We start from the raw sequence: 275,738 nt of genomic DNA, 5'->3' as shown, positions 1-275,738 counted from the left end.
ATAATCTCAGCTCATTGTAAACTCCACCTCCCGGATTTAAGTGACTCTCCTGCCTCAGCATCCTGAGTAGCTGGGATTACAGGTGCGCACCACCACGCCCAGCTAATTTTTGTATTTTTAGTAGAGACGTAGTTTCACTGTGCTGGCCAGGCTGGTCTCAAACTCCTGACCTTGTGATCTGCCTGCCTCAGCCTCCCAAAGTTCTGGGATTACATGCATGAGCCACCGCACCTGGCCTGAGCCACTGCTCCCAGCCAATGACCCACAACTTGAATTGGAACTTTGAGCTCTGAATTCAACCCAGGCCTCAAATCCCAGTTCAAAATTTGATCTCCAGAACGCGTGAGACAGGTGTGGGACTGTGTGATTCCTGGAGCCTCTACATAGCTGAATGGTAGGACCTCCCATAGCCTGAGCACAGAGCCTGACACAGAGGAGATGCCGCACCAAAGAAAAGCTCGTCACACTCCCTTGAAACATTTCTCCCATTCCTGACCCCTCTTTCCTCAGAGCTGGAAGTAGCCTCCTCACACAGGAAGGAAAAGACAGCCTCATTTGCTGTTCTTCCTCTGTCCTGTCAGCCAACAAACATTTTAAACAGATGTGAAACCACACCTGAGTATTAGATCCCACCATCCCATTGTACAGACGGAGAAACTGAGGCACAGGAAGGCTCATGGTCTCATAGGAGTTTAGTGGCAGAGGTGGCACTAGAATCCACATCTCCAGGCCCCCCTGCCCTCTGCTCTAGGGCTTTTTATTTTATTTTATTTGTATTCTACAACAATGCCTCTCAAATTTTAATTTGCATAAGAACCACCGAGGAATCTTGCTAATTCTGATTCTAAGGCTTTTCAGAAAAAACAAAATAGGCCTGTAATCCCAGCACTTTGGGAGGCCAAAGCCGGTGGATCACTTGAGGCCAGGAGTTCAAGACCAGCCTGGCCAACATGATGAAACCTCGTCTGTACTAAAAATACATAAATTAGCCAGGCGTGGTGGTAGGTGTCTGTAATCCCAGCTACTCGGGAGGCTGAGGCACGAGAATCGCTTGAACCTGGGAGGCAGAGGTTGCAGTGAGCCAAGATTGTGCCACTGCACTCCAGTCTGGGTGACAGAGTGAGACTGTCTCAAAAACAAACAAGGGCCGGGCGCGGTGGCTCAAGCCTGTAATCCCAGCACTTTGGGAGGCCGAGACGGGCGGATCACAAGGTCAGGAGATCGAGACCATCCTGGTTAACACGGTGAAACCCCGTCTCTACTAAAAATACAAAAAACTAGCTGGGCGAGGTGGCGGCGCCTGTAGTCCCAGCTACTCGGTAGGCTGAGGCAGGAGAATGGCGTGAACCCAGGAGGCGGAGCTTGCAGTGAGCTGAGATCTGGCCACTGCACTCCAGCCTGGGTGACAGAGCGAGACTCTGTCTCAAAAAAAAAAAAAAAAAAAAAAAAAACCAGACAAACAAACAAAAATGCATTCCATGTTAAATTATGTTATTTTTATTTGTTGAGTTTTAAGTTAAAACAAATGATAGAGCAACAGGACACATCACTAAATAGTTTTTAAAAACTCGTATGTGGCCAGGCACAGTGGCTGAAGCCTGTAATCCCAGCATTTTGGGAGGCTGAGGTGGGTGGATCACTTGAGGCCAGGAGTTCAAGACCAGCCTGGGTAACATGGTGAAACCTCATCTCTGCTAAAAAATACAAAAATTAGCTAGGTGTGGTGGCACGCACCTGTAGTCCCAGCTACTTGAGAGGCCGAGGCAGGGGGATTGCTTGAACACAGGAGGCGGAGGTTGCAGCACTCCAGCCTGGGCGACAGAGCGAGACTCTGTCTCAAATAAACAAACAAACAAACAAACAAACAAAAACCCAAAAATCCATCTGTAATCCTGACATTCTAGCTGAACCATCTTCATAGTTCTGTTCCCTTCCAATCCCTGGCCATTCACAAATACATATTTATGGTCATAATCTACAAAGAATTTTTATTTTATTTTATTTTTGCTTTTTGTACTTAATCCATTTTTTAAAATGTAGACACAATCACTTGTGCACACACACATTGTTTCAGATTGTGGGATATGTTTTACCACGGGATGTTTTTACCTGGCCTGCAAGGTGACCTTGTAGACACCTGCCCCATCCTGTCTCCCGGGTCTCAATGGAATTTTCCTTCTTGAGGTCCTTTGTTGAATTGACACTGCTCTTCTGCAGCCTCTCATGGTCTCTGTTGTGTTTTTGCTGTTCTCTGTTTAGCATCTCCATGCCCAAAGCAGGGTAGGGAGCTTTGTCTACCTACAAAGCAGGGAGAAGGAGCACACAGGTACTGAGCACCTACCATGAGCTGGACCCTCTGCTGAGCACCATAACCCACTCTTTCATTCAATCTCTAACAACCTTGTCTTTTACAGATGAACCAACTGAGACTCAGAGAGGTGGTAACTCTGCAAGTTCACACCCTTGAGAAGTAGCAGAGCCAGGATTCGGACCTAGTCTGCAGTCAAGGATCTTCCCCACAGTATCATAATCCCATCAAAGAGCCCATGGATGAAAAGGAAAATGAGTCCCTTCCCAGCACTCCCTAAACAAACAGGGCAGACCTCAGATCCCTACACCACAGGCACCAGCTACTCGAGAATCTCCAAGCCCCATCTTGGGATGTGTAGGAGTCCAGCCATCCAGAGCCCCTCAACCTGAACCCCTCTTCTTGAATGCACCCAGCCCAGAGGAAAGCAGAAGTCACTGGGATTGAAGCCCACCCTCCCCTGAAGGCCTGAAGAAACAGCCTCAGGAGCTGATCTGTGGTAAGGTGTCTCCTGCCTGGAAACAAAAGGCCCGGCAGGATGATCTGCATCCCCTCATTATCTGGGATTTGAGAATTCTGATTGAGCCTCTGAAGAGCTAGCCACAGAGACCCAGGGTGGGGACTAAGGTGACTCTCGGGATGTTTTGGCCTGTCCTTCCCCTACTCAAGAGTCCACTTTCCCAGCCTGGACCCCTTGACATTGTGGGAGGAAAGACCACAGACTTGGCCAGGCACAGTGGTTCACGTCTGTAATCCCAACACTTTGGGAGGCCGAGGTGGGCAGATCACCTGAGGTTGGGAGTGTGAGACCAGCCTGACCAACATGGAGAAACCCCGTCTCTACTAAAAATACAAAATTAGCTGGGCGTGGTAGCATATGCCTGTAATCCCAGCTACTTGGGAGGCTGAGGCAGGAGAATCGCTTGAACCCAGGAGGCAGAAGTTGTGGTGAGCCGAGATCAAGCCATTGCACTCCAGCCTGGGGGCAACGAGAGTGAAACTCTGTCTCAAAAAAAAAAAAAAAAAAAAAAAAAGACAACAGACTTGACAAAGACCTGTTTGGGTCTCTGGGGAGACTGCAACTACGGGCCCCCAATCCCACCCTGCATTCCAGAGCTGCCCAGTGAAGTTGGCTCTCAGGAGGTTACTGAGTAATCGCTGAGCAGAAATGTAATGATAGGATTGGGCTTTTGTCTGTTTCGAGGGGAGCCTGTGATTTGGCTGCTTCTGTTCCTGGGGGACAGGTGTGAGGTGTGGTTATTAGATGACGGAGTGGAAGCTGAGTATCAACAGTACAGAGTGCTGAGCTGGACAGAGGATGAGGCCCTGCCCCTGCCCCAGGGAGCTCAGTGTCAAAAGCTGCCAGGCTGATGGGATGAAACTGGCAGGTTTGATGGAACTGCACACTGCTGAACCTAGACCTTCTAGAGACTCCTCCTCCCACCCCTATGGACAAGCCCAAGAGGGGACAGTGTTATTGCTCTCATGCTACAAATAAATAAGCTGACTCAGAAGCTCTCCCCCTATATGCCAAGCCTTTTCTTTCTTTCTTTTTTTTTTTTTTTTTTTTTTTTTTTTTTTTTTTTTTGAGGGCGGAAGTCTCGCTCTGTCGCCCGGACTGGAGTGCAGTGGCCGGATCTCGCTCACTGCAATCTCCGCCTCCCGGGTTTACGCATTCCCTGCTACCTCCGAGTAGTGCAGCCCCATCCATTTTTGTTTTTAGAGAGCGGGTTTCACTAGCTTCTCGTCTCCTGACTCGTGATCCGCCTCTCCTCCAAAGTGCTGGGTTACGGCTGACCCTCAGCTTCTTTCTTTTTTTTTTTTTTTTTTTTTTGGAGACAGAGTTTCCTCTTGTTGCCCAGGCTGGAGTGCAATGGCACGATCTCGACTCACCACAACCTCTGCCTCCTGGGTTCAAGCTAGTCTCCTACCTCAGCCTCCTGAGTAGTTGTGATTACAGGCGCCCACCACCACATCTGGCTAATTTTGTACTTTTAGTAGAGACGGGGTTTCTCCATGTTGGTCAGGTTGGTCTCAAACTCCTGACCTTAGGCGATCCGCCTGCCTCAGCCTCCCAAAGTGCTGGGGTTACAGGCGTGAGCCACCGTGCTCAGCCTTTTTCTTTCTTTCTTTCTTTCTTTTTTTTTTTGAGACGGAGTCTCACTCTGTCACCTAGGCTGGAGTGCAGTGGTGTGATCCCGGCTCACTGCAACCTTATTGTCCTGGGTTCAAGCGATTCTCCTGCCTCGGCCTCCAGAGTAGCTGGGATTACAAGCATGCGCTATCACACCCGGCTAATTTTTGTATTTTTAGTAGAGATGCGGATTCACCATGTTGGCCAGACTGGTCTCAAACTCCTCACCTCAGGTGATCCACCCGCCTTGGCCTCCCAAAGTGTTAGGATTATAGGCATGAGCCACCACTCTCAGTCTCTTTTTTTTTTTTTTTTTTTTTTTGAGACAGAGTCTCACTCGGTCACCCAGGCTGGAGTGCAGTGGTACGATCTCAGCTCACTGCAACTTCTGCCTCCTGGGTTCCAGTGATTATTATGCCTCAGCCTCCCGAGTAGCTGGGATTACAAGCATGTTCCACTATGCCCAGCTAATTTTTGTATTTTTAGTAGAGATAGAGTTTCGTCATGTTGGCCAGGCTGGTCTCAAACTCTTGACCTCAGTTAATCCACCCACCTTGGCCTCCCAAAGCGCTGGGATTCCAGGCATGAGCCACTGCGCCCGGCCACCCTTCCTTTCTTCCTAGGAAATGTCCCACAAACTAACAACTCTGCTCTGTTTTCACCACCAGCACACACGTCCTGGCCCCCGTCCCCTCCTGCTTATATCAATTAACCAACTAGCTAACCAGTTAACCCATCAATTAGCCCCTCAGCCTGTGCGCTCTCCTTCCCATACATCATCCATCCAGTTGTTAGATGAACATTCTGAAAACATAGCTGTCACTACTAAGCCTTGCCTACTCAGAATCCCATACAGCATTCTGATAGCCACTGACTTTAGGACAGAGCTTCTCCAATGTTATCATGCACCTGAATCCTGTGGGGACCTTGTTCAAACACAGATTTTCTGCTGGGTAGTTCATCTGCTCACTGAATCTCAAAATGACCTCAGTAGCCCATTTTGAGGCCAGGTGCGGTGGCTCAAGCCTGTAATCCCAACACTTTGGGAGGCTGAGACAGGCGGATCACGAGGTCAGGAGATTGAGACCATCCTGGCGAACATGGTGAAACCCCGCCTCTACTAAAAAAAATATAAAAACAAAAACTAGCCGGGCGAGCTGGCGGGCGCCTGTAGTCCCAGCTACTCGGGAGGCTGAGGCAGGAGAATGGCGTAAACCCGGGAGGCGGAGCTTGCAGTGAGCTGAGATCCAGCCACTACACTCCAGCCTGGGCGGCAGAGCGAGACTCCGTCTCAAAAAAAAAAAATAATAATAATAATAATAGCCCATTTTGCAGATGAACAAACTGAGGCTCAGAGAGGTTGCCCAAGGTCTGGGATGAGGCCCTAGATTCTGCATTTCTTTTTGTTTGTTTTTGAGACAGAGTCTCGCTCTGTCGCTGAGGCTGGAGTGCAGTGGTGCAATGTCTGCTCACTGCAACCTTCACCTCCCCGGCTCAAGCTATTCTTCTGCCTCAGACTCCCGAGTAGCTGGGATTACAGGCACCCGCCATCATGCTCGGCTCATTTGTGTATTTTTAGTAGAGACGGGGTTTCATAATGTTGACCAGGCTGGTCTCGGACTCCTAATCTCAAATGATCCACCCGCCTTGGCCTCCCAAAGTACTGGGATTACAGGCGTGAGCCACAGCACCCTGCCAGGATTCTGCATTTCTTTTTTTTCTTTTTCTTTTTTTTTTTTTTTTTGAGGCGGAGTCTCGCTCTGTCGCCCAGGCTGGAGTGCAGTGGCACGATCTCGGCTCACTGCAAGCTCCGCCTCCCGGGTTCACGCCATTCTCCTGCCTCAGCCTCCCGAGTAGCTGGGACTACGGGCGCCCGCCACAGCGCCCGGCTAATTTTTTGTATTTTTAGTAGAGACGGGGTTTCACAATGGTCTCGATCTCCTGACCTTGTGATCCGCCCGCCTCGGCCTCCCAAAGTGCTGGGATTACAGGCGTGAGCCACCGCGCCCGGCTGGATTCTGCATTTCTAATAAGATCCTAGGAGGTACAGATGTTGTTGGTTCATGGACCACATTGAGTTGCTAGGCTCAAACCAAACTCTCCTGCCTAGTTACTTTTCCTTTAATTTTTAAATAGGAAACACATTTACCTGGTGTAAAACATTTTAAAGGCATTCAGTGGAAAGTCTCCCTCCCAACCCTATCCCCCTCATTTGCTGAGTTCCCTGGACTTCCATCCCTGGTAACTTTCCTTCCTTCCTTCCTTCTTTCCTTCCTTCCTTCCTTCCTTCCTTCCTTCCTTCCTTCCTTCCTTCCTTCCTTCCTTCCTTCCTTCCTTCCTTCCTTCCTTCCTTCTTTCTTTCTCTTTCTTTCCTTCCTTCCTTCCTTCCTTCCTTCCTTCCTTCTTTCTTTCTCTTTCTTCCTTCCTTCCTTCCTTCCTTCCTTCCTTCCTTCCTTCCTTCCTTCCTTCCTTCCTTCCTTCCTTCCTTCCTTCCCTCCTTCCCTCCCTCCCTCCTTCTTTCTTTCTTTCTTTCTTTTTTTTGAGATGGAGTTTCGCTCTTGTTGCCCAGGCTTGAGTGCAATGGCATGATCTCAGCTCACTGCAACCGCCACCTTCTGGATTCAAGCGATTCTCCTGCCTCAGCCTCCGTAGTAGCTGGGATTACAGGCGCCCGTCACCACACTCAGCTATTTTTTTGTATTTTCAGTAGAGCCAGGGTTTTACTATGTTGGCCAGGCTGGTCTGGAACTCCTAACCCCAGGTGATTCACCCTCCTCAGCATCCCAAAGTGCTGGGATTACAGGCGTGACCCACCACGCCCAGCCACTACTTTTATTAGTTTTTTAATGTAACTTTCTGAGGTTTCTCTGTGCCAAAAGAAACAAATAAGATCATGTTTACTCTGCCCTACCTCCTGCCCTTGACAAAAGGTAGCACACTATACCTTTTGGTGTGTTGGCTCACACCTGTAATCTCAGCACTTTGGGAAGTTGAGGCGGGCGGATCACTTAGAATTTGGCTAAGTTTATCAGTTTATCTTAGAGATAACTGGACACAGCTAGCAGCTAGCTGACTCACTTGTATTTAGGGTTGCATTATGATAATTTTTTTTTGGAGACGGAGTCTCGCTCTGTCGCCCAGGCTGGAGTGCAGTGGTGTGATCTCAGCTCAGTGTGCAACCTCCACTTCCCAGGTTTAAGTAATTCTTCTGCCTCAGCCTCCCAAGTAGCTGGGACTACAGGTGCACGCCACCACACTGGCTAATTTTTTGTATTTTAGTAGACACAGGGTTTCACCGTGTTGCCCAGGCTGGTCTCGAACCCCTGAGCTTAGGCAGTCCACCTGCCTCAGCCTCTCAAAGTGCTAGGATTACAGGTGTGAATCACCACGCCTGGCCAGGGTTGCATTTTTATTCCATTGTGTGGATAGGATGTGGCATAGTTTGTTTGTTTATTTATCTATTTTTGAGACAGGGTTTCATTCTCACCCACACTGGAGGGCAGTGGTGTGATCTAGGCTCACTGCAACCTCTGCCTCCTGGGCTCAAGTGATTCTCCCACCTTAACCTCCCAAGTAGCTGGGACCACAGGCATGCACTACCACGCCCGGCTAATTTTTTTTTTATTTTTGGTAGAGAGGGGATTTTGCCATGTTGGCCAGGCTGGTCTCGAAATCCTGGCCTAAAGTGATTAGCCCATCTTGGCCTCCTGAAGTGCTGGGATTACAGGCATGCACCATGGCACCCAGCTGGCTATAGTTTATTTAAATTTAACCATTCACCTCTTGGTGGACATTTGGTTGATTCCCATTTTTCCAGTTGGCCTTTTTTTTTTTTTTCTTTTGGACAGAGTCTCACTCTGTCACCAGGCTGGAGTGCAGTGGTGTGATCTCAGCTCACTGCAACCTCCACTTCCCAGGTTCAAGCAATCCTCCTGCCTCAGCCTCCCAAGTAGCTGGGACTACGGGCACACACCACAATGCCCAGCTTTTTGTAATTTTAGTAGAGACAGGGTTTCACCATGTTGGCCAGGATGGTCTTGATCTCTTGGCATCATGATCCATCCGCCTCAACCTCCCAAAGTGCTGGGATTACAGATGTGAGCCACCGTGCCCGGCCTCAGCTGGCTTTTTCTTTTTCCTTTTTTTTTTCTGAGACAAAGTCTCGCTCTTGTCCCCCAGGCTAGAGTGCAATCTCAGCTCACTGCAACCTCCACCTCCCGCTTTCAAGTGATTCTCCTGCCTCAGCATCCTGAGTAGCTGGGATTACTGGTGCCTGCCACCATGCCCGGCTAATTTTTGTGTTCTTAGTAGAGACAGGGTTTCACCATGTTGGCCAGGCTTGTCTTGAACTCCTGACCTTAGGTAATCTGCCTGCCTCGGACTCCCAAAGTGCTGGGATTACAGGCATAAACCACTGCGCCTGACCCTTTTTTTTTTTTTTTGAGACAAAGTCTCGCACTGTCGTCCAGGCTGGAGTGAAGTGGTGCGATCTCGGCTCACTGCAACCTCCGCCTCCCAGGTTCAGGCAATTCTCCTGCCTCAGCCTCCCAAGTAGCTGGGATTACAGGTGCCCACCACCACGCATGGCTAATTTTTTTGTATTTTTTAGTAGAGATGGAGTTTCACTATGTTGGCCAGGCTGGTCTCGAACTCCTGACCTCATGATCTGCCCACCTTGGCCTCCCAAAATGCTGGGATTACAGGCGTGAGCCCCACACCTGGCCACTCAGATGGCCCTTTTTTTTTTTTTTTTTGAGATGGAATCTCGCTCTGTCACCCATGCTGGAGTGCAGTGGCCGGATCTCAGCTCACTGCAAGTTCTGCCTCCCGGGTTTACGCCATTCTCCCTCAGCCTCCCGAGTAGCTGGGACTACAGACGCCTGCCACCTCGCCCGGCTAGTTTTTTGTATTTTTTAGTAGAGACGGGGTTTCACCGTATTAGCCAGGATGGTCTCGATCTCCTGACCTCGTGATCCGCCCGTCTTGGCCTCCCATAGTGCTGGGATTACAGGCGTGAGCCACCACGCCCGGCCAGATGGCCTTTTTAAGCCTTCCACACCTTGGCCAACCTTACCATGACCTCCCGCCCACTGGGTAATTCCCAGCTCCCCCATCCTCAGCCCCTGAAGAGGCCTCCTGCTTACCCTTCCCAGATCCTGCAGCCCCCAAATTGCTCTGCACCTTCCCCCTCTCATTTCCTTCCTCCTCAGTTACCTCTCCACTGCCCAGCTCTCCACAGGTGGCTGCCTGTCTCCACAGACTACAGCAACCTGGACTCAAGAACCATGTGTTTAATTTTTCTGGCTCTTTCACAGCCCAGCATGCGGCACACAGTGGCTCTCAAGAATATTAGTTATAGACGGGGTGCGGTGGCTCATGCCTGTAATCCCAGCACTTTGGGATGCCAAGGCCAGTGGATCACCTGAGGTCAGGAGTTCAATACCAGAATGACCAACATGGTGAAACTCCGTCTCTACTAGAAATACAAACATTAGCCAGGCGTGGTGGTGGGCACCTGTAATCCCAGCTACTCGGGAGACTGAGACAGAAGAATTACTTGAACCTGGGAAATGGAGGTTGCAGTGAGCCGAGATTGCACCACTGTACTCCAGCCTGGGTGACAGAGCAAGACTCCATCTAATAATAATAATAATAATAATAATAATAGTTATATAGTAGAAGTTGCAAACAAATGGAACCACTTGGCTGGCAAGGTGGCTCACGCCTATAATTCCAGCATTTTGGGAGGCCAAGGTGGGTGGATCGCTCGAGGTCAGAAGTTCGAGACCAGCCTGGCCAACATGGCAAAACCCCATCTCTACTAAAAATATGAAAATTAGCTGGGCATTGTGGCAGGTACCTGTAGTCCCAGCTACCTGGGAGGCTGAGGCAGGAGAATCGCTTGAGCCTGGGAGGCGGAGGTGGCAGTGAGCCGAGATTGCGTCACAGCACTCCAGCTGGGTGATAGAGCAAGACTCCGTCTCGGGAAAAAAAAAAAAAAAAAAGGAACAAAGAACTAAAGAACTAAAGTGACATTGAGGGGATAAATGGGAAATTCTTTTTTTTTTTTTTTTACAAGAACACAAATCCACGTTTATTTATTGATTTTTCGTTAGTTTAAATCCTTGAGGGGTACATCATCACTCGGATTCTGTGTCCAATGGCCTTCGCAGGAAGATTGCTTCGGAATGTGGCACGAACCATGCCACTGTTTCCGTGGGCCCGAGTTACCTTTCCCCAGATGACTCTGGTTTTATTTGGTTTGCCGCCTGGAGTCACTGTGTTGTTCTTTGCTTTGTATACATAAGCGCATCTCTTGCCCAAATAGAATTCTGTTTCATCTCGAGCATAAACACCTTCAATTTTAAGAAGAGCTGTGTGCTCCCTTTGGTTCCGGAGACCCCGCTTATAGCCGGCAAAAATGGCCTTGGACCACAGCCTTCCTGACATAGTTCCTTTTAGAAGTCCCATTCCCAGCAGGCCTCCACAGGAGCCAAGATGGCGGGAAGAGCTTTTTTTTTTTTTTTGAGGCGGAGTTTCACTCTTGTTGCCCAGGCTGGAGTGCAATGGCGTGATCTTGGCTTACTGCAACCTCCGCCTCCCAGGTTCAAGCGATTCTGCTGCTTCAGCCTCCCTAGTAGCTGGGATTATAGGCACACGCCACCACGCATAGCTAATTTTTTATATTTTTGGTAGAGACGGAGTTTCACCATGTTGGTCAGGCCGGTCTCAAACTCCTGACCTCAAGTGTCACTTCCAAGCTTCAGCAAAATGAAAAGGAAAAGAATCCGAGAGAGACAGAGAGAGAGAGAGAGAGAGAGAGAATTTAGCTATGTGTTAACACTTGGTGAATCCAGGGAGAAGGGTATACAGGTGGTCATTGTAAAATTCTTTTAAGTTCTCTGAAGGTTTGAAATGTTTCAGAATGAAAAGTTGAGGGAAAACACCTTTCGTGTAAGATCTGTGGGAAATTGAGGGGAAATGTGGCAGTGGGCCCAGTCCCCAGGAAGCTCAGCAGAAATAGCAACTTGCACCAGCCTGTGGCCCCTCCTGCCCAGAAAACATCAAACTCCACCCACTTGGCCTGCACCTCTGCTCTCAGCATCTTCACACAGGCTCCCCCCATCCTCATCAGAGGAAACTTCCCCCATGGATAGCCCCCCCTGGCTTGGTTAGGATGGTACTTCAAGTGCCTTAAAGTACCACTGCTTGTCTCCCTGGAGAGTGAACCCAACCCTAAGTGGGCTCTACCCACTTTAGGTTTTTAAAAATTATATTCACTTAACTTCACAGAAAAAAAAAAAGAATATGGACCAGGCGCGGTGGCTCATGCCTGTAATCTCAGCACTTTGGGAGGCCGAAGCCGGCGGATCACGAGGTCAGGAGTTCCAGAACCGCCTGGCCAATATGGTGAAAACCTGTCTCTACCAAAAATACAAAAATTAGCCGGGCGTGGTGGTGCCTGCCTGTAATCCCAGCTACTCAGGAGGCTGAGGCAGGAGAATCGCTTGAATCCGAGACCGGGAGGTTGCGGTGAGCGGAGATGGCGCCACTGCACTCCAGCCTGGGCAATGGAGTGAGACTCCGTCGAAAGGAAAAAAAAGAAAAGAAAAAGAAAAAGAATGTGATGTACAGGCACAGAATGCCAAGATTTCGTCATCCCACATCCCTGTCAATGAGGATGTTTTTCCACCCCCGTCATCAGATTGGTATATTAGTTTGTCATTTTCTTGCTTTTCCCAGCTTACTTTTATCTTATGGGCACATCCTGATGTTCCCCGAAGTCTCACGTCCCCACATTTTTGAGGGGCTATAGGATGCCGTGGCGTGCTCGCTTTGGCCATCCATGTCCCTCGTGTTGGACACTAGAGCTGTCCACGTGTACCCATACTGACCTGGTCACGAATCGCCTTGAGAGGCTGGGAACTCACCCGCCTCCTTCCCCGGACTAGGGGGAAGTGGGGTGAAGGAGGCGTGCCGGGAGGGTTCCTGGGGGAGAGATGGCCCGACTCCCAGGCTGGGCGTGGGCCGGGCGAGGTCCCCAGCCCACCGGGCCGGGCCAACAATGGCCTGTTGTAGAAGGAGGCGGGAAGGAATGCGGCCTGGGGAGTTGGGCGGCGGCGGGGCGGGGCCCGGTTGAGCCGCTGCCTCTTACCTGGCCAGGTAGCTCGCAGTTCCCAGCAAGCGGCGGCGCCCGCAGCACCTGTCTCCCGGTGCGCGGGCAGGGAGGACGGCGGGGGACATGGCCTGGTAGAGTCCCCTGGGGAGACCGTGCGGAGTTCAGTCCGGGGCAGGGCAGGGCAAGAGAGGGAAGGTCCTTCCCTGGCGCCCGCGCGGGCTGCGGCAGCATGAAAAAGAACCAGACCGTGCAGGGCACCTTCAGCAAACTCTTCGGGAAGAAGCACACCACCAGCCCCAGCACTTCCCTCTACGCCACCAACCCGCCCTGGATCTTCACCCAGGAGGCCCCGGAGGAGGGGACCAGGGGCTTCGGTGAGTGCTCCGGCGACGAAGGGCGCTAGGGCAGGGCCGGCGGCGCTGTCTCCTGGAGGCGCGGAGGGGAGGGACACGTTGGAACCTGCGGACTGGCCAAGAGCAGCCGTCGGGCAGGGGAGGAGGCGTCGCACCGGGGTGTCTGGGAAGGGACGTGCGGTGAGAGAGGTGCGGGGAAAGAGGGGAACCTCCCTCCACCACGGGTAGGTGGGACAACTTTGCCGCCCGCGCCTCTGACCGCAGGCCCTCCTCGGAGGTGTTTAATTCCCCCACTTGGAGAATCCGATGCTTGTGTTACTGTTAGCGGGACGGCTTCCGGAGGTTTGCGGTATCTCCCCCGACTCCCACTGCTACAACACCCCCATTCTGGCCGAAGCAAAAGTTTTCCTAGAGAACTGGGGGCTAAGGAGCGTTCTCCTCCCTCACCCTTTGCTCTCCCTGTTTCCCCAGCCCACGTGGCAGAGAGGGGGCTGCTCTCTGGGCGCTCACAAACTTAGCTCTGGCTAGGTGAGGCCCAGGAAAAAACAACAGGCGCAGCTGCTACCAGGTTACCAGCCTGTTTGTGACACCAAGTCACTTATTGGGGCCACAGGCTCCTGCCAGGTCAACCTGGGACCCGGGCTGTCTCTGGGCTAACACCGAAGAGCCAGAAAGGGGACAGTGGAGGCCAAGGAACCCTCTCCCTGACTGCCAGCTGCCGCTGACCCCGGAATCAGACTGGTGTGTCTCTGCAGGCCTCTAAAAACACTGCCCTGGCTTATCCCCTGGCTTATCATTTTGCAATTTGTATTCTCTATAACTAGGGGAAGCCAGCGGCTAGAGACAGAAATCCATTTCTTGTGTATGACATGTGACTCTGGAACCCCCAGGTTGGGGGGGGGGGGGTGGCTTCTAGGCCCAAGGAAGGTCACCCATCACTCACCATATTATCTTCACTGATATTTATAGCCACTGTGCTGGGACCCACAGTGGATGTCATAGCCTTGGTGCCTGCTGTTGGACTCAGTTCAGCACCCAGGTTGCCACAGCCAGGACACAAGGCACCGTGGATAGGAGCAGGAAGGGCAAACTGTCGCCTCTTCGTGGCACAGGGATCTCAGATCGGGGGTGAACAGAACTAACCATATGCCATTTAGTCCTTTCTGAGCCTTTGCTATAAACGATTATTAAGCATAAAAGCAGAGAAGAGAGATGACCTCTGAGTGGAACTAGCATTCGAGCTGAGAGGAAAGGGCATTCCTGGCAAAACAAACAGTAGAAGCAAAGACCAGGAGGAGCAGGGCAAGTGGAGGCATGGTGTAGGCACTCCCAGACACAGGTGTGCGGGGAAGTGCCTGTGAGCCAGGACAATTCTTTCCCTCTCAACGGAGGCACCATGGAACGAGCATTTATCATTCCCTTCTTAGGTGCAAGATGCCATTCTAAAATCTTTGTGTTACAGATTCATTGAAATCTCATCTGGAGTCTGGCACTATTATTATCATTCCTGTTTGACAGATGAGGAGACTGAGGCATGGGGAGGTTAAATAATATGCCCAAGATCACACAGCTTTCAATGCTGGAGGCAGCATTTTTCTAAGTCCACAATTTAATGATTTTTAGTAGACTGTTTACACAGTTGTGCGACTATCACCACCATCTGGTTTTAGAACATTTCCATGACCTCCAAAATCTCCCTTATGAGGCAGAACCAATATTTGAACCCAGGCAGTCAGGCTCCAGAGATCACACTCTTAGCGGGTTTGCTGAATTAACTCTGCAGAGGAAGGCGATCCAATGGTGAATTTTACTTGAGGGGCATCTAGCTGGAAAATACCACACACACACACACACACCCCCTTCCTCCCTCAGGGGGAGACCTCAGCCATGCCTCTCAGCCACTTCTGCATTTTGCCTAGGCTGTGTAGGCTGCTAGTGGGCATCAGCACCTCTGTTGAGGGAAGAGGGCCTGGTCCCCTGTCACCTCCAGCCAGCTGCTGCCCTCATCAGCCTGGGCAGAGCTGGAGCCCAAAGGACAGCTCCTCCCGCTCCTCAAGGCAGGGCTGGGCCTCCAGCTGACTCAGCTTGGTCTTGCCTGCACAGGGAGTGGTGGAAAACATCATGCGTCCAGCAGAACAGCACCCCAGTGTTTCCGGGGTGTTCCCTGGGGTGCCACTGGGCATGGCAGAAGTCCTCCTCCCTGCTCTGCTTGGAGTTAGGAAGAGGAGGGACCAGTGTTGGGGATTCTGTGATGGGATGCAGGTGCAGCCCTGACTTGGCATCCTGTCTCTGTCAATACATGGGGCTAAGCACTGTCTGGGCCTCAGTTTTTTCTTCTGTTAAAGGGGATAGTGTCCAGGCTGCCTGCAGGGTAACTGCCTGAAGCGGTATTTACGGCAGTGCTTTGAAAAGCATTAAAACGAAAAACTCTGAAGCAGGGTGTCCAATCTTTTGGCTTCCCTGGGTCACATTGGAAGAAGAATTGTCTTGGGCCACACAAAATACACTGACACTAATGATAGCTGATGAGCTAAAAAACAAAACAAAAAAATGCAAAAAAAAAAAAAAACCCTCATAATATTTTAAGAAAGTTCACAAATTTGTGTTGGGCCACCAGTTGGACAAGCTTGCTCTAAAGCAAGGATTGGCAAACTACACTCCTGGCTCCATTCTGGCCCATGGCCTGCTTTGGGGAATAAAGTTTTATTAGAACATAGCCAACTATGCCCCTCCTTTACATATGGTGTATGGCTAGAGTTGAGTAGCTACAAAAGAGACCTTATGGCCTGCAAAGGCTAAAATATTTACTATTTGGCCCTGTACAGAAAAAGTTTACTGGCCCCTGCTCCAAGGCATGATTTATTACTGTGAGATCATTCCCAGCATGGAGCACTTCCTGCCCCTGCCTGCTTCAGCTCCTCTTCCTAACACTGTAAACTAGAGGAAACTGAGCCATGACAAGGCTATTTCAAATGTCTCAAAGAGAGTGGGATTAGAATTCCACAGGGCCCCTGAGTCTGTGACATTCCCCTTGAGCCTGGGGTGAGATGCTGGCGATATCCAGCCCTTGGAGAACAGGTGGTGGAATGGAAGGGAGAAAAATCAATGTAGGGATGTGTAAGGGAATGAAGCAGTAATCAACCGTTTGCTCTGTGGTTGCAACCATGTAAAAATCTGTTTGCACAAGGGTAGGCTGGGTACAGAGGGTAAATGCAAACAGTCGTGTGAGGGTGGTGACGAGCAAATTTTTCTTTACAGAATTTCTCTAATATGTATTCCAGCAATTAGGAGGCCTTCACTGAATACATTTGCAATCCTAACGAAGTCTTCTGCCCTCTCCCAGCCCAAGCAAGGCCACACGATTGTGTGTGTGTGTGTGTTTTTTTTAAATGCATGAGAAAGCAGAGATGTGGATCTTTGCAAATCCCAAGATAAGGGACTGGGCTGCTACTGGAGACAAAGCTGCCAGTCACTCATGACTCCTCCCTTGCGTCTTGGATTAACTGAGCCAAGATCCTTTATCTACCACCGCTGCACCCTGCACCCGCCACCAGCAATGGGACACCCTTGTTTGCTAGAGGACTCTCTTTCCTGCCCTGTTCCTCTAAATGGGACAGCTCACAGCTACCTCAGACATTTATTTGAAATGCAGATTCTGGGCTGGGCGCGGCGGCTCACGCCTGTAATCCCAGCACTTTGGGAGGCTGAGGCAGGTGGATCACGTGAGCTCAGGAGTTTGAGACCAGCCTGGGCAACATGGCAAGACCCTGTCATCTCTATTAAAAATACAAATATTAGCCAGGCTTGGTGGCATGCGCCTGTAGCTGCAGCTACTCAGGAGGCTGAGGCTGGAGGACTGCTCGAGTTCAGGAGGCAGAGGTTGCAGTAAGCCAAGATCGCACCACTGCACTCCAGCCTTGGTGGCAGAGCGAGACCCTGTTTCAAAACAAAAAACAAAACAAAAACAACCCCAGCACTTTGGGAGGACAAGGCAGGAGGATTGCTTGAGCCTGGGAGATAGAGGCTGCAGTGAGCTATGATGGCATCACTGCACTACAGCCTGGGTGACAGAGCGAGATCCTGTCCTCCCCCCTTCAAAAATAATTAATTAATTTCAGATTCCTAGGGTCCCACCTCAGGCACAGGAAGTCAGAATCTCTGGGCTAGGGTCTGGGCTCTGGGGGTTTTCTGAGACGGAGTCTCACTCTGTTGTCAGGCTGGAGCGCAGTGGCATAATCTCGGCTCACTGCAACCTTCTGCCTCCCAGGTTCAAGTGATTCTCCTGCTTCAGCCTCCCTGGCCCACGCCACCACACATGGCTATTTTTGTATTTTTAGTAGAGACGGGGTTTCACCGTGTTGGCCAGGATGGTCTCTTGACCTGTTGATCGGCCCACCTGGGCCCCCCAAAGTGCTGGGATTTACAGGCGTGAGTCACCGCGCCCAGCCTTTAGGCTCTGGATTTTTAGCCAGCTTCAGGGGTATTGTTTTGTGCAGGAAGATATGAGAATCCTGGTATTTCCTTCCCCACAGGAAGCAAGGCTATTCTCTTTCCCTTTAGGACTCCCTGCAGGCCACATGGTAGGTTCTACATAAATATGGAAAGAATGTGGGCAGCTCCTTATCAGGAGGACCCTAGTGCCCTCTGGTGTGGCTGCGGTTTCTGGTGTTCCGGTTCCCTGGTTCTCCTGGCCCTGTGCTTCAGGTCCTGCTAAAGGGTAGGAAACTCCCACCTCTTACCCCTGGAGCCAGGAGCTGAGCACTTATTTCCCCCCAGGGCCAGGCTGGCACCAGCCTACCAACTTTTGTTTACTCCTGTCCCCTGGAGGTGTGCTGCGGTTTGCCAGCAGTCCAGTGCACACATATACACCCTCGGCTGCCCCATTATAGAAACTTCTCTTGTCACTCTAGTTCAACTTCAGAAAGCCAGGCCTGCCCTTGACCCCTACAGAGCAGCTACAAGGTGCCCCTTCTCTCCTAGCCAATAGGGTACTGACAGTAATGCAATTATCATCACCAGACTGTGGAGTAAAAGCTTTGTATGTCTTCTCAGTTGAGGAAACAGACTCAGAAGGAAGGCTTTAGGTGAAATGACTCAGTCATTCCAGTCTGGGGTAGCTCAAACATCAAAGTGCATCCAGTCATCTGGAATCCTGTTAAGATTAGATTTGTTTCGGTAGTTTCGGGATGAAGGGCATTTCTCACAAGTTCTGGGGTCTGCACACTGAGTGGCAAGTCCTAGCTTGGAAGAAGAGGGCCCTGTTCACTCTGCTCCTCCCTCTTAGTCCCCAAATGCAGGGTTGTGGGGGGCGGCGTCCAAGACTCCTTTTCTGTTACCTCCTCCTCTACTCTGTGGCTCCCTGCCCCTCCTCCCGTCCACCCCAGCCCAACCTTCAGCGTCCCCTCTGCCCTTGGACAAAGGCCTCTCTCTGGTCCTCAGGTCAGGCCTGCTGGGACTTGCTGGGAAAGACTGGCCTTTTTAGGCTCCTGTCATGTGGACTTGCTAATTAGCTAGAAAAGGCCTCATTAACGCCGTTCGTGAGTTACATTCACATAGGGCCGCCCCCGCTGCTTCCCTGAAAGGCAGGGGCTCCCCTAGTGGCCGATAATTGGATGCCACACTTCATACTTCACTGTCCAGCACCCCCATTCTATATCTACAGTGAGGTAGAAGTAGAAAGAGGTCTGTTTTGGGATTCTGGGTTACTCTTAGTCAAGGCAAAAACTCCCCAAGCTAAGGCCCGAATCCTCCTAAGCCCCAGGAATCCAATCAGACCTGTAGCCAGTGCTCCTGAGGTAATTTAGGGGCTCCTGGCAATTTGGGGCCCCAGCCCTCCTCCCACTCCAGCTAGCTTCCTTCCCTCTCCTGATTTTGGGAGGCTTCTGGAAAAGTATCATCCTCATTTTACAGGTGGGGAAACTGAGCCCGACAAAGTGCTCAATGTCCTCAGATATTATATGGATGTGAATCCAGATATGATTCCTAGGCCCATTTCCTCCCCTCCAGGCCTTACCAACTTTCAAGTCTCATTCAGGAAAAACAAGAGATGGAGGGTAGAGACGCTGAATCCCTGCATTCCCTCCCTGCCATGCTGGCTATGACCCGAGGGAATCAGAGTCTGGAGTCAGGTTGCCTGGGCTGGAATCCCAGCCCCTTTGACTCACCAGCTGTGGGACCTTGGGCAAGGGACTTAACCTCTCTAAGCTTCAGTTTCCTCACCTGCAAATTGGGAATAATAAGGCTCCTCTCCTCAGGCGGCAAGGGAGAAAAGAAGGGCTGGGCCTCCTACAGCAGCGTGTACCTAGCTCTCAGCTTGCCTGGAGCTGGCCCACCCGCCACATTTAACACATACCCCAGCCCAGGCTGAGAGAGCCAGGTCTGCCTGTTGGGGAGAGGCAGGGAGCCACGTGCCATATGTAAGGCACTGCAAGTCAGGGGCCCTGTTTGACCCCTGCTTGGTGACCTTGATCCAGCCTCTCCCACTCTGGGCTGCTGCAAAGAGGGTTATTGAGAACAGTCACAGGCATCAGGACTCAGAGTGGACCCTAACAAGAAAGCAAAGGGCCGCCTGCCTGCCGGTGGCTCTCCCCCATGGGGACAGGTGTCACCAAGATTTGCAAGTGACACAGCCCAGCTCAAGCTCACAGCCCAAACTCTTGGTGGAGGGAAGTAAGGTGGAGCAGAGAGAGAATGATGATGATGATGACAACAATAACTGGCCTTCCCAATTATTATTATTATTATTTTTGAGACGGAGTCGCACTCTGTTGCCCAGGCTGGAGTGCAGTGGCACAATCTCAGCTCACTACAACCTCTGCCTCCCCAGTTCAAGCGATTCTCCTGCCTCAGCCTATCCTGAGTAGCTGGGATTACAGGCGCCCGCCACCACGCCCAGATAATTTTTGTATTTTTAGTAGAGAAGATGGGGTTTCACCACGTTAGCCAGGCTGGTCTTTTTTTTTTTTTTTTTTTTTGAGGTGGACTTTCGCTCTTGTCACCCAGGCTGGAATGCAATGGCTCAATCTTGGCTCACTGCAACCTCCGCCTCCCTGGTTCAAGCAATTTTCCTGCCTCAGACTCCTAAGTAGCTGGGGTTACAGGCGCCCACCACCACGCCCAGCTAATTTTTGTATTTTTAGTGGAGACGGGGTTTCACCATGTTGGGCAGGCTGGTCTCCAACTCCTGACCTCAGGTGATCCACCCGCCTTGGCCTCCCAAAGTGCTGGGATTACAGGCATGAGCTACTGTGTCTGGCCGCCAAGCTGATCTTGAACTCCTGACCTCAAGTAATCCGCCTGCCTTGGCCTCCCAAAGTGCTGAGATCACAGGTGTGAGCCACCACACCCAGTCAACCCTCCCAATTATTGAGCATAAATATCTGCTAGGCACTGTGCTGATGACTTTTGCATGTTTTCTCTCACTCAGGCTCACATCAGCCTGCCCAGCAGAGACCACTGTTCACATGTACAAAGATAAAGAGACAGCCTCAGAGAGACCTAGTGAGACTGCCAGGATCCCACAGTTAAGTAATGGAGCCGGAACCGGAACCCACGTTCAGCTGGGCTCTAAACCCATAGCCTTGACCCCACAAGGTCCTGCCTCCCGTCCCAGCCAGGAGCTGTCTGACTGCTGGGTGTTTCCGGCCAGGACAGAACCTCAGCCATGGTCTCCTCATACCCAGGCAGCCTCAGCCACAACTCTGCTGCCCTCAGGCCCATGCCCTCAGGAGAAGGGGCAGGAGGGGAGCTGCCTGTACCCAGGTTGAAATCTGGGGTGAAGTCTCCTGCTTGGCACCAGGAATTGTTTTTGGAGCAGGTTTTTGGATGTTAGATGGTATTGATATTTATGTCAACTCAAATCCTTGAGGGAGTGTAAATGAAAGCAAAGCCCTACCTTCATTTCCCATCCTTCTATGAGGGAGAAGTTGTTAGGGAGACAATCTAAAGTAATCCTATGCATAATCTTGTCATAAATAGGATTCCATTTGGGGGGAAATTGGGTTCATTTAAAGATCAGGTTTGGGTCAATTGAGGCAGACATGGATTTGCCCCTATTTTATCACTGCATTATTTGCATGTGAGTTTATCAGAAGCTTCAGTTTGTATCTTGACAGGACTGTGGTCCATCTGGGGCTCAGGCCTTGCTCAGAACCTGCTGCTGGGGTCTCACAAGGCTTCCCGGCTGCTGGAATTGCCCTGGGACTCTCTTTCTCTGGAAGCTTCTGGGTCCAGGGGCATCTGCCTTCCTTTTCCAGCTTTCTGAATCCCAGCTGGATGTTCCAGTGCTGCCTCTCTGGTCCATGCATGTGGCAAGCACAAAACCTCTGAGATCCCTAAAGACCTTTCCAGAAAAAGCCAGACATCTAGGGAGTTTGCAGGTTTCAGGGTGGATGAGACACGGGGCTGTGCCCCTCTTTCTCACTGCAGCTTGTTCTGAGAGCAAATCATCCCGCTTCCTCTCCAGGCACCCACTTCACCTCCTCCTCGTCCCTCCTTCCTCAAGGGACACCAGGATGTTCCTAGCCCTCCTTTAGCTCCTCGACTGAGGAGGGAGCTGCTTCTCAGGAAGGCCTCAGCATCCCTGACCTGTGATCTGAGCAATGTTCATCACTTCCAATAAGAAATTCCCAAGGTTGAGCTCTGTTGTCTTTCTGTTTAGTTTTGGGCCTTGACCTTGAGGCTGGGAAGACCCCAGTCCTGACCTTGAATGCTTTGAAGATCTAGCTGATGGAGATGGACCCACGCACCTCACCTCATGCTGTGCCCCCACCCAGCAGGAGCTGGGCCAGGATTGAGGGGCCCTGAGAGTTGGCCTGATTCCAGCCACATCTGCTTTTCTTTTTTTTAATTTTATTTTTGAGACACAGTCTCGCTCTGTCACCAGGCTGGAGTGCACTGGCACAATCTCAGCTCACTACAACCTCTGCTTCCCGGTTCAAGCGATTCTCCTGTCTCAGCCTCCTGAGTATCCTGAGTAGCTGGGATTACAGGCGCCCACCACCACACCCGGCTAATTTTTGTATTTTTAGTAGAGACAGAGTTTCACCATAGTGGCCAGGCTGGTCTTGAACTCCTAACCTCATGATCCACCCACCTCGGCCTCCCAAAGTGCTGGGATTATAGGCGTGAGCCGCCACGCCCAGCCCCACACCTCCTTTTCTTATTTTATTATTATTATTATTATTGAGACAGAGTCTTACTCTGTCGCTCATACTGGAGTGCAGTGACGATCTCGGCTCACTTCAACCTCCGCCTCCCTAGTTCAAGTGATTCTCCTGCCTCAGCCTCCCGAGTAGCTGGGACTACAGGTGCATGCCACCACACCTGGCTAATTTTTTGTATTTTTAGTAGAGATGAGGTTTCACTGTGTTAGCTAGGATGGTCTCGATCTCCCGACCTCGTAATCCACCCACCTCGGCCTCCCAAAGTGCTGGGATTACAGATGTGAGCCACCGCGCCCAACCCCTTTTCTTATTTTGATAACAAATTTACTATCTTACAATTCTGCAGGTCATAACTCTGACACAGGTCTCAGTGGGCTCAATTAAGGTATTGGCAAGACTTTGTTCCTCTCCGGAGGCTCCAGGAGAGTCTGTTTCCTTGCCTGTTCTGGCTGTTAGAGGCAGCCCACAGTCCTTGGCCAGTAGCTGCCTTCCATCTTCAAAGCCAGCCGTGGCGGCCAAGCCCCTCTCACAGCGTATCACCCCACCTCTGCTTCCGTAACATGTTTCCCTCTCTGACTCCTACCCACTCCTCTTCAGACTGGGAAATCAAATCTGATTTTCCAGAGGTGCCTGGTAGGGAGAGGAGCCACCTGGGCCTTCCAGCCCGGCCTCAGCCACAGCCACTACCCTTCTATATGTTTTACAAAGAACAGTTATATTCTTAGAAAGGATTTCACTGCTTAAAACAACCACAAAGGAAGCAAAACAACAGTGGCTCAGAGTCAGGGCTGAGCCATGGGATCTGTGAGGCGGTTAGAGCGCCTGCTTGAGGGTCAGACGGCCACAGTTCGGATCCAACTCCATCCTGACCAGCAGGCTTCGAACAAGCTGCCTCACCTCCCGTTGCTTCCCAGAGCTACTCACTGGCCAGAGCCGAGCCAAGCCTTCCTCACCCCCATACACGGTGGGGTTATGACTCTTCCCTTTGGGGGTGTGTGTACAGTGGTTTAGAAGTCAGGCCCTTTAGGGAGACCCTGGCTTCAACACTTACTCTGAGGCTTTGGGCAAGTTATTTGACCTCCTTGTGCCTCGGTTTCCTTATCTGTAAAACGGGGATAATGACTGTGCCAATTTGCATGGGGCTGTTTTGAGAATTAAATGAATGAATAATGTGTAAGGTGCTTGGAACAGTGTCCGGATCATTACAGGTGCTCAGTAGGCCGGGTGTGTGGCTCACACCGGTAATCCCAGCACTTTGGGAGGCCGAGGCAGGTGGATCACCTGAATTCGGGAGTTTGAGACCAGCCTGGCCAACATGGTGAAACCCTGTCTCTACTAAAAATACAAAAATTAACTGGACATGGTGGCACTGGCGCACACCTGTAATCCTAACTACTCGGGAGGCTGAGGCAGGAGAATTGCTTGAACCCGGGAGGCACAGGTTGCAGTGAGCCGAGATCATGCCACTGCACTCCAGCCTGAGTGACAGAGCACGGAGATCTGCGGTGGCTCAGGCCTGTTGTCCCAGCGCATAAGGAGGCGAGACTAGGCTTTCAAAGCCAGCCTGGGCAACACAGAAACCTCTCATCTATATAACCAAAAAAAAAAAAAAGACTCCATCTCAAAAAAAATAAAGATTAAAAAAAAAAAGGTGCTCAGTACGTTTTTACCCTTTATTATTATTACTATTAATTACAGTTATCATCCTTGCCAAGTTGCTCAGATATAACACTTCTAAAGCTCGTAGGCACCCAACAAGAGTAGCCATTAATATGACAATAACTCAACTGCAGGAAGGAGGCTCCCTAGATCCCAACATCGGGGCAGAGATGAAATGAAATGATTAGAGCCCTGCCTAGGAGTGTGGCTCTCATGCAGTCCCTGTGGCAATCCTCACCCACCCTCAGTCCTGTCAAGGGTCCAGGTAGCCACATCACATCAGGTCTAGGGCCTTGGCATCCACACAGCACTCTCTAGAGAATGCCCCAGGAGATCCCGGTGTCAACACGCAGACTCTCGGAAGTGAGGGAATCGGGGGCTTTTGTAGTGGCTGTTGGGTGTGAGCTACTTTTGTTGTTTCCCATTGGGTCAGATCTTCCCCATGCCCTGTCCAATCTTGGTCTGCAGCCTCAGGCATGAAGCCTGGCAACTGGGACTGGAAAATCATATTTGCCCAGAGTGCACGGGGCAGGGCAGTGCTGGGAACTGGAATTTCCAGGGACGTGCGGAGCACACAGAGAACCCAACGTTCGGGCTCCACTTGAGAGGTGGAGAAGCTTGAGTGTCCCAGCCAGCTTCCTGCCTTGGGAGGGCTGCACACCGAGGACACCACCTCCAGCTGCTGGAGCCCTCCCAAGAGCCTCCTTGTCACATCCAAAGCCCAGATGCTCACATGGGGTGCTGCGGCTGTTGGTGTAGGGATTTCGGATGGATGTAGTCTGATCCCAGGATCTTCCTGACAAGCCCAGTCTCTTTCGAATAAATCATTTGGCTTTCTTGCAATTTTCTCCTAAAGTCACGTACAAGGAGAAAAGTAATCATGATTAACTCAATGTCCCAGTTAGACTTCTGGCTAACTGGGATTCTGACCTTTCTTCTCTCCTCTCTGGCTATCGGGGAGAGTCCTCCACACCTCGTTAAATGGACGAAAGCCCTCTTTGCTCACAAGCCACATAGCAGGAGGGCCACAGCGATCCCTGCCAAGGCAGTGTGAATTTCTTGTCAGTGTGTATCAAGGGTCATGAGGGAGTTGAGAAAGGGATGTGATGTGATGTGAGTGGCCCCTCGCACCCTCCCACTGCCATAGAGCAGCATGGAGCACAGGCTCAGTAACTGGAGGAAGAGGAAGGTCCTTCATATCATCTTCCTACAGGGGAAACAACCGTGTTTGCTGAGCACTTACTCTGCCCTGGCCACACTCACTCCTCACAACAGTGCTCTACGGCACTGTCATCACTCCCACTGTACAGATGGGAAAACTGAGGCCCAGAGAGGTTAAGCCACGAGCAGTCAGCGGCAGAGCTGGGATGTTTTAACGAGGTCACACTGACCCTACTGTCCCATTTTTTCTGCTCTGCCCTCAAGGATGCATTAAAGAAAGCCATGTACACAAGCATCTGTGGTTTGGTAGTCAGGGAAATCTTGAGTTAAGGAGTCCAGATGATGGAATATTGGCCACTGGGGGCAGCAGGTGGCTTCATCTGCTCTGCATGTTTCAGATTAGAAATTTAAACACTCGAGGGAAAAGCCAGCTTGTTTTCTTCCCTCTCCTAGAGATAAGCTTCGGCTGGGCCCTTAGCCGGGCTCCCTGGGCCCCCAAAACAAGGGACCATTGCTGTGGGAGAGAAGCCTCAGGACCAACGCAGGGTGGTGGTTGTGGATTGGGAGAGAGATGGCTGCAGGGGGCTGAAAGCCCCGGGAACATCGAGTCCGTCACCCAGCGCCACCTCAGCTGGCCCCATTAGCGCACATCTCATCCATAAGATCTGATTATGTTAGAGGCGCTTAGCTGAGTCCAACACCGGGGGACATGCAGGCCCTGGCTTTCCTCACTGGGAGCTGAAGGGCAGATTAAACTTGGGTGGTGGAATGCCTTGGATCTCCAGCTTATAGTGTCCCCGCACTTGTGTTCTCTAGATGGCATCTATTATGGAGACAATCGGTTTAACACAGTGAGCGAGTCAGGAACAGCCACGCTGAAAGCTCGTCCAAGAGTCCGGCCCCTGCTGACCTTCCTTCCGCTGGTGAGTACGATTCTGCTCTGAGGTTGGAGGGTCTGCTCTGGGTGGGGACACCAGGCCTGCCCCAGCCCAAGTGGACATCAGCTGCACCCTCCACCCACCCCTTCCTTCCTGATGCTGACCCGGTGGGAAGGGGGGCTACTGGAAGGAGGCATGGCTGAGGTTCACAGCAGGAAGTTTAGGATTAGGGATGCCAGCTCGTTCAGGGCCAAGCCCAAGAAGTTATGGAGAACTTGTGTGCATGAGTGATACAGCAGTGGGTACCCTCAGCCAAGCAGGGTTCATTTTCCACAGTCACTGATGACTGTCTGCTTTGTGCCAGGCCCTGCATTAGGTGCTGGATACAGAGATGACTGGGCCAGCATTGCTGCTCTCAAGGAGCTCCCTGCCCACTGCAGGAGACAAATATATTTTGCTTAACCCACTATATTCAAAAGAGTGTCATTGCGGCAGGCGTGCTGGCTCACGCCTGTAATCCCAGCACTTTGGGAGGCCAAGATGGGTAGATCACAAGGTCAGGAGATTGAGACCATCCTAGCTAATATGGTGAAACACTGTCTCTACTAAATATACAAAAAAAAATAGTCGGGTGTGGTGGCAAGCACCTGTAATCCCAGCTATTCGGGAGGCTGAGGCAGGATAATGGTGTGGACCTGGGAGGCAGAGCTTGCGAGCTGAGATCACACCACTGCACTTCAGCCTGGGTGACAGAGCAAGACTCTATCTCAAAAGAAAAAAAAAAAGAGTGTCATTACAACATTCAATCAATATAAAAAATACCAATGGGCTATTTTACATTCTTTTTTTTCATACTAAGTCTTAAAAATCTGGGCCGGGTGCGGTGGCTCACGCCTGTAATCCCAGCACTTTGGGAGGCTGAGGCGGGCGGATCACAAGATCAGGAGTTTGAGACCAGCCTGGCCAATATGGTGAAACCCCATCTCTACAAAAAATACAAAAAAAAAAAAAAATTAGCCAGGCGTGGTGATGGATACCTGTAGTCCCAGCTACTCGGGAGGCTAAGGCAGGAGAATCGCTTGAACCCGGGAGGCGGAGGTTGTAGTGAGCCGAGATCAGGCCACTGCACACCAGCCTGGGAGACAGAGCAAGACTCTGTCTCAAAAAAAAAAAAAAAAAAAAAAAAAAAATTCTGGTGTACTACTTATATAGCACATCCCGCTTCTGACTGAGACATGTTAAGTGCTCAATGGCTGCTTGTGGCCAGTGGCTGCTATACTAGACAGCCCAGGCCAGAGCCAGTCTAAACACTAGGCTCCTAGATTTGAGGCTCACTCCTGTTTGTCGGACCTGGGTCATGGGTGGCACAACGCTGTCACTGGGGTCACGGCATCCTCTTGCCTCCATGAGGGTTTAGTACTGCCTCGACTGAAAGGCCCCTTGCCCTGGTCTGAGCTCTCAGGGGCCTGTTAGACTTCGTGGCACCCCACACATTCATCCTGGGTCCCCATACCTCCTGCCTAGCACTGCCTGGCACAACCACCTTCCTCTCCCCATCACCAATTTTTTTCTGCTATGTCCAACCTCAAGAATCAGACCTAAGATTCTAGATGGGACAGAGGCAGTCTTACATTCTCCCTGCCGCATCTCTAAGGCCTCTCTGTGGAGGGCTGAGCACACAGATCTCTGGGAATACGACTTTAAATAATTTATTTTCTGCTTACAAAAGCAATTTGTGGACAATATAGATAAATACAGAAAGAGCAACGCCACCAACAGCAAGGTATAAATCAAATAAGTCAGCCTGGAATCCTAGCACTTTGGAAGGCCGAGGTGGGAGGATCACTTGAGGCCAGGAGTTCAAGACTAGCCTGGGCAATATAGCCCAACCCTATCTCTACAAAAAATTAAAAAATTAGTCAGTTGTGGTGGTGTGTGCCTATACTCCCAGCTACTTGGGAGGCTGAGGCAGGAGGATCGCTTGAGCTCAGGAGGTTGAGGCTGCAGTGAGCTATGATTGCACTACTGTATTTCAGCCTGGGTGACAGAGTGAGACCCTGTCTTAAAAACAAAGAAAAACAAAAATGAGTCAGCCCGTAACTTTGTTTCCAGAGAATGCATAAAACTCTGACAGAAGTAATTGCACCCATAAATGCAGATAAAATCAGTTTGAAATATTCTTTTTTTTTTTTTTCCAGACTGAGTTTTGCTCTTGTCACCCAGGCTGGAGTGGTGCAATGGTGCAATCTTGGCTCCCTGCAACCTCCATCTCCCAGGTTTAAGCGATTCTCCTGCCTCAACCTCCCAAGTAGCTGTGATTACAGGCGCCCACCATCACTCCCAGCATTTTTTTTTTTTTTTTTTTTGTATTTTTAGTAGAGACTGGGTTTCACCATATTGGCCAGGTTGGTCTCAAACTCCTGACCTCAGGTGATCCACCCACCTCAGCTTCCAAAGTGCTGAGATTACAGGCTGAGCCACCGTGCCCAGCTTGAAATATTCTATATTGGGAGGTTAATTAGATTCTCTCCTGTCACTTACCCTCAATACACATACCCAGATTCATAGCAGTGTGGGCCCAGAGTTGACATACCTCTACCAGTAGGTAAAATACTAAAACATTCATCTGTAAAATGGGAATAAAAAAAAAATTACTGAAATACGGCCAGGCATGGTGGCTCACTCCTGTAATCCCAGCACTTTGGGGGCCGAAGTGGGCAGATCACGAGGTCAGGAGTTCGAGACCAGCTTGGCCAACGTGGTGAAACCCCGTCTGTACTAAAAATACAAAAATTAGCCTGGTGTGGTGGCACGCACCTGTAATCCCAGGTACTCAGGAGGCTGAGGCAGGAGAATCGCTTGAACCCGGAGGCAGAGGTTGCAGTGAGCCAAGATGGCACCACTGCACTCCAGCCTGGGCGAGAGAGCAAGACTCTGTCTCAAAAAAAAAAAACAAAACACGACGGAAATACTTCTCTACAGAGTAGAAATGACTATTGCGGCTCCTGTTGTCCTGCCCCTCCCCTAGATCTGGACCACCCCAAAAGCAGCAACTAAAGAGTTAATGTGATCCCAGCTGAGTTCATTCTGCTTGGTCGGCATCCTTATCTCCCCCTACCTATCTGCTGCGGGCCCCTCAAAGACCAGGGCAAATCCTCGCCTGCCAGCCCTCCCAGCCTCTGGTTTGGATCTAGTCTGGGCAGAACATGACTCAGGGGCTGCACAGACCCCAGGCAGGCCTGGCCAAAGGCTCCGGGGCCCCTGGAGTGGGCTGGGCTAGCTGGGCAGGCCTGAGTTCCAGCTTGTCCTGGGGAAGTGCTTCCTGGGAGCAGTTCTTTTGTGCAAGCCTCAGAACCAGTTCCAGGAAATGGGGGCTTCTCCCTAAAAACTCACGCCCCCTCACTGGTGAGGGTGAGAGAATGGACACATGGTGAACCGATGGCTGAAAGGGGCCTCATTTTACAGAGGCAGGAAATGAACCAGGAAGGAGAAGTTTATTCGTTCCCTCGGTGCTGGCTAACTGGGCAAAGGCAAGCAGAGCGACTTCCGACCCCTTCCAGTGGCACGGCCTGTGATCTTGGCCACCACATGCTGAGCACTCACTGTGCGCCAGGCACCATTCCACGTAGACCACGTGTGTTAACAAAGCCACCCACTACATAGAAGCTTTTTTCTTCTCCTTCCAGGACCAGGCGGCAAAACCACTTCCACCTCCCTTGCCTGCCTCTCTGAATCCCTGTCCAGCAGTCTGGGCCTGCCGGGCACCAGGCCTCTTGCCTCTTTCGGCTCATAGATGCTTTTGACGCCATGATGAGGCTGTAAGTCACATACAACTAGTTTTGCTTACAATTTCAGCAGGGGACTAAAGCCCTCCCATGATGTGCCTTTAGATTAGGAACCCTTGGCCCAGTGGCCCTCATGACAGGGACTGTTCTGTGCTCCTCACTCAGGTCACAAGATAGGGCAGCTTCCATGCCGTTTGTTGCCTGCTCCCAGGTGGAGGGGAATCTGGCTGGCAGCGTAATTCTCTCCTGTCTGACCTTCTGACTCTTCTCCTGCAGGCCCTAGCCAGGTCCTTTGCTTTCTTTCAGCAGGGACAGAAGGCTGGGAGGATGGGGAATGGGGAGGACTGGCTCAAAAGCGTCTGTGTGCCAAAAGGGCGAGCTCTGTGTGGGTGTGGGCTCACACACACATGCACACGCACACACCCCGTCCCCCAGCCCCGCCAAGTCAGGGTGGGTGGGGAGCTGGGACAGTGCCTAGCCCTGCCTGACACTGTCCTAGCCGGCCGGGCCTCCACCCCTCCCTGCCCTCCCTTCCCACATTCAGAGGCACCTCTCAGGCCAGGCTGCCCAGTGGGAAAGGGAGATATGGGGTAGCAGTGCCCAAGAAGTCAGGTGACAGGCCCCACGAGGGCCTGTGAGCTCTCTCCAGGCCTGGGCCATCCTCTGAGCCCACCCTCCCTGTCAGTGCCCTACAGGAGCCTGCCAGGGGACAGGGCTAGAGAGAAGGAGACAGAGCAGCGACAGGCACTCCTGGCCCCTTCCCCAGAGCTCCCTCGCTCTGTGTGCTGAGGGTGCTGAGGATTACGAAGTGTTTCTCAGGCATCTGGCAGCCAAAGGCCAGCTAAAAAAAGGACCTCGGGATCCCTCAGTGGCTGGGATGGGACCAGGGGCTGATACTCCAGCAGCTGGCTCCAGTCCCAGCTCTGCTGCTGGGATTCGGGTGGCTGCAGGCCAGCCCCTTCCTCTCCCTGGGCCTCTGGCTCCTCGCCCAACAGTGGGGATCATACTGCATCGTCCTCAAGGGTCTCCCCAGCCATGACTATCTGTGTTAAAATGACTTCCTTTTTTTTTTTTTTTTTTTTTTTTTTTTTGAGACGGAGTCTCGCCCTGCCGCCCAGGCTGGAGTGCAGTGGCCGGATCTCAGCTCACTGCAAGCTCCGCCTCCTGGGTTTACGCCATTCTCCTGCCTCAGCCTCCCGAGTAGCTGGGACTACAGGCGCCCGCCACCTCGCCCGGCTAGTTTTTTTTTTTTGTATTTTTTAGTAGAGACGGGGTTTCACCGTGTTAGCCCGGATGGTCTCGATCTCCTGACCTAGTGATCCACCCGTCTCGGCCTCCCAAAGTGCTGGGATTACAGGCTTGAGCCACCGCGCCCGGCTAAAATGACTTCCTAACGGAAGGGTAGACGGTGTGGTCAGCTCCCTGGAGGGCCACTGGAGAAGCCAGGCCCTAATGACACATGGACCCCTCCTTGAGCTCTGTTTCCACCTCTGGAAAGGGAGGTTTTCCAGCTACTGGGGCAACCCCACCTTCCTGCTTGGGGATCCCTGAGGAGCTGAATTTGAGCTACCAAACTTCAGAGGTGGGAGGACGTGGGAGGACTACAGCAGTTGTCAAGGTGAGACTACAGCAGTTGTCAAGGTCAAGGTGAGAACACTGAGGCCTGGGGAGGGGAGGGCCCTGCCCAGGCCACTGGGCTCGATAGAAGCAGGGGCAGGAGCCAGGCCTTCTCCCCAGGCTGGCCCTGTGTACACCACCGGAAGTCTGGCTGAGTGAGGGGTGATCCTTTCTCCCTCCTTCTCAGGGAGACTGGGCCCAAAGAGCAAGCTGGAGCCTGTCCCTCTGTTTCTTGTTCTTCTTCTTTTTTCTCTTTTTTTCTTTTTTTCTTTTTTTTCTTTTTTTGAGACGGAGTCTTGTCACCCAGGCTGGAGTGCAGTGGCACAATCTCGGCTTACTGCAAGCTCCGCCTCCCGGGTTCACGCCACTCTCCTGCCTCAGCCTCCTGAGTAGCTGGGACTACAGGCACCCGCCACCACGCCGGGCTAATATTTTGTATTTTTAGTAGAGACGGGGTTTCACTGTATTAGCCAGGATGGTCTCTCTATCACCTGACCTCATGATCCGCCCACCTCGGCCTCCCGAACTGCTGGGATTACAGGTGTGAGCCACTGCGCCTGGCCTGTCCCTCTGCTTCTGAGAGCTGAGTCCATAGAACATTGGGTGGCAGCAGGGTTGTATTTTCTGGGGTTCTCTCTCTTGCCCTCCCCAGTCTGAATCAAGCCATCTCCAGGGTGATGCATATGAGAATTAAAAATTAAATGTCAGTGTGGCAAATACGGGAAAACTGGCCCAACAGGTCCCCAGGGGTGCCCTGGGCGGTGAGAGCTGCCTGGGTCACCCCACCCTCTGAGTCAGACAGGCCTGGCTCTGCCAGAAGAGGCATCCCTAGGCTCAGGCAGGAGGCCTCGCCTGCCCTGCACCCTTCCCTTAGTCCTTGCTGCTGGAGAGGCAGCTGGAGTCAGCCCCATCTCTCTTTTCCACCCAGCCTGCTGCTGCAGGAACTCTTCTCTAAACTCAAGGCCCAGGCACCTTTCAGGGGTGGAATCTGAACTCTGTAGGGTGAGTCAAGCAAGGCAGCCATGATTGGCTTTTGGCTGGTTTGTGCGGATGATGTTAGGCCAAAGGGTTGTGGGGTGTGGGGTGTTAGGCCTGCCACAAGAGTGCAAACAGAGCTCCACACCCCCTTCTCTACCCACCTGGCTCCTTCCCTCTCATTAAGGACCTCGGCCTGAACCTCTAAAGTTCCATCCAGGGCCATAAACCTCCATCCTTTATCCTGGCCCATAAACAGCCGCCTCTTTGTCCCCATGGACTCACAGATGTGTGCCCTCCTCAGGAGGACTGGCCAGGGAAGAAGCCCTTGAAGCGGGCTCAGGGCCATTTAGACAGGGTCTTGAGGGACTGTGGTGTGCCCTCTGGGGGCATGTCCCCCTCATCCTACTGACTTCTTGCCCCAGAGAGAGGGCAGACCAGGGCCCTCCATAGTACCCGGTGGAGGGCAGAAGCCATGGTAGCCTGGGTCTAAGAGTGGTTCTCAGATGGTAGATAGGTCCAGAGGAAGATGGTTCTTGGGTGAACACTCTTTTCTGGCCCCCAGGAGGGGTCTGAGCTGTGGCAGAGTGTTGGGCTGTGTTGGGGAGATAATTCATCTCCTTTATAAACTGCTCACTGGCTCCCAACTTCACAGCTGCTCTGCAGGATACACACAGCCCTTCTCGATCCTCTACCACCTCCACCAGGCCAGCACCCCCACACTGCACCCCTAAGCCAGGAAAACAACTGGCCGGGCTTCATCTAGTTGGGTATGTTGGGTGCCTAGAGGGGTTTCTGTGTAGTTCTTGATCTGGGGCAGAGGTGGGGGCTCCCAGCTTCCTTTTCTCCCACCCTGCAGTGGTGTCCCCAACCATGCCTGCCTCTAACTCAGGCTCAGAGCCATCTCCCTCCCACTCTGCAACTCCACACCCCACCTCACAGGGCCGGTGCCCCAGATCAAGCTCCAGGAGGAGTCTGGCAAGGAAGTTTGCATTCCACGATGTGTAGCTAAGACTCCGAGCTGGCTGCCACCCAGGGTCAACCATGCATTGCCCACTGGCCCAGCCCTTGGTGACCCACCCTTGAGACTTGGCTGAGCCCTGAGGAATCCCAGGCATGAGGATGTGTGTAGTCCCGGCCATGAGGAGGCCAGTGGGGTGGACTGAAGCCATGAGTGGGTGAGCCCTGCCCTCCTGAACTCTCAGGGGTGCAACAGGTGAACAGTGGGCCCCAGCCCCCCCAAAACTTCAAAGGGAAACTAGCCTCATCCTTGAATAATGAGTGTTTTATTCCCCACCTTCTTCCCTCCCTTTCTTCCTCCTTCTCAACTCTGAAATGTTAGCAGTCAAGAGGGCAATAGGGGATTCCTGGTGACCTGTCCCTGACCATGGGAAAGCACTCATTTCCTCAGATGCAACCAGAGAGACACACCCTGGAGGCTGTGCCCGGAGCAGTGGCCCAAGTCCTTGATTAGAACCCAGGGGAAATAAACTTTCTTAAGAACTACGCTGCAGGACCTCTTAAGGTGTGCAGTGGCCTCTGGTATCACAGCCAACCTAAGGGAGGTGGGATTATTCCTATTTTACAGATGAGAAAACTGAGCTTCAGAAGGCAAGAAAGGGGCACAGCTTCTTGAGCACCATCTATATGTCAGATACTCTCTCTGACTCCTTTTAGACGAGTCAGTTAAGATTGCAAATCTGGTCTGCCTGACTCCCAAGTTGATTTTTTTTTTTTTTTTTTTTTTTTTTTTTTTTTTTTGAGACGGAGTCTCGCTCTGTCACCCAGGCTGGAGTGCTGTGGCCGGATCTCAGCTCACTGCAAGCTCCGCCTCCCGGGTTCACGCCATTCTCCTGCCTCAGCCTCCCGAGTAGCTGGGACTACAGGCGCCGCCACCTCGCCCGGCTAGTTTTTTGTAGTTTTTAGTAGAGACGGGGTTTCACCATGTTAGCCAGGATGGTCTCGATCTCCTGACCTCGTGATCCGCCCGTCTCGGCCTCCCAAAGTGCTGGGATTACAGGCTTGAGCCACCGCGCCCGGCCTTTTTTTTTTTTTTTTTTTTTGAGATGGAGTCTTGCTCTGTCGCCCCAGGCTGGAGTGCAGTGGCCGGATCTCAGCTCACTGCAACCACCGCCTCCCGGGTTCACGTCATTCTCCTGCCTCAGCCTCCCGAGTAGCTGAGACCACAGGCGCCCGCCACCTCGCCCGGCTGATTTTTTGTATTTTTAGTAGAGACGGGGTTTCACCGTGTTAGCCAGGATGGTCTCGATCTCCTGACCTCGTGATCCGCCCGTCTCGGCCTCCCAAAGTGCTGGGATTACAGGCTTGAGCCACCGCGCCCGGCCAAGTTGATGTTTTTTCCACTCAATCACAATAATTAAAACAACAACAACAACAACAAAAAACCAGGCCAGGCGCAGTGGCTCACGCCTGTAATCCCAGCACTTTGGGAGCCTGAGGCAGGAGGATCACAAGGTCAGGAGTTTGAGATCAGCCTGGCCAATATGAGGAAACCCTGTCTCTACTAAAAATACAAAAAATTAGTGGGCATGGTGGCACGCACCTGTAGTCCCAGCTATTCAGGAAGCTGAGGCAGGAGAATCGCTTGAACCCGGGAGGTGGAGGTTGCAGTGAGCTGAGATTGTGCACTCCAGCCTAGGTGACAGAGCGAGACTCTGTCTCAAAAAACAAAAACAGACAAACAAACAAACAACATACTATTATTGTATTGGCTATTTTTTTTTAATTATAAAGAAAACAAAAGTTCATTGTTAAGAACCTCCCAATAGAGACAAATATAAGGAAAGAAATACATATAAATATTCTTGGAATGGTAGTTCTCTCCATCCATGCTTCCTCCCAAATAATCATTGCTGGGAACTTTCCACTGTACTAGGCTGTGATGATGGTTTTTTGTTTGTTTGTTTTTTTTTTTGAGATGGAATTTCACTCTTGTTGCCCAGGCTGGAGTGCAATGGTGCAATCTTGGCTCACTGCAACCTCCGCCTCCCGGGTTCAAGTGATTCTCCTGCCTTAGCCTACTGAGTAGCTGGGATTACAGGCATGCGCCACCATGACCGGCTAATTTTGTATCTTTAATAGAGACAGTTTTCTCCATGTTGGTCAGGCTGGTCTTGAACTCCTGACTTCAGGTGATCCTCCTGCCTCAGCCTCCCAAAGTGCTGGGATTACAGGCGTGAGCCACCGTTCTGGCTGCTGTGATGGTTTTTAAAGGGCTGCTTTGGCCAGGTGAGGTGGCTCACATCTGTAATCCCAGCACTTTGGGAGGCTGAGGAGGATCACTTGAGCCTCGGAGTTGGAGACCAGCCTGGCCAACATAGCGAGACCCCGTCCCTACAAAAAATATAAAAACAAGCTGGACAGGTTGGGTACAGTGGCTCACGCCTGTAATCTCAGCACTTTGGGAGGCTGAGGCAGGTGGTTCACTGGAGGCCAAGAGTTCGAGACCAACCTAGCCAACATAGCAAAAACCCATCTGTATTAAAAATACAAGAAAATTAAGGCCGGGCGTGGTGGGTCACGCCTGTAATCCCAGCACTTTGGGAGGCCGAGGCGGGCGGATCACAAGGTCAGGAGATCGAGACCATGGTGAAACCTCGTCTCTACTAAAAATACAAAAAACATTAGCCGGGCGCAGTGGCGGGCACCTGTAGTCCCAGCTACTCAGGAGGCTGAGGCAGGAGAATGGCGTGATCCCGGGAGGTGGAGCTTGCAGTGAGCCGAGATCGTGCCACTGCACTCCAGCCTGGGGGACAGAGCGAGACTCCATCTCAAAATAAAAATAAAAATAAAAATAAAAATACAAGAAAATTAGCCAGGTATGGTGGCGTGCACCTGTGGTCCCAGCTACTTGGGAGGCTGAGGCAGAAGAATTACTTGAACCCGGGAGGTGGAGTTTGCAGTGAGCCGAAATTGCACCACTGAACTCCAGCCTGGGCAACAGAGTAAGACTCTTCTCAAAAAAAAAAAAAAAAAGGCCAGGGACGGTGGCTCACGCCTGTAATCCCAGCACTTTGGGAGGCCGAGGCGGGCGGACCATGAGGTCAGGAGATCAAGACCATCCTGGCAAACACGGTGAAACCCCATCTCTACTAAAAATTAAAAAAACAAAATTAGCCGGGCATGGTGGCAGGCGCCTGTAGTCCCAGCTTCTTGGGAGGCTGAGGCAGGAGAGTGGCGTGAACCCGAGAGGCGATGGAGCTTGCAGTGAGCAGAGATTGCGCCACTGCACTCTAGCCTGGGCAACAGAGCAAGACTTCGTCTTAAAAAAAAAAAAAAACACTCTGGAAAGCTGGGCATGGTGACTTGCACCTGTAGTCCCACACTTTGGGAGGCCAGGAATTTTTGCAGGAATTCTCCTTTTTTTTTTTTTTTGAGACAGTCTCGCTCTTTTGCCCAGGTTGGAGTGAAGTGGCACAGTCTCAGCTCACTGCAACTTCTGCCCCCTGGGTTCAAGTGATAGCAATTCTCCTGCTTCAGCCTCCCGAGTAGCTGGGATTACAGGCGCCTGCCCCACACCCACCTAATTTTTTTTTTTTTTTTTTTTTTTTTTTTTTTTTTTTTTTTTTGTAGAGACAGGGTTTCACCATGTTGGCCAGGCTGATCTCAAACTCCTGACTTAAGATCCACCTGCCTTGGCCTCCCAAAGTGCTGGGGTTACAGGAGCTCAGGAATTTGAGGCTGCAGTAAGCCACTGCATTGCAGCTTGGGTGACAGTGAGATCCTATCTCCAAAAAAAAACAAAAACAAAAACAAAAATTAAAGGGCTGCTTCAGCTGAACTGAGCTGCTCGCTTGTACACCTCTGTGAAGTGAGTGAGGTGACCGATGGTCTTAGCTTCTGGGTGTTGTCTGGGTATGAGGACGAGGAAGTGCTGAGGCCCAGTTTTGTGGAGTTCCCAAGCTGGCAGAGCCAGGGCTGGACTCTGCCCCAGGCAGCCACAGTGCAGGGAGTGGCTGTGGCCAGCTGCCCAGGCCGGCCCAAAGAGGGAAGTGCTGCAGCCCGGCCCACCAGGGGCATGCTCAGATGCTGATTTGCGTGTTCCTTGCTTCACTGCACACAGGTTGGTCTGCCCCTTTCGACGTGGGCTGCCACACTCGGAGGGCCACGCACTCCACTCCCCTGAGAATGTTTGAGGCACATGGCAACCCCTGCTGGCAGCACCCTGGGCTCCTGAGTCTGTCATTTTCCTGATGCCAAGGGTGGAGCAGTGTAAGGTTGGGACACAGCAGGCTCCCCAGCTGACTGCAGCAGTCAGAGCCCCATGTCTGAGGCCAGCAGTGACCTCAAGCCCAGCCCTGCCTGCCTGGTCTGGGGCTCCTGGAAAATAATTTTGAGAACTCTCCCTCCCAGCTCCCCCCGCCTCTATCCTGCTGCTCCTTTGGCGTCTCTGGAGTCAGAGGACAACCTGGAGGCAATTCAGTTATCTGTCCCAACACCCTGTCATCGAGGGGTGACCCTGAGTGTCCAGGCCACTGCCCACACGATGCAGGTGAGCTGACTCACAGAAGGGACACTTTGTGGGCCTGGACTCACAGAACGCCACAGCCAAAGTGATCCTTGGAGAGTATTTACAGAAGGGGCAGAAACAGACCAGAGTGAGAAGTTACTTTGCTCCAAGTTAATTGGTAGCAGAGCTGGAGCCATAACACAGGTTTTCCACCTCTTTGTCCCATACTCTTTTTTTTTTTTTTTTTTTTTGAGACAGGGTCTCTCTCTGTCACCCAGGCTGGAGTGCAGTGGCACAATCTTGGCTCACCGCAATCTCCGCCTCCTGGGTTCAAGTGATTCTCCTGCGTCAGCCTCCCGAGTAGCTGGGATTACAGGTGCCCGCCACCATGCCCGGCTAATTTTTTTGTATTGTTAGTAGAGATGGGGTTTCACCATGTTGGTCAAGCTGGTCTCAAACTCCTGACCTCAGATGATCCACCTGCCTCGGGCTCCCAAAGTGCTGGGATTACAGGAGTGAGCCACCGCATCTGGCACTTGTCCCATATTCTTGCTGCCAGTCATTCACTCATCCAGGGATGTATTCATTCAACAAATATTTGTTAAACCGCCCGGTCTGTGTCAGGCACATACAAAGAAGCAGCCATCACCGAGCCCTCAAGTAGAGTGGGCTGGGCAGCAGGGACTGCAGTCATCAACAACAGACACAGAGTTGTGTTAGAGGGAAAGTATGAGAGCAAACACTATACTGGCAAAGGAAGGAGGCTGTCAGGTCCCAGTATTGGCTCTGGCACTTACTAGCTCTTTGACCTTGGGCAATGTACCTAGCCTCTCTGTGCTTCAGTTTTCTCATCTATAAAATAAAAATAACTTGTCTCTTAGGGTTACTGTGAAGACTAACAGTAAAACTGCGTTGCTATATGTGAAGTACTCAGAACAGTGCCTTGCACCTAGTAGGTGCCTCATAAATGTCAGCTGCAATAATAATGTACATAGAGCCTGAAGATCACACAGGGAAGAGAATTAACTCTGGCTGGGGTTGCCAAGAAGGACTTCACAGAGGAAGGGCATTTAATCTGGGGCTTAAAGGATACCTAGGAGTTTGCCAGGAAAGGAAGAGAATCCTAGGCAGAGTAAGAGCAAGAACAAGGCTGTGGAAGCCTGAGAAGATGTGGAAATGGATCGTAAGTGGGGGCAGTGATTTTCGGGGGTTGGGAGAGGCAGATGTAGCTGGATCATCTAGAGGGCTTTTCAAGCTACCCATCTGCCCCCAGGACCTCTGAAACCTCTGCACATTTTCTCCATGAGGTGGTTTATCTGCCCCACCGAGGACCCCTGCTGCAGGAAGCACACTTGTTCATGAGTAGGTCAGGTTCCCCCAGCTACAGGGCTCATGCCTGTAATCCCAGCACTTTGGGAGGCCAAGGCGGGAGGATCATGAGGTCAGGAGTTCAAGACCAGCCTGGCCAACATAGTGAAACCCTGTCTCCACCAAAAATACAAAAATTAGCCGGGCGTGGTGGTGGGTGCCTGTAATCCCAGCTACTTGGGAGGCTGAGTCTGGAGAATTGCTGGAACCCAGGAGTAGGAGCTTGCAGTGAGCCGAGATCTTGCCACTGCACTCCAGCCTGGGAGACACAGCGAGACTCCATCTCAAAAAAAAAAAAAAAAAAAGGAAAGTGCTGAAAGAGTACCTGGTACAGAATAAGTGCTGGCCAAGTAGCAGCTGTTGATCCTGCTGTTAAGATTGGGAGTTTAGTGGATGGGAGAAAGGTGATATCTAGAGGATATACACATTCTAAGTTGCCCCCAACACTTTTTCTTTTGATTTCTTGTCTTCTGTTTTAACTTTTTTTATTATAAGGTATACATAAGATTAAAAGTTACCATTTTAACAATTTTAAAGTGTACAATTCAGTGGCATTAAGTACATAACTTTTTATTTTGTTGTTGCTTTTTTTTTTTTTTTTTTTTTTGAGACAGAGTCTCACTCTGTCGCCCAGGCTGGAGTGCAATGGTGCGATCTTGGCTCACCGCAACCTCCGTCTCCCAGGTTCAAGTGATTCCCCTGCCTCAGCCTCCTGAGTAGCTGGGATTACAGGTGCCTGCCACTATACCTGGCTAATTTTTGTATTTTTAGTAGAGATGGGGTTTCACCATGTTGGCCAGGCTGGTCTCCAACTCCTGACCTCATGATCTGCCCACCTCGGCCTCCCAAAGTGCTGGGATTACAGGCATGAGCCACCACGCCCAGCCTTTTTTTTTTTTTTTTTTTCCAGGACAGTCTCACTCTGTCGCCCAGGTTGGAGTGCAGTGGCACAATCTTGGCTCACTACAACCTCTGCCTCCTGGGTTCAAACAATTCTCCCTGTCTTAGCCTCCCGAGTAGCTGGGATTACAGTTGCCTGCCACCACGCCTGGCTAATTTTTGTATTTTCAGTAGAGACAGGGTTTTACCACATTGGACAGGCTGGTCTCGAACTCCTGACCTCAGGTGATCTGCCTGTCTCAGCCTCCCAAAGTGCTGGGATTACAAGCGTGAGCCATGCGCCCTGCCTCAAGCCCACTTCTTAAGGAGGATTTTCCTTTGTTCCATGACATGAAGAGAGGCAGGTTAGGAAATTCAGCACCCATAGAGATAGATGCTGTCCACACCTGTGCATTTGCATACTAAACTATGTCACCATCCATGCCAGTGCACTTGATGCCAGTTGCCTGGGCAGGAAGCAGTTTACCTCCCGAGTCTGTTTTTCTGGGACTAAGATTAAAATGAGTTTGCATTTGCCTTCTCTGAATAAACATCAGTGAAAGGGAAAGCTAAGTAAGCCACAGGAGCCCATGTGGGCCCAACTGGGAAAGAAAAGGGCCAGACAGGGGCTTGGAGAGCCAGAGAGACTATGTTCAGTTCAATACTGAAGCTTCTGAAGGGATGAGGCTGGCCTTTGGGACTTGCCCCAGGGCCAGACCGTGATGTGTCACAGCACCGCAAGCACTGTGGTGAGGTGGTGGACGTGTTGTGGGACCCCCTTGTGTCGGGAAAGGGACCTAAGAAGCCAGGGCTTGGACTGAGCTGTTGTTACAAGCCACTCCAGAGATGGATTTTCCCTCTGTGGTCTTGGAAGTCTAATGTGTTTTCCAAGTGCTTTAAGATCAAAGGGCATAGTGAGTAATATTACCTTAGGCCCATAAAGTCCGTCCATCTTCCTCCCACACACACCATTAAGCATTCAGGGTAACCCAGAAGGTGCTACTAGACTTCCAGGGAGCTTAGCTTTGATTGTTCACAATTTTTTCACTTTTCTGGAAAAGAGGATTATAAGATATAATCCTTCAACTATTATTGGTTTCCTGGATTTAGGGATATTATCTCATTTGATCCTCATAATAGCCCTACAAAGTAGGAACTATTGGCTCAATTTTCTTTTCTTTCTTTTTTTTTTTTTTTTTTTTTTTTTCTTTTTTTGAGACAGAGTCTTGCTCTATCGCCCAGGCTGGAGTGCAGTGGCATGATCTCAGCTCACTGCAACTTCTGTCTCCCCAGTTCAAGCAATTCTCCCTGCCTTAGCCTCCCAAATAGCTGGGATTACAGGCGCCTGCCACCATGCCTGGCTAAGTTTTGTATTTTTAGTAGAGATGGGGTTTCGCCATGTTGGCCAGGCTGGTCTTGAACTCCTGACCTCAGGTTATCCTCCCACCTTGGCCTCCCAAAGTGCTGGGATTACAGGCACGAGCCACCATGCCCGGCTGCCTCAATTTTCTAAGTGAAGAAAATGGGTCTCAGTGATCTGTAGAAAAGGTAAGGTGGAAAGCCCAGGTTTCCACCCTGGTTCTGTGAAGGGATTTGAGGTGACACTGGTCACACTCTTAGTATAGGGCTATCACATAGGAGGAGCCTGCACAATGGCTCAACATCACTGTCCCCATCCCACATCTCCACTGCTCATCCAAGGCCATACTGCTGGCAAGCCTGAGCATGAATGGAACCCAAGATTTTTGATGCTAAGTCCCCAGCCTTTCCGCTTTTCAATTATGTTAAAATTAATCAGAGATCTCAACCCTGGCTTTTGAAAGCCAGGCCTCCATCTCATCAAAATCGGAGTGTGCGTACTTGATGGAGGTTATTAGACCGTCAGTGGTTTGCATGTGTATGTGGCACATCTCAGGATGTCATGGGAGACACACCTCTGATGGGCTGGGTCCCTGTATCTGCCCCTGGTTCCCAGTCACTGGGTTTGAGAAATGTTGAGAACAGGTATGTTGTTGGCCATGCAAATCAACAAAGGCAGAAAAAAAAAGACAAGTTGATGGCTCAAGGCCATTCCAGCTTCAGAATTCTTCAAGAACAAGATGAGTGGTTTGCTGATCCCCAGTGACCAGAGTAATTCTGAGATGGCCCTTGGTAACCCAGGGTCTTACAGATATTTCTGTAACATTGACCTTGAGTGCCCTTCTTGTATATTAAGTCCAGAGAGTTAGTACCATCAGCCCATCGCTGAGTAACAACTGGGCTTACTATGCATCCAGCTTTGGGGGATACCATAAGACATGGTCCTTGACTCCAAGGAGCTCCCAGATCTCACTGAAGGAACTCGAGGACAATCTGGAGTGCAAACAAGAGTCCCCCCTCTTTTGGAAGTTTGGCTGTGGGTTGCTCTGGGCAGCAGTGGGTCAGTGTGGTGTGGACAGGGGATGGCTCCCAAGTGCTTTTTGTGCATTGCATCATTTAGTCCTCACAACTTCCCTACAATGGGTAATTCTGTTGTTACCACCATTTCACAGATGGGGAAATTGAGACACAGGGAGATTAGGTAACTTGCACAATCATACACCTAATAGGTAGCAGAGCTGAGATTCAAATCCAGGCAGGCTGGAAAGCCAGAGTCAATGCTCTTAGCCCCTACCCTTGTTCCATCCTAGAGGGGCTCAGCTAATCCTTGAAGGATGAGGGATTTTAGGTAGTGGGAGCTCCACTGACCTGGGTTTGGTAGTACTGGTTGTGTGACTTTAGACAACTCTGAGCCTCAGTTTCTTCATCTGGTAAATGATGACATCCTCTTCTATACAGAGTGGTGTGACTGAGATAATGCGTTTAGTTAGAGCACAGTGCAAGGAGTATTATGATGATGATTATTGTTATAAACAGAGAGTGGGAAAGACAGGTACAGCTGACCAACGCCCAGCATCATGGATGAACATGGACTATATGTGGTGGTTGAACAGGTGGCAGGGAGGGGGTCCGTGAAGTTACAGTGTGGGATGGGTGTAATAGGTGAGTGTGAAATAACAGTTGGCTGGGAAGCATGAGGCCAGGTCATTGAGGACCTTGAAAACTACCCTAAAATGCTCTACAGCTCTTCAAAACGGCAGGTGTGTGGACTTTGTTGACATATGGAAATGTATGTTTGGAAAAAAAAATAGAATGCAAAACAGTATGTACAGACTGACAGCTGTGTAAACATATAGCCTGTTAAGCTTAGCGATCAGGGCATCTGCAGAGCTATAAATATTCAAGTTCAGGCTGGGAACAGTGGCTCACACCTGTAATCCCCACACTTTGGGAGGCCAAAGTGGGCGGATTATTTGAGCCCAGGAGTTCAAGACCAGCTTGGGAGATATGACGAAACCACATTCTCTAAAACATATACAAAAAATTAGCTAGGGCTGGGCACAGTGGCTCACGCCTGTAATCCCAGCACTTTGGAAGGCAGAGGTGGGCGGATCACGAGGTCAGGAGTTCAAGACTAGCCTGGCCAACATGGTGAAACCCCATCTCTACTAAAAATACAAAAAACTAGCTGGGCATGGTGGTGCACGCCCCTGTAATCCCAGCTACTCAGGAGGCGGAGGCAGAAGAATCGCTTGAACCCAGGAGGCAGAGGTTGCGGTGAGCGGAGATCATGCCATTGCACTCCAGCCTGGGTGACAGAGTAAGACTCCATCTCAAAAGAAAAAGAAAAAGAAAACAAAGCCAGGAATGGTGGGCACACATCTGTAGTTCCAGCTATAGATGGGAAGATTGCTTGAGCCGGGGAGATCAAGGCTGCAGTGAGCCATGATTGTACCACTGCACTCCAGCTTAGGTGACAGAATAAAACCCTGTCTCAATTAAAAAAAAAAAAAAATTCAAGTTCATCACTTTTTATTTTTCTGTAAACACCTAATGAAAACTAAGAACACACAGGAGGCCAGGCTGAGGAATTTGGCTTTTCACCTGTGGACCTCCATGGGGAGTCATTGCAAATTCTATTGGTTTGTTTGCTTTGTCTTTTTCATCGAGATGGAATTCATATACAGTCAATCCTCCCTATTTGTAGATTCTGTATTTGCAAATTTGCTTAGTGGCTACAATTTATTTGTAACCCCAGAATCAATGCTTGTATTGCTTCTGTGGTCATTTACGGACATGCACAGAGCAGTGAAAATTGTGAGTTGTTCAACGCACATGTTCTCAGCTAAACAAGAGGATCCTTTGTCTTCTTGTTTTAGCTGTCATACATAAATGTCTTTTTCTGTTTAGTGTCACGTGTTACAGTGCTATCGGCCACGAGTTCAATGTTAACCAACTAACAAAATATATTAAAGTGTCTTTAAGCAGAAACACAGCTAAAACAAGGTTCTGGTTATGTATTGATCAGTTGACAAAAATCTTGTGACCAGGGGTCATAGGAACCTAACCCTGTATTTCCCCGAGGAGAAACAGGTCAGTATTTACTAGTACCATGTTCACTGCAGCTTTATAGAACATAACTATGACAAATAGTGAGGATTGGTTGACTGTACCACATGATTCATTTTTTTAAAAATCAGACTTTTATGTTTTGGTAGATACACAAGGTTATGCAGCCATGACCGTCACTGCAGATTTTCTAGCAGTAAAACGGCCTCAATAAGCAGCAGTTTTAGAATTATCTGTCCATCTTTCCCTGTCCCCTCATTTCTTTCTGGTCTTTTTCAGAATGCCCAGGAAAACCATGGGCTGGCTGTCCCCACCCCCTCGGTTCCAGAAGACTTCGCAGACAAAGAAGTGACAGGTAAGTGAACCCTGGGCTTGAGGCTTGTCCATCTTTCTTTCTTTCCTCCTAGGGCCCTGAGTTCAAAAGCCAAGCATCTATCTGACCATCTTCACAGCTGGTGACAAAGACAGAGTCCCCAGGCACAGCCACTCTTGCTATCCTCAGTCCTCTTGATTACTGGCTGCAGTGAGCCCAGGCAGTGGGGCTGGGAGTTGAGGAGAGCCAGGGTCAGCGAAGGCCCCCTTCTGGCGGGGGAAGGATGGCGAGGGGACAAGGCCAGAGCAGGAACAAGTGCAGCATTAAGTGGGAGAAGGGCCTGGCTTTGAATCCCAGCTCCCCACATATTCGCTTTGCTCCCTTGGGCAAGACACTTCACCCCTCCTACCTCTGTATCTTCCAATGAACAACGGGAACAACAGTTCAGTTTGGAGTAAATGAAGTGGTGGATGGGATATAAGTCACGTCCGTCACACCTCTCAGAGGTGCTTCAAACTCGCTAATGGCTTCCCTTATCACTCAGAGAAAAGGTTCTTGCAAGGACTGCTGGAGTCTGACCGGAGTCTGGACACTTTCCTTGCTTGCTTTCTCCTCCCACACTGCCCCAGCCAAAGTGTCTCCTGTTGCTCCTGAAATACCCCAGGCACATTTCCACCTTGGGGTCTTTGCACTGCAGACCTCTCAGGTTAGAATGCTCTTCTGCGAGGCATCTGTGTGGCCGTCTCCCTCTCTCCTTCCTTCCTTGCTCAAATGTCACCTTCTCTGCGAGGACTTCTCAGACTGCTTTATTTATTGATTGATTTGAGACGGAGTCTTGCTCTGTCACCAGGCTGGAGGGCCGTGGCATGATCTCAGCTCACTGCAACCTCCGCCTCCCGGGTTCAAGCAATTTTCCTGCCTTGGCCTCCTGAGTAGCTGGGACTACAGGCGTGCGCCACCACACCCAGCTAATTTTTGTAGTTTTAGTAGAGACAGGGTTTCACCATGTTGGCCAGGATGGTCTCTATCTCTTGACCCTGTGATTCGCCCGCCTCGGCCTCCCAAAGTGCTGGGATTACAGGTGTGAGCCACCGCACCCAGCTGGACTGCCCTATTTAAATTGCACCTGCCGCACCCCTCCCTGGCTGGTGTTTTTTCCCATCGCACTCATCCTCTAATGTGATAATGATGTACTCATACATTGTGTTCATTGTCCCATTCAAGCGTAAGCTCCCTAGGAGGGCCAGTGTTTGTCCGTTTTTTGTTTTGTTGGTTTTTTGCTACTGTACCCCAGCTCCTAACTCCTGCCTGACAGTTGGGTGCTCAGTGAACGTTAGTCTTCCCCTTCCCTGCTCCTGGTTTCTTCAGTTTGAAGTCAGGCAGCTGGGAGGAGCCCTTCAGAGCTGCACACTCCCCAGGTTCACCACACTGTTAGGGACTGAGAGGAGGGAAGCAAAGGATGGGTGCCACTAAGAAGCAAGTAGACTCTGGGAGGCTGGGGACCTGGTCTGAGGACAACAGAGGGATGTGAGCTGCTGGGGCCAGGGACTCTCAGCATCTCTTTAGTACCCAGATTCCTTCTGCACATCCCCGTTCTATCCTGCCACCTTCCTTCTGCACACCCCCGTTCTATCCTGCAGTCCAGAATCTGCCTCCGTTCTCTATGAAGTGGACAGCTGGGTTCTCAGTAGCTTCAGGGTCTTTAGAAAGAAGGAGTTGTTTGTGCAAGTTGCTCCCTCCTGCGGGTCTCTCACCCAGCCTTCCTCACTGAGGAGCTCCCTCACCCCTGCCCCATGACTTCCTCTTTCCCACTTTCCCTGTCTCACATAGTCTGAAAAGGTAAGCACAGATTGTAGCAGTCAAAGTGGTTCCGTTTTATTAACTGCCTACTAGAGGCCTGGCACCATGACAAGCCCTTTCTGTGTATCTGCATGGATTCTCTCATTTAATCCTCACAACAGCTATAAGAAGCGAGCACGGACATCATGCCCCTTTGATAGATGAAGAAACTGAGGCTCAGCAAGATTAATTAGTGTGTTCAAGGTCGCTCATCTAATAAGTGGTAAAGCTGGGATGTGAACCCTGGACTTTCTGGCTTGGCCAAGGTCAAGGTCCCAGTAAAAAACAGATGGCGCACTGAGAGGATAACTGAAGAGAGCTGAGTAAAGGGACGGTGTACCAGAGTGTGAGCTTGGTTAGGTGACTCCTGTCTCCTGGGAGCAGTGACACCCAGGGACTGAACACAGTGGGACAGGGACATCCTGACAGGACCTGTGTCTGCGGGGCAGGAAAGGCAGCTGCTGCCAACCTGTGACGCAGCCAGAGGAACCAGAGCCCTGGCCCTCTTGTCCCCACCCCCCATCTCAGACGGCAAGGGAGTCCTGGTGCAGGTTAGAGGGTGACTCTGGGGAGGCAAATGGAGGTTATTCCATACAGGCTTCAAAGGCTGTGCCAGGGACAGGCAGGGGACCCTCCCTAGAAAGAAGGGGAACACTCGCAGGACAGCTCAGGATACTGGACACGGGGCTGCTCCCTCTCTTGGTGTTCAGGAGAAAATGATCCAGTCATTCTCTTGGGTGCCCACCCCTGCCCCTGCCCTGGGTAAACAGAAATTGGCAGGGCTGGTCTGCCTTGTTTCTGCCCCCCATCTTTGCCTCTCCTTCTTTCAGGTACCAGCTCACTAGTCAATGGCAACCTCCGACTGTACAGCTCTGTGGGTGACCTGAGGCCTGGGCAGTATGGCCAGGATCTACTCATCCCCCCACCTCCCCCAGGCCCAGCCCCGGGGCCCCCCCAGGACATTTCACAACCTCCAGGGGGGTTGCCACTGCCATCTCCACCTTCCACAGCACCCCCACCGCCTCCCCTGCTGCTGGAACCCCCACCCCCGCCCAGCATGGCCCCACCTCCACCCCCAGTATTGGAGGCCCTGTCCCTACCACACACTCTTTCCTCCCCATCCACACCCACCCCTCCTGACTTCATTCCCCCTGCCCCACCCTTGGCCTTTTTAGCCCCCCCACCACCTCCTGTGCCAGCCCTAGCACCCCCAGCTCCAGCATCTCCTCACACAATGGGGACTCGTCTCTTTCCCCCTGGGGGTGTCACCAAGTGGAAATCAGATGTAGCACTGAATGGCAGGCAGGCAGAGGCCACCAGAGCCAGCCCCCCGAGAAGCCCTGCTGAGCCAAAGGGGAGTGCCCTGGGACCTAACCCAGAGCCCCATCTCACCTTCCCCCGTTCTTTCAAAGTGCCTCCCCCAACCCCAGTCAGGACTTCGTCCATCCCAGTTCAGGAAGCACAAGAGGCTCCCCGAAAGGAAGAGGGGGCCACCAACAAGGCTCCCAGCCGACTCCCACTGCCTCCCAGCTTCCACATCCGCCCCGCCTCCCAGGTCTACCCAGACAGGGCCCCCAAGCCAGACTGCCCTGGGGAGCTCAGGGCCGCAGCACCAGCCAGCCCAAGGCTTGGCCAGTCCCAGTCCCAAGCAGATGAGCCCCCAAGAGTTGGGACTCCGGGAACTCCACCTCCAGCCCCTCCCCTGCCCCCTCCTGCAGCCCCCCTCCCTCCCCCACCACCCCCACTTCCTCCAGCTGCACCTCCTTTGCCCTGTGCTCAGAAGGCAGCCCATCCACCTGCTGGATTTACAAAACCCCCTAAATCCAGCTCTCCTGCTCTCAAACCCAAACCCAACCCCCCCAGCCCAGCGGACACAGCCTCTTCAGCACCTGCGGACTGGAGGGACCCCAGCCAGATGGAAAAGCTGCGGAATGAGCTGGCGGCCTATCTCTGTGGCTCCAGGAGAGAGGACCGATTCCTCAGTCACAGGCCAGGCCCAACAATGGCCCAGAGCAAGGAGGGCAAGAAGGGCCCCAGCATGCTCGAGAAGGAGACTCCCCCGAGCCCGCCAGCAAAGGACACTCCCCCAGGTGTTCCTGAAAAGAGTCTTGGCGGCAGCAGCCTGACAGAGACAGAGGCTACCCCCAGCCTGACCCTGCCCCCTGTGGACTACCTTCCCCAAGACTCTCCAACTCCCAGTGTGCGGCAGATCCGGAATGAGTTGGAGGCCCGGCTCTCCTCATCAGCAGAGAAGGAGGCTAAGCCCAGCATAGGATCTCTGCCCCCTAAGCCTCGGCTAGAAGGGGGACGAATTTTTGAAAATGGGGCTGATAATGACAAACTCTCCAAGCCTGTGGCCAAGAATCTGCCACCTCAATCTACCACCCTGCTGCCAACCACACGACTCCAGCCCAAGGCCATGTTGGGACCAGCCACACCACCCAAGGCTACATCTGGGTCAGCCACACCACCCAAGGCCACACCTGGGCCAACCACACCACCCAAGGCCACATCTGGGCCAACCACACCACTCAAGGCCACAGCTGGGCCAGCCACACCACCCAAGGCCACATCTGGCCTGGCCATACCATCTACAGCCACAACTTTGCCCACCACCACATCCCAACTGATGGCAGAGAAAGACTCAGGCCCAGCTGGGCAGCCAGCAAAGCCAGCATCTCAAGAAGTTTCCACTCCCTCCCAGCCAAGGGGAGAGGGGTCCCCCTCAGAGGCCACTAGGCTGCCCACACAGGGAGCCCACTCATCGCCAGCCCTCCCACCAAAGACATCTCCTGGTGAAGGAGAGGTGCCGTGTCTCTACAAGCCCCACTGCCACCAGAGCAGCCTCAGCCTTGAGGTTGCTGTGGTGATGCCCACCCTGGCCAGAGGAGGGGCTGCAGGGCCAGGGGAGCCCGTAGAGGTGAAGGAGCCCCCAGGGCTGCCAGCCAAGCCCTCTGCCTCAGCCCAGCCCACTGATGAACTCCTCAGGCACCCGGTGACTGGGGAGGTGGTGGAGCGGGGCTCACCGATGGCCCTGCTCCTGGCGGCCAGGCAGAGGGCGCAGAAGGGGAGACCTGGAGGGGCTGCCCTGGGTCGGTCCTCTCTGCCAGGAAGTCTCCGTGACCACAGCCAGCAAGCCGAGGCCAGCTCTGACAGCATCTTCCACAGCCAAGGCAGGCCCAACTGCTTCACTGTGGTGCCCAAGTTACCCAAGGAAGCTGAGAAGGACTCCCCGCTGACGACCGAAATACCCAATAAGTGGGGGCCACGACCGGGAAGAGACGCAGAGGGCACAGAGCGGAGCCGCAGGCACAACTGGACAAAGCTGGAGCCCCAGGCCCCCTGTGGCCTGGGAAAGAGCTGCTACCTCCAACCTCCCCCAGGGCCACCCGCTGCCCAAGTCCTTCTCCTCTCCACCTTCTCCTTCGTACAAGAGGGCAGGAGGAGGAGGAGGAGTTCAACTTCGAGGTCATCCCACCGCCGCCAGAGTTCAGCAATGACCCTGAGCCCCCGGCCCCGGCCCTCCAGTATCTGGGCCGCCGGAGCTCCCCTCCCCGGAACAACTACTCAGGCTTGGGGCAGCCCCCAAGCGCTGGCCTCGGGGCGCCCCCGGCTCTCGGCTTCTCGCGCTTTCCCGCGGGCGCGCGCTACGCCGGGGCTGGGGGCCTGGAGCGCTTCTCGGGAGGGGGCCGCTCGCTCATAAAGAAGCGCCTGTACGTCGGGGAGCCGCACCGCGACCCAGGGCTGCCCCGCGGAGGCACCGGCCGCAGCCTGAGCCCTCCCAACTGCTTCCGGCCGCAACCCGGAGGCCCCGAGATGCGGCGCGTGAACTCGGCGGGTCGCGCGCCCCCCGGAGGCCTGCATGCAAGGAGGCTGTCCCTGGAGGGCGCCGCCCGGGGCGCCGCGGAGGCCAAGCACAAAGCGCATGGCAGCGCCCCAGCTGCTGGCAGGTGAGCTGCGGACCCGCCTGGCGCGGGAAGCCGGGAGGGGTGGAAAGCCAGGCGAGGGCCAAGGAGGCCCGACCATCAGTCAGGAGAAAACATTTGGTTTTCTCCCTTCGGCCTTGCAGGTAGAACTGGGAGGGAAGCCCAATTACCGGGAGAGGGCGCTGTTGGGGCCTTCCTGACCTGCTTCCTGACCTCCCTTGTTCTCTTTCCCCATCATCTCCTCTCGTCTCTCTCCCATGGGCTAGATCCCAGCGGTCAGGCTAAGTGTGGGGCGGGCAGAGATCCGAGTGGTCCTTCGGTGGAGGGATTTTCCAACACAGAGTTGGATCCAGACACAGGCTAGGAGTGAAAGATTTCTGAGAGAGAGGCTATTAGGCATGTTCTCTGGCCAGCAGGGCCCAGACCGGAATGGGAGCCCTGTCTGTGATGGTCTGCAGTCCCTCCCTGGGGTGGATAAGCCCAGGGCTTGTGGGGGCAAATACAGAAGTATGAGCAGCATCTTTTCCTCTCGGTCCCTGGGGGAGATGGGAGGCGTGTTGGCTAACTAGCTGCAGATATTAACCTCACATCTCTTGCTCTCCCCCAGGTCTCCCCACACCACCACCCGCTATGGAAGCCCCATCAACACGTTCACCGTGAGGCCTGGGACCCGCCATCCCATCTCCTATGCCTGCTCAGGGGCCCATCGGAAAGCCACCTCCTGAGCCAGGGGTTCTCTTAGCTCTATTCCAACAAACTGCGTCCTTAAGGATCTGGGCACTTGTTTCTTGTGGGGGACGGGAGGTACACAGCAGCTGTTAGGCGACCTGACTCAGACACAGAGGAGTCTTTGATCCCCAAAGGCCAACGATGAGAAGCAGTGGCCCAGGAAGATCAAGAGTGGGCTTCTGTTTCCCAAAGCCGGGTGTGGCTGTGGACTGTTTACACATCGGGGGTGGGAGGGGAAGGAGGTTAGAGAGGAGGAACCATTAAGGACCTGGGCGCTGAGTTTCTGCTCTCTGGTACTGTCTGCTTTAGCAAGAGTTATTTAAAACGGTTTTACAAACACGGCCTACTGAGCAGGTTCTGAAAGCAAGGGGTGGGGCACTGACTCTGAACTGGAACCCATCAAGATAGTTGTGATTGTCTCTCAGGCCCTTGCAAAGGGCTGATTCCCAGCTCTATCCTGGTGGGTGTGCAGGGCACCGAAGGGGGATCTTTAGCCTCCATCACCTGCCATACCAAGCAAGAGTAGACACCTGGGTTTCCCAGGCACATTGAGGTGGGACCACGAATGTGTATGTATAACACATGGAGAAGGACCATGTGTGGGGTGGGGAGAGAAGCTCCCACATGTGGAATGGAAGCCCTTTGCATTGGCCAAGGGTAGAGGTGGGAGATTGATGGTTCATTTCTCATTGGCCCTGGCCCTTAGCTACAGGGAAGCCTAGAGAGAGGACCCTCTAGAGAGAGGACCCTTGGCAAGTTTAGGATGGGAAGCAGGGTTAAGCCTGGCTGTGCTATTCAGACCTGTGCAGCCCTGATTTTGGGGATTGAGCCCAAGGAGCTGAGTCTTTGGCTTGACACTAGGGGCCTTACATGGCCAGGTCTCATATGGGATTTGGAGAGGGCACTTTTCCTAACACTGATACTACAAGTCACCAATACTATTGATGCCTTAAGATGCTATAAAGCCTTGGAGAGTAGAGGCAGCAGAGATGGGAATGGAGGTCTGAAGAAGCTTGCTGCTGAAGGGGAATGTGTTTGGGAAAGTCAAGAGTGGTAGGATTGGTTGGCCGGATGCAGTGACTCACACCTGTAATCCCAGCACTTTGGGAGGCCGAGGCTGGTGGATCACTTGAGGTTAGAAGTTCGAGACCACCTTGCCAAAATGGTGAAACCCTATCTCTACTAAAAATATGGGGGAAAAAACAAGGGTGCTAGGATTGGGCCAGTTAAGAGCAGGGGAGACCTGGCCGGGCACGGTGGCTTACGCCTGTAATTTTAGCCCTTTGGGAGGCTGAGGTAGGTGGATCACGAGGTCAAGAGATTGAGACCATCTTGGCCTACATGGTGAAACCCTGTCTCTACTAAAAATACAAAAATGAACTGGGCATGGTGGTGTGTGCCTGTAGTCCCAGCTACTTGGGAGGCTGAGGCAGGAGAATCTCTCGAACCCGGGAGGCAGAGGTTGCAATGAGCCGAGATCGCGCCACTGCACTCCAGCCTGGTGACACAGCAAGACTCCGTCTCAAAAAAAAAAAAAAAGAGCAGGGGAGACCTAATATTAGCATGGTGACCATGTGTCCTTTGCCTGGGCAGTCTAGGTTTATGCTTGTTTTCCAGTGAATTAGACCCCCTTCCACTTTGCAAAAAAGTCCTGGTTTAGATGCTATAATCACCAAACATATCAGGAAGCAATATTCCTTGGTCTTGCTTCTGTATCTTTAGGTCCTGGTGGGCCAAATTCCTGGGACCAGGCCAAGGTGGCCTGCCTCAGGAAGAAGGAAGGACTGAAGAGTGGCCCATTTCAGAGGAGCAGGCTGGTGGGGGCCAGCCAGAAAGTAGTTCCCTTTGGGGGAAGATGTTGGACATTTATTATTTGTGGTAACCAGCCTAGGCACTGCGTTGTCAGGACAGCAGGTGAGCCACTTTAGGGAAGAAAATGCAGGGGTGGGTGGGTGCCCAGATGACCAAGGCCAGCCACCCTGATGGGGTAGGGCCTGGTTATCTGTGTTCAAGAAGCGAATCCCACCGCAGCCCCAGCACTAGGTCTCTCTATATGTATGTATTTTCCCTGTACAATGTTTTATAAAAGAGATCACTAATTTATCTGCTGTGCTAAGGCCTGAGGAGTAGGGTGTAGACTCTCAACTGTATATTGCTCTGGGGTGGGCAGGGAAGACTGAGTCTCGCTTGACTTGGAAAATAAACGGCCAGTTTGGACTGGCCTCCAGCTCCGTGGCTGTGTTTGTCTAACAAGGATTTGGGTAACTATTGGATACAAGCCACTATTTAGCATGGATAGACTGCCATCAACTCACTCACATGACTCCTGTTCATGGCAAGCTAATAGTCTGTCTAGTGGAGGAGAGGACTGAAAAAAAGCACACAAAAACATCAAAAATTACAAGTAGTAAGAAGGAAGGGAACAGGGAACGTGAGAGAATAGCTAGATGTGGGGAGAAGAGTGGATTTACTTGGGGTGGTCAGGGAAGGCCTCTTGTGGTGGTGACATACTGATTTAGGCAAAGCATCCAGCACGTGCCTAGCGCTTAGTAGTAGATCAACAGATGGCATCTTTGGGTGATGGCTACCTCACATTTGTATGTGGCCCATCACAATTTTCCATAAATCTTTTTTTATTTTAAGGCCATCTTGATATCATACTTTTAGAATATTTTGTTTTATTATTATTATTTTAGACGGAGTCTTGCTCTGTCACCCAGGCTGGAGTGCACTGGCACCATCTTGGCTCACTGCAACCTCCACCTTCCAGGTTCAAGCGATTCTCCTGCTTCAGCCTCCCGAGTAGCTGGGATTACAGGCATGCACCACAACGTCCAGCTAATTTTTGTTATTTTTTAGTAGCAACGGGGTTTCACTATGTTGGCCAGGCTGTTCTTGAACTCCTGACCTTGTGATCCACCCGCTTCGGCCTCCCAAAGTGCTGGGATTGCAGGCATGAGCCACAGCACCCGGCCCCCAATTTATTTTTTTTCCAGAAAAGAAAACCAGAAGAGTCATCTCGAGACAGTGTTAGAGAAAGCGTTGTGTTTCCGCCTCTGAGTCTTTTGTGGGGACTTTATGGGAAAAGGAAGATGATGCTGAAATTTGGGCTTCCAGGAAGGGCCTCTCCCATCCTTGGTGCCTCCTCGTTCGCCTGTCTCTCACTGTCCCCCTACATATACCATGATGCCCTCATTCTGGAAACTCCAAGTGGGGATAGTGGCTCGGGCCCTTCATCTGGCTTTTCTCCCCACCCTTGCTCCCTTCTAACATTTTCTCCCTCATCTGACATGGGAGGGGCAATGGTTAACCTAGGAGGGAGGGCAGAGAACAAGGGCCCCACATCCTGGCTCTGCCTCTGACAAGCTGTGTGACCGGGGTGTCAGCTGACTCATCGGAGAAGTGGGGAGGGTGGACTTGGGCCGTGTCTGGATATTAAACTTTGTTGGATCCCTGACCTCTTTGAGAAACTGATGCACGCTTCTCAAGAGGCCACAAGTGCATTTTATACACTATTTCAGGCACCCCACAGATTCCCCCACATTCAGGCTCCACAGGCTTCACGTTGAAAACTCCTTAAGTGACAGTGGTTAAGGTACCCGCCAACACTTATTTAACCTTGACAGTTTGCAAAGTTCCTTTTCTCTCTCGTTTACCTGTGACAATCCTCTAAAATGTGCCAGCCATGTAATACTCCTAATTCCATTTTGTTGATGAGGAAACGAAGGCCCCCGGGAAGACATGTGAGTTGCTCAGAATGACCCCTCTGACTGGAAACCCTGTTCTTTCTGCGTGAATCATCACAGCTGCCTCCCTTATAGCTGTAACCACTCTCCCCACCCACTTATCCTCTCCCAGTCGTACCCCCCAAACTTTACCTCTATTAGAGTGGCGGTGGAGGAGAGGCTGAGTGGGCTAGAGCTACCCTGGTGCCAAAACAAGATGAATGGGCATGGGTGGGGCAGATGTTCCTGGATCAGATTGGCCACACCTTGGTTTCTGAAGCCTTTTCACTATTCCCTGGGCCAGAACCCCACCCCACCTCTCTTGTGAAGCCCAGCCTGGCCCAAAGCAACAGCTAGGACAGGTCCCTGGAAAAGCTGAGCTGGAAGCCTGGGGCCTGGCAGTCAGCAATATGTAAAGGGGCCTGTCCTGGAAAAGGTCAAGCTCAGCTTTTGTCACGGCCAGGCTTGTTGAAGGAGAGAGGCGTCCTCTCACTCCAGGTGAGCCCTTCTGTGCAAAGCTGTAGGACAGGTGACTCCAGAACCTGGAGGGGTGAGGGAGAGGCCACCTCACTGCTGAGCTGTCAGGCAGGTCTGCCCCCACCTGCTCACCCATCTGCCTACCCCTGGCAGCCTGTGGCCGCTTCCATTTCTGCAGCTCAAAGGCCATCATCAGTCAGCTGTACGGGCAGGGTGGGCACTGGCACCCGTCAGAGAGCCCGGGCCTCCTCCCTCCAAAGCCCCAGGGATGGCCAGATTCTGAGCCCTGCTGCTGGGGCCTCTGGGATGCTTTTTGCCAGTGATGTGAGAAAAGGTGCTCTTCTGGGAGAGGGGAAGAGAACAAGGCAATTTATTATGAATACTCCCTCATTGCATGGATAATCCTGTGCTCCTCTGCCCAATTCCCACACCTCTGGAAACTTCACTCACATTTGGCACAGATGAGCCACTCCTCCCTCCTTCCCCTTCTTGAGAATCATTCTCTGAGCCTGTGCGGAACAAGGTGCTCCGATTCTCTGTCTTGCACGCTGGCTTCTTTCCTCCCTCCAGGTGTCTCCCTGTCCACCCTGTCCTCGGCTCTCCACTCCTTCTCTAGTTTCTTCCTCGGGAGACAGTGTCACCCCTCACGCTCACCTGTACCAGGGGTCCGTATTTCTAACTTTGGAAGTGCCTTCCTGGATATGTCCACGTGGGTGCCTGGCCATCCACTCAAATCCAACCTCTCTAAAAAGTGATTCTCCCCTACTTCCTTCTCACACAATTGTGTGGCCAGAGCACCCAGACCAATGGCTCCAAACTACCCCCAAATACTCATCCCTGCCTCACTGCTTGGGCTCCCTTGGCTTCCCCTAGGCCAGCTTACACTCAAGGCCCAGCTTGGATTGGAGCTCCTGCAGGAAGCCTTCCCCAGCCCTGCTCTGCTCGGAGACCTCTTCCTCCTCCATACCTACCTCTCCCACTTCTGTGGCAGCCTCTTCTTTATCCTCAGGCTTCAGCTCAGACATCCCTCACCTACTAGGCCACAGCAGCTCCTGCTGAAGCTTCCCACAGTCCCTGCTGCTTTCCTTCCCCCCACTAGTGTTACTTGGTCTACATCTCTCCCAGCAACTTACAAGCTCCACAATGTAAGGACTGCCTCACTCATCACAGTATCCCCAGCATCCAGTGCTGCTCCTGGCACTAGCAGGTACTCAGTATATTGAGTTTATTGACGAATAAAAGTTACTACTGAATCAGATATCATCAAGCATTGTGTAAGTTCCTTGGCTGGGCGCGGTGGCTTACGCCTGTAAACCCAACACTTTGGGAGGCCGAGAAGGGTGGATCACCAGGTCAGGAGTTCAAGACCAGCCTTACCAACATGGTTAAACCCCATCTCTACTAAAAATACAAAAAAAAATTAGCTAGGCGTGGTGGTACGTGCCTGTAATCCCAGCTACTCAGGAGGCTGAGGCAGGAGAATCGCTTGAACCTGGGAGGTGGAGCTTGCAGTGAGCCAAGATCACACCATTGCACTCCAGCCTGGGTGACAGAGCGAGACTCCATCAAAAAAAAAAAAAAGTTCCTCAAGGGCAAAGGCCATGTCTCCAGTGGTCTCATGAATACCTAACCTTATCCTTTCTAAGTTGTGGAACTTCATCTAATGCTGAGGTTATCAAGCTGCGAGAAGGTTTAGTTTTAGGGATGAGTTTCTAAGGTCTCATCATAAAGGTGTCCAGATGCCTTGGAGTGGCTCCTGCCTGGGGGGCTGAGATACTGCGTCCTCTAAGTAGAGACATGAGCTGGGATGTGATGGCACCAGGTGAGGGAGTTCTGGTCCTCAGAAAGGGCTAAGGCGTGGGGATCTCAGGCAGCCCTCTGCACCCCGCCAGCGAGCCAGCCACAGGGCGGCCAGCTCCAACAATCCAGGTGATCTGCATATTCTGTTCCTTTTTCCCTTTTGCGCCTCTTTGGTCTTCAGCAAACTTACTTGGTGCCACAGCCTATCTCAGCTGTGGACCAAGGGTGAAGTTTCTGTCACATGGGCCAAAGAACTGAGAAGGGGCCAGGGCGGCAGAAGCCAGCCAGACCCAACCTGCTCACCAGCCCTCCCCACCTGCAGAGCCCACCTTCAAGAGGAAAGCCGTGCGATTCTAGGTTTGGTTTTTATGAAGGAATGGGCTCCCTGCACGAGGTTCTCAGGGCCTAGCAGGGGTCTAAGCACAGAGTGGGGACCCCATAGACTTGCTGTTTTGAATCTCTTCCACCTCAGCATAGGATCATTAGCCCTAATGCTACTCCCAGAAATGGGATACATGCTTCTCTTTTTTTTTTTTTTCCTGAGGCAGGGTCTTGCTCTGTTGCCCAGGCTGGAGTGCAGTAGTGCCCTCATAGGTCACAGCCTCCGGAGCCCAAGTGATCCACCTCAGTCTTCCAAGTAGCTGGGACTACAGGCATGCACCACCAGGCCTGGCTAATTTTTTTCTTTTTTTTTTTTTTTTTGAGATGGAGTCTTGCTTTGTCACCAGGTTGGAGTGCAGTGGTGTGATCTCGGCTCACTGCAACCTCTGCCCTCCGGGTTCAAGCGATTCTCCTGCCTCAGCCTTCTGAGTAGCTGGGACTACAGGTACCTGCCACCACACCTGGCTACTTTTTGTATTTTTAATAGAGACAAGGCTTCACCAGGCTGGTCTTGAACTCCCAACCTCGTGATCCACCCGCCTCGGCCTCCCATAGTGCTGGGATTACAGGCGTGAGCCACCATGCTCTGCCTAATTTTTGTTTTTATTTTTTTGTAGAGACACAGTCTCATTATGTTGTCCAGGCTGGTCTTGAACTCTTGGGCTCAAGCAATCCTGCTGCCTCAGCCTCCCAAAGTGCTGGGATTATGGGGAAGAGCCACCGCACTTATACTCCCTTCTCATTCTTGAAAATGGAATGTCTTCAATCTTGTCTTCTGCAGACTGAGCCTTCTGACTCCTTTCAACTTTCCTCACTGCAAAGGAGCATCTCCTGCCACTTTTCATTGTTGCCTTAGTTTATTTTCTGAGTCATTCAAGAGAGTTTGGTAGGCTCCTGCTTTCTCTGTCTCTCTCTGGGCTACCCCATCTGTCATCTTCCTGTCTTTTGGTTCACAACTTTCCAGCATTTGTTCTAATAGCTAAGGGCAGCATGGAATTCCACCGATGCAATTCAACATTGTGAGGGGGCGCTACTCGGTACAAGCCTAGGAACCTTGCAAAAGGCTCACAATTGAGTGTGGAAGACAGACATACACACAAATAACTGGACTATGGAGCAGGAGAATGCAACGCTCTCCCACCCAGGAGAGCCCGGTGGCCCAAGAGAGCATGGGACCACATGGGGCACTGTTGGGCTGTCCTTGTGGTTGCCCTCTCTTGCTGGCCTGTGACCCTTGTGGGAGCACGTGCATGAACTGGGCAGAGGAATGAGCGATGCCCTTTGTGTGCTTAGTTTTCCTACAGAGCGAGCTGTCTTTCAGTGACCTCTCTTGGCCATTTAAAGCTGCCCTTGACATTCACTTTAACTGGATTCTCCAGGGAGAGGAGAGGGGAGTGAGCAGAAGGCACCTGTGTAATTTACCCTGGTGTCCAGCACCACGGTCTTAGTCTGGCATCCCCATGTGTGCATGTGGAGTGGGCATTAGCCAACAGGTGGCACTTTGCTCACAAGTGCCTGAAGTTCGTGTGGCTGGTGGGGTTCAGGTTCAGATTGAGATCCATCTGAGGTTGACATGGCTCCTCCTAAGATCCAGGCACAAAGCTAAGTGCTATCCGGCACACCAGTCATTCTCAAACTCAGAAGTGCATCAGAAGCACTTGTCAAAACACAAGTTTCTGGGACTTGTTCCAAAGCTCCTGATTTAGTGGGTTTGGGATGGGGCTGGGGAATTCACATGTCTTTCTTTTTTTTTTTTTTTTTTTTGGTTTTTGTTTTCTGAGATGGAGTCTCTGTCTACCAGGCTGGAGTGCAGTGGCGCAATCTCGGCTCAGTGCAACCTCTGGGTTCAAGCAATTCTCCTGCCTCAGCCTCCCAAGTAGCTGGGATTACAGACACCCACCATCATGCCCAGCTAATTTTTGTATTTTTAATAGAAATGGGGTTTCACCATCTTGGCCAGGCTGGTCTCGAACCCCTGGCCTCAGGTGATTCACCTGCCTTGGCCTCCCAAAGTGCTGGGATTACAGGCGTGAGTCACCATGCCTGGCCGGGAATTCACATTTCTAACAAGTTTCCAGGTGAGGCTGCAAGTCTTGATGGTACAGGGACGGCACTTTGAGAACCCCTGCTGTGCAGTGTCATGTGTCATCACCTCATCTCCCTTGGGGCAGATAGTGCCATGCCCAGCTTACCAAAGAAGAAACCCCAGCCTCCGCAGGCCAAGTGACCTTGCCAAGGCCACACAGCTGGAGGGTGCTAGGGAGTCACACAGCACCTGCTGCACTGCCTTTTGCCCCCAGGGCAATGGGGTTGGGGTGGGTGTGACAGCACTCTCCAAATTTTTGTTCCAGAGAGGGCAGTAAGTAGAGAGGGCATGCTTGGGGTAAGCAGTACTGGGAGGTGGTCATAGAGTCACTGTTAGGCTGACAGTCATTCTTTGGGTGGCCATAATGTTTTGTTTTGTTTTGTTTGGTTTTGTTTGTTTTGTTTTGTTTTGTTTTTGAGACGGAGTCTCGCTCTGTCGCCCAGGCTGGAGTGCAGTGGCCAGACCTCAGCTCACTGCAAACTCTGCCTCCCGGGTTCACGCCATTCTCCTGCCTCAGCCTCCTGAGCAGCTGGGACTACAGGCACCCACCACCGCGCCTGGCTAGTTTTTTGTATTTTTTAGTAGAGATGGGGTTTCACCGTGTTAGCCAGGATGGTCTCGATCTCCTGACCTCGTGATCCGCCCGTCTCGGCCTCCCAAAGTGCTGGGATTACAGGCTTGAGCCACCGCGCCCTGCCCATAATGTTTTAAAGACACTTTCAGCAAGGCGCAGTGGTGCATGCCTATAGCACCAGCTACTTGAGAGGCTCGCTTGAGCCCAGGAGTTTGAGACTGGTCTAGGCAACATAGTGAGACCTCATCTCAAAAAAATATTTAAAAATAAAAATAAGATACTTTTGCATCTATCTATCTGTCTACCTGCCTATCTATCTATCTATCTATCTATCTATCTATCTATCTATCTATCTTAGAGACAGGGTCTTACTCTGTTGCCCAGGCTGGTGTGCAGTGGCATGATCATGGCTCACTGAACCCTTAAACACCTGGACTCAAGTGATCCTCCCACCTCAGCCTCCTGAGTAGCTGGGACTACAGGTGCGTGCCACCATGCCTGACTAATTAAAAACATTTTTTTTTTTTTAAAGATGGGGTGTCGACTGGGCATGGTGGCTCACACCTGTAATCCCTGCACTTTGGGAGGCCAAGACGGGTGGATCACGAGGTCAGGAGATCGAGACCATCCTGGCTAACACGCTGAAACCCCCGTCTCTACTAAAAATACAAAAAATTAGCCGAGCGCGGTGGCGGGCACCTGTAGTCCCAGCTACATGGGAGGCTGAGGCAGGAGAATGGCGTGAACCCGCGAGGTGGAGCTTGCAGTGAGTGGAGATCACACCACTGCACTCCAGCCTGGGCGACAGAGCGAGACTCCATCTCAAAAAAATATATATATACAAAAATTAGCTGGGCGTGGTTGCACGCACCTGTAGTCTCAGCTACTCGGGAGGCTGAGGCAGGAGAATCACTTGAACCCAGGAGGTGGAGGTTGCAGTAAGCCGAGATTGCGCCACTGCACTCCAGCCTGGCGACAGAGTGAGAATCCGTCTAAAAAAAAAAAAAAGATGGTGTGTTGCTGTGTTGCCCAGGCTTGCTTCTGTTTCAATCAAGCCTCATGATACTGGTCAGCAAGCACTCACAATGGATGCTACACTGTTTCCCTCACCCTCTCCCTTTCTAGGACTGAAGCTTTCACACCCCAGCCAGCAGCTGGCAGTCCCTCCCCAGGAATTGTCCTTCCAGGGGAGTCACCTCACCCAAGGTCATGCCCACTCCCTAGAGGCAGCTCACATTCACTAAGTCCCTCCCCTCAATGCAGGACAACTCTGAAGGTCCTTGCAGACCAGGGTGCCCCTCCATTGCAAGTGCAGGCAGCCCAGCTTTGCCCTGTGCCCACTTCTCCCTCTCCCACACCGGTGTGCATCCTGAGGGCACTCCCAGCAATCTTGCTGCACGCAAACCTCAGTCTCCTGGGGAGCCTGTCCTGCAACAACTTATTAGGTACCAGGCACGATTCTAAGCACTTTACGCATATGATTTCATACGATCCTCCCAACAACCCCAAGAGGCAGGCACTTTTGTTACCAAAGGCTCTGTAACTTGTCCAAGGTCACAGAGCTAGCAAGCCAGAGAGCCAGGGTTGTTATGCAGGGAGTTGGTCCTGGAGCTCTGAAATGTTACAACGCTGTCTTCCAGAACATTCCTATAGTCTAGGTTGAGGAAATTCGACAGAACAGTGAAGATGTATTCTGACTGATTTGAGGGGGAAAAGAATCTCGGCCAGGTACGGTGGCTCACACCTGTTATCCCAGCACTTTGGGAAGTTGAGGCGGGTAGATCATTTGAGGTCAGGAGTTCAACACCAGCGTGGCCAACATGGTGAAACCCCGTCTCTACTAAAAATACAAAAATTAGCTGGGTGTGGTGGTGGGCGCCTGTAATCCCAGCTACTCAGGAGGCTGAGGCAGGAGAATCGTCTGAATCCAGGAGGCGGAGGTTGCAGTGAGCCGAGATCAGTGCCATTGCACTCCAGCCTGAGTCACAGGGCAAGACTCTGTCTCAAAAAAAAAAAAAAAAGAAAACAATATCGACAAAACCAAAAAGAACACAACCACCAGATGGGATGAAGCTGTTCAGGAAGGCAGGGAACTGCAGCCCAACAATCCTTTCAATTATTCTAGATGGGTTTTTCCCTTGGATCTATCGAGAGGTAAGCCTGGGATAATAGACATGACATCCTCAACTCTCACCCACCCTGATGACTTCCAGCCCTCCCCTGAATACCACTCATGGAGCCAGCTACCAACTCAAGTGTTTCCACTTGGCTGCCTAATGGCATCTCGCACTTAACAGGTGCACAGCTGAACACCTGAGTCCCGCTTGGCCTCCCACACCCAGAGCCTTCTCTACCTCAGAGCGTGGAGCCGCATTCTTCCCTGACAGCTCTTCACACACCACTTCCAATCCCTTAGCAAATCTTGTCAGTTTAACTTTAAGATAAACCTACCATTTCTTTTCTTTCTTTTTTTTTTTTTTTTGAGACGGGGTCTGGCTCTGTGGCCCAGGCTGGAGTGCAGTGGCGCGATCTCGGCTCACTGCAAGCTCCACCTTCTGGGTTCACGTCATTCTCCTGCCTCAGCCTACCGAGTAGCTGGGACTACAGGCACCTGCCACCGCGCCCGGCTAATTTTTTTTTGTATTTTTTAGTAGAGATGGGGTTTCACCATGTTAGTCAGGATGGTCTCGATCTCCTGACCTAGTGATCCGCCCACCTCGGCCTCCCAAAGTGCTGGGATTACAGGAAGTCAATTCTTAACACAGCGTCCAGGATGAGCCTGTTAAACCTAAGTCAGGTGAACTCACTCCTCTGTTTGGCCCACCCCTTCATGGTAAACACTATTATCATTAGGATGCCCACAAGACCCCACGTGCTCCAACCCTCTCTCACTCCTGCCCCTTACCACTCCATGCTGGCCACACTGAACTTCTTAAATACACTAAGCCCACTCTTGCCTCAGGGCTTTTGCACTGGCTATCCTGTGCCACCCAATGCTCTTTTCCATTGGTCTCAATTCAAATGTCACCCTCTTGGAGAGGACAGGCCTTCCATAATCACTCCATTAAAGGGCCATACCCCAGGCTGGGCATAGTGGCTCATGCCTGTAATCGCAGCACTTTGGGAGGCTGAGGTGGGTGAATGGCTTGAGACCAGGAGTTTGAGACCAACCTGGGCAATATGGTGAAACCCTGTCTGTACTAAAAATAAAAAAAATTAGCAGGGCATGGTGGTGTGCACCTATAGTCCCAGCCACTTGGGAGGCTGAGGTGGGAAGATTGATTGAGCTGGGGCAATTGAGTGAGCTGAGATCACACCACTGCACTTCAGCCTGGGTGACACAGCGAGACCCTGTCTCTAAATAAATAAATAAATAAATAAATAAAGGGCAATGCCCTTCCTCCTCCACACCCTCTATTCTCATTATCCTGCTTAATCTTTTTCCTCAGCATTCATTGCCATCTTATGTATGTTTATTTGTTTATTCCTGGCCCTCTTCCTCCTCATGCCCAAATTGACTTATTTATTTATTTATTTATTTTATTTTTTTTTCTGAGACGGAGTCTCGCTCTGTCACCCAGGCTGGAGTGCTGTGGCCGGATCTCAGCTCACTGCAAGCTCCGCCTCCCGGGTTCACGCCATTCTCCTGTCTCAGCCTCCCGAGTAGCTGGGACTACAGGCGCCGCCACGTCTCCCGGCTAGTTTTTTGTAGTTTTTAGTAGAGACGGGGTTTCACCGTGTTAGCCAGGATGGTCTCGATCTCCTGACCTCATGATCCGCCCGTCTCGGCCTCCCAAAGTGCTGGGATTACAGGCTTGAGCCACCGTGCCCGGCTCCAAATTGACTTATTTAAAGTCTATTTTCCACTGGTTCTGCTTTTTAATTCCTTTCTTTTTTTTTCACAAAGTCTCACTTTGTTGCCCAAGTTGGAATGCAGTGGCACAATCTCGGCTCACTGCAGCCTCCACCTCCCGGGTTCACGCAATTCTCCTGCCTCAGCCTCCCGAGTAGCTGAGACTACCGACACGCATCACCATGCTTGGCTAATTTTTTTGTATTTCCTAGTAGAGACGGGGTATCACTATGTTGGCCAGGCTGGTCTCAAACTCCTGACCTCATGATCCGCCCCCCTTGGCCTCCCAAAGTGCTAGGATTATAGGTGTGAGCCACCGCGCCCCACCTGCTTTTTAATTTCATAGTTTGTTGTTATTTATTATTTTTGTTATAAGCTGCTTCTAATCCATTATGGAATAAAAAGATACATAACAAAGGAACCAGATTATTATCACTTGGCTTAAGGCAGAACCATTAATTAGACCAGTGCTTCTAATATTTTTCCTCCCAGATTGCCAAACAAACAAACAAAAAAGCAAATAGACATGCCCTCCCACCCCCTCGAGTTTTAGGAGAGAAGCCTGAAGCTGCCACTAAAAAAGCAAAATGTCCTTGAGACTTTACTTTTCATGGGCATTCTACACTATATTTCCTAATGTATTTACACGTATTCAATTATAAAACTTCTCCTCAAAGTTTTCCAGTAAAAATAACCCCACCAATAACTGTTGCATGTAAAATGCTACTGATGTGGGGTCCTGGCGGTCCCTGTCCACCCTCGCCCCAGGGACCTTCACCCATGGTTGGGAGTTGGCAAGGAGGGACTGGAAACATCCTTTCCTTTGGGGAAGTGAATGGGCTGGAGCGGATAGGGCCTCGCCAGAGTCTTGAGTTCTAGTTCCAGCTCTGACACCTACTACAGTAGCTCAGTGACCTTGGGCAGGTCCCTCCATTGTAGTTTGGCCTGAGTTTCCTAAAAGGTTTGAGGTTTTGTTTGTTTGTCGAGACGGAGTCTCACTCTGTCTCCCAGGCTGGAGTGCAATGGTGCCATCTCGGCTCACTGCAACTTCTGCCTCCTGGGTTCAGGCGATTCTCCTGCCTCAACCTCCCGAGCAGATGGGATTACAGGCACCCGCCACCACCCCCAGCTAACTTTTGTATTTTTAGTAGAGATGGGGTTTCACCATGTTGGCCAGGCTGGTCTCGAACGCCTGACCTCAGGTAATCCGTGCACCTCGGCCTCCCAAAATACTGGGATTACAGGCATGAACCACCGTCCCTGGCTGGGTTTGGGTTTTTAAGCTTAGTTTCCACCAGGCTGAATGTAACCATAGGCCTTACACTTCTGAACATGATCAGATGGAAGAAGAAAGAAGATGGTGTCCGGGCACAGTGGCTCACGTCTGTAATCCCAGCACTTTGGGAGGCCGAGGTGGGAGGATCACATGAGGTTGGGAGTTGGAGACCAGGCTGACCAACATGGAGAAACCCCATCTCTACTAAAAATACAAAATAACTGTTCGTGGTGGCACATACCTGTAATCCCAGCTACTCAGGCGGCTGAGGCAGGAGAATCGCTTGAACCCGGGAGGCGGAGGTTGCAGTGAGCCGAGATCGCGCCACTGCACTCCAGCCTGGGCAATAACAAGAGCAAAACTCCGTCTCAAAAAAAAAAAAACAAAAAAGAAAAAGAAAGAGGATGGTGGTGAGAGCGGAACTGGGGCTGGACAGCTGGCGATTGCATTGGGTGGCTGGCGGATGTCCTGGCAGGGCATGGGCTGAGGCAGGGAGGCTTCAGGGGGTTGGTGCTCCTGGGAGGATCCAGAGCTGGGGCCTGCTCAGGCTTGGCTCTCTTCTGTGCTATAGAAAGCTCTGCAGTGAAGGGGGCTGGAGGGCCCAGGCTATTTCTGGGGCTGGGCTTTCCTGGAGGTGGGGTGGGTGCCCATCCAATCTTCCAAAAGAGGGCAGAGCTACCAACTCATCAGTGCCAACATCTGAATCACAGGCCAAGAACGCAGCCCTCCTATGTCACCCTGTTCTCCCTCGCCACTGAGGCACCTGTGAACCACAGTGCAACACTTCCCATTCCTGCGTGTCACTAGCACTCTCCAGAAGTGTGCTTCGTCCATAGCCTAGCCCCTGCCCACCCATCAGGTGACCACATCTCTGAGGAGAGAGGCAGCTCACCTGGGAAGAATGTCAATTCTTCCACAAGGATCACGCTTGTCTTTTTTTTTTTTTTTTTTTTTTTTTGAGATGGCGTCTTGCTCTGTCGCCAGACTGGAGTGCAGTGGCGCAATCTTGGTTCACTGCAACTTCTGCTTCCTGAGTTCAAGTGATTCTCCTGCCTCAGCCTCCTGAGTAACTGTAACTGGGACTATAGGCACGAGCCACCACACCCAGCTAATTTTTGTATTTTTAGTAGAGAAGGGGTTTCACCATGTTGGCCAGGATGGTCTCGATCTCTTGATCTTGTGATCTGCCTGCCTCAGCCTCCCAAAGTGCTGGGATTACAGGCGTGAGCCACTGTGCCCGGCCCACACTTGTCATCTCTAACACCACATCTCTCCATGATACCTCCGAGGCATTATGAACCTGCTCTATCGATGAAGAAGGTGAGACTCAGAGCAATTTGATCACTTGTAGCTGACTGAGCTGTCAGGTAGGGGCTGGCCACAGACCTGCCAGGCATCTTTCCTCCCTGTCACTGTGCTCTGCGTTTAAGGGTGGGAAAGGGGGTAAGAATCTCAGGGGAGTGAAAAAGAAAACCAGGAAAACTTAAACAAGGATACAGAACATGCATTTCATAAGCCACCCCCTGTGTAATAACAAAAGAAGAGATACCTGTATTCCTAGAATAGCTTTGAAGGAGCACATAAGACCAGTGATAGCAGCTGTTTCTGGAGTGGGGAATGGGGTGACTGAAGAAATGGAATGAGAAGGAAGAAGGTGTAGTTTGTAACTGATTTACTCTTTTGTACCTTTTGAGTTTTGTGCTGTGTCCATTTATTATATGAGTTAATATAAAGTACTTAAATTAGTACCTGGCACATAGTAAGTGCTATATAAATGTAAGCACTATGTAGATGCAAGCTATTATTATTTTTAAATCATGTAAAATTCTTTTGAGGAGAGACAGGGAGAGGGGAGTGGGTGAGGCACTGTTCTGGGCTTTGGGTTGGAACTGGCTATATGGCCAGGCCCTGTGAGGAGAAGCAGGGTTCCTGGGCACCTCCAAGAGCTCAGGAGGGATGCAGGCCTCCTTCAGACAAGCTGAGGACACACTGTGAAGCAGAGGAAGGCTTCAGGCGAGGCCACGAGACATGGCGCACTCGGGCTCTCGAGGGAGGGCTCTGAGAGGAGGGAGACTATTTCAGAGGGCGCGGCAGAACCCGCCCTGGGCTCCTTGAGGACAGGATTTACATCCTCCGGATTGGCCGAATGACCTTCCCGATGGCTGCGCCTGGCCTGTCACCTGGGCGATCTGACAAGCTTGTGGGGTAGCACCTGCACCAGCAAGGGCTGGAAGGAGCACAGAGCTTGGGTTTGCTTCCGTGTGTGTCTTTCTCGACCTTTGTGGCTGCTCTCCTGGTGACCAATGTCCTTGGGGAGCACTTGGTAGCTTAGGACAAAGTCTCACAATTCTCTAGAATGTATCCGGCCTGAGGAATGTAGGGTGAAGAAAACCACTTTGCTCGTTCTATTTGGATTGTCAGGAGAGGTTGGTGGAAGAGGGGGCAGCTTCTGGCCCTGGAGAGGGGGTGCCTCAGATCAGGGGAATGGCTTGTGATGATTTAAACGGTGTGTTTCTCCCCGGGAGAACTCAGAGTTCCTGAAGGAGTTGCTCACCTCACACATGTGCACCCCTGGAGAACAATCCCTGAAGTGAAAGCCCATGGTGGCCACGGTGCTCCCGGCACGGGAGAGAAAGCCACGTTCTGTTCAGAGCTTCTCGGCTCTCTCCTCAGCCACGCTTAGCGATGAGGACACCATATTTCAAAATCACAATATGGAAAAGCACACCTCAATCATAGTAACAGACAATCAAGCGAAGGCTATTCTGAAATAGCATTTTTCACTTATCAGATTGGCAAAAGTGTAAAACACATGGCGTTGGCTACGGTGTAGGGAAATGGCCTGTTTTTCTGGAGGAAGGTGACATTGGCATGGCCTCTATGGAGAGCATTTGGCAATAGCTGCTGTCCTAGTCTGCTCAGGCTGCTCCAACAAAGTACTAGAAACCGGGTGGCTTATGAACAACAGAAATATATTTCTCACAGTGCTGGACGCTAGGAAGCCCAAGATCAAGGCTGATTGGGCATCTGGAGAGGGCCTGTTTTCTGGCTCACAGACGGTGCCTTCTCACTGTGTCCTCACATGGTGGAAGGGGCGAGGCAGCTCTCTCTTTTTTCTTTTTGTGATGGAGTCTCGCTCTGTCACCAGGCTGGAGGGCAGTGGCGCGATCTTGGCTCACTGCAACCTCTGCCTCCCAGGTTTGAGCAATTCTCCTGCCTCAGCCTCCCAAGTAGCTGGGATTACAGGCATCCACCACCATGCTCAGCTAATTTTTGTATTTTTAGTAGAGATGGGGTTTCACCATGTTGGCCAGGCTGGTCTCAAACTCCTGACCTTAAGTCATCTGCCCACCTTAGCCTCCCAAAGTGCTGGGATTACAGGCATGAGCTACTGTGCCCGGCCTCTCTGGGGGCTTTTATTTTTTCTTTTTTTCTTTTTTTATTTTTCTTTATTTATTTTTGAGACGGAGTCACGCTCTGTTTCCCAGGCTGGAGTGCAGTGGCCGGATCTCAGCTCACTGCAAGCTCTGCCTTCCGGGTTTACGCCATTCTCCTGCCTCAGCCTCCCGAGTAGCTGGGACTACAGGCGCCCGCCACCTCGCCCGGCTAGTTTTTTGTATTTTTTTAAGTAGAGATGGGGTTTCACCGTGTTAGCCAGGATGGTCTCGATCTCCTGACCTCGTGATTCGCCCGTCTTGGCCTCCCAAAGTGCTGGGATTACAGGCTTGAGCCACTGCGCCCAGCCTTGGGGGCTTTTAAACTAATTAATTGTTTATTAATTTTTGTGGAGATAGGGGGTCTTGTCATGTTGCCCAGGCTGGTCTCAAACTCCTAAACTCAAGTGATCCTCCTGCCCTAGCCTCCCAAAGCACTGGGATTGCAGGCATCAGCCACCGTGCCTGGCCTAGAGGCACTAATCCCATTCACAAAGGCTCTACTGTCATGACTTAATTACCTCCTCAAAGGCTCCATCTCCTAACATTATCACCTGGGGGATTTTAACATAAATGTGGGGGGGGGGGTGTGGCGGCACAAACATTCGGACCATAGTAGCTACCAACACAAGCTAGGAATTCTGCTTCTAGGAAATTGGCCTGCAGATATCCCAACAAACAAGTATTATGTCAGCGCAGCATTGTTTGCTGGAAATAGTCTCAATTTCTCTAAATAGAAAACTAGTCATAAGTTAGAATAAGACATACAGTGGAACAACCTGCAGCCACAAAAACAAATAAGGAAGTTCTTTACCTATCAGGAGTGACCTCCAAGAGATAGTAAGTGGGGAAAGAAGCAAGTGCAGAAGAGCTTATGCAGTATGCTACCATACGTGTAAAAAAAAAAAGGGGGAAATGTGTCTGTATTTGCTGGATATGCACAGAATACCTCTAGAGAATGCTACCAACGGTTGCATGTTTCAAGGGGACGTGGAATCTCAGAACAGCTTTTGCTCTTTATGGAAGTCTCCATCTCCTTTAGTCTGGAGAGAGGCAATACCCCCCAACTCATCCAAGAAAGGAGCCCACTCTGCTGCTCTCCAGATGCCATGGGTAGACACGTGGTTAGGAGAGAGCAGGGTAGGGTCATGCCATGTAGTGGCTTGATGACCTAACACAAGGTACTTAGCCTCTAAGCCTCTGTTTCCTCTTCTGTTAAACAGCAAAAATAATACTACTATTAATAAATGAGGCCAAGCACAGTAGCTCATGCCTGTAATCCCAGCACTTTGGGAGGCTGAGGCAGGTGCATCACCTGAGGTCAGGAGTTCGAGACCAGCCTGACCAACATGGTGAAACCCTATCTCTACTAAAAATACAAAAATCAGCCAGGTACGGTGGCATGTACCTGTAATCCTAGCTACTCAGGAGGCTGAGGCAGGAGAATCATTTGAACCCAGGAGGCGGAGGTTGCAGTGAGCCGAGATCGCACCACTGCACTCCAGCCTGGGTGACAGGGTGAGAGTCCGTCTCAAAAAAATAATAAAAATAAATAAATAAATAAATAAATAAGTTGATACATGTGTAAATGGGGATAATAATTTTCCCAACCTCATTAGGATAGCATGAGGATGAACAGTTAATTTATGTGAAGTGCTTAGCACTGTGCCTGGCATATAGGAAGTGCTCAGCAAATGAATTTGTTCCAAATACATCGTGTTTTCTCCTTTACACTTCTGACCCCTATGGGATCAACATGGAAACCCCCCAACGGGGCCCTCAGGGTCCATCTTCAACCTTCACTGCAACACTCAGCCCTTGCCACTCCCTTGTATCCTGTGTCCTCTGTTCACTCTGCCTAGAATGTCCTTCCTTCGCTTGTCTTGATCGAAGTCCAGCTTAAATGTCACCAGCCCTGGGACACTCTTCTGGAAGTCCCAGCCCAGAGTTTGTGTTCTCTCCTCTGTGATGGCAGAGTCCCTGGGTGCCCCTCTGTGGGGCATCATCACACAGAATGCTGACTATGTTCCCGGTTCCAGCTGATACATACACACTTGTTTGTTACAATAGAAGGAATCGGGGGAAAAAAAATTTCAACTCCAACTCAAATAAAACTGCAATAAGACACAGCTTTCTATCTATCAGAGCAGCAAAGTTCAAGGAGTTCTACACTGAGGTGGCAAGGAGGCAGGGACTCGTGCAGGAGAGCCAACTGGTACACATTCTGAGACCTGGGCGACATCTGTCCACACTCAGTGGACATCCATAACAAAATGGCACAGGCAGAAAGCTGCTTGTTGCATCAATGCTTGAAAGAACAGAGGGCTGGAAACCACCTAAACGCCCATCAGCTGGGGACTGGGAAATAAGTTATGGTAGAATTATACAAAGGCCGTGCAGCCACGAAACAGAGAAGCTCTTTATTACTGACATGGAACGTCACCAAAAAATACACTGAGAAGTAGAAAAGATAAGTATCTGCATTTGATGCACAGAATATTTCTGGAAGAATACGTAAGGCCATATTAACAGTAACATAATAGCAGCTGCCAGGGATGAGGTCTGAGCCTCTGGGAAACGGGAGGAGGAAGATATTTTGTTTTCACTTATATCTTTTTCTGTCTTTTAAATTTTATACTGCATACATATATTATCTATTCAAAATTAAATAACTTTTTAACAAAGAAGAAAAAGAAAAACTAGTAATCAAATGGAGATGAGGTAGGCCGCAACCTCCAAGAGGAGGAAAAATACCTTAATGTTTTTCCGGAAGCGCCAGAGTCCATGGCAAAGCTCTACCCTGGACCAGCTGCCCCCACACTTGCACCTGGGCACAGGAAGTTGATGTTCGCAGAATTAAGAACTTTTTTCGGTATGCGCCTAAGTAAAACAGAAGAATGAGAAACCCACCATCAACAGCTGAGGAAAACTCATCAATGAATGCATAACGAAGTTCAAAAGAAATAGAATGTGTGGCCCCAGGACTCCTTCATTATGGCAAAAACTGACAAGGCTCAGGGGGTTCTTCTTGTGCCCATAAAGCTGCTTGTAAGAGCCTCTGAAGCCCCTGTCCATCTATTTATTATTGATTTAGTATATGAATTTATGTACAATATATAATTTTAATCACAGTATACACATTATTTTTACACCTTGATATTTTCATTTAATATATAATAGACATTTTTCCATTTCATTAAGTACTCTTCCAAAACATAATGTTTAATGTTTCCACATTATTGAAACTTACGGATATGTAATCATTTATTAATCGTTCTCCATTGTTGGGGGCTGGGCGCGGTGGCTCACTCACGCCTGTAATCCCAGCACTTTGGGAGGTCAAGGTCAGCGGATCACTTGAGGTCAGGAGTTTGAAACTAGCCTGGCCAACAAGGCAAAACTCCATCTCTACTAAAAATACAAAAATTCACCGGGTGTGTGGCGGGCGCCTGTAATCCCAGCTACTTGGGAGGCTAATGCAGGAGAATTGCTTGAATCCAGGAGATGGAGGTTGCAGTGAGCTGAGATTGTCGCACTGTATTCCAGCCTGGGTAACAGAGCAAGACTGTCTCAAAAAACAAACAAAATAATTCTCCATTGCGGGACACTTAGTTAATTTCCAGTCTTTCGCTATTATAAATAAAGCTATGATGCACATCTTTGTATATAAATCTTGCTTTTTTCAACTTTTATTTTAGATATGGGGGATACATGTACAGGTTGGCTACATGGGCATATTGCACCCAGGTAGTGAGCACAGTACCCAATAGGTAGGTTTTCGACCGAGGACCCTCCCTCCCTCCCTCCTCCCTCTCGTGGTCTGCAGTGTCTACTGTTTCCATGTTTATGTCCATGGGTGCTCAGTGTTTAGCTCCCACTTACAAGTGACAGAACATGCAGTATTTGGTTTTCTGGGTTCCTGTGTTAATTCGCTTAGGATTATGGCCTCTAGTTCCATCCATGTTGCTGTAAAGGACATGATTCTAATATTTTTTATGGCTATGCACTGACCATCCGTGTAAGAGCCTCTGAAGAACATCAAGAACTCACTGGGTAAAGGAGCTGGCCCAGGGCCCTTTCCAACCCTGGACCCCAGATGACCACGATGGGAGAGACTGTCCAGAGAAACCTACAGGAGGACCCACCAGTTCCAGTGACTCCTTCCGGGGGCAACCCTGATTCAGAGCTGGCATTCCCAAACTGAATCTGCCTAGGGGGAGGGACAATGCCGCTGAGGGAGCCTCTGCTGGCTTTACAAGGGAGAAGGCTGGTTTCAGCTGACACCACACCAGCCTCAAAGGAGATGTTACAAGAGGGACTCAGAAGCCTCAGGACTCGGAAGCCTCAGGAGCTGAGCTGGAGCACCCCAGCCACCCTAGTTCAGTGGCTGAGTCCTCGCAGGCTGGGTAAGACAACACTCCCCTTACCTGCCCTCCCACCTTCCCCCAGGCCATTTCCACCCTCCCGCTCCTTACTCACCTCTTCCTGAAGCTTCACTTGCTAACCCCACCCCATTCAGAACTTGGCACAGGCTTCAGCCCTTGAGTCTTTTTTTTTGTTTTTGTTTTTGTTTTGAGACGGAGTCTCACACTGTCACTTGGGCTGGAGTACAGTGGTGCGATCTCAGCTCGCTGCAACCTCCGCCTTCTGGGTTCAAGCGATTCTCCTCCCTCAACCTCCGGAGTAGCTGGGATTACAGGCGCCTGCCACCACGCCCGGCTACTTTTTTTGTATTTTTAGTAGAAACTGGGTTTCACAATGTTGGCCAGGCTGGTCTCGAACTCCTGACCTCGTGATCCGCCCACCTTGGCCTCCCAAAGTGCTGGGATTACAGGCGTGAGCCACTGTGCCTGGCCTCAACACTTAAGTCCTAAAGTCCAACCTTCCAATGACAGTTGTTCTCCTCTGTCTTGGTGAATGGAGTTAAAACAGGTTCCTGTGTGTTTGCCTGTCTCCCTGACTACACTGCTAACTCCCCGGGGGAGGGGAGTCATCTGCGGGTTTATATTTCCTCCCTCTCCCTTGGTACAGGCTCAGGCTATGGTAAGGAGTCACACTTGGCCTTGCTGACAGGCTGGCGGGCTCTCTAGGGGCCAGGACTAACCTCCCCCGGGTCTTAGGGTGGCCAGCTGTCCCCTTACGGAACCGTGTTTGGCAAGTGCCAAACTATGTGGATCTGACTGTAAGAGAAATAGTATCCCCCATACCTGCTCCAGCCAGAATGATCCTAAGTCAGCTCCTGTCGCTCCCTTGCTATCCGTCTCCATCTGAATAAATCAAGCCCATGAGGCTTTGCAGGTACGGCCTAGCTCCTCCCCGACCCCTGCCCCACTCCGCTCCTGCTCCCTCTGCTCCAGACATCCAGCCTCCTGTGGTGAAGTCACACACACTCCTGCCTCAGAGCAGTATGCCTGTTGTCCCCTTTCCCTGGAATGCTTCTCCATGTGGCTGGCCCCTCAATGCATTCAGGGCTCTGTTCAAAGAGAAATTTCCTTCCCACCCCTCCCAAAACAGCAACCCCTGCTGTGAGTGCTCCTGCCCCTGCTGCCCTATTGTGTGGCAATCACTTCTTTCCGCCCCTCCAGATGCACCCTCCTAGGCCCTGGCAGGCTGGCGCTGGTATGGCTCACATCAGCCAACCCCATCCAGCCGAGAGCAGGCAGGACAGTGTGAGGGGAGGGAAGGAGAGGGAGGTGAGGGTACTGATTTCCCGAGTTGGCTCCTTCCCTGCAGGGCTCTGTGGGCTGGCAGGGCTCCTGGACCTGAGGCCTGGGCTCTTGCAGAAGCCTCTCCCATGGGCCTCTCCCCAGGTTCTAGCTGCCCCTCCCCTTCCCTGTTCCCAGCCCAGGTGCTACACCAACCCCTGTGCTTCCGCTGGACCTTGCCTGCACCTTTGGAAGTAATCCCTTTATTAAACCTTCCTCAAACATCCAACCCAGGTACACTGTCACTTTCCTTCCAGGACCCTAAATTCACCAGCTGACATGACAGGTCTGTTTGAGAGAAGAGAGACAGACCCTCTCATATTGTTTGAGATTGTTTTATACTCAAAAAAGGAAAAAGAAGTGAAAATAAAGGCAGGTAGCCCGGCGCCTAAGAACCAGACCCGAAACCAAGAAAGCAGACCCAAAACCAGGCCTGGGCCTGCCTGACCTAAGCCTGGTAGTTAAAGCTCAACCCCTGACCTAACTGGTTATGTTATCTATAGATTGTAAAAATCCCTGTCCTGTTCTGTTTCGTTCTGATTACCAGCGCATGCAGCCCCCAGTCACGTACCCGCTGCTTGCTCAATTGATCACGACCCTCTCACACTGACACCCTTAGAGTTGTGAGCCCTTAAAAGGGACAGGAATTGCTCACTCGGGGAGCTTGGCTCTTGAGACAGGAGTCTTGCCGATGCTCCTGGCCAAATAAACCTTTTCCTTCTTTAACTCAGTGTCTGAAGAGTTTTGTCTGCAGTTCGTCATGCTACATGTTGTTGGTGAGCTGTCTGTCCCCCAGCTAGCCCACAAACTCACAGGGGGGAAACCTTGCTTTAGTCGCCACTGTATCCCAACATCTGTATCAGCACTGTGTATAGCAGAAGTTCAATAAGTGTTTGTTGAATGTTAGAGCCAGGTGCCATGGCTCACACCTATAATCCCAGCACTTTTGGGAGGCTGAGACAGGCAGATCACTTGAGGTCAGGAGTTCGAGGCCAGCCTGACCAACATGGGGAAACCCCATCTCTATTAAAAATACAAACATTAGCTGGGTGTGGCAGTGCACACCTGTAATCCCAGCTACTCAGGAGGCTGAGGCAGAAGAATCACTTGAACCTGGGAGGAGGAGGTTGCAATGAGCTGAGATTATACCACTGCACTCCAGCCAACAGAGTGAGACACTGTCTCAAAAAAAAAAAAAAATTGTTTAATGAGTGACTAAACAAGGGGAGGATCAATGTAATCTGGAGAGGTTACAGAGGCTGGAAAGACAGGCAAGATTTTAGGGGGTGATGGGGAGGAAGAGCTCTAACAAAGGCAGGGGATACAACAGTGATGAGAATGGCCTCCTCTCAGGGCGTGAAGACCCTCGCTTATGTCCTTCCTAGCACCCCTCCACTGTCTGTCATAATTGTGGGTTTGTTTTCTTTTTTTTTTTTTTGAGACGGAGTCTCGCTCTGTCGCCCAGGCTGGAGTGCAGTGGTGCGATCTCGGCTCACTGCAAGCTCCGCCTCCCGGGTTCATGCCATTCTCCTGCCTCAGCCTCCTGAGTAGCTGGGACTACAGGCGCCCGCCACCGCGCCTGGCTAATTTTTTGTATTTTTAGTAGAGACGGGGTTTCACCGTGGTCTCGATCTCCTGACCTTGTGATCCGCCCGCCTTGGCCTCCCAAAGTGCTGGGATTACAGGCGTGAGCCACCGCACCCAGCCTGGGTCTGTTTTCTTTGTATGTCTTCCCACTGGAATGAATTCCCTGCAGGCAGGGCCCACGTCTGTCTTGTTCGCTATGGTATCTTCAGAGCTGGTACAGCGCCTGGCATGCCCAGATTGATAGATTGATATTTAATAAATGAAAAGAAAAATGAATTATCCAAAAGAAACAATGAATTGGCAGAGGACCTCAGAAGCCTGGTTGGGTCATTTGGACTTGGAGTGAAAAGCAGGAGGGAGGAATTCCAAGTCTTACTGCAGGGGAGAGAAGACAAGGCGAGGGCTTGTGGGAAGATGGCCCTGGCAGGGATGGCGGCTGGGGAAGAGCAGGGTACCTGCTCAGCCATGCGGGGAGGCAGCATCAGACTGGCCAGGAAGAAAGAGGGGGCACAATTCAGTGACCATCTTGATACAGACGCACAAGGAGGAAGACTCCAAGGTCTCGGTCTAGGGGACTGAGCAGGGGAGCTGGGAAAATGAGATCATGCCATCCAGCCTGAGGTCCTAGGTCCCAGGTCAAGGTAAGCACTCGAGGGTTGGCTGCTGTTATCCTCACTGTTTCTAACCTTTGTCTGAAGTGGGAAAGCTGTGGAGTGGAAGTGGTTTTGGGGGAAAGGAAGATCGACTCTGGCCATGTTGAAATGAAAGTATCACCGGACAGCTGGATGCTGAGGCGTTCTGGAGAGATGATGGCTGGAGGTGGAGAAGCAGATGAGCCATCTCCATGCATACACGGAGGTGGAGTGTTTGGGACCATCCATGGCTGAGAGGACTGGAAGTAAGAGCCAGGAAAGAAAAGGAAGACCAAGAATAACAAGGAAAGTGGGGCAGTGTCATGGAAGTCAAAGGAACAATGTGGAAGAAGGAAGGGGCAGCCAGCACAGTCACACAAAGCAGGCTGGACCCCACTGAGGGGCCCCCATCCTGGAGGAGCACCTACCTGCTGGCCTCTGGGACAGGCTGGGAGAGCTAATGGTACAAGTCAGGGGGTGCATTGTTAGTAGAGGGCTTGCTGCCTGTCCCAACAAGACATTCCTGGGCATACACACTCAAACCTCATTTATGACACAGACTGCCAACTGTCCCACAAATCCGCTTTTTCCTTCTTCCCATGGCGACAAAGCTCCCAAATTTTACCTAGACAGAGCCACCCAGGTAAAGATCACATTTCCTTGCTTCCCTCGCAGCCAGGTGGAGTGGTATTACTAGGATGGTGCAGCTTCCAGGTCCTGCTTAGGAGGAAGGTAAAAGCTTGCCCTCATACACCTCCCTTCTCCCTCAGTGCTGGAATCTGGGCCCAGCAGATGGGGTGGCCACCATACTCTGTCATGCAAGCAGCACCCAAAGTGACAGAGGAGCCAAGAGGCAGAAGGGGCCTTGACACCACCAAGTCACCCAGCTGGCCTGGACCACTCTTGTTCACCCAGCTTTCATAGAAGCCATATGCCTCTGACTTAAGCCACTCGATTTTGGGGACTTTTTGTTAGGACAGCCTAACTCATCTGGGAACACAATATTTAATCCAGCAGAAATGCCACCTTAGATCAGACCAAAAGTTGCTCAGCTCATCTCTGCTAGGGACCCCAGGGGTAGTGAGAGAGGTCACTGGCATCTCCCTTGACAAGATCCTCACTCTTCACTTACCAGGAAATCCTTAGTCTCCTTAACACTGTTGCAAAGCCATCATTCATAAACAGATCAAAACCCTTCATAAAGCTGGGCAGCCGGCCGGGCGCGGTGGCTCACGCCTGTAATCCCAGCACTTTGGGAGGCCGAGACGGGCGGATCACGAGGTCAGGAGATCGACACCATCCTGGCTAACACAGTGAAACCCCGTCTCTACTAAAAAAATACAAAAAACTAGCCGGGCGTGGTGGCGGGCGCCTGTAGTCCCAGCTACTCGGGAGGCTGAGGCAGGAGAATGGCGTGAACCCGGGAGGCGGAGCTTGCAGTGAGCTGAGATCCGGCCACTGCACTCCAGCCTGGGCGACAGAGCGAGACTCCGTCTCAAAAAAAAAAAAAAAAAAAAAAAAAAAAAAAAAAAGCTGGGCAAAGTGGCTCACAACTATCCCAGCACTTCAGCAGGCTGAGGCAGTATGATCCCTTGAGGCCAGGAGTTAAAGGCCAGCCTGGTTACATAGGGAGACCACGTCTCTACAAAAAATTTAAAATTAGCTGGGCATGGTGCCGTGTACCTGTAATCCCAGCTACTCGGAAGGCTGAGGTGGGAGGACCGCTTGAACCCAGGAGTTTTAGGTTACAGTGAGCTATGATAGTGACTCTACACTCCAGCCTGAGACAGAGTGGGACCTTGTCTCTAAAAAAAAAAAAAGAAAAAAAAATCTTTAATGGAAGTTTTTTTTCTCCCTATCTACTTCATCAAGGAATGAACATGAGCAGTAATCAGCGCCCTCAGCCTGCCTCAAAAAACCCCTCTTTTTTTTTTGTTGAGATGGAGTCTCGCTCTGTCACCCAGGCTGAAGTGCAGTGGCACAACCTCGGCTTACTGCAACCTCTACCTCCCGGCTTCAAGCCATTCTCCTGCCTCAGTCTCCTGAGTAGCTGGGACTACAGGCGTGCACCACCATGCCTGGCTAATTTTTGTATTTTTAGTAGAGACAGGGTTCCACCATGTTGGCCAGGCTGGTCGCCAACTCCTGACTTCGTGATCCACCTGCCTTGGCCTCCCAAAGTGCTAGGATTACAGGCTTGAGCCACCGTGCCCAGCCACATCACCCCTCTTAACTGGTTCCATTTCTAGCTCCCTTTCTCCTCCTACCCACAGGCCAGGTGAATGCATGGGTGGGTGGTGGGAATCGCCTTACACACAGCAGTGCTCAGTGCCACTAAGCCTCAGAACACAAACAGTTGTGAGGCAACAGTGCCAATAAGTTCTGGAGCAGAATGCCTGGGTGCAGACTACAGCTGGGCTACTCAGCAGCCAGGTGGACTGACTTGTTACTGACCTCTCCAGGCCTCCATGTCCTCGACCGCAAACATGAATGGTCAAAACATTTGCTTTCAGGGTAATTGTGAGGATCAAATGAGTCCATATGTGTAAAACACTTAGAACAGTGACTGACAAGAGTTCAGTTCTCAATTAGTATTCGCTTTTATATATATTTTTTCATATTGTCATAAGGCAAGCAAGCTTTTATAACTTTATTTATTTTTTGAGATGGTGTTTCACTCTTGTTGCCCAGGCTGGAGTGCAATGGTGCAATCTCGACTCGCCACAACCTCCACCACCCAGGTTCAAGCAATTCTCCTGCCTCAGCCTCCCAAGTAGCTGGGATTACAGGCATGGGCCACCATACCCAGCTAATTTTGTATTTTCAGTAGATATGGGGTTTCTTCATGTTGGTCAGGCTGGTCTTGAACTCCCAACCTCTGGTGATCCACCTGCCTCGGCCTCCCAAAGTGTTGGGATTACAGGCGTGAGCCACTGAGCCCAGCCGCTTTTATAATTTTAAAAGCAACGGAAATAAAAGAAAGGTCTGGTAATGGAATAACACTCATGTATAAAGCATGGCCATACTTTATTTTAATGATAAAGACATTCCATGAAATCCCCTCAACAAGGTATCCTAATGATCCCCTTCTGTAGAAACTGATTTGGAAGTTTAGTGATTTGCCCCAGATCCACAAGTGGTTAAGTGGTGGACAATGCATACAAATGTCACCAAGCCTTATTTTACTGAGCCACATGAATAGAAGTAGAGAGACTTCAAGATGCCAGAAAAACAAAGCTCAGGTTCATCTTTTTTTATTTTTATTTTTGAGACGACGTCTCGCTCTGTCGCCCAGGCTGGAGTGCAATGGTGCCATCTTGGCTCACTGCAACCTCTGCCTATCGGGTTCAAGCAATTCTCTGCCTCAGCCTCCTGAGTAGCTGGGATTACAGGTGCCCGCCACCATGCCCAGCTAATTTTTAGAATTTTAGTAGAGATGGTGTTTCACCATGTTGGCCAGGCTGGTCTTGAACTCCTGACCTCATGATCCACCCGCCTCGGCCTCTCAAAGTGTTGGGATTACAGGTGTGAGCCAACACCCCTGGCCCCACTCAGGTACATCTTTCACACTTGTTTCCCTGAAAGCCAGCCAGTGTTGCTACTGGTCTCTCAGAATAACCCCGCCAATCACCATTTGACTCCCTCCTGCTCAGAAACAGAGGAAAGGGGCTTGCCGAGAATCCTCACTTCAAAGCCAGAACTGGGGCTGTGATGCGGAGGGGGAGTTAGATGTTAAGGAAATGCAAATTAATATATTACAACACACCCATCAGAATGGCTAAAATAAAAAATAACCCTGAATACTTGTGAGGATGTAGAGACACTGGATCACTCACACATTGCTAGCGAGAAAAAAATAAATAGTACAGCTGGCTGGGCACAGTTGCTCATGCCTGTAATCCCATCACTCTGGGAGGCTGAGGTGGGTGGATCATTCAAGGTCAGGAGTTCGAGACCACCCTGGACAACATGGTGAAACCCCGCCTCTACTAAAAATACAAAAATTAGCCTTGCATGGTGGCATGCACCTGCAGTCCCAGCTACTTGGGAGGTTGAGGCAGGAGAATCACTTGAACTGGGAGGTGGAGGTTGCGGTAGATTGCACCACTGCATTCAAGCCTGGCAACAGAGCAAGGCTGTCTTAAAAAAAAAAAAAAAAAAAAAAAAAAAAAATATATATATATATATATATAATATGGTACACTGGCTCTGGAAAACAGTTTTGTCAGTTTCTTACAAAATTAAACATGCAGTTACCACAGGACCCAGCAACTGCATTCTTAGGTATTTATTGCAGAGAAACTAAAACTTTTGTTTACACAAAAAACCTGTACACAAGTGTTATAGCAGCTTTATTCAGAGTAGCCCCAAATTGGACAGCCCAGATGTCTCTCAATGTGTGAATGGTTAAAGAAACCGTGTTAAAGTATGGTGCCTCCATGCTACTCAGCAATAAAAAGAAAGGAACTATTGACACACACAACCACCTAGATGGACCTCAAGTGAATTATGCAGAACTGAAAAAGCCAACATCAAAAAGTCCCATACTTGGCCAGGTGCGGTGGCTCACGCCTGTAATCCCAGCACTTTGGGAGGCTGAGGTGGGCGGATCACTTGAGGTCAGGAGTTGGAGACCAGTCTGGCAACATGGTGAAACCCCATCTCTATTAAAAATACAAAAATTAGCTGGGTGTGGTGGTGCATGCCTGTAGTCCCAGCTACTCGGGAGGCTGAGGCAGGAGAATCTCTTGAACCTGGGAGGCGGAGGTTGCAGTGAGTCGGGATCGCGCCACCGCAGTCCATCCAGCCTGGGTGACAGAGCAAGACTCTGTCTCAAAAAGAAAAAGAAAAAAGTCACATACTTTATGATTCAATTTATAACATTCTTTCAGTAACATGAGAGATGGAGAACAGAGTAGTGGCTGCCAGGAGAGATGTGGAAGAGCAGAGAGGTGGATGTGGTTGTGAAGAGACAGCATGAGGGAGAACTGTACTGATTCAATGGCTCTGTGTCTTCAGCATTTGTGTGGTGGTGGTTACACAAATCTACACAATGACACTGCACAGAACACACACACACACACGTGCACATGGTGAAAACTAAATAAGCTCTATGGATTGTACTAATATACAATCCACATTGTACACTGAAACTGGATGCAAGGGTTTTGATATTGCACCAGTTATGCAAGATGCTACCACTAGGAGAAAGTGGGTGATGGGTACATAGGATCTCTCTGAACATTTTTTGCAACATCTTGTGAATCTATAATTATTCCAAAATTAAAATTTAAAGAAAGATCAAACATTTACAGATTAAATGACACAGGTCTGGGGTTTGCATTTAAAAATACTCCATAAGAGCTGGGCGCCGTGGCTCACGCCTGTAACCTCAACACTTTAGAAGGCTGAGGTGGGTGGATCTCCTGAGGTCAGGAGTTGGAGACCAGTCTGGCCAACATGGTGAAACCCCCATCTCTAATAAAAATATAAAAAATTAGCCAGGTATGGTGGTAAGCACCTGTAATCCCAGCTACTCAGGAAGCTGAGGCAGGAGAATCATTTGAACCCAGGAGGCGGAGGTTGCAGTGAGCCGAGATTGCACTATTGCACTCCAGCCTGGGCAAGAGTGAAACTCTGACACACACACACACAATACTCCAGGAGGAAAGAAAATAAAGGACAAAAAGTGGGAGAAACAGATGAAACAGAATCAACAAGCTATTGATAAGTGTGGAAGCTTGGAGAGGCATATACAGGGGTTGATGTATTTTGCTAATTTTGTATTTGAAAATTTCCAAAATAAAAGTTTTACTAAGTTCCCAGGTGTGCTTAGGCCAACACAAGGGCTAAGCCTGACTTATTTGTCCACATTGCTGTTAACTTTTCAACACAAATTAAGTTCAAAGCTTACAGTTCTATTTATTTACAAAGTTTTTATTATGATTTTTTATTGAGATTTTCATAAACATTTTAAATCTGTATGTTTACTACTTTTTGCCTCTAAGAAGTCCCATAAAGTTATAAAAAATAGAAATTTATAAATACACATTGAGGATTATGCATTTTTATACAACCAACAGGCAGGTCAATGTTTCAAGTTGTCTAACCCTTTCCCTGTCTCCCCTCAGAACAAAATTTTAAGAGTATAGCCTCTGAGGCCAGGCGCGGTGGCTCATGCCTGTAATCCTACCCACACTGGGAGGCTGAGGTGGGTGGATCACCTGAGGTCAGGTGTTCAAGACCACCCTGGCCAACCTGGTGAAACCCCATCTCCACCAAAAATACAAAAAAAAATTAGCCAAGAGTTGTGGTAGGTGCCTGTAATCCCAGCTACTCAGGAGGCTGAGGCAGGAGAATCCCTTGAACCCAGGAGGTGGAGGTTGCAGTGAGCTGAGATCACGCCATTGCACTCCAGTCTGGGTGATAAGAGCGAGACGTCGTCTCAAAAAAAAAATAAAATAAAATAAAAAAGAGTATAACCTCTGAAATCTCAACAGCAGAAATAGCAGCCCTTTTCCAAATCCCACCTAAAACTCAGCACAACTGCATTCAACAGGCGCTTACTTTGGATAATAACAACAAATGGAAACTGCAGAAACACTGACTGGGACGATGCCTCCCAAGAGCAGTGAGAACAGCAAGCTGGGATTGGCCACAGCTTGAATGTGGGGCTGTGTTTATAAACTCATCAGGCCAAGAATCGCTAAGAACTGAATCACAAACCCTGAGAAGGCCACATAGGCCAGTCTAACTGCTTTGATCTAGGAGAGTTTCAGGTTACTACAAACCTGGAAAACTCCTATTTAGTCCAGTTGGGGACTCCAGATTTTTTTTTTTACTAGCATCCCGTCTTCAGTTCCTGACAAGCAGCTCTTTCCTTACAGTACAGTGAGGCCAGAAGAACACGGAGCCTGCTGTGAAGTCCCCAAGTTTTTCAAGTTCCCATTCACCAAGGGAATGGAAGATTAAGAGATGGGCTGGGCACTGTGGCTCATGTCTGTAATCCTGACACTTTGGGAGGCCAAGGCGGGCGGATCACTTGAGGCCAGGAGTTCAAGACCAGCCTGGGCAACATAGCAAAATCCTATGTCTACTGAAAATACAAAAAAAAAAAAAAAAAAAAAAAAAAAAATTAGCCAGGCGTGGTGCAGGCACCTGTAATCCCAGCTACTCTGGAGACTGAGGTATGCGAATCGCTTGAACCTGGGGAGTGGAGGGTGCAGTAAGTCGAGGTAGTGCCACTACACTCCAGCCGGGTCGACACAGCAAGACCCTATCTCAAAATAAAAGGAGTTGAACTGTGGAAGCCAAAGAGGAATAAGTGAAGTTAAATATGGACGTTAGGATTCTAACTTGGGAAACAGCTTATTCATCCAGTGTTCACTTCCACGTGTCGTTGCATTTTTCTTCCTTGGATTTGGTTTTAAAAGCTCTTCCTTAGGAGACCAGAAAGGATATCAGCATGCCCAGCATCTTCCTTAAAAACTTGTTTTCTGGTTTGTAGAGTACATTAAGAATGAAGTTGTTCTTCCCACAGGATACAAAGTGGTTGGAGAGACTCAGACCTGCTTCTTGGAGAATGTCTCAGCTTGGCTCACTCCTGCCCATCCACCAGCCTTCCAGCTGACCAGCCATGCTTCTCAGCTTTCAGAATACAAGATGAGGCCCAGCCCTCAACACCCCACCCTCACCCCACCAAATCCTTTCCTATTGTTTACTTTATATATTTTTTATTTTTTTGAAATGGAGTCTTGCTCTGTCACCCAGGCTGGAGTGCAGTGGCACAATCTCAGCTCACTGCAACCTCCGCCTTCCAGGTTCAAGTGATTCTCCTGCCTTAGCCTCCCGAGTAGCTGGGATTACAGGCGTGAGCTACCACACCCAGCTAATTTTTGTATTTTTAGTAGAGATGGAATTTCACTATGTTGGCCAGGCTGGTCTCGAACTCCTGACCTCAGGTGATCCGCCTGCCTTTGCCTCCCAAAGTGCTGGGATTACAGACATGAGCCACTGCACCCGGCCCCTCTTTCCTAGTGTTTAAACACCATGGCTCCTCTATCAAGTCCCAGAATAACACAGCCAACGCTCTAGGCTCTTGTCAGAGAAAACATCCTCTTCCAGAAGGGGCAAGACTTGGCAGTTCCCAAGCACACATTCCTCAGAGGAGCAATAAATGGTAAATCTCTCAGGAGGAGAGTGCTGCCCCACTTCAGGGAGCTTTCGCCAAATGCCGACGGGAGGATAGGTGCAGCCCTGACATGTCGTTCTCCTTCACAGTGACGTGTGTGCTCAAGACTCATGACTCCTGCCCGCCCCGATCAAAGCTGTGCTGTGTGGCCTCCTGTTTCCAACACGTTGAGGGAGTACAAAGTCACTTTCCATCAGCTCAGTGGAACACTTGGAGGCCAGATGAAGAGAGAAATAAGAATGAAGTTCTGGGATGAGAAAGTGGTGCCACAAATCATGAGTCAATAAAAGGGATCCAGATATCCTGAATACGCTGGACAGTCTTCTTTGTAATAAGCAGAGCAGCAAAGAGCCCTTTCTTTCCTGTCACTTTCCCTGGTCTCCTGAGTTTCAAAGGAATCAAATCCTGTGATAATGAACAAAGTCACTGACTGCTGCTATGCCCCACCACATGGCCTGGTTGATTAAGAAAGTCTCTGGCAGGGCACAGTGGCTCACACCTGTAATCCCAGCACTTTGGGAGGCCAAGGCAGGTGGATCACTTGAGGTCAGGAGTTCAAGACCAGCCTGGCCAACATGGCTAAACCTTATCTCTACTAAAAATACAAAAATTAGCTGGGCATGGTAGCCCACACCTGTAATCTCAGCACTTTGGGAGGCCAAGGCAAGTGGATCACTTGAGGTCAGGAGTTCAAGACCAGCCTGGCCAACGTGGCGAAACCCTCTCTCTACTAAAAATACAAAAATTAGCCAGCATGGTGGCGCTTGCCTCTAGTCCCAGCTACCATGGGAGGCCGAGGCAGGAGAATCGTTTGGACCAGGGAGGCAGAGACTGCAGTTAGCCGAGATCGTGCCACTGCATTCCAGCCTGGGAGACAGAGTGAGATTCCATCTCAAAAAAAAAAAAAAAAAAAAAAAAAAAAAAAAAAAATCTCATTATTCTGTTCATATCTTCCTCAACCCAAACATCCAGTGAAAATAGGTCATCTTAATAGACGGTTTGCCATGAAAATCATGTCCGATCACACCCTGCAGCCTTGGCTCGGCCATGAGGAGGTCACCCTCTTTTCTTCCCTTGAGTGGCTTTAACTCCCTGGGAGGGTGGAATCTGCGCCCCTGTATAAGCCAGTTTTCCTTCTCAGCTCAGGAGAGGGACCTAGAAAGAAGAGGAACCATGGAGCCTCCTGGTGGGGGCCCTGTCTGCTCTCCTTCTAGGAGAAAACGGCTCCAGTGCTGTAAGGGTTGGTCCCTAGACTGCAGGACACTCAAGCACTAAGGAACGAGAGCTATGTACAGGAGCCAAGTAAGACAGGAAAAGGGAGACTATTCCCGCTCACCAGAGTGGCTCTCCCCAAGACTCAGCCCTACTGAGGAGACTCTTTTCTACCAAGAAGCAGAGAGGACCACCTCGGTGGGACAATGAAGGCTCTCTGGACCCCAGCCTCTGACTCACTTCTTCCTGCGGATCTTGGGCTTCTTCACGGGCCGCAGATAAGGGTTATCGATGATGTTCTCCTCCCCATTCCGGCTTCCCGACAAGGAGGGGTTCTGCTGCAAGACAGAGGTGTTCTCCTTCTCGGCTCCAGAATCCTCCTTTGAGCAAAAGCCAAAATAAAGCACAACACCAACAGCATAAGGAAAGAGATCATGCCCATAATTGGAATGACCATTAGCATCCTCTAATGGAGAAATTAGAACCTGGGAAGCACCTTCTTTCCAATGTTCGTATCTTTGCCCTGATGAAGTGAGGCCCAGGCAGGGGCTGCCTATGAAGGGAAGGCAAGACTAACAGCTTTGACCTAGGAGAGCACACAACAGAGTCCAGAGTCTTCAACCTCTGGAGAAGGCAGGGACAGGGGTTAGAAAGAACAGAGACCTGGGAGGGATAGGAATCAAACTCAGATGCCTCAAGGAGGATGCCCAGCCTGGTGGGGAGATGAAGAAGAAAAGTGATCCTGGATGCCCTGCAGGACTGGGAGATACAGGATCAGAACACATCATTTGCACAGGGTATCTCCTGGCCAAGCTAGCCTAAGTCAGAACAGATTTCCTCCTCAAATTCTCACATTTCTGGTACTTGTAACATGGTCCCAACGATCACATCCCAGCATAGGCCAGAAACTTCTCGAGCCCTGAGGGTTCCACTAAGGGAAGCAGAGTCTGCAGGTATAGCACATGCACATCATTGGTAATGCCTATCTGCAACCCATGAGGCAAGGTTTGTTTGTTTGTTTGAGACGGAGTCTCCCTGTGTCACCCAGGTTGGAGTGCAATGGTGAGATCTCAGCTCACTGCAGCCTCCGTCTCCCGGATTCAAGCAATTCTCCTGCCTCAGCCTCCCAAGTAGCTGGGATTATAGGCATGTGCCATGACACCCGGCTGATTTTTGTGTTTTTAGTAGAGACGGGGTTTTACCAGTTGGCCAGGCTGGTCTTGAACTCTGAGGCAGGGTTTTTTACTGTTCATTTTTTGAGAAAAATGTGGTTTTCAGAAAAGTTTGTAAGTTCACATGTAATCAGTATGATCAAAATTCTTTAAAAGTCACAGCTGTGTATAGACACAGAAAAAAAGGTAATATGCTGACATTTAAAAACTGTTCTGGGAGTATGAGCAGTCAGTTCTCCTTTCTTTATTCACAGGCTCCTCTATTTTCCACGTTTGGTGGGGCTGCGCCCCCTGGTGATGGGCCAAGGGGAAGAAGTTCTTCCATGGGGAAGAAGTCACTGGGCTTCCTCTTCCTGTTCTGCAACTTGAGGACTCGGGAAGGGGAACATCACACACTGGGGCCTATCATGGGGAGGGGGGAGGGGGGAGGAGGGAGGGATTGCATTGGGGAGTTATACATGATATAAATGATGAATTGATGGGTGCTGACGAGTTGATGGGCGCAGCACACCAACATGGCATAAGTATACATATGTAACAAACCTGCACGTTATGCACATGTACCCTAGAACTTAAAGTATAATAAAAAAAAAAAAGATAAAAAAAAAAAAAAAAAAAAAAAAAAAGAGGCCCTCACTGACCTCAAGCAGGAGAGGCTGCTGTCAAAACAGAGGGCGCCGTGACTGGATGGCATGAAATCAACAGCAGGTTCCCCCGAAAGGACAGCTGGCCTAGGGCATGGATACCAGTCTCAGGTTTAATGAGCTGGAAGAAACCACATCACGTCTAGGTTCCCCTGCGGCACGTGCCCTCTCTCTGTCCTATCAATTGTTCTCTTCAAAGACCTAGTTCCATTGGCCCAGTATCAGGGCCTATGTGCTTTCCCTCTCCAGCACTCAATCCAGTGGGACCACAAGGTGACTGGGGCCTTCTGGAAACTCTTAAAAGCAAGTGCTGCAGGACTAACCTAGTTCAGGCCAGACCAAGTGCCGGAAAAAAAGGTCTGCCCATAACCAGACCTCCCTCGGGTATTTGGCATCCAACTTTTCTGAAGTTCCTAATGGCGCAACTGAGTAGTATCTCCCCGCACTGTCCACCCTATCATTTCTCTACAGTAGACAGCCTATCTTCAAAGTTATTGGAAGTTTACTTCAACCGTGCCTTCAGTGTTTTCTGATACAGATAGAGGTGACACTGTTAGAGGTGCTGAAAATGACAGCCTCAAGACACTGCTGGTGGGTCCAGAGGCTCCCTCCCTTCGGCTCACCATGGCTCATGAGAGCAGGATGACAGGCTTCCTTCTCTCAAGCAGACCTCACAGAAATGTCCCCTTCAGGGATAGGCAGCATTGAGATGGTTAGGGGTGAGGAAGTCAGTAAAAAAAGTAGGCCAGGCACGGTGGCTCACGCCTGTAATCCAGCACTTTGGGAGGCCAAGGCGAGTGGATCACCTGAGGTCAGGAGTTTGAGACCAGCCTGGCCAACATGGTGAAACTCCGCCTCTACTAAAAATACAAAAAAAAAATAGGTGGGTATGGTGGTAGGCGCCTATAATCCCAGCTACTCGGGAGGCTGAAGCAAGATAGTCGCTTGAACCTGGGAGTTGGAGGTTGCAGTGAACCGAGACCACGCCACTGCACTCCAGCCTGGACGACAGAGTGGGACTCCATCTCAAAAAAACAAAAAAGCAAAGTGTCAAACTGACCCAGAGATTTGTAAAAAAGGTGGGAGCAGAATGGTCTATCAGGCGCTCCCTGAATTGCCTGTGAGCTCTAGCAAGCCCTAAACCCTCTGTGGTGATTGCATCCAGTCTCCCAGCTCTCAGTGCCATCTCCATGCCAATAGTTCCCTGGAGTACACTGCCAGCCCTCACCTCTGGCGACTTCCAGACTCATGCAGCCAGCAGCTCACTCAGCATTTCCACTGGGGTGTCAGACAGGCAGCTTGGACCTAAGTCTTCAGGCACCTAAGTCTGAATTGGGGACCTTCCCCTGTGAGTAAATGGCGCTTTTTAGTCCCTCCCATCACAGGTGATGGCAACTCCATCCTTCTAATGGCTCAAGTCACAAACTCTGTGGTCATTCTTGTTTTCTTTCTTTTATTTTTAAATAGGGTCTCACTATGTTGCCCAAAACTGGACTCAAATTCCTGGGCCCAATCTTCCTGCCTCACCTTCCCGAGTGACTAGGACTACAGGCATGCACCACCACACCTGGCACACTTCTTTTCTTTCTCTGACATCCCAACCCCAATCTGTTAGCACAGCCTCTTGGACTTACCTTCAAAATTCAGGCAGGTACTGACCACTTCTACCACCTCTGTGGCAACCACTCTGCTTGGGCCCACCACTGCCTCTCACCTAGGCTATAGCGACAGCTTCCGGACTGATCTCTCCAGTCCGTTCTCACTGAGCCATCAGAGTGATGCTTTAAGAAGCTCAGAAACGTCCCTCCTCTGCTCCACACCCTCCCACAACTCCTATCTCACTTAGTAAAAGTCAGTTCTTAAAACAGCCTGCAAGGCCCTACCCAATCCATAAGCCACTCACTATTCCACAGGGCCTTTGCACTGCCCATTCCCTCTGCCACAGCACTCTTCCCCAGATGTCCGCATGGCTCACTCCCTCACCCAGTTCAAGCCCCTGCTCACATATGCCCTTCTCAGTAATGCCTACCCCAAGCACCCCACTTAAAACTGAAGACTCCTCCTCACCCCAGATCTTCCCCTACTGTTTTTCCCAGCACAGCACTTTCATTTCTGATATACTATGCAATGATTTATTCATATATTATGTTTACTGTCATTCTCCCACAGCCAAACATAACGTTCCTAAAAGGCAGAGGTTTTCTTTGTTTTTCTCACTGCTTTATCCCAAGCAGCCAGAACAGTATCTGGCACATACTAGGTGCTAAACAAACACTGGTTGAGTGAGTGACTGGTACATTTTTCATAAGAGAGTAAAAGTTTAGATATCTGGGTTGGCTGCAGAAGCAGCTGGTTCAAATGTGTGAGAAAAGAATCTATTATACATGAATTTAAAATGAATAGCTCCTTTATGTTCAAGTACATGGAGAAACTAGAACCAGGTTAAATAATGTGCTGCCTAACAACAGACCTTGAGAGGTGCACTGTCATCAAGAGATAAAAGAATAATTTAAAACACCAGTCATTTACTTCGCTATAACAATGTCTGTAAATGCTAAACACAGAAAACAACCTAAGTGGTCATGAGGGACTAAATTAAATGGTTACATCCATACAATGGAAGATAAAGCAGCTGTGAGGAACGATGCGGCTCCTCCCTTACAGATGTGGAATGACCAAGATATAGCCAGGGAGAAAGCAAGAAGAGAACAGTTTGTGATCTGCTGTTTCAGTTCAACATAACAATTAAAAAAAAAAAGTCTCTAGAAGAATACACAAGAGGCTGGTGAGACAGTTGCCCTGTGGGAGGGAAAGTGGGTGACAGGGAACAGGATGGGAAGGATTGTCACCATACATCTTTTTGCACACTCTGCATTTTGAAACATATGACTGTATTTCCTAGTCTAACAAAATAACATTAGGTCCAACTGACTAGTAAATTGTCACTAGAATCTTTGTCTTAAAGTCATTTTATTTTATTTTTAGGTTATATAGCCTAAAACAGCAGGGGAGGGAGCAGTGTGTGCCAGGAGCTGCCACGTGCCAGGCACCTGATAGATACCAGCTCTATCTCAAGCTCCCTCTGTTCCTTGAGGTTCCTGTTTCTACTTACAAGGAAATAGACTAAGGTGTTAAGTAACGCAATCACAGTCACACACGTGGCAAGCAGCAGTCTGGATTTAAAGCTAGGCAAGTCTGACTCTAAGACTCAGGCCTTCCTACACTCCTGCTCTCTGCAACGCTGGCTTGGCCTGGTGATATTCAAGAGTCCTCAGGCGGTCACTGACACTCTTTAGCTTCAATTACCACCATGACCTCACATCACTACATGATTGTCAGTGAATGCATGTCCAGCCCCTTTAACTATATTGTACTTACGAAGGTATGATGTTTACATGACTCCTTTCTCATAAGGTGAATCTCAGCTTAGTCCATGACCCAATCACCATATCTCAGCCCAAATTAACAGAAGCATATAATAACAATTTCCTCTGCTTTATTTAAAGCCATGGGTTCCCAGCCCTAATTCTGAAAGGAATAATTCAACATTTAGGGGAAAAAAAAAAAAGTATGTCCAGGCCGGGCATGGTGGCTCACGCCTCTAATCCCAGCACTTTGGGAGGCCAAGGCAGGCGGATCATGAGGTCAGGAGTTCGAGACCAGCCTGACCAACGTGGTGAAACCCCGTCTCTACTAAAAATACAAAAATTAGCCGGGCGTGGTGGTGCGTGCCTGTAATCCCAGCTACTCGGGAGGCTGAGGCAGAAGAATCACTTGAACCCGGGAGGCGGAGGTTGCAGTGAGCCGAGATCTTGACACTGCACTCCAGCCTGGGTGACAGCGAGACTCTGTCTGGAAAAATAAAAGGATGTCCAAGCAAATAAGATCTTCAGTAAATAGAGATGGCACAGGCATATTCCACTAGCAAACCAGAGTGGCTGGCTGCCACTTGGTGCACCTCATCTTAGAGAACATGAGGGATGCTCAGTCTAACTACAGCCACTAAGGCATCCAAGCTAGTGCTGATTTTAAAGGATGGTTGAATATGGTAAACTGGCTATATAACCCTATTAGCCTTGAAGGCATTCGAGCTTCTGGTGGTTCTGCGATTGTACTTGGCACTTTCTCCAAGGGTGCAGGAACAAGAGGGGGCTCTTATCCTTTAACTTGCTGAGTGTGACACACCGGTGAGCAGAAAAGAAAGTATTCCGTAAAACAAGCCAGGACTAGAACATCTCCTTGCCCACCTTTGTCTCTGAACCCACATGTTCCGTCTCCTATCCTGGGTATGAAATGTCCAGAAGAAGGCTAGTCCCTCCATTTGGTCACGGGCCCATCCCCTCTCACCTACCAAATGACATCATTCCCAGACGTTTCTTTCTTTCCTATATCCATTTTCCCTTTTGACCAGATCATTCCCAGCAGCACACAAACATGTTATTTCTTTTATCTTAAAAACTAAAAACATAAAACGCCTCTCTTAATTCCTTCATTTTCCCTTTTTAGTTACCACTCCATCATTCTCCTTCCCTGTACTGCAGGGAACACCACACGACTTTCTGTGCCAATGGAAATGTTCAATATCTGTACTGTCCAGTAGAGCAGCCACTGGCCATATGTGGCTATTAGATACTTGAAATGTGGCTAGTGAGATTAAGAAACCGATTTTTAGTTTTATTTAATTAATTTAAATTTAAATACCCACATGTGGCTAGTGGCTGCTGTAAAGGACAGCACAAGTCTATACTCACTGACTCCTCTTCTCTCCTCCCATTCTCTCTGAATTTACTCCAGGTCTTTGCTCTCATTCTTACTGAAATGGTTCTCATCAAGGTCACAAATGGCACCCACACTGCCAAATCTAATGGTTGAATTCTCAGTCCTCCTACCATTGGAGCCACCTGCAGCTTTGGACACAGCTAATTGCTCTTTTCTCCCTGAAACATACTTCCCTTGGCCTCCAGGACACAGCCCTCTTCCGGACCTCCTCCCACCTCCATGCTGGTTCTTCTCATCTCTTCAAGCTCTACACATAGCAACAGCTCCAGGGCTCAATGTGCCTCCTCTTCTTATCCTCACTCATCCCTGGAAGAGCTCATCCACGCATATGGTTTTAGACATGACCTACAGGCTGCTGCCTCCCAAATATGCATCTCCTGCCCTAACTGCTCCTCAAACTCCAACTTATATATCCAACTCTCCACCTGACATCACCACCTGATGTCTAACAAGCATCTCAAACTTAACACATCTACATTTAAGACACGAATATCAACTCCTGACTTCCCCCACACACCTGTTCCACCCAGTGGTTGTTCCCATCTTGGCTGAAGGCAATTCCATCTTTCCTATTATTCAGGCAAAAACCCTTACAGTTTTCTTTAACACTCTCATATCTACTCTTGTCAACTGGCTCTGCTCTGAAAGTGATCTAGAATCCGACCAAATAATCTAGGTGACCACATCTCCTTATTTTTGCTCCTCCTACCATCTCTCAGTTTACTGTGACAGCATCCTAACTGGTCTCCCTGCTTCTGCCTGCCCTCTATAGCCCATCCCCAGCACAGCAACCTGACTGACCCTGTTAGCAAACCTACATCAGATCCTGACCCTCCTCTGCTCAACATCTCCAGTGGCTCCATCTCACTGAGTAAATGCCAAAGTGTCTAATCTAACCTTTAAGACCCTGTAAGGTCCGACTCCCCGTGGGCTCTCTCGGACCTCATCCCCTACTGTTCTCCCTCTTGTTCACTCCACTCTAGCCACCCTGATGTCCTTACTGTTCTTCAATACAACAGGGGAGCTCCCACCTCAGGGCCTTTGCATCTGCTGCACCTGCTGCTTAGAAAGGCTTCACCCCAGACATGCCCATGCCTTGTTCCCTTCAGGTCTTTACTCAAATATCCCCTTCTTGGTGACCCTACCTAATACTGCATCCCTCCCATCCCCATCCCCACTTCCTATCTCATTTATTATTTTTTCATTAGCCCCATGAGGACAAGGAATTTTGTTTATTTGGTTTCCTACTAATTCCCCAGCACCTGGAACTGTATTTGTTGAATGAATGAGTGAATCCCCAGGACACGGATGTATCTCTAAGCAGGAGATCAGGTCGCACCTGGATCATCACACAAGCCCTCCGGCAGGCCCCTAACATAAAGTCAGAGACCTAAGGTTGATCATGTCCAGGTCCCAGGGTAACAGATTGAGGGCAGGCCGGGATAGTTTGGGGGATACTCTGAGGTTGGCAGAAGGTGGAACCCACCATGCTGATATGAAGAGCAAGGTTCTCCGTGTCTGTCTGTTCATCCTGCTCCGAGGAATCTGTCTCTTCCATCTGTTGCATCTCCAGTTCAGATGGAAGAAGAGCTGTCAGGTAGGGGATGGTGAAAGGTCTGGCAGCAATCACTGGCGAATTGGAAGAGAGGCATGAGTCCACTGTCACAGAGACCTCACAGCTGGCTTAGAGTCCTAGAGCCTCACAACACATCAGTGAGCAGTACCAGAAGATAATACTGGCTAACTCGCTCCAAGTACTTACGCAACAGGCCAGGCAATGTCCTACGGCCTTTACTCATGTTATCTTTCATCCTTGCTCCCATCCTATTAAGTACGAGTAGGCACAGAGAGGTGAAATGACTTTCCCAAGCATGCTGAAAATGGCAGAATAGGATTCTAACTCAGGCAGTATGACTTCAGAATCTACTTTTTGCCAAGTACAACTGAGGTAAGATTTAAATGGGGCTATAGATAGAATCCTAGCAACACATGAGTTTTGAGATCTTGCACCCAAGGTCAGTTAAACCCCTCTAAGCTTCATTTCCAGAGCAGGAATACTGATTCCTTCACCCTAAAGGACTCAAGTCTAAAGGCTGGATTTGAGCACTCTGCATATATGCATGTCCACTGAGCTGTAAGACACTCTGGTAAATGAGAGTTCCAAAAAGCAATGAGGATGAGAGGAAGAAATTGATTTAAAATTAACATTAAAAGAAAGAAAGCCGGGTGTGGTGGCTCATGCCTATAATCCTAGCACTTTGGGAGGCTGAGGCAGGAGGACTGCTTGAGCCCAGGAGTTTGAGACCAGCCTGGGCAACATGGTGAAATTCCGTCTCTAGGAAAAATAAAATTAGCTAGGTATAATAGTGCATGCCTGTAGTCCCAGCTACTAGGGAGGCTGAGGTGGGAGACTTGAGTCCAGGAGGTCCAGGCTGCAGTTAGCTGTGTTTGTGCCACTGTACTCAAGACTGGGTGACAGAGTGAGATCCTGTCTCAAAACAGGAAAAGAAAAAGTCTCCGTGTATACTTCTATGGTAGAATGTGACTGTTAGAAAATGCTCTAGAATTGGCTGGGCGTGGTGGCTCATGCCTACAATCCCAGCACCTTGGGAGGCTGAGGCAGGTGGATCACTTGAGCTCAGGAGTTCAAGACCAGCCTGGCCAACTGGGTGAAACCCCGTCTCTACTAAAAACACAAAAAATTAGCTGGGTTGGTGGCTAATGCCTGTAGTCTCAGTTACTTGCTGAAGCAGAAAAATCGTTTGAACCTGGGAGGCCAAGGTTGCAGTGAGCAGAGATCGCGCCACTGCATTCCAGCCTGGGTGACACAGCAAGACTCTGTCTCAAAAAAACTCAAAAAACGGCAGAATGGGATTCTAAGGCAGTATGACTTCAGAATCTACTTCAGAATCTACCCACAAAAACTCCAGAATTATTTTTTGCTGTGGGTCAGATGTGGGGTCTGGCAGTAAGAGCTAGGTTTGAATGCTATCTACTAGCCATGTTCCTTGAGGAAGTGACTTCATTTCTCTTCTCTTGTGCCTCATTGAAGGGTTCCTATGAAGGTAGTGATATATCAGTTACCGACTCAGAGGCTCACAAGAGGATTTAATGAGATAATGTATGGGAAGTGATCAGCACAGTATCTGGTACTTAATAATTGGCAGCTGCTGTTATTCCAGAGCCAGGCACACAGCAGGCATTCCACAGGAGCTTGCTGAATGAATGAATCGCCTAAACTAACCTCTCTCACTCACATTTGTAAAAACTGAGGTCTATGGAAATGAAGTAGCTTGGTCAACGTGGCCAAACAGTGCCAAGATGCCAACTTAAATGAGATGGGACCTATGAGGGAATATCACGATGGGCAACTGGCCCCTGATGCCAGTGTTCCTTCTACTACCTGGGCTGCCACTGAGTGACTCTAATGCCTAGGCCTAGGCCACCCTCAAGGTAACTCAATGGACCTCAAGAGGCCAGTCCCAACAGAGGCCATTACTGTCTTGGAGCTTTCAGTTAAGGACAGACTCTTAAGATCTGGGGAAAGGAGCCAGAAATCTGAGGGGCAAGCTGTACCCAAGGGAAGGACAAAAGCTTATTTGTTTCTTCCTACTATGCTGAGAGAAAGAAAAGATAGTGTGAGTATTTCAAATAAGACAGGGTCCACACAGTGGGGCAACTCTCACGTGGAAATGTGCTGACGTCATCTTTGAAAAGACTCTGAGTCTCGCCTGTCTTGGCCATGAAACGAGTAAGTGCCCGCTCCACATCGCGCCGCTGGGATGCAGCCTTCTCCCGCAGGACCTGGTAGTCTGACACGGGTTCACGGTACGTCTACAAACAGAATAGCAAAGACACTGAGGTGATGCCGAAGTATCATTCTGCTTTCATCAGCTCCCTGGCTTGCTGTTGCTATGCCCTATTCTCTAAAATGACCCAATACCAGGCCAGGTGCAGTGGCTCACGCCTATAATCCCAGCACTTTGGGAGGCTGAGGCTGGTGGATCACCTGAGGTCAGGAGTTCGAGACCAGCCTGGCCAACATAACAAAACCCCATCTCTACTAAAAATACAAAAATTAGCTGGGTGTGGTGGTGTGCACCTGTAATCCCAGCTACTTGGGAGGCTAAGGCAGGAGAATGGCTTGAACCCAGGAGGTGGAGGTTGCAGTGAGCCAAGATTGCATCACTGCACTCCAGCCTGGGCAACAGGAGTAAGACTCTGTCTCAAAAATAAAGAAATAAAATGAAATAAAATAAAATAAAATGACTCAATACCATTAGTTAGAGCCAAGATCACCAAAGCACAGTAGAAAGGCGGAAGAACAATGTAACTACATTAATATGTATTTCTAATTAAAAATTAAGGCCAGGCATGGTGGCTCACACCTGTAATCCTAGCACTTTGGGAGGCCGAGGCGGGTGGATCTGAGGTCAGGAGTTTGAGACCAGCCTGGCCAAGATGGTGAAACCCTCTCTTTACTAAAAATAAAAAACATTAGCCAGGCGTGGTGGCAGGCGCTTGTAATCCCAACTACTTGGGAGGCTGAGGTAGGAGAATCGCTTGAACTTGGGAGGCAGAGGTTGCGGTTAGCCAAGATCGCACCACTGCACTCCAGCCTGGGCAACAGAGTGAGACTCCATTTCAAAAAAAAAAAAGAAAAATTAAGAAATGTACAAATATGTACTGTAGAGATTGTCCTGGGGCCTTCATTCAGCTCCCATGACAGATGGTCTCAGGTCTAAGACATGCATCCTGAAGAAAGAGTGGGAGTGTCCCCAGGGAAGCCCTGACGGGGACCACAGGTTCCATCAGCGTAATGTGACCTCCTGCAGTATGGGAGTGGCTGCCTATGTGGATTTGTGGATTATACCATCCCATCTTATTAAATCAATCCTCACCCACCCTGGCCAACGTGGTGAAACCCCGTCTCCACTAAAAATACAAAAATTAACTGGGTGTGGTGGCGCGCGCCTATAGTCCCAGCTACTTGGCAGGCTGAGGCAGGAGAATCACTTGAACCCGGGAGGTGGAGGTTGCAGTGAGCCGAGATCGCACCATTGCACTCCAGCCTGGGAGAAAGAGTGAGACTTCATCTCAAAAAAAAAAAAAAAAAAATCAATCCTCACAATATGGATACGTCGTTCCAAAAAGATTCCCTCAAAGAAAGAGAGGCTGAAGATCTTATTATACAGTGCAAGTGACCAAGAAAATGGCAGGCTGCCACTCTTCCTCCTAATTATGAGCTTGTTGGCAATCAAGTTATGGAATGAAAACAATTGAGATCAGAATGAGAAATAAGCCAAAACATTTTATTTAATTATTTTTATTTTTTGGAGACAGAGTCTTGCTCTGTCACCCAGGCTGGAGTGCAGTGGCGCGATCTCGGCTCACTACAACCTCCACCTCCTGGGTTCAAGCGATTCTCCTGCCTCAGACTCCTGAGTAGCTGGGACTACAGGCATGTGCCACCACGCCCAGCTAATTTTTGTATTTTTAGTAGAGATGGGGTTTCATCATGTTGGCCAGGATGGTCTTGCACTCCTGACCTCAGATCATCCACCCGCCTTGGCCTCCCAAAGTGCTGTGATTACAGGTGTGAGTCACTGCACCCGGTCAGAAAATATTTTAATTGGTAATGGCAATGGTGACATTTTAACAACAACCAATAAAGTAACTACTCTTCACGATATAGAGATGGCATTTTCAAAGGAGGCACCTGGAAATGTTTCTTTGTTGTCGCCATTAGTTCAAGTGTGTCACCTATACAGTTCTCCTATCTGTACTTAAACAAAGAAACAGAATTTTCTGACATGTTAAAAATCTTCCCAAAAGGCTGGGTGTGGTGGCTCACACCTGTAATCCCAGGATTTTGGGAGGCCGAGGCAGGTGGATCACCTGAGGTCAGGAGTTTGAGACTAGCCTGGTCAACATGGTGAAACCCCGTCACTAGCAAAAATACAAAAATCAGCTAGGCATGGTGGCAGGCACTTGTAATTCCAGCTACTCAGGGGAGGCTGAGACATGAGAATGGCTTGAACCTGGGAGATGGAGGTTGCAGTGAGCCGAGATCATACCACTGCACTCCAGCCTGGGAGATTGAGACAAGCTCTGTCTCCGCCCCTCCCCTCCCCCCAAAAACCAAAACTTCCCAAAATTAAAATGAGTGGATTTTGAACATATTGCACTTGTTAAAAACATTAAAATGCAAAATCTTGTAATTATTCCTAAGACAACTTTTGGCACTCAATAAATTAGAAATTTAATAGAAAATTTTTTCAACAAAATTCTTTGAATAATGAGTAAATGAGAATGAAAAAAATAGTTTTATGGTTTATTAAGAGCAGCCAATGATGTTACATATCTTTGTGATGTACCATTTTCAACTATGAGAGCCATTAAAGTATCAAAATAAACTAATCTTAGAATCTGACCTTCAACTTATTAGTCCATCAAGTATTAAACTAAGATTTCTAGGCTAGCATGGTAACATGTGCTTGTGGTCCTAGCTACTCTGCAGGCTGAGGTGGGAGGATTGCTTGAGACTGGGAGTTCAAAGCTGTAGTGCCATGATTACACCACTGCCCTCCAGCCTGGGGAACAGAGCAAGAACTCCACCTCTAAAAAAAGACTGAGTGCAGTGGCGCATGCCTGTAATCCCAGCACTCTGGGAGGCCAAGGTGCAAAGGCTGCTTAAGGCTAGGAGTTCAAGGCCAGCTTGGGCACCACAGAAAGACAAAAAACCTCTCCCCATCTCTATAAAATAACAACAACAAAACAAACAAACAAACAAAAACTATGATTTCAAAAAAAAAAAAAGCAGAGGCGGCCGGGCGCGGTGGCTCAAGCCTGTAATCCCAGCACTTTGGGAGGCCGAGGAGGGCAGATCACGAGGTCAGGAGATCGACGCCATCCTGGTTTCCATGATGAAACCCCGTCTCTACTAAAAATATAAAAAAATTAGCCGGGCGTGGTGGCGGGTGCCTGTAGTCCCAGCTACTCGGGAGGCTGAGGCAGGAGAATGGCGTGAACCCAGGAGGCGGAGCTTGTAGTGAGCCGAGATGCGTCACTGCACTCCAGCCTGGGTGACAGAACGAGACTCCGTCTCAAAAAAAAAAAAAAAAGCAGAGGCAATCGCTCCCACTAGAAAAGGTTTTAGGTTTCCTGAACATTTTAAAAGGGTAAGATTATCTTTTTTTTTTTTTTTTTTTTTTTTTTTTTTTTTTTTTTTTTTTTTTTGAGACAGAGTCTGGCTCTGTCGCCCAGGCTGGAGTGCGGTGGCCGGATCTCAGCTCACTGCAAGCTCCGCCTCCTGGGTTTACGCCATTCTCCTGCCTCAGCCTCCCGAGTAGCTGGGACTACAGACGCCCGCCTCGTCGCCCGGCTAGTTTTTTGTATTTTTTTAGTAGAGACGGGGTTTCACCGTGTTAGCCAGGATGGTCTCGATCTCCTGACCTCGTGATCCGCCCGTCTCGGCCTCCCAAAGTGCTGGGATTACAGGCTTGAGCCACCGCGCCCGGCCTAAGATTATCTTTTAATGTACATTATTTCGCACAATGTTACATTATAATATTCATATAAATAAGCAAACATATACTGGAGCGTGTACCCGTGCCTGGGCAAATTGCTTGCACCCAGGAATTTGAGAGCAGCCTGGGCAACATGGTGAAACCCTGTCTCTACAGAAGATACAAAAATTAGCTGGGCATGGTGGTGCACCCCTATAGTCCCAGCTACTCGGGAGGTTGATGTGGGAGGATCACTTGAGTCTAGGAGGTCGAGGCTGTGGTGAGCTGAGATTGCCCCACTGCACTCCAGCAGCCTGGGCAACAAAGTGAGACCCTGTCTCAAAAAATTTTTTTTTACAGATAGGGATATACTATATCCCTATCTGTTAAAGTTAAAGAATGTTATGGGTTGAACTGTGTCCCCACAAAAAACATTTTCGATATGTCCTAGTACCTCACAATATGACCTTATTTGGAAGTAGGTGTCTGGGTGACAGAGCAAGACTCCGTCTCAAAAAAAAAAAAGATTGTCTTAACCTAAAAGAGTAACAGAACCAAAACTGAAGGTTTAAGCAAAGTGAAAAGGGTTTGTAAAGGGTTGATCTTGTAAAAATTCTGTGGGTACCAACAAGTTGGCTAAGATTTAAACGAAATTATTTAGCTTTTTTCTGTAGGTTAAAACATTAAAATCATACTGATGTGGGGCCAGAATCTGGGCCCATGTCTCTGAATAATGGGGTTTTCTTAGAAAATTGATCTGCTGTTTGATGGAAAATTGTAAAGAAAAATTCTAAAAAGCTTATGAAAACCTTACCGTATGATCAAACTAATCAAAACTGGGTAGAAATATAAAAATTTATTTAAAAAACTAGCTAACATTAAAGATGCACTAATGCAAATATGAAATTTGTTTTTCTCTTTTGAAGATGATTTTTACGTAATGTTAAAAGATAATGAAAGGGTTTTCTTTTCTCCTTTGGGTAAATGGCAGGGAAAAAAAAGAGGAGAGAGAGAGGAGAGAGATTCAGCTGGCCTCATGCTATCTTCATTGAGTCTTGTTTGGAAAGCTAGGTCTCCTCTATCGGAGTAAAGATTTTTCTTTTAAAAAAAATTGTTTGGAGTTACCATTTTTGGCCAAACGAGTGACTTATGGTGACCTGGGATTCTATTTTGTGATATCCAGCGTTTTAAACCTTTGATATTTGACAAACTTTCCAAAATCCAATGACAAATTATGTCTCTTTCTAACCTAACACTTTAGATATTATGTCCTCTAAAGCCCAAAAATGACATTTGGCTTATCTCATACAAAAATCATACAGGAATCATTGTCAAATATGAAATGGTGTTTTGCTTTCTTTGGTCTATATTTGTATAATTATGTTATTGGTATATGTTCCAAAATTACATAAAACTTGTATAATTCTAACATGACTTAGTGTATGTTATCAGTAATAACTACAATCATTATGTTAACAGACTGTGTGCCACAGAGGTAACAAATTTCCTTGCCAATTGTGTCTTTATTTTTGAGACGGAGTCTCGCTCTGTCGCCCAGGCTGGAGTGCAAGCGGCGCGATCTCAGCTCACTGCAAGCTCCGTCTCCTGGGTTCACGCCATTCTCCTGCCTCAGCCTCCTGAGTAGCTGGGACTACAGGCGCCCGGCTATTTTTTTGTATTTTTTAGTAGAGACGGGGTTTCACTGTGTTAGCCAGGATGGACTCGATCTCCTGACCTTGTGATCCGCCCGTCTTGGCCTCCCAAAGTGCTGGGATTACAGGCTTGAGGCACCGCGCCCGGCCCGCCAATTGTGTCTAACTTGCTGCCCTAAAATGTTTTTGTCATACACAGACAATTGTTGTCTCATTTTGATCGTCTTTAAAAGATGGTTTTATAATCGGCTATAAAATTTAACAGGTGCTCATAAATGCAGGTTTCTGATTAATAACTCTGGAGATTGTGACATTAGAATAGAGGAAAAACTGTCAAATAGAAGAGTGAATGGCGGTTTGGTTTAGACTGTATTTGTATAAATATGTTATGTGTCCAAAATAATGGGAAACTTCTATAATGTTGATATAATTTACTGTATGTTAATAATTATAATTGTTATGTAAAATTGTTGTATGCCACAGAGGTAACCAAAATTCCTAGCCAATTGTAGCTTTAATAGTGGCTACAGACTTTTGTCATCCACAGACATTTTATCTTGCTTTGGTCCTTTTCAAAAGGTAGTTTATAATCAAATATAGGACTCTAAGTTCAGGTCTCAGAAAACTTTAAAAATTGTGCTATTGAAAGCTGGGCACAGTGGCTCACGCCTGTAATCCCAGTACTTTGGGAAGCCAAGGTGGGCAGATCACGAGGTCAGGAGATCAAGACCATCCTGGCTAACATGGTGAAACTCCGTCTCTACTAAAAATACAAAAAATTAGCCAGGCGTGGTGGTGGGCGCCTGTAATCCCAGCTACTCGGGAGCCTGAGGTAGGGGAATGGCATGAACTTGGGAGGCAGAGCTTGCAGTGAGCTGAGATCGCGCTGCTGTACTCCAGCCTGGGCAACAGAGCAAGACACCGTCTCAAAAAAAAAAAAAAAAATTGTGCTATTGGAATAGAGGAAAAAACTAAACTTCTAGGACTCTCATGGAAAGCTAATGTATTAAACATTGCTAAACCTTTCGTTTTCAGAGTCAAGAGAAATTATTTCTTTAGAACTATTGGCAACTTTTGGCCGGGCGCGGTGGCTCAAGCCTGTAATCCCAGCACTTTGGGAGGCCGAGACGGGCGGATCACGAAGTCAGGAGATCTAGATCATCCTGGCTAACACGGTGAAACCCCGTCTCTACTAAAAAATACAAAAAAAAAAAAACCTAGCCAGGTGAGGTGGCGGGCGCCTGTAGTCCCAGCTACTCCGGAGGCTGAGCCAGGAGAATGGCGTAAACCCGGGAGGCGGAGCTTGCAGTGAGCTGAGATCCGGCCACTGCACTCCAGCCCGGGCCACAGAGCCAGACTGTCTCAAAAAAAAAAAAGAACTATTGGCAACTTTTAATATTGGCATAAAATAAACTCCTGTGAACAAAATTTGGAGCATATTGTTCCTCTCTACCTGATTTCTCCAGAATTTGGAAACTATTCTCAATTTATGGCAGTATAGCTAATTGCATAAGTGCAATAAGAATCTGTTTTCTCTTGTAACAGGACACAGTTGGAGAAATTGGTTATTTTACCAAGGCTTTGACTGGAATGGCATGCTTTCTTTAAAGAATCAAAGATGACTTATATAGCCAATTAAAGTCCATTGGGGAATCTGGCCTTATACCCTGTCCACACAGAGTCTCTGTACAAGGTTCCTGACCTGTGGTAAGTAAAGAATGTCACTTTCAAACAGGTTCAAGAACCCCAAGCTATCTTGGGACCTCAATAGGAGAGAAATTTGCCCAACTCATAGGTATCTGAGGGTACAAACCCATGGCTGGGCTTGCTTTGAAAAAGTCTTATCTGAGATTTTTCATGGAACAGAGTTCTATCAAAGCAAATTTAAAAAGTCTAAGTGAAAAATAATTATTCTTGCTGCACTTTATGCAAACAATTGGGCCAAGTACAGTAAGACTAAAGTTTATTTTGTAAACAAATCAGTGTATCATGATTTGCTTTTAATAAAAATGGGGACTGGAGAGAGAAAAATTATGCTTCAAAAGAAAAACTATAGTACACTGTTGTTAGCTGTTCTTGGCGTTTTTTCTGCAGTTTAGACTAAATTCTAAATTCTTTGTGGGTTAGAAGTCCCCAGACTAGTGCTTTCAAATCTTTGTTTTTAAAATTGGGAATTGTACTCCTCATCCAAGGACTCGTTATTTACCTTATAGTGGGCTGTTTCACTTAAACACTGTAGTAAAACTATATAGAGTGCTAATGTTTGTGCCATGCAAGCCATGAACGCCCAGCCAGGCCTGCATGAGTACACTCAGACAGTTGCAAACCAGTTCCACTCTTCTCACCTTGGGGTTCACTCCCATTCCCACAATGTCCCCTGCCAGCAGGAAGAAGCCAGAGCAATCGATGGCCTTTTCCCATCTTCATAGCCTACACCTTAAGATTAAGGTGTTATTAAAACCCTAAGGGAAGGACTGAAACCACCTTTGCAAAATTATGGCGAGACAGTGAAAGAGATCTAACTGAACTGACTTCATCTTGCTTCTACCCTCCAAGCTGTCCTTGCTCATTTCTGGGCGTAGGCTAAACTAACTTTGGGAGAAACTTAGTTTAGAGTTAAACAAAGACACTCCTTTTCCCAAAGCAGACCTCCATCTTGCCTGGAGACTAGATTGCCTTTGTAGTTAGCCACAAGATTAGAAATTATGGTTTAGAAGTCATGCAGCTGGAGGCTACGAGATTCTGACCCTCCCTAAACTGTTCCTAAGATCAGTGAGTGCTTGAGGTATCTTGGACTTGATGGATCAGCTAGCCCCACCCAGATCCATAAACTGGCTCATCTGATCTTGTGGCTCCCACCCAGGAACTGACTCAGTGCAAGAAGACAGCTCTGAGTCCCTATGATTTTTTTTTTTTTTTTCCTTGAGACGGAGTCTTGCTCCGTTGCCTAGGCTGGAGTGCAGTGGCACAATCTTGGCTCACTGCGAGCTCTGCCTCCCAGGTTCATGCTATTCTCCTGCCTCAGCCTCCTGAGTATCTGGGACTACAGGCACCTGCCACCATGCTCGGCTAATGTTTTGTATTTTTAGTAGAGACGGTGTTTCACCGTGTTAGCCAGGATGGTCTCGATCTCCTGACCTAATGATTCCCCCGCCTTGGCCTCCCAAAGTGCTGGGATTACAGGCACGAGCCACCTTGCCTGGCCCTGAGTCCCTATGACTTCATCTCTGACCAATCAGCACTCCTGGCTCACTGGCTTCCCCTAACCTACCACATTATCCTTAAAAACTCTGCTCCCCGAATGCTCAGGAAGACTAATTTGAGTAATAATAAAACTCCAGTCTCCCCCGCTGCCCCTGCCACCACACACAAAAAAGAGTGCCATGTGAAGACAGAAAGCTGGAGTGATGCACCTATGAGCCAAGAAACGCCAAAGAATGCTGGCCAATCACCAGAAGCTAGGAAGATGCAAGGAGGGACTCCCCTATAGGTTTCAGAGGGAGCATGATACCTTAATTTTAGACTTCTAGCCTCCAGAATGGTAAGACAATAAATTTCTGTTGTTCTAAGTTACCTGGTTTGTGGCACTTTATTACAGCAGCCCAGGGAACTAATAGAGAGATCTGATCAAGGGCAAGGGCAAGGGCTATGTTGCATTAGCTGGGCAGCTACTATTCCCCTCTCCCCCACCCTGAGGTGTGGAGAAATGCCCAGAGGACATGAGGGCTTGCCAAAGCAGCCCGCACGATGGCCATCACTATATGGTATGGAGGCAGAAGCAAAGGAAGTGTGGGAGAACACCTTCCCAACCGAAGGCAAAACTGCCATTCAGGCAAATTAGAACACACTCAAACCACAGAGGATAACTCATCTTCTTCTCATTCAGACCTAGAGCTCAGAGTGATAAGTTCCATTTCATTATCATTACTAATTTTTATTTATTTATTTGTGAGACAGAGTCTTGCTCTGTTGCCTAGGCTGGAGTGCAGTGGCGCAATCTCAGCTCACTGCAACCTCTGCCTTCCAGGTTTGATTCTCCTGCTTCAGCCTCCTGAGTAGCTGGAACTACAGGTATATGCCACCATGCACAGCTAATTTTTGTAATTTTAGTAGAAACAGGGTTTTACTGTGTTGGCCAGGCCGGTCTCGAATTCCTGACCTCAGGTGATCCATCTGCCTTGGCCTTCCAAAGTGTTGGGATTAATGGCATGAGCCACTGCTCCTGGCCGTTACTAAATATTTTTAAACTAACTTTTCCCCCAATGGAAAAAATAATTTTCCTATTATAGAAAATTTGGAAAACTCAGAAAAGTAAACACAAAACAAAATTACCTAAAATCTCAACCAAAAATTACTATGAACATTTAGTGGAATACCTTTTCAGACTTGTTCCTATGTGGCTATGTACTTTTGTGTTTTAGTAGGACAGGTAATACTGGGGTCAGCTTCAATCTCTTTGTTAATTACACTTTAGCTGGTAAACATTTGCCAAATTGTTTCTCAATGAGGAAAGATAATCTGAATTCTCTCTCTCTCTCTCTCTCTCTCTCTTTCTTTCTTTCTTTCTTTCTCAAATGAGACAGGGTCTTCCTCTGCTGCCCAGGTTAGTCTTGAACTGCTGGGCTCAAGTGATCTTCCTGCCTCGGCCTCCTAAAATGCTCAGATTACAGATGTGAGCCAACGTGCCTGGCCACATTCTGAGTTTTGAACCACCCTTTCATCAACAAACTTTTGGACTGGATTCTGCCGCGTGACAGTCGGTAGGAACTGACTCCGTGCTTTACACCACACACCGCCCCAGTGTGGCTTCAACACTCACCGGAGTTTTGATGTAGGTGTGGGGATCAGGGAACTCAGGAAAATGGCTGGGGATGTGCGGCGGGTGGGGTCGGTTCTGCCCTGCAGTGAGGGCCTTGGGGGTCACTGGTTGATTGGTCACCGGAGCTGCAACAGAGTCACAACTGATTACCCCTCCACCCAAGACCCTGATTTCTATAGATTATGGTCTCCCCCCAAAGCCTCCTTTTCTCAAAAAAATGCCAGACCTCAATTTTCTAAACAAGTTGCATTTTGTATTTCGATCAATAAAAGGTCTTTGATGGCTTACAATGCCCAGCCCTGCTGGCTAATCTTGGTTGACATTCCCTTTGACAACAATCTGCCCACAAGCCTCTTAGGTAGAGGCGGATGGCTATGGCCACAGTAACTACGTAAAACAGCATGCTGAGGAGCTACGCAAGTTACATGGGCTGCTGGTTCTCTTTTCACAGACCTTGGATAACAAAAAGGAACAATGAGCTGGGGACAGTAAGTGTGAGCTTAATGATAACAAGAGGGGATTGAAAATGGCACCTTCCCCTGCTATGTTGAGAGGGAGTTTTTTAAAAAAATACCAACATGAAAAAAGTGACTTTAAAGAAAAAATCCAGGCCGGCTGCGGTGGCTCACGCCTGTAATCCCAGCACTTTGGGAGACTGAGGTGGGCGGATCACTCGAGGTCAGGAGATCAAGACCAGCCTGTCCAACATGGTAAAACCCTGCCTCTACTAAAAATATAAAAGTTAGCCAGGTGTGGTGGCGGGCACCTGTAATCTCAGCTACTTGGGAGGCTGAGACAGAATAGCTTGAACCTGGGAGGCAGAGGTTGCAGTAGTCAGCCGAGATTGTGCCACTGCACTCCAGTCTGGGCAGCAAAGCGAGACTCCATCTCGGAAAAAAAAAAAAAAAAAAAAAAGAAAAGAAAAGAAAAGAAATCCAGTTAATTCTCTCCAGGTCCTACAAGCCCAAACTGGTTACTCGCCACTCAGCTTATGGCACCCAGTTTTACTTAAAGTAGAGGTCATCAAACTTTGTGTAAAGGGCCATATAATAAATACTTTAGGTTTTGCATGTGGTATAGTCTCTACAACTAAACTATGCCAATATAGCACGAAAACAACCACAGATAATAAGTAAATATGGGTGCATTCCGATAAGACTTTATTTACAAAAACAGGAGGCAGGCTGCATTTGGCCCATAGTCCACGATGTACCAACCCTTAATCTAAGGAGAACAAGAACTTTCATTTTTTCCAAGCAGCATCATTTGCCCTTCTGGGGCTAGAGCACAAGAAACACAGCAGTATCTCAAAGATGGTTTACCTTTTGGTGACTGAATTTCACATGCTAATCCCACTAGCCCAAATAAAGATTATATTGTAGGTAGCCCCAAACATTGGAAGAGAGCCTGCAACAAGGAAGTAGCTACTAATCCAATCCCTACCATATTCAATTACTTCATTCCACAAGCATGAATTGATAAATTGCTAAGTACCTCAGTTCAAAGTCACTTACGAGCAGTGATGACCATCCTCTGAGACCGTTTTGCATAGGCAGGGAGAGTGTCCACATTGAAACCTAAGAGACAGGAAAACAAAAATCACTGCCCAGACCACTGGATATTGAATACAGAAAGAATAGTAGTATTATGGACAAATGGCTTAAACTCTCAACTCAGTGACCTCGCAGTCACGCAAAAGAAGCTCTGGCAGAATTCCCCAACAGGGAATCATGAGGCCTCTTAGATGTGTTCAGAGGAATCTCTCTTGATAACTCTCTCAAGCTCAAAGCAAATCAAGAGAACCATGAGGGAAACCAAGAACACTTAGCAGACATGCCTGACTCCTAGGAACTCCTCTCTCCAGCTGCATCGAAGAACTGGAAACTGAAGGTATACTCACCCATCTCAACAAGTGTGACCACGATATCTGACAGTGTGGGCTGGGTCCTGGCTGTGTGCTCACAGTAAGACTTGGCACTTCTCCCAATTTCTGAAATGTCTAAGAGGGGATTAAAGGCATAAAACTTATTCTCAGTTCCTCAGAAAGTTAAACATAGAATTACCAGATGAGCCAACAATTCCACTCCTAGGTATATACCCAAATGAATTGAAAGCAGGGATTCAAACAGCTACTAGTACACCAATGTTCACAGCAGCATGATTCACTATAGCCAAAAGGTAGAAACAACCCAGTGTCCATTAACAGGTGAATGAACAAACAAAATGTGCTATATACACACAATGGAGTATTATCCAGCCTTTAAAAGAAGGAAATTCTGGTAATGTTATAGCATAGATGAACTTTGAAAACATTATGCTAGGCCAGGTGTGGTGGCTCAGGCCTGTAATCCCAGCACTTTGGGAGGCTGAGGTGGGTGGATCACCTGAGGTCAGGAGTTTGAGACCAACCTGACCAACATGGCGAAATCCCACCTCTTCTAAAAATACAAAAATTAGCCAGGCGTGGTGGTAGGTGCCTGTAATCCTAGCCACTCGGGAGGCTGAGACATGAGAAATAGCTTGAACCCAGGAGGGGAAGGTTGCAGTGAGCAGAGATTGCACCACTGCACTCCAGCCTGGGCGACAGAGTGAGAACGCCTTCTCGAAAAAAAAAAAAAAAGAAAACATTATGCTAAGGCCAGGTGTGGTGGCTCATGCCTGTAATCCCAGCACTTGGGAGGCTGAGCCAGGTGGATCACTTGAGGTCAGGAGTTCAAGACCAGCCTGGCCAACATGGCAAAACCCCATCTCCACCAAAAATTTAAAAAATTAGCCAGGTGAGGTGGCACACACCTGTAATCCCAGCTACTCAGGAAGCTGCGAATCGCTTGAATCTGGGAGGTGGAGGTGGTTGCAGTGAGCCGAGATTGCACCACTGCACTCCAGCCCTGGGAAACAGAGCGAGACTGCATCTCAAAAAAAGAAAAGAAAAGAAAAGAAAAGAAAACATTATGTTAAGTGAAATAAGGCAGACACAAAAAGACAAATAAAGATTCTACATACATGAGGTATCCAGAGACGAAAAGTAGATTAGAAGTTACCAGGGAATGGAGGGGGAGGAAGAATGAGGAATTACTGTTTATGTTTACAGAGTTTCTGTTTAGAATGATGAAAAAGTTCTGGAAATACTGTGAATGGTTGCACAACATTGTGAATGTACTTAATACCACTGAATTGTACACTTAAAAATGGTTAAAATGATAAATTTGGTTATGTATATCTCACCACCCACACACAAAAAGGTCTTATTCTCTGATGGGCAATTTTTGTTTCTTCTGCCTGAAGCTGAACCTCTATTTAAGAGTCACATTAGGCCGGGTGCGGTGGCTCAAGCCTGTAATCCCAGCACTTTGGGAGGCTGAGACGGGCGGATCACGAGGTCAGGAGATTGAGACCATCCTGACTAACACGGTGAAACCCCGTCTCTACTAAAAATACAAAAAACTAGCCGGGCGAGGTGGCGGGCGCCTGTAGCCCCAGCTACTCGGGAGGCTGAGGCAGGAGAATGGCGTGAATCTGGGAGGCGGAGCTTGCAGTGAGCTGAGATCGGGCCACTGCACTCCAGCCCGGGCGACAGAGTGAGACTCCATCTCAAAAAAAAAAAAAAAAAGTGTCACATTAAAGTCCTTTGGGGAAAAGGAAGGTTTCTAAGATGGAGTTTTGAAGCTCGGCTCTGTGAATGAGCTTCCAAGGCGGAAGGGAGGTTTCACGAATACCCTGAAGCTGTGTTGAATTTTACACACATAAAAAGCATTTTTTGGGGAATGGGTCCACAGATTTTATCAAATGTACAAAGGGGCCTCAAAAGGTAAAGAACTCCTGCTCTAGGGGCCCAGTGGCTCAGAAAATAAAAGTGAGTGGTGCTTGACAGGGCAGGGTGTCTAACAGGAGACCTACCACCAACTCCCCTGCTACCCTGAGCAAGTCACTAATACCAGCCTCTAGACATGATTTTTAAACTCTAAATTCCAAGACTGTTCCAAGAACTGCATTCTTATCTCTTGGGAACTATTAATTCATTCCTTTAGGATAAAGTTCAAAAAGTAGTGGAACCTGTGATAGGCCCCAAAATCTCTTCTAAAGTCCACACAGGTCAAAACTATTTTCATAATAAAATTAAGTCATTATTTGACTTTTTCACTCTCATTCTCTCAGGTGGTTTTCCTGAGTCTATGTGACTTATGATGACATCATGGGTCTGATGAGTAACAGAATATGTAATTGTACATTCTTATTTTCGAAATTTCCTTTTCTTCTTCTTTTTTTTTTTTTTGAGACGGAGTTTCGCTCTTGTTGCCCAGGCTGGAGTACAATGGTGTGATCTTGGCTCAATGCAACCTCCACCTCCTGGGTTCAAGCAATTCTCCCGCCTCAGCCTCCCGAGTAGCTGGAATTACAGGTACCCACCACCACACCCAGCTAATTTTTTGTATTTTTAGTAGAGACAGGGTTTCACTATGTTGGCCAGGCTGGTCTCAAAACTCCTGACCTCAGGCGATACACCCACCTCAGCCTCCCAAAGTGCTGGAATTACAGGTGTGAGCCGCCACGCCCAGTCCCAAAATTTGTTTTTTCTAACGTGGCAAATACACATATACAAAAGCTATTTGGGGTCCTCAATGTTTATTAACATAAAGGGATTCTGAGAGCTGGGCATGGTGGCACATGCCTGTAGTCCCAGCTATGTGGGAGGCTTGGGTCCAGAAGTTTGAGGCCAGCATGGGCAACACAGCGAGACCCCATCTCTAAATGAATAAATGTAGGAGTTCTGAAGCCAAAATGATTGAGATCACTGCTTTAGGAAAACATTTGGTATTTAAAAGTGCCAAACATCAGCTGCAGAGAACTACTTTGCCCAAGATCACCCTTCTTGGGGTAGCCCACATCTAGTGTTTGATCAAGACCTGAGTATAAAGGCAGGGCCTTTTCAGCTTGATGGGCAATAATGCTCCAGGGTTCCCGGCTAAGTTGTCCAGTTCTTTGTTTGGCCTGTATTGCACTCCACATCTCCCTCTGCCCAAACCGTTCTCCTACTTCCTTTCATAGTTGTTGATCCCTAAGAAACACTGTAAATACTTCCAACCCTCATCCTATCCCATCCCCCAAAAGTCCTAAACAGGGAAATATGTTGTACATGCAGAAAAGCCTCTGTAAGACCACACCTGGGCTTCTAAATCTCAACACATTTCCTTTTAAAAGTGGCTTTTCAGCTGGGTGCGGTGGCTCACGTCTGTAATTCTAGCACATTGAGAGACCGAGGTGGGCGGATCACCTGAGGTCAGGAGTTTGAGACCAGCCTGGCCAACACGGTGAAACCCTGTCTCTACTAAAAATACAAAAATTAGCCAGGCGTGGTAGTGCATGCCTATGATTCCAGCTACTTGGGAGGCTGTGGCAGAAGAATTGCTTGAACTCAGGAGGTGGAGGCTGTAGTAAGCTGAGATTGTGCCACTGCAGCACCCCAGCCTGGGCAACAGAGTGAAACTCTGTCTCAAAAAAAAAAAAAAAAGTGGCTTTTCCTCTTCATTCTTTGTATCACACAATCTAGCATTTGATTACATAATGTGATGATAGCTATTGCATGGGGAATTAGTCCTGACTCCCCAACAAAAGTCCTTAAGGGCACCCATAACTCACCAAGAGCTTATAATCTCCCCAGCACTGAATGTTTTATATATACATCTCACTTATATTCGCAACTCCATGAGGTACAAACTGTTATCTCATTTCACAAATGAGGAAATTGAGGTTCAGGAGACTACTCAGTGGCTTGCCCAAGCTATTAAGTCACAGAGTGATGATGTACACCCAAGTCTATCTGATTCTAAAGCCTGTAAGTCACTTCATTATGCTCTTTTCTGTTTTTGTTGTTGTTTTTGTTGGGGACGGAGCCTCACAGGCTGGAGTGCAGTAGCGCGATCTCAGTTTACTGTAACCTCTGCCTCCCAGATTCAAGCAATTCTCCTGCCTCAGCCTCCCGAGTAACTGGGATTACAGGCACCAGCCACTACGCCCAGCTAATTTTTTTTTTTTTTGTATTTTTTAGTAGAGATGGGGTTTCGTCTTGAACTGACTTCAGGTGATTCACCCACCTCGGCCTCCAAAAGTACTGGGATTACAGGTGTGAGCCACCGCGCTTGGCCCATTATGCTCTTTTCTCAACTTTTTACATTAAAAAAATTTTTTTTCTTCCCTCTTAAGAAAAAAGTTTATCTTTTTCTTAAATTCTCTCAAACACTATCACAAAGCAGGGCACAGAACTGATGTTGGGGTTGACTCCAAGGACTAGTGTTTCCGTGTACTCACAGCTCTGCAACATCTCTGTCAGCGTTTCCACGGATGCTTTCTCGGCACTCTCAAACCCTGCCTCTGTCAGCAAGGAGCTCACAACCACCTGCAGGGTTCTCCTCCGGGCCAGATGATAGTTATCGGCAGGGTTAGTGGACTGTTTACTTCCCGATCTCTGTGAATCAGCAGCCCAGAAATATTTTCATCCACAGGAGAAGGATGCAATCACATAGTTCATGCGTGGTCAATGGCAAACAAAGTTCTTTCACTAAATACTTTTATTTTAAAAATCAGTGCTTAATGTTTAGATTTACAGATCTTGGCCAACTGAGTAAAAATTGAGCACCCAAGGTGCTTTAAATCCAGAAACTACTTCTCTGCCTACCTAAAACGTACGGTCCCAATGAGATAAAATAGCAGGTCTTTGACTTTCTACTTTAGCAGATTATTAGAATACATAGCTGAAGAAACATGCATGATGGGATTAAGACCTGTCCCCCAGAAAAAATAGGATCCCTCTCTTGTGCCCCCCATCTTCACACCATTTCATTGAAAGGGAAAATGAAAACAGTAACAAGAGGTGACGGCGACGAGGGCAAAAGAAAACAGCAAGAAAAAGTAAGAAAGCTAAATATTTTGAAACGGGAATGCCTTTCAACTTTGGCTGGCCAATAAGAAGGCGAAAACGGCATGTTCAGACCAATCAGGGGGTGTTCCGGGTTCCCAACCCCCAACAGCGAACGAGCCAATCAAGACACAGGTCCGCCAACTCCGGAGGCCGTAGCCAAGTCCGAGGGAGGGGGCGCGTACGGCCTGAAAAGACCCTCCGCCAGTTGGAGCTCATGATGGGGCTGGATTTATGGGGACTAGCTTTTTGCTCAGTCTAGGGGAAAGTTGCAGGATACCCAAACTCTCTCGGCTCTGGGTCCGCGCTTCTTGCCCTTACCGTTCCGGAGCCGCCGGCCCCAGCTGTGGCCGCCGCCTCGGCCATCTTGCTCTGGCGTAGTGTGCGCGAGCGCGGGGCGCGATGGGACTTGTAGTCGCGGGGCGGGGCGGGGCGGCGTGAGCCCCTTGGTTTTTTTTTTTTTAGATACAGAGTCTTGCTCTGTTTGCCAGGCTAGAGTGCAATGGCTCGATCTCGGTTCACTGCAACCTCCACCTCCCGGGCTCAAGCGATCCTCCCGCCTCAGCCTCCGGAGTAGCTGGGATTACAGGCGGGCACCACCACGCCCCCCTAGTTTTTGTATTTTTAGTAGAGACCGAATTTCGCCATGTTGGCCAGGCTGGTCTCGAACTCCTGGGCTCAAACAATCCTCGGCCTTGGCCTTCCAACGTGCTGGGATTACAGGCGTGAGCTACCGCGCCCGCCTCACGTGACCTTTTGAAAGTGAAGTGTGGTGGGGCCTTAAGTGGCTTGGTTGTGAGCCGGGAAAACGCGCTGGGTTTCACTGAGTTAAAAGAAACCTATTTTAATATGAAAATCGGTTTCTATAAAGAGCACACTCCTGGAAGGACCCAGGAGGTCAACTACACTCGCAGGGTTTCCCAAACTTGTCTGATTATTAGCAACACCTGACTGGGCCCAGCCCAATCCCAGGACTTCACTCTGTGGAAGAGGGACTTGGGAATCTTTCTCATTAAGGAGCTCCCCAGATGATTCTCCTGAGCGGGTAATGTTGGGAAACCCTGGAGCATCCAGCCTCGCGATTTTGTGTTGAGGGCCGCCCAGCCTGTCAATGGCCCACTTGGAAGTAGAGTCCGGACCACCTAGTCCAAGTCTATCGCTGCATCCTGCTGCCTTCGCGCCCTCGACCCGCAAGTATTTGCGAGGCAAGTCCGGGTGGGGCAGGAGACTTGTCCGTTGCCGCCTCACTCCCAGGGCGTGGGGTGCCCGCGGCTGCCAGTTGTTTTCTACCTGGCCTGTCAGCCCCTCTGGCTGCACCGTAATCGTCCCCATTTGCAGTTGCCTAGCAGGACGCAGACTCTGGGTTTGAATCCTAACACTAGCCAGCTATGGTACTTCGGGCACTTGACCTAATTCTCAGTGTGTCTCAGTTTCCTCTTCTGTAAAACTGGGGGTAAGATGGGATGATACACAGAAAGGGTCTGTCACAGTGCCTGACGTGTAGTAAGAGTCAAGAAATCGGCCAGGCGCGGTGGCTCACGCCTGTAATCCCAGCACTTTGGGAAGCCGAGGGGGGTGGATCACCTGAGGTCAGGAGTTCGAGACCAGCCTGACCAACATGGTGAAACCCTGTCTCTATTAAAAATACACAAAATTAGCCGGGCGTGCTGGCGGGCGCCTGTAGTCCCAGCTACTCCGGAGGCTGAGGCAGGAGAATCGCTTGAATCCGGGAGGCGGAGGCTGCAGTGAGCCGAGATCACGCCACTGCACTCCAGCCTGGGCGACTGAGGGAGACTCCGTCTCAAGAACAAGAAATCGCTCCTCATGATTTTGTTTACTTCCTGGATAGCACGTGGAGGAGTTTCGAACGCCGGGAGGCAGGGGTCTGGGAACCTGTGCGGCCCCGGCCCGCCGCCCACACTGAGCCTCTGTGGCGCCCCGCCCCCTCACCTATGCCGTGTGGGGCTGGGGCTGCCGGCGGGGTTGTGCGGCGCCGGATGAGCCTCCTGGTATCGCCGAGGATGTGCAGGGGGTGGGGGGGGGGGGTCGGGCCGGGGACTGAAACTTGGCTGAGCAGAGCACCAGCCCCTTTGTCTCCTCCGCCCCCTCTTCCCCACTTCCTGCACTGCTCGGGATCGGCGGCGCTGCGCGGACTTTGTAAACACTTCGCCCCTGCAGGGGTGGGGACTGGCTCTGTTCGGACGCCGGGGAGAGAGGTGCAATCCCCTCTTCGTGGCTGGTGGTTGCGACCACCCCAACTCCCCAAAGGCAGGCGCCAGAGGCGGCGGGAGAGAGCGCCGGCGACCCCAGTCGGTGCTCCGGGGAGCTCACCTGCCGAGGAGGTAGGCTTGGGGGCTGGAGAAACCGGGGTAGATGGGATGTCAACTCAGGCATGTCAGACCATGCGTTGGGGATCGGCGCCGGGTGGGTCAACGGGGTCGCCGCATCATCACTTCCCAGTTGGCACCCAAAGCTTGGCTAACTTTCCGACTGAGTGAGGTGTTCTGCACGGAGTTGAAGGGCGGAGAAACCCCCAAAGGCCCTGAGCCGTCTGTATGTACAGACATCGGCACAACCCCCTCCAGCTGATCTGGAAGCCCCGTGGCTTTACCGAGCTGTTGCTCTTCTCGTGCCTCAAAGATGGGGTGGAAGGCCACTAGGAGGGCAGACCAGTGTGGATGGGGAGTCTGTGGGTGCTCTGACCAGTGCACCGGGGTGAAACTGGAGGGAGGAACCCCTCAATGGTGTCTGATTGGTACATAGGTGATGATCTTAGGCTCCTCTGTGTCTCTTGAAGTGTCAACAAGAGGAATAACTGAATACATTGGTTGCTGTTACTAAGGGAGCATTAAGTTATTCATTTGCATTGGTTGAACACCTACTATGTGCCTGGCATTATATGGAATGCTGAGGGTGCAATGATGTTATTTATCCACAGCTAATATGGATCACAGAACAGACATAGACGTCAAGTGCACTGGCTGGGGTGACTGGGAAGGCTTTAGAGAGAAAAGGACATTTGAGTTCGGTTCAGAAGGATGAAAAGCATAGAAGTCTTTGGGGGCACTTACTCCACAGAGCTGGATTGACCCCCAGCTGTGGTGTTGGACACTGGAATATAGGGGCAACCCAGAAACAATTCCTGCTCCCTTTAATCCACTGTCTAAGCATCAAGGGAATGAACAGGATGAGTCCCAGAAAAGGCAATTTTCTGGGCTGGGTCCCAAGAACCCAGGAATTCCCAGCTGGGTGCAGCCGGGAGGGTCCACCTGGGGGTGATGTGACAGTCCACACAATCCTGGGCACCCCTTCCCCATCCCTGGACTCTGAGACCGTTTCCTCTGACGAGTCCTTGCCCTCTGCCTACCACTTCATTTCTCTTTGGGACCAGACATGGATGGAGAAGTGGATCTCCCTTTGCTTCCTCACAGATTCTTCTGGCTGTTCAATTCCAGGGCTCCTTTGGGAAATGACTGACACACCAATTTATGAATTCATTCAGCACCCATTTGCTGTGGCCATACTCCATCTGCACAGGCTATTCACACAGCTGTTGGGGATGTCATGGTAATCAAATCACAGTTTCTTCTGCCTGGAACTTAATACTGAAAGCTTCTCTGATCATTCTAGCAGAGTCCTAGTCTATGCCAGTCATTGAGATTATGACCTCCATGGTCCCAAGCATCTTCTCCTTCCGGCTTCCCCTTCCCTCTTCCCTCAAGGGCTCAGAATACTAGCTAACAGTTACATAACACTGTCAGGTACTCTTCTAAGTGATTTAGAGATCATATCTCATTTAAACCTCCTAATATAGTCCTATGAGGTAGGCATTAGGATTCTCTCCATTTTATAGACAAGGAAACGCAGGCACTGGAGATAAGTAATCTTCCTTCAGACACAAGAAACAAATGGCAGAGCTGGGATTTAAACCCAGGTCACTTGATTTGGGAGGCTTTATTCTTTTTTTTTTTTTTTTTTTTTTTTTGAGATGGAGTCTCGCTCTGTCGCCCAGGCTGGAGTGCAGTGGTGTGATCTCAGCTCACTGCAAGTTCCGCCTCCTGGGTTCACGCCATTCTCCTGCCTCAGCCTCCCTAGTAGCTGGGACTACAGGCGTCCACCACCATGCCTGGCTAATTTTTTTGTATTTTTAGTAGAGACAGGGTTTCACCGTGTTAGCCAGGATGATCTCGATCTCCTGACCTTGTGATCCACCCGCCTTGGCCTCCCAAAGTGCTGGGATTACAGGCATGAGCTACCGCGCCCAGCTGGGAGGCTTTATTCTTAACCATTAGGCTAGCCTGCCTCCTTCACTGACCACATAAAATGTGCACTTGAGCCAGGAACTTAGGAGTTTCCTAAAGGGAGTCTGTGGTCCTGTATCTTGGATGATACAGCTATCTGTTAGCTGAGCCATGAGGCTGGTACTGTTTACAGTGAGCCCAGCAGGCCTGGAATAGGGTTGTGGGAACTGCACAGAGCTGGTATCCTTTCCTGATGGCTATGTGTGTGTGCACGTGCGTGCGTGCGCGTGCATACAAATGTATGAATGTTTTCCCCTGTGTAAGCCTCACTCAAAGGGAAAGGGGGAATGTGAATAAACCAGGAGGAATGAACTAAGATTATATTCAAGAAAGAACTTCTCAACTTGGACGTGATGTGCCAGAATCTGGGGATGTGGGAAACCAAGACACCTCTTTTGTTGGGAATTAAGAATAGCAGAGATGCTCACATTCTAGATGTGCATTCCAGCTCGGTAGCTGAGTAAGGAAGATGGCTAAGGAGTGGGTGCAAGCTTAAGATGCTCACACCTCTCTTTCCCACAGCTCCTGCTTCCAAAGCTGCATCCGTGTATCCTACCCAGTCCCTCCAGACAGGCTGGGATTAATGCTGGTGATGCAAGCAAGGGCACAGGACAGTTTCCATGGATTCCAGCCCCTTTTCCACCTTCTTTCTGAAACGCTTTTAAATTTCTTACAAGGGCCTTCCCGACAGGTCTGGGGAGGCCTTGAGGTGGTCCCTCTCTGCCTACACTTCGTGCATCTGTCTTTGAGAAAGGAGTGTGTGTTGGGGGCATGGGTATTGATGCTGGGAGTCAAGAGTGGGAACTGGGTAGAGGGTGGCTGCACTGAGAAAACAGGTAAGCAGGATGTGAACCTTAAGAATGATAAACCTTCATGCTGCCCTTCTCCCACGCATGCACCTTCCTCCCTCGCTCGCTGGTAGGGTGGGGTGCAGCGGAGCCCTTGGCACGCCCTGGCCCCCTGCCCTAGACACTGGCTTGGCTGTGGAGAACAGGTTGTACTCTTGAAAAACCACAAGAGGAAGTTTAGGGAGGGCTGGGGGTGGGGAAAGTTCTGGGGCCCCTGCCAAGTTTCCCTTTCCCTGCTGAGCAGTAGGTGTGTTTATCTTGCCCTCAAAGACATTTAAATTTTAAATCCTCAAGTTTCAAAGAGCTGTCAAGGCCTGCCCCTTTCTAGGGGTGGCAACAGACACTGCTAGAAATGAGATTGGAACAAGTTACCCATCTGCTGGTTGAGAAAGGCTAATTCCAGAAAGTCTCTTCTCCTTCTTTGGCCCCTTCACTTTTCTCTTCCCCAAAGCGTTCCCTACAACCTTTAAACTCAGAGGAATGTGGCTGTAATTGCCCCTTAGGAGCTGAATGGTGTTGCAGGAGCTGTCCCTAGGTGTTTTACCTGTACTGTCTCATTTAATATTTATTCACCACAACTCTAGGTAGTAAACACCTCTATCTCCAATTTGCGGAAAGGAAACTGAGGCTCAGAAAGGCAAACTTGCTCAAAGCGATTTAGCTAGTAAGTGGCAGAGCCTGTACTTGAACAAGGTTCTATCTGATTTCAAAGTCTAGGCTTTTTACTCATGAATTAACTCTCAATCTGAGCATTGACTTTCCTAATATATCAAACACTGAGACAGGGAGGCTGAAATATAAAGTGATTTTTTAAATGCTGCTGCTGGTATGGGAGAGGGATACAATTGGAAGTGATTCCTTGGAAGTTAATGTATTTAAGAAAGGATAACCACCGGGGACGGTGGCTCATGCCTGTAATCCCAGCACTTTGGGAGACCAAGGCGGGCGGATCACGAGGTCAGGAGTTCGAGACCAGCCTGACCAACATGGTGAAACCCCCATCTCTACTAAAAATACAAAAAAAAAAAAAAAAAAAAAAAAAAAAAAAAAAAAAAAAAACTGGGCCTGGTGGCATGCGCCTGTAATCCCAGCTACTCAGGAGGCTGAGGCACAAGAATCGCTTGAACCCGGGAGGCAGAGGTTGCAGTGAGCCAAGATCGCACCATTGCGCTCCAGCCTGGGTGACAGAGTGAGAATCCGTCTCAAAAAAAGAAAGAAAAGAAAGAAAGGATAGCCAAGTTAAAAAAAAAAAAAAAAAGATGCAGGAGGTGAGAGGTCAGGTCAAACTCTGGAAGGCTGCACCAAAAGGGAAGATTTAGGAGGGATACTGTAGCTGTATGCAAATATTTAAAAGGTTGCCCTACCAAGCCTTGAAGTAGGGGGTTAGCAGGACTGGTGGAGGCAGATTTTCAAAAAACGTAGAATTTCTAACACATGGGGCTTAGAGCGCATGCTGTAAGAGGGGCCTCTGCCAGCAAGATGACCTCAAAGCCCCTTTGCCTGTAAACCCCTGCTGTGATTTTTCCCCTGCTTTCCTCTTGTCATTCTTTGCTCTCCCATACTCCCTGCGCATTGTAGTCCCTGATCGTCCACCAGGTGGGGCTGTTGCCCAGTGTGTCACCCCGGGATGGCTGGATTGGGTGAAGAGCCTTGCCGGGTTCTCCAGGCACTGACTGGTTTCAAGGGGCCTCTGCTCCCAGCCCATCACCAGCTATTTACACACTGGGGCCCAGAGAACTGCTTTTGACCCAGCAAAGCCCCTATAAAAGGTGCTCTTGTGTCTTGTCCAGGCTCCAGCCAGAATGTGCAAGCCTCCGACTCTGGGGCATATACCTGTCCCCGGGTCAGGGATTCCTTCCACATCATCTCTTTCCCCTTCCTGACTGTCCTTTCCCTTTGAGAGAGAGGGCCCCATGTGTCCAGAGCAGAGGGCAAGGCCAACGGCCCTGTGAACCAGCAGGGTAACTAATGTGGCATGGCCTTTTATGCTCTTCAAAGGACATACCTGTGTCATCTCCCGGAAGGGGCCTCAAGGGCCCCACCTCTCTGAAACTATTTGCACTCAGTGGCCTGACCAGTTCTCCCATCCTGGGTGAAATTCCCCAGGACAGCCCTTCCTGAGTTGAGGGCTGAGGGGTTATCTCTGGAAGGAGAGGGTTGCTGGTACCTCCATCCTTGGCCCAGATCTGCTTGCTGCCCCCTCAGACCTTTAGAGAGGCACAGAGCCACTGGGCCTCCAGGGACACAGAGACAGAGCCCAGAATGAGCAAGGACACCCTGATTTTTTTGAGACAGGGTCTTACTTTGTCACCCAGGCTAGAGTGTAGTGGCGTGATCTCGGCTCACTGCAGCCTTGACTTCCCAGGCAGAGGTGATTCCCCCATCTCAGCCTCCCGGGTAGCTGGGACCACAGGCGTGGCGCCACCATGCTCAGCTAATTTTTAATTATTTTTTTGAAACCGAATCTCACTCTGTTGCCCAGGCTGGAGTGCATTGATACGATCTTGGCCCACGGCAACCTCCGCCTCCCAGATTCAAGTGATTCTCCTGCTTCAGTCTCCCAAGTAGCTAGGATTACAGGCACCCGCCACCACGCCCAGCTAATTTTTTGGATCTTTTATGGGGTTTCACCATGTTGGCCAGGATGGTCTTGAATTCCCGACCTCGTGATCTGCCTGCCTCGGCCTCCCAAAGTGCTGGGATTACAGGTGTGAGCCACTGCGCCCGGCATGCTCAGCTAATTTTTTGCAGAGATGGGATTTCGCCCTTTTGCCCAGGCTCGTCTTGCGCTCCTGGACCCAAGCAATCCTCCTGCCTCGGCCTCCCAAAGTGCTGAAATTACAGGCGTGGGCCACTGTGCCTGGCCAGAGACACCCATTTTGCAGGTGAGCAAACCAAGGTACTGAGAGGTCTAGCAGCTTGCTTCTGTACACACAGCCCATCTGTGACTGAGCTGGAAGTCTGACTCAGCCACTTGGCTGTAACGTTTGTGCATGTAACCACTAATCTGTGCCATCTGTCATGGAGTGGTCGAGAGCGCCTGTTCTTCATAGACAAACCACCCCACTTCGAGTCCTAGCTCAGCTCCTTTCTGGCTATGTGAAAGTTTATTTGTCTGTAAAATGGGCATAAATATAAGCCCCACCTCTCTGGGTAATTGTGAGAATTAATAATAACCAATATTAGTTGAATGCCTACTATATGTCAAGTATCTTTTTGCATCCTCCCAGCAGACCATGAGGGAGGCATTATTATTCTGCTTTTTATGCATAAGGAAACTGAGGCACAGGTGAGGCACAGAGACTGCAGGATTCAGACTTCCGGCCAGTTGCAGTGGCTCATTCCTGTAATCCCAGCACTTTGGGAGGCTGAGGCAGGCAGATCACCTGAAGTCAGAAGTTCGCGACCAGCCTGACCAACATGGAGAAACCCCGTCTCTACTAAAAATACAAAATTAGCTGGGTGTGGTGGCACGTGCCTGTAACCCCAGCTACTCAGGAGGCTGAGGCAGGAGAATCACTTGAACCCAGGAGGCAGAGGTTGCAGTGAGCCGAGATCGCGCCATTGCACTCCAGCCTGGGTAACAAGAGCAGAACTCCCTCTCAAAAAAAAAAAAAAAAACACACTTCCAAGCCTACACTTCCATAGGATTGTGAGGCAGTGCACACAAAGCTCTGCTGAGTGGTGGGCAGGCCATACGTCCTTTGAGTGATAGCTGCTGTCATTATCAGCATATCACGGGCATCATCGTCTCCCAGGTGGAGGTCCTCAGGGTGGACATGGGGCCATCTAGATCCCAAGAGACAGCCCTGGTTTCTTTCCTCACCATCCCACCTATGGCTTCATGTTACCCTCTTTTCTTTTCTTTTCTTTTTTTTTTTTTTTTTTTTGAGATGGAGTCTTACTCTGTCGCCCAGGCTGGAGTGCGGTGGCCGGATCTCAGCTCACTGCAAGCTCCACCTCCCGGGTTCTCGCCATTCTCCCACCTCAGCCTCCTGAGTAGCTGGGACCACAGGCGCCCGCACCTCGCCCGGCTAGTTTTTTGTATTTTTTAGTAGAGACGGAGTTTCACCATGTTAGCCAAGATGGTCTCGATCTCCTGACCTCGTGATCCGCCCGTCTCGGCCTCCCAAAGTGCTGGGATTACAGGCTTGAGCCACCGCGCCCGGCCGTTACCCTCTTTTCTAAAATAAAAATTGGTCCACAAGTTATGGCCTGTGGTCAGACAGTTGGACAGAATATTAGAAGCTGGGGCTGTCCCAGAAACTCCCAGTTCTGGCCCCAGCTTTTTCTGCTCCAACTCACCCTCCCTCTTGTTCTCTGTTCTCTTCCCTCTCTGCTGTTCCTCCCTGCCCCCTCCCCTGAGGTCCCTGAGTTCTGGGAAAGGAAACTGGAGCAGGGGCCTCAGACAGATGCAGACCTTGAGCTCCAACTTGGGCTCCAGCTGGAGGAGGGAGGACCAGCCAGGGGCAGGACCATGAGGCGCAGAGGGCCCCCAGTCTGCCTGTCCCTGGGACGACATCTGTTTATTATTCGCAAAGTTTTAAACTCTGGTTTGTTAAGCTCTGTCATGCTGGGTGCTGTGGAATCCACTGGGAATAAGGCCCAGGGGAGGTTTATTCTGCTTTGGCAAGTGGCTATCACAAAGCTGTTTTTGGATTATAGAGGGGAGGAGTGCTGTTTCCTCCCGGCAGCAGGCCCCTAGGATGCAAGGCTGCCTTTTCCTTTCCAGTTCCATTGTCTTTTCTGTAAGCGGTGTCTGCTGTAGAACCACAAACTTGGAGACTCTTCAAATGTGGCATCTATTTTCGTCTCAGTGAGAAAGGATCTTGGGGTTACAAGCCCTCAGATGTACTGGTTGACTGAGCGTAGGCCAGGGCATAGAACATTCTAGTTTCTCCAGGCCTTCTGTTCCTTCTTTCCAGTCAACTGGTACTTGCTGGTCCTAGGGGGAACTCTGTGTTTTCTTCAAATTGACTTGACTTCTACCTCTAGGACCTGGCTGAGTTTTTCTCTCACATCCCTTGATCTCCGAGGGTACAGCCTTTTCCGGCCTGGGCCCAGCCTCTTGGGTTCTTAAAACGTTGTTTACAGTCACTGGACTTGAGCTGGGTGCCTCCTGGGTGGTCCTCAGAAGTTTTCCCTCCCCCCGTTTCTTCTCTGCCTTTCCTCTGACACAGGTTCTAGGAGTCATTTGTGGTGCTTCTTGTGGGAATCTGTTGTGTAGCTTTGCTCTGAATCCTCATGTGTTCCCAGACACATGGCACTCAAGATGTTGGTGATGATAATAGCACATCTTTACACGACACTTCCATGTGCCAGGGGCTGCTGTAAGTGCTGCCATATCCTGTATGCCATTTATACGTAAGTCAGTTTATAATAAGTATGAATATTTATTAATCCATTTCTCAGCTATTCCTCACAAACATATCCTATGAGGGTTTTTTGTTTTTTGTTTTTTGAGATGGAGTCTTGCTCTGTCACCCAGGCTGGAGTGCAGTGGCACGATCTCGGCTCATTGCAACCTCCGCCTCCTGGGGTCAAGCAATTCTCTCCATCAGCCTCCCGAGTAGCTGGGTTTACAGGCACCCACCACCACACCCAGCTAATTTTTGTATTTTCAGTAGAGACGGGGTTTCACCATATTGGCCAGGCTGGTCTTGAACTCCTGACCTCGTAGAACCACCCGCCTTAGCTCCCAAAGTGCTGGAATTACAGGCATGAGCCACTGCGCCTGGCCAAGGTTTTTTATTTCGCAGATAAAGCCTCTGAGGCATAGAGGTTAAGTATCTAGTCCAAAGTCATACAGCTGGTCATATTGAGAGCGTGGTGGCTGAAATAACTCTGACCTCAGTCAGACTTTTCTTTTTTTTTGTTTTTTTTGTTTTTTTTTTTTTTTTGAGACGGAGTCTAGCTCTGTTGCCCAGGCTGGAGTGCAATGGTGCGATCTCAGCTCACTGCAACCTCCACCTCCCAGGTTCAAGTGATTTTCCTGCCTCAGCCTCCTGAGTAGCTGGGATTACAGGCTCCTGCCACCACACCCAGCTAATTTTTGTATTTTTAGTAGAGATAGGGTTTCGTCATGTTGTCCAGGCTGGTCTCGAACTCCTGACCTCAGGTGATCCACCTGCCTCAGCCTCCCAAAGTGCTGGGATTACAGGCGCGAGCCACTGTGCCCGGCTCAGACTTTTCATGCATACTGTGTATATTGCACACATGTGTATCCACCTACCAGGGCAAGTGTGAGATTACACTGGGTTCCCTGTTGAGACATTGTCGTGTACACAGTCTCAGGACTAGTAGAGCAGACCGGTAGACCCCTGACTGCCTGTGTGCATGACATGCAGGAATGCATGGAGGTGTGATGGTGTTGACACAAATCCCCCCGGGCAAGCCCAGAGCATCCTGGATCCCCCAGTGCCTTCTGGCCAGTGCTTTAGGATGTCCACTAAGCCAAGAAGGTGGAAGGTAAGGAGCAAGGGTGCCCCAGCCCTGCCGCAGCAGGAAGGTCAGGTATCACACACGGCCCGGAAGCAGGAGTGGGTGGTGGTGAATGTGAGCTCTGCTAGGTGGGGCTGGGCCCTAACCTATCTGGGGAGCTCTGGTTGAATCAGCCCAACCACAGCCACCCCAACTGCGCAATGGTGCAAACAAGCTTTTCCTCCAGCTCCCCCTCCAACGCTCATTTTCCTTTCCTTGCTCTTGTATGAGACTCAGGCTTTGGGAGGAGTGTGGGATTAGGACAGCAGCTGAGAGTGTAAGTCTGGAAGAGGTGGTTCAGCTGGGTCCTAGTGCAGGACCTCTCACCTTGGCCTTCAAGTGACACCCGAGGCCTTCACCCAGCAATGGGTGGCGGCCCTGGTCCCAAGGGGATGCCACATACCCTGTCCAGAGGACAGGACTACATGGGTTGAGGACTCCTGGGCTCAGTCACCTGGTATATTCATCCAACATCTGTGAGTCTCAGAGGCCTCGGAACCATACACTTGTCCATTCTTCATGGAGTGGAGCCACATTGGACGCAGTGTTGGGTTCAAAGTCAGTGTGAAAACAAGACACACATCAAAGTTACTATTAAAGTCTCTATTTTAAAGAGACTGCTCATAAAACGCAGGATACATGATTTTTACGTTCTCTTCCATCTCTTAAGATTCCCCAGCATGGCCAGTTTTTGTTGGAACACAGGATCTGGTCTTTGGTTAAGCATTATGTTGAGCCTGGGTGAAGGGATCACATCATGTAAATAGTACGTAGGTTTCCGTGGTTGGTTGGTGTTTCTTCTAGTAGATATAATTGAATTTATGACTGTTAAATATGCACATTTAGGAATTCAGTATGCATACTTTTATGGTCTAGCCGGGCCTCAAGAAAGGTTTCAACTACAGTGCTGTGGAATCTGGAGAAAGGAGTGGTTGCTTTTGCATGGGTTTACCAGGATTTCTTCTCAAAGGTGCCATTTGAGGAGATAAAAGAGGAATGGATTAGATTAGAAATTATTCCAGAGCAGTTTTAAATGGTGGTTGCTTTTTGATCTTTTTACTCTTCTGAATGTTCTGAGTTTTTTACTGAAGGCCATATTATAATTTTTTATGTTATTTCTATGTCAGTTATTAAACATTTCTTATTCTTTTTCTATAGTATTAGTGATTATTTCTTTCTTTTTTTTTTTTTTTTTTTTTTTTTTTTTTTTTTTTTTTGAGACGGAGTCTTGCTCTGTCGCCCAGGCTGGAGTGCAGTGGCCGGATCTCAGCTCACTGCAAGCTCCGCCTCCCGGGTTCACGCCATTCTCCCGCCTCAGCCTCCTGAGTAGCTGGGACCACAGGCGCCCGCCACCTCGCCCGGCTAATTTTTTGTATTTTTAGTAGAGACGGGGTTTCGCCGTGTTAGCCAGGATGGTCTCGATCTCCTGACCTTGTGATCCGCCCGTCTCGGCCTCCCAAAGTGCTGGGATTACAGGCTTGAGCCACTGCACCCGGCCGTGATTATTTCTTATTTCTAAAAGAACTAGTGGTTATTTCTATAATCACTATTATTTATAGAACAATAATTACTTTTGATATGACCACTTCTTGCATTTTTTTTTTTTTTTAAGTTGAGATAGGGTCTCACTCTGTCACCCAGGCTAGAGTGTAGTGGCACAATCTCAACTCACTGCAGCTCCTGCCTTCTGGGCTCAAGCAGTTATCTTACCTCAGCCTCCCAAGTGTCTGGGACCACAGGCACAAGCCACCATGCCCAGCTAATTTTTTGTATTTTTGGTGGAGATAGGGTTTTGCCATGTTGCACAGGCTGGTCTTGAACTCCTGGGCTCAAGTGATCTGCACATCTCAACCACCCAAAGTGCTGGGATTACAGATGTGAGCCACTGCACCCTGCCCTCATATAGTTAAAAAAATCCAGGAACACAATGGAACTGAGAGGTAAAAATGTGAATGAGAGTAAAGAATACCAAGAACTGGATAACCAGCCTTGGAAATTGGGCATATTAGAGACTGACATATTAGGTCTACTGCAGCAATTTTTAAGCTTTCTGATCTCAGGACCACTTTACATTCTGAAAAATTTTTGAGGATCCCAAAGAACTTTTTTTTTTTTTCTTTGAGATGCAATCTCACTCTGTTGCCCAGGGTGGAGTGCAATAGTGCGATCTTGGCTCACTGCAACCTCTGCCTCCTGGGTTCAAGCGATTCTCGTGCCTCAGCCTCCTGAGTAGCTGGGATTACAGGCATGTGTGGCCATGTCCGGCTAATTATGTATTTTTATTAGAGACAGGGTTTCACCATTTTGGTCAGGCTAGTCTTGAACTTCTGACCTCATGATCTGCCCACCTCAGCCTCCCAAAGTGCTGTGATTACAGGTGCGTGCCACCACACCTGGCTAATTTTTGTATTTTTATTAGAGACGGGGTTTCACCATGTTGGTCAGGCTGGTCTTGAACTCCTGACCTCATGATCCGCCTGCCTCAGCCTCCCAAAGTGCTGGGATTACAGGTGTGAGCCACCACGCCTGGCCAGGACTTTTGTTTTTTAGGTTATACCTATTAATAGGTGCACCTAACATGGCATTCCCTGGAATAAATAATATAAGCTTCTGACTTCTCCCTCCCTATACCTGTTGATATTTTGTTTCTAATAAAAAATTTGATATGAGAAATTTTAAATATTAATTTATTTAAAGTAACAATAAGAAACTCATTGCATGTTAACATAAGCATTGTATTTTTTTTTTTTTTTGGCCGGGCACGGTGGCTCACACCTGTAATCCCAGCACTTTGGGAGGCCGAGGCAGGTGGAGCATGAGGTCAGGAGATCAAGACCATCCTGGCCAACATGGTGAAACCCGTCTCTACTAAAAATACAAAAATTAGCTGGGCGTGGTGGTGTGTGCCTGTAGTCCCAGCTACTTGGGAGGCTGAGGCAGGAGAATCGCTTTAACTAGGGAGTTGGAGGTTGCAGTGAGGCAAGATCATGCTACTCCACTCCAGCCTGGCGGCAGAGTGAGGCTCCGTCTAAAAAAAAAGAAACAAAATGGCCGGGCGCGGTGGCTCATTCCTTTAATCCCAGAACTTTGGGGAGGCTGAGGCGGGCGGATCACCAGGTCAGGAGATCGAGACCATCCTGGCTAACACAGTGAAACCCCGTCTCTACTAAAAAATACAAAAAAATTAGCCGGGTGTGTTGGCGGGCGCCTGTAGTCCCAGCTACTCAGGAGGCTGAGGCAGGAGAATGGCATGAACCCAGGAGGCGGAGCTTGCAGTGAGCTGAGATCGCGCCACTGCATTCCAGCCTGGACCACAGAACAAGACTCCCTCTCAAAACAAAACAAAACAAAAAAACCCATAAGCATTGTATTTTTTTTTTAAATGAAAACTATTTTCCAAAACAAAAATAATGAGAAGTACAGCCTTGTTTTACGTTTTTGCAAATCTCATTAATGCCTGACTTAATAGAAGACACCTGGATTATCATATCAGTTTCTGATTCAATCTGTTGCAGTATGTTTTCATTAATATATATGAAGAAAATCTGGCCTCAGGCAGGTATCTCATTAGAAAAGAGAGGACCGGCCAGGCACAGTGGCTCATGCCTGTAATCCCAGCACTTTGGGAGGCCAAGGCGGGCAGGTAACTTGAGCCCAGGAGTTGGAGACCAGCCTGGACAACATGGCAAAATTTTGTCTCTACAAAAGACCCAAAACTTAGCCGGGCTTGGTGGCGTGTGCCTGTAGATCAGGAGGAGGCTGAGGTGGGAGGATTGCTTGAGCCTGGGAGGTGGAGGCTGCAGTGAGCAGTTATTGTGCCACTGCACTCCAGCCTGGGTGACAGAGGGAGACCTTGTGTCAAAAAAAAAATTTTTTTTTAATATATATATATATAAAATAATTTTTAGGCGAGGCATGGTGGCTCACACCTGTAATCCCAGCACTTTGGGAGGCCGAGGCAGATGGATCACTTGAGGTCAGGAGTTCAAGACTAGCCTGGCCAACATGGTGAAACCACATCTCTACTAAAAATACAAGAATTAGCTGGGCGTGGTGGCGCACACCTATAATCCCAACTACTCGGGAGACGGAGGCAGGAGAATCACTTGAACCCGGGAGGCAGAGGTTGCAGAGAGCCAACATTGGGCCACTGCACTCCAGCCTGGGTGACAGAGCAAGACTCTGTCTCAAAAATAAATAAATAAATAATAAGAAATTTTAGGCCAGGCCTGATGGCTCACACCTGTAATCTCAGCACTTTGGGAGGCCGAGGTGGGTGGGTTACAAAGTCGGGAGTTGAAGACCAGCCTGGCTAACATGGTGAAACCCCATCTCTACTAAAACTACAAAAATTAGCCAGGCGTGGTGGCAGGTGTCTGTAATCCCAGCTACTTGGGAGGCTGAGGCAGGAGAACTGCTTGAACCCGGGAGGTAGAGGTTGCGGTGAGCCGAGATCATGCCACTGCACTCCAGCCTGGGAGACAGAGTGAGACTCAGGCTCAAAAAAAAAAAAAGAAAAGAAACTAGGGTGATGCCAGTAGCAATGGAAACAAGGGGGTGATCTGGGAAACTATTTTGAAAGTAGAAGCAATGGAAATTAGTAATTATTTGGTAGGAAGATCTGAAGAGTCCTCTGCCCTTCCCCCGTGAGGCACCATGCATGCTTCCACAATGGAGTAGGTTGCCCTGCGCTGTAGTTTGCCACTTGCATTCCTTCTCTCCTAATAGGCCCTGTGCTCCAGGACGTGCATGAATGAGAGGAATCAGGGACTACCCTTGAACTTTCAGCCTGGATGACTGGCAGAATATTGGTTGCATTAACAAGTTTTAAAACCAGGAGGAAAAGATGGCCATTACCATTAAGTATCATTAACTAAAGAATAGGGAAAGGTGTCAGGCTATGAATGGGGGGAAATAATGGGTGGACCTTGAAATATAGCATTCTTGGCAAGGAGGTATATTTTTCTAGGTACTAAAGATTTGAGGAGAAATATAAAAAACATCTAGGAAGGATTGCTCTGTTCTTTATTCTCAAGTAACTTAAATTCAGTTAGGGCAATGTTTTTCAAAACTAGAAAAAAAATTTGTTTAAGAGACAGAGTCGGCCAGGCGCAGTGGCTCATCCTGGTAATCCCAACACTTTGGGAGGATGAGGTGGCCGAATCACTAGGTGAAACCCCATCTCTACTAAAATACACACATAAATAGCTGGGCGTGGTGGCACCATCCTGTAGCCCCAGCTACTTGGGAGGCTGAGGCAGGGGAATCGCTTGAACCCGGGAGGCGGAGGTTGCAGTGAGTCGAGATCACACCACTGCACTCCAGCCTGGCAAAAGAGCAAGACTCCATCTCAAAAAAAAAAAAAAAAGAAAGAGAGAGAGAGAGACAGGGTCGGCTGGGCACGGTGGCTCATGCCTGTAATCCCAGCACTTTGGAAGGCCAAGGTGGGTGGATCACCTGAGGTCAGGAATTACAAGGCAGGCACCTATAATTCCAGGTACTAGGGAGGCTGAGGGAGGAGAATTGCTTGAACCCAGGAGGCAGAGGTTGCAGTGAGCTGAAATCGCACCACTGTACTCTAGCTTGGGCAACAAGAGCGAGGATGCATCTCAAAAAAAAAAAAAAAAAAAAAAAAAAGACAGGGTCTTGCTCTATAGTCCAGGCTGGGGTGCAGTGGTGCAATCATAGCTTACCACAGCCTTGGGCTCAAATGATCCTCCCACCTTAGCCTCCCTAGTAACTAAGACTACAGGTGCATGCCACCATACTTGGATAATTAAAAAAATTTTTTGGTAGCAACAGTGTCTCTGCTATGTTGCCCAGGCTAGTCTCAAAATCCTGACCTCAAGTGATCCTCTAGCCTTGGTCTCCCAAAGTGCTGGGATTATAGGCATGAACCACCACCCAGCCTAGAAATGTTTTAAATTTTTGTTTTTTTTGAGATGGAGTTTCGCTCTTGTTGCCCAGACTGGAGTGCAATGGCGTGATCTCGGCCCTCTACCTCCACCTCACCCCGCAACCTCCACCTCCTGGATTCAAGTGATTCTCTTGCCTCAGTCTCCCAAGTAGCTGGGATTATAGTATGCGCCACCATGCCCAGCTAATTATTTTGTATTTTTAGTAGAGACAGGATTTTTCCATGTTGGTCAGGCTGGTCTCAACCTCCTGATCTCAGGTGATCCACCCGCCTCAGCCTCCCAAAGTGCTGGGATTACAGGTGTTAGCCACCGCACCTAGCTGAAATGTTTTAATTTTAGCCCATTTTATACACATGCATACAAACACATATCTATATGTGTGTGTGTGTGTGTATATATATATATATATATATATATATTTTTTTTTTTTTTTTTTTTTTTTTTTTTGAGATGGAGTCTTACTCTGTCACCCAGGCTGGAATGCAATGGTGCGATCTCAGCTCACTGCAACCTCCGCCTCCCGGGTTCAAGCAATTCTACTGTCTCAGTTTCCCAAGTAGCCGGGATTACAGGCACCTGCCACCACACCCGGCTAAGTTTTATATTTTTAGTAGAGTCAGGGTTTCACCATGTTGGCCAGGCTGGTCTCGAACTCCTGACCTCAGGTGATCCGCTCTCCTCAGCCTCCCAAAGTGCTGGGATTACAGGTGTGAGCCACCACACTTGGCCAATATATTATAAAACAAGACTCACTAAACAATACTTACTCTGGCCACAGTTGATATACTTCTGACGTTTTAAAATTCTGTTTTGCTGTTTCATTTTTAAAACGTCCTGGTCATGACTTCATGAAACAGTAAAATGACTGCCATCGCCTGTAATCCAGCACTTTGGGAGGCCGAGGCAGGTGGATCATGAGGTCACAAGTTTGAGACCAGCCTGGACAAGATGGTGAAACCCCGTCTCTACTAAAACTATAAAAATTAGCCAGGCATGGTGGCACACACCTATAGTCCCAGCTACTTGGGCGGTTGAGGCAGGAGAATCGCTTGAACCCAGGAGGCAGAGGTTGCAGTGAGTCAAGATTGTGCCATTGCACTCCAGCCTAGGCGACAAGAGTGAAACTCCGTCTTAAAAAAAAAAAAAAAAAAAAAAAGACTTGCCATTTAAAAAGCACTAAATTGGGGAGGCATCACTCTCAAAGTTCTATTAGCAACAGAAGTGGACTGACTAATATAAGGCGAAGGGAATGTATTAGAAGAAGGTCAGAAACTCATAGACTCACTAGGAAGACTGCAGAACCAGGCTTGGAAATGGACACAGTGCCAGGGGCTCGAAAGAGATAACTATAGGGAGATGAGGGCAGCTGGCTGTTACCTCTGCCAGTTTGCGCATGGTGGAAATGGATAGATTTCTGTGGTGTAGGTGAGGCAGCCTGGCTCCTGGATTTACAGTAGGGGAAATGGAACTCCCAGAGGGAAGTGGCTGTGCTGTTAGGGAGGGGGCTGGACAACCAGCAGCCAAAGAAGAATAAAGTCTACCAAAGGTAACAGGATGTGGGCACATAAAAAGATACCTTACCATGAGTGGTATACTTAACATGACAGTCTAGGCGGGCGTGCCTATGCCCGGCTCGTGGCCACCTCACGTGCTAAATTTGGAAACCCATTGGCCATAGGTATTGAAATCAAATGCCTCCAAAAGATGCCAGGCCTCTGCCTTGGTAATTCCACTTTCCAGTCTCTGTCCTAATTAAATTATTCTAAATGCAGAAAAAACCTTGTCAGCCGGGTGTGGTGGCTCACGTGTGTAACCCCCAGAAGTTTGGGAGGGCAAGGCAGGACAATTGCTTCAGGCCAGGAGTTCAAGACCAGCCTGGACAACATAGCGAGACCCCATCTGTACAAGAAATAAAAAAGAGTAGTCAGGTTTGGTGGCATGTGTCTGTAGTCCTAGCTACCCAGGAGGCTGAGGCAGAAGAATCGCTTGAGTCCAGGAGTTTGAGGCTACAGTGAGCTGTGATGGCACCACTGCATTCCAGCCTGTGTGACAGGGCAAGACCTCGTCTCTTACAAAAGAGTTGGACAGGTGCAGTGGCTCACGCCTGTAATCCCAGAACTTTGGGAGGCCAAGGTAGGTGGATCACCTGAAGTCAGGAGTTTGAGACCAGCCTGACCAACATGGTGAAACCCCATCTCTACTAAAAATACAAAAAATTAGACAGGTGTGGTGATGCGTGCCTGTAATCCCAGCTGCTTGGGAGGCTGGGGCAGGAGAATGGCTTGAACCCAGGAGGCGGAGGTTGCAGTGAACTGAGATTGCACCGTTGTACTCTGTCTCAAAAAAAAAAAAAAAGAGTCAGTTGCAAAATACATGTGGTAACATGAAAATTATATGGTAACGTTAAGGGAAAAATCAGGATGCAAAATTGTACATATATTTACAACTATATATTTTAGACACACGCACACAAAGACTTGAAGGAAATATACCACAGTGTTAACAGTGGTTATTTGTTGGGGGAGGAGAACTAAAGGAGTTTTGTTTTTCTCGTGCTGTTTTCACTTTTTGAACTGTTCATGAAAAATCAAAAACATGTTATGAGTTGTGTTTCCATAAGTATTTGGAAAATCAGTCTTCTTACTTTCATAGCATCTCACTGGGGACAGTAGGTGCCGAGTGCAAAGTTGGCAGGAAGGAGTACAGTGTGAAGGCCCAGAGGAGTACCCTGTGAAGTCACAGCAGCCTCTGCCCCACGTTCCCAATACGCCTTCACTATCTGCCAGCCCTGCAAGTCCTGCGCCACCAGTAAAGTTGTGAAGTATCCAGGTGACTCTGGGGTGACCGGCTCCCGTTGTCACGGCAGTTAGGGGTGGGTGAAGTCAGGTGAGGGGGCAGATGACTCAGCTTCAAGCCCCCTTGAACCCACAGAACGGGTCTGAAGTGGAGCACACATTTCTTTTTGAGGCCTGCTTTTCCCCCTTGTCCCTTTTAGCAGGCTGTAGCGGGGAACTAAGGCCGCCAGAGCAGGAAGTCTCCCATAGAGTCTGCCTCCGCAGCTCAGCAACAGAGGAGGAGGTGGAGTCTGGATTGAGCCCCAAGATAAGGAACATGCAGCAGCTGAAGAGGGAGATCAGAATAAACAGCTGTGCCCCCAGGAGAACGAGCTCCACATTCCACTCTTCGACCCCACCCCCAATTCCCACTTCTCCCAAATGCCTTCCTGCACCCCACCCCCATCTGTGCACACTCAGTGTTCCCACCCGCTCCAGGGGCCTCCCCTCCAGCCTTGGCTCAGCTCCCTTAGAGCCGCCTTCCTTCCCCCAGTCCCCTGAACCAGAGGCTCTGGGGCTGCTCTCCAGCTGTCTGAAAGGAGTGAGTACTCAGGACAGGTGGCCGGAGGTGGATGGAAAGGGGCCTCATCCAGGCTGGACTCCACCTGCCGGGCTGGGCCACCCTCAGACTCTTCCCCTGGGCCACTCCCAGGAAGGCCTGGGAATACAAGAGGGCCAGGCCATGGTGGCAAGTCTGGGGAAGGCGAGGCAGGACCTGGGGCATGGGGAGGAGACAGGAGAGTGGTCCTGGAGGCCGGGTCTATGCACATCTGGTCTTTCTCACTGTGGGTGGGCCTTGCCCTCCAGGAGCCCACAGTCCAGTAGGGGAGACAGACAGCAGGTACCAGATGTGCCTCCTGAGGTGGTCTCTGAACAGCTCTGGGAGGTCATGCCTCATCATAGTGTCTAGGGGTACCCCCAGCTCCAGAGAACCACCGGAAGGCTCCATGTCTCCTGAGGGTTCAAGTCACTGCCCCAAACACCCCATATTTCTAGACCTACTACCCTGGGATTTAACATTTAAGAGAAGGAGCAGATATTTTCTATCTCCTGGAGCTGGACCAACCCCTCAGGCCACCACAAGTATAGTGAGCACCCCTTCCTCTGTGCTACCCCCATACCAGTTCCAACCTGAGGGGCAAGACCCAGCTGGACCTGGCACCTAGGGGCTTTGGGGCAGCACTGGTTTACCATGTGTCCGTCCATATCCTTAAGATGTAGGCCTCTGTGGACACGCCTGTATTCTTGAGCTTGTGCATGGCCTCTGTCCTGGCTGCACAGAGGGTTGGACCCACAGGGCAGATGCGTGAGCGTTTGCCTCAGGTACACTGCACATCTTAGCCCTTGGTGGGAGAATGGCTGAAATAGCAAGGCATGCTGCGTTCCAGAGGCTGCCCATTGTCCTGGCTGTCTGCAGGGAGGGCAGCCCCACCTACCCCCAGTGCCCATTGTCCTGGCTGTCTGCAGGGAGGGCAGCCCCACCTACCCCCAGTGCCCATTGTCCTGGCTGTCTGCAGGGAGGGCAGCCCCATCTACCCCCAGTGCCCAGTGAGAGGATTTTTTTTTTTTTTTTTTGAGACAGAGTCTCGCTCTGTCGCCCGGGCTGGAGTACAGTGGCTGGATCTCAGCTCACTACAAGCTCCGCCTCCCGGGTTTACGCCATTCTCCTGCCTCAGCCTCGCAAGTAGCTGGAACTACAGGCATGTGCCACCATGCCTGGCTAATTTTATATTTTTAGTAGAGATGGGGTTTCACCAAGTTGGTCAGGCTGGTCTCAAACTCCTGACCTCAGGTGATCTGCTCATCTCGGCCTCCCAAAGTGCTGGGATTACAGGCATGAGCCACTGTGCCTGGCCCCAATGAGAGTATGTGTGGGGATCTCACTGCCCTCTTAGTCTCTAATTGCTGGCAACCTGGCATGGCCCCACATCACTGTATTTAAATCCCTCCTTTGAGGCTCCTAAGGCCCTCTAATGTCCCACATCTTAAACTACTGGACAGGTCCCCCCTTCTATAGCCACTGCCAGCCAGCAGACTCAATAAATATATGTTAATAATAGCCAGAACTAGGTACATAGTTTGCAGGGCCCTTGTTCAAAAATTAGGAAGAATTTCAAGGCTGCATGCGGTGGCTCATGCCTGTAATCCCAGCACTTTAGGAGGCAAAGGCGGGAAGATCTCTTCAGGCCAGGAGCTCAAGACCAGCCTGGGCAACATAGTGAGACCCTGTCTCTACAAAGAAAAAAAAAAAGAATAAAATTAAAAAATAAAATAGCTGCTGGTGACTGCTTGTATTCCTAGCACTCAGCAGGTTGAGGTGAGAAAATCACTTGAACTCAGGAGTTCAAGGCTGCAGTGAGCTATGATCATGCCACTGCAATCCTACAGTCTGGGCAACAGAGTGAGACCCTGTCTCTTAAAAAAACAATAAAAAGAGTTTCAAGATGGTGGTGACAGAGCATTAACCAAGTTTGGGACCCCTCCTGAGCATGGGACCCTGTGTGGCTGCACAGGTCACAAACCTATTTGGCCTTGATAATAGCAGACACGAACTTGTATTGAACACTTGCTGTGTGCCAGACATTGTGCTGGGCTGGGTGCTTACCATGCGTAATCTCATTCCTTCTTCTCAACAGCCCTGTTATCCCTACTGTGCAGATGAGGAAACTGAAGCTTTAGCCGAGTCATCTCCCTTGCTGAGGTCACCCGCTCCTAAGTGCTAGAGCTGGGAACGGAACCCAGCCTGTCTGTCTCTGGAGCCTGAGCTCTTACCCATGCCTGTGGGCAGCTCCAGCCTTCAAGGGCAGGGAGATTGCTGGTGGAGGGCAGCTGCTTCCTTTGCCACCTTCTGCCATATCATGAGCAGGAAGGAAGATGAGGCAAGAAATAGCAGCTGACAGTGTGGCAACAGTGACTGTGGTGGTAAGGGTGTCCAACCCAGCAGAGGCGATGGGCAGACAAAAGTGAGATGGGCACAGGAATTGTCTGAGCTGGAGGCAGCTGATAGCACAGTTGTGCTCTCCACACCTCGCCCAGCGTGGTCATCACCGAACCCACTCCTCTCTCTCCCCTGATGTCACCTCCAGCTCTGCCTCTCTCTTTCTCTTTATGGCCACAGTTTCCTCTCCCCAGCTCTCTCTTCCACTCCCTCCCTGGCCACCCTTTACGAGGAAGGTCATCAGGTCTCTTTTTCAGCTGTATCCTCAGTATTCCCATACTTAGCACCATAGTAATAGCAGCCACGATTTAGTGAGCACCTACCACATGCCAGGCACAGTGCTAGGGACTTTACAAGTTTGTAATCTTCTCTCCACAAGTCTGTAAGCAATTTTTACCCCCATTTCATAATGGGCAGCCACGCGTGGTGTCTCACACCTGTAGTCCCAGCTACTTGGGAGGCTGAGGCAGGAGAATCGCTTGAACCCTGGAGGTGGAGGTTGCTGTGAGCCGAGATCGTGCCATTGCACTCCAGCCTGGGCAACAAGAGCAAAACTCTGTCTCAAAACAAAACAAAACAAACAAAAACAAAAACAAAAAACAAAACAAAACTGAGGCTTGGAGAGGCTAAGAGATCTGTCCAGGGTTACATAGCTTGTGAGCAGTAGGGAGGAGATTTGGGCTCTGGCGTGAACCCACATACTTTCTGCCCTCCTTACCACCTTCCCCATAGGATGGGTTGGCCTAAGTACAGTGGTTTCCTGAGCAGGGAAGGAGATAATGCAGTTGAGAAATGGTCAGTTCGAGGGAGGAATAAATTGGGTATCGTGAGAGAGACATTCACCTCCGGCCTCATTTGGCATTAGTTGGGGGTGGAGTCAGGGGCGTTTTAACCGCCTGGAAGGCACTCTGACACTTGGGAAGCTGGCCTGATGGAGGTGAAGGACTGGAGACATGGATGAGGACAAGGCCCCTTGCACACGCCTTTACCCGTCAGCATCTTGGCACCAAAGAATGGGCTGGGATAGGCACTAGGGGATGTTAGGCTGCTGTAACACGCACTCCAATAAGAGTGGCTTAACAAAATGGAAATTTCTCCCATACAAATCTGGGTGGGTGATCTGACCCCTTAACGGTGTTGAGGGCCCAAGCCCCTCCTGTGCCCTTGTGTGTGGAAGGTGGCATACCACCATGGCTGCTGGGTCCGTCAGCCAGCCGGGGGGAGGGAGGAAAGTTACAAGAAAGAAAAGGCACTGCCCTTCCTTTTCAGAGCATGACCTCAAAGTTGCCAGATGACATCCCTTGGGTCACCAGCTGATCACATGCCACACTTAGCTGACAGGGAGTTTAGGGAACATACATAGTGAAGCTTCTAGTACCAAAGGTACAAGAAGGGAAAGTGGATTTTAGGGGACAGTTGGCAATCTTTGCCATGAGATCTAGATGAGAAGGGGATGGGGAGCCCGTGTCATGTGGGCAGGGATGGCTTTCCTATGGGGACCTGCTGGGCTTCTTTTGTGAGGGGCCTAGAGCAGGGGGCCAGAACCCCCTTGGCTAATGCCCTCACGCTGGACTCCCTTCCTTCTGGTCAAAGGTGGAGGGTCTGATTCTCCCTCACCCTGACCAGAAGACCCTTGGAGGTCATCATGGAACCGTTCTCCCAGGAGCATCCTGTAGGATCAGGGTGAGGGTCATTGAGGAGCACCATATTTTCCCCTTGGCGGGGAGGAGGATGGTCTGTGCTGTTCTCTGATGAGGTAGAGGAGGGTCACGTCCCCATCCCTTAGAGAGGTGACTGAGAAGGTCAAATGTAATGTGAGCAGGGTTGAGGCAGGGAGGTCAAGGTTTGTCAAAAATAGGGGGAAAAGAGGCTTATTTTCGAACGTGACCTAACAATTGACAGATGGCTTATCCCTTTGGTCACCAGTTGGTCATATGTCACATTTAGCTGACAGGGAGTTTGGGGAACATATATAGTGGAGCTCTTCTCTGGAGGTGGGAATCTCCATGTGGCTAGAGGCTGACAGGCAGGCTTGTGGGTCCAGCACTGACTCCTTCATTTACTCACTCATTGATTCGCTCATCCACTCAGTGTCTGTTTATTAAGTGCTTACCATGGATACACTGGGTACCATGTTCCATGTGTGTGAAAGAGGAAAGAACAAAACGGGCACAGTCTCTTACCTCTGTAGCTTATAAGCCTTGTTTTCCCCAGTTCCCTTTCTGCCTCCCTGGGGAGGAGAGACCAGGCCATCACAGCTCTGAGAGAGCCACCCTTATGACTCAGGGCTCAAAAGGCCCTAAGGGAGCCCATGAACACATCTGATAGGCCCTCACCTTTGAGCCCGCCATCCTGGGGCGGCCCGGGTGCAGGATGGGCCAAGGTGCTGGAGGGGAGGGCAGTGGAGCATTGGAGGTACGGTTTCACTTCCCTCTCACACCAGGCGTGGAATCTGACTTTTCTCAGTTGGTGAGGTATATTACTTCTTCTGTGAGCTGAGGGGAGAGGTCCTCACTCACCCCTCCTCCAACTCTAGCTATCTCTCCAGTGTTCCAGGTTGAATGGGATCTCCCCCTTCCCCTTCCTCCCATTACCCACAGCCCCAGTTCACCAACTGCGCCTCTTTGCTCCAGGAAAGAAGGTGGTGTGGCAGTTGGAAATCTCTGTGGAGACACTTGCTCTGTGAGACCTTGGTCTCTCAGGCCTCTCCCTAGGACTTTGCTTCCTGGGCCTCTCTTGGCCTTGCTGGAAGAGAGGCCCCCCTGCCCTGGCCTGCTCGGAGAGCTGCTGGGCTCCCTGTTCCTCTCACAGTTAGATCCCAGACCTTCTGTCTGCCTGCGTGCATGGGTCACTCTCACTTTATTCCCCAAGGCATGGCCTCATGCAGGCCCTGCTTTCCTCCCTGGACTTCTTTTTTATTTTATTTTATTTGACTCTATTTTTTGAGACGGAGTCTCGCTCTGCCACCCAAGCTGGAGTGCAGTGGCGTGATCTCGTCTCACTGCATCCTCCACCTCCCGGGTTCAAGTGATTCTCCTGCCTCAGCCTCCCAAGTAGCTAGGATTACAGGCATGTGCCACCACGCCCAGCTAATTTTGTATTTTTAGGAGAGACTGGGTTTCTCCATATTAGTCAGGCTGGTCTCAAACTCCTGACCTCAGATGCTCTGCCCTCCTTGGCCTCCCAAAGTGCTGGGATTACACGCGTGAGCCACTGCGTCCAGCCCCTTAATTTTTTTTTTTTTTTTTTTGAGACGGAGTTTCGCTCTTGTTGCCCAGGCTAGAGTGCAATGGCGCGATCTTGGCTCACCGCAACCTCCGCCTCCCAGATTCAAGGGATTCTCCTGCCTCAGCCTCCCTAGTAGCTGGGATTACAGGCATGTGCCATCACGCCCAACTAATTTTGTATTTTTAGTAGAGATGGGGTTTCTCCATGTTGGTCAGGCTGGTCTCGAACTCCCAACCTCAGGTGATCTGCCCGCCTCGGCCTCCCAAAGTGCTGGGATTACAGGCATAAGCCACCGTGCCCGACCAGTTTTGAATTTTTAGTAGAGACGGTTTTACCATGTTGTCCAGGCAGGTGTCAAACTCCTACTCTCAGGTGATTTATCCGCCTCAGCCTTCCAAAATGGTGGAATTACAAGTGCGAGCCACCATGCCTGGCCTGCTTGCCTGGACTTCTGAGTGGCCCCAGCCTCCCAGTGTCACTTCATGCTTTCCTGCTACTGAACAGTGCCAGTGGCATGGCTAAGGAGAGGGACCCTCCTCATCACTGAGGGCAGACTGAGATCCTCACAAGATGCAAGTTCTCCTTCCATGTCACTGGAGGTGCGTAAACCCCTCTGCTTCTTCCACACACCAGCTGTGTTATCAGGATGAATTTGTTTTTGTTTTTGTTTTGGTTTTTGAAACTGAGTCTTGCTCTGTCACCCAGGCTAGAATGCAGTGGCGTGATCTCTGCTCACTGCAAGCTCCTCCTCCTGGGTTCATGCCATTCTCCTACCTTAGCCTCCCAAGTAGCTGGGACTAGAGGCGCCTTCCACCATGCCTGGCTAATTTTTTGTATATTTAGTAGAGATGGTGTTTCACCGTGTTAGCCAGGATGGTCTCGATCTCCTGACCTCGTGATCCACCCGCCCTGGCCTCCCAAAGTGCTGCGATTACAGGCGTGAGCCACCACGCCTGTCCACAGAGTGAATTCTTAACCTCTCTATGCCTCAGTACCCTTATCTGTAAATTGGAGATGATAATAGTATCCACCTTACAGGGCTGTTAGAAGGATTACATGAGTTGTTAGGAGGCTTTATGCACATACAGCACTCAGAGTAGAGCCTGACCCTAGTAAGTGTATGCATTAGGCTGTTATTATGACACAGGTGTTTGCCTGATGTAAACATTGGCAAAACTTTTTTTTTTTCTTTTTTGAGACGGAGTCTCGCTGTCGCCCAGGCTGGAGTGCAGTGGCCAGATCTCAGCTCACTGCAAGCTCCACCTCCCGGGTTCACGCCATTCTCCTGCCTCAGTCTCCCGAGTAGCTGGGACTACAGGCGCCCGCCACCTCGCCCAGCTAGTTTTTGTTTTTTTTAGTAGAGACGGGGTTTCACCAGGTTAGCCAGGATGGTCTCGATCTCCTGACCTCGTGATCCGCCGTCTCGGCCTCCCAAAGTTCTGGGATTACAGGCTTGAGCCACCACGCCCGGCCGGCAAAACTTTTAGGCCCCAATCTAGTATATCAACCTAGGGATCTAGGCCAAATAAAAGTATAAAACCTTCAGAGTCAGTCTTAACCTACAGATTCCGCCACTGTACAGTTAAGATGGTCAGTGGCAGGGTCAGGGCCCTGCTTGCATCCTGTATTCTTTTGCTCTTAGTGTTGGATTTTGTACTTAGTGGGTGTTCAATAGATGATAGGTGGTGGATGGATAAGTAGATGCAGACTGGCATTGAAAGGTACCCAAAGGATACGGCTGCCATAGTTATTAGAATATTTAAATACTACCATTTCTCACTATTCTCACCAGTTATATTCTGTACAGTCACCGCGAACTCCGAACTGGTGAATACTGGCCCATTGCTCCTAGGGGAAATACAGGGTTAGGTTTCTGTGAGTCCCTGGTCACAAGATCTTCATCAACTAATCGATACATAACTTTGCTTTCTGTGTGTTTCTGTTTGAAGACACCTTATTGAATATATAGTTGACTCATTAACATTGAACTCATGCCCCACAGCACAATAATTCATGCCCAAACCTAATCTAATGTATTTTCTCTGTAAGGCGCTTACAGTCACTTTGTACTTAGAAACATTCGCCAGCACATCAGCCCTAGGCTTGGGGGCCATTTTAAACAGGGACATCAACAAAAAGCCCAGCAATGCAGAAAAGGTGGCACTAAGTAGACTATGACAAGGACACTTGTTTACATTACGAGAACTGAAACAGGCAGAGCACTGCCCTGTCCCACCTCAGCTAGGAACATGCATGTTGGGTGACTCAAATTTTTCATGGCTTTGTTCATGTCTGTGAAAGATGACAAAGCACCTCAAGTATTGATTTTGGGGTCACAAATTTTAGCAAGGAGGCAAATTCACAAATACAGACTCCATGAATAATGAAGATTGACTGCACCCCTACGTGGTCCCCCTTTTAGTCCTATCCCTGCAGGATCTAGCTGTCTGCATATCTACTGCCTGGCCCAGCATGGGGCCTCCAGCATCCGGAGCCAGCTCTTAGGCCAGCGCCATCCGACTTGTTGACTCTCCCATATCTCTTTTGGGGGTATAAATGTTGCTGCCCTGGCTGCACTGGCAGAGGGGTGAGGAAGCCCTGCCCTGCCACCCTTCCCCTTACGCTACTTCCCCACTGCACATGGGCCTCCCTTGTGAGCCAGACCCACGCATGTGTAAAGGAAGGCGGGGATGACACACAAGCAGAGGCCACCTGTGACTGCTCTAGGCCAAGTGCTACATCAACACCTGGGGAAGACCCCCTGGCGGTTTGGGGGAGCCTGTTTTGACCTGATCTTTATTTACCCCTCAAAGGAAGTAAATAAATAGCTCTTCGTGTCTCTTTGTGGATATGCCTGTACCACACTGGATGTGCCCGCTGCACACCGTTAAAAACCATGACCCAGCCCCAGAGGAAGTGGTAATGCAACGTTTGTTTGTTTTATTTTCCATTTATTCTTACATCTCCTCCCCGCCTCCATCCTCCACCTTTTCTGTGTGTGCTGAGAGGTTTTCTTTACCAACCTGGGATCCAATCATTTGTTCATTCATTTCTTCATTCACTCATTCCAGTGTGTACTGAGCCATCACAGTGCTAGATGCTGGTAAATATGCAAGATATTATAGGAGAAAGTGAGGGTGCTTTGGCCTGTGGATTCAGGCCAACTTGGATTCGGATCCTTGGAACTGTTTCCTGGCAAGATGATCGTGGATCTCTCTCAGCAGAATCATGGGCAAACTTCAGCTTTGTGGAACTCAGTCTGCAAATTGAGATCATACTGTCTCATCTCACAGGACTGTTTCAAGGATTAAAGACAGAGCAGTGATTTCCCCATGGTCAGCACTTAATATGTTATACTTACTTCCTTTAAGCTAGCAAGGTGGTAACAAAGTTTGGGATTTCCCCTCTGTCCCTCTTCCCTGCGGCTGCCAGCCTCCTTCAGCCCTTTATGGGCACCCACCTGGATTACTGTGCATTTCTAAAGCTCAGAGACTGTTAGAGGTTTCCCAGGGCCTGCAAAATCAAATTCACCTTCTGTTGGTGTTCTGTTCTCCTAGGATCTGGGCTCAACTCACCTTTCCAGGCCTTTACCCACAGCGAACCTTTATAACCCTCTCCCTGCTAGCTAAATCTGATAGATCCTGGGGTGTTCTTGCTTCCATTGCTATGTGCACACTGTCCCCCTTCCTGGAATGCCCTTTATCCTCCTCTCTCCATCCAAACCTGACCAGTCTTCAAAGCCCAGTTTAAATCCACTCAGCTCCTCCTCCCACGTACCCTGCCTCCTGGGTAGCGTTTCCTAGTGTGTATTATGTGTGGATAACAACACATATTGTCCTTACTAGACTGGGAGCTCCTTGAGGACAGGCTCTGTCTCATTGGTTTCCACCCTTCTGTCATTCATTCAGCACATGTGAAGGATGACTGCTCTGTGCCTGATGCCTTTGGGACCGTCCTTGTTTCTCCAACAGTGCCCATCACTCTGTAGGATACTCTCTTAGGAAGAGTTGGTCCAACAAATGAGTGAGGGGAAACAGAACAGAAGGTGGAAAATACTAGCCCCCTTATTCACAGATCCCAAGTGGATGCCTGGAACAGTGGATAGTACCAGACTCTCTGTATATTATGTTTCTTCCTATACGTACATACCAATGATAAAGTTTAATGTATAAATTACATATAGTAAGAGATTAACCACAATAACTAATAATAGAACAGTTATAATTATATATTGTAATAGAAGTTGTGTGAATGTGGTCTGTTTCTCCCTCTCTCTCAAAATATCTTTTTGTACTGCACGATGGGTAACTGAAACCAAAGATAGTGAAACTGAGGTCAGGTGTGGTGGCTCACGTCTGTAATCCCAGCACATTGGGAGGCTGAGGCACGCGGATCACCTGAGGTCAGGAGTTTGAGGCCACCCTGGCCAACATGGAAAAGCTCCATCTCTACTAAAAACACAAAAATTAGCCGGACATGGTGGCACATGCCTGTAATCCCAGCTACTCGGGAGGCTGAGGCAGGAGAATTGCTTGAACCTGGAAGGCGGAGGTTGAGGTGAGCTGAGATCGTGCCATTGCACCCCAGCCTGGGCAACAAGAGTGAAACTCTGATTCTGAAAAAATAAAATAAAGTGAAACTGGATAAAGGGGTGACTGCTCATAAAGTCTTGGGGTGCAGGCTCTCTGTGTTGTGGGAATTCTGAGACAAGGGGAGTAGGGGAGGCTACGGGTGAGGGGAAGGCTTCCCAGAGAGCTGAGTGGTCTTTAGAGGTGAACTGGTAGAGTTTGGAGGGCTGAGATGCAAGACAAGGGCAGGGGAGGAGCCATGATCATCCCGGCAAGGCCAGGGATTCTTGCTCCAGCCCCTCACCGTCATCCAAGTGTCTGTATCTGGGGAGGGCATGTGGATGAAGGCTGGAACCATACAGCGTCCTTCCAGGGACCTGATCAACACAGTGGAGCAAGGGAGGACAGAGAGAGAGCCAAGAACCTTCTGCATGTTGGGTCAGACGCAGGCACCAAGAAGGGCTAGGGAAAGTGCATTCATTTATTAAGACTTTGTTCTTAAGGTTTTTTAAAAAATTATAAAATGATTATTTTTAGGAATTTGGACAATATGGAAAATTAAGAAAAGTTAGAAAAATCCACCCATAGTTCTTATCACCCAAAGACAGCCCTGGTTTACATTTTGTGATTTCCTTCTAGTCTTTATTAATTCAAAAATTATTAATTTTTAGATTTAACTTTTTTTTTTTTTTTTTTTTTGAGACGGAGTCTCGCTCTGTCGCCCAGGCTGGAGTGCAGTGGCCGGATCTCAGCTCACTGCAAGCTCCGCCTCCCGGGTTTACGCCATTCTCCTGCCTCAGCCTCCCGATTAGCTGGGACTACAGGCGCCCGCCACCTCGCCCGGCTAGTTTTTTTTGTATTTTTTAGTAGAGACGGGGTTTCACTGTGTTAGCCAGGATGGTCTCGATCTCCTGACCTAGTGATCCGCCCGTCTCGGCCTCCCAAAGTGCTGGGATTACAGGCTTGAGCCACCGCGCCCGGCCAGATTTAACTTTTAAACTAATTAAATAGTAAAAATTGTAATTATAAATATAAAACAAACTTCCTTATTGTAAAAACACATTACAAATAGGAAGAAAATAAAAGTTCAAATTCCACCCCAATCATTAAGTCCTATCCCTCAGGGAAAATCAGTGTTAAGTGTTACTAGATGTCCTTCTGAACCTTTTTTTTGTGCCTATAAACTCACTGATAGTTTCATCCTTTTAAAATAGGATCATAGAATCTGTTCACATGCAATCATTTCTCTTTTTACAAAGTGAGTACCATTTTGTATGCCCGGTGTTATATTTCCTTTCCTTTTTTTTTTTTTTGAGACAGAGTCTTACTCTGTCACCCAGGCTGGAGTGCAGTGGTGCCATCTCTGCTCACTACAACCTCCACCTCCTGGGTTCCAGTGATTCTTCTGCCTCAGCCTCCTGAGTAGTTGGGATTACAGGTGTACACCACCACGCCCGGCTACTTTTTGTATTTTTAGTAGAGATGGGGTTTCACCATGTTGGTCAGGCTGGTCTCGAACTCCTAACCTCAAGTGGTCTGCTCGCCTTGGCCTCCCAAAGTGTTGGGATTACAGGTGTGAGCCACCGCTCCAGGCCTACATTTCCTTTTTGTTTTACATTTTTTATGCTATGTAAATTTACTTAAGTATCTGACATAAAAAACTGAGTCCATACCATTGATGATACACTTATTTATAGATTGCAATTTTATAACAACTGTTAGAAAATATGGAGTAGCAGGCCGGGCGCGGTGGCTGAAGCCTGTAATCCCAGCACTTTGGGAGGCCGAGACGGGTGGATCACGAGGTCAGGAGATCGAGACCATCCTGGCTAATACGGTGAAACCCCGTCTCTACTAAAAAATACAAAAAACTAGCCGGGCCTCGAGGCGGGCACCTGTAGTCCCAGCTACTCGGGAGGCTGAGGCAGGAGAATGGCGTAAAACCCGGGAGGCGGAGCTTGCAGTGAGCTGAGATCCGGCCACTGCACTCCAGCCTGGGCGGCAGAGCAAGACTCCATCTCAGAAAAAAAAAAAAAAAAAAAAAAAAAAGAAAATATGGAGTAGCTTGCCCCAAAACACAAGAATATCTAATATGTACATTTTAGAAAAGGACTGAAATGTTCCATTGATCAATCAAAATGATTTGAAAACCTTAACATTTGATATTTCGTTACAGTATTTTAAAAGTGGTGGGAGATATCTTTTTCTTTTTCTTTTTTTAACATGGAGTTTCACTCTTGTTGCCCAGGCTGGAGTGCAATGGCATGATCTCGGCTCACTGCAACCTCCGCCTCCCAGGTTCAAGGGATTCTCCTGCCTCAGCCTCCCAAGTAGCTGGGATTACAGGCACCACCACGCCCAGCTAATTTTGTATTTTTAGTAAAGACGAGGTTTCTCCATGTTGGTCAGGCTGGTCTCGGAACTCCCGACCTCAGGTGATCTGCCCGCCTCAGCCTCCCAAAGTGCTGGGATTACAGGAGTGAGCCACTGTGCCCGGCTGGAGATAGCTTTTTCAATTTTGTGTTAGGTATATAAAAACTAAAAGAAAAAGCATTTTTCTTTTAAAATTGGAAAAATAAAATTGGAACAATACAGAGAAGATTAGCATGGCCCCTGTGCAGGGATGACACACAAATTCGTGAAGCGTTCCATATTTTTTCCTGGCTAACATGGTGAAACCCCGTCTCCACTAAAAATACAAAAAAATTAGCCGGGCGTGGTGGCAGGTGCCTGTAGTCCCAGCTACTAGGGAGGCTGAGGCAGGAGCATGGCGTGAACCTGTGAGGCAGAGCTTGCAGTGAGCCGAGATTGCGCCACTGCACTCCATCCTGGGTGACAGAGCAAGACTCTGTCTTAAATAAGTAAATAAATAAAAGCCTCTCAGGTGAACATTTTACTTTTATTTATTTACTTATTTATTTTGAGACGGAGTCTTGTTCTATCACCCAGGCAGGAGTGCAGTGGTGCGATCTCGGCTCACTGCAGCCTCCGCCTCCTAGGTTCAAGTGATTCTCCTGCTTCAGCCTCCTGAGTAGCTGGCATTGCAGGCATGCGCCACTATGCCTGGCTAATTTTTGTATTTTTAGTGGAGATGGGGTTTCACCAGGGTGGCCAGGATAGTCTTGATCTCCTGACCTCGTGATCTGCCTGCCTTGGCCTCCCAAAGTGCTGGGATTACAGGCGTAAGCCACCACACCCGGCCACATTTTGTTGCTGAAATATAAAATGTTAATTAGTATTTTGGAAAAAGTTAAAATTTCCAGCCTTTGCCAAACTGTTTTTTGTATGTCAATACATAGATTTCTTAAATGCCTATGCCACATTCCACCCATATTTTACTCAGTCATCACACTGTTTCCATAGACACTTCTGTTTTGGGCTAGGTCCATGAGACAAAATGCCTGCCTTCTGAAGCTAACAGGCTGATTGGGACCCCACAACCTGACCAGTTTCCATTTAGTGCAATAAATGGCAGTAGTGGATCTTCTGCTGGATGCAATGGAAGCCTGCAGGTTATGGGGTGGCTGGGGGTGCAGTTAAGGAAGGCTTTGTGGAGACAAGACATTTTTGCAGTGGATCTTGAAGGACAAGCAAGAAGTCCTAGATACAGAGGCTGGAGGACTGAGTGGAGAACTGCCAGCAGCAATGTGACTCATTATCAGCCAGCTCCCTGGTTCTGTGGTTTGTTTCTGCTTTTCCTTTAGAGATGACAGATTGTGCGAACAAGAGCTCCAGCTGTTTATCAGGGGCCCTCCCAGGCCCCAAGTGCCAGGGGCTCCCACTCCCTGCTGGAGAGGCTGTGGGCCCCTGATTAGGGAGACAGCTGAGGCAGGGGACCATGGGCACTGCAGGCGGGAGTACTGGCAGGCCACAGTGAGGGACAGAGGTGGAGACCTGCATGATAGGAGCAGGATGCTGTGTGTGGGAGAGCCAGGGCAAGGGACAGAAACAGACCTTGCCCCTCTGTACTTCCAGGACATGCCCCTGCCCTCCTCTGCCTGGTGAGATGCTGCTCCATCAAGACCCCTTCAGATGGCATTCCTCTGTGACTCCATTCGTTTATCTAATGTTTCCCCATAGCATCATTCAGAATTAATTTTTCTCCTTTGCCCACTTAGCAGGTCATTATGTTGTAGTTGAGAGTGTGAACCTTGGAATCAAGAATAGTAATAGCAGACCGGGTGCGGTGGCTCGCACCTGTAATCCCAGCACTTTGGGAAGCCAAGGCGGTTGGATAACTTGAGGTCAGGAGTTTGAGACCAGCCTAGCCAACATGGTGAAATCCTGTCTCTGTTAAAAATACAAAAATTAGCCGGGCATGATGGCGTGTGCCTGTAATCCCAGCTACTCAGGAGGCTGAGGTGGGAGAATTGCTTGAACCTGGGAGCTGGAGGTTGCGGTGAGCTGAGATGGCACCAGTGCATTCCAGCCTGGGCAATAACTCTGTCTCAAAAAAAAAAAAAAAAAAAAAAAAAAAAAACTAATAGATAGTAATAGCAGCTAACATTTATCAAGCATTTACCACATGCTAGGCACCGTGTTGAGTGTTGTGAGTCTACTTTCTCACTTAATATTTCCCAACTGTCAGTGAGGTAGGAATTATTATTATCCCATGTTGTGGAGGAGGAAACTGAAGGACAGAGATATTAATAAACTTGAATTATCACAGCAGAGAGTCAAACCCCTGTCTGAATCTCAGTTTCCTCATTTATAACACAAAGATGAAAATAATATCTTTTTATGCTGGCCAAAAGATACAAAATTTCAGCTAGATGGGAAGAGTAAGTTCAAGAGACCTATCGTACAACATGGTGACTATGGTAAATAAAAACATATTGTGGCCGGGCACAGTGGCTCACACCTGTAATCCCAGCACTTTGGGAGGCCGAGGCAGGTGGATCACCTGAGGTCAGGAGTTCAAGACCAGCCTGACCAACATGGTGAAATCTTGTCTCTACTAAAATACAAAAATTAGCTGGGGGTAGTATCATACAGCTGTAATCCCAGCTACTCGGGAGGCTGAGGCAGGAGAATTGCTTGAACCCGGGAGGTGGAGGCTGCAGTGAGCCAAGATCATGTCACTGCACTCTAGCCTGGGTGACAGAGTGAGACTCTATCTCAAAAAAAAAAAAAAAATTGAAAAAAAAAACATTGCATACATGAAAACTGCTAAGAGCAGTGTTTATGTTCTCACCACATATACAAAAACGTGAGGCAATGCATATGTTAATTAGTTTGATTTAGCCATTCCACAATACGTACATATTTCAAAATAGCATATTGTACACTATAAATATATAAAATTTTTATTTGTCAATTTAAAAAAACAAAAACTTTTTTTTTTAAATTGAGATGAAGTCTTGCTCTGTCGTCCAGGCTGGAGTGCAGCAGTGCAATCTAGGCTTACTGCAACCTCTGACTCCCAGGTTCAAGCGATTCTCCTGCCTCAGCCTCCCGAGTAGCTGGGACTATAGACACGTGCCACCATACCCGGCTAATTTTTGTATTTTTAGTAGAGGCGGGTTTCACCATATTGGCCAGGCTGGTCCCTAACTCCTGACCTCGTGATCCTCCCACCTTGGCTTCCCAAAGTGCTGGGATTACAGGCATGAGCCACCGTGCCTGGCCATAACTTTTTTTTTAATAAAATATTTTTTTGCAAGGGTAGTTGAAGGGCCTGAATGAGGTAATGTATATCAAGCACTTGTCACATAGTCCTCATTCAGCTAATGTCAACTCCCGTGCCCCCTGTTACAGCCCCCACCACTCACTCAGTATCATCAGTCCTTGAGTGGCACTACTTTGAGTTTATATGCATGGCAGAGTGGTTAAGGGTGTCCATTCTAGAGCTGGACTGCCTGGGTTTAAAATCCTGACCCAGATTCATGCTAGATATATGACCTTGAGCAAGTTTTAAAAATCTCTTTGAGCCTCAGTTTCTTCATCTAGAATATGAAGATAAAAACAGAAGGATTGTTGTAGGTTTAAAATGAATATGTGTGTGTTTGTGCATGTACATGCATATTTGTTATTGATATTGACTAGAAACTTTTTGAGGGCAGGCTCAATTTCAGGAAGGTGTCACCTGGGTTCTCACTGCCTTAGTGAAGATATGTATGGCTGAGTGATCCAGATGATGGTATAATGACAAGGATAACAAGTATATATGTTGGAAATACTTGCTTATTATAATAAGAGATTTTGAAAAATATAATGAATAAAATGAAAATGAACCACTACTCAGAAATAATCACTGTTAACATGTTGGTATATTTCCTTCTAGTCTGTCACCCAAGCCGGAGTGCAGTGGCTTGATCATAGCTCAATGAAGCCTCGAACCCCGGGGCTCAAGCGATCCTCCCACCTCAGTCTCCCGATGCTGGGATTACAGGCGTGAGCCACCATGCCCAGCTCCTTCCCATCTTATCTCTATGTAGACAACTATTTTCCTATAACTGGGATCATGTGCTGTGTTACAGTTTTGTATCCCCCACTGACCTGGTATGTATGTAAGATGAACATTTTCCAATGCCATTAATATATTCTTTGAAATAGAGTTGTTAATGGCATTTTGTTTTGTTTTACTGATTGAAAGACTATACACTAAGGGAGTTAATATATTGTTGCCATTCTGGAGATAGGGAGGCCTTTTTTTGTTTGTTTTTTTGTGTTTTTTTTTTTTTTTTTTTTTTTTTTTTGAGACGGAGTCTCACTCTATTGTCAGGCTGGAGTGCAGTGGCACAATCTTGGCTCACTGCAACCTCCGCCTCCTGGGTTCAAGTGATTCTCCTGCCTCAGCCTCCCAAATAGCTGGGACTATAGGCGGGCACCACCACGCCCAGCTAATTTTTGTATTTTTCATAGAAATGAGGTTTCACCATGTTAGCCAGGATGGTCTCAGTCTCTTGACCTCATGATCCGCCTGCCTTGGCCTCCCAAAGTGCTGGGATTACAGGCATGAGCCACTGTACCTGGCCCTGAGTCATTCTTGAATGAATGGCTTGGAACTGGAAGGGACTGCTGAAATGTAGATTGAGAGAGCCAGAAATTAGATCTCAATAGGCTGAACTAATGATGAAAATTTAACAATATAAAATTCCACAAGAACAAAGTTTATTCTGAAGTTAACAAAAGGATTCAGAAAAGCAATCACCTGAAACCTCTCTTGTTAGAAGACTGGGTGTAAATTACAAATAAATTAGAAAAATACAGGATAGGTGAGATGTGGCTTAACAGTTATTTATTTGCTCAACATGTATTTATTGAATGTCTGCTATGTGCCAAGACTTGTTTGTTCTAGGTATTGGGGATTCAGAAAAAGCCAACACCCCTGCCCTCCTATAACTTACATTCTAGCAATGTCTAGAGACAGACAATAAGCAAACAAACATACAATGGGATGTCTCATAGTGAACACTGCTGAGACCAACAGCCGTTAACCATGGTTCACGAGAGAAAACTGTGCTTTAAGTTGGCTCTAAACTCATGAATCAACTGTGTGATTCAATTTTGAAAAAAGCCTAACTCTACCTTAGGCTGTGTCAAAGGAATGTCCAGCACTTGGGAGATCATGTTCCCTCTGCTATCTGATTATCAAGTTGGATCCTGGAGCACTGCGTTTATACTTGAGGGAGACACTGATGAACTGGAACTTATTTAGGAAAGGATGACTAAGATCATTAGGGGTCCTGTATCGCCCCTAAACAGGCATTAGGACCAGGATCAGCAGGTAGAGGCCCCACTACCCGGAAGACAGGACCGGATCAATGGGTAGAGGCTCCAGGAAGGAAAGTTTCAGCTCAGTAGGTCAAGGAATGTTCTAGTAGTCAGAACTGACCAGTAATAGAACAGGCTGTGAGAGGGGGTGACTTTCCCATCTCCAGAAGTATATAAGAAGAGCCTGGATTCATCTGTGTCAGGATAGCATATAATGAATCTGGTAGAAGCTTGGATGAATTTATATGTGCAGCTTCTTTTAGTTCCAGGTCATATTATGCATGAGAAGAAAAAAGGATTTTCCGCCAAGATCTCATAATGTACATAATTCCACACTCCCCGCATTTTACATAGCCAACAACCACCAAGGGCATAAGCAGAATTCCAGCATGTAAAAATCACAAGTTCTCAGAACTCCTTCACTCATCACTTTATTTTATTTATTTATTTGAGACAAAGTCTCGCTCTGTCTCCCAGGCTGGAGTACAGTGGCGCCATCTCTGCTCACTACAACCTCCACCTCCCGGGTTCCAGTGATTCTTCTGCCTCAGCCTCCTGAGTAGTTGGGATTACAGGCATGTATTACCACTCCTGGCTAACTTTTTTGGTTTTGTGTTTTATTTTCATTTTGTTTTTGAGACAAAGTCTCTTTTGCCCAGGCTGGAGTGAAGTGGTGTGATCTTGGCTCACTGCAACCTCCACTCTCCACCCCAACCCCACCCCAGGTTCAAGTGATTCTCCTGCCTCAGCCTCCCAAGTAGCTGGGATTACAGGCGCCCGCCACCATGCCCAGCGAATGTATTTTTGTATTTTTAGTAGAGATGGGGTTTTGCCATATTGGCCAGGCTGGTCTCCAATGTTATGCTTTACAGAAATGAAAACAATGTCCCAGATCATGGATTATATTTAGTTGTTCTGTCTCCCCAAGTTTTGTTTAACCTGACATGATTCCTTAGTTTTTATCTTCCATGACATCAACATTTTTGAAGAGTGGGCAAAGAACTCTTAAGCAAAGTCTTAGAAAAATGAGCTAATGCAGCTGGGCATGGTGGCTCAACACCCGTAACCCTGTTTGACAGGGACCATCATGCTCCGCATTTGACAGATGAGGAGATGCAGGCATGGAAAGGCTGCCTTGCTCAGGACCTTACCTCAGGATGATCCTATGACATTTTCCTGGTGTATTTCTTCCTCGCTCTGAGTCTTTGCAGGTTTCTGTAGAAGGGAGCTCAGCGCTGGTGAGTGCTGTTGGTGGTGGCCTTCTACTCTGAGATTTTCAGGGCTTGGGAGTACCCCTCTCCCTCCACTGCCTCAGTTTACAGCCATCTATTCATGGCTGTCTGCATTTTCAGGTGGAGGGCTCAGTACTCTGCGTCTTCAATTCTAGGGTGGTGGAGGTAGGAGGATTTGGGTCCTTAATGTTCACTGCTTCCGGCCGGGCGCGGTGGCTCAAGCCTGTAATCCCAGCACTTTGGGAGGCCGAGACGGGCGGATCACGAGGTCAGGAGATCGAGACCATCCTGGCTAATTGTGAAACCCCGTCTCTACTAAAAAAAATACAAAAAAACTAGCCGGGCGAGGTGGCGGGCGCCTGTAGTCCCAGCTACTCGGGAGGCTGAGGCAGGAGAATGGCGTAAACCCAGGAGGCGGAGCTTGCAGTGAGCTGAGATCTGGCCACTGCACTCCAGCCCCGGCGACAGAGCGAGACTCCGTCTCAAAAAAAAAAAAAAAAAAAAAAATGTTCACTGCTTCCTTCCTTGCTTCCCACCAGAGCAACTTACTAACCCTTTGTATCTCACACCATGCCTGAGTTTCTCCAGTTAGGGCCCAGTATGTCAAATGTATCATCTCCTGCAGAGTGTGTCAAAAATACATAATCCCGGACCCCACTCCAGACCTCCTGAATCAAAATCTCTGGTGGAGTGACCAGGGCTTGCCTCTGTAATAAATTCCCAGTTAGCCAGGCTTGGTGGCTTATACCTATAATCTCAGCATTTTGCGAGGCTGGGGCAGGAGGATTGCTGGAGGCCAGGAGTTTGAGACCAGCCTGGGCAACAAAGTGAGATCCTATCTCTACAAATAAATTTTTAAAATTAGCCAGGCATGGTGGCCTAGGTACTTGCTGTGGTCCTAGCTACTTGGTAGGCTGAGGCAGGAGAATTGCTTGATCCCAGGAGTTTGAGGCTGCAGTGAGCTGTGATTACACCAATGTACTCCAGCCTGGGTGACAGAGTGAGATTCTGTCTCAGTCAGTCAGTCAGTCAATGTAAATTCATTCATTCACTACCAGTTATTCTTACAGGTTCGAGAATCACTGTTGAAAGCCCTCATTGGATGCTTGTGAAATGACCGATTGACTGCTTGGATGAACTCCTGGAGGGTTTCTATGGAGGACTGAGCAAAAGGAAACTTAACATTTCCTCTCAATTTTCCTGTGAAACTAAAACTGCGCTAAATAACAGTCTATTTAAAAAAAAAAAAAAAAAAAAAAAAGATAGTTGCCTATAAATGAACTAAAGAATGTTGTGGAATGTTGTAGGGCTTAACCACTTGGAACCTCCTCAGTGCTGATGGCAGCGATGTCACCTTCAGTATGAGAAGGTCTCTGAGCAGGTCCCAACCTGTCTGACTCCTGCTGATCTTGCCCAAGCTCTGAGAGCCTGGGGATGACAGAAGACAGTTGCTCCACCCCGCAGAGGAGCACAGCTGTTTCCCCAGCCCCTCATTCAGCCACCTGAAATCATTCACAGTTTTCCTGTCAGTTAACCCGGCCCCGCTGCAGTGTGGGAAGGAGCCCCGCTAGGTGGGGTGGGGCCATATTTCATTTACTATTGGGCTTGGTGTCTTTCCTTGGGCCTCAGCTGAACAGGTGCAGGCTGAGGCAGCTGGGTGAAATGAGGACATTCTTCCTCTCCCTTCCTCCCTCCTCTCCTTCCAACTCCCTCCCCTAACCCAGCCACACGAAGCCACATCCCATTTCCTCCCCCTCTTTCAAAAGCTTCACTCCCTACTCTGTGTCCTCCATGCTGCAAAGGGCAGTGCCCCAGGGCAGGGGACACAGTTACAGGAAGGTGGAAAGCAGTGGCTTTCCACTGCCCCCTCCCTTTCTGTTTTATTTGGAGGGGTGTAGGGAGATGGAAGTGGTGTCATAAGAAGAGAGGGAGGGCTCTCCCAGGTACTACCTGGGTCACTGACTGCCTACCACCTCTAAGCTCACAAAAGAAACCACTTATGAAGTTGATAGCCCATCCCCTTCAGGGCTGACTCTTGCTTGTCCTCTAGGAGAATGAACCATGGGGGTGCCTGAGGGATGAAGAAATCACACCCAAATCCACATTCTAGAACAAAGGTTCTCCAAGCTTGGCCTGCATTCCTTAGAGGGCCTGTTAAACACTGATTGCTGATTCAGTAGGACTGAGTGGGGCCCAAGAATCTGCATTTCTAAGTTGTTGATGCTGCTTCTACTGGTATAGGGACCACACTTTGAGAATCACTATTCTAGGGCTCCCCTTAAGGTTTTTGTTTGTTTCTTTTTTTTGAGACAGAGTCTTGCTCTGTCGCCTAGGCTGGAGTGCAGTGGCACAATCTTGGCCCACTGCAACCTCCACCTCCTGGGTTCAAGCGATCTGCCCACCTTAGCCTCCCGAGTAGCTGGGACTATGGGTGTGTGCCACCACCCTGGCTAGTTTTTGTTTTTTGTGTTTGTTTTGTTTTGTTTTTTTGTTTTGAGACGGAGTTTCGGTCTTGTCGCCCAGGCTGGAGTGGCATGGTGCAATCTTGGTTCACTGCAACCTCCGCCTCCCAGATTCAAGTGATTCTCCTGCCTCAGCCTCCTGAGTAGCTGGGATTACAGGAACCTGCCACCACACCTGGCTAATTTTTGTATTTTTAGTAGAGACAGGGTTTCACCATGTTGGCCAGGCTGGTCTTGAACTCCTGACCTCAGGTGATCCTCCTGCCTCGCCTCCCAAAGTCCTGGGATTACAGGCGTGAGCCACTGCTTCTGGCCCAATTTTTGTATTTTTTTGTAAAGACGGGGTTTCACCATGTGGCCCACGCTGGTCTTGAACTCCTGGGCTCAGGTAATCCAACCGCCTCGGCCTCCCAAAGTGCTGGAGTTATAGGCATGAGCCACCGCACCCAGCCTCCCATTAAGATTTCTGATAAGTAGGCCTGACCAAGGCACAGTTGAGAGAAGAGCAGTCCACTCAAGGAAGTTGAGCCCCCAGCAGTGACCCTTATCACTCAGGCTCCAATCACAACCCTTCCCCCTTGCAGTTCTGTATAGCTTAGCTACATTTGGATGGGATTCTGGCTTACGAGAAGAAGGCGGAAAGAAGACCCTCTCTGTCTGCATGTTCCCTATCCCCACAGGCAGCCCCCCTCCAAGCAATATCTCCTTCCATCTTGAACCTTTTATTTCTAGAGCTCCTTTCCTGCCAATTGTAGGGAAAGAGATGCCCCTGTGTTCCCTGAAGTTTACCTTTCAACTATGTTTTGTGGAATGTTAGGCAGTGGTGACTTGGGAGGGATCCACCATGATGTAGCATGAAACTGCTCAACTATAGATAGGAAATGTTATTGCTTCTGTAAAAACAACCAACCATAAAACTGTAAATGAATATATACGTAAGTATTTACATGCACATAGACCCTTTCCAGACCAATCAACAGCAGTTAGCTCTGTTGGGAGATTTCAGCCGGATTGGATATTTCACTCTTCATTTTCTCTAATCCTACATTTTAACAAGCCCATCTTACTTTGTAATTAAAATCCAGCCTATATTACTTTGTAATTAAAAATCAGTGCACTGAAAGTAGAAGAAAATGGTGCAGCTCTGGAAAGCTGCACACTGAGCTGTTGACAGTGGGGAGTAGGGGTGAGGCCGAGGGTTCTGTCACATTATACATACACACTCTGGACTGTTTGAATTTGTCTCAATAGGTACTTTTTCTTTTTCTTTTTTTTTTTTTTGAGACAGAGTTTTACTCTTGTTAACCAGGCTGGAGTGCAGTGGCACCATCTCGGCTCACTGCAACCTCTGCCTCCTGGGTTTAAGTGATTCTCTCACCTCAGCCTCTTCAGTAGCTGGGACTACAGGCACCCGCCACACCCGGCCAGTTTTTGTATTTTTAGTAGAGATGGGGTTTTGCCATGTTGGCCAGGCCGATCTCGAACCCCTGACCTGAAGTGATTCACCTGCCTCGACCTCCCAAAGTGCTGAGATTACAGGTGTGAGCCACTGCGCCTAGCCAAGAGGTACTACTATGTTTTAAATTAAAAAATAAAGTAGAGATATAGGCAATAAAGGAAACACAACAGCCTCCTCTCTTCCTCTCCCCACTTCCCCCCAGTCCCCGGCTCCCCCACCAGCTGCTGTCCCCAGCCTTCACACCCCGCCAGCTGCTCTGCCGGCTCATTTCTTCCTGTCACCGTCAGGTTTCTTCACTGAGTGGCCTTCACTTGCTGTCTCCATTTCTTCAACAGCCACTCTTTTTATTTTAAAGCAACATTATGTGTTTTTGTTTGTGGATCGCCAGCATTCCAAAAAAGAAAGAAAATCCCATAGACTTTAAAGCAGCATCCGTGAGCTGCTCTCGATCCTGTCCAGCCCTCTCTGGCTCTCGCAGCACATGCATGTCCTTTCATAATTGTAATCTGCACAAATGCTATTTTGTGTCCTGAAATTTTTTACGTCACCTAATTTTATAAGCCCGCCTATGTATGGACACAGCATCATTTCTTCTATGAATGGTACTATGGTTGCTTAGCCAGACCCCGATTGTTAAGCCCTTGGGTGGTTTCCAATTTTTTGCTATTTATTCATTCACCATTTAACCCCCTGCATTTGGGCTCCGCCTCCTGCCAGTCTTTAAAAACTGCCCTTTTGAAGGTCAGTGCTATCAGACTTCCCTCCAATTCTACCAGCCTCTGCTCAGTCCTTGACTAAGCCCTTGTCCTGACTTCAGTTGGACTTGGCCTTACTACCCACCCTCATGGCCATCCACCCGCCCGTCTATCAAGCTCTTGGTGAAATTCCAGCCTCCCTTCATTTCCTTTTGTTCTTTTTCTTTCTTTAATCATTTTTAAATTTTTGTTGAAAAAGAATAAAACAACCAATAAGTGTACAATATAGAAAGTAAAAACATGTTTCAAATGTTATAATTGACTTATGAAGCATATACAGGCAAAAGAATATGTCATATATATGTATGTAGGTATATATATATGTGTGTATGTATATTATGAAGTAGTATAATATAACATACTTACCCTGCAACTTGAGAAATATGCCACCAGTTATATAGGAGCTTCCTGTGTTCCCTTCTCTGTGCCATCCCTCTAACAAATCTCATTGAGATACTGTGAATTGTGTTCATTTTATCATTCGCCTAATTAATTTTAATAATTTGTGGACTTGAAGAGATTCCATGTAGATAGTCATAGCATCTATTAATAATGAAGTTGGTTTTTTTCAATTCTATACCTTTCATTTATTTTCCTTTGTTTAGTGTTTTGCTAGAGCCTCCAATTTAATGTCAGCTAGAAGCAGGGACAGCAGGCATCCTTTCCTTATCATCCACCTCAGGTGATCTGCCTGGCTCGGCCTCCCAAAGTGCTGAGTTTACAGGTGTGAGCCACCTTGCCCTGCCTCTCTTTTCTTTTCTTTTTTTTTGAGATGGAGTCTAGCTCTGCTGCCCAGGCTGGAGTGCAGTGGCTCGATCCTGGCTCACTGCAAGCCCCTCCCCGCTGGGTTCACGCCATTGTCCTGCCTTAGCCTCCCGAGTAGCTGGGACCACAGGCGCCTGCCACCATGCCTGGCTAATTTTTTGTATTTTTTTTAGTAGAGACGAGGTTTCACCGTGTTAGCCAAGATGGTCTCAATCTTCTGATCTCATGATCCACCCACCTTGGCCTCCCAAAGTGCTGGGATTACAGGCGTGAGCTACCACGCCCAGCCCTCTCTTTTCTAATATATGCACTTAAGGCTATATATTTCCCTATAAGTGTCGTTTTAGCTGCATTGTGTAAGTTTGCTTTCTTTATTGAATGTACATATCATAAAATAAATACATATAATATTTTTTTTTTTTTTGAGATGGGGTCTTGTTCTGTTGCCCAGGCTGGAGTGCAGTGGCGCAATCTCGGCTCATTGTAGCCTCCCAAGTTCAAGTGATTCTCCTACCTCAGCCCCCTGAGCAGCTTGAACTACAGGCATGTGCCACCACACCCAACTAATTTTTGTATTTTTGGTGGAGACAGGATTTTACCATGTTGGCCAGGCTGGTCTCAAACTCCTGACCTCAAGTGGTCCACCCACCTCGGCCTCCCAAAGTGCTATGATTACAGGCATGAGCCACCATGCCTGACCAAAATACACAGATCTTAAGTCTACAGTTCTATGAATGTTTTTTTTTTTTTTTTTTTTGAGAGAGAGAGTTTCACTCTTGTCACCCAGGCTGGAGTGCAATGGCACTATCTCAGCTCACTGCAACCTCTGCCTCCTGGATTCAAGGGATTCCCCTGCCTCAGCCTCCCAGCTAGCTGGGATTACAAGCATGCACCAACATGACTGGCTAATTTTTGTATTTTTCATAAGGATGGGGTTTCACCATGTTAGCCATGCTGGTCTTGAACTCCTGACCTCAGGTGATCCACCCGCCAAAGTTCTGGGATTATAGACGTGAGCTACCGTGCCCGGCCCTATGAATTTTGACAACTGTAAACATCCACATCCATGTTGCCATCATCTGAATCAAAATATGTGACAGTTCTACTATCCTAGAAAGTTTCAGGCACACTCCACCCGCACCCCACCACCCCATTTTTTTTGAGATGGGGTCTTGCTGTGTTGCTCAGGCTATCCTTGAACTCCTGAGCTCAAGTGATCTTTCTACCTCAGCCACCCAGTAGCTGTCATTACAGATGTGCACCACTGCTCCCCACCCATGGGGCCTATTTTGGTTCAGTCTCCTTTTTATCACCAGAGTTTACCTCTGTTAAGACTATACATGTATATAGAACCTCATCTAAAAAGAATCATGCGGTATCAATTCTCTTTTGTGCCTGGCTTCTTACACACACCTATTTTGCATTCTCTCTCTTTTTTTTTCATCTGTTATTCTCTCCTCAAGTTACTCCAACTGGATGTTCATCCCCATCACTCCACAGAAATGGCTTTTATTGTGGTCACAAATTATTTACTTTTTTCTTTTTTTGAGATGGAGTCTTTCTCTGTCGCCCAGGCTGGAGTGCAGTGGCCGGATCTCAGCTCACTGCAAGCTCCGCCTCCCGGTTCACGCCATTCTCCTGCCTCAGCCTCCCAAGTAGCTGGGACTACAGGCGCCTGCTACCTCGCCCGGCTAGTTTTTTTTTGTATTTTTTTAGTAGAGACGGGGTTTCACCCTGTTAGCCAGGATGGTCTCGATCTCCTGACCTCATGATCCGCCCATCTCGGCCTCCCAAAGTGCTGGGATTACAGGCTTGAGCCACCGCGCCCAGCCTTAGAAAAATTATTAACATTTAAAAATGTATAACTTATATTTTTTAGTATTATTAAAAAGAAATAGAGACAGTGTCTCTCTATGTTTGCCAGATTGGTCTTGAACTCTTGGCCTCACACAATCCTCCTGCCTCGGCCTCCTAAAGTGTTAGGATTGCAGGCATGAGCCACCGTGCCCAGACCGTTTATGTATTTTTATCTCTCATGTGTTTTAGAATAAAAAGACCACACATTTATAAAAACAAAAGTTAATGCCCAAAGACAGCCAAGTGCTATAACATTTTAGCATATTGTCCTCCTAGTCTTTTTGCAATACACAATTTTATCATTCCATTTATACAATTGTATATACTGCTTTTTTCAATTTCTCAACATTCCCCCTGTTTATTAGAAATACTTCGGCTGGCCGGGCGCGGTGGCTCAAGCCTGTAATCCCAGCACTTTGGGAGGCCGAGACGGGTGGATTACGAGGTCAGGAGATCGAGACCATCCTGGTCTACACGGTGAAACCCCGTCTCTACTAAAAAATACGAAACCATCCTGGTCTACACGGTGAAACCCCGTCTCTACTAAAAAATACGAAACCATCCTGGTCTACACGGTGAAACCCCGTCTCTACTAAAAAATACAAAAAACTAGCCGGGCGAGGTGGCGGGCGCCTGTAGTCCCAGCTACTCGGGAGGCTGAGGCAGGAGAATGGCGTAAACCCGGGAGGCGGAGCTTGCAGTGAACCGAGATCGCGCCACTGCACTTCCAGCCTGGGCGACAGAGCGAGACTCCGTCTCAAAAAAAAAAAAAGAAATACTTCGGCTGTGCACAGTGACTTATGCCTATAATCCTAGCACTTTGGGAGGCCAAGGTGGGCAGATCACAAGGTCAGGAGTTCAAAACCAGCCTGGTCAATATAGTGAAACCCCGTCTCTACTAAAAGTACTAAAATTAGCTGAGTGTGGTGGGTGCCTATAGTCCCAGCTACTTGGGAGGCTGAGGCAGGAGAATTGCTTGAACCCTGGAGGCGGAGGTGGCAGTGAGCCGAGATCACACCACTGCCCTCCAGCCTGGGTGACAGAGCAAGACTGCACCCTGCCCCCCAACTCCACAAAAAAGAAAAACTTCATAAATATAACTGAGTGATTGTGGGATGTAGTTTATATAGCCATTTCCCTCCCATTGGACTGTAAGGTTGTTTACAATTTTTTTGCTATAATAAATAACCATTGTATGTCTTATGCATAAATAAAATTTTTTTTTTTTTTTTTTTTTTTTGAGACGGAGTCTCGCTCTGTCGCCCAAGCTGGAGTGCAGTGGCCGGATCTCAGCTCACTGCAAGCTCCGCCTCCCAGGTTTACGCCCTTCTCCTGCCTCAGCCTCCCGAGTAGCTGGGACTACAGGCGCCGCCACCTCGCCCGGCTAGTTTTTTGTATTTTTTAGTAGAGACGGGGTTTCACCGTGTTAGCCAGGATGGTCTCGATCTCCTGACCTCGTGATCCACCCGTCTCGGCCTCCCAAAGTGCTGGGATTACAGGCTTGAGCCACCGCGCCCGGCCAAAATTTTTTAACTAATATACTTTATTTATTTATTTTTGAGACAGAGTCTCACCCTGTCACAAAGGCTGGAGTGCAATGGAACAATCTTGGCTCACTGCAACCTCTGCCTCCCAGGTTCAAGTGATTCTCCTGCCTCAGCCTCCTGAGTATCTGGGATTACAGGTGGCTGCCACCACGCCCGGCTAATTTTTGTATTTTTAGCAGAGACGGGGTTTCACCATGTTGGCCAGCCTGATCTGGAACTCCTGACCTCGTGATCTGCCCACCTCGGTCTCCTAAAGTGCTGGGATTACAAGCGTGAGCCACTGCGCCTGGCCTATACTTTATTTTTTAGAGCAGATTTGGGTTCACAGCAAAGTGGAACTGCGAAAGTAGAGTTCCCGTATAATTCCTATCCCCACACATGCACAGCCTCCCTCACTATTGACACCCTGCACCCTAGTGGTATATTTGTTACAGGTGATGAACCTGCGTTTACATATTATCACCGAAAGGCCAGCATTTATCTTAGGGTTCACTTTTGGTGTTGTTCATTCTTTGTGTTGTTGTTGTTGTTGTTGTTGTTGTTGTTTGTTTTTTGTTTTGAGATGGAATTTCGCTCTTGTTGCCGAGGCTGGAGTGCAATGGCGTGATCTCGGCTCACCACAACCTCCGCCTCCCAGGTTCAAGCAATTCTCCTGCCTCAGCCTCCCGAGTAGCTGGGATTACAGGCGTGCACCACCACGCCCAGCTAATTTTGTATTTTTAGTAGAGACGGGGTTTCTCCATGTTGAGGCTGGTCTTGAACTCCTGACCTCAGGTGATCTGCCCGCCTCGGCCTCCCCAAGTGTTGGGATTACAGGCGTGAGCCACCGTGCCCGGCCCATTCTTTGGTTTTTGACAAACATATGACATGTATCCACCATTGTAGTAATGTACAGAATACTTTCACTACCCTAAAAATCCTCTGTGCTCTGCTTGTTCATCTCATGCTTCCCCTAATTCCTGGGAACCACTGATCTTTTTGCTACCTCCCTAGCTTGGCTTTTTCCAGAATGTCATCTACAGTCATGCATCACTTAATGAGGGGGGTATGTTCTGATAAATGAGTTGTCAGGTGATTTTGTCGTTGTGTGAACATCATGGAGTGTATTTACACAAACCTAGATGGAATAGCCTACTACACACCTAGGCTATGTGGAATATCCTATTGCTCTTAAGCTACAAACCTGTATAGCAGGTTACTGTACTGAATTCTTTAGGACAACTATAACACAATGGCAAGTATTTGTCTATCTAAAGGTGGAAAAGGTGGTGTAACAATAAGGTATTACAATCTCGTGGGACCACCGTCATATATGCAGTCCATTATTGACTGAAAACTGCATGGCATATGACTGTATTTGGAGTCATCTAGTATGTAGCCTTTCAGATTGGCATTCTTCACTAAGTAATATCCATTAAAGTTTTCTCTAGGTCTTTTCATGGCTTGATAGCTCATTTCGTTTTTCTTTTTTTTTTTTTAGAAAAGAGTCTCACTCTGTCACCCAGGCTGGAGTGCAGTGGCATGATCTTGGTTCACTGCAACCTCCACCTTCCAGATTCAAGTGATTCTCCTGCCTCAGCCTCCCAAGTAGCTGGGACTACAGGCACGTGCCACCACATCTGGCTAATTTTTTTTTTTTTTGAGATGGAGTCTCACTTTTTCACCTAGGTTGGAGTGCAGTGGCGCGATCTCGGCTCACTGAAACCTCTGCCTCCTGGGTTCAAGCGATTCTCCTGCCTCAGCCTCCCAAGTAGTTGGAATTACGGGCACCCACCACCACTCCCAGCTAATTTTTTGTATTTTTAGTAGAGACGGGGTTTCACTATGTTGGCCAGGCTGATCTCCAACTCCTGACCTCATGATGGTGAACCACTGCGCCCAGCCAGCTTTTTCTTTGGAGGCCGAGGCGGGCAGATCATCTGAGGTCAGAAGTTCAAGACCAGCCTGGCCAAATGGTGAAACCCCGTCTCTACTGAAAATATAAAAATTAGCTGGGAGTGGTGGCACCTGCCTGTAATCCAGTTACTCTGGAGGCTGAGGCAGGAGAACTGCTTGAACCCAGGAGGTGGAGGTTGCAGTGAGTTGAGATGGCATCACTGCACTCCAGCCTGGGTGACAGAGCAAGACTCCATCTCAAAAAAAAAAAAAAAAAGAAGACATGAGCTTAACAAATACATGGAAACATGTTCAACATCACTATCATTATCATCAGGGAAATCCGAATAAAACCACAATGAGGTATCATCTATGCTGTGAGGATGAGGAGAAAAGGGATCTCATAGACTGTTGGGAATATAAACTATTGCAGCCACTATAGCAAACATTATGGAGTTTCCTCAAAAAACTATAAGTCAGGCCAGGTATGGTGGTTTCCACCTATAATCCCAGAGCTTTGGGAGGCCAAGGTGTGGAGGTCACTTGGAGCCAAGAGTTCAAGACCATTGTAAGCAACACATCAAGACTCTGTCTCTACCAAACATTCTTAAAAATTAGCCACGCATGATGTAGTTTGCCTATAGTCTTTGTTACTTATGGGCTTAGGTGTGAGGATGGCCTGAGCCCAGGAGTTCAATGCTACAGAGAGCTATGATTATACGACTGCACTCCAGCCTGGGTGACAGAGTGAGACCCCATCTTTAAAAACAAAAACAAGGCTGGGCACAGAGGCTCATACTTGTAACCTTAGCACTTTGGGAGGCTGAGATAGGAGGATTGCTTGAGCCTGGGAGGACGAGATTGCAGTGAGCCATGATTGTGCCACCGTACTCCAGCCTAGGTGACAGAGCGAGACCCTGTCCCAAGATAGATAAAATATTGCTGGGCATGGTGGCTCACGCCTGTAATCCCAGCACTTTGGGAGGCCGAGGCCAGCAGATCACGAAGTCAGGAGTTTGAGACCAGCCTGGCCGACCTGGTGAAACCGCCTCTCTACTAAAAACACAAAAATTGCCGGGTGTGGTGACGCATGCCTGTAATCCCAGCTACTTGGGAGGCTGAGGCAGGAGAATTGTTTGAACCCGGGAGGCGGAGGTTGCAGTGAGCCAAGATTGCGCCACTGCACTCCAGCCTGGGTGACAGAGCAAGACTGTGTCTCAAAAAAAAAAAAAAGTTAGATAAAATAAAATAAAACCGGCTGGGTATGGTGGCTCATACCTGTAATCCCAGCACTTTGGGGGCTGAGGCAGGTGGATCACTTGAGGTCAGGAGTTCGAGACCAGCCTGCCCAACATGGTAAAACCCTGTCTCCAAGCCTGTAATCCCAGCACTTTGGGAGGCCGAGACGGGCAGATCACGAGGTCAGGAGATCAAGACCATCCTGGCTAACACGGTGAAACCCCGTCTCTACTAAAAAAATACAAAAACTAGCCGGGCGAGGTGGCAGGCGCCTGTAGTCCCAGCTACTCGGGAGGCTGAGGCAGGAGAATGGTGTAAACCCGGGAGGCGGAGCTTGCAGTGAGCTGAGATCCGGCCACTGCACTCCAGTCCGGGCGACAGAGCGAGACTCCGCCTCAAAAAAAACAAAACAAAACAAAACAAAACAAAACAAAACAAAACAACCCTGTCTCTACTAAAAATGCAAAATTAGCCGGGCATGGTGGCAGGCACCTGTAATTCAAGCTACTTGGGAGGCTGAGGCAGGAGAATCTCTTGAACCCAGGAGGTGGAGGTTGCAGTGAGCTGAGATCGTGCCACTGCACTCCAGCCTGGGCGACAGCGAGACTCCTTCTCAAAAAATAAAAAATAAAATAAATAAAACAAAAAAACTGCAAGTCAAACTACCATATGATCCAGTAATCCCACTACTAGGCATTTATCCAAAAGAAAGGAAATCAGTATATTGAAGAGACAGCCACACCTCCATGTTTACTGCAGCACTATTGACAACAGTCAAGATATTGAATCAACCTTGGTGTCCAACAGCAGATGAATGGATGAAGAAAATGTGGCACATATACACAATAGAATTCTTTTCAGCCATAAAAAGAATGAAATCCTGTCATTTGTGTCACCATGGATGAAACTGAGGACATTATGTGAAGTCAGATGAGCCAGGAATAGAAAGTTAAACATGTTCTCACTCACATGTGGAAGCTTTAAAAAGCTGATGCCATAGAAGGAAAAAGTAGAAAAGAAAATACTAGAGGATGGGAAGGGGAGGGGAAAGGAGGCATAGGAAGAGATTTGTTAAAGGTTACAAAATTGTATCTACATAGGAGGAATAAGTTCCAGTGTTCTATACCACTGTTGGATGACTACAGTTAAGAATAATAATACATAGTTTCAAACAGCTAGGTGGAAGATAATGAATGCTCCCAAAACAAACAAAATGATGAATGTTGGAAATGATAGATATGCTAATTACTCTGATCACTGTACATCATATGTATTGAAACATCACTATGTACTCCGTAAATATGTACAATTATTATGTGTCAATTAAAAAATGAAATTATACCACATTAAAAAGAAACAAACTAGTGCATCCAGACAATGGAATATTATTCTGTGGTAAAAAGAAATGAGCTATCGGCTGAGCTATGTACCTGAATGGGGCCGGGCACAGTGGCTCATGCCTGTAATCCCGGCACTTTGGGAGACTGAGGAAGGTGGATCACCTGAGGTCAGGAGTTCGAGACCAGCCTGGCCAACATGGTGAAACCTCGTCTCTACTAAAAATACAAAAATTAGCCGGGTGTGGTGGCACACGCCTGTAGCCCCAGCTACTCGGGAGGCTGAGGCAGGAGAATCACTTGAACCTGGGAGGCAGAGGTTGCAGTGAGCCAAGATCGCTGCTGCACTCGAGTCTGGGCAACAAGAGCAAAACTCCGTCTGAAAAAAAAAAAAATGTTTTCCCAGCACCATTTGTTGAAGAGACTATCCTTTCCCCAGTAAGTGTTCTTGGCACCTTTGTCAAAAATCAATTGGCTAAGCCAGGGGCAGTGGTGCATGCCTGTAATCCCAGTGCTTTGAGCGACTGAGGCGGGCGGATCACCTGAGGTCAGGGGTTCAAAACGCGTCTGGCCAACATGGTGAAACTCCGACTCTACTAAAAATACAAAACTTAGCCAGGCATGGTGGCAGCTTCCTGTAGTCCCAGCTACCCTGGAGGTTGAGGCAGGAGAATCACTTGAACTCCAGAGGCAGAGGTTCAGGGAGCCGAGATCTCGCCACTGCACTCCAGCCTGGGTGACAGAGCAAGACTCTGTCTCAAAAAAAAAAATCAGGCCGGAGGCCGGGCGCGGTGGCTCAAGCCTGTAATCCCAGCACTTTGGGAGGCCGAGACGGGCGGATCACGAGGTCAGGAGATCGAGACTATCCTGGCTAACACGGTGAAACCCCGTCTCTACTAAAAATACAAAAACTAGCCGGGCGAGGTGGCGGGCACCTGTAGTCCCAGCTACTCGGGAGGCTGAGGCAGGAGAATGGCGTAAACCCGGGGAGGCGGAGCTTGCAGTGAGCTGAGATCTGGCCACTGCACTCCAGTCCGGGCGACAGAGCGAGACTCCGCCTCAAAAAAAAAAAAAAAAAAAAAAAATCAGTTGGCTATAGATTCATGGACTAATTTCTGGGTTTCCTATTATTTTCCATTGGTTTATATGTCTGTTTCTATGTCACTATCATGCTATTTTAGTTACTACAGCTTTGTGGTATATTTTGGTATATTTTGAAGACTGTAGTAGTATGATGCCTTTCAGCTTTGTTCTTTTTGCTCAGGATTGCTTTGCCTATTTGGATTCTTTTGTGGTTTCTTATGAGTTTTAGGATTTTTTTTTTCTATTTCTGTGAAGAATATACTGACATGTTGATAGATATTACAGTGAATCTGTAGATTGCTTTTGGTAATACGATCATTTTAACAATATTAATTCTTCCAATTCATGAACATGGCCTGTCTTTCCATTTGTATCATCTTCAATTTCTTTCATCAGCGTTTTGTAGTTTTCCTTGTAGAAGTCTTTTACCTCCTTGGTAAAATTTATTCGTAGTTTTTTTTTTTTAGAGCTATCATAATTAAATTGCATTCTTGATTTCTTTTTCAACTAGTTCATTATGCATGTATAGAAACACCACTGAGTTTTATATGTTGATTTTGTATCCTGCAACTTTACTGAATTTGTTTATCAGTTTTTTGGTGGTCTTTAGCTTTTTCTACGTATAAGTTCATGTCATCTGCAAACAGGAACTATTTGACTTTCTTCTTTTCCAATTTATAAGTCCTTTATATTTTCTCTTGCCTAATTGCTCTGGCTTGGTATCCATTCACCTACTGAAGGATAACTTGGGCCTCAAAGTTTTGACAATAATGAATAAAGCCACTATCAACATCTGTGTGCAGGTTTTTGGGTGGACTTGTTTTCTGTTCGTTTGCACAGATACCAAGGAGTATAATTGCTGGGTTGTATAATAGTACTTTTAGTTATATAAGAAACTGTTAAATTGTCTTCCAAAGTGAATATACCATTTTGTATTCCCACCAGCAATGAATGAGAGTTTTTGTTGCTTCACATTCTCACCAGCATTTGATGTGCCAGTGTTTGGTATCTCAGTCATTCTAATAGGTGCATAGTGGTACATCATTGTTTGAATTTGCAATTCTCTAATGACATATGATTTAGAACACCTTTACATATGGTTACTTGCCATCTGTAGATGTTTGGTGAGGTATCAGCCCAGTTCTTCTGCCCACTTTCTAATCAGGTTGTTTTTTATTGTTTGTTTTGTTTTTTTGAGATGGAGTTTCACTCTTGTCGCCCAGGCTAGAGTACAATGGCACAATCTTGTTCACTGCAACCTCCACCTCCCAGGTTCAAGCGATTCTCCTGCCTCAGTCTCCCTAATAGCTTTTAATATACCAAAGACCACAACCAGCTAATTTGTGTATTTTTAGTAAAGACAGGGTTTCACCATGTTGGCCAGGCCGATCTTGAACTCCTGACCTCAGGTGATCCACCCACCTTAGCCTCCCGAAGTCTTGGGATTACAGGCATGAGCCACAGTGCCCAGGTTGTTTGTTTTCTTATTGTTGAGATTTTAAGGGTTTTTTGCATGTTTCGAATAACAATCCTTTATCAGATGTGTTGTTTGCAACTATTTGCCCCTAGTCTGTGGCTTGTCTGTGGCTTGTCTTCTCATTATTATTATTATTTTTTTTTTTTTGTATTTTTTAGTAGAGACGGGGTTTCACTGTGTTAGCCAGGATGGTCTCGATCTCCTGACCTCGTGATCCGCCCGTCTCGGCCTCCCAAAGTGCTGGGATTACAGGCTTGAGCCACCGCGCCCGGCCTAATCTTCTCATTATTTTGACATTGCCTTTTGTGGAGCATAGGTTTTTATTTTTAATGAAGTTCAGCTTATCAATTATTTTTTCATAAATCATGCCTTTGGTGTTATATCTAAAAAGCCATCCCCCATGAGGCCAAGAGGCCATGGCCATGTTAGCCCAGCTACAAGGCTGGCCATCAGTTGTAGGAAATCTGTACTCCTTTAGGGACAGTATTGTGAATACATTTAGAAAAAAAGGAAAATGATCTAGCAGTTAAAATTCAGAGCTGGTTTACAGGATATTGACATGTTCAGGCATACATTAGGCATTCACACAGAATTGTAATAACTATTCAAAAATGGAGTATTTAGGCAGACAACATTATTAACTAATTGTGAAGGCAGCATATTATACTGTGAAGATGAATCTCTATAATGCAGTGGCTATCAGGATTGAGAGAAGATGGTGAGGGGCTATAAGAATAAGAAATACTGTTATTATTATTATTATTACTATTATTATTATTATTATTATTATTATTTTTTTTTTTTTTGAGGCGGAGTCTCGCTCTGTCGCCCGGACTGGAGTGCAGTGGCCAGATCTCAGCTCACTGCAAGCTCCGCCTCCCCGGGTTTACGCCATTCTCCTGCCTCAGCCTCCCGAGTAGCTGGGACTACAGGCGCCCGCCACCTCGCCCAGCTAGTTTTTGTATTTTTAGTAGAGACGGGGTTTCACCGTGTTAGCCAGGATGGTCTCGATCTCCTGACCTCGTGATCCGCCCGTCTCGGCCTCCCAAAGTGCTCGGATTACAGGCTTGAGCCACCACGCCCGGCAACTATTATTATTATTTGAGACAGAGTTTCACTCTTGTTGCCCACCCAGGTTGGAGTGCAATGGCACGATCTCAGCTCACCACAACCTCCACCTCCCAGGTTCAAGCAATTCTCCTGCCTCAGCTTCTTGAGTAGCTGGGGTTACAGGCATGCACCACCACGCCTGGCTATTTTAGTTCAGATGGAGTTTCGCCATGTTGGTCTGGCTGGTCTCGAACTCCTGACCTCAGGTCATCCACCTGCCTTGGCCTCCCAAAGTGCTGGGATTACAAGCATGAGCCACTTCACCTGGCCTGTTTTAATTATTTTTATCTGAAGTCGTACCTGAGAACTATTTGAGGAACCAGTGATGCAATTTAGGGAGGCACTAGAGGAGTTTGCAGAGATAAAAAAGAGAAAAGAGAACAAAGCTAAGCTCAAAAAGGAAGGGAAGAAAAGAGATCACCAAGTGTAAAAGATGCATTTTCTCTTCAGCACAAAGCAGATTCCAGGTGTATATAATTCACCATTCAGAAAAAAACAAAAAAAAACAAAAACAACGTGGCCTGGCACGCTAGCTCATGCCTGTAATCCCAGCATTTGGGAGGCCAAGGCAGGAGGATCACTTGAGCCCAAGAGTTCGAGACCAGTCTGGGCAACATACCACGACCCTCTTTCTATTAAAAAAAAAAAAAAAAAAAAAAATTAGAGGCCAGGTGCAGTGGCTCACACCTGTAATCCCAGCACTTTGGGAGGCCGAGGTGGGCGGATCACGAGGTCAGGAGTTCGAGACCAGCCTGGCCAACATGGTGAAACCTCGTCTCTACTAAAAATACAAAAATTAGCCGGGCATGGTGGCATGCGCCTGTAGTCCCAGCTACTTGGGAGGCTGAGGTAGAAGAATCACTTGAACCTGGCAGGTGGAGGTTGCAGGGAGCTGAGATCATGCCACTGCACTCCAGCCTGGGTGACAGAGTGAGACTCTGTCTCAAAAAAAAAAAAAAAAAAAAAAAAATTAGCTGAGTATGGTGGTACACACCTGTAGTCCCAGCTACTTGGGAGACTGAGGCTAGAGGATCACTTGAGCCACTGGCAGTCTGAGCGACAAAAAAAGACTCTGCCTCAAACACACACACACACACACACACACACACACACACACAGAAAAAAGCCTGGCCCGTGGGAGTTGTGGTTACAGAAGGCAAAGCTTTTAATATACCAAAGACCTAAAGTTAAGCAGAAGTACTCCACAAGCCTTACCAATTGGCTAGCTTGTATAAGCACCCAGTCTTTTCTCTCTCCCCCCCCTCTTTTTTTTTTAGACAGTTTCGCTCTTTTTCCCCAGGCTGGGATGCAATGGCACGATCTCGGCTCACCGCAACCTCCGCCTCCTGGGTTCAAGTGATTCTTCTGCCTCAGCCTCCCGAGTAGCTGGGATTACAGACATGCGCCACCACGCCTGGCTAATTTTTTTGTATTTTTAGTAGAGACGGGGTTTCTCCATGTTGGTCAGGCTGGTCTTGAACTCCTGACCTCAGGGGATCTGCCAGCCTCGGCCTCCCAAAGTGCTAGGGTTACAGGCGTAAGCCACCGTGCCCGGCCAAGCACCCAGTCTTTTCTGAAGTGCTGCTACCTCTCAATAGAAGCAATATCAGGGGTCCTTCCAAAGTATCACTGAAGTATTAGCATAATGCCACAAGCCTTTGGAGCCAATGTTACAGGCACCAGAACCAATCAGTGAGTTAAAGTTAAAATGAGGAGTTCAAAAGAGAGGAATGAGTGTGAAATGTAATTGACAATATGTTTTTGCCATTTTCTTCCTACTGTAAAAATAAAAGTATATCCCATTAATCCAGAGTTAATTAATATCCAGAGCTGGTTTACAGGATATGTTACAGGACATGTTCCAGCATACATTAGGAATTTACACAGAATAGTAATGACTATTCAAAAATGGCGTAGTTATTGGCCAAGCGTGGTGGCTCACGCCTGTAATCTCAGCACTATGGGAGGCCGAGATGGGCGGATCACGAGGTCAGGAGATCGAGACCATCCTGGCTAACACGGTGAAACCCCGTCTCTACTAAAAATACAAAAAAATTAGCCGGGCATGGTGGCGGGCGCCTGTAGTCCCAGCTGCTCCGGCAGTTGAGGTAGGAGAATGGCATGAACCCTTGAGGTGGAGCTTGCAGTGAGCCGAGATCACGCCACTGCATTCCAGCCTGGGCAACTGAGCGAGATTCCGTCTCAAAAATAAAATTAAAATAAAATAAAATAAAATAAAATAAAATAAAATAATGGGGTAGTTATTTAAAATAATGGGGTAGTTATTTAGGCAGACAGCATTATCAACTAATTGTGAAGGTAGTATATTATACTGTGAAGACGAATCTCTACAATGCAATGGCTATCTGGATGGCATTAATCACACAATTATGGGCCTGATTCTTTTTTTTTTTTTTGAGACGGAGTCTCGCTCTGTCGCCTGGGCTGGAGTGCAGTGGCCGGATCTCAGCTCACTGCAAGCTCCGCCTCCCGGGTTTACGCCATTCTCCTGCCTCAGCCTCCCAGGTAGCTGGGACTACAGGCGCCCGCCACCTCGCCCGGCTAGTTTTTTGTATTTTTTAGTAGAGACGGGGTTTCACAGTGTTAGCCAGGATGGTCTCGATCTCCTGACCTCGTGATCCACCCATCTCGGCCTCCCAAAGTGCTGGGATTACAGGCGTGAGCCACCGCGCCTGGCTGGGCCTGATTCTTATGGAGAAATTTCCAAAGTGAAAATCCTCAGAAATAGATCTGTGACAAGGAACAAGACAAGGATGCCCATTCTCACGACTTCTATTCAATGTAGTATTGGAGGTCCTTGCTAGAGCAACTGCATAAGACAAATAAATGGCATCCAAATTGGAAAAGAAGTAACATTGTCTCTGCAGATGACATGATCATATATTAAGAGAAACCCCAAAGACTCCACCAAAAAACTGTTAGAACTAATAAATTTAGTAAAGTTATGGAATACAAAATCATCATACCAAAAGAAGTAACATTTCCAAACACTAACAACAAACTATCCCCCCCCAAAAATAAAAAAAATCCCATTTATAATAGCATCAACAAAAATAATATACTTAGGAATAAATTTAATCAAGGAGGTAAAGGACTTGTACATAGAAAACTATAAAATATTGATGACATAAATTAAAGAAGACACAAATAAATGGAATGATATTCTGTGTTCACGAATTAGAAGAATTAATATGTTTAAATGACCATATTACCTGAAGTTTCCTACAGAGCAATGCAATCTCCATCAAAATTCTAATGACATTTTTTACAGAAATAGAAAAAACAATCCTAAAATTCATATGAAACCACAAAAGATCATGAATAGCCCAAACAATCGAGCAAAAAGAACAAAGCTGGGGGCATCTCACTACCTAAATTCCAAATATACTGTAAAGCTATAGCAATCAAAATAGCATAGTACTGATAAAACAATAGACATATAGACCAATGGAACAGAATAGAGAACCTAGAAGTAAATCCACACATTTATGGTCAATTGATCTTAAACAGAGGTGGCATGTATGCACACTGGGGATAGGACAATCTCTTCAATAAATGGTTTTGGGAAAACTGCATATCATGCAGAAGAGTGAAATTGGACCTTTATCTTAGACCAACTCAAAGTAGATTAAAGACTTAAACTGGCCAGGCGTGGTGGCTCAAGCCTGTAATCCCAGCACTCTGGGAGGCTGAGGCAGGTGGATCACCTAAGGTCAGGAGTCTGAGACCAGCCTGACCAACATGGTGAAACCTTGTCTCTACTAAAAACACACAAAATTAGCTGGGCGTGGTGGTGGACACCTGTAATTCCAGCTGCTCGGGAGGCTGAGATAGGAGAATCTCTTGAACCGTGAACTGGGGAGGGGCATGTTGCAGTGAGCTGAGATCACACCATTGCACTCCAGCCTGGGCAACAAGAACGAAACTCCATGTCAAAAAAAAAAAAAAAAAAACTTAAACTGAGACCTGAAACTGTAAAACTACTAGAAGAAAACTTAGGGAGAAAGCTTATTGACATTTGCCCGGGCAATGATTTTTTTGAATATGGCACCATAATGACATAGGACTGACAACAAAAGTAAAAATGGATAAATGGGATTGCATCAAACTAAAACTCTGCATAGCAGAGAAAACAATCAATAGAGTGAAGAAACAACCTATAGAATGTGAGAACATATTTGCAAACCACACATTTCATAAGAAGTTAATATTCAAAATATATAAGGAACTTATGTAACTCAATAGCAAGAAAACAAATAACCTGATTAAAAAATGAGCAAAGGTCAGTTGAGAGAGGAAGAGAAAAACAAAATGAGTAAAGGACTTTAATAGACCTTTCTCAAAAGAAGATATGCGCATGACTGACCTGTACATGAAAAGGTACTTAACATCATTAATCATCAGAGAAATGCAAATTAAAATCACAATGAGGTATCGCCTCACACCTGTTAGAATGGCTGCTATCAAACAGACAAAAGATAAACATTGACAAGGGTGTGGAGAAAAGGGAAGGCCTGTACACATTCCCCTTAGTGGGAATGTAAATTAGTACAGCTACTATAAAGGAAAGCATGGAGATTCCTCGAAAACTTAAAAACAGCAACTACCCGCCGAGAGTGGTGGCTCATGCCTGTAATCCCAACACTTTTGAGAGGCCAAGGCAGGCAGATCACCTGAGGTCAGGAGTTTGAGACCAGCCTGGCCAACATGGTGAAACCCCATGTCTACTAAAAATACAAAAAATTAGCCGTGTGTAGTGGTGGACGCCTGTAATCCCAGCTACTCAGGAGGCTGAGACAGGAGAATCACTTGAACCCAGCGGGCAGAGGTTGCAGTGAGCAGAGATCATGCCATTGCACTCCAGCCTGGGCAACAAGAGTGAAACTCTGTCTCAAACAAACAAACAAACAAACAAACAAAATAGAACTACCATATGATCCAGCACTCCCACTTCTGGGAGTGATATATCCAAAGGAAATCAAATATGTAGGTCTAAGAGATATTTGCACTTCTATGTTCATAGCAGTGTTATTCCCAATCGCCAAGATGTACAATCAACCTAAATATCCATTGAATGATGAATAAAGAAAATGTGATTTATATATACAATGGAATCATATTCAGCCTTAAAAAAGAAAGAAATTCTGCCATTTGTGATAATATGGATGAATATTGAGGAGGTTATGCTAAATGAAATGTCAGGCACAGAAAAACAAATATTGCATAATTCATTTATATGTGAAATCTAAAAACGTCAAACTCTTGGAAGTAGAGAGTAGAATGGTGGTTGCCAGGGGATTGGTGGGAGGGGAGAATGGGGAATGTTGGTCGAAGGGCACAGTTTCAGTTTGATAGGATAAATAGATTCAGAGATCTATTGTATAGCATGGTGGTTTGTTTATTTTTAATTTTTATTTTTTGAGACAGGATCTCACTTTGTCACCCAGGCTGGAGTGCACTGGTGTGATCTCAGCTCATGTAGCCACAACCTCCCAGGCTCGAGTGATCCTTCTACCTGAGCTTCCCGCAGCTTCCTAGCGGGGACTACAGGCAGGCACCACCATACCCAGCTACTTTTTGTAATTTTTGTAGAGATGCGGTTTCACCATGTTGCCCAAGCTGGTCTTGAATTTCTAGGCTCAAGCAATCTGTCTGCCTTGGCCTCCCAAAGTGCTGGTTTTACCACAAAAAATTATAACTATATTATAGATATGTTAATTAGCATGATGGTGGTAATAATTTCATTATATATATAAAATCATGTTATATACCATTAACATATACCTTTTTTTTTTTTTTTTTTTGAGACAGAGTCTTACTCTGTTGCCCAGGTTGGAGCACAGTGGCATGATCTTGGCTCACTGCAACCTCCTGGGCTCAAGCGATTCTCCTACCTCAGCCTCCCGAGTAGCTGGGATTACAGGCGCCCACCACCATGCCGGGCTAATTTTTGTATTTTTAGTAGAGACAGGGTTTCGCCATGTTGACCAGGCTGGTCTTGAACTCCTGACCTCAAGTGATCTGTCTGCCTTGGCCTCCCAAAGTGCTAGGATTACAGGTATGAGCCACTGCACCCGGCCAACATATACCTTTTTATTTGTCAATTATACCTCAGTCAAGCTGAGTGATGAAAAGTCATCACTCTACCCAAGGTCATCTAGATTTTTATCTGTGCTATCTTTTAGGAGTTTTGTAGTTTTGTATTTTACATTTAGGTTTATGATCCATTTTTAGTTGACCTTAGAAGAGCATAAGATCAGTATCTAGATTCTTTTTTTTTTGCATGTGGATGTCCAGTTGTTCCAGCACCATTTGTTGAAAAGGCTATCTTCACTTCATTGTATTGCCTTTTGCTCCTTTGTCAAAGGTCAGTTGACTGTGTTTCTATGGGTCTATTTCTGGGTGCTCAGTTCTGTTCCATTGATCTCTGTGTCAAGTCTTTTGCCAATACCACACTGTCATGATTACTGTTGCTTTATATTAAGTCTCGAAGTCAGGTGGTGTCAGCCCTCCATCTTTGTTCTTTTCCTTTAATATTATGTTGGTTACTCTGGGTCTTTTACCTCTCAATATAAACTTTAGAATCAGTTTGTCAATATCTACAAAATAAATTGCTGAGGTTTTAAGTGGGATTGCATTGAATCTCTAAATCAGCTTGGGAAGAATGGACATTTTGACAATGCTGAGTCTTCTCTATTGATTTAATTCTGCTTTGATATCTTTCATCAGAGTTTTCTAGTTTTCCATATATAGACCTTGTACATATTTTGTTAGTTTTAAACTTATTTCATTTTAGGCGTTCTAATATACATGGTAATGTGTTTTTCATTTCAAATTCCACTTGTTCATTGCTAGTATATAGGAAATGATTGACTTTTTTTCTTTTTTTTGATATGGAGTGTCACTCTGTTGCCCAGACTGGAGTACAGTGGCACAATCTCAGCTCACTGCAACCTCCGCCTCCCGAGCCCAAGTGATTCTCCTGCCTCAGCATCCCAAGCAGCTGGGACTATAGGCGCCCACCACCTGTATATGTGCTGGATCAAAATTAGCCCACGCCCAGCTAATTTTTATATTTTTAGTAGAGACAGAGTTTCTTCATGTTGGTCAGGTTGGCCTCGAACTCCTGATCTCAGGTGATCTGCCCGCCTCAGTCTCCCAAAGTGCTGGGATTGCAGGCATAAGCCACCATACCCGGTCATGATTGACTTTTTTAAAGAGATGGGGTCTCACTATGCTGTCCGGGCTGACCTCAAACTTCTTGGCTCAAGCAATCCTCCTGCCTCAGCCTTTTGGGTAGCTGGGACTACAGGTGTGTGCTACTGTGCCTGGCTTTGACTTTTATACATTAACTTTATATCCTTGGCTGGGCACAGTGGCTCAGGCCTATAATCCCAGCACTTTGGGAGGCTGAGGTGGGTGGATTGCCTGAGCTTAGGAGTTCGAGACCAACCTGGGCAACTTGGTGAAACCCCATCTCTACTAAAAATACAAAAATTGGCCAGGCGTGGTGGCGCGTGCCTGGGAGGCCGGGGCACAAGAATCTCATGAATCCCAGAGGCAGAGGTTGCAGTGAGCCGAGAATGCGCCACTGCACTCCAGCCTGGGTGAAAGAGCAGACCCTGTCTCAATAAATAAATAAATAAATAGGCTGGGCATGGTGGCTCACAGCCGGGCATGGTGGCTCACACCTGTAATCCCAGCACTTTGGGAGGCTGAGGCAGGTGGATCACAAGGTCAGGAGTTTGAGACCAGCCTGGCCAATATAATGAAACTCTACTAAAAATACAAAAATTAGCCAGGCATGGTGGTGGGTGCCTGTAATCCCAGCTACTCGGGAGGCTGAGGCAGAGAATTGCTTGAACTGGGGAGGTGGAGGTTGCAGTGAGCTGAGATTGCACCACTGCACTCTAGCCTGGGTGACAGAGGGAGACTCCATCTCAAAAAAGTAAATAAAATAAATAAATAAATAAAAAGTTTATATCCTGCGACTTACTATAATTGCTTATTAGTCACAGAAGGATTTTTTTTGGTCTATTCTTTTGGATTTCTACATAAATAATAATTTTATCTTCAAACAAAGATAATTTTATTTCTTCCTTCCCCATCTTATGCTTTTTATTTTCTCTTATTGCATTATATAAGTATACTTGCATTATAAGTATAAGTATACTTATATAATACTGGACTTCCAGTACAATGTTGAAAGAAAGTGGTGAGAGAAAACATCCTTCTCTTGTTCCTGGTCTTTGTGGGAAAGCTTCTAGTTTCCCACCATTGAGTATGATGTTAGCTGTAGGTTTTTTGCAGATGTTCTTTATCAAGTTGAGAAAGTTCCCCTTTATTCGTAATTTGGTGAGTTTTTATCATGAATGGATGTTTGATTTCATCATTGCTTTTTCTGCATCTCTTGATGTGATCATGTGATTTTTCTTTTTCAGTCTATTGATGTGGTGGATTACATTAATTGATTTTCAGATGTTGAACCAGCTTTGCATACCTGAGCTATATCCCACTTCCTCATAGTGTGTAATTTTTTTATACATTGTAAGATAAAATTTGCTTATATTTTGTTGAGGATTCTTGTATCTGTGTTTATAGGAGATATTGGTCTGTAGTTTTCTTTTCTTGTAACATTTGTGTCTGCCGTTGATATTAGGATAATGCTGGCCTTATAGAATGAGTTAAGAAGGATTTCCTCTGCCTTTGTCTTCTGAAAGAGATTGTAGAGAATTTGTATAATTTCTTTCTTAAATGTTTGCTAGAATTTTCCAGTAAGGCCAGGTGCAGTGGCTCACTCCTCTAATCCCAGCACTTTGGGAGGCCAAGGTTGGACAATCACCTGAGGTTAGCAGTTCGAGACCAGCGTGGCCAACATGGTAAAACCCCGTCTCAACTAAAAGTACAAGAATTAGCCAGGAGTGGTGGCAGGTGCCTGTAGTCACAGCTATTCAGGAGGCTGAGGCAGGAGGATCACTTGAACCTGGGAGGCAGAGGTTGCAGTGAGCTCAGATTGTGCCACCGCACTCCAGTCTGGGCAACAGAGCGATACTCTGTCTCAAAGCAAAAAAAAAAAAAAAAAAAAAAATTCCAGTAAACCTATCTGAGCCTGATGCTTTCTGTTTTTAAGATTTGTTTTTTAAGATAGAAGATTAGAGAGGGTTCTGGTCAAAGGTTTGATATTGTGTGTGTGTGTGTGTGTGTGTGTGTGTGTTTGATTTTGAAAGCAGCATATGTTCGTTGTTAAATAAACAAACTGTGTAGAAATATACCAAGTAAAGAAGTGAAAGTTGGCTGGGCACAGTGGCTCACACCTGTAATGCCAGCACTCTAGGGGGCTGAGGCAGGGGGATCACTTGAGACCAGGAGTCAGTGGCCAGCCTGGGCAACATGGCAAGACCCTGTCTCTATTTAAAAAAAAAAAAAAAAGTAAAAGTCTCTCAACACCCACTTTCCCCAGACAGACTCCACAGGAGTGATCACTGTTAAGGATTTGCTATGGAATTTTTTTCAAACATTTCCTATGCCTGGTTTAAAGATAGATAGATAGATAGATAGATAGATAGATAGATAGATAGATAGATAGATAGAGATTTTTTCCTTGTCTGACAACGGAAGATATTTGGAATTTTTTTTTTTTTTTTTTTTTTTTTTTTTTTTTTTTTTTTTTTTTTTTTGAGGCGGAGTCTCGCTCTGTCGCCCGGACTGGAGTGCAGTGGCCAGATCTCAGCTCACTGCAAGCTCCGCCTCCCGAGTTTACGCCATTCTCCTGCCTCAGCCTCCCGAGTAGCTGGGACTACAGGCGCCCGCCACTTCGCCCGGCTAGTTTTTGTATTTTTAGTAGAGACGGGGTTTCACCGTGTTAGCCAGGATGGTCTCGATCTCCTGACCTCGTGATCCGCCCGTCTCGGCCTCCCAAAGTGCTGGGATTACAGGCTTGAGCCACCGCGCCCGGCCGGAATTTTTTTTTTTTTTTTTTTTTTTTTTTTGAGACAGAGTCTCGCTCTGTCGCCCAGGCTGGAGTGCAGTGGCGCGATCTTGGCTCACTGCAAGCTCAGCCTCCTGGGTTTACGCCATTCTCCTGCCTCAGCCTCCCGAGTAGCTGGGACTACAGGCGCCTGCCACCTCGCCTGGCTAGTTTTTTGTATTTTTTTAGTAGAGACGGGGTTTCACCGTGTTAGCCAGGCCAGGATGGTCTCGATCTCCTGACCTCGTGATCCGCCCGTCTCGGCCTCCCAAAGTGCTGGGATTACAGGCTTGAGCCACCGCACCCAGCCTTGGAATATTTTTAAAAGCCTTGATATGTTGCTTTCCAAAAGACCTATAACAAGTCAGGATCTTTTTTTCTTTTTCTTTTTCTTTTTTGATATGGAATTTTGCTCTTATTGCCCAGGCTGGAGCAGATGGTGTGATCTTGGCCCACCGCAACCTCTGTCTCCTGGGTTCAAGCGATTCTCCTGCCTCAGCCTCTCAAGTAGCTGGGATTACAGGCATGTGCCACCACACCCAGCTAATTTTGTATTTTTAATAGAGACAGGGTTTCTCCATGTTGGTCAGGTTGGTCTTCAACTCCTGACTTCAGGTAATCTGCCTACCTTGGCCTCCCAAAGTGCTAGGATTACAGGCCTGAGCCACCCTGCCTGGCCAGGGTCATTTTTAGTAAGAGTGAGATTTAAATTTTTTTCACTTTTTCCTAAGTATAGAAATGCAACATGTCTTTGTAGAAAATAAATAGTATTTTTAAAGAAAGGATTTAAAATCACCCCAACCATCTATATAGAGATGACCAATAGTAATATTTTAGAGTATTTCTCTCTGGGTGTAAAACAGGGGCACAAGTCATAGCTGTCATGAAACAAGCACAGGATACCAGATGAGTAGATAGAACACATCAGCACCACACTTCCCCCAACACCTCCCCACCCATGTTTTGTATTTTATTTTAACGTGGTAGGAATCCTTTTTTCAACCCAGGTATTGTTGAAGGGTTTGTTGTTGTTTTGTTGTTGTTGTTATTGTTGAGACGGAGTTTCGCTCTTGTCACCCAGGCTGAAATGCAGTGGCGCACTCTCAGCTCACTGCAACCTCCACCTCCCGGGTTAAATCGGTTCTCCTGCCTCAGCCTCCCGAGTAGCTGGGATTACAGGGATGCACCACCATGCCCGGCTAATTTGTTTTTTGTTTTTTGTTTTTTTTGAGACGGAGTCTCGCTCTGTGGCCCAGGCTGGAGTGCAGTGGCCTGATCTCGGCTCACTGCAAGCTCCGCCTCCCGGGTTCACGCCATTCTCCTGCCTCTGCCTCCCCAGTAGCTGGGACTACAGGCGCCGCCATCACGCCCTGCTAATTTTTTTGTATTTTTAGTAGAGACAGGGTTTCACCGTGTTCTCCAGGATGGTCTCGATCTCCTGACCTCGTGATCTGCCCGCCTCGGCCTCCCAAAGTGTTGGGATTACAGGTGTTAGCCAACGTGCCCGGCCTAATTTTGTATTTTTAGTGGAGACGGGATTTCGCCACGTTGGCCAGACTTGTCTCGAGCTCCTGATCTCAGGTGATCCGCCCACCTCGGCCTCCCGAAGTGCTGATTTTTTTTTCGCCCAGGCTGGAGTGCAGTGGCGCGATCTCGGTTTACTGCAACCTCTGCCTCCCAGGTCAAGCAATTCTTCTGCCTCAGCCTCCCAAGTAGCTGAGACTACAGGCACCTTTGTTCCCAGCTACTTGGGAGGCTGAGGCAGGAGAATCACTTGAGCCTGGGAGGCAGAGGTTGTGGAGAACCAAGATGGCGCCACGGCACTCCAGCCTGGGCAACAGAGAGAGACCCTGTATCAAAAAAAAAAAAAAAAAAAAAAATTATTGAGCACCACTTCCTCATTCTGCATTGCCCTCGGTGCTGAATACTGCAGGGCTAAGATACACTTTTGGTCCTTGGAGAACTTACATTCCAATGGGGGAGTCAGAACACAGGCAGACAAACAAATAAGCATGTTATATAATGTGTGGCAGTGAAAACATTATGAAGAAAGATAATGCAGGGCCTGGGCATCGAGAGTGACTGCCTGGGCATGATGGCGCCATTTTCACTGGGCTCAGAGAATGCCTTTCTGGGGCAGTGATGTTAGAGCTGAGACTTGAGTGGGGTGTCATAGGAAAATCTAGTTGTGTGGTGGTTCTCAAGTCTCCCTGGATATTAGAGTCACCCGATGGAGCTTAAAAATTCCCAATGCCCCAGACGCATTCCAGGCCAACCAAATCATAAACTCTGGAGGTGAAGCCCAGTCATGGGTATTTTTTAAGTTGCTTAGGTGATTTCAATGTACAGTCGGGATGCAGAATCAGTGGCCTAAGGCAGCTCTATCCAATAGAAAAATAAATAGCCACATATGTAATTTTAGTAGCCATGTTAAAAAAATAAAAATGGCCAGGTGCAGTGGCTCACGCCTGTAATCCCAGCACTTTGGGAGGCTGAGGCGAGTAGATCACAAGGTCAGGAGTTTGAGACCAGCTTGACCAACAGGGTGAAACCCCGTCTCTACTAAAAATACAAAAATTAGCCAGGTGTGGTAGCATGCACCTGTAATCCCAGCTACTCAGGAGGCTGAGGCAGGAGAATCGCTTGAACCCAGAAGGCGGAGGTTGCAGTGAGCTGAGATCGTGCCACTGCACTCCAGCCTGGGCAACAGAGCTAGACTCCATCTCAAAAAAATTAAATAAATAAATAATAACAAATTTTAAAATGAGGTCACACAGATAGCCTGGGCCTGGCATTTGGGATTTTATTGTAAATGTGATAGAAAGTCATCGGATGCCTTTATGGCAAGAAATAAGGCCAGGTGCAGTGGCTCATGCCTGCAGTCCCAGCACTTTGTGAGGCCATTGCAGGAGGATCACAAGTTTGAGACCAGCTGGGCAAGATGGTGAGACCCCCTCTCTCTCTCTCTTTTTTTTTTTTTTTTTCCTTTTTGGAGACAGAGTCTCACTCTGTCACCCAGGCTGGAGTGCAGTGGCTCAATCTCTGCCTTTTGGGTTCAAGTGGTTCCCATGCCTCAGCCTCCCTAGTAGCTGATATTACAGGTGCTCACGACCACGCCCGGCTGATTTTTGTATTAGAGAGACAGGGTTTAGTCATGTTGGCCAGGCTGGTCTCAAGCTCCTGGCCTCAAGTGATCCACCTGCCTCGGCCTCACAAAGTGCTGGGATTATAGGCAAGAGACACCACGCCAGGCTGAGAGACCCCCATCTCTACAAAAATTGAAAAATTAGCCGGGCATGCAGATGCAGTGGCTCATGCCTGCAATCCCAGCACTTTGGGAGGTTGAGGTGGGCAGATCACTTGAGCCCAGGAGTTTGAGATCAGCCAGGGAAACATGGTGAAACCTCATCTCTACAAAAAATACAAAAATTAGCCCAGCATGGTGGCGTGGGCCTGTAGTCCCAGCTACTTAGAATGCTCAGATGGGATGATCACCTGAGCCCAGAAGGTTGAGGCTGCCATGAGCCATGATTGCGCCACTCTACTCCAGCCTTGGTAAGAGTGAGACCCTGTCTTCCCCCAACCCCCATGCCAAAAAAAAATTAGCCAGGTGTGCCTGTAGTCCCAGCTACTTGGAAGGCTGAGGCAAGAGGATTGCTTGAGTCCAGGAATTGAAGGCAGCAGTGAGCTATGAGCTATGATCACGCCACTGCACTCTAGCCTGGGTGAGAAAGCAAGACCCTGTCTCAAAAAAAAAAAAAAAAGGTTTGCTCTAATCTACCTTTAAAAAGAACTCTTTGGCCGGGCGCGGTGGCTCAAGCCTGTAATCCCAGCACTTTGGGAGGCCGAGACGGGCGGATCACGAGGTCAGGAGATCGAGACCATCCTGGCTAATACAGTGAAACCCCGTCTCTACTAAAAAATACAAAAAACTAGCCGGGCGACGAGGCGGGCGCCTGTAGTCCCAGCTACTCGGGAGGCTGAGACAGGAGAATGGCGTGAACCCGGGAGGCGGAGCTTGCAGTGAGCTGAGATCTGGCCACCGCACTCCAGCCTGGGCGACAGAGCAAGACTCCGTCTCAAAAAAAAAAAAAAGAACTCTTTGGCTGGGCATGGTGGCTCATGCCTATAATCCCAGCATTTTGGGAAGTCGAGGCAGGTGGATCACCTGAGGTCAGGAGTTCGAGACCAGCCTGACCAACATGGCAAAACCCCATCCCTACTAAAAATACAAAAAAAAAAAATAGCTGAGTGTGGTGGCAGGCACCTGTAATCCCAGCTACTTGGGAGGCTGAAGCAGGAGAATCGCTTGAATCCCAGGAGGTGGAGATTGCAGTGAGCTGAGATCACGCCATTGCAATTCAGCCTGGGCAAAAGAGTGAAACTCCGTCTCAATAAAAAAAAAAAAAAAAAAAAAAGACTCTTTGCTGTATTGGAAACAGTCTCCACGGAGGGTAGAATGAAGCAGGGAGGTCCAGATATAGGCTTTCCCATTTGTGTGGGAGAGAAATTTGGGTGGCTCGGATTGCCGAGGTCATTGTGCAGATGCTGCAAAGATGGATTCACGATAGATATTCCAAGGTAAACTGTGAGCTGAGATCACTCCACGGCACTCCAGCCTTGGCGACAGAGCAAGACTCTGTCTCAAAACAAAAACAAAAAACAAAAAAATACCCAGGATATTGCCGAGAGAGAAAAGGAAAACAAGATGCAGAACATGTGCTGAAGTAGATTGGATAGACAAAGGTCATTGCTGAAGCATTATCCCTAACAGTTTGATTTTTTATAAAAGGAGCATGTGTATTACACATTTAAAAAAATCTTAATGGTTAGAGTTTTTTTCTTTTTTTGAGACAGGGTCTCACTTTGTCACCCAGGCTAGAGTGCAGTGGTGTAATCTCGGCTCACTGCAAACTCTGCCTCCTGAGCTCAAGTGATCCTCCCACCTCAGCCTCCCAAGTAGCTGGGACTACAGGCTTGTGCCACCATGCCTAGCTAATCTTTGTATTTTTAGTAGAGATGGGGTCTCACAATGTTGGCTAGGCTGGGAGGTTAGAGTTTTTGAAAATAATCGGGCTGTTTCAAAAACCATGAGCTCTCCATCATTGAAGAAGTTCAAACAAGGGCTTCATGGACCCTTCGGGAGGCTAGTAAAGGACTGTGGTTCCAAATTAGCGTCCATCAGATGATGCACTGAATTTTTCTTTCTTTCTTTCTTTTTTTTTTTTTTTTTTTGAGATGGAGTCTTGCTCTGTCGCCTGGAGTGCAGTGGCGCGATCTCAGCTTACTGCAACCTCTGCCTCCTGGGTTCACGCCATTCTCCTGCATCAGCCTCCTGAGTAGCTACAGGCACCTGCCACCACGCCCGGCTAATATTTTGTATTTTTTTTTTTTAGTAGAGACGGGGTTTCACCGTGTTAGCCAGGATGGTCTCCATCTCCTGACCTTGTGATCTGCCCGCCTCGGCCTCCCAAAGTGCTAGGATTACAGACGTGAGCCACCGTGCCTGGCCTGCATTTTTCATATAAGAAAATGCATTCCATTTAAAGTACAGTTGGCTGGGCACGATGGCTCACGCCTGTAATCTCAACAATTTGGGAGGCCGAGGTGGGTGGATCACCTGAGGTCAGGAGTTTGAGACCAGCCTGACCAACGTGGTGAAACCCCGTCCCTACTAAAAATACAAAAATTAGCTGAGTGTCGTGGCAGGCGCCTGTAATCCCAGCTACTTTGGAGGCTGAGGCAGGAGAATCACTTGAACCTGGGAGGTGGAGGTTGTAGTGAGCCGAGATAGCACCATTGCACTCCAGCCTGGGAGACAGAGCCAGACTCTGTCTCAAAAAAGAAAAAAAATACAGTTGTTTGTTCTGAGTCTTCCTCAAGGGTTTTGTGTTCAGGCATTCTTTATTTTATGAAATGCAGTATATATAGACTATGGGTTTTTTTTCTCTCATAACCTTAGTTGGCAACAATCTTACTTTTTGGTCTCAAAATTTTGGGGGAAATTTTATTGGTCTTTGAAATGTAAATTTCTGGGAAGTATGGTTGTGGGGAAAATGAATATTTTGGTTAGGTTGAATTAGGTGCCTCTGAGACCCCTTTCTGACCCTGAGATTCTCTCAGCGTTGCAGGCTGGATTCCTTATGCCAATGAGTCATTCAACAAACGTGAGCTTTTGGATAGGAGAGTGGGTAAAAGATGTAGGCGGATCAGCACAGCTCTGCTACTACAACTGTTGTACAGTTCTGTGCATATATGCTCCTGGCAGTAAGTCAGTCTGGTTTAGGGACTGCTGCCCTATGACCCTGAACAAACAGCAACCTCAAGCATTCTTCCATTCAAATTAGCAAGTGTACGCTGATGGGAAAGCTCTGTGCTGTGTGCTGTGGGCCAGGAGGCGTTATTGAGGTGAGTCTGGGGGGTATCTAGCCCCCAGGAGCTTATAGTCTGATATCCTTCATATATCAAAGACAGTTTTGTTATCACAACTTCTCAGAGCGTCAATTTCTTCATATATAAAATGGGAATAAGAATAATGCATCTAAAAGCCACAGAGATGCATTTCTCCCTCCCTCCCTTACTTCTACCTGAGCTGGAAAGAACCAGACTCTGAGAGGTAGACAACGTAGTCAAAACAGAATGGATGAGCTGGGTGCAGTGGTGCATGCCTGTAGTCCCGGCTACTAGAGAGGCTTAAACTCAGGAGTTTGAGTCCAGCATGGGTGAGAGACTTTTTATTTTCAGAGATGGGGGTCTCACTTTGTTACCCAGACTGGAGTGCAGTGGCTCAGTCACGGCTCACAGTAACCTTGACCTTGTCAGCTCAAGCAATCCTCCCACCTCAGCTCCCCAAGTATCTGGGACTAGAGGTGTGTGCCACCACACCTGGCTAATTTTTGAAGTTTTTATGGAGATGGTGGTCTCGCTGTGTTGCACAGACTTGCAACACACTCCCTGGCTCAAGCCATCCTCCTATCTCAAGCCCCAGAGTATCTGGGACAACAGGTGTGTGTTACCACACCCAGCTAATTTTTTTTTTTTTTTTTTTTTTTTTTTGAGACAGAGTCTCACTCTGTCACCCAGGCTGGAGTGCAGTGGCGAGATCTCGGCTCACTGCAACCTCTGCCTCTCAGGTTCAAGTGATTCTGCTGCTTCAGCCTCCTGAGTAGCTGGGACTACAGGCGCATGCCACCACGCCCAGCTAATGTTGTATTTTTAGTGGAGACATGGTTTCACCATGTTGGCCAGGCTGGTCTCTAACTGCTGACCTCAGGTGATCCGCCTGCCTCGGCCTCCCAAAGTGCTGGGATTACAGGTGTAAGCCACAGCACCTGGGCAGACCAAGCTAATTTTTTATTTTTATTTTTTAGAGACAGAGTCTTGGTATGTTGCCCAGGCTTGGTCTTGAACTTTTGGGCTCAAGTGATCCTCCTGCCTCAACCCTCTGAGGATCTGGGAGGACTGCTTGAGCCTGAGAGGTTGAGGCTGCAGTGAGCTGTGATCGGGCCACCACACTCCAGCCTCAGTGACAGAGCAAGACCCTGTCTCAAAAACAAAAACAAAAACAAAAAACAAAAACAGAATGGCTTCCAATCAAGGCCTGATTGTCACTAGCCCACAAAATTCACATATCTAGGAAGAAAGGTTCATTAGCCCTGGATACTTGAAAAAAAAAAAAAGTCAAGCAAGCAAGAAATCAGTGAGTGGAGAGGTAGCCTGGCGTGGCCTGGCAATTTTCACTACTCCCAGTGAGTCCCCAACACTGGAACCCTTTGGCTGACTCTCTTAATTCTCCTTCATCACCCACCAAGTGAGTCCCCTTGGGATTCCCCACTGACCACCCCTGGGGAAGAGCCTACAGTAAGAGAATGTGCCAGCCGAGGCCCCCAGCACCTGTTTACCACCATCTGTTTAGACTTTGCCGTGGGGGTGTGCCGCAGTCTTGGGGCGCTGGTTACCCTGAGTCCAGCCTGGGAGTAGGGGCCACTCTGGATGTACTGCCAGCTTACATTTTGGAGCCTGTGAGGCTGAGGAGGTGGGCCCGGGAATGAGATACCTTCGCTCGGGTCGCACCACCCATGTGGCCTCAGAGCCAACCTCCATAGGCAACACCAGTCCCCACGGTTTCACCTCTCCCTTGCTTGAGTTTCTCCAACTCGAAGCTCACAGTGTTCTTGTGAAGATAAATCGGTTAGTGGAAGAGAAAGTGCTTTATAAAATAGTTAAACATTATATACTTGTAAATTATGACAATCATGTATGTATAAACTCTTTGAAAAGTATAATGTACCATATGAATTACCCTAATTCTGTTGGAAGCCAAGAACCATGGGGGGCCGGGCACGGTGGCGCACGCTTGTAATCGCAGCACTTTGGGAGGCCGAGGCAGGTGGATCACGTGGTCAGGAGTTTGAGACGAGCCTGGCCAACACAGTGAAATCCCGTCTCTACTGAAAAATACAAACATTAGCTAGACGTGGTGGCAGGTGCCTGTAATCCCAGCTACTCGGGAGGCTGACGCAGGAGAATTGCTTGAATCTGGGAGGTGGAGATTGCAGTGAGCCGAGATCACACCATTGTACTCCAACCTGGGCAACAGGGCTAGACTCCATCTCGAAAAAAAAAAAAAAGAACTGTGGGGAATTGACAGTTAGGCTTAAGAGAAATACCAGATTGGCCACCCACCCCCACCCTTTTGGGCTTAAATTGATAATAGTGTTAGAGTTTACCCAGAGGAAGAACTAAGATGGGAACTGAACGGTGCTGTGGGTTCAACAGGTGGCTGCCTCTCTGTGACCCGGCTAAGTTGGGCTGTTGTTGAGTAATAGCGTGGGCACTTGGGACCCTCCATCAGGAGCCCTCTGCAGACAGCTGTGGGTTTCCAGTCAAGTTCAAAGGCAGAATTCACCATAATGGGCTCACTGTACACTGAGTGAGCCCTAGCAACCCCCAGCTACTCCTATTAGAGGGGAGGGGGCTGGTACCTGGTTAACCAGTTCTTAATGATGATGATACCCCCTGCCAGAAAGCCCACCTGAGATGGATGCATGCTGATATTATACATCTGCAATAGCACAGGTGTTCCTTTTCAAGATGGTGCACTCTAAGTGACTTGGATGTGCCTTTATATTTAGAAGTCCCTTATGGAGTTGGAAGTGGGGTTTGGGTGCAGGAATTATAGTATCACATGAGTTGTGCTAGGCACGTTCTTGTTTTGTTTTGTTTTGTTTTGTTTTGTTTTGTTTTGTTTTGAGATGGAGTCTTACTCTGTTATCCAGGCTGGAGTGCAACGGCACGGTCTCAGCTCACTGCAACCTCCACCTCCCAAGTTCAAGCGATTCCCCTGCCTCAGCCTCCCGAGTAGCTAGGATTACAGGTGCACACCACCACCCCCGGCTAATTTTGGTATTTTTAGTAGAGATGGGTTTTTGCCATGTTGGCCAGGATGGTCTCGAAGTCCTGACCTCAGGTGATCCACCCACCTCAGCCTCCCAAAGTGTTGGGATTATAGGCGTGAGCCACTGCGCCCGCCTACTAGGCACTGTTTTAAGGGTTTTACATGTGTTATCTCTTTTAATTCTCACCCAGGAGAAAACCCTGTGTGGTATATCCTGTTTATACATGAGAAGACTGAGCAACAGAAAGCCTAAGATTGTACAGCTATTAGAAAGTGACAGAACCAGGATTTAAACCAGGCAGAAAATCTGACAGTGAAATCAGCGCTTTTTATTATTATTGTCATTTTTCCAATGCACAACTAAGGCAGAGCAAGACTTGTCAAGGTCATGCAGCTGGTACATGATGGATCTGGGAATTAAACCCAAATCAGTCCAACTCTAGGACTTAACAGTGATAACCACTACTCTATTCTACATCCACAGTTGCTTTTAATATTCAATAATAATATGGAACATATAGTACAGTAGTCTATATAACATAGTACAATTTTCTATTATAGAACAATATTCTATTATAAGGTTGTAATTATTTAATGAATCCTCTATGGTTAGATATTTTGGTTGTTTCCATTTTTAAACTATTGTAAAATGCTAAGATTTTAAAAAAGAGAAATGGCAGGAATGTTGTTTGGTTTATCCATTTGTTTATTTTAAAGGTTTTAGGGCAGATAAGCTGAACTTTCAGGGGCTGGAAGAATTGGAGGCTTTGGATTGACTGCTTAAGTGGAGAATGAGATTCAGATTAGGAATTGTGCCAGTGTTAGAGAGAAGGGAAGAACAGAGTGTGTTTTACCCCAGGGATTTGTCATTGCCTGCTGAGATAGAAAATTTGGGGATGCATTTCAGAAATACCTGTAATTCCCCCTTTGGATATTTTAGTGTTCTCTACCACTTTCCAGCCCAACATCTCATTGACATTACCCAGACACACATGGGTGGGGTTGGGCAGAGAGGAAAGCTGTTCTCTTCCCCAGCTCAGCCGTGTGCATTCATCTGGAATCACACCATCTGGCTATCCCATGGCCCTTGCCCCTTCTGCCCCTCTCCAACTCAGTCATATATATATATATTTTTTAACTTTTTAAATACAAATATATTTAAAAATTTTTAAATATATATATAAATTTTTTGTAGAGATGGGGTTTCACTCTGTTGTCCAGGCTGGTCTTGAACTCCTGAGATCAAGCGATCCTCCCATCTCAGCCTTCCAAAGGGCTAGGATTACAGCCATGAGCCACTGCACTCAGTCTCCCTTTGACGTTATCCCCTCAAATTCTACATTCAGGCCCAAAACAGACAAGGTGGCCTGAGGTTATCAAACGTAGTAATGCTGAGTCCTCAGCACAATACTGTGCACTTTCCAGGCACCATCTCTGTCACAATAGCTTTAGGTGATGGGGACCTTTATGCAACCACCATTTTATAAAGGAGGAAAAGGAGGCTTTAAGAGGTGAAGCCTGGTTATGTGTCCAAGGTCACATAACCAGGGCTTGATGGAGCTGGGATTCAGAGCCAAGGCTATCTAAACTCCATGGCCACATCATGCTAACCACCACATATTATTTGCAGCCTTCATAATGTAGTATAAGCAGAGGACGTTGTAGTTCTAGGGGGAAATCTTCAGAAAAATCAGCAAGAACACATTCAGTTAGCTGAATTATGTGTATACAGGTTGGACTCACAGAATGTTAGAACTCCAAAGGATTCTGGAAGTATCTCTTTTCTACCTTATTTTAAAACTGGGGCAAATGAGACTAAGGAGATACAACAAGTAAATGCAATGTGTGATCACACCAAAAATAAAGAAAAAGGAAGGCCAGGCACGGTGGCTCACACCTGCAATCCCAGCACTTTGGGAGGCCGAGGCAGGCAGATCATGAGGTCAAGAGATCGAGACTATCCTGGCCAACGTGGTGAAACCCCGTCTCTACTAAAAATACAAAAATTAGCTGGGCGTGGTGGCGCATGCCTGTAGTTGCAGCTACTCGAGAGGCTGAGGCAGGAGAATTGCTAGAACCTGGGAGGCGGAGGTTGCAGTGAGCCAAGATCATGCCACTGCGCCCCAGCCTGGTGACAGAGCGAGACTCCATCTCAAAAAAAAAAGAACCTGGGTTCTGACGCCAGGCAGACCTGGATTCGTATCCAGGTAAGGTACTCCACCTCTCTGAGTCTGTTTCCTTATCCACAAAATGGGGGTTATAAATACTTACCATCTTGGAGCCAGGCTCAGTGGCAGGTACCTATAGTCCCAGCTACTCGAGAGACTGAGGCAGGAGGATCACTTGAGCCCAGGAGTTCAAGTCCAGTCTAGGCAACATAGTTAGACCCTGTCTCTAAAAGCAAAACAAAACCGAAAAACTAAATACTTATCATCTAGAGCCACTGTGAGAATGAAATGAAATAATGATTCTAAAGAAACTGGAGGCTGGGCGCGATGGCTCATGGCTGTAATCCCAACACTTTGGGAGGCTGAGGGAGGCTAGTGGATCACCTGAGGTCAGGAGTTCGAGACCAGCCTGGCCAACATGGTGAAACTCCATCCTTACTAAAAATACAAAAATTAGTTGGGCATGGTGGCACGCACCTGTAATCCCAGCTACTCAGGGGGCTGTGGCAGGACAATCATTTGAACCTGGGAGGTGGTGGTTGCAGTAAGCCGAGATCACGCCACTGCACTCCAGCCTTGGTGACAGAGCAAGACTCTGTCTCAAGGGGAAAAGAAAAAAAAAAGAAACTGGAGCAAGTTTGTGGAAAAAAGAGAATTTTGGGGTTGACTTGGTGGAAAAAAAGAGAACACAAAACTGGTAACCAAATAGATGGTTTCAAAAAAACCCCAAAAGGCCAAGTATTTCTCAATTTCATCTGATTCATTATTTCTCACAGGCACTGTCAGTGGGGCACCCAATTGACTTTCCCCACGTGGAAGTGCAGGGGTGTGGTGTGCGGGGACGTCTCTATGACTTGTCTTTGGTGAATAGGGAAGGATGGGTTAGATTTACTTCCATAATACAGGCTTGCTTTTTACTTCCTGTTTTGAAAGGGTTGGGAGATTGAGAGGAAGTGAGGTTGTTAATATAAACTTGAAATCCAGATTCTTTCTAAAGGACATTCCCTCTGCTATGTGACCTCAAATGAACCTTTCACTGTCTCAATTGTCTTCTTACCACAGGCTTATTAAGATGGCCACAAAATGGGCACTTTGCATTCAGCATCTTATTTAATTCTCAAGACAAGCCTGCAAGATAGATATTACCATCCCATTTTGTTTTTTATTTTTATTTATTTTATTTTATTTTAATTTTTTAGACGGAGTCTTGCTCTGTCACCAGGCTGGAGTGCAGTGGCACAATCTTGGCTCACTCCAACCTCCGCCTCCTGAGTTCAAGCGATTCTCCTGCCTCAGCCTCCCAAGTAGCTGGGACTACAGGTGCGTGCCACCACGCCCAGCTAATTTTTGTATTTTTAGTAGAGACGGGGTTTCACCATGTTGGCCAAGATGGTCTCAATCTCTTGACCTCGTGATCCGCCGCCTTGGCCTCCCAAAGTGCTGGGATTACAGGCGTGAGCCACCACGCCTGGCCTATTTTATTTTCTTTTTCTTTTTTTTTTTTTTTGAGACGGAGTCTTGCTCTGCCACCCAGGCTGGAGTGCAGTGGCCGGATCTCAGCTCACTGCAAGCTCCGCCTCCCGGGTTTACGCCATTCTCCTGCCTCAGCCTCCCGAGTAGCTGGGACTACAGGCGCCCGCCTCGTCGCCCGGCTAGTTTTTTTTTTTTTTTTTTTTTTTTTTTGAGACGGAGTCTCGCTCTGTCACCCAGGCTGGAGTGCAGTGGCCGGATCTCAGCTCACTGCAAGCTCCGCCTCCCGGGTCCACGCCATTCTCCTGCCTCAGCCTCCCGAGTAGCTGGGACTACAGGCGCCGCCATCTCACCCGGCTAATTTTTTGTATTTTTTAAGTGGAGACGGGGTTTCACTGTGTTAGCCAGGATGGTCTCGACCTCCTGACCTTGTGATCCGCCCGCCTCGGCCTCCCAAAGTGCTGGGATTACAGGCTTGAGCCACCGAGCCCGGCCCCGGCTAGTTTTTTTTTGTATTTTTAAGTAGAGACGGGGTTTCACCGTGTTAGCCAGGATGGTCTCGATCTCCTGACCTCGTGATCCACCCGTCTCGGCCTCCCAAAGTGCTGGGATTACAGGCTTGAGCCACCGCGCCCGGCCCTATTTTATTTTATTTTTCTTAGAGACGAGGTCTTGCTATGTTGCTTAGGCTAGACTTGAACTCCTGGGCTTAAGCAATCCCACCGAAGCCTCCCAAGTAGCTGGGACTACAGGCATTCATCACTCTGTCCAGCTCACCATTCCATTTTAGAGCAAATAACTGAGATTCAGGGAGATTAAGTAACTTTTCTCAGGCTACACAGCACACAAGAAGCAAGTGGTAGATCTGTGATTTAAGCCCAGATAGGACACCAAAGTTCATGTGCTTTCAAGTATACCCAGGGTAGATTCTGTCTTTTTTTGTTTTTGTTTTTTGTTTTTTGTTTTTTTTAGACAGTCTCACTCGGTCACCAGGCAGGAGTGCAGTGGTGCCATCTCGGTTCACTGCAACCTCCGTCTCCCGGGTTCAAGCAGTTCTCCTGCCTCAGCCTCCCTAGTAGCTGGGACTACAGGTGCGTGCCACCACACCCAGCTAATTTTTGTATTTTTAGTAAAGATAGGGTTTCACCCTGTTGGCCAGGATGGTCTCGATATCTTGACCTGGTGATCCACTCACCTCAGCCTCCCAAAGTGCTGCGATTACAGGCGTGAAGATTCTGGTTTTATGGGGTCTAAAGCTTATGTAATCTGGGGAGCCCTCCATAAACAACAATACAGAGGCCGGGCATGGTGGCTAACACCTGTAATCCCAGCACTTTGAGGGGCCGAGGCAGGCGGATCACTTGAGGTCAGGAGTTTGAGACCAGCCTGGCCAACACGACAAAACCCCGTCTCTACTAAAAATACAAAAATTAGCCAGACATGGTGGCACGTGCTTGTAATCCCAGCTACTCATGAGGCTGAGGCAGGAGAATTGCTTGAATCCAGGAGGTGGAGGTTGCAGTGAGCAGAGATCGCATCACTGCACCCCAGCGTGGGTGACAGAGTGAGACTCAGTGTCAAAACAAACAAACAAACAAACACAAAAACCCAATACAGAAACATTACAAAATCACAGATATAAAAGATATAAACGTTAATATTTATTTAGATTTTGAAATGAAATCACAATATATTAGAAAAAGCTGAAACATCAAGATCACAAACATCTCAAAATCCAGAAAAGTAACATACTATTTATGTTAACTCTTTGACACTCCTCTATAATACCTTTTTTTCCTATGTCTTTGTTGTTGTTGTTTTTTAGAGGTGGAGTCTTGCTTTGTCACCCAGGCTGGAGTACGATGGTGTAATCATAGCTTGGACTTTGGGGCTCAAGCAATCCTCCTGCCTTAGCCTCCCAAGTAACTGGGATTACAGGCCTGATTTTCCTAGGTTTTTTGGCTGCATCCTTCTTGGTTGCATCTTCATATGATAATAATTTTGTAATATTTTCCATAGAATAAAAAAAACAGTATTCTTCTAGCATGATTGATTATAAACTTTTTCTATTATCGATAGTCCAGAAAAGCTTATTTCAGCTTCAGAAGTCATTATTGGTAATGTCATAAAGATATTAGGATTAGTGTCAAATTTAGGACATCAAAATCTCTTCCATATATGAGCTGTAAGATTTTAGGGCATTTTTTCCAGTGCACAGTGATTCATTGAATTGATGACACTTTATACCCCATTTACAGTTAGCTAAATGTTATCTTCATTGATATCAGCATTTTGTGTCAAATCAGCAAGAAATTCTACTCTTTCCCAGTATGGCTTCTCCTCTCCTACCACTTTAGTTGGAATGAAGATGGTTTACATTCAGAAAAGACTAATAATTAAACTCCCTTCTCATAAATGTCTGACCTTTTAAAGAGAATTTATTACAAAATCCTGGGTGCAAAAACATTTGAAGCATTTAGAATGGTTTGGCCTACCGAAGGGAAGGCTGCAGAAGGCAAATAAATAACCACCTTGAAGGATGTGGACATTAGTGGGGATTAGAACCACCAGGGTGTGTCTGAGACTTTGATTCTGGGGTCTGGGGAAAGAATCACGCAGCTGCATAGTTAACAGGTTCTGCAAGTCACTTTGACGCACTAAAATTGATACAATGGATAAGAAAGTCTGTAAGTGAGAACAGCTAAAAATTGCTTCAGTGTGGACTCCAAGTGTGATCTTCACTACTCAAGGTGTGTCCCAGCAGCTGCTGCGGGTGATGGATAGCAATGCAGATTCCCGGGCCCTACCTGGAAGCGTTGAATTAGAATCTGCATTTACCAGAGTTCCAAGTGATTCATGTGCAGGTTATTGTCTAAGAAACCTGGACTAGAGAGTTGAGAAGGAACTTGCTGATGTGTTCCTCACAGTGCTTGGCACACAGGAGTTACCATCTGTGGAATGCCCTCTGTGTGCCAAGATCCTTGCCTGTCTTAGCTCACTTGGCCTTCACCTCAAGCTTGAAGGTTGAAACAAACATCACTATTTTATAGATGAAGAAACTGAGGCTCAGTCACTTCCCCTTCATAAGTGACAGAGCTAGGAATCAAATCCAGGGATATTTGATTCCAAAGCTTTCAGAGGGAATCAGTAAGTGCTTGTTGAATTACTTATTAATTTTTCATTCAAGCATTCAGTAATATTATTATTATTATTATTATTATTTTTTTTTTTGGAGATGGAGTCTCGCTCTGTCGCCCAGGTTGGAGTGCAGTGGCCGGATCTCAGCTCACTGCAAGCTCCGCCTCCCGGGTTTACCTTATTCTCCTGCCTCAGCCTCCCGAGTAGCTGGGACTACAGGCGCCCGCCACCTCGCCCGGCTAGCTTTTTTTATCTTTTAGTAGAGACGGGGTTTCACAGTGTTAGCCAGGATGGTCTCGATCTCCTGACCTCGTGATCCGCCCGTCTCGGCCTCCCAAAGTGCTGGGATTACAGGCTTGAGCCACCGCGCCCAGCCTCATTAATATTATTATTTATTCATTGAAGAGACTTAGGGTAGGATGAAAATGTGCCTGTCTAGCCTTGGTGACTCTGCTGCCCTGGGAATGGGAAGGTGACACTTACTCCTCTGCCTTCCCCCTTTCCAAATGCCCTTCTCCATGACTCAGCAAAGAAACCATGGGTCTGAAATCAGAGATGAGGCAAAGAAAACCTCAAAAATGTATTTTTTTTTTTTTTCCTGGAGGAATTTCCCTTTCATGTCATTCATTCCTCTGCTAGGGAATCCAGGAAGTCTTCGACCTGTGGTTAGCCGGCACTTAAAACAAGGCCTGACACAAAGCATGCTATATAACTATTGTTATATTATTATTAATTATGGAGCAGTTATTAATACCTGAAGACTTGGGTCAAGTTGTGTTAAACTTCTCTTTCCATTTGTTCTAGTCTCACCCCAGAATTTATGTGAATTCTCAATTATTCATGCTGTAGAGGGCTTAAGGGGGCAACTGCAAATGAGTGAATAAATTAATAAATTAAAAAGCTTGGGTTCCCCTCTGAAATGAGATTATTGTAATGGATGAAGAGGCATAACTCAGTAGATGGCTGATTTGGGAATAACCACATCCAGTCTAGAAGGGGTCTGACCCTCAGAATTTCCAGCTATAGGACAGACAGACCTGCCTAACTAAGAGACAGTTGACTGATAGACTGTGGTAAATTCTGTATGAAGATACACAGACAACAGAAGAAGAACGTAATTCCTGGTTGGGTGGGGAGGGGAGGGTGTGCTTGTGGTTCTCAGCCCTGGATGTGTCTCAGAATCACCTGGAGATAAACATATAGAACCTGGGCTCCATGCCTAAGATTCTGATTTCCAGCTCTGGGAGTATAACAGGGCCATCAGAATTCTTGTTTTTTTGAGACAGGGTTTCACTGTCACCCAGGCTAGAATGCAGTGTCGGCAATCAAGGCTCCTTGCAGCCTCGACCTCCTGGGCTTGAGGGATCCTCCCACCTCAGCCTATAGCTGGGACTACAGGCATGCACCACCATATCTGGCTGATTTTTTAGTTTTTGTGGAGCTCAGATTTCACTGTGTTGCCCAGAAGGTGGCCATCAGAATTAACAAGCTTACCAGGTGATCGGGACCTAAAGCCAAGCACTAAACATAATAATAATAACAGCACATACTATAAACTAGACATCTTAGGCATTTTCTCTTAGTCTTATAACCATCCCTAAAGGTAATTTATATTATCCTCATTTTACAGGCAGCAACACTGAGGTTTAAGTAATTTGGCCAAGGTCACACAGCACAGCCCATATTTTAATTAAGCTCTCAGTCTAAAGACCTAAGTTATTTTGCCATATCCCATGCAGCAGGAGGTCAGCCTGGAAGAATCTTCCCAGAAATTGAAATTAAGATAATTAACTCAGATGTTAAACTCTAAAATCTGTACATAATGGGTCAGACAAAGATATGCAAGTGGATTTAAAGAGACACAAAGGCTCTGAGCTAGTGAAAGTTTGACCTTAACCCTATGGCCTCAATTAACATATCAAAAGGAAGAATGTGTCCTTTGGGGTGGGAGGGTGCTTGGGCCAGTTAGTCTGATACTTTGTGAGCTGAGGGAGGGTTCCTGGCCCTGGCAGCATTGTGATCTGGTATTAACTCTTTTCCGTGGCTTCTGGTTTCTCCTGACCTTCCTGGCTGTTCTGTTTCCTTCCATTTCTCCACCTAGCCCTTAAATGTGGATGTTCCTTGCATTCTACTCTCCCGGTATTCCCAGGATGACTGCATCCACTTCAGGGCTCAGCTGCCTGTGCTAAGGACTTCCAGAGGCGTGCACTCCTGAGGTCCTAACTCAAGGCATCAAGGCAATCGGGGGGGGGGGCGTAGGAGAGGTGTTCTCAGGCAGGACTGGAGTTCACATCCTAGCTGGGTGCCTTACTGGCTGTGGGTCTTAGAAGTTACCTATTATTGCTGGGCGCGGTGGCTCACGCTTGTAATCCCATCACTTTGGGAGGCCAAAGCAGGCGGATCACGAGGTCAGGAGTTCGAGACCAGCCTGACCAACATGGTGAAACCCCGTCTCTACTAAAAATACAAAAATTAGCCGGGCGTGATGGCAGGCACCTGTAATCCCAGCTACTTGGGAGACTGACACAGGAGAATTGCTTGAACCTAGGAGGTGGAGGTTGTAGTGAGCTGAGATCGTGCCACTGCAGCCCAGCCTGGACGACAAAGAGCGAAACTCTGTCAAAAAATTAAAAAAAGCAACATGTGAAACAGAGAACACTTTCCCCAAATCTGTTCTTCCACTTGGATTCCTATCAGAGGAAATAGAAACACCTTCCATGAAAATTGCCAGAACCAGAAATCCTACAATCATCCTGGACCATCCCTCCACTACCAACAAAGGGGACACTGAGTTCCAGTGATTTCTGTCTCCTCCTGCATTTCTTTTATTGTCACAAGCTGCTCTTGATTCTCACTAGGTTCTTGATTCTCACTAGATTCTCACTAGGTTCTTGCAAGAACCTCTTAACTGCTCTGGACTTGCTGGTTCCCAAACCTCAATTGCTTAGCACTGAGGGTGTGGTTCAGATGAAACCCTGTAACAGCCCTCTGCTCCCTTTAGGGGACAAGTCCAAGTCTCTTGCAGACTCCTGCTGTCGCATGCACACACACACACATACTCACACACTCTCACACACATTCACACACTCATGTAGCAGGATGAGCCACAGACAAAACTCAGACACCAAGTTAAAGAAGGAAGGGGTTTATTCGGCCGGGGGCATCGGCAGGACGTCTGTCTCAACAGCCGAGCTCCTCAAGTGAGCAATTCCTGTCCCTTTTAAGGGCTCACAACTCTAAGGAGGTGCATGTGAGAGGGTTGTGATTGATTGAGCAAGCAGGGGGTATGTGACTGGGGGCTGCATGCACCGGTAATTAGATCAGAACAAAACAAGATAGGGATTTTCACAGTGCATTGCTACACAATGTCTGTAATCTATAGATAACAGAACCAATAGGTCAGGGGTCGATCTTTAACTACCAGGCCCAGGGTGCGGCGCCAGGCTGTCTGCCTGTGGATTTCATTTCTGCCTTTTAGTTTTTACTTCTTCTTTCTTTGGAGGCAGAAATCGGGCATAAGATGATATGAGAGGTGGTCTCCTCCCTTATTCCCCCCTTTTGAGACTCTCACTCATTTTATTAGTGGGAGTTCTCACTTTCATTTTCACTACCCATGTCTTCTTGCAAAACAGATCGATAGTGATTCATACAGCACACTTGTGCATTATGGTGAACTAAGGTAGCGATGAAGCTTTTTATCATTCGAAGAAGTACAGGTAACAAACAAGGGAGCAGTAAGTAGGTTCCTTTTACTATTATAACTTATTATAAGAGTTTCAAATCCTCCTAGCTCTGGGAGCCATTTTCTAAACATGGCCCTAGGATCAAAACTATGCCACACTTGCACGGGCACGTGTGCCAGTTTTGTCATATCTCTAACCATGTCTTCAACTACTTGCCCTTGATTATCTATGTGTAGGCAGCAATTAGTAAGGTTAAATTTCCTACAGACCTCTCCTTCAGCTGCTAGCAAGTAGTCGAGAGCTAATCTATTTTGATAGCATTTCTCATCTGAGTTTCTTGCCGGGCCAGAATAGTCAAGACTCTGCCGGTTTTATTAGTGATTATTTCTAAGACAGCTTGTAACCGTATGATTCAGTTGATCATGTAAATGGGGGTCCGGTATCCCCACAAGCCATCTTGTGTCCAAGTAGCAGGCCCATAATATTGTATGATTCTCTCAGGGGGCCATTTATCATTTTTTCAATTTCTTATAGCTATGTTCTCTTTTCACAGGAAGCATAGACAGGGAAGCCCAGGAGTTTGCCTGTTTTTATGGGCAGTAGGAAGAAAGATGGTTTAATAGTGCCAATAACACAACTACCTGCCCACTGGTCAGGTAATTTGGCATAAGCTCTATGCCCATATAGCATATCCAGTATAATCCAGTGGGGACTGTCCAGTCCCAGTGGGACTCTGGGTGGGTTCACACAGTTTGCAACTTGGGGAATTTGCTAAATGGATTTCTTTCTGTGTGATTTGAACTCCACCAAGTGACTGTTTCTGTGGTACCATTATACAGTTTCTGTCTCAGACAACTAAGCCGTCCTATGGGTGAGTGAATTCTTTTCCTGCTCTAGCTATGCAATACTGTCCAATAATTGAGGCTTTTAGGACCCAGAAATTATCAGGGTGATTCTTTTGAGCTGGGAATTCATCAGGAACTGGGTCTGTAGGTACTAATTCTTGGGCTTCCGACGGCCATTGATCTCTTATTACAGTTCCTCCACGTACATAACATGAAGTGACATTGAGAGACTGTGCTACATGCTTGGCTAATTGCGAAAACAAATTTCTTGTTTTTCCTGGAATTTCTGGTACTGGCACATTTAGTTTATCATAGAAGGTTTGAAATACTGGCTCAGGACAGCATTTATAAACTTCTTTTAAAACCAGGATATTTACTTGAAGATCCAGTCTAGCTCCATCAATTTTTAGGGTTACACATCCCCCTTTTCTTTCCAGCGAGGATCAAGGGGATTGGTTATTACTAGCTCTAAGGGGTTACACTGTCCCTTAGTACAGGAAGGGCCATTTTTTCCTTTCTGAAGGTAGACGGGATCCTTTTCATCTTTTTTTTTTTTTTTTTTTTTGAGACGGAGTCTTGCCCTGTCGCCCAAGCTGGAGTGCAGTGGCCAGATCTCAGCTCACTGCAAGCTCCGCTTCCCGGGTTCACGCCATTCTCCTGCCTCAGCCTCCCGAGTAGCTGGGACTACAGGCGCCGCCACCTTGCCCGGCTAGTTTTTTGTACTTTTTAGTAGAGACGGGGTTTCACCGTGTTAGCCAGGATGGTCTCGATCTCCTGACCTCGTGATCCGCCCGCCTCGGCCTCCCAAAGTGCTGGGATTACAGGCTTGAGCCACCGCACCCAGCCCCTTTTCATCTTTTATCCAAGTGGCTCAAATGACACAAGACCAGTATCCACATTCATTTTCACACAGTCCTAATTCATGACAAATGTACTTATTTTTGGTCACATAGCCTTTTTCCCAATTAAAAGAGCCACATCCCCTTCCTAACTTATTACTATTAATGACAGCACAGGCATCAAATTTTAAGGTGACTTGTTTGGGCACCACTTTTTCTTCTGTTTTGGCTAACACTTTACTCGTATCAATTTATGAGCCCCTACCAGTCTTCAGTTCTTAATCTTATTTCAAAAACTGTGGTCATGGGAGGCTCAGATGAGTCATAACACACATCAGGTTGGTCATTTCCTGGGCTACATACCTTGTATAGAATAACATTATGCAAACAAGTTCTTTTTAGAGTTCCAGTACACTTATAATAACTGTAAAATAATAGGACCGTAGGCTGGGCACGGTGGCTCACGCCTGTAATCCCAGCACTTTAGGGGAGGCTGAGGCGGGTGGATCACGAGGTCAGGAGATCGAACCATCCTGGCTAACACAGTGAAACCCCGTCTCTACTAAAAAAAAAAAAAAATGCAAAAAATTAGCTGGGCGTGGTGGCGGGCGCCTGTAGTCCCAGCTACTTGGGAGGCTGAGGCAGGAGAATGGTGTGAACCCTGGAGGCGGAGCTTGCAGTGAGCTGAGATCACACCACTGCACTCCAGCCTGGGCGACAGAGCAAGACTCCGTCTCAAAAAAAAAAAAAAAAGTAATAATAATAGGACTGTAGCAACATTTTGTCCTACCTCAGTGACTTGATGTATACACTGGGAATAGCCCTCAGTCTGAGGAAGGTCAGTTGAAGTCCTTACTGTACAAGTCCAAATTTTAAGGAAAATGAGTCCTGAGATGAGTTTCCTCGTGGTTCGGCCATGCGTGGACCAGTCAGCTTCCGGGTGTGACTGGAGCAGGGCTTGTCGTCTTCTTCAGAGTCACTTTGCAGGGGTTGGCGAAGCTGTTCCCATCCATGTACCACTTACAGTCTACTCATGTTCAAGGATGGTCTCAGAGGTTGGGCCTGCTAGAATAAACTGAGTCCAACACCTTTACACAGTTATATTCAGCTGGGCTCTCTGATACTGGAAGCAAGGTGGTAGGGTTTAGGATGTTGCACACTTCAATGGTTATTTGGGGATTTTCACATAGCAAGCTTTGGTACTTGGTTAATCTAGCATTTGTTAACCAATGATGTCCTTTGGTATTTATTAAAGTTACCACAGCATGGGGGGGGGGGCGTTTATATTCATTTTTTGCCCAAGGGTTAGTTTATCTGCTTCTTGTGCTAACAGGGCCTTTGCTGCTAGGGCCCTTAGACCTGGGAGCCAGCCTTTGGAAACCTTGTCTAGTTGTTTTGAGAGATAGGCCACTGGCCTTGGCCAGGGCCCCACAGTCTGGGTTAAAACTCCAACTGCCATTTTTTCTCTTTCTGACACATAGAGTGTAAAGAGTTTTGTCAGGTCAGGTAGCCTCAGGGCTGGGGCCAACATGAGTTTTTCTTTTAACTCATGAAAAGCTCGTTGCTGTTGGTTGTAATGGATGTAGTTTATCTAATCTACATTTTTATTAACTGTCACTACTAAAATATTGACTCAAATCCTTCAATTATTTGATTTCAAGCTTTAAATTGATCTGGTATTCCTCATGGGACTCCAATTGCATCTAAATAGACATGAGAGTCGAAAGACCCATAAGGGGTTCTCTTGCTTTATGATGTCTTATTTTTTTTCCTTCTGGTTGATGAAATGCCAGGGTGAAAGGGATAGCCAATTGGACTAAAGCACAAGTGCCACTCTAGTTATTCGGCAGAGTGCCCAGTAAAGGTCCACCACAATACCACCACACATCCGCTCAGGGATGAACAAGGGCTGACTGATTGATAAGCTCTTGAAAATTCTTAAGCTCACGGCATCCTTTCAGGTCTCCAAGGAATGCTAAGTTTCCTCCCTGCCATGAGAGACACGAAGTGAACTTAGTGTTTGCAGACAGAACCTGGATGGCCCTCGGGGGCTGAACCGCAGGGTGCTGGACTTTGGGATATAGCAGAGAGAGCTTGACATGACTTACTACTCCAGGCTGTAGAATCCTGGAAAAGAGCTACCATGCAGCCTGTGCCTGGTCGACTGGAGGACCACCTTAGTGGAAGGGGGACAGTCTGGGCCTCTGGCCTGCCATGTGCACAAACATAACAATTGCTTTTGTTTAACGTGCAGATGGAATATTTGATCCATTTTAACCAGGCATTTGCATCTTGGTATCCTATCTTAATTGCTAAAGTTTGTTTTAAGTCTTTAACTTCTATGATCCTCTAGTAAAATGAATGTATGGTTTTAGGAAAATTACAAAAACCAGTTGGGGCAGTCCATCCTTGCTCTTTAGTGGTCCACAGAATGTTGGACCAACTATGGCATGAAACCTCTACATTGGGGGGGCAACACCCTTGGTTGGCACTGGGGTCTTTATCGAAATCTCCCTGGATTAAATGGTCCTAGTTTACTAATGCCTAGTTTGAGGAGACTCAGGAGGGACAGAAGAACTTTTCTGAAGTAGAAAGCTGTCTTTGACTTGGTAAGTCCCCATAGGGTATAACAAGGCAAGCATTAAATGCAACAGTTTAAGGTGAAATTGACTTGGTTATATTAATAACTAGATGGTCAGCAATAGAACGAGGAAAGAAGAAAGAGTAATAGAATAGATTAAAAGAGTTAAATTTTTCTTAGCTTTAGTTTGGTAGGGTTTTCCCCTGGGACTATGGCCCACGACTCTGGAGGGGGTGGTGCTTTCTTGACTCGGATGTGATGAGTCCATCGTTTTTTTTGCTGTACGAACAGCAGTCTTGGTGGTTAGCAGCACAAGGTAGGGTCCTTCCCAGGCTGGTTCGAGTTTTTCTTCTTTCCACCTTTCGATGAGAACGTGATCTTCAGGCTGGTGCTGGTTTACTGGATATTCTAGGGGTGGTCCATGTGCTAAAAGACTTTTAGTTTTTTTGTTTGTTTGCTTGTTTTTTGAGAAAAGAAAGTGGAAGATAAGCCAAATATCTATTTTTTAAGAAATTGACCTTTTGTTTTAAATGTGGAGACCTTGGCAGTGGACTTTATAGTCCTTAGTGCCTTTTTACTGAGAAATTTCCTTTAGCACCTATTTTTATTAGTTTTTAAACCAAAGAAAGCCAAATACCATTTTACATTTAATAGTGCTTCTCGTATGATTTTTATACCAGATAAGCTAAATGTTATCTTTATATTAGTGTGTTATTAATGTGAAACCTAATTTTAATAAAACCTTGTAGACATATTTATTTAATTTTTAATGTTTGACCATAGGTAAGATTTTATAGACTCTTTTTAACCTTTTATAATTTTTGCTAAAGAGCAGGTTGGTGCTTTAAGAAAAACCTGTTAGGCTTTTACTTTAATGTCCAGTTCACAGAAAAACTGGATGATACTTCTTTAACTTTAGCTAATATGTTTACACACAGAATGTTCTTTGCAATTAACATTTTAAAACTTGCTTAAACTTTCAAAACAATAATTTTTTTTAGCGTTTTAATGTAGGTAAAAATGTACATTCTTATGCCTCCTTAAAATCCTTTTACCAAAGGTATATTTTGCTTTTCTTATACACCTTGCACATAAACTGTTTGTCTTTTTTTCCAATAGTTTTACATTCAGAAGGCCTAGTTACTTTTAAATTATACAACATTTTTTGCATAAACCTTTTTTTAACACACATTTTTTCATAACCTTTTTTTTTTCTTTTACGACTTTTACAGGCAATTTTTTGACATGCCTTAACTTTCTGACTTATTACAAATACTTCTTTTTTTAAACAACCAGTTAATTTATTTCAGGACAAGAATTTACCATATAACACTCTTTTTATATAAATTCCGCCCCCCCTTCCCCCCCTTTTTTTCCGAAGATGATAACCATTCTTTTCCAAAGAGAACCTTTTTTTATGTCTGTGGACTAGACTGTCTAAGGCCACAAGAATAGAAGTTACTATAATACATGTTACACTGTTAACTTTTAGCAAACTTTACTTTTGTTGAAAACATTGTAAGTTTGGGATTTTAATTATCTTTTGCTATTAATAAGACCTTGTTTTGTCCAAATTAGAATTGGTATGATGGCTTTTAAAGGAATAGTGTACACTTTTTTTCCTTTTTTAACTATTTGTGTATTTCTCTTTCTTTTTCTCTTTGACTTTGTCTCTCTTTGACTTTCCTTTTGCCTCTGTCTCTTCTTCTCTCTCTCTGCCTCTCTCTCTCTTTCTTTCTCTCTCTCTCTCTCTCCTTGACTCCCTCTTTGTCTGTCTCTTCCTCCCTCTCTCTTTGCCTCTTTTCCTCTCTCTTTCCTTTCTCTCTCTGCTGGTCTTTCCTTGCCTCTGCCAGCCGCTTAAGCTGCTGTTCTCTCAACCACTGTGTGTTGGGGGCGGGGGATCTAAAACCAGCTGTAACCAAGTGTCTATGTACAGGAACTGGTCTGGGTTCCCTGGCTTACATGTCACCTTGTGCTATACCTTTGAAACAAGGGACCTGTCCAGGCTTCCTTCTAATGGCCAACCTACGTCTAATGTTGGCCAGTCTATCTTACACAAAGTTTTAAGTTTTCCTGGTGTCACAGTACTCCATAGTCTCCCTTAAATACTTTTTTTGAAATTTTTCAACATAGTTCCTAGTGGAGTGGGCTTACTTTGTGCCTCACCCATGTTTCCTCTAGACAAAACACCACGCTCACACCACATGCACACCACAAAACAAAGAACGGATAAAAAGGGCACACACACACTTTTGTAGTTTACGCAAAACCAAAATCAAAACCAAAATCAGATTATCCAGAATTCCAAGCCAGGTCAAAACCAAAACCGAAGTATCAAGCAATCCAAGTCAAGTCAAAAACAAAAACCAAAGTGCCAGTACAGGCACACAGTGGGTGAGCAGGCCACGCTTCCACTCAAATGGAGTAGGCAAGCTCCCAAGACCAATCCTGTCCAGCAATTCAAACTAAGTCAAAACCAAAACCAAAGTGCACACGCCGTGGGCAATTAGGCCACGCTTCCACTCAAATGGAGTAGGCAAGTTCCCAAGACCAGTCCTGTCAAGCAAATCAAACCAAATCAAAACCTAAACCAAAACCAAAGTGCTGACAAAGGCACACCATGGATGATCAGGCCACGCTTCCACTCAGAGTGGGCAAGTTTCAAAGACTAGTCTTACCAAGTTTTAGATGTCCAGACTCCAAGCGCCCGTTCCTTCCTGGTGTTCAGTCACTGTGTTGATCCTCCACGGGGGCCTGCCACACACTGCTCTGGCGAGGCATCCCACCAGGGCAAATGCCTATCCAGAAGTGGTCTCAGGATCCGCATTGCTCGCTGGGGCTGGTCGGAGTCCCGCACAGGGATGTTCCACAGGGCAGGCTCAAGCCGCCTAAGGAGCTGCCTCGGCCATCCGCCAATCACCTCACTTCCCGGTCAGGGAACCAAGAAATGTAGCAGGATGAGCCACAGACAAAACTCCTCAGACACCGAGTTAAAGAAGGACGGGGTTAATCGGAATTAAAGAAGGAAGGGGTTTATTCGGCTGGGGGCATTGGCAAGACTTCTGTCTCAAGAGCCGAGCTCCTCAAGTGAGCAATTCCTGTCCCTTTTAAGGGCTCACAATTCTAAGTGGGTGCATGTGAGAGGGTCATGATTGATTGAGCAAGCAGGGGGTACGTAACTGGGGGCTGCATGCACCGGTAATTAGATCAGAACAAAACAAGATAGGGATTTTCACAGTGCATTTCTACACAATGTCTGTAATCTATAGATAACAGAACCAATAGGTCAGGGGTCGATCTTTAACTACCAGGTCCAGGGTGCGGGGCCGGGCTGTCTGCCTGTGGATTTCATTTCTGCCTTTTAGGTTTTACTTCTTCTTTCTTTGGAGGCAGAAATTGGGCATAAGACGGTATGAGGGGTGGTCTCCCTTACACACACACACACGCACACACACACATGCACACTCACACACACTGGAGCAAGTGCTCCTCTCCTGAAGCTTCTGTCTGTCTTTCCAACAAGACTGGGAGGCCTTTAACCCCCCAATTCCTGTTGGGCATCTCTGGGTGCCTGGTATGTGGCATGTTGTCAGTAGGAGGCTCTTCTAATAAGGTTTAACATTTACGGAACTTTACTTTGGGCCAAGCTCAGTTCAAAACATCTTCACAACTCTGTGTGGTGGGTATACTTTATTCATCCATTCTACTAATATTTATTGATTACTTCCCCCCGGTCAGGCCCTGGTCCAGGCACTGGGGATACGGCAGGGTAAAGATGATGGGCAGTGCTAGAGGTGGGGGGAAGAGTTCCTGTTTTATCTCAGAAGATCAGGAAAGGTGAAAATGGAGCAGAGACTTGAGGGAAGTGAGGAAAGGAGCTATGTGGAGATTTAGGGGAAGAGTGGTCCAGGCAGAGGGAACAGCCAGCTCAAAGGGGGCTATTTGATGGTTTCTTCCTCCATTTGATGGAGTCCAGGTAAGTCATCCAGCGTTATAGACTAAGTGGCAGAGCTAGGTTTCAAACCCAGGTTCTGTAACTCTTGACTCATACTGTTAACCATGCCTCTTTACCATGTTTTATGGGACACAGTAACTGCCTTAGCTGAGAGAAAGGCTGGTTTCATGTTCACCACCTCCCTCTCTGATTGGAGTTTGGTCTCCTGTGTCAAGGACAGCATGGCTGATTGCCTGCCTTGGTATCCAGCTTCACTTGTTGGCTCTGCTTTTCTACTTTGTGTACTCATTTCTGTGGTCTGTATTAGAGACAGTGAGATTGTGTGTACTCTTCAGGCAGCCTGAATAAAGCACGCTTTTCCTTCTGTTAAGCTGAGACCCAGACGCTGAAATAGTGTGACTTGGCCAAGGCAAATTCCCCTTTATTAGTCAGCAACTAGGGTAGCCTCTGTTGGGCAACCTGTAGTTCTCACATCACACCTTCCTTCAAGCTTCCTTGAAGGAAACACCTTCAAGAGCTTCCTTCAAGCCACCTCTGGGGCTTTTTGCAAAGGTGATATTTGGCCTTGAAGGACATGGAGCATTTCAAGAGGTGGAGACTGGGGAAGGATTTCTAGGCAGAAAGAAGTGTGTGAGTTGAGCAAAAGCATCAATGCTGGGCCACTCAGGGACTTGGACAGTAGATGCCTGTGTGTTGGGGAAGCAAAGATAAGGCTGGATGGAGAATTTAGGTCATGTCATGGCAGCCTTTAAAAAAAATGTTTTGGCCAGGCGCGGTGGCTTGCGCCTGTAATGCCAGCACTTTGGGAGGCCGAGGCGGGCAGATCACTTGAGGTCAGGAGATCGAGACCATCCTGGCCAGCATGGTGAAACCCCGTTTCTACTAAAAATACAAAAATTAGCTGGGCATATGGTGGCATGCGTCTGTAGTCCCAGCTACTTGGGAGGCTGAGACAGGAGAATCGCTTGAACCCAGGAGGCGGAGGTTGTGGTGAGCCAAGATTGCGTCACTGTGCTCCAGCCTGGGAAAAAGAGCGAGACTCTGTCTCAAAAAAAAAAAAAAAAAAAAGAAAGAAAGAAAGACTGCTTGGGCAGTTGTGGGGAGCGCAGAGCGCAGGTTAGAGAGGGTAACTGGTGGAAGAGAGGCTATTGCAGGAGTCCAAGTATTAGATGGGAGCACCTGAGCGCTGAGTGGAAGGACCAGATTCCAGAGACATTTTGGAAGTATTGATGACAGGTGCTGCTTACAGGTTGATGTGGAAACTGTAGGAGCAGGAGGAGCTGAGAAAGAATGATGTCAGCATTTTCAGCTTGGGTGACTCAGCAGATCACTGTCAACTGACACACAATACACAAGAGAAGGGACAGGGACAGGATTTGAGTATCTTGAGTTCGAGGTAACGGGTGTGACATCCAGGTGGGGATGTGGGCTGGGAGTTTGGGGTGGAGGGTAGAGCTGGAGAAATGTCAAAGCTGAGGCTGAAGGAATAGAGGAGGCGTATGAGCAGACAGGGACTTGGCTTATCTAGAGGGACGCAATGAAGGAGCTGTGGAGGAGCAGTTGGGAAGGCTAAAGTAAGTGAGGACTGTTGTTGTTGTTGTTGTTGTTTTTATTGTTGTTGTTTTTTTGAGACAGAGTCTTGCTCTGTCACCCAGGCTGGAGTGCAGTGGCACAATCTCAGCTCACTGCAACCTCTGCCTCCCGGGTTCAAGCAATTCTCCCATCTCAGCCTTGTGAGTAGCTGGGATTACAGGCACCTGCCACCATGCCCAGCTAATTTTTGTATTTTTAGTAGAGACAAGGTTTCACCATGATGGCCAGGCTGGTGTCAAACTCCTGACCTTGTGATCCGCCTGCCTCAGCCTCCCAAAGTGCTGGGATTACAGGTGTGGGCCACCACGCTTGACTGGCCATGCTGGTCTGGAACTCCTGACCTCAAATGATCTGCCCACCTCGGCCTCCCAAAGTGCTGGGATTACAGGCGGAGCCACCACGCCCGGCCACAAAGACTGTTTTGATGAAGGCATTGCTGGGATTGTTTGACAGGGCTCAGCGTCTGATGTCCCCACATCTCATGGGGACAGCAGAGTTGACCTCCCCTGGATTATCTGCTCAGAAACTAGGGGCGCTTCTGCTCAGCCTGTGCTTCTTTCCGTGGCCTTTGTGTGTGCTGTCTTCTTCCTCTGCACATGACCAGCTTCCCTCTGCTGAGGGGAAACTCCTGAAAGTAGAGATCCTGACTTCTCCCCCATTATTCTCCAGGAAGCTCAGCCCAGGGCTGTGCACTGTGAGGCACAGAACACTAGCAAGGGGATTGAAAGACTGAACCGAATGGGTGGCAGTGGTGATTGTTGTCCCCTGCTTTGCTTGGACTTTGAGGCCACCCTTTTAAGGAGAACGTCTTGTTTGAAGGAATGGGTATAATTTGCTCTCTGAATCTTGAGTTGCTTCAAGCTTACACCATCCGCCTGGGCGACAGAGCAAGACTCTGTCCATCCATCCACCATGTATCAGATTTTTGCCAATGTAAATATCTACTAAAAGTTAAGCATGCATGCATCAGTACTGCACTCCTTTTTATGGCTAAATGATATTCCACTGTATGCATATGCCATATTATATTCATTTATTCATATGTCCACAAATGTTGGGTTGTTTTCTTTTTTTTTTTTGAGACGGAGTCTCGCTCTGTTGCCCAGGTTGGAGTGCAGTGGTGTGATCTCAACTCACTGCAACCTCTGCCTCCCAGGTTCAAGCGATTCTCCTGCCTCAGCCTCCCAAGCAGCTAGGACTACAGGTACATGCCACCACGATCAGCTAATGTTTGTATTTTTAGAAGAAATGGAGTTTCACCATATTGGCCAGGCTGGTCTCGAACTCCTGACCTTGTGATCCACCCACCTCAGCCTCCCAAAGTGCTGGGACTACAGGCGTGAGCCACCAGGCATGGCCTGATTTTTTTTTTTTTTTTTTGAGACAGAGTCTCGCTCTGTTGCCCAGGCTGGAGTGCAGTGGCACAATCTCGGCTCACTGCAACCTCTCACTCCCTTCGAGTGATTCTCCTGCCTCAGCCTCCCTCCCGAGTAGCTGGGTTTACAGGCACACGCCACCATGCCAGCTAATTTTTTGTATTTTTAGTAGAGACAGGTTTTCACCATGTTGGCCAGGATGGTCTCGATTTCCTGACCTTGTGATCTGCCCACCTCAGCCTCCTAAAGTGCTGGGATTACAGGCATGAACCACTGCACCTGACCTGGGTTGTTTCCATTTTTGGCCATTATGAATAATGATCTTCTGACATTTGTTTGGTTTTGTTTTGCTTTTTGTTTTTTCTTGAGATGGAGTTTTGCTCTTGTTGCCCAGGCTGGAGTGCAATGGGCGATCTCAAGCTCACTGCAACCTCCACCTCCTGGGTTCAGGCCATTCTCCTGCCTCAGCCTCCCGAATAGCTGGGATTGGATTACAGGTATGCATCACCACGCCTGGCTAATTTTGTGTTTTTAGTAGAGATGGGGTTTCTCCATGTTGGTCAAGCTGGTCTCGAACTCCTGACCTCAGGTGATCCACCGGCCTCCCCAAATCCTGGGATTATAGGCGTGAGCCACAGCGCCTGGCCAATCCTCTGACATTTGTATAAAAGTTTTTGTGTGGGTTGGGCGCGGTGGCTCACGCCTGTAATCCCAGCAGTTTGGGAGGCCGAGGTGGGTGGATCATGAGGTCAGGAGATTGAGACCATCCTGGCTAACATGGTGAAACCCAGTCTTTACTAAAAAAAAAAATACAAAAAAATTAGAAAAGTTACGCATGCATGCATCAGTACTGCACTCCTTTTTATGGCTAAATGATATTCCACTGTATGCATATGCCATATTATGTTCATTTATTCATATGTCCACAAATGTTGGGTTGTTTCCATCTTTTTTTTTGAGACGGAGTCTCGCTCTGTTGCTTGGCGTGGTATCGGGTGCCTGTAGTCCCAGCTACTCGGGAGGCTGAGGCAGGAAAATGGCATGAACCCAGGAGGCGGAGCTTGCAGTGAGCTGAGATTGTGCCACTGCACTCCAGCCTGGGCGACAGAGCAAGACTCCGCCGCAAAAAAAAAAAAAGTTTTTGTGTGGATGTATGTTTTTATTTTTCATGGTGTATACCTAGAAGTGGAATTGCTAGGTTAGGTGGTAACTCTGTTGAACATTTTGAGGAACTGCAGAACTGTTTTCTGAAGTAGCAATACCATTTTACATTTTTACCAGCAGTGTATGAATGTTCTAGTTTCTCCACATCATGACCAACACTTGTTTCTGAACTGAGACGCTTCTGAGAGTGAAAGGGTGCACCATTAATAAATATGCCAACATGACTGACATTAACTGGAACATATTCTTACCCTACCTAGATACCAAACAATTAGAAGATTCAATTCCTGATTTCAGGGAACTTTCTGGCCACATGATGAGTCAAAGCCCCAAACCCACATACTTGAGTCAATTAAAGAATCAAGTAAAGGTAAATTATTAAGAAGGAAAGCAAAGTACATCTAAATTCCCCCAGGAGATTGTATTCTGTTTAAGAGAAAAGAACTGTTTTATTTGTCTTTGTATTGTTTGTGGCCCCAGGTGTATCTTGTGTTTGACAGGGTCTCAATGAAGGTCTGTGGACTAAATGAATGGATGATACAAATTCTACTGTGCAGAATAGAATGACTCACCTAGCAGGGGTTTTTGAGTTTGGGGAAAGTATGGCTCTTTGCTAAAAATGTAAATATATATTTTTTGCTCCATGCTGTAACAACACTAATGACAATTTAAAAATGAAAAAGTGGCCGGGCGCGGTGGCTCAAGCCTGTAATCCCAGCACTTTGGGAGGCCGAGACGGGCGGATCACGAGGTCAGGAGATCGAGACCATCCTGGCTAACACCGTGAAACCCCGTCTCTACTAAAAATACAAAAAAACTAGCCGGGCGAAGTGGCGGGCGCCTGTAGTCCCAGCTACTCGGGGAGGCTGAGGCAGGAGAATGGCGTAAACCCGGGAGGCGGAGCTTGCAGTGAGCTGAGATCCGGCCACTGCACTCCAGCCCCGGCGACAGAGTGAGACTCTGCCTCAAAAAAAAAAAAAAAAAAAAATGAAAAAGTAGGCTGGGCCCGGTGGCTCACGCCTGTAATCCCAGCCCTTTGCGAGGCCAAGGCGGGTGGATCACTTGGAGTCAGGAGTTCAAGACCAGCCTGGCCAACATGGTGAAAACCCGTCTCTACTAAAAATACTTAAATTAGCTGGGCATGGTGGCGTACAACTATAGTCCCAGCTACTGAGGAGACCGAGGTGGGGAATCACTTGAACCGGGAGGTGGAGGTTGCAGTGAGCTGAGATTGCACCACTGGTCTATCTGCCTGGGCAACAGAGAGAGATTCTGTCTCAATAATAATAATAATAATAATAATAATAATAATAATAAAAAAGATAAAGTAAGGTAAAGATTAGTGGCTCATACCTGTAATCCCAGCACTTTGGAAAGCCGAGGCAGGAGGATTGCTTGAGGCCAGGAGTTCGAGACCAGTTTGGACAATATAGACTCCATTTCTGCAAAAAAAATTTTAAAAAACAAAAATAAAAAAAATGGAAGCAAATAACCTACAGTGAGAGGAATCTGGAACTGTGAATGGCTGACAATAGGTTGGGGAAAGCCTATCCAAAGAGGGGAATTGCCTGAGCAGGGGGGCAGGAATCAAAGCACACATCTTCATGCAGGGTACCTCTTCCAGCAGGTTAACCTTTGGAACTACAAAGATGTGGTGCCTTCCCCCAGGAATTTCCATCCTTTTGGGAGAAAACAGGATTTATTCACAGGAAACAAGGAGAATAGTTTAGAACAACCATTAAGTGGATGTGCGCCCTTAAGCGTCACTAATCCTTCTGGCCCTAAATTTCTGTAATCTCTCAATTCTATATCCTCGTAGCTTCATGGAAGAGATGGGCCAGGAGCTAGGCCTTAAGGGAAGAGGCTGGATTTGGAGAAAGGAACAGGATGCCAGTGGTGGGTGATAAGGCCCAGAGGTGGGCTGGAGTGCTAGGGCTGAGATAAAATTGGATAGGGCAGCTGGGGCCTCTTCTTGAAGGCGAACTTTGAAAGCCAGGCTGGTTGTCTTTTAAATTTAACCGATAAGCAGGTCCTTGGACTTAAGATGAAAGGAGTGTCTGTGAGAGATTAATCTGATGGCCTTGGGCCATTGATCTGGATCTGTCTGGAAGCAGTGTGAAGATGAAGCTCTCTGGGAGGCTTTTGCAACAGTAATATAGGCCCAGCCTTTCAAAGGAGGGTTTGAAAACGCCTAGGAAAACTCCTTCTGCCAGTTGTTTGTGTGGAGTTAACTTTTCCTTAACCATAGTAACTTAAACCATTGTTTTTATGTTACAACAATTAGGGCTATATTATGGGCCAGAATCCAAGATGTATATAGTTTTCTAAGGCAGAATATTTAGACTTCAAATAAATTTCAGTTTTGCAGAGGGCAATCAGATTTAGGTCATGCTATCAGATTCCTCAGAGAAATCCATTCTTCTTTGCTGTAAAGGGTTTAAAATCTGAGGACTAAAGAAAGATGGTGCCGGGCCAGGCGCAGTGGCTCACACCTGTAATCCTAGCACTTTGGGAGGCTGAGGTGGGCGGATCATGAGATCAGGAGATCGAGACCATCCTGGCTAACACGGTGAAACCCCATCTCTACTAAAAATACAAAAAATTAGCTGGGCGTGGTGGTGGGCACCTGTGGTCCCAGCTACTCGGGAGGCTGAGGCAGGAAAATCGCTTGAACCCAGGAGGTGGAACTTGCAGTGAGCCAAGATGACGCCACTGCACTCCAGCCTGGGTGACAGAGCCAGACTCCGTCTCAAAAAAAAAAAAAAAAGAAAGATGGTGCCATACATAAACATATGTAAGTTGCAAACTGGGTGGGAATATGATGGTACCTTTAGAACACTGAGGATTGGCCTTGCTTAGTACCAGGAAAATTCTGGCCAGGTTGGTAATGGAGGAGGAGTCAGCACCTCATGGTCTTTCCCAGACCTTTCTAAAGGCCCTAGTTCTGCCCAGTGAACTGGCATGTTTGGCACTTGCCTGGTTTACATTTATTTATTTTAATTTTATTTTTATTTTTATTTTTTGAGACGCAGTCTTGCTCTGTTGCCCAGGCTGGAGTGCAGTGGCACAATCTCAGCTCACTGCAACCTCTGCCTCCTGGGTTCAAGTGATTCTCTTGCCTCAGCTTCCCAAGTAGCTAGGATTACAGGTGCCCGCCACCACGTCTGGCTAATTTTTGTATTTTTAGTAGAGACAGGGTTTCATCATGTTGGCCAGGCTGATCTGTAACTCCTGACCTCGGGTGATCCACCCGCCTCGGCCTCCCAAAGTGCTGGGATTACAGGCCACTGTGCCTGGCCCTCCATTTAAATATATATATATTTAAAATTTTTATTCGATCACCTTTCTCAAGTTGAAATTTTTATTTTCTTTTGAGATAGGGCCTTGCTCTGTTGCCCAAGTGCAATCACAGCTCACTGCAGCCTTGACCTCCTAGGCATAAGCAATCTTCCTGCCCCAGCCTCCCATGTAGCTGGGACTACAGGCATGTGCCACCACACTTGGCTAATTTTTAATTTTAATTTTAATATTTTTGTAGAGACAGGGTCTCACTTTGTTGCCCAGGCTGGTTTCAAACTCCTGGCCTCAAGCAATCCTCCTGCCTCCTTAACCTTCCAAAGTGCTGAGATTACAGTTTGGCTATTTTTTTCTTTTTTGGTAGAGATAGGGTCCCCATTCTGGCTTGCCTGGTTTACTTTTTTTTTTTTTTTTTTTTTTGAGACGGAGTCTCACTATGTCACCCAGGCTGGAGTGCAGTGGCCGGATCTCAGCTCACTGCAAGCTCCGCCTCCCGGGTTCCCGCCATTCTCCTGCCTCAGCCTCCCGAGTAGCCGGGACTACAGGCGCCCGCCACCTCACCCAGCTAGTTTTTTGTATTTTTTAGTAGAGACGGGGTTTCACCATGTTAGCCAGGATGGTCTCCATCTCCTGACCTTGTGATCCGCCTGTCTCGGCCTCCCAAAGTGCTGGAATTACAGGCTTGAGCCACGGCGCCCCGCCACTGGTTTACTTTTAATGTGTCACCACTAAGATGTTTGCTGTGGGGTTTCAGTAGCACCCTATGTAAGACTAGGTAAGTTCCCATTTATCCCTGCTTTGCCAAGAGGTTTTTCTTATGAATGGATGTTGACTTTCATCAAACACTTTTTAGGTATCTGTTGATGTAGTCATGTGATTTTCCCTCTTTAATCTTTTAGTGTGATCAATTATACTGATTTTTTTCAAAATAATAAATATAACCATGCAGTTTGGTATATAGTCAACTTAATCACAACATATTACCCTTTTTACTTATTGGCTGGAATCAGTTTGCTAATATTTTGCTTAGGATTTTACATCCATGTTCATAAGTGTAATTTTTTTTCACATATTGTTCTTGTTGGGTTTTGGAATCATTACATTAAAAATGATTTGAAGTGAACCTCTCTTTATATTCTCTGTAAGCGTTTGTGTAAGATTGAAATTACTTCTTTCTTGAATGTCTGGGAGAACTCTGCGTGTTTGCTATTGAAGGTTGCCCCATCAGGTGGGTGTTAGTAGAGAAAGTAGAGACAGTAAAGATATTTAACGTGAGGGGTAAACATAGCTTAAACAATAAGGAAAATTTTATATATTTCATACATCACAAAAAGTCCAGAGGTAGGTGGTTCAGGATTGGTTAATTCAGCAGCTCAACATCATCAGGGAGGGAAATTCATTCCAGTCATTCTCAGGTGGCAGCTCCTTCTTTCATTATTGCAAGATGGCTGCAGCTGCTCCAGGCATCACAGCACAGTGGTTAAGCGTGTTGATTCTACATGCCAAACTTGGTTCCAAAGCCCATCACTGTAGGAAAATTGAGTAAATTGCTTAATCTCTCTGTAAAATGGGATAATAATACTTTAATTCAGAAGTTTACTATTATATGGATTAAATTAATGAGGCTAGGCACGATGGCTCATGTCTGTAATCCTAGCACTTTGGAAGGTGGAAGCAGAAGGATCACTGGAGGCCAGGACTTCAAGACCAGCCTAGGCAACATGGTGAAGTCCTCCATCTCTAAACAATAACAACAAAAAATTTTTATTTTATTTATTTATTTTTTTGAGACAGAGTCTTGCTCTGTCACCCAGGCTGAAGTGCAATGGTGCTATTCTCCACTCATCGCAACCTCCGCCTCCAGGGTTCAAGTAATTCTCCTGCTTCAGCCTTCCGAGTAGCTGGGATTACAGGTGCACGCCACAACACCTGGCTAATTTTTTGTATTTTTAGTAGAGATGGGGTTTCACCATGTTGGCCAGGCTGGTTTGAACTCCTGACCTCGTGATTCGCCTGCCTCAGCCTCCCAGAGTGCTGGGATTACAGGCATGAGCCACTGCACCTGGCTTTTTTTTTTTTTTTTTTTTTTTTAAGGCAGAATCTCGCTGTGTACCCCAGGCTGGAGTGCAGTGGCGCAATCTCAGCTTACCTCCACTTCCCAGGTTCAAGTGATTCTTCTGCCTCAGCCTCTGGAGTAGCTGGGACTATAGGTGCACACCACCACACCGGTCTAATTTTTGTATTTTTAGTAGAGATGGGGTTTTGCCATGTTGGTCAGGCTGGTCTCGAACTCCTGGCCTCAAGTGATCCACCAGCCTCGGCCTCCCAAAGTGCTGGGATTAAAGGCGTGAGCCACTGCTTCCGGCCAACAAACATTTTTTAAAAATGAGGTTTTGTTTTTTTTTTCCAATTCTTAAAATAGTGCCTGGCACATAGTAAGTATCAATAATATGAGCATGTGTTCCTCCATTCTCACACAGAGCAGGAAAGAAGCTGTGTTCCTCCTGTGCCCCACTGATGGAAGTCCTTTAGCAGACTCACCTCCACACTTGATCGGTCAGATTTACAGCAAGTGCCCATTCCTAAACCACTTGTGGAATAACTGTGATTGGTTTGGAGTAACTTGGATTCAACCTCCAAGACCAGGGAGTCCCTGACCTCCCCTGAAACACACAACCTGATAGCTCAACAAAACCTGGGAGAGGCTGGAGTAGTGAAGGTGGGAGGGGTCTGCTGGGTCACACAAGGAAGGGCAAAATGGGAGTCCCCATTCTTACTGGTTCTCCATGAGATTCCTTGGGCATTCGAAACCCTTGGATTTACCTACCACCGCACAGTTTACTTAGTGCTTTTTAACTCATGCATTATCTCATCCAGTCCTAGAGCCACCCTCTAAGTAGTCTTGTTATCCCCCTTTGACAGGCTTTGACACACTTGCCCAGTTGTGTATATATAGTTGGGACAGAGCCAGGTCCTGGGACTCAAGTCAAAGTCTTCAGACTCAATGTTTTGCACTTTTTTTTTTTTTTTTTTTTTTTTTGAGGTGGAGTCACTGTGTCACCCAGGCTGGAGTGTAGAGGTGCCATCTCGGCTCACTGCAACCTCTGCCTCCTGGGTTCAAGCAGTTTTCCTGCCTCAGCCTCCCAAGTAGCTGGGATTACAGGCACACACTATCACGCCTGGCGAATTTTTGTATTTTTAGTAGGAACGGGGTTTCACCATGTTGGCCAGCCTGGTCTTGAACTCCTGACCTCAGGTGATTCGCCTGACTCGGCCTCCCAAAGTGCTGGGATTACAGGCATGAGCCACCGCACCCGGCCTATTTTGCACTTTTATTTGTCTTCCATCAATTCCCAATGCCTGTCATTGGTCACCCTCACAACTGCCACATCCTTGTGTCCCCTCTGCTATTGTCTATGTAATATTTTAAAAATAACAATTATTCATTAAGAAGAAACTTGATGAAATCCCAGGTTTCATGTCACACACACACACACACACTCACACTCACACTTTAAAATGAGCATAAGGTATTTATTTGGGCTTAGAACATGGGCTCTGGCATTTGATTGCCTTGGTTGGAGTCCCAGCTCTGCCACTGTAGCACATGCAGTTGGTCTCCACCCAGGTGTCCATGGCACTTACCGTTTGAGAGTGCACCAGCCTCACTTCCAAGTTGCTGGCACTGTCACTTTGCTTGAGGGCTTGTTCTATCAGAGGCCATCATGCCCTCCCACAGAAAGGCTGGAAGTACTGGGGAATTAATTCCACTCCTCCTCCATCCCCAAGCAGCCCTCATACATTGGCTGTTGGGAATTGGTAGACAAATTTCCCTGCTCCCCCACCCCTCAGGTACAGTAGCTGTCAAGCATGCACTTTTGATTGTCTCCTAGTTCCAAGGCAAGATTGAGCTCCATTTGTCCACCATGGTTAACAATAACGCAGTCTTCACTGGCCTCTGTCCCTTCCCCACTCATTTCTCCACCGCTTTAGCTGCTTCATGGAATCGCTTCTCAGGTAAATTATTTCACTTGAATCCTTGTCTCAAGGTCTGCTTCTGGGAAGCCCAAATTGGGACAGACACTTGCTAGTTGTATGGCTGGCACTGGGTGTTGCCTAACCCCTTTGTGTCTCTTTTTTCTATCGGTAGTGGAAGGAGAATAATACCACCTCAACCTCACAGAACAGGTGTGGTACAGCTCTCAGTGACTGGCTAGGAGAAAGCACTTAACAAGAGGGATCTAGGGCAGGCCTGGTGGCTCACGCCTGTAATCCCAGCACTTTGGGAGGCCGAGGCTGGCAGATCACCTGAGGTCAGAAGTTAAAGATCAGCCTGACCAACATGGTGAAACCCCATCTCTACTAAAAATACAAAAAAAAAAAAAAAAAAAAAATTAGCTGGGCGTGGTGGCGAGCGCCTGTAATCCCAGCTACTTGGGAGGCTGAGGCAGGAGAATTGCAGAGCAAGACTCTGCAAAATATAACTCTCAGAAAATTAATAAAAAAAAAATAAGTGGGATCTAATATTATTACTACCAAATAGCATTATTACTATTATTGCTCTGGTGTGCTACCAGGGATGTTGTGCCACATTGGGGACATACTACTCCTGACCCCCCACCTGAACTTTCTCTGGATGCCCTCTTCCTGCTTCTCTCTTCTTACTCCCACTTACTCTCTAAGCTCCTGGAATCCCATTTCTTCCACCATGACTGTTTCATGGAATTCAGGTGATCAGAACCACCAATCCCCACCAGTCCCAGGACAGCCCACCCTTCCTATCACACAAACCACCCTGCCTACTTCTGATGAGTGTTGCAAATGCCCATGTAAAAGTCTTCTGTCTTCATGACATCTTAGGATTCCTGCGTTGTGGAGGATCATCATATCAGGCGCTTTAGACTGGAAGCTTAAAAGGGAGGCTTCTTGGCCCGGCGTGGTGGCTCACGCCGATAATCCCAGATCTTTGGGAGGCCGAGGCAGGCGGATCACGAGGTCAGGAGATCGAGATCATCCTGGCTAACACGGTGAAACCCTGTCTCTACTAAAAATACAAAAAATTAGCCGGGCGTGGTGGCGAGTGCCTGTAGTCCCAGCTACTCGGGAGGCTGAGGCAGGAGAATGGCGTGAAGCTGGGAAGCAGAGCTTGCAGTGAGCTGAGATCGCACCACTGCACTCCAGCCTGGACGACATAGTGAGACTCCGTCTCAAAAAAAAAAAAAAAGAAAAGAAAAAAAGGGAAGCTTCTCATCTCCGACCCATGTCCAGCATGTCCCAGGGCTGCCGGATGTGTGGAAGGTACGTGATAAGGTACCTGATTGTTAATGATCACAGCTATCTTTATTGACCACCTACTATGAGCCTAGGACGGCTGAGGGTACTTTTCCCATATTAATCCCTTCATGCACCATATGAAATAGGAATTACCATCCCCCTTTTGCAAATGAGAAGCCTGGGACAGAAAAGTTAAGTAACCTGCCCAGGATCACACAATCACACAGCTGGCAAATAACAGAGCTAGGCATCAACCTAAATCCAGAGCTCACTTACTTAATGACTGTGCCAAACCAATGCCAGTGCTATCTCCTGCCTAGAATGAGGAATGCTTGCCAGCTGAGAACCAAAGACAGCTCTCTCTTCGCAAGTATATTGCTGTAGCAGATTACCCTTCCACACCTGAGGCCCTGTGTGCACCTCAGTGTTACCTGTGGAACAGGAATCTCAAGCAGAATGACAGAACAGGAAAGCCTCATTTATTCAGAACCCAGACAGCCAGAAACAGGAAGAAAAAGCAACTGCTTAAATATATAGGTTGTATTCTTATTTTATGAGGAGAGACTTGACAGTTTCAGTCTAGTACCTGAGGTTTCTTTTCCCAAGCAGCTTATAAGCTAGAAATTGCAAACTGCTTTTTGTCCCTCAGACCCAGTATATGGGCTCATCATGTATGGCTTGTATGGTTTTGTTACTGTTTTTCAACTGAAGTAATATAGATATTTTAAGAAATTTCTCTTTTTTTTGTTTTGAGACGGAGTCTTGCTCTGCCCCCACCTCCCAAAGTGTTGGGATTACAAGCGTGAGCCACTGCGCCCGGTGGAAATTTCTTTCCTTTTGAGACGCAGTCTCACTCTGTCCCCCAGGCTGGAGTGCAGTGGCACAATCTTGGTTCACTGGAACCTCTGCCTCCGGGGTTCAAGCGATTCTCCTACCTCAGCCTCTTAAGTAGCTGGCATGACAGGTGTGCGCCACTATGCCTGGCTAATTTTTGTATTTTCAGTAGAGATGAGGTTCCATCATGTTGGCCAGGCTGGTCTTGAACGCTTGGCCTCAAGTGATCCACCCACCTCAGCCTCCCAAAGTGCTGCAATTACAGGCATGAGCCACCACACCCAGCCTTTTTCTTTTCTTTTGTAGTAGTGGGGTCTCGCTGTGCTGCCTAGGCTGGTCTTGAACCCCTGGCCTCAGTGATCCTCTCAACTCAGCCTCTCAAAGTGCAGGAATTGCAGGCATGAGCCACCATGCCCGATCTAAGAAATATTATCTTGGGGAAACAGGGAATCTATGGCCACACTCATTACTATGGTGTAGCAAAAGTCTGAAGCTAAGCAGTACCTCTTGGGCTTTGGATGGGACATATGCTATCTACTGTGTCTGGCCCGAACAGCTCCCTTACTACATGTGAGTTGCCATTTATCATGTGGTGTATGCTGGTGTTTTTCTTATATCCAGTTTGTTTTATTCATTAACTCAAAGATGTATTGAGCCAGACGTGGTAGTGTATGCCTATGGTCCCAGCTACTTGGGAAGCTAAGGTGGGAAGATCACTTGAGCCTGGGAGATAGGGGCTGCAGTGAGTTGTTATCATGCCACTGCATTCCAGCCTGGGTAATACAGTGAGACCCTGTCTCAAAAAAAAAAAAAAAAATTATTGAACATCTGCTATGAACTGGATACCATCCTGTTTTGGTGGTGTGGTGTGGGAGTAGACAAGCTGTAAACAGAATATGCAAGCAAAGTATATGCTATACTAGTGATCAGTGGTAAGCAGAAAAATAAAGCAGTGAAAGAGCATAAGAAGTGTCAGGGCCGGGGAGCTGGCATTAAAAATTTAGGTAGGATGGCCAGGAAAGGCTGTAGGAGGAATACAACTTTTGGATTTCCTGAAGGAAGTGAGGGAGTGGGCCATGTGTATATCCGGAGGCAGAACATTCCAGGCAGATGGAACAGCACGTGCAAAGAGAACATGTATGCCTGGTGTGTTCCATGAACAGTGTGGCCAGAGCAGAGTGAGGGAGAGTGCTGGGAAATGGGGTGCGAGTACAGATGCCACAGCGTCTTTGGCAGTCACTCCAAGTGAAATGGAGAGCCACTGAGAGTGATGGGTTGAGACTAGACTGGAGGGCCAAGGGTGGGGTCAGGGAGACCTGGCAGGAGGCTACCACTGTAATCCAGGTAAGAGATGACGCAACTTGGACCAGGGGGGTAGCATCGGAAATCAAGAAAAGAAAGGGATTGGAGATGTATTTTTGACGTAGAATCAACCAGAAGTGGGTCGCAGGTTGGATGTGAGGGACCAGTAAGGTCAAGGAAGAACCGAGTTTGGACAGAGGAGGTAACAGAGGAGGAAAAAAAGAGTAAATTTTGAAAATATTTTGAAATTATTAATAGCTCCTCTGTGATCTGCTGATCAGAGTGTGGGGATTGTGTGGGATTTGAGAGAGAGGAGTCAGGAATGACACCAAGTGTTTGGCCTGAGCCATTAGAAGGATGGAGTTGCCATTTTCTGAAGGATGGAGTTGCCATTTTCTGAGATGAGCGTGTAGGAAGAGCAAGGTTTTGGGGGAAAGATTAGGATGTCAGTTTTGGAGAAGTTGAGTTTAACTGGCCTATTGGACATCCTTGTGACGTTGCCAAGAAGGCAGCCTCCGATGAAAAACGGAAACTGAAAACAGGTCAGTTCACACCAGCTCTGATTTGGTAGTGCTGCCCAAAGTGCTGTGTTGAGATTTTAAATGCCCATCCAGGTTGGTTTTCTTTTTTTTTTGTTGAGACGGAGTCTCGCTCTGTCGCCGGGGCTGGAGTGCAGTGGCTGGATCTCAGCTCACTGCAAGCTCTGCCTCCCGGGTTCCCGCCATTTTCCTGCCTCAGCCTCCCGAGTAGCTGGGACTACAGGCGCCCGCCACCTCGCCCGGCTAGATTTTTGTATTTTTTAGTAGAGACGGGGTTTCACCGTGTTAGCAAGGATGGTCTCGATCTCCTGACCTCCTGATCCGCCCATCTCGGCCTCCCAAAGTGCTGGGATTACAGGCTTGAGCCACCGCGCCTGGCTAGGTTGGTTTTCTTTTTTTGTTTGTTTGTTTGTTTGTTTGTTTGTTTTTTAGACGGAGTCTTGCTCTGTTGCCCAGGCTAGAGTGCTGTGGTGTGATCTCAGCTCACTGTAACCTCCACCTCCCGGGTTCAAGTGATTCTCCTTCCTCAGCCTCCCAAGTAGCTGGGATTACAGGTGTGCACCACCATGTGTGGCTAATTTTTTTTGTATTTTTAGTAGAGATGGAGTTTCACCATGTTGTTCAGGCTGGTCTTGATCTCCTGACCTTGTGATCCGCCCACCTCGGCCTCCCAAAGTGCTGGGATTATGGGCGTGAGCCACCGCACCTGGCCAATTTTTGTATTTTTCGTAGAGACAAGATTTTGCCATGTTGGCCAGGCTGGTCTTGAACTCCTGACCTCAGGTGATCCACCCACCTCGGCCTCCCAAAGTGCTGGGATTACAGGCGTGAGCCACTGCGCCCGGCCGAAGAGTGCTCAGTTTTTACTGATAGGAGTGGACAAAGAGTTTTAAAGATTAATGTGAAATATTGTACAAATATTATAGATGCTTGTAATTACAAAAATTCGGCTAATTTTTATATATTTTTTTTGATAGAGATGGGGTTTTATTGTGTTGGCTAGGCTGGTCTCGAACTCCTGGCCTCAAGTGATCTGCCTGCCCCGGCCTCCCAAAGTGCTAGGATTACAGGTGTGAGCCACCGTGCCTGGCCAACGTTGTGCTTTTAAGTCCCACAATCACAACTTTTTAAAAAAGGGTTCACCACATGCCAGCCACTCTTCTATGTATTTTAAACAAATCAACCCATTTCATCCTCACGACTGCTCTATAGGGGAGTACTACTGTTATCACCATTTTCAGAAAAGGAAACTGAGGCACAGAGAGGTGGTTTAACTTAGCCAAAGTCACACAGTGAGGGAGTGGAGTGGCACAGGGGTGTGGCTCCAGGCCCTGGAGGGTCCTCTCCATACACCAGACCATGCGTTTACCATCATAAGCCAGGTCATCAGGATTTGCTAGAGATGCAATTCTAGGAGTAGGGCGCTTGCTGCTCAAACTTTTGCTTTCTTAGAGGGGTTATGGATGCATGTTCATAACAGAAAGGGTACTCCTTGAGAAAGGGAATAATAATAATCATTTCAGAAACTACTATCTCTGAATGCTTGCTTTGTGCCAGGCACAGGTGAGACGTTTTCTGCTCATTTAGTTTTCAGAACATCATTATGGGGCTATTATATTATACCCACTGGATAAAAGAGGAAACAGAGAGGTTCCAATAATTTTCTCCAAGTCATAAGGTGAGGAGCCAGGTTTGAATTGAAAGCAGTCTCTGACTCCAGAGCCCTGTTTAGCACCCCTGTCCTCAGACCCATGGCTCGCTTGGCTCTCCCCAGCATCTCAATGGGTCTGAAGGTAACTAAGCCATGGCATGTGGACTGTGGGGTGATGGGCCTCACCCATTACCTTGTTCACCCTCTTACTTCTCAGATGGGGACTTTTTTTTTTTTTTGTAGATGGAATTTCGCTCTTGTTGCCCAGGCTGGAGTGCAATGGCACGACCTCGGCTCACTGCAACCTCTGGCTCCAGGGTTCAAGCAAGTCTCCTGCTCAGCCTCTGGAGTAACTGGGATTACAGGCGTCCATCACCACACCCAGCTAATTTTTTTGTATTTTTAATAGAGATGGGGTTTCACCATGTTGGCCAGGCTGGTCTCGACCTCCTGACCTCAGGTGATCCCGCCTTGGCCTCCCAAAGTGCTGGGATTACAGGTGTGAGCCACCGTGCCTGGCCCAGATAGGGATATTTTGATGATGAAGGGGAAGAGAAAGAAAATGTATCCTTCCTCTTTGGGGTTTCTTATTTGGCCTGTGACATTCTATTCCCACTCCTCCTCCAATTTGCCATTTTATTGACTTTTTCTAATTGGATGCACCTGGGTAGAAACTTCTCATACTATTGGCCCTGGTCATTGCTTTGTCTTTAGTTTTCCTTTTAGAAAAACAAAAACAAAAAAAGCAAGAGGAGCCTCTATTTCTTTGAGGAGGAGGTAACTGGTGAACTTGTGCTGGTCCTGCACTGAGCTCACCTGCCTCCCCAGTGGCCAGTCCTTGGCCCTGAAAGTCGGGGATGATCTAGCTCTAGGTATGGCGGTTTCATCCAGGGGTGAGGCAGAAGTATCTCTCCTAAAGTCCTGCTCACCAGGAGCTCCCATCCCCATACTGCAGGTTCACAGCCAGCTTTCAGGACTAGTCAGTCTGTGTGGCCCTCCCTCAATTAATAAATCAGCAACTAAAAGGCCGGATGCGGTGGCTCACGCCTGTAATCCCAGCACTTTGGGAGACTGAGCAGGGGGCGGCTCACTTGAGGTCAGGAGTTTGAGACCAGCCTGGCCAACATGGTGAAACCCCATCTCTACTGAAAATACAAAAATTAGCCGGGCGGGGTGGTGGGCACCTGTAATCTCAGCTACTCAGGAGGCTGAGGCAGGAGAATCACTTGAAATCGGGAGGTGGAGGTTGCAATGAGCTGAGGTCGTGCACTCCAGCCTGGCAATAAGAGCAAAACTCCGTGTCAAAAAAAAAAAAAAAAAAAAACAAAACCAACCAACCAACCAACCAAACAAACAAAAACCCTTCTATTTGTTAAAAAAAAAGAAAGAAATCCACCATGAACCAAAAATTAGTCAAAACAATGAACTAAAATTTTGTTTTTGTAAAATGTATGATAACAAAATGTTAAGGCACGTCATATACCATCATGGTTCACTGCAGCCTTGAACTCCTGGGCTCAAGCAATCCTCCTGCTTCAGTCTCCCTAGTAGCTGGGACTACAGGCTTGTGCCACTGCACCCAGCTTATTTTTTTTTTTTATTTTTTGTAGAGATAGGAGTCTTGCTTTGTTGTCCAGGCTGGTCTTCAACTCCTGGCTTCCAGTGATCCTCCTGCCTCAGCCTCCCAAAGTACTGGGCTGATGGGACATTTTTATACATAGTGCCATGTTGCTATAAATGAGAAGTTTAAAAAATACTGATTTTAAAAATTAATTTATGTTAAGAATTTTTATGAACAAAGTTAAAAAACCAAACAAAAATACAAAAAGGGTTAATATCTTTGAGACTTGATGAGCATTTATAAATCAACAAGAGAAAACAAACATCCCTATAAATGAATAAGCTAAGGACATGAATGGGTAATGTACATAAGAAATGTAAATGTCTAAAAATATGCCAAAATAGATTTGTTATTACTAATAAGCTACTTTCACTCTCTAGTTGGCAGAGTTGTTTTGAAAAATAGATATGTAATGATGGTGGAGTAGATTGGTTTAACTATTCAGCAGGAAAATTTGGCAATTAGAAGTGTATCAAAAGCCTTAGAATGTTTCATAACCTTAGATTGGGAAATTCCACTTCTAGAAATTAATTCACTTCTAGAAATAATCACGAGTGTGCACAAAGATATCACCCCAAAAATATTTTACAGTATTGTGTCTAATAGGGAAGAACTAGAAATAATTTAAATTTCCACCAATACAGGTTTGTCAAAATACATTTTGTACATTCAGCTAATGGTATACTATGTCCCCATTACAAATTATGTCCTAGAATATTTAATGGCATGGAAAAGTGTTAACAGTATTTTTTTTAATGAAAAAAGCTTACAAAACAGTTTGTGATGATTCCATTTAAAATGTATGTTTATTCATAGAACAAAGATTACCAAATAAACATTGATATATTAAAGGGTTATTACTGGATGGCAAATTGCAAATGATTATTTCCTTTTTTTGTGGCTTATCTGCATTTTTGAAGTTTTCTACAATGCAAAAGAATATTTTATATTAAAACTACAATACAATTTATTATAGAAGAAAGAATAATTCGGCCAGGCGCGGTGGCTCATACCTGTAATCCCAGCACTTTTGGAGGCCCAGACCAGCGGATCACGAGATCAGGAGTTCGAGACTAGCCTGGCCAACATAGTGAAACCCTGTCTCTACGAAAAATACAAAAATTAGCCAGGCATGGTGGTGCGTGCCTGTAGTCCCAGCTACTCGCGAATCGCTTTAATATGGGAGGTGGAGGTTGCAGTGAGCCCAGGTCGCGCCACTGCACTCCAGCTTGGGCAACAGAGTGAGGCTTCGTCTCAAAAAAAAAAAAAGAGAATAACAGAAAATGGTTGGCACAGAACTTACATCTTCTACATCATAGTGTCATTTCTCTAGTTACTTCCTTAGTAAGGAAGGAGACACTTCCTTAGTGTCTCCTAAGTCAGGAGGACCCCAGTAGGCCAGGGCAGGGATCCTCTATAGCCTCCTCCCATTTGGAGCATTATTGGAGGTCTTTTGTCTGCCTCTTGGTCAAGTGGAATCCAGCTTCCGGTAAAACTACAAAGTAACCAAAAGTTTGGGAGGTGGAAGAAATGCAACCGGTAGATCTCAGAGTCTGGGGGAAAAACTGATTCAGTGAGAATCTAGTTTTTCCGTCCAGTTTCTCCAAACAGAAACTAATGTCGACTTTAGGGGCTTGTCCAAAGCTGGGCAACCAACTTAACAAGGTGAGGCCTTGACTCCATGGCCTTTACGTTCTGTTATATGCTGATTTAGACTAAAGCTCTCATACTTTAAAGTGCACAGAAATCTAGTTAAAATGCAGATTCTGATTCAGGTTAGGGGTGGGCCTGAGAGTCTGCATTTCTAACCAGCTCCCAGGCGATGACCATGCACGGGAGAGGTCTGGGATCACAGTTTAACTAGCAGTGGTGTAGAGCACAGAATCTGGAGCAAGAAGGCCAGCTTCCCAATCCTAGCTCCGCCACGGGCCTACCGAATGACAGTTGCCTCGGTTTCTGAGTTTTCGTGAAGATGTAGTGAGTCATTACATTGTGAGGCTTTGGAGCAGCGTTCACTAAGAACTGACTCTGACATTATTTATCGCATTCCTTAGAGCAAGCAGCCGGTGAAGTAGGGTTTGACGAATGAATAAGTGAATGAATGACCTTTGGAGAAAAATTCTTTCCTGGGTGACTAGAGTCCGAGAAGCAAAATGGGAGGGCCCGTGGGTGGGTAGGAGGCCCACCCCCTAGAAAGTTCTCTGCACCCGGTGGTCCAGAGGGCCCGGAGTGCCCGGAAGCCGGCCGACTTGCGCTCAGCGGCCCAATGGGGCCGCGGGAGGGAGGGGAGAGCGCCCAGCCAGCCCTTTCCGTCCGGGGCGCCGCAGCCCCGCCCCTCGGAGCGTTGCGACGTCCAAGCATTCCACGGTTGCTACATCGTCGCGAGGGGCGGGGCGCCTGTCAGGGAAGCGGCGCGCGCGGGCGGCGGGCGGGCTGGGGATCCGCCGCGCAGTGCCAGCGCCAGCGCCAGCGCCAGACCCGCGCTCCGCGCTCTCCGGCCCGTCGCCTGCCTTGGGACTCGCGAGCCCGCACTCCCGCCCTGCCTGTGCGCTGCCCGAGTATGGAGCTGCTGTGTTGCGAAGGCACCCGGCACGCGCCCCGGGCCGGGCCGGACCCGCGGCTACTCGGGGACCAGCGTGTCCTGCAGAGCTTGCTCCGCCTGGAGGAGCGCTACGTGCCCCGCGCCTCCTACTTCCAGTGCGTGCAGCGGGAGATAAAGCCGCACATGCGGAAGATGCTGGCTTACTGGATGCTGGAGGTACCGCCCGACGCGTCCCCCTCCCCCACCGCTCCCGGGTCTGGACACACCGGGGCCGCCCTGTCGGGACATCGCGGTCCCCACAGCGATCTGCAGGATGCTCCGAGGCTAAGACTCTCGGGGCCTGGCCTTCCACTAGGGCACCCTAGCCAGCTGCCTCCCTTGCTTTCCCAAGCCCTAATCGGCTCCTCCCGACTGTGAGTGCCAGTCACTTGGCACCCTAACTGTGCCTCTCTTCGGGCCGAGAAAACGGGACCAGGGACATCCTCTCCCCTTCGGCTTCTCACAGCGTCTCCCGCTTCCCTCCCCCTCCTGGCCTTCTCCGGAGAGCGCGCCTGGAAAACCCTGGGCTCGGCCGCCCCCGCCCGGGAGCCGGTTCCTGTGTGTGTCGCGGGGTTCTGGCGGGGAAGGCGATGGGGGTGGCGCGCGCCCTGTTCCGGCCGACAGGGAAATGAAAAGTGCGGGAGGCAGCGGCAGGAGCCTCCTCCCTTCCCCTCGGGTGTGTGCAGTGGTGGCGGTGATGGGGGTGAGGTCCCAGCTCTCTGGCTACCATGGGTGATCCTTGCGTCCCACTTCCCGTCGCTGTGGGGGAGGGGAGTCTCCGTTTGGAATCCTTCGTGAGGAAGGGCTCCTTGACTTTACCACCCCCACCCCACCAAGTGGAGAGGGGAGGAGGCCGCGCAGAGGAAGTGGGGGGCGTCACCTTGGGGAGGGCCCATCCTCCTCTTTTATTGGTCCTTGTCTCTGTAAGTAGCTTACCCTGTCTCCCGTTTTTGCTCCCTATCCCACCTCACTTCAGCGCCCCCACCCCCGCGCTGCTGTGTTCCCCACGCTCTGGCCCCAGCAGTGACTGTGCGCCCTCCCCCAGGTATGTGAGGAGCAGCGCTGTGAGGAGGAAGTCTTCCCCCTGGCCATGAACTACCTGGATCGCTACCTGTCCTGTGTCCCCACCCGAAAGGCGCAGTTGCAGCTCCTGGGTGCGGTCTGCATGCTGCTGGCCTCCAAGCTGCGCGAGACCACGCCCCTGACCATCGAAAAACTGTGCATCTACACCGACCACGCTGTCTCTCCCCGCCAGTTGCGGGTGCGTGTGTAACCCCCCCCACCCCCGACACATACTGTCTCCCACTTTCCAGGAAAAGGAAAGCTTGAGATATCAGAGGCTTTCTGCTCCCTGGAGGGGGAGCAAGGCGATCAGGATCTTTGGGAAGGGAATTGGGGTGGAACAAACGATGGGGCAGTGTGGTGTGATGGTTAGTGTCACTCCCGCCCAGGCTCGAGCTGCAGGCAGGCATTAAACCCCCTCCTGACCTCCAGGGGATGCCACTCCTTCCTGGTCTTTCCCCCAGATAGCAACAAGTCAAACTGCATGTCTACACTCACTAGTACTTTGCCTCTGGGTTTACGCAGCCACCATGAGTTATTTATTGGCAGCAGAAGGGCATGTCTGCACACCCCCACTGGAGTAGGGGAGTGGAATGTGCTTCATGTGGGGGAGGGGGTTTGCCTTGGTTGAGTCTTTATCCTCATGTGGACTTTGTGATAGAAAAACCTCCCAGAGCCAATTAAAGCCAGGCTCTGATTGCTTTAAGGAAGGGCTGATGTATTTCATCCCACCTTCTTTGCTTCCTCTTATATCCCGGAAGAGACAGCTTCTTCCTAATCCTTTCCTGTCCTCCTTCTGAGGAACTGGAGCAGCTGCTTTGGGCCTGGTGGAAACAGCTCCCTCTACCCCCCTTAGCCAAAGGCGCAAGCTGAGGGACAGGCAGGGAGGTGAGCTGCAGCTGCTTCCGATGTGATAATGGTGCCTCCTCCCCCGGCCCGCCCTCTCTGACCAAGGTCTTTCATAACCCTGTGGGGAGCTGCTGTCACTCCTGTGGTTTGGGAAGTGGCTCCCTGGGCCTCTTGCTGGAAACTTGCGCTCGGCTCAGACAGGGCAGGAAAGTCACCGGTTCTGTCCCGCCTCAGAAGGAGCCTCAGTCCTGCCTCAGAAGGTGGGGGAGCTGCTGGATCTGGAAGAGGTTATTTAGGACATGCAGATTGTCTCCTAGGGGGCTGGGGGGAGAGGGTGGGTGAGCTGGCACCTTCTTCCACCTTGCTCTGTGGCGGGCCAAGTCTTCTGCTGACCCTGAGAGGAGTCTCTGGGCCCCATCTCCCAGGGAGGAGGGCAGCAAGCAGGCTGCTATGATTGGCTGGCAGGGAAGCCAGGGTACTGGGGCCCCCGACTGCTGTGAGTCGAGGAACAGGATTCCTCTTCCTGCCAAGTAGCTCAGAGATGGGAGTAGGAGGCCAGAGTTGGGAATCCAGGAGGCTCCACAGCTCTTTGTGATGAATCTGGTAGTTTTTGGCAAGTCTGAAGTTGGAGCTAGTTTCCAGGGCCAGAGAGCAAGATGTTTTTGGAGGGTTTGGGGCTGGAAGGTAGAAGGGGAACTTCCTTTTTGTGAAAAGATGGAGGTGGTGTGTGTGCCCACATATGAGGGTTTTTCAGTGCAGGCAAAAAGTACTCTTCCCTTTGTCTGAGCTGGGGGTGGAGTGCCCAGAAGACTTCCTAGAAGGTCAAGGTTGGAAGAGACCTCTGAGAACTCCAATTGGTCCATATCCGTGTGCAGCATAGGAGGCTGAGGCCCAAGGAGGGAGGGAAAGGTCCCTGCCTCAGCATCGCACTAAGCAGATGAGTGTAGAACCTGGGTCTTCTAGCTAGACCAGGTTGTCTAAAAAGTCAGGGATGTGGTGGCCGCTGCCACCCACTGAAGCTAAGCACTCCCAGGGGTGTGTTCTCCACCAATTAACACTGGGATTCTCTGGTTGCCTGGATATGGGGAAGGGTGGCCACCTTCCCTCAAACATGACCCCTTGCCTCCCCATAGGGAGAGTCCCACCCCCAGTTGCCTTCCAGGTGCTTCCTTAGAAGCTGGGTCCCTTCTGTTAACTGCTGAGTTAGGAGTTGGCTCCTGGGACATTAACTGGGAGTAGCGTTGTAATTTCTCTGCCTCACTTCTGGCCAGGCTGTTTTCTCTGGGGCTCTTTGAGGGTAGGGACTGATTTGAGAGGCTGACACCTAAGCTGGGGCCAAGACAGAGACAGCTGTGGCTGGGGCCTGGAAGAGGTTGGGTGGGGTTGCCATTTCTGCCTCAATAAGGAGTCAAACCCACAAGTTCCTTCCTGAGATAAAACAATGAAGAAATCCTCATGTGTGCAACTCAGAAATGGGGCCAGGTCTGGGAACCCATGATGAGTGGATTGGGGTGAGGCTTCCAGGCTTCTCCCAAAACCTAGTACTGGCAGGTGGGCTTGGGTAGGTGAGGATAGGACTTGATCCCTCAGGAATCATTTGGAGCCATCCTGTCTGGCTTGGCCTGCACCTATCCTCCTGAAAGTCAAGTGGCATGGGGCACTATGGGTTCCAGCTAAAGGGGGTGGGGTGGGGTGCTATACTTCAGGACCTGTCCCTGATATCCTACCAAGGGGATGTGGCTTGGGTTGGGCAATCTCCCCTTTGAGGAACCTCAGAAAAGGCTCAGTGGCTGTCATTGGAGGAGTCATACTCTCTCCTGTTGATTCAAGAGGTGTGGACTTGGCTGGGATGCAGAGTTGCAGGGGAAGCTAGTGGTGATCTGCCCTTTCACAAATCCTTGGGGTTGGGAGAGTCTTTCTGCTTCATCCCAGAGGAGTCCCCAGTTCATAGTGATGCTGTGGTATCTGCTGCTTCCGTCTTTCAGCCCTGGCTGGAGAAATCCTCAGAGCCCTGAATGAAGTCAGGAGAAGGCCTGAATTATTGGCCCCTTAAACATAACCAGACAGGATTAAAAGGGATAATCCATGTAAAGCATGTTGTCCTGGCACCTAGTAAATGATCAGTAAGTGCTCAAAGCACATGCCCCCTCCTCTTCCCTGCTTTGAACTCCATGGTGCCTGGCCTTAAAATCAGAAACTGAGGTCTTGGGCTTTAAAAGTTTGATGGGCTTCCCTGCCTATGAGACTTTGAGACTTCTGCTTTACTCCTTCCTCTTCCCTTCTCCAGCCACTGACCCACCATTTTCCCCCTTTTCCAGGACTGGGAGGTGCTGGTCCTAGGGAAGCTCAAGTGGGACCTGGCTGCTGTGATTGCACATGATTTCCTGGCCCTCATTCTGCACCGGCTTTCTCTGCCCCGTGACCGACAGGCCCTGGTCAAAAAGCACGCCCAGACCTTTTTGGCCCTCTGTGCTACAGGTAAGAGCCCTCCCTGTGCACATTTTTGCCAAATTGGAAAAATCATTAGACTTATAAGGGTGAAAGGTAACTAGGAGATTCTGGTTTATACTGTCAAAATTCATTTGTGAAAGTTACATCCCCTCTGAGCCCCCAGTCTCGATACAGAAAAGCAGGTCATAATCAGCTCTATGGGATCTCAGACCCCTCCAGTTTGTAGGAGGGACACCGAGGGTATAGAGAGAAGTGACTCGCCCAAGGTCTGACAGTGAACATGTTGGGAACAGAACCCCTGTCTCTTGGCCCTAGTTGTGTTCCCACACTAGGGAGTGTCTTGTCTATTCCCTAGACCTATGGAAACTGGCAGTTGGTCCTGATCTCTAGGAAAGATACTCTTTCCTGTCTTCCTCCCTTGCCGATATCTTGCCCCACCCACTGCTGGAGTTTTCTAGCATGTCCTCTGCTCTACTCATGCTGCCTGGCACTTTCCGAGGAGTCGGAAGTCCATGCTGGCTGTTATCCTTCAGGTTTCCTCATCTCATGGTTCCCTTTCCTCCTCTCCAAGATTATACCTTTGCCATGTACCCGCCATCCATGATCGCCACGGGCAGCATTGGGGCTGCAGTGCAAGGCCTGGGTGCCTGCTCCATGTCCGGGGATGAGCTCACAGAGCTGCTGGCAGGGATCACTGGCACTGAAGTGGTGAGTGCTGGGCAGCTGGGCAGCAGCCTCTCCATTCATATAGTGCTATGCCCTGAACCTCCAGTAGAGGGAAACCTCCAACCCCAACCTGGTCCTGAGTCCTGGTTTCACAACCTTGGGGCTTTGTGGCTTTTTATCTCCTGCCTTGGTCTGGAGAAGAGCAAGTATCTTGGGTGGGGTGAAGGGCACTGGCCCTAGGGGCTCTTTTCTTGCCAAGTGGTGTGTTGGAGTGGGGGTGGGGGATTCGGTGTCAGATGCAGGGCTGCTCTCACACTCCCTTGCCACATCCTCTTGCTAGTTTCTGAGAACTGAAGAGCGATTCCTGGGGCTGGGCTGTGGCCTAACCTCCCCAGACTTCCCCATGTGTTGGGAGCTGTCCTTCCCCTGCACCTGCTGCCAGATGCTATGGGGGATAGTGTTCGCTCCTCACTGTTCTCCCATGTTCCCAGGACTGCCTGCGGGCCTGTCAGGAGCAGATCGAAGCTGCACTCAGGGAGAGCCTCAGGGAAGCTGCCCAGACCAGCTCCAGCCCAGCGCCCAAAGCCCCCCGGGGATCCAGCAGCCAAGGGCCCAGCCAGACCAGCACTCCTACAGATGTCACAGCCATACACCTGTAGCCCTGGAGAGGCCCTCTGGAGTGGCCACTAAGCAGAGGAGGGGCCACTGCCACCCACCTCCCTGCCTCCAGGAACAAATCACACATCTGAAGCCTGAAGGGGCGTCTGTTCCTTCACAAAGCCCAAGGAGTCTGGTCCTACCCATCCCCGCAGTGTGCACTAAGGGGCCTGGCCAGCCACGTCTGCATTTCGGTGGCTAGTCAAGCTCCTCCTCCCTGCATCTGACCAGCAGCGCCTTTCCCAACTCTAGCTGGGGGTGGGCCAGGCTGATGGGACAGAATTGGATACATACGCCAGCATTCCTTTTGAGCGCCACTCACCCCTGGGGGCTGTTTTCAACTGCCAAAATGCTCTAGTGCCTTCTAAAGGTGTTGCCCCTTCTAGGGTTATTGCATTTGGATTGGGGTCCCTCTGAAATTTCATGCATGATAGACACGTATGAGGGGGAATAGTCTAGATGGCTGTCTCAGTACTTTTGGAGGCCCCTATATAATCCGTGCTGACAGCTGCTCCTAGAGGGAGGGGCCTAGGCCTTAGCCAGAGAAGCTATAAATTCCTTTTTGCTTTGCTTTCTGCTCAGCTTCTGTGTGATTGACAGCTTTGCTGCCGAAGGCTCATTTTAATTTATTAATTGCTTTGAGCACAACTGTAAGAGGACATAACGGGGTCCTGGCCATCCCACAAGTGGTGGTAACCCTGGTGGTTGCTGTTTTCCTCCCTTCTGCTACTGGCAAAAGGATCATTGTGGCCGAGGAGCTGCTACAGCCTGGGGTGGGGTCATGCCCTCCTCTCCCGTTGTCCCTCTGCCCCATCCTCCAGCAGGGAAAATGCAACAGGGATGCCCTGGAGGTGGCTGAGCCCCTGTCTAGAGAGGGAGGCAAGCCCTGTTGACACAGGTCTTTCCTAAGGCCATAAGGTTTAGGCTGGTGGCCCAGGACCATCATCCTACTGTAATAAAGATTGTGAAATAAAACTGGCTTTGGCTTCTTGGATTGGTGTGTGGGTTAAGTCTATTTCTGGACTGTATGAGGTAAGGAGGCGGAAGTCAGTGGTCTAAAGCAGGGATCATTGAGCCTTTTCTGTAAAGGGCTGGATATTTAGGCTTTGCGGGCTATATGGTCTCTGACCCAAATATAATCAGCTCTGCTTTATAATGTGACCTATGCGTTCCTGAAAATCACTATGCCATGCAATTTGCAAAATAAAAACCACAGGTCTCATGGGAAAAATGGGGCTTGAAGCACAACACTCAAATGAGTGACACATTTTTAAAAAAGGATAGCTTGGTTTTTACGTATGTCAAATGGTTGAGAAATACATAAATATTACAATAAATATGGCCTTTTACCTTGAAGACATGCACTTTGCTTTTGGAAGTGGATGTTGGAAGGGTTGCTCAACACAGGTGGGGAGCTGAGTGAGGTAGCTAGTACATGTTCAGGTGTGAGTTTTGTGTACTAGTTAGGCTTGGTTCAGCTGGGTACAGTGTCCCATATTCACCTAAATGTTTCTCGAGGATGAAATCATACACGAGCAAACATTAAGCCTGCATTATGATCAAACTGTTCCCAAATACATTAAATGGGTTGGAACAAATGCACAATTTCGGAAGCAAATAAGGGTTATAGGATTATACTTAACTCTGCTGTTGTAGCACAAAAGCAGCCACAGGAAACATGTAAATGGGTGAGCGTGGCTGTTCCAACAAACTTATGGATGCTGAAACTGGAATTTCATGTAATTCCTACCGATCACAAAATTCCATTTAAAAATGGAAAAATCATTCTTAGCTCATGGGCCACACAAAAATGGGCACTTGGGCTGGGTGCGGTGGCTCACGCCTGTCATCCCAGCACTTTGGGAGGCTGAGGCCAGTGGATCACCTGAGGTCAGGAGTTCGAGACCAGCCTGGCCAACCTGGTGAAACCCCATCTCTACTAAAAATACAAAAATTAGCCAGGCGTGGTGGCGTGCACCTGTAGTCTCAGCTACTCAGGAGGCTGAGGCAGGAGAAACTATCGAACCCAGGAGGCAGAGGCTGCAGTGAGCCAAGATCATGCCACTGTACTCCAGCCTGGGCAACAGAGCGAGACTCTGTCTCAAAAAATCAATCAACAAAAAAAGGGGCACTTGGCCGTAATTTACTAGTCACTAAAGCTTTCATTGGCTGAAGAGCCAGAAAGGGAGCCTGTTTGATGCTAGCTCTGATCTAACCATTCTTGGGCCCAGCCTTATTCTCTGGCCTTTCTTGACTGTATCTCTGCTTTCCTCAGTTTTGTAGTCCTTTCATCCACAGCTGACACATGACCATCTTTGGATAACCTGCTCCTGGCTGCTGCAGCCTGTGATGGGGGAAGGCAGAGGATGTGTCCCCAGGTGGCTAACAAGGTGAGTGTAGCCTGGAGGAAACAAGCTTGGAGATCAAGGGAGGTGGGTCCCATATAAATGGGACAAGAATGTGTCCTCCATCTTCCAGATACTAACAGGAGTAATGCCCACCTCCATTGACTACACCAAACACAGAGGTTCAATAAATATCTGCCTTTGCCTTTATCCACAGTGACCTGACACAATAGCCATAGAAAAAGTACTCACCCCAAGCCCCAGCTGGGGACTGGGAATGCCAGTGTATGGTATAAGTCGGCTCTCAGAACTGAACAGGGATAAGGGCCTAGAATGGAAGAGGGAACCAGCCAGACCCTCAGTCCTTCCTGTCCTGGACTGGGAGCCATAGATGTTCCTGTGATCTGTCACTGCCCTGATCTGGGTCTTTAGCCATTAAGGTTTGGTGTCATCTTCAGTCACCAATGGGGGTCTTGGTGTCCTTCCAAACCCCTTTGGCCAGGACAACTGACTGTTTTCTCACTCCATGGTGATGGGAACATCTTCTACATCTCGGGGGACTGCGCTCTGAAGCTCACGCCTGATTTCGGGGGATAGCTGTGGATGGGGCTGCAGCCGGAGCAGTTCTAAGAGGGCCTCTTTCTGGTCTGTGGCCAAGTCGGCCTTGTAGCGCTGGACCAAAGTCAGGAGGCACTGGTGCCAGAGCACAGGCAGTTCACGCTTCTCTGTCCGGAATCCCAGGAAGTGGAAGACTAGGGCATCCAGCACCCGGAAAGGCAGTGCATACTTTTTATCCAGCAGCAGTCGCAGGAAGATGCTGTTGGCACCACTGTATTCCATCTCAGCAATTTTCAGCATGGCCGCACTAGTGGGAAAGGGAGGTGGGGTAGAGTTAGCGGGGAAAACATTGGAAGAAGGATCCTACTTCTCCCTCTGTGCTTTCCCCCTTTTTTCTTCCCCCTGCTGGCCCTTATACTATGGTATTCCCCAGGGACCTTCTCACCTACCCAATCGTATTATACTCCCTTGACTTCAGTCACCATCTCTACAGGGATCCACCCAAATCTCTACCTCCAGCATAGACTGCTTGTTTCAGTACCCAACTAGAGTATGGTCCAAACATCTCAACTTCTCCACCCTAACTACGTTCTTCCTGTGTTTCCTACTCATTTGTTCATCTATTTACTGAGTACTTTATTTATACCAGGCACTCGGGCCCTGTTGTTGCAGAACTTACATTTAGGGGGATAATGATACACCTACTCATTGGCTTAAACAAGCACAAACCCAAGGCTATCCTTAGCTTCTTCTCCATTCTACCCATCCCCAAGTCCTGGCAATTCCACTATCTGGATATCCACTGACCAGCCCCCACCCCCCCGCTCCACCCCCAGCAACGCTACCTGGAGTGCAACACAGGGATGGAGCACTTGGTGATGATGCTACCCACAATGATGGCTTCCCGGAGGGTACAAGTGCCAGACTCGCACAGTGGAATCAGGACCCCTGGGGAGAGTCAAAGGGCAGTCACTATGAGCCCAGGATGAGAAAAAGGAGTTACAGCAGGAAGCATTCCACCCAGCCCAGGGACAGCTAGCAATTTCCCACACCAGGCCTGCTGTGTTCCCCATAGAAGCTCCAGCCCTTCCCTTTCTTCCCTGCCTCTGGGATCCCACCTTTGAACCAGGCTCCAGGTTTGAAAAGGGCTTTCTTGAGAGCCATGTAGAGATGGAAGTTGAGTCGTTTGTATTCGGCAATGTCATCTCGTACTCGCGGGAGCAGGACAAGGTTGTAGAAGCGCTGGGCCATGCGTTCCTTCAGGTTAGAGGCAAAAATCCTAGTGGGAGTTAAGTGGGGGAAGTTTCCAAGTCACACGACAGTCTGGACCCAGCCCATTAAATATCACCATGGATAGTACATACAAGAGGTTTTAAAGTAAAATATGAGACCTTTCTTTCAGTGAGGGATGTGTGGGAGCTGTGTGCATGCAACACCCATCAGCTTAGAGAGAGAATAGGAGGGGCAACGAGATATACCCAAATGGGGAGTGCCGTCTGTCTGTGGGAGAGCCAGAGCTCGTGCAAACTGATGGCTACTCAGCTACTCTCCTTCCTCTTGCTATCATGGCTCCTCTCGATTTTGCTATCACTAGGGCCCTGAGCATGCCTGGACAGTCACAGACTTCTGAGGGTCCTGCTACAGGGTTGTATCCAGTGGTTATAAAAGCCTCTCCCCTAGAAATTGATCACGGAGGGCGTATCCCAGTGGCTATAAAAGCCTCTTCCCCTAGAAATTCATCACAGAGGGTTCCTAACTGGCTAACTGGGTCTTGGCCCCAAAAAATGACACAGGAAAAGCTAGAAAAATGATGCTATAAAGTAGCAGAGAGGGCCCTGGGGCCAGAGGCAAGGAAAGCCTGTCTGTCCCAAGCCCAGCCTGCACCTATAGACCCAAGGCCTGCAAACCCCCATCTACTCTACCTGGTGGCTTGGTACATGGCGGCTGCAGTCCAGGCCTCAGGCTCTGTGACGTAGAGGATTTGCTCCCAGTTGGAGAGTGCAGGGATGATCTTAAATGCCTTAGGCAGTTTTCCACTGCGGTACTTAGATAATACCTAGGGATGAGGGAGGTAAAACAATCACTGTCATCCACATATGGCAAGCTTGCTGTGGGCTAGGAACTTGTCTGGGTGCTTTTAATATATTAACTCATTTCATCCCCACAATAACCCTATAAGGAGGTGCCATTATTATGCTCGTTTTACAGATGACCAGTGAGAGTTCCAGTAACTGACCCAAGGTTGCCAAGTCATTTACAGGCAGAGCAGGAATCTGAAACCACACACTCTGCCTCTTAGGTCTGTTTTCTACTGCCATGACTTCTTTAGTATGAGATGCAGGCAAAAGGCAAAACCCTGTGGCGGGAGCCCACAGCCCCCAAAGGGGTCTTCCACTGTGGCTCCCCTCTCAGCTCTTACCTCCCGGACCCCCCTGTAGACTTCTAGGACTCGGGGGTCCAGCTGGGGCATAGGGAAGCCCGACACCTCTGACATGACTGTCTCAACCTCTGTCTGCTTCTCAGTCAGCTTCTCCATGATGATGTCAGCCAAGGTGCGTCTAAGAGGGGAAGTGCCAAGGGGAGGGGAGAGAGGAGGGAAGGAGCACTGTGGTCACTGTCCAGGAAGCTCCAGATTCCCCACAGTCCCTTGTGAGCACTGACATACTGCGATCCTGCTGGGATGTGCAGCTTAGAGTTCCCTCTCTGTGCCCATTCATCCACCACAGACAGAATCACTGCGGGGTGCAAAGGAACTGAAAGTCATTCCATTTAGGACAAAGCTGGCAGTTGTATGGAGGTTATTATGAATCTCAATTCTGAAATCAGTCTGCCCAGGTTCAAATCCTGGCTTACCCACTCCCTGTATGATCTTGGGCATGTTACTTTACCTCTCTATGCCTCTGTTTCCTCATTTGTAAAATAGGAATAATAACGGTACCCAACTTAAAAGATTAATGGAAGGATTAAATAAGTTAATGTTTGTTCATTACTTGGAACGGTCAGTACACAGCAGTGTATCTATGGAAGTATTTCTAAGACTGATTATGTTCTTTTCAGCCTCCTTAAACCCAGTATTGTTGGGTATATCAAACATTATCTTAATGATTCAGCATTACCATCACCGTGAGCTGTCATATAATACCAGTGCCTTCAGAGGCTGCTGAAGTGTATTTATTTATTTTTTTTTGAGACAGAGTCTAGCTCTGTTGCCCAGGTTGGCATGCAGTGGCACCATCATGGCTCATTGCAGCCTCTATCTCTCTGGCTCAAGCGATCTTCCTGCCTCAATCTCTCAAGTAGCTGGGACCACAGGCACATAGCACAAGGCCCAGCTAGTATTTCATTCTTTTGTAGAGATAGGGTCTCCCCATGTTGCCCAGACTGGTCTCACATTCCTGGGCTCCTGCTTTGGGATCCCAAAGTGCTGAGATTACAGGTCTGGGCCACCATGCCCAGACTGAAATGTATTTAAAGCTGCTCCTCAGTTGGGTGCAGTGGCTCATGTTTGCAATCTCAGTACTTTGCGAGGCTGAAGGAGGTGAATCACGTGAGGTCAGGAGTTTGAGACCAGGCTGGCCAACATGGTGAAACCCCGTCTCTACTAATAAAACAAAAAGTAGCCAGGCGTGGTGGTGCGTGCCTGTAATCCCAGCTATTCGAGAGGTTGAGGTTGCAGTGAGCTGAGATCACACCACTGCCCTCCAGCGTGGGTTATAGAGTGAGACCCTGTCACAAAACAAAACAAAAAACAAACTGCTCCTGTTTTCTGAGGTCCTACTCAATGCCAGGCACTGAGTTTGGGACTTTTCAGTCCTAGAGTCAGTGCAACACTTATAGGACACGGAAACTTATGCAGACATGGGAACTGGGCCTCACAGCCGTCAGGTGGGGTTAAGAGTCAAACTCAGGTTTTTGAAAGTCTTAGGTTAAGGTGCTTTATAGTACCTTATAATGTGCCCCTAAACTAAATGGCCTCTGATTGTTGAATTCATGTGGATCTAGGCTTGCTTTCTGAAGACGCCAGCTATCATTTCTTACAACTGCCAGAAGTTCTGATTACTTCAAGGAGCTTGTCTATTCTATTTACTGCAAGTTGGAAAAGCATTCTGCTAAATTTGTCAGCGTTATCAGTGAAGTAGGAGTTATGAGGTGCTGAGTGAGAACCTGAGAGGCTCTCTGGTGGGACAGGCCCAAGTACATATTTTGTGACATGTATTTCAACTGTTAGGCATCAATCTGGGAGGGGCTCATTTTCATTTCTTCATTCTGCATTTTCAAATAAGCTGCCACAGAATTTATCAGCCTCCTTGTCCTTTTACAGTACAATTAGCAATGAGAGATGCATTAACCCCAAACAATCTAAAGTATCAGGGACACCATTATGTTAATATCACAGGGTCAGAATGAACTGGTTGAGGACCCTTATCCTAGACTCCACTCCCCACGGCCAAAATTTATGGGCTCAGGAGTTTCACCACAGGCAGTCTAAATGCCTGCATGTTTTGGAGCTACCATTTATTATAGATGGGAATAAATTAGTGGTCCTAACTGGGAGCAGTCTTGCCTCCCAGAGGACATTTAGCAACGTCTGATGTCATTTTTGGTTTTCATAATTAGAGGGAAGGTTGCTACTGGAGTCTAGAAGGTAGAGATCAGAGATATCTACTAAACATCCTACACTGCACAGGATAGCCTCCACACACACATAAAATTACCCAGCCCAAAATGTCAATAATGCTGAGGTTGAAAAACCCTGGCTTAAATGAACCTTAGGATATGAACACTTGTCCAAGGAAGTTGAGCTTACCACTAAAAAAACTAAGAATACCAAAACCAGATGCAATAGGATGGCTCTCTCCAGAGGTGTAAAATGGGCCTGGAGCTGTTTCCCTGGCAATTGGGCAGTTGTACAATAAATGGACAGAAGGACACAATGTTTTCTGAGGCTGGATCATTCCCACTCACAGTGGTCCGCTGAGGATGGGCCAGTTTTGTCAAGGCGGTCCCCTACAACTAGCAACTCCAGGCCCTTTCCTAAAGTAGGGAATTGTTAAGTCTGCCAGGGAACTTGTTTTTCCTGTGGGAACTTTCTACAAGGATCCATTATCCCAAATCCCCAGACCTACCTGGCAGGAGGGTTCTTGTTCATGAACATCTCTATGGCACGCTCATCCTCAGGGTCCACAACCATCTCTGCATGGTGGCCCACCCCTGTCATTGTGGCAGCCTTCTCCAGGGTGGGCCACTCTTCGTCCTCGTCATCTGATCCATCCTGAGGCATTCTTGGACCTAGAAGAGGGGAGACTAAATGGATGAGCACAGCAATAGGTAGCTGAGGGATTTAGTCAGTTTAACTTTAGTCATTATGTAGTACAGGCCTCACATGTGGTTGTGATAGACACAGTTATGTGCACTGAAACAAATGAGGCATGCATTAGCTCCCTGTCCCCAGGGGCTTGCAACCATGCTTAAGAAACAAAATGTATACACAGGAAACAATGAGAAAGCAATGGCCATAAATAATAGTTAACATACCATACTCAGTTATGTAGAAGGAACTTTTTTTTTTTTTGAGACAGAGTCTCGCTCTGTTGCCCAGGCTGGAGTGCAGTGGCGCAATCTCGGCTCACTGCAAGCTCCGCCTCCCAGGTTCACGCCATTCTCCTGCCTGAGCCTCCCAAGTAGCTGGGACTACAGGCACCCGCCACCAGTTAATTTTTTGTATTTTTAGTACAGTCGGGGTTTCACCACGTTGGCCAGGCTGGTCTTGATCTCCCGACCCCTAGTGATCTGCTCACCTCGGCCTCCCAAAGTGCTGGGATTACAGGCGTGAGCCACTGTGCCCTGCCTGTAGAAGGAACTTCTTTTTTTTTTTTTTTTTGAGACGGAGTCTCGCTCTGTCGCCCAGGCTGGAGTGCAGTGGCCGATCTCAGCTCACTGCAAGCTCCGCCTCCCGGGTCTACGCCATTCTACTGCCTCAGCCTCCCGAGTAGCTGGGACTACAGGCGCCCGCCACCTCGCCTGGCTAGTTTTTTGTTTTTTTGTTTTTTTAGTAGAAACGGGGTTTCACCGTGTTAGCCAGGCTGGTCTTGATCTCCTGACCTCGTGATCCGCCCGTCTCGGCCTCCCAAAGTGCTGGGATTACAGGCCTGAGCCACCGTGCCCGGCCTGTAGAAGGAACTTCTAAACACTGTACCCATGTTAACTGTTTAATCCTTATAAACCCAAGAAGTGGCCGGGCGCGGTGGCTCACGTCTGTAATCCCAGCACTCTGGGAGGCTGAGGCGGGCGGATCATGAGGTCAAGAGATTGAGACCATCCTGGTCAACATGGTGAAACCCTGTCTGTACTAAAAATACAAAAATTAGCTGGGTGTGGTGGTGCATGCCTGTAGTCCCAGCTACTTGGGAGGCTGAGGCAGGAGAATCCCTTAAACCCAGGAGGTGGAGGTTGCAGTGAGCCAAGGTCACGCCACTGCACTCCAGCCTGGCAACAGAGTGAGACGCTGGCAAAAAAAAAAAAAAAAAAAAAAAAAAATACATAAAATTAAAAAAAATAAATAAACCTTCTTATGGAACATTGGCAAAAACTTAAAAAATAAAATAAAATAAATAAACCCAAGAAGTGGATACCATTATTATACCCAGTTTCAGATGAGGACACTGAAACACCAAAAAGTTGATAATTTGCCCAAGACAGGTAGTCTGGGTCTAGACTGCATTCTTCACCACTATTCTACACATACTAGGATTTGATTATATGCCACAATGAGTGGTAGAGACAACATATGCACTTAGAGGATGAGTGGCGAGGACAATTAGACACTGGATAGGCAGTTTGGGAGCAGGAGGAGTGTGTTCCAGACGCAGAGAAAATAAGGCTTCGGATTTAAGTGTCTCCTAGGCAATAGCAATAAATAATGCTAGGTAGGTGGGAAAGGTGAAGCCAGACTAGAGGGCCTTTAAAGTCAAGCAGTGGAGTTCAGATTTCAATCCACCAGTCTACTTAAATAAATGAAGTTGGCTGGGCATGGTGGCTCATGCCTGTAATCCCAGCACTTTGGAAGACCGAAGTGGGTGGATCATCTGAGATCGGGAGTTCGAGACCAGTCTGACCAACAAGGAGAAGCCCTGTCTCTACTAAAAATACAAAAAATTAGCTGGGCGTGGTAGCATGCACCTGTAATCCCACCTACTCGGGAGGGAGGCCGAGGCAGGAGAATCGCTTGAACCAGGGAGTCAGAGGTTGCAGTGAGCCGAGATCGTGCCACTGCACTCCAGCCCAGAGCAAGACTCCGTCTCAAAAAAAAAAAAAGAAAAGAAAAAAAAGGGGCCGGGTGTGGTGGCTCATGCCTGTAATCCCAGCACTTTGGGAGGCTGAGGCGGGCAGATCACGAGGTCAGAAGATCGAGACCATCCTGGCTAACACAGTGAAACCCAGTCTCTACTAAAAATACAAAAAATTAGCCAGGCCTGGTGGCAGGCGCCTGTAATCCCAGCTACTCGGGAGGCTAAGGCAGGAGTACGGCGTGAATGCAGGAGGCGGAGCTTGCAGTGAGCCAAGACTGTGCCACTGCACTCCAGCCTGGGTGACAGAGCAAGATTCCGTCTCAAAAACAAAAATAAATAAATAAAAATAAATAAATAAAATAAATGAAGTTAGTCCATTTAAATAACTTCCATTTTTGGAAGGCTACATGTCTGGGCATCTGGAAAGGGGGGCTAATAATCCAAGTGGGGAGCTATAATGCTATGTATCAATAGGTCATTAACAACAAAGGCAGTGGCAGTATGTGATAAACGCTAAGGGGGAACAGACATTTTGTCTCCACGTGCCAACAGTCTCCCAAATGTGTACTTTGTAGGTGGTTCTCCTTAGCGCCAGACCCTAACTCCAGGTGTCTCCTGTACAACTGCTCTTGGATGACTCACAGTCACCTCAAATCTCACCTGTCATCAACTATATTAATTTTCTTTCCCTCCTAGGTCTACAACGCTAACCATCCACAGCTTAGGAAATGGTACCATTGTCCATCCAATGCTAAGCCTGGGAGGCACTCCTGCCTCATCCCTTGCCCTCACCCTCAACACCCAATCAATTACTAAATCCTATTCAATTTTACCTCATAGACTGTCTCTCACATGCTTCACAGCCCCATCTAAGCGTAGATCAGCATCATTTCTTGTCTGGATTTATTCAAAAGTCGCTCACTCATCTCCATGTTTCTGACCTTGCTTCCCTCCAACTCATTTTCCACTCTGCAGACAGTAATCTTCCAGAAACACATATTTGATTTGATTAGCCCTATACTTAAATTCTCCAGTAGCTTTCCATTCTTCCCATTGCTGTTAGGATGGTTTTTAAATCTTTTGCAAGTTTGGCTCCTACCTACCTGACCATCATTCATTACCCATTAACCCAGTCATTCAGCAAACACCGAGCACCTACACTATATGTGAGGCACTGTTGGGGGTGCTGGCAATATATCCATGAACAAGAGAAATCAAAAGACTTTGTTCTATACAGCTTACATTCTAATTGGAGGAGACAGTCTATGACCATACCACCCTGAACGCACCAGATCCTGTCTAATTGGAAAAGACAGACATAAATAAACATATAAATATATTGGGTTAAAATATAAGTACTATGGGCCGGGTGTGGTGGCTCATGCCTGTAATCCTAGCACTTTGGGAGGCTGGGGCGGGTGGATCACCTGAGGTCAGGAGTTCGAGGCCAGGCTGGCCAACATGGCAAAACCCCCATCTCTACTAAAAATACAAAAAAAAATATTAGCTGGGCGTGGTGGCAGGCGCCTATAATCCCACCTACTTGGGAGGCTGAGGCAGGAGAATCACTTGAACCCAGGAGGTGGAGGTTGCAGTGAGCCGAGATCACAGCATTGCACTCCAGCCTAGGCAATGGAGCGAGACTCTGTCTCAAAAAAAAAAAGTACTATGAAAAAGGATATGGCAGAAATATTGGGAGTATGGAGATGGAGTAGAGTGCTGCAATCGTAAATGGAGTGGATAGGCCTCTCTGAGAAAGTAACCCTACAAGTGTATGAGAACAAACTATCCCAGAGAAAAGGAACAACCAGGCCAAACGCCCTAATTTCCCATGTTTAAGGCACAATGAAGCTTATATAGGTGGAGTGGAATGCGCAAAGAGGAAAGCAGTAGAAGAGGTCAGACTGGTAAAGGAGGCAGATCATAAAGCGCATTGTAGACCATTGTAATCCCCCACCTGTGGAGTGCTCTGTAGAGAGTATGAGATATGGCAGGGTGCAGTAGCTCACACCTGTAATCTCAGCACTTTGGGAGGCCAAGGCAGAGAGGATCACTTGAGCCTAGGAGTTTGAGACCAACCTGGGCACCACTGTGAGCCCTCATCTCTACAAATAATTACAGAATTAGCGGCTGGGCACGGTGGCTCACACCTGTAACCCCAGCATTTTGGGAGGCTGAAGTGGGCGGATCACTTGAGGTCAAGAGTTCAAGACCAGCCTGGCCAACATGGTGAAACCCCATCTCTACTGAAAATACAAAAATCAGCTGGATGTGATGGCTCATGCCTGTAATCTTCACTACTAAAGAGGCTGAGGCAGAAGAACTGCTTGGTCCTAGGTGGCAGAGGTTGCAGTGAGTTGAGATCGTGCCACTGCACTACAGCCTGGGCCGTCTCAAAAAAGAAAAAAAAAAAATTAGTTGGACATGCTGGCACACACCTGTGGTCCTAGCTATGTGGGAGGCTGAGGTGGGAAGATAGCTGGAGCCCAGGAGATTGAGGCTGTAGTGAGCTATGATTGTGCCACTGCACTCTAGCCTGGGTGACAGAGCGAGAGACCCTATCTCAAAAAAAAAAAAAAGGAAAGAAAGAGAAAGAAAGGAGAATATGAGATACTAACGAGGAGGCTACTGTGATAATCCAGGTGAGAGATTGTGGTAGCTTCAACAGGATGGTGTTCCAAAGCGGTGAAAAGTTGTCTGATTTTGAATATACTTTGAAGGCAGAGTCATCAGAATTTTCTTACAGATCAGATGTGGGGAGGGAGAGACAGAGAGAGGAGATAGGGTGGGGGAGAGAGGGAGAGACGGGGAGAGAGAGAGAGAGGAGTCTAAAGTTTGTCTTGAGCAAATGAAAGAATACGAGAGAAGCAGGTTTGGAGAGAAGGTCAGGATTTCTGTTTTGTACACGTTAAATTTGAGCTGTCTGTTAGATTTCAAATTGGAGTTGCCAAGTAGGCAGTTGAATATAAGAATATGGATTTCATGGAAGAGGTCAGGGCTAGACTATAAAGTTAGGAGTAGTCACCCAAGAGATGGTATTTAAACCATGAAACTTGCCAGCACCAGAGAATATTTGAAGAGGTCAGAGGACTGAGGATAAGAGGTTGCAGTAAGAGTCAGTCAAGGATACTGAGAAGTGAGGTGGCAGTAAAACAGGAGTGTTGATGTCTTAAAACCCAAGTAAGGATACTGTGGCCAGGAGGCCACTATTCAGTTGCGTCAAATATTGCTTTAGATGAGATCTGAAAAACGGATGAAGCATCTCAGAGGTCAACACTCCCTCCTTAGTGAGAAAATATCAAACGTCTTTCATCTCTCTCCCTCTTTGGCTGCTAAACAATGTGTTTTCTGCTCATAAGGCTTCCCATTCGTTTTTCAGTTCTCAACTTAAAAGGTCCTGCTGCAATCGGAGAAGCTTCTCAAGACCAACGCTATTGTTACCAGGGAAGCGATACTTTATCATGGAAAAATATTATTCTAAGAGTCTACTTAATTGACTCTCTACTGGGCTTGACTGTAAGGTCCTTAAGTCAGACGTGCCTATGTAGTTTACTTCTGTACCCAAACATTCGATAGAACTCCGAGCATAGTGCAAAGCTCGTAGTGGGTATCCCGTATTTATTTACAAAACCAATGGAAAATGCTAGGGTGGAGCGAGCGATTACTGTTGGCCTAACTTAGGGGATGTGTAGAAGGGAGCGCCTAAACTAGGAGCGGACGCGGAGGGCTCTGGACACGGTTCAATCTCCCATTCCACTACTTTTGCAAGTGTAATACAGACCCTTTGTTGACTCGAAGCAATTCCCCTGCCAGACACTTTTTAGCTGTCCACCCCGCCCCACTACTGGCCACTGTCTTCCTCGGATCTCATTCCAGACACTCACCCAGCCGCGTGGTGCGTTCCCGCGACGCCGCGGGCTTGTCCCCAGTCCCATGCTCGGCCTCGAGCTCCTCCTGTTGCTGCCGTGCTTGCTGCAAAATCCGCCGGCTCAGCCGGGGTCCCACATACTCTTCCTCCGTTTCTCCGGTCCTGCGACCCCGCCGCTTCTCCCGGACCCCTGCCCGCACCGCATTCCCAGCCAGGATCTGATCGGCCAGGGGCGCATGTTTTTCCTGACCCCCGACCCCACGGGCCGCCTTGAATTTGGGCATTTTTCTCGAAAACGTTGCCGGGGAAGTTCGCACGTGGGGACTGCGAAAAGGCCAGAATGCGCTTGCGCGGTGGACTCCCAGCTCCCAAGAGGCCACGCGGCGATCACAGCGCCCCCTAGCATTCGGAGGCCAGAAGCGCCATCAGCGCCGCCCCTCCCACTAAAAGAGCTCCCGGGTTCCGGAGCTGGACTCCCCAATATATTCACAGCCTTTAACGTTAGCTTCTCTCAACAGTGCAGTCTTTGAGTGTCGCTCTCTTAGCTTCATGGATCTAGGCCTAGAGTGCTCAGCCAAACGGGAATGTCTGGATTTAGAAACCTGTGGGCGGGAATCCGCAGATGATGTCACTAGAGGTGTCACCGAGGGCCCCTGAGACCCGCCCCACTCCTGGGGAAAGGCAGTGGACCCGGCGCTCTGTTTTTACGTATTTCCGGAGTCTCTTCTGAGACCAAAGGTTGTGTTGGGGAACTGGAGCAGGTTCTGTGGGCGGACAGGGAACCCTGCGTTTCTACCGTGTGATCCGGCCACCTTCCTGGCCCGACGCCATGGGAGTGACTTGGTAGGACTGCAGGGGATTTTGTGGGGCGGAGCTTGGAGTTGTGAAGGGCCGGAAAGAGGACCCTGACAGTGGTCCGCCGTCCCCTGGGAGCTGTCCTCGGGTTGTGTGGATGAGAGGATGCCGTGCGGGCCGCGGGTTCCCCGGCCTTGTTTCCTCGGAGATGCGCCCCTTCCTCTTGGAAGGTGGGAAAGCAAAGCGAAGTTTTATTTTTTTTCTTTAAGACGGAGTCTCGCTCTGTCGCCAGGCTGGAGTGCAGTGGTGCGATCTTGGCTCACTGCACCCTCCGCCTCTTGGGTTAACAAGCGATTCTCCTGCCTCAGCCTTCCGAGTAGTTGGGATTACAGGCGCCCACCACCACGCCCAGCTGTTTTTTGTATTTTTAGTAGAAATGGGGTTTCACCATATTGGCCAGGCTGGTGTCGACAAAGCAAAGTTTTTATCCCAGGAACCTATCAATGGTTGTGTACCTCATTCCCTTCTAGATACATTTTCCTTCCCGTGAGGCCATAGTACTGCCCGCAATGGGACGTCAGGGTTGGAAATAGGGTCTTTGGACTGTGACCCACCTGCAGACAGGGTTGGAGGGAGTGGGTTATAAGCAATCAGGAGACAGTATTTTTTAAGATTTTCTTTATCTTTCTTTCTTCTTTTCTTTTCTTTCTTTTTTGAGACGGAGTTTCGCTCTTGTTGCCCAGGCTGGAGTGCAATGGCGCGATCTCGGCTCACAGCAACCTCCGCCTCGCAGGTTCAAGCCATTCTCCTTCCTCAGGCTCCTGAGTAGCTGGGATTACAGGCACGCGCCACCACACCCGGCTAATTTTGTATTTTTAGTAGAGACGGGGTTTCTCCATGTTGGCCAGGCTGGTCTCGAACTCCAGACCTCAGGTGATCCACCGGCCTCGGCCTCCCAAAGTGCTGGGATTACAGGCGTGAGCCATCGCGACCGGCCAAGATTTTCGCCTACCCTTCCCTCAGCCATCAAATGCAGTTAGACCAGTTTGTGTCTGTTTCTAATTTGCCCATTTTAAGATCTTGGGTCCAGAGGGAAAAAGAGGCTGTTGAAAATAAGGAGATCATGGTTCCAGGCACTTTATCTCTTTAGGACCCGTTTCCCACTATGTTAAATTTAATTCCATGGTTAGTCTAGTTTCAATGGAGTTTTTATCTTTCATATGTTTTAAGTCTTAGTTGGAAGAAGATGAGGTAGCAGGGAAAGGTATGGGTCCAGTGCTTGTGGAGGCGTTAGTTGTAAGGTGTCAGGTCCCAGAACATTTTTTTCTTATCTCAGTAGATGTGAGCATTTTTCCCCGTGGGAGAAACCCGAAGGCCAGGCTATCTGAAGCCAGTGGCTATAGGCTTCTCATACAAAATCATGTGTAGGGGAAATACTTTTCCTCCTGGTAGCCCAGGTTCTTGCAGGTTTCTCAGTGATTGCACTCTTGTTTCCCACAATTCACATCATGATACTCCTTTGTTCCTTAATGGAAGCAAGATATGTGAGGGATGGAAATAGAAAAGATGCAGCGTAGAACCCTGGGACCCCATGATCTTTCTTTTTTTTAAAGAAATAGAAATGGGTTCTTGCTGTTTTGTACATCCAGGTCTTGAATTCCTGAACTCAAGCGAGCCTCCTGCTTTGGTCTCCCAAAGTATTGGCATTACAGACATGAGCCACCGTGCCCAGCCACCCCTGCTCTTTAAATGGAGAAGGCAGCTCCAGGGCAAGGGCTCTCTGTTGGCACCCTTATCAACGTTTTCAGAATCCTAGGACTTCTGTCCCTTGTAGCGTCAGTTTACGGATTCTTTTATATTTCAAAATAAGGCACATTAGCAACATTGTTTATCAGTGCTTTTTCTGATAGTGACAATTTTTAGCAACAGAAGGATTCTACCCTAAGAGATTCATTTAGCTGAGCATAAAGCAATGTCATCTATGACTGTTTTCTTGATTTCTATATAGCTAAGTACTGCCTGTACTATTGTTTATTAATTTTTTTTTTTTTTTTTTTTTTTTTTTTGAGACGGAGTCTCGCTCTGCCACCCAGGCTGGAGTGCTGTGGCCAGATCTCAGCTCACTGCAAGCTCTGCCTCCCGGGTTAACGCCATTCTCCTGCCTCAGCCTCCCGAGTAGCTGGGACTACAGGCGCCCGCCACCTCACCCGGCTAATTTTTTTTGTATTTTTTAGTGGAGACGGGGTTTCACCGTGTTAGCCAGGATGGTCTCGATCTCCTGACCTCGTGATCCGCCCGTCTCGGCCTCCCAAAGTGCTGGGATTACAGGCTTGAGCCACCGCGCCCGGCCTATTAATTTTTTAAATTGACCTTTTCCTTAAAAATGTTTTAACAGGCACTACATCCCTATACAGGCAGTCTAGTTAGTGGTTAAGAGCATGGACAGGAAACCAGGTTGCTGGGCTTTGAGTCTTGGGTGTACCACACATTAACTGTGTGACCTAGTGCAAGTTATTTAACCTCTTTGTACTGTACTTAAATTTCCCCCTTTTTTTTTTCTTTTTGAGATGGAGTTTCGCTCTTGTTGTCCAGTCTGGAAGGCAGTGGTGCGATCTTGGCTCACTGCAACCTCCGCCTGCTGATTTCAAGTGATTCTCCTGCCTCAGCCTCCCATGTAGCTGGGATTACAGGCACACACCACCACGCCTGGCTAAGTTTTGTATTTTTGGTAGAGACAGGGTTTCACCATGTTGGCTAGGCTGGTCTTGAACTTCTGACCTCAAGTGATCCGCCCACCTCGGCCTTCCAAAGTGCTGGGATTACACGTGAGTCACCGTTCCCGGCAGTTTCCTTATTTGTAACAAGTTGATAAATAACATCTTCATAGGACTATTGTGAGGATTTGGAGAGTTAATTCATCTAAAGGCCTTAGGACACAGTCTGGCACGTTGTTGGTTGGCAATTGTTACCTACCACCCTAAAGGGGAAGCCACCATAGGAGGTTCACTCACCATAGGAGGAAACCTTGGAAATGATGTTTTTTTTGTTTTGTTTTGTTCCATTGTTTTGATTCAATTTTTGTGAATACTGTTGCCTCTCATTCCCGAAGATTATAAACTTGAAGGCTGCTTTTTTTTCTGTTCCTAGGGCTGTTGAATAGAACTTTCTGTGATGATGGAAATGTTCTCTAACAGCAGTGTCCAATACACTAGCCCCAGCCACCTGTGGCTCTGGGCTACTGTGCTGAACAGCTCAAGTTCACAGAGTTGGTAAAAACGTGTTAACCTAAACTGAGACTTTCTCCTTGATGTAGTCAGAACTGAAAGAGTTGCAAAAGGAATCCCTTTTTCATTATATAACTCAGCATTATTGAATGCTCAGCCTGTGTGCCATCTAGAATCTTTGGCATGCCACACTTGAGAATGCCCCATGATAGGAAGTTCATTGCTCTGGTGTGAGAATCCTGAGAACTGTGCTTCAGTTCTTAGAGGGGCTCTCAGGGACAGTGGTCCTCTATTCCTTGTCTTTAAAATGGGGGACTGGTCCAAGTGTAATGAGTTATCTTAATTGATTGTTCACATTCGGTTACAGATTGGACTCCTTGTTCTATTCTTCCCCATTCTAACTACTGCACTTGACTGGTCTTAACTTTTTTTTTTTTTTTTTTTTTAAGATCAAGTCTCGCCCTGTTGCCCACACTGGAGTGCGATGGCGCAATCTCGGCTTACTGCGAGCTCTGCCTCCCAGGTTCAAATGATTCTCCTGCCTAAGCCTCACAAGTAGCTGGGATTACAGGCACCCGCTACCACGCCCAGATAAATCATTTTTGTATTTTTAGTAGAGACAGGGTTTCACCATGTTGGCCATTCTTGTCTTGAACTTCTGACCTCGTGATCCGCCCACCTCGACCTCCCAAAGTGCTGGGATTACAGGCATGAGCCACCATGCCTGGCCCAAAAAAATTTTTTTTTAATTAATAATAAAGTTGCAGGGGTTGGGAGACGGTCATAGTAGGTAATTTCCAAGATAACTTTTGGCCCTGACGAGCTGTGATGCTGTGGGCGAGTGAGTGGCTCATTGAGCACATGTGTGTCTCTGGATAGCTGACCATTTGGTGCTCTCCTTTCCAGTGTGTCCCAGATGCCTGTGGCTGAGGGCAAGAGTGTTCAGCAAACCGTAGAGCTCCTTACCCGGAAATTGGAGATGCTTGGGGCAGAGAAGCAAGGAACATTTTGTGTGGACTGTGAGACTTACCATACGGCTGCATCTACCCTTGGCAGCCAAGGTCAGTAACATGGATCTGTAGGATGGCCGGAACGAGGGTTGGAGTTAATAGACATTTGTGTTAATTGAAGTCTTTCTGCTTTTCTGCTGAGGGTGGTATTCTTAAACATGTGGCGAGATGTGTTTCTGAATTCATTAATTATTGGTTCTTTATCTCTTAGAATAGGGCCTTTGAAAGCTTTATTTTGTTTTATTTTATTTATTTATTTTGTTGAGACAGGGTCTTACTCTGTCGCCCAGGCTGGAGTGCAGTGGCATGATCACAGCTCACTGACTGCAGCCTCGACCCCCTGGGCTCAAGTGATCCTTCCACCTTGGCCTCCTGACTTGGCCTCCTGAGTAGCTGACACCACAGGCATGAGCCACCACACCTGGCTAATATTTTAAATTTTTTGTAGAGACAGGGTCTCCCTGTGTTGACCAGGCTGGTTTTGAATTCCTGGCCTCAAGGGATTATCCGGCCTCAGCTTCCCAAAGTATTGAGATTATAGGTATGAGCCGCCACTCCTGGCTAAAGCTTTATTGAGGTATAGTTGATATACAAGCAGTTGTACACATCTAATGCATACATCTTAATGAGTTTGGATATATGCATACACTTATGATACCATCACCACAACCAAGATACTAAACATATCTGCTACATCCCAAAATTTCTTTGTATGTGTGTGTTTGTGTGTGTGTGTGTGTGTGTGTGTGGAGATAGAGTCTTGCTCTGTTGCCCAGGCTGGAGTGCTTTGGTGTCCCATAGCTCACTGCAGCCTCAAACTCCTGGGGTCAGGTGATCCTCCCACCTTAGCCTCCTGAGTAGCTGAAACTACTGGCATGTGCCACCATGCCTGGCTGATTTTTTACTTTTGGGTGGGGTCATGGGAGTGACTTACTATGCTGCCCAAGTTCGTCTCAAACTCCCAGCCACAAGCCATCCTTCCACCTTAGCTTCTCAAGTAGCTGGTATCAAACTCCTGAGCTCAGGGGATCCACCAGCAAGGGCCTCCCAAAGTGCTGAGATGACAGGCATGAGCCACCGTGCCTGGCTCTTGTGTTCTTTGAGTGCTTTTTGTTTTGTGCAGTTTGAACTCTAAAAGCAATGTTTCTCAGAGGGTTAATCACTGACTAACCACATCAGAATCACCTGGGTTACTTGTTAGAGTTGCAGATTCCTGACCTTGTTTACTGATTGACTGTTGCTGTAGGCCACATAATCTACATTTAATAATCCAGACAATCCTTATGCACTCTGAAATTTGAGAAAGACTTGTTTTAGGCCCAGAAGTCTTGTTTATGATTCTTTTAGAGCTTTAGGGCTTCTAGAAGTTTCTTTTTATAGAGTTCCTGTTTTCCTACACCTAACCATTGGCATTGACCTCCTCATTAGCATAAATCAACTGTTCTTTTTAGTGGATTGAGTGATGAGATGGGGTGTGGATGATGGGGGATGGTGGTTGGGAGGGAGAGAGGATTTTTTTTTTTTCTTGTTAGAGTGAGGGTCTCACTTCGTTGCCCAACTGTACAGTGGCATGATCACAGCTCACTGCAAGCTCTAACTCCTGGGCGCAGGCAATGAGAGACTCTTTGGCTATGAGTTAGGGAACTTGTTTCTCTTAGTCTTGGCTCTGCAGTAACTTGACCTTGAACAGTTCCATAGCACTGTGGTTATCACTGAGGAGCCAGAGCCCTGAGTCCTGGCTTTGCCACATTCTAACTGTGTACCTGTAGGTAACTCCCACAACCTATCTGTTACTATTTCCACGCCTCTCATGTACCTGTTTCCCTTAGATCCATTTCCTGCACTTCCCCTGTAAGCTGTATTTTCCAGGCCCTCTCCTAGTTAGCTTTGGTTATTGAGAGGCACCAGAGAAGATTAGAGGATGGGAGAAAGGAAGCCCACAGTGTTCCTCTCCCTCTGCTCTGGGCAGTGTCTCTAGCCATGGCTGTGTCTTCACCTCCTTGGTTCTAGCTTCTGCTAGGCAGCCCTCTTTCCTGCCTGTGATAACAGCACATATTTTCTTTTCCCTCTAGCCCTAGGGATGGTTGTAGCTTCCTGTGTTGCTAATCTTTGGGTTGTCCCACCATCCTGTTTGGTTTTTCCTTTCTTCGAACCCATGTATTCGTTCCCTGTATACATTTCTTGTACCAAAACTATCTGGCATGGGCTCTGTTTTTGGACTCTTCCCAATACAGTTCTGTCATCTGTAAAATGAAGATAATCATAGTATTTCTCTCCTCGTGTTGTGCTAAATAAGTTAATACATGCAAAGCATGTAGAACTGAGATTGTCATGTAATTTTTTTTTTTTTTTTTGAGATGGAGTTTTGCTCTTGTTGCCCAGGCTGGAGTGCAGTGGTGCAGTCTCAGCTCACTGCAACCTCCACCTCCCGAGTTCAAGCAATTCTCCTGCCTCAGCCTCCCGAGTAGCTGGGACTACAGGTGCACTCCACCATGCCTGGCTCATTTTTGTGTTTTTAGTAGAGGTGGGGTTTCACCATGTTGGCCAGGCTAGTCTCGAACTCCTGACCTTGTGATCTGCCCACCTTGGCCTCCCAAAGTGCTGGGATTACAGGCATGAGCCACTGCACCCGGCCTGTCATGTAATACTTAATGTAGTATTTAAGTGGCTAAGAGTTGTAATGAGCTTTTTTATCGTCGTTGATAAAATTGCAGTTCCATTTGTGTTGCCTTCAATATGAAGGAGGTAAAAATCAAAAGATAATTACAAAAGCATTTGGGTAATAAAACATTTGGATATAGATATGAAATGGCATATGACTTCTAGTGAAACTACCTGGTGCGGGCTGAGCAGGCCCTCACTTTCAAGAAGTTACAGTCTAGTTGGGGAGACAGTACACCTTCATGGCAGACAGGAGGGAACAATGGAAGAAGCAACAAACTTGGGGTGAGCAGGCCTGGACTGGAGCTTCAGTCTTGCTGGTTACTGGCTCTGTGCCTGTAGTTCAGTGATTTTCACACTTGACCAGCATTAGCATCATCTGAAAGGCTTGTTACAACACAGACTGCTAGACCCCACCCCAAAGTTTCTGACTTAGTAGTCTGTCACCCAGGCTGGAGTGCAATGGCATGATCACAGCTCATTATTGCCTCGACCTGCCGGGCTCCAGTGATCCTTCAGCCTCAGCATCCTAAATAGCTGGGGCCACAGGTGCGTGCCAGTATATCTGGCTAACTTTTTGATTTTTTTGTAGAGTCAAGGTCTCCCTATGTTGCCCAGGCTGGTCTCAAACTCCTGGGCTCAAGCGATCCTCCCTGCCTTGGCCTCCTGAAGTGTTGATATTACAGGCGTGAGCGCCCTGGCTATAATTTGCATTTCTAAAAAGTTCCCAGGTGGTTCTGCTACTGCTGCTGCTCTGGGATCCAATTAGCTTCATTTTCCTCAACTTTAGAAGGGGGACAGTAAATCTGGTTCTCCTTGCTTTACAAGGTGGTACAGACATGAAAGGATTTTGCTGTGATAGAAAATACGATTGTCGGCTAGGCGCGGTGGTTCACACCTGGAATCCCAGCATTTTGGGAGGCCGAGGTGGGCAGATCACCTGAGGTCAGGAGCTTGAGACCAACCCGGCCAACATGGTGAAACCCCGTCTCTACTGAAAATACAAAAATTAGCCAGGTGTGGTGACAGGTGCCTGTAATCCCAGCTACTCAGGAGTCTGAGGCAGGAGAATCGCTTGAACTTGGGAGGCAGAGGCTACAGTGAGCCGAGATCACTCCATTGAACTCCAGCCTGGGCAACAGAGCTAGACTCCGTCTCCAAAAAAAAAAAAAGTACTATTGTCAGCTGAGTGCAGTGGCTCATACCTGTAATCCTAGCACTTTGGGAAGTAGAGGTGAGAGGATTGCTTGAGCCTAGGAGTTTGAGGCCAGCCTAGGCAAGATGGTAAGATCTCGTCTCTACAAAAAAAAAAAAAAAAAGCTGGGCACAGTGGCTCACGCCTGTAATCCCAGCACTTTGGAAAGCCGAGGCAGGTGGATCATGAGGTCAGGAGATCGAAACCATCCTAGCTAACATGGTGAAACCCCATCTCTACTAAAAATACAAAAAATTAGCCAGGCATGGTGGTGGGCGCCTGTAGTCCCAGCTACCCGGGAGGCTGAGGCAGGAGAATGGTGGGAACCTGGGAGGTAGGGCTGGCAGTCTGGCAGTGAGCCGAGACTGCACCACTGCACTCCAGCCTGGGTGACGGAGTGAGACTCCGTCTCAAAAAAAAAATTTTTTTAAATGGTGGGAATGGTGGTCCCAGCTACATGGGAGGCTGAGGCAGGAGGATTACTTGGGCTCAGGAGGTTGAGGCTTCAGTGAGCTGTGTTCATGTCACTACACTCCAGCTTAGGTGACAGAGCAACACCGTGTCTCAAAAGAAAAGGAAAATGTTATTGTTTATAACTAGAAGTGCCTTCTTCATTAAGCGCGCGCGCGCGCGCGCGCGCGCGCACACACACACACACACACACACACACACACATCCCTTAGTTGACTTTTAAGATATTTCCAAGGCAGTAACACTTGCAGACTCATATAGTGTGAATAAATTGTGTAATTATAGTGAGTAGACAGAATGACGAGGTCAGCTTTGGATGGATTTTTTTCTTGAGAGTCCAGAAGGTTTGAACTGGATTTAGAAGGAGGTGACAGGTGTGAATCGTCAGCAAGCAGTCAGGAGGAGGGATGTGTCCTGGAGGATCATGCAGAGCCTCCTGTGTTCATGAACAGCGGCCTATATAGGGAAGCCACATGACCTCTGCTCCCCCAACCCTTGCACCCTTTTCATTCCCACACTCTTACCCCCTATCTAGAGTGTCTTCTTCCTTTATGTGGCTGGATCCTATCTTCTCTTCCTATCGCAGTTCGAATCCTATTTTTTTTTTTTTTTTTGAGGCAGAGTCTCACTCTGTCGCCCAGGCTGGAGTGCAGTGGCGTGATCTCGGGTCACTGCAAGCTCCGCCTCCCGGGTTCATGCCATTCTCCTGCCTCAGCCTCCCGAGTAGCTGGGACTGCAGGCACCCGCCACCATGCCTGGCTAATTTTTTGTATTTTTAGTAGAGATGGGGTTTCACCATGTTAGCCAGGATGGTCTTGATCTCCTGACCTCATGATCCGCCCGCCTCAGCCTCCCAACATGCTGGGATTACTGATGTGAGCCACCATGCCCGGCCAAATCCTGTTTTTTTTTCCTGCTGACTTGTTCACTTTAATCTTTTCCTATCCTGAAGTCTTTCCTTTCTTCCGAAAGACTTGTGGTCTTTCCTCGGTAATAACTTGTTTTATTTCATGGTCTTTTAAAAAGTTTTTAGCCACTGGGCGCGGTGGCTCATGCCTCTAATCCCAGCACTTTGGGAGGCCGAGGTGGGTGGATCGCCTGAAGTCAGGAGTTCGAGACTAGCCTGACCAACACGGTGAAACCCTGTCTCTACTAAAAATACAAAAAATTAGCCAGGTCTGGTGGCAGGTGCCTGTAATCCCAGCTACTCGGGAGGCTGAGGCAGGAGAATCACTTGAACCCGGGAGGCAGAGGTTGCAGTGAGCCGAGATCGTGCCACTACACTCCAGTCTGGGAGACAGAGTGAGACTCTGTCTCAAAAAAAAAAAAAAAAAAAAAAAAAAAAGTTTTTAGCCTATCTCAGCTGGGCGTGGTGGCTAATGCCTGGAATCTCAGCACTTTGGGAGGCCAAGGTCGGCAGATCACCTGAGGTCAGAAGTTCAAGACCAGTCTGGCCAACATGGTGTATCCCCGTCTCTACTAAAAACACAAAAATTAGCCAGGTGTGGTGGCACACACCTATAATCCCAGCTACTCAGGAGGCTGAGGCAGGAGAATCACTTGAACCTAAGAGGCGGAGGTTGCGGTGAGCCCAGATCACGCCATTGCACTACAGGCTGGGCGACACAGTGAGACGCTGTCTCAAAAAAAAAAAAAAGTTTTTAGCCTATCTCTCTCATGAGATTATCAGCTTTTTTTGCTTTTTTGAGATGGAGTCTCGCTATCACCCAGGCTGGAGTGCAGTGGCATGATCTTGGCTCATTGCAACCTCTGCCTCTTGAGTTCAAGTGCTTCTCCTGCCTTAGCCTCCCGAGTAGCTGGGATTACAGGCGCACACCACCATGCCTGGCGAATTTCTGTATTTTTAGTAGAGACGAGATTTTACCATGTTGGCCAGGCTGGTCTCGAACTCCTGACCTCAAGCGATCCACCCACCATGGCCTCCCAAAGTGCTGGGATTACAGGTGTGATCCCTGGCCTGATTGTCAGCTTCTTGAAGTCAGGGGCTAAGTCCTCTGCTTGTATGTTTCTTAAACCCTAAGAAAAGTGTTGGGAATGGCTTATGTATGTAATAAGCATGTGGGATTGTGGCAGTCTATCCATTAATTCTTATAGTGTATGAAAGAGGAATCTTGCTTTCCAGTTTTTCAGTTTTTGCCTTCTGGTTTTTTTTTTTTTTTTTTTTTGGAGACAGAGTATTGCTCTGTTGCCCAGGCTGGAGCGCAGTGACATGATCTCAGCTCAGTGCAACTTCCGCCTCCTGGGTTCAAGTGATTCTCGTGCCTCAGCCTCCCAAGTAACTGGGATTACAGGCATACACCACCATACCCAGATAATTTTTGTATTTTTAGTAGAGATATGGTTTCACCCTGTTGGTCAGGCTGGTCTCGAACTCCTGACCTCAAGTGATCCACCTGCCTCAGCCTCCCAAAGTGTTGGGATTACAGATGTGAGCCACTGTTCCCAGCCCTTCCTTCTTCTGTTTTCTACTTACCTAAATGTATATAGCTTTCCATTCTTATTGCAAAAAGTCTGTGGAAATCAATGAGAAAACTCATTTCTTAGAGACTTGAAGGGGTGAGCTGGGGCTTGAAAGTTGAACTTCTGAACCAGATCCTGAATTCTCTCTGCTGTAGTGTGCTGCTTGCTTCCCAAGTTGGCTAGACTTCTAAAAATTCTCCAATGGTTTGCCGTTGGTTTCAGGATACAGTCTAAACTTCTTGAGGCATGGTAGACAAGACCTATCACAGCTTGGCTCCCATCTACCTTTCCCTGCTTATGCTCAGACACTCCCCTTTGGTGCTTCTGTAGGACCATTTACTAGATCTCAAAGAGGGAGGAAGCTGAGGTGAGGAGGAGTGCGCAGAAGAAGGGAGCAGCTACTTCCTTTGGCATGCCCAAATGCTGTTACTTTCCTTTTACTTATGTAATATATGATAACATACAAAAGATTATATGTAAAGTCTGTGGGAGTTAGACTTTACGTATAGACCATCGGTGAGCCCACCACTCAACTTAAGAATTAAAACATAAACAGGCCAGGCGCGGTGGCTCATGCCTGTAATCCCAGCACTTTGGGAGGCCGAGACGGGCAGATCACGAGGTCAGGAGATCGAGACCATCCTGGCGAACATGGCGAAACCCTGCCTCTACTAAAAAAAAAATACAAAAAATTAGCCGGGCGTGGTGTCGGGCGCCTGTAGTCCCAGCTACTTGGGAGGCTGAGGCAGGAGAATGGTGTGAACCCAGGAGGCGGAGCTTGCAGTGAGCTCGAGATCGCGCCACTGCACTCCAGCCTGGGTGACAGAAAAAAAAAAGAATTAAAACATAATCAACACTATTAAAGTTTCCTGTGTGCCCCTCACCATTTTCTGTAGAGCAGAGTGGGTTTTACCACATGCTGCCTCTCCTGCTATTCCCCCATACCTTTCTAGAAAAGGCTGTCAGTGAGAGGATTCCCCTCACCCTGCACCAAGAACTGCTGAGGTAGTGCCAGATTGCTGTCTTGCCTCATTCCGGGGAGAGTCATTTGAGTCTACTCTGGGGTTCGCCAGTGAAAGTCTTGATGATGAATAGGATCTGTGTCCCTTGCAGGTCAGACCGGGAAGCTGATGTATGTGATGCACAACTCAGAGTACCCATTGAGCTGTTTCGCTCTCTTTGAGAATGGCCCTTGTCTTATTGCTGACACCAACTTTGATGTGCTTATGGTGAAGCTCAAGGGCTTTTTCCAGAGTGCTAAGGCCAGCAAGATTGAAACCCGGGGCACCCGGTACCAGTACTGTGACTTCCTGGTGAAGGTGGGCACGGTCACAATGGGGCCCAGTGCCCGGGGCATCTCTGTGGAGGTAAGACCTTGGTGAAAATAGGAGCAGGATATGCTGAGGGGGCTGCTCAGCAAAGGGCTCTGAAGATTTTCCAGTTCTTCTCTATGTTTTTTTTTTTTGAGACAGAGTCTTGCTCTGTCACCCAAGCTGGAACGCAATGGTGCAATCTTGGCACACTGCAGCCTCGACCTCCAGGGCTCAATTGATCCTTCAACCTATCTCCCAAGTACCTGGGACTATACCCACCGAATGTAAATTTTTTTTTTTTTTTTTTTTTAATTAGAAATGAGGTCTTGATGTGTTGCCCAGGCTGGTCTCAAACTGCTGGGCTCAAGTGATCCTCCCACTTCAGCCCCGCAGAGTGCTGGGATTACACGTATGAGCCACCACACCTGGCCTCCAGTCCTTCTCAATTTAAACAGATATTTATGCCTGCCTGATCCCTGACTCCAAGGCATCTGTGCTTTCTCTCCGTGAATCTTTTATCCTTTCTTTAATTATTCAGAGACTGAGACTCTCTAACACAAGGTGGGAAGTAGGAAGCGGGAAGCTGGGTTCAAACCAAGCAGAAAGCTTCATTAGGAAGGGTAGCTTGCTAGAGAAGGGAAAAGATAGTCAAGGAAGGCAGGTGAGTTATGATATGGAGGGACAGTCACCCATGAGAAGAAGTACTGGAGCAGAACAGGACAACTCTTGGAACAATTTTCTGGAGGTGGGCCCTAAATCACATATGCCCATATAGCTCTCCTTAGTATGCTTTAAGATAGGTATCAAAAGTTGGGAAGCAAAAATGTGCTTTTCCTTTTGACATGCTGTCTGCGTTCTTTCATGGTAGAAAGAGGTGTTTGTGTGTGAGATCACTTCATCTGTGACCCTGAGAGAGAGAGAGTGTGTGTATACATACACATATATAGTGACAAGGAGTGAGAGTGGCAGTGTGGCAGTAGCTGGCTTCTTGTGGGACCAGGGAAAGTTCACAACTTATAATATGCCCAGCACTGAGATAAGAAAACAAGTAAGCTTGCAGGGTCTACCCTTTGAAAATTTGTGATTTATTTATTGAGTGAGGCCGAAACACACAAACTATTTTTGAAGTTAGTCTGAAAATGCCATAAAAGAGGCAGTTTGCTCTGGGAATTCAAGCCAGTATGAGCACTGCTGACTTTGGTTGTGATTCTTCCTGGAGGATCAACATTTATGTAGGGATTTAAAATGTAGAAACATGGGGATGGATAAGTCTAGGAAGAATCCCACTTGGAGAAAAGGGCATTAGTGGTAGTTTCTGCTCAACAACCTCTAGGACCAAGACTTCCTAACTCTTTCAGCTTGTGATAGACCTTGGATTTGCTGAGACCCACTGAGGACCCACTGTTGATCCTCTACATTTCTAATCTTGTAGTAGAAACACACCCCACCTGTTTATTTACTTGTTTCTCCTTAGGGTTGCCAGTAATTTTGTCCTGCCATCTCTCCAGTAAAAAATTAGGAGAGCAGCCGGGCGCGGTGGCTCAAGCCTGTAATCCCAGCACTTTGGGAGGCCGAGACGGGCAGATCACGAGGTCGGGAGATCAAGACCATCCTGGCTAACACGGTGAAACCCTGTCTGTACTAAAAAATACAAAATACTAGCCGGGCGAGGTGGCGGGCGCCTGTAGTCCCAGCTACTCGGGAGACTGAGGCAGGAGAATGGCGTAAACCCGGGAGGCGGAGCTTGCAGTGAGCTGAGATCCGGCCACTACACTCCAGCTTGGGTGACAGAGCGAGACTCCGTCTCCAAAAAAAAAAAAAAAAAAATTAAGAGAGCAGAAGGAGAAATGAAGATGTATATTTTTTGGCCCATGCCACACTATTTGGGAAATTCTTTCTTAGGGTCAGAGCCCAGGTTGGTTCTACCTAGGGAGTAAAATATGGTCTTGAAAAAAACTCATAAGCATTTGTGTCTACTTTGCTCTCTACTTACCACCACCACACACATTTTCCTTCTCTTTATCTTTGTCATGTCTCTTAGAATTTTCTTGAGCTCTCCTTGAATCTTTACCCAGCATAGCAGGGACAACACAGTCCTGAGATCATCAAAAGGGGCCCAGATCTGCTTCTGGATCCTCTGGGAGGGCTGCAGGTTGGCACAGCTCCAGAAAGAGAAATGTCAAAGATGCCTAAAGATGCGGGTGTTGAGCCCAGTGTTTGGGTTGAATGTTTCCTGTGGACCAACACTGTGCTAGGAGGTGTATGTCTTTAGCTTGGGGTTGGGGAAGATGGGAGCAGGAGGCAGGAGGTGCAAGAGAAGCAGACCTTGTCTTAGCCTTCATTCACCCTCATTCTCTGTGCTTTTGGTTCCCAGGTGGAGTATGGCCCGTGTGTGGTAGCTAGTGACTGCTGGAGCCTGCTGCTTGAGTTCCTACAGAGTTTTCTAGGCAGCCACACACCAGGGGCTCCTGCAGTGTTTGGGAACAGACATGATGCAGTCTACGGCCCAGCAGATACCATGGTCCAGTACATGGAACTCTTCAACAAGATCCGCAAGCAGCAGCAGGTGCCGGTGGCTGGGATTCGTTAGTGATGAGCAGCTGCCAGCTGAGCTCTGTCACCAGGGGTACTCCACAGGAGAAGCAGGTGCTGACTCTCAGGTTCCCGGACCCCAGAAACCCAGGGTAGACATGGAGTCTACTCTCCTTCTCTGGTTCCCAGCTGTGGCTTTTGTTCTGGGGCTCTGGAGTCCCCTCCCCAACCCCCTGACTCTCACACATAGCCCCCCATCAGCTGTTTTACTCCATTCCTTACTGGATTTGGCCTGTCCTCAAGAATGGTAATTATGAAGAATGGAGAAGTTTGGACCCTGCCTCCTTTAGGGGAAAGGTAGGACAGGAATGTCCCTGCCTGGTATTGGTGGGGGAAACAGTCTGTATCCCCAACTATTGGGGATTTGTCTCAGGCCCACCGTGAACATGCTGCATTTTATGTTTGGACTGTGCTGTAATAAGAGCCTCTTCCTTTTGTCAGAGGATGTAACTGGGCTTCTATCCTGGAGATGGAGTGGAAGGCACAACTGGTTTGATAGTTACCATTTTCTGACCTGTTTGCTGAAGTGATTTGCGAATTGACTTTCCTAGGATGTTGCCTGAGTCCTTTGAACTCTCCTTCTGACATCTTTCCCTTCTGTTGTGAAATATGTTAAGCCACAGGCCAAACTGCTATAAGATAGAAGTTTGTTTTTTTCTCACCTAATAATAGAGAGGTAATCAGATGGTCTAGGGCAGATTTAACTCTACAAAGTTATCAGGAACTTGGTTTCTTTCTGTCTTATTCAGCCATTCCCAGTATGTTTTCTTACCCACAATATCAAAGAAGACTCATCAGCTCCATATCTGCATTCTCCTGGGGAAAGAAAGAGAGAAAAGATCTATTTTTTTAAAAAAGATAGACTGAGCATTGCTCAAATCACTGTGGCCACACTGCTGAAAGAGATGCTGGGACATAGAGCCTCTTATCTTGCTCAAATCACTGTGGCCACACTTTGCTGAAAGAGATGTTGGGACATAGAGCCTCTTATCTGGGCAGTCATGTGCCGAGTTAAAACTCAGGGATGCTGTGACTACAAGATGAAAGAGAATTGTGACTACAAGTTGCTGAGACCCAGTTAATGGCCTCTGCTACATGGAGCTCAATGGACATGCCCAGGAATGCTCTTGGCTGTTCATTTGTAGTTAATACCTCCTGTAACTAAAGCATTCGTTTATGAATTGACTTGAGAGAAGGGCTGATCTCAGAGTCACTTTGAGCTAAGTTGGATTAGTCACACTAGGAAGTTAATTCCACACCCTTCGTCTAAGTCTCAGTATTGAGGCCTCTCCAGTTCTCATGCACCCTAATCTTGTGTTAGAACACTTGACCCTGATATGTGCACCTTGCTTCATGGTTGCCTGAGCTCTTTCTCCTGTTTCATTTGAACCTCCAAACTACATATTTGGCCATATTGCCTGCCTACCCCAAGCCTGCTGCAGAAATATTCATCCAGGTATAACCTTGATATACACAGAGATGGTCTTAGGAGAATTGTTAATGTATGTACTGTATTGTCATCAAGGATACTGTCCCTTATTTGAAGACATCTAAAGAGAAACTGTTTTCAGATCCAAGTGCTCAGATCTAAAGCCTCTGCAAAAGTCAGGTAGTGGTCATGTTTCCCTTCTAGTTTTAGCTGACAGGAAGCTCAATTCAGTATCATAACTACAGAACCTGTCATTTGTATTTTTTGTTCTCACGCCCTGTTTTTGTTATTTTGTTTCTGGTTTTTTATATTGAGGTATGTTTTAGATATTGTTTACAAAAATAAAATGCACAGATCTTATGTTTTTGGCCTCCTGATTTACATTTGCTTTCGTCCAGTTTTATTTATTTGTATTTTTCTGTAGGCTGCAGCTTTTATGGAATGAAACAATGCATAGGCAACATTTTGAACACAATGCATTTCCTGAAAATCTCCAGAATTTGATTGTGGTAAATACAGACTCTCTAGACTTGTGCATTGTAAGGAGGGACTCTGTTCCCTAAAAGCTAGAAAGAAAAAAAAAGTATACAAACTTTGCCTTTATTTTGTTTTATTAGTATTATTTATTTATTTATTTTGAGATGGAGTTTTGCTCTTGTTGCCCAGGCTGGAGTGCAATGGCACGATCTCGGCTCACTACAACCTCTGCCTCCCGGGTTCAAGCGAATCTCCTGCCTCAGCCTCCCGAGTAGCTGGGATTACAGGCGTGTGCCACCATGCCCAGCTAATTTTATATTTTTAGTAGAGATGGGCTTTTTCCATGTTGGTCAGGCTGGTCTCGAACTCCTGACCTCAGGTGATCCACCCACTTCAACCTCCCAAAGTGCTGGGATTACAGGCGTGAGCCACCATGCCCGACCCTTATTTTATTTTTTGTGATGGAATTTCACACTTGTTGCCCAGGCTGGGGCACAGCGGCATAATCTTGGATTGCAACCTCTGCCTCCCGGATTCAAGTGATTCTCATGCCTCAGCCTCCCGAACAGCTGGGATTAGAGGTGCCCGCCACCACACCCAGCTCATTTTTTGTATTTTTAGTAGAGATGGAGTTTCATTATGTTGGCCAGGGTAGTCTCCAACTCCTGACCTCAGGTAATCCACCCGCCTCAGCCTCCCAAAGTGTTGGGATTACAGGTGTGAGCCACTGTGCCCAGCCCACTTTGCCTTTTAGGCACAGTCTTGGCTCATAACATTTCCAGCGTTTTTCACTTTTGTTCTTTTCCTTCACATTTAAGCATACATTCGACCAGCTTTAAGTCTAGAGAACACCAGATTTAAGAACTGCCACTTGGGTACTTTTTTCCTTTGTGTCCATTAAAGGAAATGTGTCACTAAAAGAGGCAGGTAATGCAATGTATTTTCTTTTTTTTTTTTTTTTTTTGAGACAGAGTCTTGCTCTATTCCCAGGCTGGAGTGCAGTGCCTTGATCTCAGCTCACTGAAGCCTCCTCCTCCCAGGTCCAAGCGATTCTCCTTCAGCCTCTCGAGTAGCTGGGACTACAGGCACACACCATCACATCCAGCTAATTTTTGTATTTTTCCAGCTTCTTTTTTTTTTTGGAGACACAGTCTTGCGCTGTTGCCCAGGCTGGAGTGCAGTGGCATGATCTCGGCTCACTGCAAGGTCCGCCTCCTGGGTTCACGCCATACTCCTGCCTCAGCCTCCCAAATAGCTGGGACTACAGGCACATGCCACCACGCCCAGCTAGTTTTTTTTGTATTTTTTGTAGAGACGGGGTTTCTTGGTCGTGATCTGCCCGCCTCAGCCTCCCAAAGTGCTGGGATTATAGGTGTGAGCCGCCGTGCCTGGTGTTTTTGTATTTTTATTTTATTTATTTATTTATTATTTTTTGAGACAGAGTCTCGCTCTGTCGCCCAGGCTGGAGTGCAGTGGCTTGATCTCGGCTCACTGCAAGCTCCGCCTCCTGGGTTCACGCCATTCTCCTGCCTCAGCCTCCTTAGTAGCTGGGACTACAGGTGCCCGCCACCACGCCCGGCTAATTTTTTGTATTTTTAGTAAGATGGGGTTTCACCGTGTTAGCCAGGATGGTCTCGATCTCCTGAACTTGTGATCTGCCCGCCTTGGCCTTGCAAAGTGCTGGGATTACAGGCGTGAGCCACCGTGCCTGGTCTAATTTTTGTATGTTTAGAAATGGGGTTTCACCATGTTGGCCAGGATGGTCTCTATCTCTTGACCTTGTCATCCGCCCACCTCGGCCTCCCAAAGTGCTGGGATTACAGGCATAAGCCACCCTGCCCAGCCTACATTTCTTAAATAATTTAAGAAATATGGCTCCACTAGGAAAGCTGCCAAAACTAAACTGATGACTTGTGGGAAGGACCCATACGTTGTCCAGCTCTTGTGTGCATTTCTGAGTGGGGCTTTTAGGAGTACTTTAGGATATAAATATTTGTGTATAATTTTTGAAAGTGAAAGTTGAGGGCTACTTATATAAATTAAGGGGAAAAGGACGTGATTATTCCCATTTTATAAGTAAATCTTACACTCAGCCAGTAAATGGAGATGCCATATTTTTTTGGTTCACATCTCATGTTCTTGCCACTCTAGACTATCTTCCTACCCCTCCTTCCTCTGTTTCCAGATGCTTTAGCCTTTTTCCCATCTGTAGCTACCCCAAAAGAGCAGAAACTGGGAAACTTCTAGGGCCTTGCCAATGTCATCTTGGGGTACTTTTGCCAGAGCCACACAGAAATATGCTAACCTTGACTGTCAGCTGTCAGGGAAGCTTTAGAGCTCATTTAGTTCTTTCAGTGTAAAATGAAGTCATGCAGAGAGATGAGGGTAGAGTCAGACCAAACTTCAAGCTCAGGACTCCTGGCTACCAGCATGTGCCAAAGTACAGCAGCTGGACCTCCCAGAGGTGCTGGATGATTTTAGGTGGAATGTGGAAACATTTTAATACTAGTACTCTGTCTTATTCTAATTTGTATTAAGAGAAAAGTATAACTAGCACTTTATTCCTTAGGATGGGGGTGTTTTTAAGAGTTTGTTTGTTTATTTATCAGTAGAGATGGAGGTCTCATCCTGTTGTCCAGCCTGGAAGAGTCTTTTCAAATGATCTATTAAGTTACAGTACAGGGGATACATGCCAACCTCAAAACCTGTGGAAGGGGAAGGCAAATGCTGGATCTTGGGAACCACTGTAAACTACTTTGTGTCTAGTCTATTTCCTACATCCATTGATGGTTCCTGCCCTGGCTGTGCTTTCCTGTTGTCTTTCTTCCATGCTGGATTCTCTGTACCCTGCTCCCACGCTGCCTCCTGCTGGCTTTCCTCAGATATTAAGGACCAGGTAGTCACATTTCCCCCACCACGCGTTGGTGTGGCTTCTTCACTGAAGAAAACACCTAGGGACTGACCCACTCCTCGCCTCCACCAGATCTACTCCAACCCAGTGTGTTCTGAGGCTTCAGGTTGAGGCAGTTATTGAAATTTTTCTCTTCAAATACTGGAAGGTAAGGGTTGTGGTTAGAAGTTCCCCACCTAAGCATGTGCTCCAGGTGTCAAAAATTGACAGGCAGGACTGATACATGGCCTTGTCATCTCCAGCCCCATACCTTTAACTCCCAACATTGCCTTTCTCTTGTCATACCCTCCCTCTCCATTTCTGTTACTGCGTGGGTTTCTTAGGCCACAGACCCCAATTACTATCTCATGTGGAATGGCTGAAACCAATTGCATTACAGGCTTGGGCCTCCCCTGAGAATTTGGTGTCTTTGGCTTGTGAGTACTCACTTCTTGGGGGTAGGAGCTCTCCAAGATGAGTCACTATGATTGCATAGAGCATTCCCAAATCAGTCTTTTTGGTTAGAATAACTCTTTAAATCACCCAGCTTGATTTAGAGTCAATAATTGAATGATGATCCCTCAATCATTCAATACTCACATCTCGGTGGGGCGTGGTCGCTCACACCTGTAATACCAGCACTTTGGGAAGCTGAGGTGGGCAGATCACCTGAGGTCAGGAGTTCAAAACTAGCTTGACTAACATGGTGAAACCCCATCTCTACTAAAAATACAAAATTATCTGGACGTGGTGGTGCACGCCTGTAATCCCAGCTACTTGGGAGGCTGTGGCAGAAGAATGAATCACTTGAACCTGGGAGGTGGAGGTTGCAATGAGACGAGATCTCGCCACTGTACTCCAGCCTGGGTGACAGAGTGAGACTCTGTCTCGAAAAAAAAAAAATCTGTGATCCAGAAAAGAGTCTCTAAAGGGAGAACAAATCCTGCAATGGAAACAGTATGAGGACAAAGTTAAGCAAGTTTGAGACTGGTCCAGCCAGCTTTTGTGAGCAGGATCTTTCCCTGCCTTCTGGACCTTACATCTGGGTGTCAAGCCAGAGGATTTTCCTTCTTCATTTTATAGCCAATCCTTTGGGCCTTTCAGACAGTTTCTGGGAAGATGGACTGAGTTTGTGCTATCTTCCTATGTTTCCCCTTTTTCTTTTGAAAATAGGCAGGAGTAAATACATATGAAGCAATCTTGATAGCTACTTCTGTGGCTTCAGAGTTACTGTTCTGTTATGACACTCCATGGGGTCTGACAAGTATTCTGTTGTAATGGAATTTGGCATAATGCATATACTTTTTCATTTTTCAGAAAAATGTGATTGATGAGGCAGAGAAATAGTTCCTTGCCTCTGTGATGAAATTAGCAAGTTGAAAAATTATTGAAATGATTAGGGCAAAGTTTCCTAATTCTCTTGCATTCTCTGTTTCATTTCCCAACATACCGCTGCCCCCATCAGATAGCACAGACTAATTTTTAAGATTAATATGAATTTGACTGAATTTTCTTTGGAGACTTTTAAAAAGAGATTTTAGGGACCACATTTATATAGCCTAGATTGTCCTGAAGCCAGAATTCAAGAGTAGAAGTCTTTTGTCATGTAGGAAAGGCAAGGCTGTGAATGTGAAGGGTGTTCTGGGGTGGCCTGCTCGAGGGAAGAGAATGTGTCTTTGAGAGACAGATGGTTGAGTGCTTGCCATAGCACTGGCCCTAACTTGCCACGTAACTTCAATCAAGCTGTTGTCTCTGAGTCTCATCTGTACAGTGGGAATAATGATGCCTGCTTTCCATATTTCATAGAGTTGTTGAGAGGCTCAAAAGAAAATACATATGAAGAGTGTTTTGTAGGCAAGAAGATGCCATCTCTGCTCTCAGGTCTTAATTTTCTAAAATTTTTTATTTTTTAAGACAGAGTCACACTATGTTTCCCAGGCTGGTCTCAAACTCCTGGGCTCAAGTGATCCTCGGCCTCCCAAAGTGTTGGGATTATAGCTGTGAGCCACCATGCCTGGCCTAAATATTTATTAATTTGCTTAAAGGTAACAATAAGCCCATCACGTTAACATAAATAATGTTTTTTTGAGACAGAGTCTCACTCTATGGCCTAGGCTGGAGTGTAGTGGTATGATCTCAGCTCACTGCAACCTCCGGCTCCCAGGTTCAAGCAATTCTCGTGCCTCAGCCTCCCGAGTAGCTTGGATTACAGGCGCCTGCCACCATGCCTGGCTAATTTTTGTATTTTTAGTAGAGATGGGGTTTTGCCTTGTTGACCAGGCTGGTCTCAAACTCCTGACCTCAGGTGATCCACCCACCATAGCCTCCCAAAGTGCAGGGATTACAGGCGTGGGCAAAATATTTATTTATGTATCTTATTTATTTATTTATTTATTTATTTATTGAGATGGGGTCTTGCTCTGTTGCCCAGGCTGGAATGCAGTGGCATGATCATAGCTTACTACAGCCTCCATCTCCCAAGCTCAAGCAATCCTCCCACCTCATCCTCCTGAGTAGCTAGGAACTACCTGGGCCCGCCACCATATCTGGCTAATTTATTTTTAGTAGAGATGACTATGTTGTCCAGGCTTGGTCTCAAACTTCCTAAGCTCAAGTGATCTTCCCACTTTGGCTTCCCAAAGTGTTGGGATTACAGGCGTGAGCCACTATGCCTAGCTGATAAAATATTTTTAAGGAAAAGTAATTATTTTTCCAAACAAAATTTCTTGAGAAGAGTAGCATTGTTTTTAATTTTCATAAATCTCTTGAATGTCTGGCATAATAGAAGACTGTGAAATACTCATATCTGCTTTTGCATTCAATCTGTTTCAATGTTGTTTTGGTTGAATATGAAGAAAATTCAACCTCCCACAGATGTGTATTTGGAAAAAGGGAGAAGTATATTCTAACTTTTTCAGATAATTGTGGATATTCTTTGATGCTGTCAAAACTCTGCTAAAGGCTAGTTGCAATGTGGAACCTCAAAGTATATTAGTGAACTTTTTATATTCTATTAATGTTTATTGGTTTATTTTGCACTTTTTTTTTCTTTTTAGAGATGGGGTCTCGCTATATTGCCCAGGCTAGTCTCGAACTCCTGGGCTCAAATGATCCACCTCCCTCAGCCTCTCAAAGTGCTGAGATTACAGGCGTGAGCCACTGCGCCTGGCTTTATTTTGCACTTTGAATGGATCTTTTACGAATGTGTGATTTTGTAGTGTCATGCATTGGTCATTTGGAAAACACTGCACAGCACTTTGGGAGGCTGAGGTGGGCAGATTGCCTGAGCTCAGGAGTTCAAGACCAGCCTGGGCAACATGGTGAAACCCCGTCTCTACTAAAATACAAGAAATTAGCTGGGCTTGGTGGTGTGCGCCTGTGGTCCCAGCTACTCAGAAGGCTGAGGCAGGAGAATCGCTTGAACCCGGGAAGCAGAGGTTGCAGTGAGCTGACATCACGCCACTTCTCTATAGCCTGGGCGACAGAGTGAGACTTCGTTTCCAAAAACAAAAATAAATGGTTGAGTTTTATCATAACCGACAATGCTATCAGACTCAACTTTAATTTTAAGAACATGTCGGCCGGGCACGGTGGCTCATGCATGTAATCCCAGCACTTTGGGAAGCCGAGGCGGGCGGATCACCTGAGGTTGGGAGTTTGAGACCAGCCTGACCAACATGGAGACATCCCGTCTCTACTAAAAATACAAAAATTAGCCGGGTATGGTGGCAGATGCCTGTAATCCCAGCTACTAGGGAGGCTGAGGCAGGAGAATCGCTTGAACCTGGGAGGCAGAGGTTGCGGTGAGCCGAGATCGCACCATTGCACTCCAGCCTGGGCAACAAGAGTAAAACTCCGTCTCGGAAAAAAAAAGAAAAAAGAAAAGAACATGTCTGCCAGATATCCACTGAACAACTACAGTCTATTAGCTGTTCTTTCAAATAAAAATGGTGTTCCATGAAGAAAGCTATTAACTCATCTCCAAACTCAAATTACAAAAGTGCTTTTTCTCAAGACAAATGTACTTAAAAGTGCTTGATGCATACATACATACATTTAATCACATAAACACGTGTACTTAAAGTAATTTTTATTGTCTTCATTGAAGACTTCTTAAATGAAACGTGTTTTTGTTTTTTTTTTTTTTTGAGACAGAGTCTCACTCTGTTGCCCAGGCTGCAGTGCAGTGGTGTGATCTCAGCTCACTGAAACCTCTGCCTCCCAGGTTCAAGTGATTCTCCTGCCCCAGCCTCCTGAGTAACTGGGATTACAAGTGCGTGCCACCACGCCCAGCTAATTTCTGTATTTTTAGTAGAGACGGGGGTTTCACTATGTTGACCAGGCTGATCTCGAATTCCTGACCTCAAGTGATCCGCCTGCCTCGGCCTCCCAAAGTGCTGGGATTACAGGCGTGAGCCACTGCACCCGCCTGGCCTGAAACAGGTGCTTTTTTTTTTTTTATACTGTGGCAGTGAAGAATACCTTGACCTCTAGTACAGCTTGGTGCAGTTGCCTTGATTGTGCTAAGGCAGTAGTTTTACCCATTGCTACTTTTGTATCATTGTGCAAATGTCATCACAGTGACAATGCAGATAACGTCTTATTATTATTAGGAAAATCACTTTGACCTCAGGCACTCCACTATCCCCCCAGCCCAAAGGGTCTCAGAGATCCCTAGGGCTTTCCAGGCCACACTTTTTAAAAAAATTTATTTATTTTTTTGAGATGGAGCCTCACTCCATTGCCAGGCTGGAGTGCTGTGGCGCGATCTCAGCTCACTGCAACCTCCAGCTCCCTGGTTCAAGCGATTCTCCTGTCTCAGCCTCCTGAGTAGCTGGGATTACAGGCATGCACCACCACATCCAGTCAAACCGAGTTTCACCATGTTGGTCAGGCTGGTCTTTATCTCCTGACCTCGTGATCCACCTGCCTCAGCCTCCCAAAGTGCTGGGATTACAGGCGTGAGCCACCACACCCAGCCTCCGGGCCACACTTTTGAGAACACTGATCTAATACATGCTCACAGCACTGAGAAACTTTTCCTCCTGTATTGCTATTCTGGGAGCATCCCTTCCATTAGAAGTTTTAAGTGGCTCCCAAATTCTTCACTCAGCAAAAGCACCTTGTTATGGAACTAACATTGAATAAGTAACAATCTTTCTTCTCCAAGATTTTTCTTGGGGATTGCTGAGTAAGGGAATAAGACAGATAATTAGAGTTATAAGGTAAGAATTCCTTAAAAAGAATTATGTTAACTGTGATGGACGAGAGACAGCTAAATTCTGAATCTAACTCTGAGGTCTTGAACCTCATGAAACACTCCACTTCCTCTCCTTCTACCAAACCTCTTTTAAAAGTGCAAGTTATTAATAAATTGCCTTCACAGCGCCTGGTCCAGGCATTGTTTCCCCCCTCCTATTGTGTGTGGGTTGTTTTTTGTGCTTACCTAGTTCTCCTATTTACAGGTGTGTAACTTGAGCCACCACTGTAGTTAATGTGTGTTTATTTTACTTGTCCTTATATTTAAATGTAAGTCTTTATCTGCCTTAGCTATGTATTGGATGTTGAGATTGTTGATCTTATTTTGGGAGACTCCCATCCTCCC

At 48.0% G+C, this 275,738-nt stretch overlaps 5 protein-coding genes, 1 non-coding gene and 1 pseudogene across 21 annotated transcripts; 4 read left to right on the top strand and 3 right to left on the bottom strand.

The window, feature by feature from the left end:
* Window positions 1-10,509: 10,509 nt before the first annotated feature.
* On the bottom strand, window positions 10,510-10,955 carry LOC104667312 (annotated as a pseudogene). The gene has a single exon (XR_748660.2). The product of XR_748660.2 is annotated as a 60S ribosomal protein L35a pseudogene (transcript).
* Window positions 10,956-12,616: 1,661 nt separating this feature from the next.
* Window positions 12,617-53,752, top strand: C4H6orf132 (chromosome 4 C6orf132 homolog). Its single transcript, XM_030929348.1, is given in 7 exon segments — window positions 12,617-12,935; window positions 25,715-25,821; window positions 44,578-44,653; window positions 47,281-49,790; window positions 49,792-49,887; window positions 49,889-50,400; window positions 50,984-53,752. Coding segments are annotated over 7 exon segments (3,564 nt in total). The 5' UTR covers window positions 12,617-12,790; the 3' UTR covers window positions 51,102-53,752.
* Window positions 53,753-67,291: 13,539 nt separating this feature from the next.
* TAF8 (TATA-box binding protein associated factor 8) lies at window positions 67,292-113,905 on the bottom strand. Of its 4 annotated transcripts, none has more exons than XM_010369655.1 (9): window positions 113,847-113,905; window positions 112,919-113,075; window positions 108,513-108,611; window positions 108,127-108,189; window positions 106,613-106,737; window positions 96,320-96,467; window positions 94,120-94,262; window positions 86,279-86,418; window positions 67,292-67,644 (listed from the first exon to the last, which is right to left on the bottom strand). In XM_010369655.1, exons 1-9 carry the CDS (start codon window positions 113,889-113,891, stop codon window positions 67,629-67,631), a joined length of 936 nt encoding a protein of 311 aa, XP_010367957.1. In that variant the 5' UTR covers window positions 113,892-113,905; the 3' UTR covers window positions 67,292-67,628. The 4 variants fall into 4 exon arrangements, with proteins under 4 accessions (XP_010367957.1, XP_030784946.1, XP_030784947.1 ...); XM_030929086.1 differs by lacking the exon at window positions 67,292-67,644 and adding an exon at window positions 71,113-71,591; XM_030929087.1 differs by lacking the exon at window positions 67,292-67,644 and adding an exon at window positions 84,567-85,035.
* A 108-nt stretch (window positions 113,906-114,013) lies between these two features.
* On the top strand, window positions 114,014-236,529 carry CCND3 (cyclin D3). 8 transcript variants are annotated; one of them, XM_010369652.1, is made up of 5 exons: window positions 114,014-114,730; window positions 230,896-231,111; window positions 234,080-234,239; window positions 234,784-234,920; window positions 235,370-236,529. In XM_010369652.1, exons 2-5 carry the CDS (start codon window positions 230,941-230,943, stop codon window positions 235,535-235,537), a joined length of 636 nt encoding a protein of 211 aa, XP_010367954.1. In that variant the 5' UTR covers window positions 114,014-114,730; window positions 230,896-230,940; the 3' UTR covers window positions 235,538-236,529. The 8 variants fall into 8 exon arrangements, with proteins under 8 accessions (XP_010367954.1, XP_010367955.2, XP_010367956.2 ...); XM_010369653.2 differs by lacking the exon at window positions 114,014-114,730 and adding an exon at window positions 115,367-115,867; XM_030928530.1 differs by lacking the exon at window positions 114,014-114,730 and adding an exon at window positions 229,629-230,526.
* Window positions 147,192-147,298, top strand: LOC115897077. Its single transcript, XR_004057024.1, has one exon. It is a non-coding gene; the product is annotated as a U6 spliceosomal RNA (small nuclear RNA).
* Window positions 236,530-237,643: 1,114 nt separating the features above from the next.
* On the top strand, window positions 237,644-267,126 carry MED20 (mediator complex subunit 20). Of its 5 annotated transcripts, none has more exons than XM_030928526.1 (4): window positions 237,644-237,925; window positions 254,521-254,675; window positions 262,546-262,799; window positions 265,120-267,126. In XM_030928526.1, exons 1-4 carry the CDS (start codon window positions 237,885-237,887, stop codon window positions 265,333-265,335), a joined length of 666 nt encoding a protein of 221 aa, XP_030784386.1. In that variant the 5' UTR covers window positions 237,644-237,884; the 3' UTR covers window positions 265,336-267,126. The 5 variants fall into 5 exon arrangements, with proteins under 5 accessions (XP_030784386.1, XP_010367949.1, XP_030784389.1 ...); XM_010369647.2 differs by lacking the exon at window positions 237,644-237,925 and adding an exon at window positions 250,095-250,438; XM_030928527.1 differs by lacking the exon at window positions 237,644-237,925 and adding an exon at window positions 253,160-253,215.
* On the bottom strand, window positions 238,064-250,217 carry BYSL (bystin like). The gene is made up of 7 exons (XM_010369649.2): window positions 249,612-250,217; window positions 243,565-243,727; window positions 240,858-240,996; window positions 240,361-240,494; window positions 239,557-239,717; window positions 239,284-239,386; window positions 238,064-238,745 (listed from the first exon to the last, which is right to left on the bottom strand). Exons 1-7 carry the CDS (start codon window positions 249,877-249,879, stop codon window positions 238,400-238,402), a joined length of 1,314 nt encoding a protein of 437 aa, XP_010367951.1. The 5' UTR covers window positions 249,880-250,217; the 3' UTR covers window positions 238,064-238,399.
* Window positions 267,127-275,738: the final 8,612 nt, after the last annotated feature.

This window comes from Rhinopithecus roxellana, chromosome 4 (assembly GCF_007565055.1).
Source record: "Rhinopithecus roxellana isolate Shanxi Qingling chromosome 4, ASM756505v1, whole genome shotgun sequence".
NCBI classification, from domain to species: domain Eukaryota; kingdom Metazoa; phylum Chordata; class Mammalia; order Primates; family Cercopithecidae; genus Rhinopithecus; species Rhinopithecus roxellana.
Note: the sequence above shows the minus strand (reverse complement) of the source record. Positions and strands in the feature narration are given on the sequence as shown.

Bases quoted from the DNA above. Each gene is read 5' to 3' on its own strand.
- TAF8 (XM_030929086.1), bottom strand. From the start codon at position 113,891: ATGGCCGAGGCGGCGGCCACAGCTGGGGCCGGCGGCTCCGGAACG. The intron at 106,738-108,126 runs GTAAGTGACTTT...ACTCTGTTGCAG, and splicing joins GAGGATGGTCATCACTGCTC to CTCCGGTGACCAATCAACCA. The intron at 86,419-94,119 runs GTGGGTTCCACC...TTTTGCTCAAAG, and splicing joins TTGCTCTTCATATCAGCATG to GAGGATTCTGGAGCCGAGAA.
- CCND3 (XM_010369653.2), top strand. From the start codon at position 115,478: ATGCCGTGTGGGGCTGGGGCTGCCGGCGGGGTTGTGCGGCGCCGGATG. The intron at 231,112-234,079 runs GTGCGTGTGTAA...CCCCTTTTCCAG, and splicing joins TCTCTCCCCGCCAGTTGCGG to GACTGGGAGGTGCTGGTCCT. The intron at 234,921-235,369 runs GTGAGTGCTGGG...CCATGTTCCCAG, and splicing joins GGATCACTGGCACTGAAGTG to GACTGCCTGCGGGCCTGTCA.
- MED20 (XM_030928526.1), top strand. From the start codon at position 237,885: ATGGGGGAAGGCAGAGGATGTGTCCCCAGGTGGCTAACAAG. The intron at 237,926-254,520 runs GTGAGTGTAGCC...TCTCCTTTCCAG, and splicing joins GTCCCCAGGTGGCTAACAAG to TGTGTCCCAGATGCCTGTGG. The intron at 262,800-265,119 runs GTAAGACCTTGG...TTTGGTTCCCAG, and splicing joins CCCGGGGCATCTCTGTGGAG to GTGGAGTATGGCCCGTGTGT.
- BYSL (XM_010369649.2), bottom strand. From the start codon at position 249,879: ATGCCCAAATTCAAGGCGGCCCGTGGGGTCGGGGGTCAGGAAAAACAT. The intron at 240,495-240,857 runs GTAAGAGCTGAG...CCTCATCCCTAG, and splicing joins TCTACAGGGGGGTCCGGGAG to GTATTATCTAAGTACCGCAG. The intron at 238,746-239,283 runs GTAGCGTTGCTG...CTTTCCCACTAG, and splicing joins ATCCCTGTGTTGCACTCCAG to TGCGGCCATGCTGAAAATTG.